Source organism: Convolutriloba macropyga, chromosome 3, assembly GCF_964194025.1.
Source record: "Convolutriloba macropyga chromosome 3, txConMacr16.3, whole genome shotgun sequence".
Taxonomy (NCBI): Eukaryota; Metazoa; Xenacoelomorpha; order Acoela; family Convolutidae; genus Convolutriloba; species Convolutriloba macropyga.
This window is the reverse complement of record NC_134470.1, coordinates 52,537,321-52,825,678: the sequence shown is the minus strand read 5'-3', so window position 1 is coordinate 52,825,678 and position 288,358 is coordinate 52,537,321. Positions and strand designations below refer to the sequence as shown.

At 36.1% G+C, this 288,358-nt stretch overlaps 5 protein-coding genes across 6 annotated transcripts; 3 read left to right on the top strand and 2 right to left on the bottom strand.

Annotated features, from left to right (window-relative positions):
- The first annotated feature begins 4,547 nt into the window (after window positions 1-4,547).
- LOC142336275 (uncharacterized) lies at window positions 4,548-41,370 on the top strand. The gene is made up of 7 exons (XM_075384971.1): window positions 4,548-4,793; window positions 4,981-5,577; window positions 5,731-5,886; window positions 11,609-11,929; window positions 12,267-12,528; window positions 26,181-26,407; window positions 40,364-41,370. Exons 1-7 carry the CDS (start codon window positions 4,584-4,586, stop codon window positions 40,946-40,948), a joined length of 2,358 nt encoding a protein of 785 aa, XP_075241086.1. The 5' UTR covers window positions 4,548-4,583; the 3' UTR covers window positions 40,949-41,370.
- Window positions 41,371-51,579: 10,209 nt separating this feature from the next.
- Window positions 51,580-191,682, top strand: LOC142336274 (splicing factor Cactin-like). Its single transcript, XM_075384970.1, has 12 exons — window positions 51,580-51,930; window positions 52,620-52,790; window positions 99,716-99,848; window positions 100,194-100,268; window positions 119,848-119,997; window positions 150,577-150,712; window positions 157,913-158,233; window positions 158,596-158,705; window positions 176,933-177,122; window positions 177,447-177,607; window positions 190,567-190,740; window positions 191,209-191,682. Exons 1-12 carry the CDS (start codon window positions 51,650-51,652, stop codon window positions 191,530-191,532), a joined length of 2,226 nt encoding a protein of 741 aa, XP_075241085.1. The 5' UTR covers window positions 51,580-51,649; the 3' UTR covers window positions 191,533-191,682.
- A 16,206-nt stretch (window positions 191,683-207,888) lies between these two features.
- On the top strand, window positions 207,889-245,829 carry LOC142337134 (chymotrypsin-1-like). The gene is made up of 7 exons (XM_075386233.1): window positions 207,889-207,907; window positions 211,155-211,367; window positions 216,049-216,139; window positions 216,226-216,290; window positions 228,194-228,337; window positions 231,520-231,612; window positions 245,537-245,829. The coding sequence occupies exons 2-7, from the start codon at window positions 211,283-211,285 to the stop codon at window positions 245,755-245,757; spliced, it is 699 nt and encodes a 232-aa protein (XP_075242348.1). The 5' UTR covers window positions 207,889-207,907; window positions 211,155-211,282; the 3' UTR covers window positions 245,758-245,829.
- A 14,180-nt stretch (window positions 245,830-260,009) lies between these two features.
- Window positions 260,010-267,591, bottom strand: LOC142337133 (uncharacterized). The gene is made up of 2 exons (XM_075386231.1): window positions 267,405-267,591; window positions 260,010-261,134 (listed from the first exon to the last, which is right to left on the bottom strand). The coding sequence occupies exon 2, from the start codon at window positions 261,123-261,125 to the stop codon at window positions 260,073-260,075; it is 1,053 nt and encodes a 350-aa protein (XP_075242346.1). The 5' UTR covers window positions 261,126-261,134; window positions 267,405-267,591; the 3' UTR covers window positions 260,010-260,072.
- Window positions 267,592-267,908: 317 nt separating this feature from the next.
- LOC142336271 (RNA-binding protein 15-like) lies at window positions 267,909-280,207 on the bottom strand. 2 transcript variants are annotated; one of them, XM_075384968.1, is made up of 3 exons: window positions 279,557-280,207; window positions 270,381-270,798; window positions 267,909-269,995 (listed from the first exon to the last, which is right to left on the bottom strand). In XM_075384968.1, exons 2-3 carry the CDS (start codon window positions 270,792-270,794, stop codon window positions 268,196-268,198), a joined length of 2,214 nt encoding a protein of 737 aa, XP_075241083.1. In that variant the 5' UTR covers window positions 270,795-270,798; window positions 279,557-280,207; the 3' UTR covers window positions 267,909-268,195. The 2 variants fall into 2 exon arrangements, with proteins under 2 accessions (XP_075241083.1, XP_075241082.1); XM_075384967.1 differs by having other exon boundaries at window positions 270,381-270,804; window positions 279,557-280,205.
- Between the last annotated feature and the right edge of the window lie 8,151 nt (window positions 280,208-288,358).

The window sequence follows — 288,358 nt, the reverse complement described above, 5'->3', positions numbered from 1 at the left end:
ATGGTAAATTTGGTGTTCAGAACAAGTTGCGAGGTTGTTATGCTTTTCTGTTTCTCATATAATCTGAACGCGGTGAAACTGAATGCGGTGAATCTGAACGCCGTGAAATATAGTAGAAAAAGTTTTTCAACTATTTTGTTGTTTAGATAGGCTGTGTTAGCGAGAAAGAAGGGTTTTCATAGTTTCTCGAATTGGGAAGTTTGTTTTTCTAAGGTTTCTCTCTGTTGTCTTTGTTGTTGTTGTTGTTGTTGTTGTTGTTGTTGGGATTTTACGAATGCTTGTCGAGGGGTCGTTCTGACCCTTGAGTCTTGGTTTTAGAGAATTGTCCGTAAATTTCGGCATAGGGGACAATCGCAACACAGTTGCCACGTGCAGATATTTTGAGTGTTGAAAGATTTATTAACAAACTTCCACATCGAATTTAGTATTCGGTTTTTCAGTCCTCGCTGTTTTATAAAATTTCTTTCATTGCCAAATCGGTTTGCTAGTCTGCATTTTTTGAAAACGAATTCTAATAGTGCTTTTTCGAGCCTTACTTTTCTGAGTGTGTATAATTCTGAGGATCTTCCTCGAACTTTGTTTATTTCAGTTATTTCAATATCGTCTGTTCCTTCTTGATTAAGCTTTGAGAGAGTGAGGAGATCGTTCACCTGCATGTACATTGGTAATGGCAAGATGTTCAAAAGCCTCAATTGATTCTCATAGGGCTCGTTTTGTCCTGTTATCGATCTAACTGCTTTCCGCAGGAGTTTTTCAAGATTGCCTAAATCAGATTTTGACGGCGTGGTACAGTTACTTCCGTATAACAAGACTGGCAGAACCAGCGATTTGTATAATCCCACTTTTATGAAGGGTTTTACGGCATAAGCGACATTCCTCCTTATCAAGTAAAGGACTCTGTTTGCTTTATTGAGTCTAGCATTTATATGAGCCCACCATGTCAGTTTCTCACTGACGTTTATACCAAGGTCTTTGAATGCTTGCAGAGAATTCAATTTTTGATATAAGAGTTCAAAATCCTTTTTGGGCTTTCTTATGTTTAGTATTGGACACTTGTCGACTGCAAGTTCCAATTTGTTTGTCGCTACCCAGTTTTGTACTGTATTTAAGTCCTCCTGGAATTCGGTGTCGCTGTATCCTATTGAGAGGATCTTCAGGTCATTGACAAACAGTTATAGATCGCCAAATTTTAGGACATCTTGGAGGTCGTTGATGAGTATACAGAACAGAATGGGTCCAAGAAGAGATCCTTTGTGATTTCAAGAATCCTGGAGCTTGTGTTACTAGCTCTTACGAATTGTCTTCTATTGTGAAGATAGTCAACCAAAATTTCGAGGAAGCATCCACCCACACCAATTGGACCTATTTTGATGAGTAATCCTTTATGAGGTACTTTGTCGAAAGCATTGGGAAGTCAGAGTAGAAGGAAACTATGTTGTCACTTGTCTTCTTGTCCATTGCCTTGTAAATCTTTTGCAGGAAGGAGAACATATTTGTAGTTACAGATCTACCTCGAACAAAGCCATGCTGATGCTTGCTCAGGTGTGTTTCAAAGTGTTCATATAGTGGCTCGTACATGCATTTTTCGAAAATTTTACTGTCGATATTCAGTAGAGAAACCGGACGATACTTCGAGACTAGCCTCCTACGTCCTTCTTATAGATAGGGGTGACTGATGCGAATTTCCATTGGTCGGGAATTTTTCTCAAGCGCTTTATGTTCTTAAAGACTAGGTATAGGACATCAGTCATTGGTTTTGCTATTTTTTGGTAGAAGATAGGGGGTACCCGTTAGGGCCTCTAGTCTTAGTGATGTCGAGCTCCTATTGTATTTGATTAATCTTTTGCTTTGATATACAGATGTTTGTTAAAGTTGGGTTCATAGAATTGATGTGTTCTATGCTAAAGCAGCGTTTGTGAGTGTAGACAGAATGAAAGAAGTCGTTAAGTAAGTTTACTTTGTCTTCAATGTTGGATGCTGACCTTCCACCATTGATTAGAACTTTTGGGAGGTTTGGTGACTTATTAAGTCCTTTGAGATGTTTGAAGATGACACTGGTGTCTCTGGTGATCATTACTTTCTCTTGATTATTACACCGATCTATTTCTGCGGCCTCTTTCACAACGTGTTGAAATTTCCTTACGATGTTTTTCCGATATGACGTTGGTTTGTTCGCTAAGAGTTTAGGCTGAGTGTTCAACTTTTTCATCAAATTGGACGTACTTGGTGTTATCCAAGGTGGTAGAGATTGCCTATGCCTGGTCTTTTTGGGAATCGTTGCTTGTGCTACCTTGTCGAAAAGGTTGTACTTCTCTTCGCACATGTTGTCTATGTTTGTGTAACACACTAGTTTGAAGTAAGCAATTTTGATCATTTCGCCTAATTCGAATTAATCAGCTCTTCCAAAACTTCGAAAAGTTCTCAAAGTTGGTTTCATTTCTGTATGAGGGCACTCAACTAGAAGACTGATTGCCTTCTCATCTGAGCAGTTAATTGTTTTTGTGAATCCTTCGTCAAGAGTGGATTGCATGTAACAATTTCGATAGAAGGCAACGTCCAGTATGTTGTTTTCGCGGGTCTTAAAACCAACACTTTGAAGAAAAGAGTTGTTTTCAAAGAGTTCTAGTTCTTCCTGTTCGTCAGTGTCCTCACTTGAGAAGATGTGCTAGTTTGTGTTGGGAAAGTTAAGATCTCCACAGATTATTGCTGTGCTGTTTTTGCTAGGGCTGACAGAAATTGACCTGAACATGAAGCTCTAACCAGTACTGAAATTCTGCAGGGGACAGGTCTGAGTGATACTCTGTGAGACAGTGCAGCGCCCATTTTATTATTTGAGTGCATGGGACAGTTTCTTTCGCTTTTTCCAGCAGAGTTGTGCTGAAACTCTTCCATAACTGTTTTGAAAAAAGACGAAAACACAGTAAAGTTTAACTGTTCTGTGAGTTGAGTTGAAGGTTTTTAAGCAAGTTGATAAAGGCTTCAACATTGTTGGTCCTATAACCGAAATGATTTGTAAAACCGTTTAAGGTTGTCTGATAAAAAAGTGGTTACTTGAATGCGCATGCAGCATGTCTTTTGCTTTTCCAGAAAAGGACTTTGGCTAATAAGTTGTTTTGCTTGTATCTGTGATTGCAGTGTGTTAAATCTTTTTAACGTAAAAAATTTGCATATCAGTTTCAGGTTGGGAGGCTACACAAATTACTCACAGAGAACTCTGCTAGGGAACAGACCCTGGATACAGACTCCAATTCTCACAAGGAAAAGTTCATTAAGGCTAGCGGTTACAACTGTTCAATTGATAGTTAACGGCATCTGAACGTACTTCTGCAATCAACAACCAGTGGTGGAAAATGATGGGAAAAGACTCAGTGGTTCACATTAATTGTACTGTTCTTGGAAACCCGGACGAGTACTACAGATTTGCGAATTCTGTACAAAAAAACCTCAATTTTGCCTTGAAAAAACAACGATCAAGGAAATTTGGATTTTCGTGATATCAACGTAAATTTGATCACAGATAAAAATTTTTACCTGTTATTTGTATCAAAATACAACGGACAAGTGAATAGTACTGAATTTTTGCAGCTGTGCACCGCTTCAACATAAAAAAACGTAATTCAAGGGACTGTTCACAAATGTCTTTACTCAACAACTAGTTGGCTGGCATTCGATCAGTCGCTTGGAGAGAAATACACATGCTGGGGCAAAAAGCGGGATCCTGATGAATGATATTCAAAAATAGTAAACCAGACTAAACCTCCCCACCCTGAAACCATCTTCCGATAAAAACCTGAAATGTCACTTGCTGTACGAAGTAAAATGTAATGCGTGCGGGTCCATCTATGTTGGGAAGACAAGCCGGAATGCTACCACTAGTATATCAGAACATCAAAAAAGGATTAACAGGTGGGTCAACACCTTGCTGAATGTTTTGGATCCACGAGTAGCATGGAATGGAAAATTTTGGATAGCTGTTGCACAGTAATAGAACGCATGACCATCGACGCTATATACGCCAGCAAGTTTTAGGCAGGGCTAAGCACTCGACAAATTTCGGGGGCGGTAAATTTCGCGACAAATTTCGTGGAGTGCCGTATCCAGAAGAACCAGTCGCATTTCTTTCAAGTTGTTGGTTTCAAATTACAATTTATGCAAGATGTCTAGTTTTTCAGCAACTAATTGCGGTAATTTTTTTTAATTCATATTGTCAAAGCGCTTTCAGAACCGTGCACAAAAGAACCGTGCGCAAGCATGGTTGAATCCTTATGATAGGTTCTTGTTTACTTATGCATTTACTAGGAGGAGGGGGGGGGGGTTAGTGGGCTAGTGGGAAGAGCCCAATACCGATATTGCTATGGCGAGACGGGGCTTTCATTAATTGGAGAGACAAAGAAGCCTACGGATCTTTTCCGTTTGTGCCCCCCCCCAGCTTAGTGGGCGCATTTTGTTTGCACCCCCAAACGCACGTGCCATATTTTTACATAATGATTTACCATGTAATGGCACATGCTCTGTAGCTGGGGGGGGCACAAACGGAAAAGATCCAATCCTTCTATACAGTTAATCTTTATTTAAGAGCAGAAATGACTACCTATGAAAGAACTGAAAACTTTGATGCTCTCTTGAGCTGTGGCATGACTGAGAACACCGCTGAAGCATTGGATCGATTCTTACAGGAAGGCTACATAGAAGAGTTGAGCTCAGATCTTATAGATAAATTTGCACTTATGAATGAGACGAGTGCAAGCCAGTGTCTTGATAAAATAAAGAAACTAAAGAAGAAAAATCTGCCGGTGAGTTTGAATTCTGCCTATATGTGTATAGTGATGTAAGAGTTTTATAAAATAGGTGTGTACAGTGATAGGTGTGTACAGAGTTTTACTTATGACCATAAGCGCCGTGGGGATTGAATATTGAATTGAGTTTGGTACTGTCAAACTCGAGATACTATGCTTAGCGCAAAATTTCACAAAATTTAAGGTATCCGAGGTGTCGCCAATCGTCGACCAGTTCATCAATGCAGAGAATGGTATCCTACAAGTAAATGAGGTATCCGCCGAACAAGAAAAAATGGAAACTGAACCTACAGGAACTGCCAACGGACCTGCGCCTGGAGCTACGGGTGGTAGCTCCAGCGCTAAACACAATGTAGACTTCGGAAAGTACGATCCCAAAAAGCAGGGACCCGACGAAGAGAAACTGAAGAAAATTTTGGATGACACCGGATACCCACATGAAGTCAAAGAGGGGATGAGAAGGTACGGTGGTCCGCCTCCTGGAATGTCCAAGGAACGGCCTGAACTGGGAACGGAGATTTTCATAAATAGAATTCCCAGGGACATTTTTGAAGACTCCTTAATTCCTTTGTTTGGTTCCATAGGAAAAATTTGGGAATTACGGGTCCTAACAACAGATCAGAATCAAAATAGAGGTCATGGATTTGTAACTTATTGCAACAAAGACGACGCCAAGAAAGCAGTAGAAGAATTTAATAGATACGAAGTTCGACCTGGATCCAAACTCAATGTGCAAATAGCCGTTCGTTTCAACAAACTTCATATGAAAAACATCCCAAAGGTATGTTAATACATTTCTGATGGCTGTCGTATTTTGCTGTTAATACTTTTCTGATGGCAAGTCGTAGCTTCGCGTTTGCGAACTTGTGTTGTTCTATTTGACTCTAAAATGGTATATCTATTTTTCCATTTATGTCAATTTTTATGTTTGTAGAGCAAAAGTCGAGAGGAGATGAAAGCAGATCTCTCAGCAGTCGTGGACGCACTTCTTGATGTGACTTTTGTTATGAACAGCAAAGAGTCAGTAACTAATAATGGTTATTGCTTCTTGGAATTCGATTCCTATTTCGAGGCTTCCAATGCCTTGAAGGTTAGTCCTACGATAAGTAGTATTTGTTAATGTTATAACTAATGGGGGACAGAAATGAGTTTTTTAAAAATCTAAATGCCCCTCTGTATTTTTCTTAACTTCAATATATGCTACATATTGTCCAAAGTGTCTCGCTCAAATAAGATTGTTGACAAATCAAATAGAAAAGAATAAAATTGTTCTGAATTGTTCGCACAAATATATTACTTTTTTGTTACGACTCAAAAATCGAAGAAAAAGAACACTATTGCTCAACCATGAGTTTAAAAGATATAAATTTCTTACTAGATCCTTGATATCTAAAATATAATCTAAGAAGTGATGGCAGTTTTTTAGTTCTGTAGTCAAAATGTTTTCGATTTGATTATTTTTCGAATTTGATGATTTTATCGTAACCAAGAAGCTTTTTAAAAACCGGACCATCCTGATTAAAATTTAAGAACTATGAGAGAAAGTTTTACCTAGAGTGTTTTGGTACTTTTTTAATACATTTTTTGTTTTGGAAAGCCGTTGGAAATGGGTTAAATTTTACAATACCCTTTCAAGTCTTTAAGTGTTTGCCTAATGACCTCGTCGATAATTAATAGTCTTTGTTGCTAAGTGAACCCTGTCTTTCACCCTTTCCGCTTAAATGTTTTCAAAATTTTTTGGGAGAGAAGATAATTCCGTATACTTTTGATAACCTACGTCTGTTTAACGTTAGTGATGCAACTCTTGTGACCCATATACCACAAAACGGCGTTTTACCACAACTTGGTTTGAGACTTCTGAGAAACTGTGTTTTTCGTCAATTCATAAATCTAGTTGTTGGCAACATATTATTTTCTAAAAAAAACCAGAAAAACATGCTTTTTGTTGTCTCCTTTTTGATTGTCAGTTTGTTTTGATAAATCTTTTGTTTATGTTACGTACACCGATGTCGTGATCTTCATCATTTTTGGTTTTAAAAGCTCCTAGATTTTACAGCAGTCGTCCGCAAACAAATTTTAGTCGGGTTTCGCCAAATCAGTTATGTAAATTTTAAACAATAACGTCAAATATTTGATCCTCATGGCGTACCTAGTTCTATAAGCGACAGTTTTTTTCTGGTGTGTTCTGCTTTCGATTAAACAGATATGAGTCTTAGATAATATTTATCCCCGAATGCCGTATCTGTAACATCTCCGAAATAAGATGCTGTTATTTAGAGCACGTAAATGCAATTAATGTTGTTGCTATTGTTGAGATTCAATCTTTTTTGCTTCTATGACTGTTTCAATGGCGTCTAACGTGTTTTATTCCGCGCTCAAAGCCAAATTGTGAATATGACAGAATTTGAAAATTGTGAATTATGGAAATTGTGAAAAATGGAAGCAACCAAATTGGCCCGAAATTCAATGAGTCATATTTTTGTGCAACTTGAAAGGTAGATTTTTTAATAGCCGCCGTCAGCCTCTCAACGGCTATATTTAGGCGCTCTCCTTGTTACAATTCAAACAATTTGAATTGTATTGGGGCGCTGTCTTTTTTAAAAGATCTGTTCACACATTTTCATGATTTTTGAAGTCAAATAGTAGTGATTTTGGTCACGCCGAAACAGGAAAAGGAGCGAATTTTCACGCTGGACTTCTGACTTATTTCACTGTTTCAACTGAATGGATTTTAAATTTTTTCATTTATTGAATTACGTAATGTAGTGAATACGGTCATTGTCAAAAGTGCAAAATCAGAAGAACGGGATAAATTGATGAAGCGCGGTCATTAGTCATTGTGCATTAGGTTATCAAAGTTCAATAAAGCGATTGCTATCGTGTTATTGTGCTTAGTGGGCGTTAGTATTGTGCTTAATAGCCTTCAGTTAAGAAGCTGAGTTTAGTGTATTTTTGGAATCTAACCGATTATGCAGAATTAACACACTAAATAAGAACACTTAGAAAATATCTGCCAATTTCTATCTCCTAATTTCTTTTTCTGTTTTTAACCCAATGTGTCTAGCGGGTCAACGGCGGCTATTTTCCGGCAGTTTGCTGGTTTTGTTTGATGTTTTGAAACATGCTGAGTACTTTTGAGTTTCTATGCAGCAGCTAAACATCAGTGAACGACTTTTTTTTTAGCTATCAAACACTCTTTTACTTTACTTTTACTTCAAGTTATAGCATGACTAGTATATCGAGAATAAATTTCACTTACCGGTTTCTCATTGAGCATAAAATTTCAGCATCAGATATGGTCTCTAAAACATACTTGTACTCTGATTCTATATCATGAATATACTGTTTACTCTGAATTATGAAATTATTTTTTACCAATATTTTAGGCGAACTCATTTTTTTTATTTTAGTGTCAGTTGCTACTTTTGCTACTTTTTAAGATACTTTTTTCATCTGCGTCTTTTATATGAAGATTTTTTTGTCACTATATTTTAACCTTTTCATTCATTCTTTTCTTTTTGTATTGCGTGTTTGGGATTTGATTTTCCAATGCTTCAATCAGTTTGGTGTAATATATTGAATGCGCTCTCAATTGGTAAGAGAGCTGAGCTTGTTCTGTTGACCTATAATTGATATCTGAGGTCGTTTAAGATTTTTGATTTGCTGGTTTTGCTTATGTTTGATTTTTTAATCGTTTTCTGGAATGCAATCCAGGGGAATAATTCACTCTTTTGTGTATTGATCTGTTTTTTTTGTGTTGGTTTTTTTGCTTTTTTTACTGAACGATGCATCAAGAAGCATTGCTTAACTACTTCGTTGGCGCATTATCAGTTAACATACTAAAGGAGTTTCATGCAGTTTTTTTTTAATATTTTGCTATTATTATCTATCGTTACTGAGAAGCACATGATGTTTGTTTCTGGAACCATGAACCACAAGGTTGTCGAGATGTTTCTCTATCAATGAGAACTTAGCATCATTAGTCCAATTTAGCTGCAGGAATATGCTGAAAAACCAAATAGTCTTTGCAAACTTTTGATGCCAAAAGTTTGAAAATTTCTCACGCTCTTTTGTCTTCGCATTGAAGTTTCAGGAACGCTTCATTGTTATCGTTTCATTGCTGGGACAGTCTGTTCTTCATTTTTGTCGTGTTTAAAATGATTTTTGTTCTGTTTTGTGTTTCTGTTTATTTCGTACGGGAGTTTACAGATAGATCAGGATGAACTTAGGTTCTCCGTCATAAACTCTCGTTCATCGATTAAAGATCAACGAGGCACTAATATTGAGAAACTTTCTAAAAAGTTTTAAAGAGAGAATGATATTCACTTTTTTTGAGCAGTTAAAATCGGACTTCAAGTTCCTACCTAACGCCTTGAGTTGTCCTCATACTATAAATTATATTGTCATATTATATTAAAAAGCAAGAAGATTGTTATTTGGTTGAGTTTGCCAATAAATTTATTTGTTAATTCTGTTCAATAGCTCTCAAAGTTTGTAGCAATTATATTAGTGCTGTTGGTCTTTTTTTGAGAAAACTTTATAAAATAAGCAGAGGATGTTAGTTTCTGGATGAACCATGAGGTTGTCGAGATATTTCTCTATCAATGAGAACTTAGCATCCTTATTGCAATTTAGCTGCAGGAATATGCTGAAAAACTAAATAGTTTTTAATAGCCGCACAGTGATAGCTGGGGCTATTATTGGCCTTCTCTTGTTTGTTTTTATTTCGTCGTCCCGATTTTTGTTAAGACCGTATGACGTCACAACCACTTAAAATACTCACGTGCACATTTTAAAATGCCGAATGTCTACAGTGCCAGAAGTGAAAATGCCAGAAGTCGCTACTTAGCCAGAAGTTGAATTACGTTGACTTTCGTCATTTTAAAACATGCGCGTTTCGTGTTTTAAGCATGGTTAAGTGACTCTGAAGAAGTCACTTCGAAATTCTGACTTAATATCTCGTTTTTTTGTTCATTCGCGTGATAAAATTTTTGGTCAAACTTGACTTACCTCACTCTCAAAAATGACTTCCTCACTTCGAAATTGACTTTTATTTACTTTAATTCAAAACGATAAGGTCAAATGGTTGTGTGTCATTCTAAATGAAGGTGTTTTGAGAGCAGCTAATAGAGGCAGCAATAACTTATACAGATTCTTAATCAAAATTTAACATCTCAGCCTTCAATGAAAAGACTAATTTTTTTGGTCTGTCTTGTTTTTTTTGAGACTGCAGGTCTACAAAGCTATTTTCTGGCAATCTGCCAGCTATGTTAGCTAACTTTTGATGCCAAAAATTTGAAAATTTCTCACGCTCTTTTCTTGTTTAATGCGTTTTTTTTGCTTGACCGATTTTTCGTCTGACCCATTTGACTTTTCGTCCTGAAAAACGGGATAAAACAGGTAGCGCGCAGCGGGCATTAAATGCTTTTAGATCCTAGCAGCTCACTAGTCTCCAAGTATGCATGTATGTGATTCACACAATCTGTTTTGGATACTTATGTTGTGAAGAGCGGTTCAGAGGTTGACACCCCCCCCCTCCGAGCAGCCCCCCCCCCCCTCCGAGCAGCCCCCCCCCCCTCCCCCCGCACATCAACCCCATCTCTCAACCCCCCCCCCCCCAAATCACCGCCCCTGCACATCGTTCAAGCCGTAAGGCCTCGTGCAGCCAAAAACCCTCGCACCGTTGCCCCCAATTCCAGCATGAGCACCCCCCCCCCGGTGGTGACACCAGTCCCCACCCCCTACACTTTGTTCAGGCCCTGAGAACCCGTGCAGCCAATGACCCCCTTCCACCGTTCTCCCCACCCCACTGTTGCCCCCCCTCCCACTGCTGCGCTCACCTTAAGTCCCTTCAATTAAGCTATTGCTAGCCTCACTAAACTGTGGTTAGCTACTAACCAGAGCCAACCGCTCGCCGGTCGTTTGAAAGCAATTCGCCCGACGTTAGTCGGTTATGTTTTTATTCATAAATATTAAATCGTTCCTACGCAGAACTGCTAACGTCATCGTTTGCTGATTTCTTACAGCATTGACTTTTTACAGCATTGACTTTCTAAAAATCCGCCATCTTGTTAAAATTGACAAATTCTGTTTTTTTCTCATCCGTTGTACAGCAATACGGAGACTGCACATTAGTATGTTGCGCTGATAATTCCGCCTTTGTTTGCTTTATTTTTGATCCTAGCGTGACACTATGAAAGGAGCTACTCCAAGACAAGCGTCATCAAGATAAATGCAGTTGTTTTTGATCCTGTTCTCTGTTTTTGAGGTTTTTTTCGTTTGTTTGCACACTGTCTGCAAAATAAATGATTTTGCATATTAAAATTGGCAGTTAGTACTCTTTACCTGAGTTTGGAATAATATGGCGCGATTTAATACTGTGCTCTCTTAGTTCCTGCCTAAGAAATCTGAGCAAAAGTTGGTGCTCTACGTTAAAATTTGTGCTATCATGAAAGGGTGCTTTACTATTATCAAAAGATCTTAGCGCGTATACCTTTCTTGTGCTCTCAATAATGAATTTTGCTTTGCCTTTTACATTTTTCTTCGTCATGTAATGTTTTTTTTTGCTTTCAAGAACTCCATGTTAATGCACTTACTCCAATGTCGAGTAACAAAGAAAAATCTATTTATGTAAATCGCAAAAGACAAAATTTCTCCCAAATTTGAATATTGTCCGTAAAGAAACAACGTTTTAGCCGAACATTTAATGTTTTTCTCAAGATCAACTGACTTCAGCATTTGCTCTTTTGTCTAGTAGTATCAATAGTTTGATAGTTCTTGAGTTCAACTTTTTTCTTTTTTATTTGTTTCAGAAATTGAGGGCCAGAAACCTTACAATAGGAGACTGGGAGGATCGCCCGATCGTAGATTGGGCAATTCCAACCGAGAACCCAGACGAGGAAGCAGTTAAAACAGCAAAGAGCGTCAGGATATTTCACGATGGGCCTAAGGAGGAGAGGGAAAAGCTAACTGAGGATGTCATCAAAGAGGCTTTTGGCAAGTTTGGAGATATTGAGAGGCAGAGTAAAGGCGGCATTGCTGTTATAATAGAGTTCAAGGAACACGACAGTGCAGTAAAAGCGGTAGAAGAAATGAACGACTCTGAGGTTGCTGGGTTGAAAGTTGCCGTCACAGTAAGTTCAGAAATTTACTTTCCACAAGTGATCACAATTTATAATAGGCAAACGTGAGAACAATTTATAATTTAAAAAAAACTTGGGGATACCACATTTCATATTAGTAGTGTTAATTACCTTTAAGTAATGAACGCTGAAATGAAAGCGCCCCGATATAACACGCAAATTTTTGTCAAGTGCTAAACAAGTTGTTAGAAAACGGGTGATATGATGCTGAAACAATAACGTCAGTCAGCGTAGAGAAAAGCTCAGAAGACCGTACGCTACGTTAGCGTCATTCTCACCCCCTCCCCTACCACTCAGATTCAATGTGATGATCAAAATTTTTTTGCAGCTAATCGTACCTCTAGCCGACTACGCAGCTAAGAAGAAAAAAGCTATGCAGAGAGGCGGGGGTGGTCGCAATATGAACAGAAACAGCGGACAACAGTTTAATAGACAAGGCATGGATGCCAGACAACTCATAGCGAGGAAGTCGAACATCGCGTCCCGAGTTGGTGGACCTCAGTCCAGATTGGGCGGTGGACAGGGACCTATGTCTAGAATTGGAGGTCCACCAATGGGTGCAGCTCCGAGATCATTGATGAAACCTACCGGTAACTCTCGTTTAAGTGCAGTTATACACGAGTAGATTTTATAAAATAGCAGCTTAATGAGAGCGATCGCAGCGTTTTTTTAATTATAAACCTCATAAAATCCCTTCCTAGCAGCATTTAATATAGCTGTAAGCTATTTTGCGGTGCTCTTGTTCAAAGGATTTGAATTGTATCGGGGCGCCGTCTTTTAACGACTCGAAGAGGAGAATTGGGGGAGCCTCTTTTTTTATCGATAATTTTTTTGGAGTGTATTTGAAACAGGAAATGAGGAACGTGAAAACAAAGGTGTTTAAGTCAAGCTGATGATCAAATTGAAAAGCAAGGAGAAATTAATGGTTTTCTGTTCATGTCAGTTTTTTTTAATTTTGAGCATTTTCACGGGGTAGTTTAACTCAAACTCCCCCAATTTCTGGTGAGTTGTTTTGACCGTTAGTACTCAATTATTTTTATTAAAGCTATTGATAAGTTATTAATAGCCGCGTCAGCAATTCCAGGCGGCTATTATTGCGCTCCTGATTATTTTAACTTCGTCTAACACATTTTCTTTCGTCTTACCCTGACTTCTTGGAATTGACTTTTTCAATGATTTCAGTGACTTCTACTGCTTTGCAGTCAGTTAAAATCTGTGTTCGTGACGTCATTTCTGCTTTTAGGTCAATTGCGTGACTTACCTCACTCAAAAAAATGACTTCTGAATTCACTTATGGAACTTTAAATTTTATGAGCATTTACCAGTAAGTGTGCATCACTAAGTAGTGCCAAACGTATATGCCATAATTCTTGAGTATTAGAGCCTTTATTTTTTGATTTCGACTTTGATGTTTTAAGAGCTCCATTAGGGCTTTTTACTTGTAGAGCAAATGTGTCTCATAAAAATGACAGTCCGAATCTACCACAAAAAGTCTAGTGGTCTAGTAAAAAGCTGGTGGTCGATCTGTCAATCTTTTTCTTTAGTTGTTTCAATTCATGGTAGGCCACAAGCGTCTATCGCGGCTATTTTCCGGCAGTCTGCCGGCTACGTAATTTGAACTTTCACTATTGTATGTGTTACATTTTGAAATTGTGGCGTTATGTGGCGTACGCTACGTGGCGTGATAGCCGAGAGGTAAGTTGTGTGATTCACACGACAATGGTTGAGAGTTCAATTCCCTGCCTCCGTGAAGCTGTCTGTGTGAGGATGAGCTCTTACTAATTCATAGCTTCAAGTTGACCATAGGCTGACCAATGTTGGCTGCAATGATGGTACCACGTAAAAGTTTCAGACGCGCAAAAAGTGGCCATGGTCACCAAAAAAGAGCATTGCTGCTCATAGAAGGAACAGTCTGAAATGTGGGAATAATACAAACAATGGCAGCTGAGTGCAGGCCGCTGTGGGCTAATGCTGTAGCGCTGCGATTACGCAGGAATGACAATTATTATTATAATTATTAATAGCCGCCCTCATCTTCTCAGCTGGTTATTATTGCGCTCCTAATTTTTTTTATTTCGTCGAACAAAAAAAGTTTCGCTTTACCTCATTTTGCCGCTTTTTCAACATTTTGCGTGAAATCTTTATGACTTCTCTAGGCCAGTTTCTCTTCTCTCATTCTGCTAAAAGTGATTTTGAACATAAGTTGCTCAGCACAGCAATTCAAAATGAACAGAGTCAGTATAAAAAATTGAAGTCAGAAATAGAAACGGGATAAACCCATAAAGCCCAATTTTAGATGCCCGCTATTTGAACGTCGTTCCTATAAGTATTAGTTACCATCTCTAATGCTTATTGGTATTAATAACAGCCCCTGTAGCCTCTCTCTAAGAAAAAGAACTATGTTCAACTATGTCATCAAAATAAATGTTTTTGTACAAAAAATTTTTTTTCAATATCTTCAGTTCTTTCAATCCAATCACGTTTATTGGAATCAATGGCCGCTATTTTCCCGCAATCTGACTGGTATGTTCATTAAATTGAAAGTAATTGCTGGTGAGGACACTGAGTAAAAGAGTTAATATGTTTTTCATGTAATTGTTGACAACTTTCCAATGTAAAGACGGCTGGTAGGGGTGCTTGACAACTTTATAGAATCGAGCGGATTTCGAAGTTCGTCTTTTAAGTGTTATTATTGCCGCGAAGCTGAGCCGAGCTATATTGCGGTGCTCTGCAAGTTTGGTGATATTGAGAGGCAGAGTAAAGGCGGCATTGATTCACACGACAATGGTTGAGAGTTCAATTCCCTGCCTCCGTGAAGCTGTGGGCTAATTCTGTAGCGCTGCGATTACGCAGGAAAGACAACTATTATTATAATTATTAATAGCCGCCCTCATCTTCTCAGCTGGTTATTATTGCGCTCCTAATTTTTATTATTTCGTCGAACAAAAAAAATGTTTTGCTTTACCTCATTTTGCCGCTTTTTCATCATTTTGCGTGAAATCTTTATGACTTCTCTAGGCCAGTTTCTCTTCTCTCATTCTGCGAAAAGTGATTTTGAACATAAGTTGCTCAGCACAGCAATTCAAAATGAACAGAGTCAGTATAAAAAATTGAAGTCAGAAATAGAAACGGGATAAACCCATAAAGCCCAATTTTAGATGCCCGCTATTTGAACGTCGTTCCTATAAGTATTAGTTACCATCTCTAATGCTTATTGGTATTAATAACAGCCCCTGTAGCCTCTCTCTAAGAAAAAGAACTATGTTCAACTATGTCATCAAAATAAATGTTTTTGTACAAAAATTTTTTTTTTCAATATGTTCAATTCTTTCAATCCAATCACGCTTATTGGAATCAATGGCCGCTATTTTCCCGCAATCTGACTGGTATGTTCATTAAATTGAAAGTAATTGCTGGTGAGGACACTGAGTAAAAGAGTTAATATATTTTTCATGTAATTGTTGACAACTTTCCAATGTAAAGACGGCTGGTAGGGGTGCTTGACAACTTTATAGAATCGAGCGGATTTCGAAGTTCGTCTTTTAAGTGTTATTATTGCCGCGAAGCTGAGCCGAGCTATATTGCGGTGCTCTTGGATTTTTTTGTTTCGTAGTCTGCCGCTCTTTTTCGGTTTACATTTCTTCACACAGCAATGCTGAAAAAAGTCAATTTTTCTGAATGACTTCATGCTCTCACTTACGGTGTTTGCGCGCGTCTCGTCATTTCTCATTCTTTATCTAGCAAAGGATTCAAGGTCATTTGCGTGATTAGATTTTGATCATACATGACTTACCTCACTCAATAAAATGACTTTTGCACTTTAAAACTTAAGTTTAATTTGAATTAGTATAAGGTCAAAGGAACTCATTTGTGCAGTATAGGTCCCTAGTAGAAGGCTTCTGCGGAATGAGTTTTAAACTGCTTTATTATAGCTGCGAAGCTGTAAGCTGAGCGTAGCTATATTGCGGTGCTCTGGGTTTTTTTTTTTGTTTCGTCGTCTTACGCTCTTTTTTCGTTTTACATTTGTTCACACAGCAAAGCTGAAAAAGTCAAATTTTCTGAATGACTTATTCCTCTCACTAACGGCATTTGCGCGCGTGACGTCATTTCTCACTCGCTTTAGCGAAAGTTTTTAGGTTTTTTGCGTGATTAGATTTTGATCATACGTGAATTACCTCACTCAATAAAATGACTTTTGCACTTTAAAACTTTAAGTTTAATTTGAATTTGTTTAAGGTCAAAGGAACTCATATGTGCACTAAGGTCCTAATAAGAGGCTTCTGTGGAATGAATTTTAACAAGCTTTATTAATTTATCGCTGAATGTTTTTTAGCCTAGTTTTTTAAGGGGCGTCGATTTTTCTTTTCAATTTAGATCTGTATCTGTTTCTATCTCTATTATATTCCACGCAGGTCTATTCTTTCGCAGCTATTCCGGCAATCTGCCGGCTATGTTTATTTTATCGCTAAATGTTTTTTTCCTGGCATTTTAAGCGGCGTCGATTTTTTTTCACTTTAGATTTGTATCTGTTTCTATCTCTTATATGGCAGGCAATTCTATTCGTTCGCAGCTATTCAGGCGATCTGCCGGCTATGTTAATCGAATTCTTGCAGTAGTATTCAGGATTTTTGCTTGATGGCTATACAATTTTTGTTCGGTCAATAGAGTTTTTGTCTAATATCCCATCCCCCAGAAAATTAACGTGTAGAAAATAATTCGCTAGCGGACAAATTTTTGTTCACGCCGGGCATTTTGTTCACATGGGCCACTTTCAGGTTCTCTTCGTTTTGTTTTCTCGAAGAAACTGTTGACCAGTGTGAACTAGAGTTTTGCTCCCATGATTTCTTTGCTTGTTGGTGTCATGTTGTGAGAAATCGAGAATCATTTGTGTACTGGAAAAGTCCGAAATAACCCCGGATGAGAACTTTTAGACAATACCTGTTTGAAATAAAGGAAGACTATAATCAAAAATTGAAAATAAGAAATTGATTATTGTCACTGTTAATTGATGCTTTTGTACTTCAGAGTTTTTGATGCTTTTGTACTGCAGTTTTAATGAACGTCTGATTATCTGCTCTCAAACGAAATTTGTATCATTTTTATTAGTCCTGTGGTCTTTTCGTTATGCATTTTTTGCTTAACCAATTTTTCTAGCGCTTTTGCATTATCGCTCTGAAGAATGAGATAAACAGGTAAAGCTCGAAAGGCTTAAGCCATGCTAGTCTCTACAACTCATGGAATCTGCTGATAGGACATAAAATCATAGAGTAAACGCGGTTTGACCTCATAATAGTTCGGACTTCACAAAATATTTTTTTCTACTTCTCTTTCAATCCCAATCGGGGTTATGGGAATCAATATGGGTTGTTTTTAAAAAGAATAAAGGTGATTAGTTTAAATGGGCTAGATTTTTAGGACTAAATTGAATAAATCATATAGTAAACGCGGTTTTGGCCGGCTGGGAGCCCCCATCTTCCCCCATCTGTTCTAGCCTCCCTCCGTCCACTACCCCTGTCAACCCGTACCCCCGGCCCCTTAAGACACCTTCAGCTACGCTCATACCCCCCACACCAACACCCTTAATTCTAGCCTCCCTCAGCCTCTTTACCGGTCGTTTATGAGCAGATTGCTCTATGTTATTTGGTCGTGTTTATGTTAATTATTAATTGCCCTCGAACGATGTTTGAAGCAATGTGTGTGTCTTTTTATCGACGCTTGTCTTATCGTTTTTGCCTTGGAAACACTCATTAAGTGGAAGCTTTTGCACCCATAGAAATCATCTAGGCTACAGCTCATACTTGAATTGAACTGACGTTCGAAAGCAATTTTTCCAACTTTAGTAGGTTAATGTTTATAAAATATCTGCTCCCACATTTTTAGATCTTCACTTTTCAATGAGATGTCAAATTCAACCGATTATTAGCCGCCATCATCTCAGCAGTCCCTATTTTTTACTTGATCTCATTTTCTTCGAATAAGAATTTATTTGCCCTTACGGTAAATCAGAGCTGGTTGAACATCTTGAATGAAATCTTTCTGACTTTTGTAGTCTAGTTTTGTCCTTCCTTCGTTCGCTTTTAAACTGCAGTTGGTCAGCAAAACAATCGAAAATGAACGGAGTCACAAAAACCAATATAAAGGATGGAAGTGGGATAAACCCATGAAATCCTATTATAGGCCCATAAGCGGGTGAATCTATAAAGTAGAGAATTAGTTAGCGAAGAGAAATTGTATTTACCATCTCTAGTACTAATTGATTTAGATACGAGCTCTCCTCCTCTCATTAGGAAACAGGATTATGTCTAACTATGGCATGACCTCATCATAGCTGGGACTTTAGAAAATTTTTTTTGTACAACCATTTCTTTCTACTCTTCTTTCGATCCCGAACGGGGTTATGGGATTGAATGTGGGCTGTTTTCTGTCAATCTGCCTGGTTTGCCGTGATTTCTCGTTGACAAGAACCACGATGGATTATAAAAGGAATTGAAAGTGATTAGTTTAAATGGGCTAGATTTTTAAGACTAAATTTAAGACTAAATTTTTAAGACTAAAACTAAAAAAAGTTCAGTAATCAGGCCTACTTTAATATTTAATTGCTCTCAAACGAAGTTTGTAGCTTGTATTTTAGTCCTGCTGGTCTTTTCTGCGATTTTTTGCTTGACCGATTTTTCGTCGGACCCAATTGGCCTTTGCTCCTCAAAAACGGGATAAACAGGTACCGCGCGGCGGGCAATAAGGTCTCTCAAAGCCTTATAGATCACTAGTCTCCAAGTATGCGATTCGGAGAAAATGTTTTGCAGACGTATACTCATGGTGCGAAGGGCGGTTCTTTCTTAGAGTTTGACCCCCTTACACCCCTCCAACCCCCCTCTTTTTTTTGAAAATCAAAATGATTGGCCGCGAGGACACTGAGTAAAAGAGATGCAAGAAATTGTTAATATATTTTTCATGTCATTGTTGAAAAGTCTTTCGAATGTAAAGACGACTGGTAGGGGTGCTTGACAACTTTATAGCATCGAGATGATTTTGAAGTTCCTCTTTTAAGTTTTATAATCGGATTTTTGTCTACGTGTTCACGGTTTTTGACTAATTGCTATAAAATTTTTGTTCGCCCAATAGTTTTGCCTGTTATCCCACCCTCAGGGAGTTTACTTGTAAAGAAAATCACTAGTGAACAATTTTTTGTTCATGCGGGCACTTTTGTCCACATGGGGCCACTTTCAGGTCGTCTGCATGTTGTCTTCTCGATGTAACTGTTTTCTGTTGACCAGTGTGAGCTAGAATTTTGCTCTCATGATTTATTTACTTGTTGATGTCGTGTTGTGAAAATCGAGAAAAATTTGTGCCGTTCGAAAGCAATTTTTCCAACTGTAGTACGTTGATGTTTTTGAAATATCTGCTCCCACATTTTTAGATCTTCACTTTTCAATGAGATGTCAAATTCAACCGATTATTAGCCGCCATCATCTCAGCAGTCCCTGTTTTTTACTTGATCTCATTTTCTTCGAATAAAAATTTATTTGCCCTTACGGTAAATCAGAGCTGGTTGAACATCTTGAATGAAATCTTTTTGACTTCTGTAGTCTGGTTTTCTCCTTCCTTCGTTCGCTTTTAAACAGCAGTTGGTCAGCAAAACAATCAAAAATAAACGGAGTTACAGAAACCAAAATAAAGGATGGAAGTGGGATAAACCCATGAAATCCTATTATAGGCCCATAAGCGGGTGAATCTATAAAGTAGAGAATTAGTTAGCGAAGAGAAATTCTATTTACCATCTCTAGTACTAGTTGGTTTAGATACAAGCTCTCCCCGCCTTATTAGGAAACAGGATTATGTCTAACTATGGCATGACCTAATCTTAGCTGGGACTTCAGAAAATTTTTTTGTACAACCATTTTTTTCTACTCTTCTAGAATTGAATGTGGGCTGTTTTTTGTCAATCTGCCTGTTATGCCGTGATTTCTCGTTGACAAGAACCACAACGGATTATAAAAGGAATTAAAAGTGATTAGTTTAAATGGGCTAGATTTTTAAGACTAAATTTAAGTGTCTCACTAAGAAAAGTTCAGTAATCAGGCCTAATTTAATATTTAATTGCTCTCAAACGAAGTTTGTAGCTTGTATATTAGTCCTGCTGGTCTTTTATGTGATTTTTTGCTTGGCGGATTTTTCGTCGGTCCCATTCGTCTTTTGGTCCCCAAAAACGGGATAAACAGGTACCGCGCGGCGGGCAATAAGGTCTCTGAAAGCCTTATAGATCACTAGTGTCCAAGTATGCGATTCGGAGAAAATGTTTTGGAGACGTATACTCATGGTGCGAAGGGCGGTTCTTTCTTAGAGTTTGACCCCCTTACACCCCTCCAACCCCCCTCTTACTTTTTGAAAATCAAAATGATTGGCCGCGAGGACACTGAGTAAAAGAGATGTAAGAAATTGTTAATATATTTTTCATGTCAATGTTGAAAAGTCTTTCGAATGTAAAGACGACTGGTAAGGGTGCTTGACAACTTTATAGCATCGAGATGATTTTGAAGTTCCTCTTTTAAGTTTTATAATTGGATTTTTGTCTACGTGTTCACGGTTTTTGACTAATTGCTATAAAATTTTTGTTCGCCCAATAGTTTTGCCTGTTATCCCACCCCCAGGGAGTTTACTTGAGTTTACTTGTAAAGAAATTCACTAGTGAACAATTTTTTGTTCACGCGGGCACTTTTGTTCACATGGGGCCACTTTCAGGTCGTCTTCATGTTGTTTTCTCGATGTAACTTTTCTGTTGACCAGTGTGAGCTAGAATTTTGCTCTCATGATTTATTTACTCGTTGATGTCGTGTTATAAAAATCGAAACATTTGTGTACTTGAGGAGTCCGAAATAGCCCCGGATGTGAACTTTTGGACACTGCTGGTTTCAAATAAAAGATTAGTATAATCAAAAATTGAAAATCTGAGTTTGATTTTTGTCATTTACTTGATGTTTTGTACTTCAAAAGCAGTTTAAATGAACATCTATTAGCTGTTCTCCAACTAAATTTGTATCATTTTTATTAGTCCTGTGATCTTTTCGTTATGCATTTTTTTTGCTTCACCAATTTGTCTGGCGTTTTTGCCTTTTCCTGAAAAATGGGATAAACAGGTAAAGCTCGAAAGGCATAAACCACGCTAGTCTCTACAACTCATGGAATCTGCTGTTAGGAGATAAAATCATGGAGTAAACGCGGTTTGACCTCATAATAGTTCGGACTTTACAAAATTTTTTTTCTACTTCTCTTTCAATCCCAATCGGGGTTATGGGAATCAATATGGGTTGTTTTTAAAAAGAATAAAGGTGATTAGTTTAAATGGGCTAGATTTTTAGGACTAAATTTAATAGTTTCAAAAACAAATGTCTCACAAAGAAAAGTTTAGTACTCAGGCCTAAACTACTGTTTAATTGCTCCCAAACGAAGTTTGTTTCATTTATATTAATCCCGTTGGTCTATTTTAATGCGATTTTTCACTTGACCGATTTTTCGTCTGACTTTTTGTCCTCAAAAACGGGATAAACAGGTAGCGCCCAACGTTCATTAATTTCTATTAGAGCCTTTCAGATCACTAGTCTCCATATATGCGATTCGCGGAAGCTGTTTTGGAGACGTATGCACATTGTGTCAAGGGCGATTCCTTCTTGACCCCCTTGCACGCCTCCAACCCCCCCCCCCTTCACTTCTCTTCCACATCAGCCCCCAATCCCCAGCCCTGCACATCGTTCTGGCCGTAAGGGCCCCGTGGCGCCAAAGGCCCACATCCCACCGTTGCCCCCCACCCCCACTGTTACACCCATCAGCCCCCAGTTCACCGCGGTGCTCACCTGATACCCCTTCAATTAAGCTAAAGCTAGCCTCACCATGGCTAGATACTGACGAAGGCAATCGCTCGCAGGTTGTTTGAGAGCAATTCGCCCGACGTTAGTCGGTTATGTTTAATTGTTTATAGCGGGAGAGAGAAAAGAGAAATCTAGAGCTGTATCAGAAGTGCCAAGTTGCACAAGTGCTTCCAGCCATTCACATATAACCAAAATTCAATTCGTGGACTCAATTCGGAAATCGTACTCAGAAATCAGAAGTCTAATTTTGTAAGGCTGCGGCCGTTACCACTACTTTGTCCATTTTGTTAAGAGCTGCAGTGTCATGATGATGTTGTATATGATTAATAGCCGCGTCATCCTATCAACGGCTGTAAGGCGCTCTCCTTTTAAATTAAATTTGAATTCTCTGAGTGCTTTTTTAAGAGCTGTTCACATATTTTCTAATTTTTGAAGTCAAACTGAAGTGGTGATTTTGGTCAAGCCGAAACAAAAAATGGAGCGAAGAACTGAGTGGTTTTGCGGCGTGAAAATTGATCGCTTTATTTTTATCGCTTTAAATCAAAAAGTGGTTATCGCTAACGGCTGTTTAAATTAAGCTTTGTCTTCCAATTTTGTGTCTGAGACTGTCTAAGTAACCATCTAACGCTAACTGGTAATGATACCAGCCCCTGTATCCCCTTGTTATGAAATGGGATTTTTTGTAACTACGGATTGGCATATAAATAGTTCGCACTTGAAACATATTTTTGCACACTCATTTTTTCTGTTCTTGCAATACCCATATGGGTTTTGAGGATCAATGGCGGCTGTTTTCTGGCAGTCTGCTCGTTATGTTTTGATTTGTCGTTGACAAGAACTACAGTGGATTAGTAAAAAATGGTGAGTAGTTTAAATGCGCTATTTTATTTGAAAATTAATTTAATAGTGATTCGTAGCCGCATTTTCTCGCTAGTTTTATCGTTTTTAATGTTTACTGTTTTTTATCGGATTTCGAAATGGTTTTTCTGAGTCCATTCTTAGACATTTCTAGGTCTACTTTTTTAGGCAACTGAATATTGTTTAATTTTCCGCCAGAATTTGTCCCGCTATGGTTTTAAAATTCATGGAATTACAATTGTATTGGGGCGCTGTCTTTTTTTAAGATTTCCATATTTTTTACCGTATTTTTAAGTGGCTTTCCCAATCTATTTAATGTCCATTCTATGTCTAATTTTTTTAGTCACTTAAAATTGTGTCAGGACTTGCTCTGGTATGTTTAATAGCCGCGAAGCGATAGCGGCTTTTATTGGGGATATTTGGTTTTTTTTTACAATTCAAAGAATTTGAATTGTTTTGGTGCGCTGTGTTTTAAGATGTTTTCACACATTTTTCAGTGACTTTGATCTTTCAAAGCGGGATAAACAGGTAAAGCGAAGCGTGCATTAAGTTTCATTAGAGGTCAAAGTGGGCTTTAGTAGTCGTTCAAGTGCTTAGATTTGTGTAGCTGCTGAGATGGCCTTAATTTAAGGTCATTTTTAGGATTTTTGGGCTGAAAATGGTGCAATTTTTCTGGTTGTCTTTTTTTGGTTTTTTTTATTTGTATTGGGTTAAAGTTTTTAACGTTTGCTGAAGGTCTTTTGCGAGACAAAATTACTTGTTATAACCATTTTATTAGCTATATTTTGGTACTACAAACACGCAAAGTGATACTAATTTTTAATTGCTCTTGAACGAAGTTCATAGCATTTATTGTAAACGTGCTGGTCTTTTTTTATAGCTGCGAAGCTGTATGCTGAGCGTAGCTATATTGCGGTGCTCTTTTTTTGTTTCGTCGTCTGACGCTCTTTTTTCGTTTTACATTTGTTCACACAGCAAAGCTGAAAAAGTCAAATTTTCTGAATGACTTCTTCCTCTCACTGACAGCATTTGCGCACGTGACGTCATTTCTCACTCGCTTTAGCAAAAAATTTTAGGTTATTTGCGTGAGTAGATTTTGATCATACGTGACTTACCTCACTCAATAAAATGACTTTTGCGCTTTAAAACTTAAGTTTAATTTGAATTTGTTTAAGGTCAAAGGAACTCATTTGTGCAGTAAAGGTCCCTAATACGAGGCTTCTGTGGAATGAATTTTAACAAGCTTTTTTAATTTATCGCTGAATGTTTTTTAGCCTAGTTTTTTGAGCGGCGTCAATTTTTTTTTCAATTTAGATCTGTTTCTATCTCTATATGGCACGCAGGTCTATTCTTTCGCAGCTATTCCGGCAATCTGCCGGTTATGTTATGCAATATTTTTACTTGACCATTTTGCGTTTTTCTTCTAGAACAATCTTTGACTTCTCATGTGAATTTTTCATATGGGTATGAAGAGGGAGGTCCGAATCCCGGTGAGGTGAAATGTTTGCTCAAATATTCTTTCGACATTAGTCGGTTCATTTTCGCATTTTTTTAAAAAAAAAAATGTCATTTTGCAAGCCTCAGGCCCCAGGAAATCTCCTTTAGGTTTGATAATAGGGCATTGCAGAGTTTTTGGTAATATTGGAATGGTTTTCAACATATTAATGTCTCGAATTTTAGCATTTTTTTGATAAGATCTAATTTTTATTCTAAAAAGTTATCCTAAAATTTTTGTCTATTTTTGATATTCGTCTATTCTCAAGTTTTAGCAACACTATTCTACGTTCTCATAATAAGTTTTTGGATGGTTGTTAGTGTCAATGGAGTTGTGTTTAACAATTTAACATTTCGAATTTTAGAAATTTTGTTATAAAATTTGCAATTTTTTATAAAATTTTATAAAATTTATCTTTTATTCAGTTTTTCTTGCCTTAGTAGCCTGGTAACCTCATCCAGGGTTTGACAGTATGCTGTTAAATAGTTGCTAGGGTCAGTCGAATGATTTTAACATTTTAATAGAACGAATTTGTATTTTTATGTAAATGTAAGAATTAACTAAAAATTATTGCCTATCGATCTTTGATACAATGAATTTTTTCAGGCTTGGAATTGGGATACTGGATATCCTCTACAGAGATAGAAATGTTTGTGAAGATTTTAATATTGCGATATCAGCAACATTTCCTTAAATTTGCGATTTTTTTCAGGACTTGCAGATATAAACCTGGACCGACATAGGTATATATAAAGGGATCAATTTTTGCCTTCGGGTTAAAAGCTTCAAGAGTTTTAGCAATGAGTATATTTTTTTAGTTTGTTTTAGTTTTTCAACTTGATTTTGTTTGTTTTGGCTGGCATTGTTCAATTGAGCTGGTGGTCAAGTAGAGTATTTCTTAGTTTTTCATTTATATCCTTGGATTGTATTTCAATACTTTTCCTGCTATGTTTTTTAAATTCGTCGTCTCCATCGATGATTCTTGCAACTTGACCTCTTGGAATTCACCTTTTGTCATTTTTACAGCTTTGCAGTTATAGTTTGTGTGCGTGACGTTATTTGTTCTGCTTTTAGGTCAATTGACTTACCTCATTAAATAATGACTTATGAACTCGCTTAATAAACTTCAAATTTTATGAGCATTTACCAGTAAGTGTGCATCACTAAGTAGTGCCAAACGTATATGCCCTAATTCTTGAGTATTAGAGCCTTCAATTTTTGATTTCGACTTTGATGTTTTAAGAGCTCCATTAGGGTTTTTCCTTGTAGAGCGTATGGGTCTCATAAAAATGACAGTCCGAATCTATCCAAAAAGTTTAGTGGTCTTTTAAATGACTGGTGGTCAATCTTTCTATCTTATTTCTCTAGTTGTTTCAATTCATAGAAGGCCAGAAGCGTGTATCGCGGCTATTTTCCGGCAATCTGCCGGCTATTTGTTTTTTTTACTTTGGCAAACATTTTTTTCCGCTTTATCTTAACTCACAGCTCGAGCAACGTTTTTCGTGAAATCGTTTGACTTCTCTAGGCTAGTTTCATTCTTCTCTCATTCTGATGAAAGTGCTTTCAACCAGCAGTTGCACAATAAAACGACCTGGAATAGGCAGAGTCAGAATCGAAAAACAAAATCGAAAATAGAAACAGGATAAACCCATAAAACGTCAATTTTAGATGGCCGCTACTTTAACTTTGTTCTTGTAAGTCTTCAAATTGAAATCAATTTAATTCGCACATTGAAAAGATTTTTTACAACAATCATCTTTTTCATTTTCTTTTCTTTCGACCCCAGTCGGGGTTTTGGGAATCAATAGCGGCTACTCTCCGGCAATCTGCCAAGTATGTCATATATTCTACAGAACATTTAGGAGCTATTCCGGCAATCTGCTGGCTTACCAACGTGTAGTAGCAATCAGTCTAACTGTAACAGGCATAATGCAGGGGATTTGTGTCTGAGTTTTTTTCCTGCTAACTAGAATTGATGTCATACATGAAGATAAGTTCTTCTTGGACTATATAATTGTATTCTTAGGCGATGTTCGTGCTCAATTGGGTAATAAGAGGAAAATGCCGCCTCCGCAAGATGTCCATATGCGCCCTGCTTCTCCCCCTCCCCAGCCCCTGATGCGTGGACCAGCGCGACGGGAGAGAGACGAAGGTGGGATGTATATGGCAGGCAGAAGTGCACCTGGTCCCAGCGAGGCTATGATGATGGAAGAGTTGATTATGCTGAGACGCAGAAATGAAGAGCTATCAAGGGTAATTTTCAATCTTATTATGCAAGTTCATTGAAGTTTGAAGCAATCATTGCAGTCGTGTATGGCTTTTTTTTTGTAAAGCTTTCTTACTGTTTTGTTCTGATATGCTCTTTCGCTACCTTGGGTGATTTGACTGTTTGGCAGAAATGGGATAAACTGGTAAGGTGCAAAGGCATTGTCTTTGTGCAGCTCTTTGAGCGTGGGTCGGCTTAAGTGTATGGTTAATCGAGCACGAAGCAGAACTTCATGGTGGAAAAGGGAAATATTGAATATTAATAGGTTTGGACGCCCTCGCTTTTCGCCCCCCACACACTTACAAAGTGCAGCTGGCCTACCTTAGCTCTAGGCTATCTACAAAAAGCCAATCCTTCACCTGTCGCTCGCGATCAACTCTTGCGACGGTAGTCGGTTGTTACTTCGATAGCCGAAGCTGATGTAACCGTTCTCCCGTTTTTTTTGGGCAAATTAAAGAGTCAAGTTTTTCCACTCCTTTGAACTCCTTACATTGCGAAAAGCACATTTGCTCGATTATATATAATCGGCAAATCGCTGTCTTATGCATGTATTTTACGAACATGCATTAAGATCAGGAAAGTAAGCGGGCGCGAAAAAGTGCGATACGCTCAAATTTTGGTATATAAGTTGGTAGTTTTCGCATTTTACAGTGTGCGAATGCTGACAAGTGTAATCGATTCTAATCCTTTGATCTCGTTGCCGACGCTAATCTAGTCCTTTGGTCCAACGAAATGCTTTTAGGCTTCCATTTGCATCTGTATCGACATTTCGTGATTCACCAAAAAGGTTTTCAACAAAGACATTGCAGCTATAAGTATTACTGACTGGTAGCGCTGGTAAGCGTTTACGGTCTATTTTTTAATTGCCCTCTAGCAAATGTTTTTCTAGATTATCTCTCGCTGGCTGGAATGAAATGACATTTCGCCAAAAGAATGGGATATGGTGGTAAAGCCTGGGGAATTTAATCTGTTGCTCTCTTAGAGCCTTTGAAGAATTTTAGTGTACAGTTAACCAGAAGAGCTGAGAAAGCACACTTTCCGAGTGTGAACGGCATCTTAAATTTTATTAGCTTTGGAAACGATTTGACTTTTCGACTGAGATTTTTGCTCTTAACTTCTTTAGTTTAGATTATCTAATTGCTGTCATTTCCAATTTTTTGTTGCGTACCTCATTGAACAATCGGCAGCTCAATGTTATCATGGAAGATTTTAAGTTTAGAATTTAGAAATTTTAAGTATAGTTTAAGAATTTAGAGGTGTTTTTACAGCTTTTAGTGACCGTGGTAGCATAATGACACCCGATGGAAATGTGACAGATAAAACGAACAGCACAATTATCAAAACTGCTACATCAGTGTGAACACATCAGTATCTATAATTTTTCTGGCATCTGTTAACTAATCTCTCCGCATAAACTTGGAATTGTAAGATTTTGAAGACTAAATTTAACAGTTTCAAAAACAAATGTTTCACTTAGAAGAATTCAGTACTCATGCCTAAACTACTGTTTAATTGCTCTCAAACGAAGTTTGTAGCCTTTCCATTAGTCCCGTTGGTCTATCTTAATGCGATTTTTTGCTTGACCGATTTTTGGTCTGACTTTTTGTCCTCAAAAACGGGGTAAACAGGTAGCGCCCAACGGGCTTTAAGTTCTCTTAGAGCCTTTGAATTCACTACTCTCCAAGTATGCGATTCAGAGAAACTGTTTTGGAGACGTGTGCTTATGGTGTGAAGAGGGGTTGTTCTTAAAAGTTGACCCCCCCCCCGCACACATCATCCCCCCTCACTTCACCCCCCTCCCCTGCACATCGCTCAGGCTGTAAGGGCCCAGTGCAGTCTGATCCCCGAAAGTTGCCACCCCCGCTGCGCTCACCTCACACCCCTTCAATTAAGCTAAAGCTAACCTCACTAAACCGTGGCTAACTACTGACGAAGCCAAGGCCTAGCGGTCGTTTCAGAGGAAATCGCCCAATGTTAGTTATGTTTTTACAGAGCTGTCCTGGACCCATCCAGTAATTTTTTTCTTAGATTTAACGAGGGAATCTCACCACCTCCAACTGTTAATTGAGAAAAATTCATCCGACCTCTGACGGTTGTGTTAAATTGCTCTCAAAGGAAGTATGTAGCAACTTTATTAGTCATATGTCTTTATGCGATTTTGCGCTTGATTGATGTTTTTCTGGACTTTTAACTTTTCGTCCTCAAAAATGGGATAAACAGGTAAATCCCGGAAGTCCTTAAGTCTGAAGACCTATCGTAGAGCTCTGCTACTCTTTAGGTGTAGATTTCATCAAAGCTGCTGCTGAGAAGACAAAATCAGTGTGAAGGCAGTTTTTGGCCGGTTTGGAGCCTTTCCTCTGCCCCACTATCCCTAGCTACCCATTTGTCCTCAAAGTAATAAAGAACTGCTTTAGTCATATGCGAATTGTTTAGTGTACCGGGCAGAGTTGAGACGAAGTGAAGCTGATATGAAACGAAGCCTGACACTTGTCAATGAGGCGTTAAAAGTGGATCTCCAAATCTTTTGACCACTTATGTAAATAAGCAAAACGGAGTGACTGCTGAAAATTTCTGCAAAAAATGAAACTCTAAAAGTTGTGAATGAAACTGCTTAGCTAACCTGATAATTTTTCATTGCAAGATGTTGAGCAAAATATTTAAAACCTATAAATGGTGGCAGAATCTCTCCTCTCCAGTTGTCGGAGGAGAACTTAAGTGTGAGCAGCATACAATCAATTAAAGAGCGAAAAGTCATATTCATATATGCAAAATTTTTTAAAGCAACATTTAAATAAAGCTTTGTTTTAAAAAGCAGATACAGGCTACTACACTTATGTGCCACCTTCATCTCAAGATTGCAATTGCTTTTCTCATATAGCACTTCAACATTTCAAAAAATTAAACTAACTGGAAAGTTTCCTTCCTGAAATGACTAGTCATCACGGAATTATACAGCAATTTCCTCTTGTATTTCTTCAGGACAAAGATCTTGGAAGCATGAGTGCTGTGAAAAGCTCAAGGCAGCGTCATTAGGGTGCCATTAGTGCCTGTGGGATCTTTTCCGTTTGTGCCCCCAGTACGTTATGCACCCCCACCCCCAGTTACAGAGCACGTGTCATTACATCGTAAGTCATTATACAAAAGTATGGAACGTTCGTCTGGGGGTGCAAATAATATACCCCCACTAAGCGCGGGGGGCACTATTGGAAAAGATCCGAACTATGTACTGTTTCGTTACAGTACTGATTCCTTTATATAGGTGGTCTAAATGCGATAAACAGGTAAATCCCCGGAGGACATTAAGTCACTGAGCAGTTCTTAGAGCGTGCAATTACTCTCGACCATAGTTGAGAAGTATTCGCGCGACAATAGTCGATTATGTTTTTCGAATAAGGTTTTACTAAGTTTTTTTGCCTCCAGTTGATAGCTGCTGTTTTTTCGGACTTTGAGTCCACGCGTTGTCATAAAATATAATTAATTGCTCTCAAACAAAGTTTGTAGCAATTATTAATAGCCGGCTATTATAGCGGCTATTATAGCGCTCCTATAATAGCGGCTATTATAGCGCTCCTATAATCATCTCAGCCGGCTATTATAGCGCTCCTATTTTTTTTACAATTCAAAGAATTTGAATTGTATTGGGGCGCTGTCTTTTTTTTAAGATCTGTTCACACATTTTCATGATTTTTGAAGTCAAATTGGAGTGGTGATTTTGGTCACGCCGAAACAGGAAATGGAGCGAAAAAGCAAGTGGTTTTGCGGCGTGAATTTTTTTCGATTTAATTTTGAACTAGAGTGAGAAAACGGTGTTTGAACAAAAATTCGGTTTCTCGGTAGTGGTTTTTTGTTCACATGCGGCAATTTCACTCTGATTTTTACTGTTTTTTCGATTTTTTGGATCGGATTTTATTCTAAATAGTTTTCCCAATCCATTCACAGCGCATTCTGGACCTAGTTTTTTGTTAGAATCAAAATAACATATCTCACTAGTGGTTTTTTGTTCTCCCTAGCAGCATTTTGACATTGATTTTCTATTTTTGTTTTTTTTCGTCTGATTTTTAAAAATGGTTTTCCCAATTCAGCCATTGTCCGTTCTAGGTCTAGTTGTTTGTTGAGTCAATGAAAATTCTTTGAATTGTACGTCAGGACTTGTCCTGCTATGTTTTTTACTTCGTCGAATAAAAAAATGTTTCGCTTTACCTCATTTTGCCGCTTTTTCAACATTTTGCGTGAAATCTTTGACTTCTCTAGGCTAGTTTCTCTCTTCTCTCATTCTGCTAAAAGTGATTTTCAACACCAATTGCTCAGCAAAGCTATTCAAAATGAACAGAGTCAGTATAAAAAATTGAAGTCAGAAGTAGAAACGGGATAAACCCATAAAGCCCAATTTTAGATGCCCGCTATTTGAACGTCGTTCCTATAAGTATTAGTTACCTCTCTCTAATGCTTATTGGTATTGATAGTAGCCCCTGCAGCCTCTCTCTAAGAAACAGAAGTATGTTCAACTACGAAATGTCATCAAAATCAAATCGGACTTAAAAAAATGTTTTTGTACAAAAAATCTTTTTTATTTTCAATATCTTCTATTCTTTCAATCCTAATCATGCCTATTGGAATCAACGGCGGCTATTTTCCGGCAATCTGCCCGGTATGTTATTAGTCCTGTCGGTTTTTTGTTATGCGATTGATTTGTTTGACCGTTTTTTAGTCTGACCCATTTGACCTTTCGTACTCAAACATAGGATGAACACATAGCGCCCAGTGGACACTAAGTGCTCTTAGAGCCTTTTTCAGCTCACTAGTCTCCATCTATTCACAAACTGTTTTTGAGTCTTATACTTTTGTTGTACAGGGAGGTTCTTAGAGGTTGACACCCCGTTCCACCTCCCCACAGCACAATCCCCCCCCCCCCCCACGCACACACACACACACACATACGTCCCCTCTCTCACTTCACCCCCCCATCCCCACCCCTGCACATCGTTCAGGCCGTAAGGCCCCGTGCAGCCAAAAACCCCCTCCCACCGTTGCTCCCAATCCCAGCATCAGCACCCCCGCTGCGCTCACAGCACGCCACTTGAATTAAGCTTAAGCTAGCCTCACTAAACCATGGCTACCTACTGACGAAGCCAACCGCTCGCCAGTCGTTTGAGAGCAATTCACCCGACGTTAGTCGGTTATATTTAGATTTTCCAGCTATGACCCTATATGTCTTCATTTTTGTTGCCTTATCACTTATTCTCATTGATAACAGTTCTCATTGGCTGCTAAGAGGGCTAAAATGAGTGTAATTGATGTTTTTGAGTTCACAGCTGTGGCTTTTTTTACAACTTGGACATTTTGTTTTCAAAAAATATTGGCGAGTTTTTTATTTTTGTTTTGTCACGTCTTCTCTTAGTTTTTATAGCGTGTTTAGGAAGCATAACAATGGAATCTTAGTGACGGTTTGGGCTAATAGCTGAAAGTTTCTATTCCTTTGACTTTTCTTTCCATAAAAAATTTGTACATTTTTGACATATGCATGTTATTGCTTTTGTTGTGGCTTTGTCGCTGAGCCTCAATAATAATAGGTCTCACCGGACTGCTGATGCAGCGTAAGTTCTTGGAATAATCATCTTCAATTTTAGCTCAGTTTGTTATAGACTGAGACACGATATGAAAGTGGTTTGTGATTTTTTGAATCTTGTCTTCTTGATGTTTTTCAGTTTATACCTAATGGAACCAATTAATGGTTTTTTTTTACTTCTAAAGTTGTATGGAATGTTTTATGTAAGGATTTGGATTTTTTGTTTCGTGATTAATTGCTCCTGAAAGAAGTTCATAGCAGTTCATAGCAACGAAGTTCAATTGTAAATGTGTGTGTCGTTTTTTATGCAAAATTTTAAAATTTTTGCTTGACCGTTTTGACTTTTCGAGTGACTTTTACGCCCCTGACTTTCTGCGTTTCGCTTGATCTAAAATTCTCTATCAATCACAATTTCAAGCCGCTGAACTCCATTGGTGGCAATTTAATACTAAAAGTCAAATGAAACTGGTGCCATTTTTCACCTTAAATCTTAATAGTGGAATATGTTAACCTCTGTGGTTATTTGAAGCCCATTATTGAACTTCTTAGTCCCATTTAGGCTCACCCTCCCCACCACGACTGAAGCAGGCTGCAATTGATTAGAGCTCCCACTAGTCGATTGAGAGCAATTCTTCCGACGTTTGGTCGGTTATGTTTTAACTGTTGCACCACTACTTTTCAAATATTGTCACCAAATTTTTTTTCAATGTTTTTAATAGCCGCCCTCATCTTCTCAGTCGGCTATTATAGCGCTTCTATTTTTTTTACAATTCAAAGAATTTGAATTGTATTGGAGCGCTGTCTTTTTTTAAGATCTGTTCACACATTTTCATGATTTTTGAAGTCAAAATGGAGTAGTGATTTTGGTCACGCCGAAACAGGAAATGGAGCGAAAAAGCGAGTGGTTTTGCGGCGTGAAATTTTTTGGTTCTAATTTTAAAGTAGAGTGAGAATACGTTGTTTGAACAAAAATTTGGTTTCTCGGTAGTGGATTTTTGTTCACATGCGGCAATTTCACTCTGATTTTTACTGTTTTTTCGATTTTTCGGACCTGATTTTTTCTAAATGGTTTTCACAATTCACTCATAGTCCATTCTAGGTCTAGTTTTTTGTTTATTCAATGAAAATTCTTTGAATTGTTTGTCAGGAGTTGTCCTGGTATGTTTTTTTACTTCGTCTAACAAAAAAAAATGTTTCGCATTACCTCATTTTGCCGCTTTTTCAACATTTTGCGTGAAATCTTTTTGACTTCTCTAGTATAGTTTCTCTCATTCCTGCTAGAAGTCATTTTGAACATCAGTTGCTCAGCAAAGCAATTCAAAATGAACAGAGTCAGTATAAAAAAATGAACTCAGAAATAGAAACGGGATAAACCCATAAAGCCCAATTTTAGATGCGCGCTATTTGAACGTCGTTCCTATAAGTCTTGTTACCATCTCTAATGCTTATTGGTATTGATAGTAGCCCCTGTAGCGTCTCTCTAAGAAACAGAAGTATGTTCAACTATGAAATGCCATCAAAATCAATCTGACTTAAAAATGTTTTTGTACAAAAATCATTTTTTTTCAATATCTTCTATTCTTTCAATGTCAATCATGCTTATTGGAATTAACGGGGGCTATTTTCCGGCAATCTGCCGGGTATGTTTGTTTTTGGCGATCTTGGTTTATGCAATATGAGCACGAGCAGTATCAATAATTATGTAATTTTTTGAAATATTGTCCTGCGGTTATTTAAAAGACTAGCTTTCAAAAACGTTTTTGTAAATTTGTTTTTAAATTGTTTTTGCGTATCTGGGGTCCTAGGCTTTGTTGACAGCCAGAGTTCGATATTGCTGGAAAAGGGCTGGTCTTTCGATATTGCTGGAAAAAGGCCGGTTAGTTCGTTGATGCAAGTGTTTATTTGAATGTAATTCAGGATTATTGGTGCTGTCGTTTTAAGATTTGATCATGCATTTTCTCGATGACTTTTCCTTCAAACGGGGTGAACAGTTGAAGCAGTGTGCCTTAAGTTTCTCAGTAGATGAATACTTACCTTATTTCACTACGCATGCTTTAATCTTTAATAGTATTTCAAGTGGTTCATCCTGAATTTGCTGGGAACGCTTGAATTCAAATTGAAAAAGGTTACTTTTAATGTTTTTGAGCCCAGAATGAAATAGTTTTTGTGAATGAAGCAAGTTTTTAGGGTTTTGTAAATTGGGTTGCTTTAAAGGTCCGTCATAGTTTAGATGCCTATATTGCTCCTCGAAATGTACTTTGTTGCTAATGTTTTTGGTGAATGTTTGTTGTTTACACCAGATTCGCAAATTTAGTTTTGAACGTTTTGTCGTTTTTAGTTGTTTAATAGCCGCCCTCATCTTCTCAGCCGGCTATTATAGCGCTCCTATTTTTTTACAATTCAAAGAATTTGAATTCTATTGGGGCGCTGTCTTTTGACGACTCGAAGAGGAGTATTGGAGAAGTCCTTTTTTTAAATCAATTTTATTGGAGTGATTTTTGAAGCGGGAAATGAAACGCGTGAAAAAATTTGGAGTGATTTTGGCGCTGAACAAAAGTGAAGAGCGGGGCGAAAAGAGAGTGGTTTTTGTTCATACCGCTGTTTTTGAGAGAGCGAGAAATTGATGTGTGAAAAAATTTTTTCTAAGCGAGCGAAATTTTTTTGTTCACGTGCGGCATTTTAAAGCAGTTTTTTTCATTTATTTTGGTTAAGAGGTTTGGCTATGATTTTGTTTTAATTTTAGGCTGGTTTCGGTAGTGGTTTGAAGGTTTCTGGAAAGTCATATGAATTTTATGAAAATTTGGAGGTTTTTAATTTTTTTTGCTGATTTTCGGGCTAATTTTTGCGTTTTTTTGAGGATTATTTTGTTTTACTGGCTCAAATGGGTTTTACTTGAGCAGTTTTATGATAACAATTGGTCACAGTTTTGTGGGTAAGAATCATTTTTTTGTTGAGAAAATGGCGAAAATTGGAACTTTTTTTCTTAATTTTTTGCAGTTTTTCGTTTTTTCTGTTTTTAGCTGAGTTTCTTTGCCTATTATGACTTGCCTAATGTTTTGCGAGCATCTGGATACCCTATTTGCTGTAGGGAGTTCTTCTTTTGATTTATATGTTTTTGAAGTTTTAAAAAATTTAGTAACTTTTTCCAGTTTTTCAGTGGAAGTTGTTTTCAAGAGCTATTTTCATAACTTTAGCCTAAAGTATTTTTTCAAAATTCACATAAGTGGTTTTTGTAAGTACTAGTTGTTTTGATGTAGTTATTTTGGCAGAGATAGTTTTTTCGGGATCTCAATTTATAACAAAATTTGATCAGATTTTTTATCATATTTTAACAGATTTGATTTTATTGTTTCTACTTTTTTGTTTCATGACTTTGTATCAAGATAATCATAAATTAGTTCAGGCACGTTTTGTTTGATGAGTAGTTGGATGGCGTTTAAATGGATTTTCACATCGACTCGTTTCCGGAATTCTTCCGGTTATGTTTTTTTTAAGATCTGTTCACACATTTTCATGATTTTTGAAGTCAAATTGGAGTAGTGATTTTGGTCACGCCGAAACAGGAAATGGAGCGAAAAATTGAGTGGTTTTGCGGCGTGAATTTTTTTCGCTCTAATTTTAAAGTAGAATGAGAAAATGGTGTTTGAACAAAAATTCGCTTTCTCGCTAGTGGTTTTTTGTTCACATGCGGCAATTTCACTTTGATTTTTACTGTTTTCGATTTTTTTGGATAGGTTTTTTCTAAATGGTTTTCCCAATCCATTAATAGCTTTTTCTAGGCCTAGTTTTTTGTGTGAACCAAATTTTCATTTCTCGCTAGTGGTGTTTTGTTCACATGCGGCATTTTGACACCGATTTTTTGTTTTTTTTTAATTTTTTTATCTGATTTTTTTAGAAATGGTTTTCCCAATTCACTTATAGTCCGCTATAAGTCGTTTATTGTTTAGTCAATGAAAATTTTTTGAATTGTACGTCAGGACTCGTCCTGCTATGTTTTTTTACTTCGTCGAACAAAAAATGTTTCGCTTTACCTCATTTTGCCGCTTTTTCAACATTTTGCGTGGAATCTTTTTGACTTCTCTAGGCTAGTTTCTCTCTTTTCTCATTCTGCTAAAAGTGATTTTGAACATCAGTTGCTCAGCAAAGCAATTCAAAATGAACAGAGTCAGTATAAAAAAAAATGAACTCAGAAATAGAAACGGGATAAACCCATAAAGCCCAATTTTAGATGCCCGCTATTTGAACGTCGTTCCTATAAGTATTAGTTACCTCTCTCTAATGCTTATTGGTATTGATAGTAGCCCCTGCAGCCTCTCTCTAAGAAACAGAAGTATGTTCAACTACGAAATGTCATCAAATCAAATCGGACTTAAAAAAATGTTTTTGTACAAAAATCTTTTTTTCCCAATCATGCCTATTGGAATCAACGGCGGCTATTTTCCGGCAATCTGCCGGGTATGTTTTCACTTTTAGAGGACATTGAATTATTTTGCCAGCTTGAAGAAAAGTTAATGAATGGCTTCTAGCAACAAACAAATGACTTTTAGGATTTTAACACTACAAATTTTACCAATTAAAAATTATTTTTTAAGTTTGATTTTTGTCATATTTTTGTAGTTTCCTCCGATACCAGCCAATGTTGCTTTCTTTGGCTTGAGTATGGGCTAAAAAATGTATTTCAGCAACAAAGAAAAGATTTTGAGGCTATTATCATAGAGAATTTTATTGACCGACAAATAGTTTTCGAATTTTTTCAAATTTTTAAGTAATTTTTTGTCCTTTTTAGGTGTTTGGATATTCAAGTTATTCAGTTGACAACATTCAATGTTTTAGGACAATAACACCAAGAAAATTTTAGATTTTATTAATAGCCGCCCTCATATTCTCGGCCGCCTATTATAGCACTCAGATTTTTTTACCATCCAAAGAATTTGGATTGTATTGTTGCTGTCTTTTTTGTAAGATGTTTTCACAAATGTGTTCATGACTTCGACCTTTCAAAACGGGATAAACAGACAAGGCCCAGCGGAGGACCAAAACTAGATTGATTTAGTAGTCCCTCAAGTGCGTGAAGTGGTGCAGCTGTTGGGAAGGCCTTAATTCAAGGTTAAAAAGTCGTTTTCAGTTGTTGAGCCGAATGGTGCAATTTTACTTTTTTTTGGTCATTTTTCGAGGTTTTTGCTTGAGTAGTCTTGGATTGACGTTTGTCAAAATTGATAAAGGTCTTTTCCAAGATTTATTACTTTTTATGACCAATTTATGGGCTATATATTTTGGTACTGCACACATAAACACGCAAAATTGTACTAATTTTTACAATTTGGCTTGAGAATTCTGTGCTGAGTTTTTGCAGCCTTTGGCCAGGGAATCTCCTTTAGGGTTTGATAACAGGTTACTGCATAGTCTCTGGTTGCAGTGGAATGGTTTTCAAGTTTTTAAAATCAAGAGTTCATATTTTCAGCCCTAGGGGCGAGGGAACCTCTAGTGATTAATAATAGGTTACTGCGTTGTTTATAGTGACAATGGAATGGTTTGCAACATTTTATTGTCAAGAATTTTAACAATTTCTTGATAAAATTTAAATTTTGGAAAATTACTTTCATTTTCCTAATTTGTCGGTTTTTATGGCCCAGTGAAGCTTTTTTTAAGGCTTGAAATTGGCTTACTAAATAGTTTCTGTAAATAACCAAACGGTTCTAAAGATATCACTATCGCAAATTTCTGCAGCATTTGCAATTGCTTTCAATTTTTTTAGAAAAAGATTTTGTCATTTGCTGAGTTTATCAATCTTTAAGGGACAATTTAACTTTTTAGAGGGACAAAATCGGGTTTTGAATAAATTCACATTGTAAAATTTAGAAACGTTCATTAAATTTTCAGTTTTAATATACCTCATATTTCTGAAGGTTTTCTTTCTTTAAAAGGCCGATAAAACCCTGTCATGACTTCCTCTTGGGTTAATAGGTATATTTATTTGATCAAATTTGGCCTTCAGTGTAAAAGTTAAAAATTTTTGGCAAGGTTTTTTTTTGTTTGGAAATTCTTAATTTCTAAACTTTTGAGTCTTTCTTTTTGGTTGTCGTAGTTCAATTGATTTACTGGTCAGATACAATTATTCTAATTTTCACATTCAATTCTTAGGATTGTTTTTCCGGACGTGTCCTGCTACATTTTTTGTACTTCGCCGAACAACAATTTGTTTCGCTTTACCTTTTTGACAACTTTTCAACATTTTGCCTGATATCATTTTGACTTCTCTAGACAAGTTTCATTCTTCGCTTATTCTCAAAGTGCTTTTAGATAGGAGTTGCTCTGCAAAGCAACCTAAAGTGAACAGAATTAGTATCGAAAAGTGAAATCGAAATGGAAACAGGATAAACACATGAAGCCCAATTTTAGATGACCACTACTTTTGTTCTTAGAAGTCTTAGTTAACATCTCTAATGCGTTTTGGCATTGATGCTAGCCTCTGCATTCTCGTTTAGAAACAGGAGTAGGTATAACAAAATCCAATCAATAGCTCGCATTTTAAAAGTATTTTTGTGCAACAGTTTTTGTGCAATCATCAATCATTGTTTTTCTGTTCCTTCAATCTCAATCGCTGTTATGGGAATCAATGGTGGCTATTGTCCGGCAATCTGTCGGTTATATTTGAAAGTTTTATGTTAAAGTTTCGTGAGTGTTTTTATTCGTCGCTTTTTCGACATTTGACTTGAAATCCGTTTGACTTCTCTAGGCTATTTCACGCTGCTCTCATTCTGCCGAAAGTGTTTTTACAGCAGTTGTCCAGTAGAGCCATCTAAAATGAACGGAAAACTAGATCAATAGAAACCGGATAAAGGCCAGCTGAAAATGCCCCGTCTGAATGTTTTCTAATTAGTCTTAGTTACTAGGTTTTATTAATAGCCGCCGTCAGCCTCTCAACGGCTATTAAGGCGCTTTATTTTTTGATGCGATTTACCTTTTTAATCATGTTTTTCGTTTTACATGTCACAATTTTCACGTTTGACTCGTGATTGACCTCACTCACTGTTTGAACTGAATGGATTTAAATTCTTTCACTCATTGATTTATTCAATATAGTGAATACGGTTAATGTCAAAAGAGCAATATCGAAATAAACGGAATAAAGCGCGGCCATCATGTCATAATACATTAGGTTATCAGCTAACTAACATATTAAGCTTAGTAGCGTTCAGTTTATAAGCTGAATTAAAGATAGTTTTAGAATCTAACTGAAGTTGTACAATGACTAAGAACAGGTGTTTTCCAAGTTTTTATTATCAAGAATTTTTCCTACTTCCTCCAGCCCTATGTGGCAGGGAAACTCCTCTAGGAATTATTAATAGGTTACTTCGTTGTTTTTAGTGATAATGGGATGGTTTGAAACATTTTAATATCAAGAATTTTAACAATTTTGTTGGTAAAATTTGCTTCACGTTTTTTGGAAAATTGCTTTCATTTTCCTAGTTTGTCGGTTTTTATGGGCCATTGAAGCTTTTTTGAGGCTTGGAATTGGGCTATTTAATAGTTTCTGGAAATAACCAAACCGTTCTAAAGATATCACTATCGCAAATTTCTGCAACATTTGCAATTGCTTTGAATTTTTTTAGAAAAAGATTTTGTCATTTGCTGAGTTTATCAATCTTTGACTGACAATTTAACTTTTTAGTGAGACAAAATATGGTTTTGAATAAATTCACATTGCAAAAGTTAGAAACGTTCAATAAATTTTCTTTTTAAATGTATTTCTTATATTTCTCAAGGTTTTCCTTAAATGGCCAATAAATTGTTGGAAAAGTACTTCATTTTTTCTAGTTTATCGATATTTATGGATAATTGGGTTACTGAATACTTTCTGGAAATAACGAAACGGTTCTGAAGATAAATGATTTTTCCTTTGTTTCCAGTGATTATTCGCTCGACCGATTTTTCGTCTGAATCATTTAATTGTTCGTACTTTTCGAACACCCCTAGTCCACCCTTCTCCAACAACTCTTTGAAGCAAATTATGACGAGGTAATGGTGTGACGAGTATGCTTTTTTGGGTGTGACCAACTGGAAAACAATGAAGTTGAACGCTTACAATAAATGCTTCTATAATGGTTACGTGACTCTGCTTGAAGTCACTGATAACTTGCGCTTATCGAGAACCGCGAAGCGGTTCGAGATTTCAAGTCAAAATTTTGAAGTGACTTTGCAGATTCACGTAACTACGCTTAAAACACAAAAATCAGCTTCTGGCGAAGTAGCAACTTCTGGCATTTTAACTTCTGGAGACTTTTAGCAGTGCACGTGAGGGTCTAATTCGTATGACTAAATATGACGAGGTATATTTACATATATTCTGTGTAAATAATTTCTGTGCTTATTTCAGTCTCTTACCATGGATGCTCCTCCTGCCAAACGAGCGTACGGAGGCTTCCAATCTACATACGGTTCCGCTTATGCGATGGCATCAGCCCGGGACTCGCTCGCGGATCCTCTTCCCAGCAGATCTATGTTGCGAGAATCACTCTTCAGAGAGCCAAAACAGGAGCCCGCATTCTACGATGATGATCCTTACAATTTGCCGTCGTTTTCGGGACGAAGTGCACCTCCGGCAATCCGTGAACGTCGGGAACTTCTGGTCGGAGCTTCTCAATCTTACGATAGAAGTCCGGGAGTTATAGAAAGAAAAGTGGTCGCACCGCCAAAGACAGCTAGAGCCGTAAGAGGAGGAGGAATGCTAAGTTCTCGAACCGGAAGTGCGTTCGGTATGCGAGAGGATTCCATGGAGGACATTCAGCGGCAATATGGTGGCGGAAGTGATTTGGGCGGATTTACTGGAGGGTTCACAGGTGGAAGATTGGGTGGCAGAGGAGGCCAACAAAGACGTGGCGGAATAACGCATGCTCAAATTCCACCTGCACGCGATCCTTACTCTCGCATGTCGGGTGGTGCTTCGTTCACTCGTTTCTAAAGAAAAAAACGTTTAAAAATTTGTTGTCACGCTTTTTATATCCTAGGAATTTCAGGCTCAGTAAAGAAAGTCTAAAAAAGATCGATCGTTGATGATGGTATTACATTTGTCTGCAAAATGTTTTTGATGTCTCTACTTATATTAATTGAAATTATGTTGTTGTTCCCCGGATTATATTGTAATCGTGTTATTTTCTTTAATTCAATCTTTCTGTGATATTTTTGAAGTCTTTGTGCAAAATAAATTATCAGAGCGATTAAGCTGTCTTTTAAATTGCGCTGAAACCCGAAAGATCATTTATTTAACAGTGTTAAACAAAATTGATTATGATGGCTGCTAGCTGTTTTGTATTTGTGATGACCACCTGAAATTGGAGTAAATTTTATTCCTCATTTCTTTTACGAATAAAGTTTGAGATTCTTTTGGTTTTCATGCCAAGTCGCTGCAATCGAGTTTATGCGCATCCTTTGGTTCTGAAATAAAATCGCGAAACTAATTGCTGAACTAAATTCCACTGTTACCAAAGGAAATGACATTATGGCATAATTTGATTATTTTAATTGATAGGCACGGGCAAGGGTGTCTGGTTTCAATAGTTTTCGGCAGGGTTCTCCAATGAGGTACTCAGATCAAATGTTTATTTGAGCTAAAAGCAGCGTTCACTTAATGAAATTGCTGCAATCGGGGCAGAATCATTAAGTCAGATGGAAAGTATCTCTCAAGGTTTTAATTAACACTAGTTGTTGTGCAACCTATGACGTATTTTTTTGTCAGAGCTCTCGTTAACATGTTTTCAGTCCCATTGAAATTTTTATGCAGTTTTTCGTGTGACCGCTTTTAATTGCTCTCAAATTAAATTTATTGGCAATTATATAAGTCCTGCTGGCACTTTTTAATACAAATTTTTATACTATCGACTTTTCGTCACTAAAAAATTGATAAACAGGTAAAGCCTGGAGGGCATTAAGTCGCTAAGCAGCTCTCTTAGAGCCATATTCGAGTAGTCATTCGATTCGCCAAAACTGTTGAGAAAAATTCATGGTGTGAAAGGCGGTTTTAAGAGTATGACCCCCCAGTCCACCTTCCTCCACCCCATTGCACTCATAACCCAGCACTCTCACCCCCACCCCCCCACCTGTCACTCCTCCTCAATTACGATGAATCTGGCCTCCCTAAGCCTGAGCTGGCTACTGACGACGCCAATCGCTCGCCAGCAATTGAGAGCAATTTGCCTAACGTTAGTGGGTTATGTTTTGTCGTGCCAACAAATTTTGGTTTTTCGACTTTGTTTTGAGAAACGGTTTAGACTCCTTTTTATGCCCTCGGTCAGTGAATATAGATCTCTTACGTTTAAACTATTGACTATGAAAGCTAATCCCTCGTCAGCGTTTGATATAGGTTGCGTTTAATTCTTCGTCATCTTTTTGTGGTGTTCAGCTTGAAGCTATTTATTTGATTTTATTCACACCAAGTTTTTTGAAGCTTTGTTTTTATGGTTTGGTTTTCGGAATAAGAAGGTATTTTTATTCCCTTTTGTATTGTTGTTGTTTCAAGTTTTGAATTTTTGCCGATATTGAACTCGGTAAAACCAAAATTAGTCAAAAAAGCAGTGCCTTGGTCCTGTTTTTCCGAATGTTTTGAAATGGGTAGGCTTATTGCTTATATGAATCATAAGAAGGTTGCTTTGAACCTAAATGTTCTTCGCTGTGTGTTTGATACTTTTAATGTTCAATTACTCTCAAACAATGTTTGTAGCAATTATGTTAGTCCTGCTGATAATGATCAGCAGGACTAACATAATTGCTGAACTTATTTGCGATTTGTGTACTACCGACTTTTCGTCTGATCGATTTTTTGTCTGATCATTGGCTTCTCTGATCAAGTTTCTCTTAGAGCCTTCTACTGTTCACCGAAAATAGAGTGGTTTGTTGATGTGAGGCAATTTGTCTTGTGTTTTTCTATCTGAATTTTCAATTGTTTTCCATATCTATTCCCAGTCACTTCTGGGTCTAGTTTTTTTGGTCAGTGCGAGAGAATTGTTGCGTTGTAACTCAGGACATATCCGGCTAAATTTTTGCAACAAAAAAATTGGATTGTATTGCTGCTCTGTCTTTTTTATAGCTGCGAAGCTGTAAGCTGAGCGGAGCTATATTGCGGTGCTCTTGGTTTTTTACAATGCAAAAAATTCGAATTGTATTGGGGCGCTGTCTTTTTACGACTCGAAGAGGAGTATTGGTTTTCTTAAGGTTTTTTGACGGAAGTACTATTCGTTCAGACGCTGTTTTGACCTGAAAGCGAAAGTGAGTAAAATTGCAGTGTAAACTAATTTTTTCTGAGCGAGAGAAGTTTTTTGATCAAGCGCTGCGTTTAGTGAATGACTTTTTGACTTTGAAAAGTAGTTTTTGACTGAATGGCACATATTGATAACCGTTTTTAGCCGTTTTTTCGTCTAAGTGGACCAGTTTTTTTGCTTGTAATTTGGTTTTTTTGTGGAAATGATTTTAAGTCGAGGCTATATTGAAATGTAAATCTCGGAAATTGAAACCACATTGTTTTGCAGAGCCTGAAAATGCGTTTCAAAATTGGCAAATATTTCTAGAATTTTAGTTAATTTCTGTCTGTTCTATTAATTTCTTCTTTTGTGATCTTTCAGCCGTCTTTTTTTGTCAAAAATCAGTTAATATGACAACTTCCCTTTGATTATTCATATACTCAACGCCGTTTTCTACCCCGATGTAATTTTGTTTTTTATAAAATTGTTTGCTAATCCGATTTTGGTAGTTTTTTTCCAAATGTTCTGTTTTTTCCTCTATTTTGGTTTTAGTTAATAGAAATGGTCTTTTTTGCAACATAAGAGACTTTAATTTCGTTTCAATGAAAATTCAATCATTTTATAGCGTTAACTTTTTGAATTTTTTTTTCATAAATGCAGTCTTAAAAATTGTTTGACCATGTTTTGCGAAATAATTCGATGTTTTTTATGTTTGAATTCTGCTTTTTATTTTTTTTGTTCCGTTCAGGAGGATCGATTCTTGTATCGGAAGACTAATTGTCTTTTCTATGTCTCGAATGCTGAACAATGAAATGTAATCGTTTTTCTTGATTTTTTTAATTTGATTTTTAACTTTCAAAAATCAAGAATGTATTTGTTACGTTGTTGCTTACATTGTGTCCATATTCACAAAGTTCTAGTTTGTATCATTCTGGCTTCGACCTGGGACCTACCTTTATATTGTTTTTTTTTGATTTTTTCAGTTGTTAAAAAATTGAATGATCTCAGCTTTATCTTATTTTTCGTCATTTTTTGGTTTGCAATTGATTTCATTTAACATAAGGCAGTATTGAGAGTTTGCTAGAAAGTCTTTTCCAAAATTTCCACTCATTACTATTAAGTATATTTTTCTTCCGGCCTTTGTATTGTTTTTAAATGATTTTTTGCCTTTGAATATTAGTCTTTTGATTGTCTTTTCTATGATTTTTTCAATTTTTGAATTACGAAATCATGTTGTCTACCATATATACAACAAATAAGAAGTTTCTGTTGCTTTTGTGTTAATTGCTGCGAGTAGAAATATAATTGCAGGAGTTTTCTGATTTTTAAATTTGAGCATTCTTTTTTGAAAAATTTAACTTAGTTTCTAAGTTTTTATTACTATCTGCCTTTTGCTTTGGCGATCTTTTTGAGATTAGAATCATGAATTATTTGAGCCCTGTCAATTGATAGCCCTGTCAGTTTTTGCAGCCTATGAATATTTTGACCGTCCTAATTATTTCGGACTTTTTAGACTTTGCCAAACGTTTTCGATATGAAATTCTGCTGCATTTTGTTTCTCTTGGTGACAGTGGTTTAAATTTCACCAATTTTTCGATCGGACCTGGGGAGGTAATGAGGTAATGGTTTAATAAAAAGGGTAATAGCTTCAGCTGCAATTACGGAGTTTAGAAGGTTTGACGCTTCGAGTCGTTTCCGGAATTCATCCGGCAGTGTTTTTTGTTTCGTCGTCTGACGCTCTTTTTTCGTTTTACATTTGTTCACACAGCAAAGCTGAAGTCAAATTTTCTGAATGACTTCTTCCTCTCACTGACGGCATTTGCGCGCATGACGTCATTTCTCACTCGCTTTAGCAAAAGTTTTTACGTTATTAGATTTTGCGTGATTAGATTTTGATCATACGTGACTTACCTCACTCAATAAAATGACTTTTGCACTTTAAAAATTAAGTTTAATTTGAATTAGGTTAAGGTCAAAGGAACTCATATGTGCAGTATAGGGCCCTAATAAAAGGCTTCTGCCAAATGATTTTTAACAAGCTTTATTATTTTATCGCTGAATGTTTTTTTCCGTAGCTTTTGGAGCCGAGTCCGTTTTTTTTCAATTTAGATCTGTATCTGTTTTTATCTCTTTTGTACGGCACGCAAGTGTATTCTTTCGCAGCTATTCCGGCAATCTGCTGGCTGTGTTTTCTGTAAGATGTGATTTTTAAAGAAGTTCAGCTTTCAATAATGGTATAAACAGGTAGAGCACTGGAGACATTGAGCTTAATTAGATGCAGTAAGCTGGCTTAATTAATAATTAATTGCCAAGTGTGCAGAAGTTACTGGGAAGGCCTTAAGTTGAGGTGGGATGCACTTATCGTGAAATGTTATTCATGTTTTCTCATTTTTTACAATTCAAAGAATTTGAATTGTATTGGGGCGCTGTCTTTTTTTTAAGATCTGTTCACACATTTTCATGTTTTTTGAAGTCAAATTGGAGTAGTGATTTTGGTCACGCCGAAACAGGAAATGGAGCGAAAAAGCGAGTGGTTTTGCGGCGTGAATTTTTTTCGCTCTAATTTTAAAGTAGAGTGAGAAAACGGTGTTCGAACAAAAATTCGGTTTCTCGGTAGTGGTTTTTTTGTTGACATGCGGCAACTTCGCTCTCATTTTTACTGTTTTTTCGATTTTTTGGATAAGATTTTTTTCTGAATGGTTTTCCCAATCCATTCACAGCTCATTCGAGGCCTAGTTCTTTGTTTGAATTAAATTTTTATTTCTCGCTAGTGGTTTTTTTGTTCACATGCGGAATTTTGACATTGATTTTCTGTTTTTTTTTTCTATTTTTTTATCTGATTTTTTTAAAATGGTTTTTCTCAATTCACTCATAGTCCATTCTAGGTCTAGTTTTTCTGTTTAGTCAATCAAAATTCTTTAAATTGTACCTCAGGACTTGTCCTGCTATGTTTTTTAATTGTTTAATCAACTGACTGTAATAGCTTTTCTTAGAGGTCTTGTGCAGGCAAAGTTTCATGTGCTTTTTTGAGGTTATTGTATCGGTATTGACCAAAGTGTTGGATAAATTTGTAAGAAGTTTTGCTATTATTTCGACGGTAAGCTTTTTGACATAAGGGGCAGCTGAAACTTTTCATATGCGGTGCGTAGGTTAATGGGCGAATTTTAACAGCAGAGTAAGGTTCAGGATTTTTTTTTGCAATTTTATAATTTTCGCTTATTTGAAAAAAATTCAAATAGTTTGTCCTCTTCGCTTACGTTTGTCTCTTTATGTGTCCAGTCATGATTTCTTCCTGCAGGTTTGTTTTGTTTTTGGCGATGTAAAATTAATTTTGAAGGCATATTTATCAAAAAAATTTAAACACTTAATTAGGTTTTTGAAGTGTTGTAATTTCCTTTTTTTAATTGAGTGGTCAATGAAATCTTTTAATCCTGCTTAAGAGTTTAGCCACTCAATTTTTTTTTACAGACTCTTGTACCAGAAACCTTTATCTAATATATAGTTTTTTTGGTAATTTGAAATTAGCGAAATTTTTTGACAGTTTTTGTTATCTCTGATCCCTCTCTCAGATTTCACCCACGGTTTTTAGGTGTGTTTTCTGTTCTCCATCTCCTGTGTTTTTCATAAGAAAAAACGTTTTTCAACACCAAAGCATCTAAAGTCAATTGCTATTTTTAAAAAAAATGCTTTGACTGCGTGGATCGTTATGTTCAGGTCTTTCGGTCAAGTCATGAATTTTTTCAAATTGTTCATTCGATTCTTTAGATTGCAATACAGGATTTGCCCTGCTATGTTTTTTAATTGTCATCTTCCTTGTTTTTTGTTACGGTCATTTTTATCAAAAGTCAAACAGCGGTTGTTTTCTCAAGAATTTATGAGTTAACGGCTGAGTTTGATTGCTTGACATCGTTTGGTATAGCATTTTCGCTGTACGTTTTTTTGGTTAATCGTGTGAAAGGTTTGTTGAGCATACCTGGCTTACCTCAATAAAATGGTGTCAGTAAAATTACCTTGAATTGTTGTTAAATCGAAACTAGAATGGCAAACTAAATTAATTCTTTGAGTTCATCCAAACTTTTTAAATCTGACAGAAATATGTTGCAACGGTTTCAGAAAGAGCAACCATTCTAGAACTCCTGATCGAAAGTTATCTTCAATAGCATCAAAGAAGAGCAAATTTTCAAACAGTGAAAGGTCAAGATCTCGTTCACGCAGTCGAAGTGCTGGTGATTGAAAGAGGGAACGAAGACACGAAGAGTCAAGTAAATGGCGTCACGTTATTTTGAAAAAATCTCCAAAGCAAAGTTTTAGTCTGTCAAAAAATAGCAGATCTGTGAGCGCTTCAAGATTAGTTGTGTTGTTCACCTGATTCATGAGGACTTTGGGAAAAGGAACTGAAGAAGTGCGTAGAAGTTTTGTTGATATCTATTTGCCTTGTGATTGCTATTTGTGGAAATGTTTTGACTGCTTGGCTCGTTACGATCAGTCGGTCTGCTGGTCAAGTCATGAGTTTTTCAAATTGTTTATTCGATTCTTTGGTTTGTGATACAAAATTTGTCCTGCTGTTTTTTTTAATTCATCGTCTTGTTTTTAATTACGGACATTTTTTCACGTTCATGAAAGTCAAGCAGCGACTGTTTTTCCAAGACTTTATCAATCAACGGCGGAGTTTGCTTGCATGACGTCGTTTGTTGCAGCATTTTGTCTGTATGGTTTTTTGGTTATTCGTGTGATAAATTTGTTGAGCATACATGTCTTACCTAAATAAAGCGACGTTATTGAAATGACCTTGAATTTTTATTGCATCCAAATTGAGATTGCGAACTAAATTAACTTCTTCAGAGTTCATCCAACCTTTTTAATTGCAACACTACATTGCTTGAGAGTCATAACGGTTTGAAATTTGATTTGAAAATAAGGGTTTTGAATAAATGCTTGCCTTTTGTCGTGGAGATTGTTTTTAGTTACGGACATTTTTCCACGTTCATGTACGTCAAGCAGCGACTGTTTTTCCAAGACTTTATCAATCAAGGGCTGAGTTTGCTTGCATGACGTCGTTTGTTACAGCATTTTGTCTATGGTTTTTTGGTTAATTGTGTGATAAATTTGTTGAGCGTACATGTGTTTCCTCAATAAAGCGAGGTTAATTAAATGTCCTTGAACTTTTATTACATCCAAGTTGAAATTGCAAACTAAATTAAATTCTTCAGAGTTCATCCAACCTTTTTAATTGCAACACTACATTGCTTGAGAGTCATAACGGTTTGAAATTTGATTTTAAAATTAGGGTTTTGAGTAAATGCTTTCCTTTGTTCGTAGTTAGTTTTTAAACTAGGAGTCTAAGCAGGCTATCGGTCTACTATGAGTACTTTCCGACACCATTCAGGGTATAGTTTGGCTGTCCGGAATTTAGCAGATTAATTTTTTGGTGTCGATTCAGGTGTTTGTTCTTAAAACATGCGGTCAAATTATCCTCGGTTTGTTTCGATTGCTATTTATATACTCGTCAGCAACTCCTATCTTTTTAATAGCTGCACAGCGATAGCTGGGGCTATTATTGGCCTTCTCTTGGTTTTTTACGACTCGAGGAGGAGTATTGGTTTTCTCTCGGTCTTTTTTTTTTACAGGAAGTAGATTTGTTCACGCGGCATTTTAACCTAAAAGCGAAAGTGAGAAAAGCTGTCTCGGTGAATAGATTTTCGTTAAGCGATAGAAGTTTTTAGATCATGCGCTGCGTTTAGTGAATGACTTTTTGACTTTGAAAAGTAGTTTTCGACTGAATGGCACATATAGATAACCGTTTTTAGCCGTTTTTTCGTCTAAGTGGCCATTTTTTTTGCTTTTAATTTGGTTTCTTGTAGAAATAAATTTTATTCGATACTATATTGAAGTGTCAACCTCGGAAATTGATGCCACAGTGTTTTGCAGAGCCTGAAAATGCGTTTCAAGTTGAAAATTGGCAAATATTTCTTGATTTTTTAATTAATTTCTGGCTTTTTTTAATATTATTTTCATTTTTGGATCTTTTAACCGTCTTTTTGTCAAAAATCAGTTAAAAATGGCAACTTCTATTTGAAAATTTATATACTCAACGCCTCTTTCTCCCTCGATGTAATTTTTTTTACAAAATTGTAAATATGCTAATCCGATTTTGGTAGTTTTTTTTCCGATTTTCGTCAGTTTTTTGTTTGTGTTTTGGTTGTAATTGCTAGAAATAGTCTTTTTTTTGCAACATGAGGGACTTTAATTTCGTTTCAATAAAACAGTTTCAATAATGTTTTTGAAAAACAGTTAAAACTCTTTCATAGATGCAGTCTTAAAAGTTTTTTTGAGCATTTTTTTGCAAAATGTTTCTGTTTCGTATTTATGAATTCTGCTTTTTCCTAATTTTTTGTTCTTTTCAGGAGGATAGATCTTTGTATCGGATGACTAGTTATCTTTTCTATGTCTTGAATGGTGAACAATGAAATGTATTCGTTTTTCTTAAATTTTTAAAATTGATTTTTAACTTTCAAAAATCAAGAATGTCTTTTTGTTACGGTGTTCCTTACATTGTGCCCATATTCTTGACTTTCCAGTTAGTATCATTAATAGCCGCCCAGCGATAGCTGGGGCTATTATTGGCCTTCCCTTGTTTTTTTTCGTTGTCATCATTTTTGTTACGACCATATGACGTCACAGCCACTTTTTGTTCATTCGTTCATGCAATTTCAGCTGAATTGCTTGTGTGACGTCATTTTTCGCTCTTTGTGGAGCGAGTTTTTTTGTTCATGCGCGTGATTAAATTTTTGGTCACACTTGACTTAACGCACTCTCAAAAATGACTTGCTCACTTTGAAATTGGCTTTTATTTACTTTAATTCAAAGAGATAAGGTCAAATGGGTGTGTGTGTCACTCTAAATGAAGGTTAATTGAGATCAGCTAATATAGGCAGCAATAATTTATACAGATTTTAAATCAAAATATAACAGATCAGTATTCAATGAAAAGACGAATTTCTTTGGTCTGTCTTTTTACTGTTTTTTTAGACTGCCGATCTACGAATCTATTGCGGCTATTTTCTGGCAATCTACCAGCCATGTTTCTAGTTTTGTCCTGGCACCTACTTTTTTTTCGATATATTGAGTTTTTCAGTTGTTAAAAATGAACGATTTCAGCTTTTTCTTAGATTTTGTCATTTCTTTGGTTTGCAATTGATTTGATTCAACATGAGGCCGTACTGAGAGTTTGATAGCAAGCCTTTTCCAAAATTTCCACTTATGACTATTTACTGCAACGTTTTTCCGGCCTTGGTATTAATTTAAACAAGGAACAAGTGTGTGTTATTTTTTGTCTTAATTGCAGTGATTAGAAGTGTAATTATAGGTGTTTTCTGATTCTTAAATTTGAGCTTCCTTTTTTGAAAAGATTTAACTTAGTTTCTAAGATTATTATCTGCCGTTTGCCTTCGCGATCTTTTTCAGATTAGAATCATGAATTATTTGAGGGCAATTGATACCCTTGTCAGCTTTTTCAGACTATCAGTTTTTTAACCACCTTAAATATTTCGAATTTTTTAACGTTACCAAACATTTTCAATATAAAATTTTGCTGCATTTTGTTTCTCTTGGTGACAGTGGTTCAAGTTGCACCAGTTTTTAGAGCAGACCATGAGAGATAGTGAGTTAATGTTTTAATACAAAATGTACTGGCTTCCGCTGAAGTTATGGTTTTGTTAGTGAAGTTTTGACGCTTCGAGTCGCTTCCGGAATTCTTCCGGCTATGTTTTTTATTTCGTCGTCATGATTTTTGTTACGACCATATGACGTCACAGCCACTTTTTGTTCATTCGTTCATGCAATTTCAACTGAATTGCATGTGTGACGTCATTTTTCGCTCTTTGTGGAGCGAGTTTTTTTGTTCATGCGCGTGATTAAATTTTTGGTCACACTTGACTTACCTCACTCTCAAAAATGACTTCTTCACTTTCAAATTGACTTTTATTTATTTTAATTCAAAGAGATAAGGTCAAATGGGTGTGTGTCACTCTAAATGAAGGTTATTTGAGATCAGCTAATAGAGGCAGAAATAACTTATGCAGATTTTAAATCAAAATATAACAGATCAGCCTTCAATGAAAAGACGAATTTTTTTGGTCTGTCTTTTTTACTGTTTTTTTAAGACTGCCGATCTGCGAATCTATTGCGGCTATTTTCTAGCAATCAGCCAGCTATGTTTGCACTTGTTCGAATGATTTACTTATAGTCTCAAAGATTAAATTTTATTGAACAGTCTTAGCACGAGCACTTAGCGTGGCTATTTTAACTGAAGAAAATAGTTTACATTTTGTGATTAGTTTTTTTTAAATAGGCCTTGTGCAAATTATAACCTAATAGTGTTTTTAGAAGAAGTATGTAGAGCATAAGAAAGTGAATACAATTGCATTGGAATGATGCGGGGTGAAGCTGACACAGAAAATTGCCATCACGGGTCCAGAAAGAGCAAACATTCTAGATCTCCTGATCGGAAGAAATCTTCAAAAGCATCAAAGAAGAGCAAATCTTCAAACAGTAAAAGGTCAAGATCTCGTTCACTTAGTCAAAATGCTGGCGTTTCAAAGAGGAAACGAAGACACGAAGAGTCAAGTAAAAGTCGTCACGTGAATGCGAAAAAGTCTCGAAAGCAAAGTATTAGTCAGTCAGAAAGTAGCAGGTCTCTGAGCGGTTCAAGGTTAGTTAGGTTTTTAACCTGATTCATTTGAGTTTTGGGGAAGGAACTGAAGGCTACGTAGAACTTTTGTTGATATCTGTATGCCTTGTGAACTGAGTCGTTAGAATAGATCTGATTTTTCGATTGTTCACGAGGTAATGCAGTTTTATTCCCTTTTGTCAACATGTATGACAACTTTGTCAACTACACTGTCCTGAAATAAGTTTTTAGTGGGTCTCAAGGTAGAATAGGTCTAAGAAATTGAAACGGCAAGTTTTTAAGAGTACGTTTTCTAGACTTTAATAAAAATTGCGCAATAAAATTTGTAAGTTTTAGATTTGCATATTTGAATTATTGTTATCTGGAATTTTTTACTAAACAGAGGATCCCTGCGTTCCTTCGGGTTTTTGTTTGTCTTTCAAACCAGCATCTTTTGATTCGAAGACAGCTCCAATCTTTGAATCGACAGCTTTTTGTAATTTTGCCCTGATCTTCGTCACTTCTTTCTTCGCTATCATTGTAACTTTTGTAGCACATGCCAAAATAAACCACTAGAATTTTGTATCTTAAATATGCACAAGATTTTGTTAACAGAAGTATTCCCCAGATTATTGCATTGGGTTTTTTAACGGACTGAATTAAATGTGGACGTTCATCCGAAAGTACTGCATAAATAATCTTAACACATAAATAGCTGAGACCTCTTTTAGATCTCGAAGTTTGAGTAGCAATGCCTCAACAGATAGCAATGGGAAGAGATCCAGTCTACCTTCGCCAATTAAGGCTGCATTGCAACAGAAGCAGAAAGACAGCAGTGTGAGGAAGCTGGAAAAGGAGAAAATGAAGTTGTACGAGACCCCAGAGGAAAAACGAGCGAGAAGGTAAGCTGAATTTATCTCGGTTTTCGTTACTTGAATACTTCGAGGTTTGTTTCCTGTTCAGATACCAAGAAGAGGCTCAGTATTGACAGATTGATTGTTCTCTGTCAGTTTATTTGAGTCAACTGAAATCGACATTAGCTAATCAACATTATTTACCCGTTCTCCTTTGGTTTTAAATTGTGAATTTTCAAGATTTGTAGCCTGAAAAAGTTTTGACGGGAGAACCTCTCTATCAAGGTTTTCTTGCAACGACTTTTTTGGGCTTTCGATGTTTTACAACTTGAGAGAATTTCAATTGTCATGTTCAGCTGCTTTCTTAAAGATCTCGTCCCACAGTCCGATAATTTTTTAATTAACTTCGAGTAGTGATTTTGATCACGTCAAAACAGGAATTTTTAAGCGGAGTGAAAACGCGACTTGTTTTCGTGAGTTATCAGTCTTTTGCGTCTGGCAATTGAGTTTCTGTTCAGTGAGTTTTCAAACTTCATCGGTTATTGCCACTGTTTTCCAAAAGCTATTCCTAAGCATTGCAAGGTCTAGTTTTGATTTTTGTCATCAAAGACTTTAATAATTATGCAATTTAGCTTCATGTATTATCCTTATTCTTTTTGGCCTTATTTCACACGTCTGAAGTTTCAAGTGTTTCAGTTTTCACTTATTTACATTTTGATACTTTATCCTTTTTGTCTTCATGCGGATACTTAGTGCACCACCGTTCAAGTGTTGACTGAATGCACCAAAGGCTAAATCAACGATTCTCATGGCAGTTGAAATCTTTCATGCTTATATTCTGGTTCTGCCCTTTTGAAAATTTTAAGTGTATGTTCATTGACTATTTCGAGTCACTTATGTTTCCCACGATTCGTTTGAAATTTTGTTTTGCAAGGCTCTGATTTTCTTTAATTTCTATACAATGAGTAAAGGAACTAACTGTTGATTTATATATTCCCATGGGTGCTGTACTCTACTGAGTTCATTCCATTGTGTCCATTCTGAAATATCGAAATTTTGTTCAATTCTTGTTTTAAATTAATAAGGCTTTTTTGAATAATGTATTCCTGTGACATTTTTATTAACATGTGATGACTAAATGCACCACCGGCTGAATTATGATTTCTCATGGCGTCTGAAAATGTTCTGTTTTGTTGCTTCCCTTTTAAACTGAATTTTCAATACTAGATTTTTTGGATTTCTTTTCAGTTCTAAGTTAGTTTTTGCGATGCTTTGATATTCCTTATATATGATGTGTTGAGTGAAGACTCCACCGACTGACTGAAGATTTTTCATGACGTCTGAATTCTCTCGTGTTTTCTCTGCTGCTGACCTTTTGAAAGTTGTTTTAGGTGTCTTTTCATAGACTGCTTCGAGTCATTAATGTTCACCAGGCTGTGTTTGAAGTTCAATTTTTTCACGGCCCTGATCGTCTATTGGGCAATCTTTTCTCATGGTTTCTATACTCTATCAAGTTTAGTCCGTTGTTTCATTCTGAAACTGTCGAAATTTTGTATACTATTTGTTTTGAATAACTAATGTTTCCCACGATTTGTTTGAAATTCAGTTTTTCAATTATCTGGTTTTCTTTAAATGATATAATATGACTAAAAGAAGCACCTGGTGAATAGTTTTTACTCATGGTTTCTGTACTCTATAAAACTCAGTCCGTTGCTCCTTGTTTGAAGTTATGGAAATTTTGTTCAATAGTTGTGTTAAATGACTGTTTGCAAGGTCATCTCGATTTTAATTTTCAATCCTTTGAGTTGTTCAATAAATTTGTGGTGACTAATTCCACCACCGACTGAGTCTAGGTTTTTCATGGATTATGTACACTCATGCTTATGCTGCTGCTGACCTTCTGAAAGTGTATGTTCTTAGACTTTTTTGTTCACAAATGTTTCCCATGAGTTGTTTGAAATTCAAGGCTCTGATCTTCTTTAAGTAATATTTAATGAATGAACCAGCAGTTAAGTTATTTCTCACGGCTTATGTTAATTAATTACATTAACTTCTGTCCGTTTTTTTCCGATCTGAAATTGCCGAATTTTGGTTTCAGTTACTGTTTGCAAAGTTTTCTGTTGATTTAGCGTTTCTTTGACGTTTTTCGTATTTGCCTCGCTCTGATATTTGTTATTTATCATGTGTCGACTGAAGGCAGGATTGACTGACTCAAATTCTCTCATGGCTTCTTAACCCTTTCATGTTTTTTCTGGTCCTGTCCTTTTGAGAATTATTGTCGTTAAGAGCCCCAAAGTGAAAGCGGCTTTTATTGGTGACATCGTGTTTTTTATTTAAATTCGTAGTCTCCGTCGATTATTCTTGCGACCATTGACTTTTTCAATTTCAGTGATTTCTACTGCTTTGTAGTTAAAATTTGTTGTGCTTGTAGGTCAATTGCGTGACTTAACCTCACTAAAAGATGACTTCTGAAATCAAATTTTATGAAGATTTTAAGATAAAGGTCAATAGTGTGCATCTTTGCTTCTTTGAACCGAATTTCAATTAGTGGATTTTATTGGATTATTTTCAAATTTTTGTTTGAATTTCATTTTTGCAATGCTTTGATATTCCTCATTTATGTTTTGACTGAAGACACCACTGATTTGCTCAGTATCTCACGGCGTCTGAACTGTTTTTTTTTCTGCTGTTGCGCTTCTCAAAATTGTTGTAAATTTATGTCAGTTCACTGTTTTGAGTCTTTATGGTTTCCCATGAATCGTTTGAATTTTAATTTTGCAAGGCTGATTTTTTAATTTTCTTTATAATGACTAAAAGAACCACCTCTTGATTTATATATTCGCATGGGTTTTTTCCAGATTGTTTTTGCAATGCTGTGATATTCCTTATTTATTCGTTGACTGCAGACACCACTGGTTAACTAAATAGCCCTGATGGCATCTGAACTCTTTTGTTTATTCTGGTGCTGACCTTTTGAAAATTGTTGTGCTTTTAGGTTAATTGCGTGACTTAACCTCACTAAATGACTTCTTAGATCACTTAATGAGCGTTAATTTTTATGAAAATTTACTAGTTAAACATGAATAATGTGCAGCCAAGTAGTGCCAAACATAAATGCCCTAAATCTTGAGTATAGAATCTTGAGTTTTGATTTAGAATATCAAATTTGAAAAAACTGTATTAGGACTTAATCCTTTTAGAGCTTTTGTGTATCATAAAAATGACGGTCCGAATCTAAGCTAAAAAGTCTAGTGGTCTATTATTTTCTTTAGTTGTATCAAATCAGTGGAAGGCCACAAGCGTCTATCGCGGCTATTTCACGGCAATCTATCGGCAGTTCAGTGTATGTTCATTGGTTGCTTTGTGTGATTCTTCACATGTCATGGCGTCTGAACTTGCGTTTTTCTTCTGCTGACCGTTTGAAATTTTTAAATTTAGGTCAATTTACTGTTTTGAGTCTTTAATGTTTTTTCACGATTTGTTTGAAATTCAGTTTTTCAGGGTTCCGATCTTGTTTAATTATTATGCCTTGACTAAGACATTCACCCGTAAAATTTTTCTCATGACTTCTGTGCTCTTTTGAATTCAGTTTGTCGCTCCCATAGCAAAATTATTGATATTTCGTTTATTTTTTTAATAGACTGATGTTAGCAATGGCTTTCGGAATATTGTTTTTCTTTTCTTCTGACGTTTTTTAAGAACATTTGATGACGAAATGCACCACCGGCTGACTTATGATTTCTCATGGCGTCTGAAAATGTTTTTTTTTCTGTTGCTTCTGAACTGAATTAGAAATAGTTGATTTTGGACTGTTTTTCCAGGTTGTCGTTTGAAGTTCGTTTTTGCAATGTTTTCATTTTCCTTATTTATGTGTTGAGTGAAGACACCTCCGTATGACTCAATATTTGCCATGGCGTCTGAATTTTTGTTTTTTCTTCTACTAACCTTTTGAAATGATTAAATTTATGTCAATTTATTGTTCTGAGTCTTTAATGCTTTCTCAGGATTTGTTTGAAGTTCAGTTTTTCAGGCTCCGATCTTGTTTAATTATTCTGCCTTGACTAAGACATTCACCCGTAAAATTTTTCTCATGACTTCTGTGCTCTTTTAAATTCAGTTTGTCGCTCCCATAGCAAAATTATTGATATTTCGTTTATTATTTATTTTCTGAAAGTGTATGTTCTTAGACTTTTTTCGTTCACAAATGTTTCCCATGAGTTGTTTGAAATTCAAGGCTCTGATCTTCTTTAAGTAATATTTAATGAATGAACCAGCAGTTAAGTTATTTCTCACGGCCTATGTTAATTAATTACATTAACTTCTGTCCGTTTTTTCCGATCTGAAATTGCCGAATTTTGGTTTCAGTTACTGTTTGCAAAGTTTTCTGTTTATTTAGCGTTTCTTTGACGTTTTTCGTTTTTGCCTCGCTTTGATATTTGTTATTTATCATGTGTCGACTGAAGGCAGGATTGACTGACTCAAATTCTCTCATGGCTTCTTAACCCTTTCATGTTTTTTCTGGTCCTGTCCTTTTGAGAATTATTGTCCCAAAGTGAAAGCGGCTTTTATTGGTGACATCGTGTTTTTTATTTAAATTCGTAGTCTCCGTCGATTATTCTTGCGACCATTGATTTTTTCAATTTCAGTGATTTCTACTGCTTTGTAGTTAAAATTTGTTGTGCTTGTAGGTCAATTGCGTGACTTAACCTCACTAAAAGATGACTTCTGAAATCAAATTTTATGAACATTTTAAGATAAAGGTCAATAGTGTGCATCTTTGCTTCTTTGAACTGAATTTGAATTAGTGGATTTTATTGGATTATTTTCAGATTTTTGTTTGAATTTCATTTTTGCAATGCTTTTATATTCCTCATTTATGTTTTGACTGAAGACACCACTGATTTGCTCAGTATCTCACGGCGTCTGAACTGTTTTATTTTCTGCTGATGCGCGTCTGAAAATTGTTGTAAATTTATGTCAGTTCACTGTTTTGAGTCTTTAATGTTTCCCATGATTCGTTTGAATTTTAATTTTGCAAGGCTGATTTTTTAAATTTCTTTATAATGACTAAAAGAACCACCTCTTGATTTATATATTCGCATGGGTTTTTTCCAGATTGTTTTTGCAATGCTGTGATATTCCTTATTTATGCGTTGACTGCAGACACCACTGGTTAACTAAATAGCTCTGATGGCATGGGAACTCTTTTGTGTTTATTCTGGTGCTGACCTTTTGAAAATTGTTGTGCTTTTAGGTTAATTGCGTGACTTAACCTCATTAAATGACTTCTTAGATCACTTAATCAGCGTTAATTTTTATGAAAATTTACTAGTTAAACATGAATAATGTGCAGCCAAGTAGTGCCAAACATATATGCCCTAAATCTTGAGTATAGAATCTTGAGTTTTGATTTAGAATATCAAATTTGAAAAAACTGTATTAGGACTTAATCCTTTTAGAGCTTTTGTGTATCATAAAAATGACGGTCCGAATCTAAGCTAAAAAGTCTAGTGGTCTATTATTTTCTTTAGTTGTATCAAATCAGTGGAAGGCCACAAGCGTCTATCGGGGCTATTTCACGGCAATCTATCGGCAGTTCAGTGTATGTTCATTGGTTGCTTTGTGTCATTCTTCACATGTCATGGCGTCTGAACTTGCGTTTTTCTTCTGCTGACCGTTTGAAATTTTTAAATTTAGGTCAATTTACTGTTTTGAGTCTTTAATGTTTTCTCACGATTTGTTTGAAATTCAGTTTTTCAGGGCTCCGATCTTGTTTAATTATTATGCCTTGACTAAGACATTCACCCGTAAAATTTTTCTCATGACTTCTGTGCTCTTTTAAATTCAGTTTGTCGCTCCCATAGCAAAATTATTGATATTTCGTTTATTTTTTTAATAGACTGATGTTAGCAATGGCTTTCGGAATATTGTTTTTCTTTTCCTCTGACGTTTTTTAAGAACATATGATGACTAAATGCACCACCGGCTGACTTATGATTTCTCATGGCGTCTGAAAATGTTTTTTTTCTGTTGCTTTTGAACTGAATTAGAAATAATTGATTTTGTTGGACTGTTTTTCCAGGTTGTCGTTTGAAGTTCAATTTTGCAATGTTTTCATTTTCCTTATTTATGTGTTGAGTGAAGACACCTCCGTTTGACTCAATATTTGCCATGGCGTCTGAATTTTTGTTTTTTCTTCTACTAACCTTTTGAAATTTTTAAATTTATGTCAATTTATTGTTTTGAGTCTTTAATGTTTTCTCACGATTTGTTTGAAATTCAGTTTTTCAGGCTCCGATCTTGTTTAATTATTCTGCCTTGACTAAGACATTCACCTGTAGAGTTGTTCTCATGACTTCTGTGCTCTTTTAAATTCAGTTTGTCGCTCCCATAGCAAAATTATTGATATTTCGTTTATTTTTTTAATAGACTGATGTTAGCAATGGCTTTCGGAATATTGTTTTTCTTTTCCTCTGACGTTTTTTAAGAACATATGATGATTAAATGCACCACCGGCTGACTTATGATTTCTCATGGCGTCTGAAAATGTTTTTTTTCTGTTGCTTTTGAACTGAATTAGAAATATTTGATTTTGTTGGACTGTTTTTCCAGGTTGTCGTTTGAAGTTCGTTTTTGCAATGTTTTCATTTTCCTTATTTATGTGTTGAGTGGAGACACCTCCGTTTGACTCAATATTTGCCATGGCGTCTGAATTTTTGTTTTTTCTACTAACCTTTTGAAATTTTTAAATTTATGTCAATTTATTGTTTTGAGTCTTTAATGTTTTCTCACGATTTGTTTGAAATTCAGTTTTTCAGGCTCCGATCTTGTTTAATTATTCTGCCTTGACTAAGACATTCACCTGTAGAGTTGTTCTCATGACTTGCGTGCTCTTTTAAAATCAGTTTGTCGCTCCCATAGCAAAATTGTTGATATTTTTTTGTATTTTTTGTTTTAATAGACTGATGTTTGCAATGGGTTTCGGAATATTGTTCCTCTGACATTTTTTAACAATATGTGATGACTAAATGCACCACCGGCTGAATTATGGTTTCTCATGGCGTCTGAAAATGTTGTTCTGTTGCTTCTTTTGAACTGAATTAGAAATAGTTGGTTTTGTTGGACTGTTTTTCCAGGTTTTCCTTTGAAGTTCGTTTTTGCAATGTTTTCATTTTCCTTATTTATGTGTTGAGTGAAGACACCTCCGTTTGACTCAATATTTGCCTTGGCGTCTGAATTTTTGTTTTTTCTTCTACTAACCTTTTGAAATTTTTAAATTTATGTCAATTTATTGTTTTGAGTCTTTAATATTTTCTCACGATTTGTTTGAAAATCAGTTTTTCAGGCTCCGATCTTGTTTAATTATTCTGCCTTGACTAACACATTCACCCGTAAAATTTTTCTCATTACATCTGAGCTCTTTTAAATTCAGTTTGTCGCTCCCATAGCAAAGTTATTGATATTTCGTTTATTTTTTTAATAGACTGATGTTAGCAATGGCTTTCGGAATATTGTTTTTCTTTTCTTCTGACGTTTTTTAAGAACATATGATGACTAAATGCACCACCGGCTGACTTATGATTTCTCATGGCGTCTGAAAATGTTTTTTTTTCTGTTGCTTTTGAACTGAATTAGAAATATTTGATTTTGTTGGACTGTTTTTCCAGGTTGTCGTTTGAAGTTCGTTTTTGCAATGTTTTCATTTTCCTTATTTATGTGTTGAGTGAAGACACCTCCGTTTGACTCAATATTTGCCATGGCGTCTGAATTTTTGTTTTTTCTTCTACTAACCTTTTGAAATTTTTAAATTTATGTCAATTTATTGTTTTGAGTCTTTAATGTTTTCTCACGATTTGTTTGAAATTCAGTTTTTCAGGCTCCGATCTTGTTTAATTATTCTGCCTTGACTAAGACATTCACCTGTAGAGTTGTTCTCATGACTTGCGTGCTCTTTTAAAATCAGTTTGTCGCTCCCATAGCAAAATTGTTGATATTTTTTTGTATTTTTTGTTTTAATAGACTGATGTTTGCAATGGGTTTCGGAATATTGTTCCTCTGACATTTTTTAACAATATGTGATGACTAAATGCACCACCGGCTGAATTATGGTTTCTCATGGCGTCTGAAAATGTTGTTCTGTTGCTTCTTTTGAACTGAATTAGAAATAGTTGGTTTTGTTGGACTGTTTTTCCAGGTTTTCGTTTGAAGTTCGTTTTTGCAATGTTTTCATTTTCCTTATTTATGTGTTGAGTGAAGACACCTCCGTTTGACTCAATATTTGCCTTGGCGTCTGAATTTTTGTTTTTTCTTCTACTAACCTTTTGAAATTTTTAAATTTATGTCAATTTATTGTTTTGAGTCTTTAATATTTTCTCACGATTTGTTTGAAAATCAGTTTTTTAGGCTCAGATCTTGTTTAATTATTTTGCCTTGACTAACACATTCACCCGTAAAATTTTTCTCATGACATCTGAGCTCTTTTAAATTCAGTTTGTCGCTCCCATAGCAAAGTTATTGATATTTCGTTTATTTTTTTAATAGACTGATGTTAGCAATGGCTTTCGGAATACTGTTTTTCTTTTCTTCTGACGTTTTTTAAGAACATATGATGACTAAATGCACCACCGGCTGACTTATGATTTCTCATGGCGTCTGAAAATGTTTTTTTCTGTTGCTTCTTTTGAACTGAATTAGAAATATTTGATTTTGTTGGACTATTTTTTCCAGGTTGATGTTTGAAGTTCGTTTTTCCACTGCTTTGATTTTCCCTATTTTTGTGTTGAGTGAGGACACCCCTGATTGAGTCAATATATGTCATGGCGTCTGAACTTCAGTTTTCTCTTCTGCTGACCTTTTGAAATTTTTAAATTGATCAATTTACTGTTTTGAGTCTTTAATGTTTTCTCACGATTTGTTTGAAATTCCGTTTTTGAGGGCTCCGATCTTGTTTAATTATTATGCCTCGACTAAGACATACATTCACCTGTAGAATTTTTCTCATGACTTCTGTGCTCTTTTAAATTATGTTTGCTGCTCCCATTGAAAAATTATTGATATTTTGTTTGTTTATTTTTTGATAAGACTGATGTTAGCAATGGGTTTCGGAATATTGTTTTTCTTTTCCTCTGACATTTTTTCAAGAATATGTGATGACTAAATGCACCACCGGCTGACTTATGATTTCTCATGGCTTCTGAAAATGTTTTTTTCTGTTGCTTCTTTTGAACTGAATTAGAAATAGTTGATTTTGTTGGACTATTTTTTCCAGGTTGATGTTTGAAGTTCGTTTTTCCAATGCTTTGATTTTCCCTATTTATGTGTTGATTGAAGACACCCCTGATTGAGTCAATATATGTCATGGCGTCTGAACTTCAGTTTTCTCTTCTGCTGACCTTTTGAAATTTTTAACTTTATCAATTTACTGTTTTGAGTCTTTAATGTTTTCTCACGATTTTCCGTTTTTGAGGGCTCTGATCTTGTTTAATTATTATGCCTTGACTAAGACATTCACCTGTAGAATTTTTCTCATGACTTCTGTGCTGTATTAAATTATGTTTGCTGCTCCCATTGAAAAATTATTGATATTTTGTTTGTTTATTTTTTGATAAGACTGATGTTAGCAATTGGTTTTGGAATATTGTTTTTCTTTTCCTCTGACATTTTTTCAAGAATATGTGATGACTAAATGCACCACTGGCTGACGTATGATTTCTCATGGCTTCTGAAAATGTTTTTTTCTGTTGCTTCTTTTGAACTGAATTAGAAATAGTTGATTTTGTTGGACTATTTTTTCCAGGTTGATGTTTGAAGTTCGTTTTTCCAATGCTTTGATTGTCCCTATTTTTGTGTTTAGTGAAGACACATCTGATTGAGTCAATATATGTCATGGTGTCTGAACTTTAGTTTTCTCTTCTGCTGACCTTTTGAAATTTTTAAATTTATCAATTTACTGTTTTGAGTCTTTAATGTTTTCTCACGATTTGTTTGAAATTCCGTTTTTGAGAGCTCTGATCTTGTTTAATTATTATGCCTTGACTAAGACATTCACCTGTAGAATTTTCCTCATGACTTCTGTGCTGTATTAAATTATGTTTGCTGCTCCCATTGAAAAATTATTGATATTTTGTTTGTTTATTTTTTGATAAGACTGATGTTAGCAATGGGTTTCGGAATATTGTTTTTCTTTTCCTCTGACATTTTTTCAAGAATATGTGATGACTAAATGCACCACCGGCTGACTTATGATTTCTCATGGCTTCTGAAAATGTTTTTTTCTGTTGCTTCTTTTGAACTGAATTAGAAATAGTTGATTTTGTTGGACTATTTTTTCCAGGTTGATGTTTGAAGTTCGTTTTTCCAATGCTCTGATTTTCCCTATTTTTGTGTTTAGTGAAGACACATCTGATTGAGTCAATATATGTCATGGCGTCTGAACTTCCGTTTTTCTTCTGCTGACCTTTGGAAATTTTTAAATTTATGTCAATTTACTGTTTTGAGTCTTTAATGTTTTCTCCCGATTTGTTTGAATTTCAGTTTTTCAGGACTCCGATCTTGTTTAATTATTATGCTTTGACTAAGACATTCACCAGTAGAATTTTTCATGACTTCTGTGCTCTTTTAAATTCAGTTTGTCGCTCACATAGCAAAATTATTGGTATTTAGTTCTTTTTTGTTTTAAGACTGATGTTAGCAATGAGTTTCGGAATATTGTGTTTCTTTTCCTCTGAAAATCTTTAAGAACATATGATGACTAAATGCACCACCGGCTGACTTATGATTTCTCATGGCGTCTGAAAATGTTTTTTTCTGTTGCTTCTTTTGAACTGAATTAGAAATAGTTGATTTTGTTGTACTATTTTTTCCAGGTTGATGTTTGAAGTTCGTTTTTCCAATGCTTTGATTTTCCCTATTTATGTGTTGATTGAAGACACCCTTGATTGAGTCAATATATGTCATGGCGTCTGAACTTCAGTTTTCTCTTCTGCTGACCTTTTGAAATTTTTAACTTTATCAATTTACTGTTTTGAGTCTTTAATGTTTTCTCACGATTTTCCGTTTTTGAGGGCTCTGATCTTGTTTAATTATTATGCCTTGACTAAGACATTCACCTGTAGAATTTTTCTCATGACTTCTGTGCTGTATTAAATTATGTTTGCTGCTCCCATTGAAAAATTATTGATATTTTGTTTGTTTATTTTTTGATAAGACTGATGTTAGCAATTGGTTTTGGAATATTGTTTTTCTTTTCCTCTGACATTTTTTCAAGAATATGTGATGACTAAATGCACCACTGGCTGACGTATGATTTCTCATGGCTTCTGAAAATGTTTTTTTCTGTTGCTTCTTTTGAACTGAATTAGAAATAGTTGATTTTGTTGGACTATTTTTTCCAGGTTGATGTTTGAAGTTCGTTTTTCCAATGCTTTGATTGTCCCTATTTTTGTGTTAAGTGAAGACACATCTGATTGAGTCAATATATGTCATGGTGTCTGAACTTTAGTTTTCTCTTCTGCTGACCTTTTGAAATTTTTAAATTTATCAATTTACTGTTTTGAGTCTTTAATGTTTTCTCACGATTTGTTTGAAATTCCGTTTTTGAGAGCTCTGATCTTGTTTAATTATTATGCCTTGACTAAGACATTCACCTGTAGAATTTTCCTCATGACTTCTGTGCTGTATTAAATTATGTTTGCTGCTCCCATTGAAAAATTATTGATATTTTGTTTGTTTATTTTTTGATAAGACTGATGTTAGCAATGGGTTTCGGAATATTGTTTTTCTTTTCCTCTGACATTTTTCAAGAATATGTGATGACTAAATGCACCACCGGCTGACTTATGATTTCTCATGGCTTCTGAAAATGTTTTTTTCTGTTGCTTCTTTTGAACTGAATTAGAAATAGTTGATTTTGTTGGACTATTTTTTCCAGGTTGATGTTTGAAGTTCGTTTTTCCAATGCTCTGATTTTCCCTATTTTTGTGTTTAGTGAAGACACATCTGATTGAGTCAATATATGTCATGGCGTCTGAACTTCCGTTTTTCTTCTGCTGACCTTTGGAAATTTTTAAATTTATGTCAATTTACTGTTTTGAGTCTTTAATGTTTTCTCACGATTTGTTTGAAATTCCGTTTTTGAGAGCTCTGATCTTGTTTAATTATTATGCCTTGACTAAGACATTCACCTGTAGAATTTTCCTCATGACTTCTGTGCTGTATTAAATTATGTTTGCTGCTCCCATTGAAAAATTATTGATATTTTGTTTGTTTATTTTTTGATAAGACTGATGTTAGCAATGGGTTTCGGAATATTGTTTTTCTTTTCCTCTGACATTTTTCAAGAATATGTGATGACTAAATGCACCACCGGCTGACTTATGATTTCTCATGGCTTCTGAAAATGTTTTTTTCTGTTGCTTCTTTTGAACTGAATTAGAAATAGTTGATTTTGTTGGACTATTTTTTCCAGGTTGATGTTTGAAGTTCGTTTTTCCAATGCTCTGATTTTCCCTATTTTTGTGTTTAGTGAAGACACATCTGATTGAGTCAATATATGTCATGGCGTCTGAACTTCCGTTTTTCTTCTGCTGACCTTTGGAAATTTTTAAATTTATGTCAATTTACTGTTTTGAGTCTTTAATGTTTTCTCCCGATTTGTTTGAATTTCAGTTTTTCAGGACTCCGATCTTGTTTAATTATTATGCTTTGACTAAGACATTCACCAGTAGAATTTTTCATGACTTCTGTGCTCTTTTAAATTCAGTTTGTCGCTCACATAGCAAAATTATTGGTATTTAGTTCTTTTTTGTTTTAAGACTGATGTTAGCAATGAGTTTCGGAATATTGTGTTTCTTTACCTCTGAAAATTTTTAAGAACATATGATGACTAAATGCACCACCGGCTGACTTATGATTTCTCATGGCGTCTGAAAATGTTTTTTTCTGTTGCTTCTTTTGAACTGAATTAGAAATAGTTGATTTTGTTGTACTATTTTTTCCAGGTTGATGTTTGAAGTTCGTTTTTCCAATGATTTGATTTTCCCTATTTATTTGTTTAGTGAAGACACCTCTGATTGATTCAATATATGTCATGGCGTCTGAACTTCAGTTTTCTCTTCTGCTGACCTTTTGAAATTTTTAAATTTATCAATTTACTGTTTTGAGTCTTTAATGTTTTCTCACGATTTGTTTGAAATTCCGTTTTTCAGGGCTCCGGTCTTGTTTAATTATTATGCCTTGACTAAGACATTCACCTCTAGATTTTTTCTCATGACTTTTGTGCTCTATTAAATTTGTTTTCCTGCTCCCATTGAAAAATTATTGATATTTTGTTTGTTTATTTTTTGATTTAAGACTGATGTTAGCAATGGGTTTCGGAATATTGTTTTTCTTTTCCTCTGACATTTTTTCAAGAATGTGATGACTAAATTCATCATGGGCTGACTAATGATTTCTCATGGCTTCTGAAAATGTTTTTTTTCTGTTGCTTCTTTTGAACTGAATTAGAAATATTTGATTTTGTTGGACTATTTTTTCCAGGTTGATGTTTGAAGTTCGTTTTTCCACTGCTTTGATTTTCCCTATTTTTGTGTTCAGTGAAGACACATCTGATTGAGTCAATATATATCACGGCGTCTGAACTTCCGTTTTTCTTCTGCTGACCTTTGGAAATTTTTAAATTTATGTCAATTTACTGTTTTGAGTCTTTAATGTTTTCTCCCGATTTGTTTGAAATTCAGTTTTTCAGGACTCCGATCTGGTTTAATTATTATGCCTTGACTAAGACATTCACCAGTAGAATTTTTCTCATGACTTCTGTGCTCTTTTAAATTCAGTTTGTCGGTCACATAGCAAAATTATTGGTATTTAGTTTTTTTTGTTTTAAGACTGATGTTAGCAATGAGTTTCGGAATATTGTTTTTCTTTTCCTCTGACGTTTTTTCAAGAATATGTGATGACTAAATGCACCACCGGCTGGCTTATGATTTCTCATGGCTTCTGAAAATGTTTTTTTTTCTGTTGCTTCTTTTGATCTGAATTAGAATTAGTTGATTTTGTTGGACTATTTTTTCCAGACTGATGTATGAAGTTCGTTTCTCCAATGCTTTGATTTTCCCTATTTATGCGTTGAGTGAAGACACCCCTGATTGAGTCAATATATGTCATGGCGTCTCAACTTCAGTTTTCTCTTCTGCTGACCTTTTGAAATTTTTAAATTTATCAATTTACTGTTTTGAGTCTTAAATGTTTTATCACGATTTGTTTGAAATTCCGTTTTTGAGGGCTCCGATCTTGTTTAATTATTATGCCTTGACTAAGATATTCACCTGTAGAATTTTTCTCATGACTTCTGTGCTCTAATAAATTATGTTTGCTGCTCCCATTAAAAAATTATTGATATTTAGTTTGTTTATTTTTTGATAAGACTGATGTTAGCAATGGGTTTCGGAATATTGTTTTTCTTTTCCTCTGACAATTTTTCAAGAATGTGATGACTAAATGCACCACCGGCTGACTTATGATTTCTCATGGCTTCTGAAAATGTTTTCAAATAGCCGCACAGCGATAGCTGGGGCTATTATTGGCCTTCTCTTGGTTTTTTTCATTTCGTCGTCATGATTTTTGTTACGACCATATGACGTAACAGCCACTTTTTGTTCATTCGTTCATGCAATTTCAACTGAATTGCTTGTGTGACGTCATTTTTCGCTCTTTGTGGAGCGAGTTTTTTTGTTCATGCGCGTGATTAAATTTTTGGTCACACTTGACTTAACGCACTCTCAAAAATGACTTGCTCACTTTGAAATTGGCTTTTATTTACTTTAATTCAAAGAGATAAGGTCAAATGGGTGTGTGTGTCACTCTAAATGAAGGTTAATTGAGATCAGCTAATATAGGCAGCAATAATTTATACAGATTTTAAATCAAAATATAACAGATCAGTATTCAATGAAAAGACGAATTTCTTTGGTCTGTCTTTTTACTGTTTTTTTAGACTGCCGATCTACGAATCTATTGCGGCTATTTTCTGGCAATCTGCCAGCTATGTTTTCTTTTGCTTCTTTTGAACTGAATTAGAAATAGTTGATTTTGTTGGACTATTTTTTCTAGGTTGATGTTTGAAGTTCGTTTTTCCAATGCTTTGATTTTCCCTATTGTGTTTAGTGAAAACACCTCTGATTGAGTCAATATATGTCATGGCGTCTGAACTTCCGTTTTTCTTCTGCTGACCTTTTGAAATTTTTAAATTTATGTCAATTTACTGTTTTGAGTCTTTAATGTTTTCTCCCGATTTGTTTGAAATTCAGTTTTTCAGGACTCCGATCTTGTTTAACTATTATGCCTTGACTAAGACATTCACCAGTAGAATTTTTCTCATGACTTCTGTGCTCTTTCAAATTCAGTTTGTCGCTCACATAGCAAAATTATTGGTGTTTTTTTTTTGTTTTAAGACTGATGTTATCAATGAGTTTCGGAATTTTGTTTTTCTTTTCCTGACATTTTTTCAAGAATACGTGATGTCTAAATGCACCACCGGCTGACTTATGATTTCTCATGGCTTCTGAAAATGTTTTTTTCTGTTGCTTCTTTTGAGCTGAATTAGAATTAGTTGATTTTGTGGGACTATTTTTTCCAGGTTGATGTATGAAGTTCGTTTTTCCAATGCTTTGATTTTCCCTTTTTATGTGTTGAGTGAAGACACCCCTGATTGAGTCAATATATGTCATGGCATCTGAACTTCAGTTTTCTCTTCTGCTGACCATTTGAAATTTTTAAACTTATCAATTTACTGTTTTGAGTCTTTAATGTTTTCTCACGATTTGTTTGAAATTCCGTTTGTGAGGGCTGCGATCTTGTTTATTTATTATGCCTTGACTAAGTCATTCACCTGTAGACTTTTTCTCATGACTTCTGTGCTCTATTAAATTATGTTTGCTGCTCCCATTGAAAAATTATTGATATTTTGTTTGTTTGTTTTTCGATTTAAGACTGATGTTAGCAATGTGTTTCGGAATATTGTTTTTCTTTTCCTCTGACATTTTTTCAAGAATATGTGGTGACTAAATGCACCACCGGCTGTCTTATGATTTCTCATGGCTTCTGAAAATGTTTTTTTTCTGTTGCTTCTTTTGAACTGAATTAGAAATAGTTGATTTTGTTGGACTATTTTTTCCAGGTTGATGTTTGAAGTTCGTTTTTCCAATGCTTTGATTTGCCCTATTTATGTGTTTAGTGAAGACGCCTCTGATTGAGTCAATATATGTCATGGCGTCTGAACTTCCGTTTTTCTTCTGCTGACCTTTTGAAATTTTTAAATTTAGGTCAATTTACTGTTTTGAGTCTTTAATGTTTTCTCCCGATTTGTTTGAAATTCAGTTTTTCAGGACTCCGATCTTGTTTAATTATGATGCCTTGACTAAGACATTCACCAGTAGAATTTTTCTCATGACTGCTGTGCTCTTTTAAATTCAGTTTGTCGCTCATATAGCAAAATTATTGGTATTTTATTTAGTTTTTTTTTTGTTTTAAGACTGATGTTAGCAATGAGTTTCGGAATATTGTTTTTCTTTTCCTCTGACATTTTCTAAGAACATATGATGACTGAGTGCACCACCGGCTGACTTATGATTTCTCATGGCGTCTGAAAATGGTTTTTTCTGTTGCTTCTTTTGAACTGAATTAGAAATATTTGATTTTGTTGGACTATTTTTTCCAGGTTGATGTTTGAAATTCGTTTTTCCAATGCATTGATTTTCCCTGTGTATGTGTTTAGTGAAGACAAATCTGATTGAGTCAATATATGTCATGGCGTCTGAACTTCAGTTTTCTCTTCTGCTGACCTTTTGAAATTTTTAAATTTATGTCAATTTACTGTTTTGAGTCTTTAATGTTTTCTCCCGATTTGTTTGAAATTCAGTTTTTCAGGACTCCGATCTTGTTTGATTATTATGCCTTGACTAAGAAATTCACCAGTAGAATTTTTCTCATGACTTCTGTGCTCTTTTAATTTCAGTTTGTCGCTCCCATAGCAAAATTATTGGTATTTAGTTTTTTTTTGTTTTAAGACTGATGTTAGCAATGAGTTTCGGAATATTGTGTTTCTTTTCCTCTGAAATTTTTTAAGAACATATAATGACTAAATGCACCACCGGCTGACTTATGATTTCTCATGGCGTCTGAAAATGTTTTTTTCTGTTGCTGCTTTTGAACTGAATTAGAAAGTTGATTTTGTTGTACTATTTTTTCCAGGTTGATGTTTGAATTTCGTTTTTCCAATGCATTGATTTTCCCTGTGTATGTGTTTAGTGAAGACAAATCTGATTGAGTCAATATATGTCATGGCGTCTGAACTTGCGTTTTTCTTCTGCTGACCTTTTGAAATTTTTAAATTTAGGTCAATTTACTGTTTTGAGTCTTTAATGTTTTCTCACGATTTGTTTGAAATTCCGTTTTGGAGGGCTCCGATCTTGTTTATTTATTATGCCTTGACTAAGACTTTCACCTGTAGATTTTTTTTCATGACTTCTGTGCTCTATTAAATTATGTTTGCTGCTCCCATTGAAAAATTTTTGATATTTCGTTTATTTTTTTAATAGACTGATGTTAGCAATGGCTTTCGGAATATTGTTTTTCTTTTCCTCTGACGTTTTTTAAGAACAAATGATGACTAAATGCACCACCGGCTGACTTATGATTTCTCATGGCGTCTGAAAATGTTTTTTTCTGTTGCTTCTTTTGAACTGAATTAGAAATAGTTGATTTTGTTGTACTATTTTTTCCAGGTTGATGTTTGAAATTCGTTTTTCCAATGCATTGATTTTCCCTATTTATGTGTTTAGTGAAGACACCTCTGGTTGAGTCAATATATGTCATGGCGTCTGAACTTGCGTTTTTCTTCTGCTGACCTTTTGAAATTTTTAAATTTAGGTCAATTTACTGTTTCGAGTCTTTAATGTTTTCTCACGATTTGTTTGAAATTCCGTTTTCGAGGGCTCCGATCTTGTTTATTTATTATGCCTTGACTAAGACTTTCACCTGTAGAATTTTTCTCATGACTTCTGTGCTCTATTAAATTATGTTTGCTGCTCCCATTGAAAAATTATTGATATTTTGTTTGTTTAATTTTTGATTTAAGACTGATGTTAGCAATGGGTTTCGGAATATTGTGTTTCTTTTCCTCTGAAATTTTTTAAGAACATATGATGGCTAAATGCACCACCGGCTGACTTATGATTTCTCATGGCGTCTGAAATTTTTTTTCTGTTGCTTCTTTTGAACTGAATTAGAAATAATTGATTTTGTTGGACTATTTTTTCCAGGTTGATGTTTGAAGTTCGTTTTTCAATGATTTGATTTTCCCTTTTTATGTGTTTAGTGAAGACACCTCTGATTGAGTCAATATATGTCATGGTGTCTGAACTTCCGTTTTTCTTCTGCTGACCTTTTGAAATTTTTAAATTTATGTCAATTTACTGTTTTGAGTCTTTAATGTTTTCTCCCGATTTGTTTGAAATTCAGTTTTTCAGGACTCCGATCTTGTTTGATTATTATGCCTTGACTAAGACATTCACCTGTAGAATTTTTCTCATGACTTCTGTGCTCTATTAAATTATGTTTGCTGCTCCCATTGAAAAATTATTGATATTTTGTTTGTTTAATTTTTGATTTAAGACTGATGTTAGCAATGGGTTTCGGAATATTGTTTTTCTTTTCCTCTGACATTTTTTAAAAAATATGTGATGACTAAATGCACCACCGGCTGACTTATGATTTCTCATGGCGTCTGAAATTTTTTTTCTGTTGCTTCTTTTGAACTGAATTAGAAATAATTGATTTTGTTGGACTATTTTTTCCAGGTTGATGTTTGAAGTTCGTTTTTCAATGATTTGATTTTCCCTTTTTATGTGTTTAGTGAAGACACCTCTGATTGAGTCAATATATGTCATGGTGTCTGAACTTCCGTTTTTCTTCTGCTGACCTTTTGAAATTTTTAAATTTATGTCAATTTACTGTTTTGAGTCTTTAATGTTTTCTCCCGATTTGTTTGAAATTCAGTTTTTCAGGACTCCGATCTTGTTTGATTATTATGCCTTGACTAAGACATTCACCTGTAGAATTTTTCTCATGACTTCTGTGCTCTATTAAATTATGTTTGCTGCTCCCATTGAAAAATTATTGATATTTTGTTTGTTTGGTTTTCGATTTAAGACTGATGTTAGCAATGGGTTTCGGAATTTTGTTTTTCTTTTCCTGACCTTTTTTAAGAGTACGTGATGACTAAATGCACCACCGGCTGACTTATGATTTGTCATGGCGTCTGAAAATGGTTTTTTCTGTTGCTTCTTTTGAACTGAATTAGAAATAGTTGATTTTGTTGGACTATTTTTTCCAGGTTGATGTTTGAAGTTCGTTTTTCCAATGCTTTGATTTTCCCTATTTTTGTGTTTAGTGAAGACACATCTGATTGAGTCAATATATGTCATGGCGTCTGAACTTTAGTTTTCTCTTCTGCTGACCTTTTGAAATTTTTAAATTTATCAATTTACTGTTTTGAGTCTTTAATGTTTTCTCACGATTTGTTTGAAATTCAGTTTTTCAGGACTCCGATCTTGTTCAATTATTATGCCTTGACTAAGAAATTCACCAGTAGATTTTTTCTCATGACTTCTGTGCTATTTTAAATTCAGTTTGTCGCTCCCATAGCAAAATTATTGGTATTTAGTTTTTTTTGTTTTAAGACTGATGTTAGCAATGAGTTTCGGAATATTATGTTTCTTTTCCTCTGAAATTTTTTAGGAACATATGATGACTAAATGCACCACGGGCTGACTTATGATTTCTCATGGCGTCTGAAAATGCTTTTTTCTGTTGCTTCTTTTGAACTGAATTAGAAATAGTTGATTTTGTTGGACTTTTTTTTTTCAGGTTGATGTTTGAAGTTCGTTTTTCCAATGCTTTGATTTTCCCTATTTTTGTGTTTAGTGAAGACACATCTGATTGAGTCAATATATGTCATGGCGTCTGAACTTTAGTTTTCTCTTCTGCTTACCTTTTGAAATTTTTAAATTTATCAATTTACTGTTCTGAGTCTTCAATGTTTTCTCACGATTTGTTTGAAATTCAGTTTTTCGGGACTCCGATCTTGTTCAATTATTATGCCTTGACTAAGAAATTCACCAGTAGATTTTTTCTCATGACTTCTGTGCTATTTTAAATTCAGTTTGTCGCTCCCATAGCAAAATTATTGGTATTTAGTTTTTTTTTGTTTTAAGACTGATGTTAGAAATGAGTTTCGGAATATTATGTTTCTTTTCCTCTGAAATTTTTTAGGAACATATGATGACTAAATGCACCACCGGCTGACTTATGATTTCTCATGGCGTCTGAAATTTTTTTTCTGTTGCTTCTTTTGAACTGAATTAGAAATAATTGATTTTGTTGGACTATTTTTTCCAGGTTGATGTTTGAAGTTCGTTTTTCAATGATTTGATTTTCCCTTTTTATGTGTTTAGTGAAGACACCTCTGATTGAGTCAATATATGTCATGGTGTCTGAACTTCCGTTTTTCTTCTGCTGACCTTTTGAAATTTTTAAATTTATGTCAATTTACTGTTTTGAGTCTTTAATGTTTTCTCCCGATTTGTTTGAAATTCAGTTTTTCAGGACTCCGATCTTGTTTGATTATTATGCCTTGACTAAGACATTCACCTGTAGAATTTTTCTCATGACTTCTGTGCTCTATTAAATTATGTTTGCTGCTCCCATTGAAAAATTATTGATATTTTGTTTGTTTAATTTTTGATTTAAGACTGATGTTAGCAATGGGTTTCGGAATATTGTTTTTCTTTTCCTCTGACATTTTTTAAAAAATATGTGATGACTAAATGCACCACCGGCTGACTTATGATTTCTCATGGCGTCTGAAATTTTTTTTCTGTTGCTTCTTTTGAACTGAATTAGAATTGATTTTGTTGGACTATTTTTTCCAGGTTGATGTTTGAAGTTCGTTTTTCAATGATTTGATTTTCCCTTTTTATGTGTTTAGTGAAGACACCTCTGATTGAGTCAATATATGTCATGGTGTCTGAACTTCCGTTTTTCTTCTGCTGACCTTTTGAAATTTTTAAATTTATGTCAATTTACTGTTTTGAGTCTTTAATGTTTTCTCCCGATTTGTTTGAAATTCAGTTTTTCAGGACTCCGATCTTGTTTGATTATTATGCCTTGACTAAGACATTCACCTGTAGAATTTTTCTCATGACTTCTGTGCTCTATTAAATTAGGTTTGCTGCTCCCATTGAAAAATTATTGATATTTTGTTTGTTTGGTTTTCGATTTAAGACTGATGTTAGCAATGGGTTTCGGAATTTTGTTTTTCTTTTCCTGACCTTTTTTAAGAGTACGTGATGACTAAATGCACCACCGGCTGACTTATGATTTGTCATGGCGTCTGAAAATGGTTTTTTCTGTTGCTTCTTTTGAACTGAATTAGAAATAGTTGATTTTGTTGGACTATTTTTTCCAGGTTGATGTTTGAAGTTCGTTTTTCCAATGCTTTGATTTTCCCTATTTTTGTGTTTAGTGAAGACACATCTGATTGAGTCAATATATGTCATGGCGTCTGAACTTTAGTTTTCTCTTCTGCTGACCTTTTTGAAATTTTTAAATTTATCAATTTACTGTTTTGAGTCTTTAATGTTTTCTCACGATTTGTTTGAAATTCAGTTTTTCAGGACTCCGATCTTGTTCAATTATTATGCCTTGACTAAGAAATTCGCCAGTAGATTTTTTCTCATGACTTCTGTGCTATTTTAAATTCAGTTTGTCGCTCCCATAGCAAAATTATTGGTATTTAGTTTTTTTTGTTTTAGGACTGATGTTAGCAATGAGTTTCGGAATATTATGTTTCTTTTCCTCTGAAATTTTTTAGGAACATATGATGACTAAATGCACCACCGGCTGACTTATGATTTCTCATGGCGTCTGAAAATGTTTTTTTCTGTTGCTTCTTTTGAACTGAATTAGAAATAGTTGATTTTGTTGGACTATTTTTTCCAGGTTGATGTTTGAAGTTCGTTTTTCCAATGCTTTGATTTTCCCTATTTTTGTGTTTAGTGAAGACACATCTGATTGAGTCAATATATGTCATGGCGTCTGAACTTCCGTTTTTCTTCTGCTGACCTTTTGAAATTTTTAAATTTAGGTCAATTTACTGTTTTGAGTCTTTAATGTTTTCTCACGATTTGTTTGAAATTCCGTTTTTGAGGGCTCCGATCTTGTTTATTTATTATGCCTTGACTAAGACTTTCACCTGTAGATTTTTTCTCATGACTTCTGTGCTCTATTAAATTATGTTTGCTGCTCCCATTGAAAAATTATTGATATTTTGTTAGTTTATTTTTCGATTTAATTTAAGACTGATGTTAGCAATGGGTTTCGGAATATTGTTTTTCTTTTCCTCTGACATTTTTCCAAGAATATGTGATGACTAAATGCACCACCGGCTGACTTATGATTTCTCATGGATTCTGAAAATGTTTTTTTCTGTTGCTTCTTTTGAACTGAATTAGAAATAGTTGATTTTTTTGGACTATTTTTTCCAGGTTGATGTTTGAAGTTCGTTTTTCCTATGCTTTGATTTTCCCTATTTTTGCGTTTAGTGAAGACACATCTGATTGAGTCAATATATGTCATGGCGTCTGAACTTCCGTTTTTCTTCTGCTGACCTTTGGAAATTTTTAAATTTATGTCAATTTACTGTTTTGAGTCTTTAATGTTTTCTCCCGATTTGTTTGAAATGCAGTTTTTCAGGACTCCGGTCTTGTCTAATTATTATTCCTTGACTAAGAAATTCACCAGTAGAATTTTTCTCATGACTTCTGTGCTCTTTTAAATTCAGTTTGTTGCTCCCATAGCAAAATTATTGGTATTTAGTTTATTTTTTGTTTTAAGACTGATGTTAGCAATGAGTTTCGGAATATTGTGTTTCTTTTCCTTTGACATTTTTTAAGAACATATGATGACTAAATGCACCACCGGCTGACTTATGAATTCTCATGGCGTCTGAAAATGATTTTTTCTGTTGCTTCTTTTGAACTGAATTAGAAATAGTTGATTTTGTTGGACTTTTTTTCCCAGGTTGATGTTTGAAGTTCGTTTTTCCAATGCTTTGATTTTCCCTATTTATGTGTTTAGTGAAGAGAACTCCGATTGAGTCAATATATGTCATGGCGTCTGAACATGCGTTTTTCTTCTGCTGACCTCTTGAAATTTTTAAATTTAGGTCAATATACTGTTTCGAGTCTTTAATGTTTTCTCACGATTTGTTTGAAATTCAGTTTTTCAGGGCTCCGATCTTGTTTAGTTATTATGCCTTGACTAAGACATTCACCTGTAGAATTTTTCTTATCACTCCTGTGCTCTACTAAATTATGTTTGCTGCTCCCATTGAAAAATTATTGATACTTTGTTTGTTTAATTTAAGGCTGATGTTAGCAATGGGTTTCGGAATATTGTTTTTCTTTTCCTGACATTTTTTTAAAAAAATATGTAATGACTAAATGCACCACCGGCTGACTTATGATTTCTCATGGCGTCTGAAAATTTTTTTTCTGTTGCTTTTGAGCTGAATTGGAAATAGTTGATTTTGTTGCACTATTTTTTCCAGGTTGATGTTTGAAGTTCGTTTTTCCAATGCTTTGATTTTTTCCTATTCATGTGTTTAGTGAAGACGCCTCTGATTGAGTCAATATATGTCATGGCGTCTTAACTTCCGTTTTTCTTCTGCTGACCTTTTAAAATTTTTAAATTTAGGTCAATTTACTGTTTTGAGTCTTTAATGTTTTCACCCGATTTGTTTGAAATTCAGTTTTTCAGGACTCCGATCTTGTTTAATTATTATGCCTTGACTAAGACATTCACCTGTAGAATTTTTCTCATGACTTTTGTGCTCTCTTAAATTATGTTTGCTGCTCCCATTGAAAAATTATTGATATTTTGTTTTTTTGTTTTTTGATTTAAGACTGATGTTAGCAATGGGTTTTGGAATATCGTGTTTCTTTTCCTCTGACATTTTTTAAGAACATATGATTACCAAATCACCACCGGCTGACTTATGATTTCTCATGGCGTCTGAAAGTGTTTTTTTCTGTTGCTTCTTTTGAACTGAATTAGAAATAGTTGATTTTGTTGGACTATTTTTTCCAGGTTGATGTTTGAAGTTCGTTTTTCCAATGCTTTGATTTTCCCTATTTATGTTTTTAGTAAAGACAACTCTGATTGAGTCAATATATGTCATGGTGTCTGAACTTCCGTTTTTCTTCTGCTGACCTTTTGAAATTTTTAAATTTATGTCAATTTACTGTTTTGAGTCTTTAATGTTTTCTCACGATTTGTTTAAAATTCAGTTTTTCAGGGCTCTGATCTTGTTTAATTATTATGCCTTGACTGAGACATTCAACTGTAGAATTTTTCTCATGACTTCTGTGCTCTATTAAATTATGTTTGCTGCTCCCATTGAAAAATTATTGATATTTTGTTTGTTTATTTTTTGATATAAGACTGATGTTAGCAATGGGTTTCGGAATATTGTTTTTCTTTTCCTCTGACATTTTTCAAGAATATGTGATGACTAAATGCACCACCGGCTGACTTATGATTTCTCATGGCTTCTGAAAATGTTTTTTTCTGTTGCTTCTTTTGAACTGAATTAGAAATAGTTGATTTTGTTGGACTATTTTTTCCAGGTTGATGTTTGAAGTTCGTTTTTCCAATGCTTTGATTTTCCCTATTTTTGTGTTTAGTGAAGACACATCTGATTGAGTCAATATATGTCATGGCGTCTGAACTTCCGTTTTTCTTCTGCTGACCTTTTGAAATTTTTAAATTTAGGTCAATTTACTGTTTTGAGTCTTCAATGTTTTCTCACGATTTGTTCGAAATTCAGTTTTTTAGGGCTCCGGTCTTGTTTAATTATTATGCCTTGACTAAGACATTCACCTCTAGAATTTTTCTTATCACTTCTGTGCTCTACTAAATTATGTTTGCTGCTCCCATTGAATAATTATTGATGTTTTGTTTGTTTATTTTTTGATTTAAGACTGATGTTAGCAATGGGTTTCGGAATATTGTTTTTCTTTTCCTCTGACATTTTTTGCAAGAATATGTGATGACTAAATGCACCACCGGCTGACTTATGGTTTCCCATGGCTTCTGAAAATGTTTTTTGTTGATTCTTTTGAACTGAATTAGAAATAGTTGATTTTGTTGGACTATTTTTTCCAGGTTGATGTTTGAAGTTCGTTTTTCCAATGCTTTGATTTTCCCTGTTTATGTGTTTAGTGAAGACAAATCTGATTGAGTCCATATATGTCATGGCGTCTGAACTTCCGTTTTTCTTCTGCTGACCTTTTGAAATTTTTAAATTTAGGTCAATTTACTGTTTTGAGTCTTTAATGTTTTCTCACGATATGTTTGAAATTCAGTTTTTCAGGGCTCCGGTCTTGTTTAATTATTATGCCTTGACTAAGACATTCACCTCTAGAATTTTTCTTATCACTTCTGTGCTCTACTAAATTATGTTTGCTGCTCCCATTGAATAATTATTGATGTTTTGTTTGTTTATTTTTTGATTTAAGACTGATGTTAGCAATGGGTTTCGGAATATTGTTTTTCTTTTCCTCTGACATTTTTTCAAGAATATGTGATGACTAAATGCACCACCGGCTGACTTATGGTTTCCCATGGCTTCTGAAAATGTTTTTTGTTGATTCTTTTGAACTGAATTAGAAATAGTTGATTTTGTTGGACTATTTTCTCCAGGTTGATGTTTGAAGTTCGTTTTTCCAATGCTTTGATTTTCCCTGTTTATGTGTTTAGTGAAGACAAATCTGATTGAGTCCATATATGTCATGGCGTCTGAACTTCCGTTTTTCTTCTGCTGACCTTTTGAAATTTTTAAATTTAGGTCAATTTACTGTTTTGAGTCTTTAATGTTTTCTCACGATATGTTTGAAATTCAGTTTTTCAGGGCTCCGGTCTTGTTTAATTATTATGCCTTGACTAAGACATTCACCTCTAGAATTTTTCTTATCACTTCTGTGCTCTACTAAATTATGTTTGCTGCTCCCATTGAATAATTTTTGATGTTTTGTTTGTTTATTTTTTGATTTAAGACTGATGTTAGCAATGGGTTTCGGAATATTGTTTTTCTTTTCCTCTGACATTTCAAAAAAATATGTGATGACTAAATGCACCACCGGCTGACTTATGATTTCTCATGGCGTCTGAAATTTTTTTTCTGTTGCTTCTTTTGAACTGAATTAGAAATAGTTGATTTTGTTGCACTGCTTTTCCAGGTTGATATTTGAAGTCCGTTTTTCCAATGCTTTGATTTTCCCTATTTATGTGTTTAGTGAAGACGCCTCTGATTGAGTCAATATATTTCATGGCGTCTGAACTTCCGTTTTTCTTCTGCTGACCTTTTGAAATTTTTAAATTTAGGTCAGTTTACTGTTTTGAGTCTTTAATGTTTTCGCACGATTTGTTGGAAATTCAGTTTTGAGGGCTCCCATCTTGTTTAATTATTATGCCTTGACTGAGACATTCACCTGTAGAATTTTTCTCTTGACTTCTGTGCTCTATTAAATTATGTTTGCTGCTCCTATTGAAAAATTATTGATATTTTGTTTGTTTATTTTTTATTTAAGTCTGATGTTAGCAATGGGTTGCGGAATATTGTTTTTCTTTTCCTCTGACATTTTTTCAAGAATATGTGATGACTAAATGCACCACCGGCTGACTTATGATTTCCCATGGCTTCTGAAAATGTTTTTGTTGCTTCTTTTGAACTGAATTAGAAATAGATGATCTTGTTGGACTACTTTTTTTCCAGGTTGATGTTTGAAGTTCGTTTTTCCAATGCTTTGAATTTCCCTGTTTATGTGTTTAGTGAAGACAAATCTGATTGAGTCCATATATGTCATGGCGTCTGAACTTCCGTTTTTCTTCTGCTGACCTTTTGAAATTTTTAAATTTAGGTCAATTTACTGTTTTGAGTCTTTAATGTTTTCTCACCGTATGTTTGAAATTCAGTTTTTCAGGGCTCCGGTCTTGTTTAATTATGATGCCTTGACTAAGACATTCACCTCTAGAATTTTTCTTATCACTTCTGTGCTCTACTAAATTATGTTTGCTGCTCCCATTGAATAATTATTGATATTTTGTTTGTTTATTTTTTGATTTAAGACTGATGTTAGCAATGGGTTTCGGAATATTGTTTTTCTTTTCCTCTGACATTTCTCAAAAAATATGTGATGACTAAATGCACCACCGGCTGACTTATGATTTCTCATGGCGTCTGAAAATTTTTTTCTGTTGCTTCTTTTGAACTGAATTAGAAATAGTTGATTTTGTTGCACTATTTTTTCCATGTTGATATTTGAAGTCCGTTTTTCCAATGCTTTGATTTTCCCTATTTATGTGTTTAGTGAAGACGCCTCTGATTGAGTCAATATATGTCATGGCGTCTGAACTTCCGTTTTTCTTCTGCTGACCTTTTGAAACTTTTAAATTTAGGTCAATTTACTGTTTTGTGTCTTTAATGTTTTCTCACGATATGTTTGAAATTCAGTTTTTCAGGGCTCCGGTCTTGTTTAATTATTATGCCTTGACTAAGACATTCACCTCTAGAATTTTTCTTATCACTTCTGTGCTCTACTAAATTATGTTTGCTGCTCCCATTGAATAATTATTGATATTTTGTTTATTTTTTGATTTAAGACTGATGTTAGCAATGGGTTTCGGAATATTGTTTTTCTTTTCCTCTGACATTTCTTACAAAATATGTGATGACTAAATGCACCACCGGCTGACTTATGATTTCTCATGGCGTCTGAAATTTTTTTTCTGTTGCTTCTTTTGAACTGAATTAGAAATAGTTGATTTTGTTGCACTATTTTTTCCAGGTTGATATTTGAAGTCCGTTTTTCCAATGCTTTGATTTTCCCTATTTATGTGTTTAGTGGAGACGCCTCTGATTGAGTCCATATATGTCATGGCGTCTGAACTTCCGTTTTTCTTCTGCTGACCTTTTGAAATTTTTAAATTTAGGTCAATTTACTGTTTTGAGTCTTTAATGTTTTCTCACGATATGTTTGAAATTCAGTTTTTCAGGGCTCCGGTCTTGTTTAATTATTATGCCTTGACTAAGACATTCACCTCTAGAATTTTTCTTATCACTTCTGTGCTCTACTAAATTATGTTTGCTGCTCCCATTGAATAATTATTGATATTTTGTTTGTTTATTTTTTGATTTAAGACTGATGTTAGCAATGGGTTTCGGAATATTGCTTTTCTTTTCCTCTGACATTTCTTACAAAATATGTGATGACTAAATGCACCATCGGCTGACTTATGATTTCTCATGGCGTCTGAAATTTTTTTTCTGTTGCTTCTTTTGAACTGAATTAGAAATAGTTGATTTTGTTGCACTATTTTTTCCAGGTTGATATTTGAAGTCCGTTTTTCCAATGCTTTGATTTTCCCCATTTATGTGTTTAGTGAAGACGCCTCTGATTGAGTCAATATATGTCATGGCGTCTGAACTTCCGCTTTTCTTCTGCTGACCTTTTGAAATTTTTAAATTTAGGTCAATTTACTGTTTTGAGTCTTTAATGTTTTCTCACGATATGTTTGAAATTCAGTTTTTCAGGGCTCCGGTCTTGTTTAATTATTATGCCTTGACTAAGACATTCACCTCTAGAATTTTTCTTATCACTTCTGTGCTCTACTAAATTATGTTTGCTGCTCCCATTGAATAATTTTTGATGTTTTGTTTGTTTATTTTTTGATTTAAGACTGATGTTAGCAATGGGTTTCGGAATATTGTTTTTCTTTTCCTCTGAAATTGCTTACAAAATATGTGATGACTAAATGCACCACCGGCTGACTTATGATTTCTCATGGCGTCTGAAATTTTTTTTCTGTTGCTTCTTTTGAACTGAATTAGAAATAGTTGATTTTGTTGCACTATTTTTTCCAGGTTGATATTTGAAGTCCGTTTTTCCAATGCTTTGATTTTCCCCATTTATGTGTTTAGTGAAGACGCCTCTGATTGAGTCAATATATGTCATGGCGTCTGAACTTCCGCTTTTCTTCTGCTGACCTTTTGAAATTTTTAAATTTAGGTCAATTTACTGTTTTGAGTCTTTAATGTTTTCTCACCATATGTTTGAAATTCAGTTTTTCAGGGCTCCGGTCTTGTTTAATTATGATGCCTTGACTAAGACATTCACCTCTAGAATTTTTCTTATCACTTCTGTGCTCTACTAAATTATGTTTGCTGCTCCCATTGAATAATTATTGATATTTTGTTTGTTTATTTTTTTGATTTAAGACTGATGTTAGCAATGGGTTTCGGAATATTGTTTTTCTTTTCCTCTGACATTTCTTAAAAAATATGTGATGACTAAATGCACCACCGGCTGACTTATGATTTCTCATGGCGTCTGAATTTTTTTTTCTGTTGCTTCTTTTGAACTGAGTTAGAAATAGTTGATTTTGTTGCACTATTTTTTCCATGTTGATATTTGAAGTCCGTTTTTCCAATGCTTTGATTTTCCCTATTTATGTGTTTAGTGAAGACGCCTCTGATTGAGTCAATATATGTCATGGCGTCTGAACTTCCGCTTTTCTTCTGCTGACCTTTTGAAATTTTTAAATTTAGGTCATTTTACTGTTTTGAGGCTTTAATGTTTTCGCACGATTTGTTGGAAATTCAGTTTTTGAGGGCTCCGATCTTGTTTAATTATTATGCCTTGACTGAGACATTCACCTGTAGAATTTTTCTCATGACTTCTGTGCTCTATTAAATTATGCTTGCTGCTCCTATTGAAAAATTATTGATATTTTGTTTGTTTATTTTTTATTTAAGTCTGATGTTAGCAATGGGTTGCGGAATATTGTTTTTCTTTTCCTCTGACATTTTTTCAAGAATATGTGATGACTAAATGCACCACCGGCTGACTTATGATTTCCCATGGCTTCTGAAAATGTTTTTTGTTGCTTCTTTTGAACTGAATTAGAAATAGATGATCTTGTTGGACTACTTTTTTCCAGGTTGATGTTTGAAGTTCGTTTTTCCAATGCTTTGAATTTCCCTGTTTATGTGTTTACTGAAGACAAATCTGATTGAGTCCATATATGTCATGGCGTCTGAACTTCCGTTTTTCTTCTGCTGACCTTTTGAAATTTTTAAATTTAGGTCAATTTACTGTTTTGAGTCTTTAATGTTTTCTCACGATATGTTTGAAATTCAGTTTTTGAGGGCTCCGATCTTGTTTAATTATTATGCCTTGACTAAGACATTCACCTGTAGAATTTTTCTTATCACTTCTGTGCTCTACTAAATTATGTTTGCTGCTCCCATTGAAAAATTATTGATATTTTGTTTGTTTAATTTTTGATTTAAGACTGATGTTAGCAATGGGTTTCGGAATATTGTTTTTCTTTTCCTCTGACATTTTTTTTAAAAATATGTGATGACTAAATGCACCACCGGCTGACTTATGATTTCTCATGGCGTCTGAAATTTTTTTTCTGTTGCTTCTTTTGAAGTGAATTAGAAATAGTTGATTTTGTTGCACTATTTTTTCCAGGTTGATATTTGAAGTCCGTTTTTCCAATGCTTTGATTTTCCCTATTTATGTGTTTAGTGAAGACGCCTCTGATTGAGTCAATATATGTCATGGCGTCTGAACGTCCGTTTTTCTTCTGCTGACCTTTTGAAATTTTTAAATTTAGGTCAATTTACTGTTTTGAGTCTTTAATGTTTTCGCACGATTTGTTGGAATTTCAGTTTTTCAGGGCTCCGATCTTGTTTAATTATTAGCCTTGACTGAGACATTCACCTGTAGTATTTTTCTCATGACTTCTGTGCTCTATTTAATTATGTTTGCTGCTCCTATTGAAAAATTATTGATATTTTGTTTTTTTTATTTTTTTATTTAAGTCTGATGTTAGCAATGGGTTGCGGAATATTGTTTTTTTTTCCTCTGACTTTTTTCAAGAATATTTGATGACTAAATGCACCACCGGCTGACTTATGATTTCCCATGGCTTCTGAAATTTTTTTTCTGTTGCTTCTTTTGAAGTGAATTAGAAATAGTTGATTTTGTTGCACTATTTTTTCCAGGTTGATATTTGAAGTCCGTTTTTCCAATGCTTTGAATTTCCCTGTTTATGTGTTTACTGAAGACAAATCTGATTGAGTCCATATATGTCATGGCGTCTGAACTTCCGTTTTTCTTCTGCTGACCTTTTGAAATTTTTAAATTTAGGTCAATTTACTGTTTTGAGTCTTTAATGTTTTCTCACGATATGTTTGAAATTCAGTTTTTCAGGGCTCCGATCTTGTTTAATTATTATGCCTTGACTAAGACATTCACCTGTAGAATTTTTCTTATCACTTCTGTGCTCTACTAAATTATGTTTGCTGCTCCCATTGAAAAATTATTGATATTTTGTTTGTTTAATTTTTGATTTAAGACTGATGTTAGCAATGGGTTTCGGAATATTGTTTTTCTTTTCCTCTGACATTTTTTTAAAAAATATGTGATGACTAAATGCACCACCGGCTGACTTATGATTTCTCATGGCGTCTGAAATTTTTTTTCTGTTGCTTCTTTTGAAGTGAATTAGAAATAGTTGATTTTGTTGCACTGCTTTTCCAGGTTGATATTTGAAGTCCGTTTTTCCAATGCTTTGATTTTCCCTATTTATGTGTTTAGTGAAGACGCCTCTGATTGAGTCAATATATGTCATGGCGTCTGAACGTCCGTTTTTCTTCTGCTGACCTTTTGAAATTTTTAAATTTAGGTCAATTTACTGTTTTGAGTCTTTAATGTTTTCGCACGATTTGTTGGAATTTCAGTTTTTCAGGGCTCCGATCTTGTTTAATTATTAGCCTTGACTGAGACATTCACCTGTAGTATTTTTCTCATGACTTCTGTGCTCTATTTAATTATGTTTGCTGCTCCTATTGAAAAATTATTGATATTTTGTTTTTTTTATTTTTTTATTTAAGTCTGATGTTAGCAATGGGTTGCGGAATATTGTTTTTTTTCCTGACTTTTTTTCAAGAATATGTGATGACTAAATGCACCACCGGCTGACTTATGATTTCCCATGGCTTCTGAAAATGTTTTTTGTTGCTTCTTTTGAACTCAATTAGAAATAGTTGATTTTGTTGGACTATTTTTTCCAGGTTGATGTTTGAAGTTCGTTTTTCCAATGCTTTGATTTTCCCTGTTTATGTGTTTAGTGAAGACAAATCTGATTGAGTCCATATATGTCATGGCATCTGAACTTCCGTTTTTCTTCTGCTGACCTTTTGAAATTTTTAAATTTAGGTCAGTTTACTGTTTTGAGTCTTCTCAAAACTGTTTACTGTTTTCTCACGATATGTTTGAAATTCAGTTTTTCAGGGCTCCGATCTTGTTTAATTATTATGCCTTGACTAAGACATTCACCTGTAGAATTTTTTTTATCACTTCTGTGCTCTACTAAATTATGTTTGCTGCTCCCATTGAAAAATTATTGATATTTTGTTTGTTTAATTTTTGATTTAAGACTGATGTTAGCAATGGGTTTCGGAATATAATTTTTTTTCTTTTCCTCTGACATTTTTTCAAGAATATGTGATGACTAAATGCACCACCGGCTGACTTATGATTTCTCATGGCTTCTGAAAATGTTTTTTGTTGCTTCTTTTGAACTCAATTAGAAATAGTTGATTTTGTTGGACTATTTTTTTCAGGTTGATGTTTGAAGTTCGTTTTTCCAATGCTTTGATTTTCCCTGTTTATGTGTTTAGTGAAGACAAATCTGATTGAGTCCATATATGTCATGGCATCTGAACTTCCGTTTTTCTTCTGCTGACCTTTTGAAATTTTTAAATTTAGGTCAGTTTACTGTTTTGAGTCTTCTCAAAACTGTTTACTGTTTTCTCACGATATGTTTGAAATTCAGTTTTTCAGGGCTCCGATCTTGTTTAATTATTATGCCTTGACTAAGACATTCACCTGTAGAATTTTTTTTATCACTTCTGTGCTCTACTAAATTATCTTTGCTGCTCCCATTGAAAAATTATTGATATTTTGTTTGTTTAATTTTTGATTTAAGACTGATGTTAGCAATGGGTTTCGGAATATAGTTTTTCTTTTCCTCTGACATTTTTTCAAGAATATGTGATGACTAAATGCACCACCGGATGACTTATGATTTCTCATGGCTTCTGAAAATGTTTTTTGTTGCTTCTTTTCAACTGAATTAGAAATAGTTGATTTTGTTGGACTATTTTTTTCCAGGTTGATGTTTGAAGTTCGTTTTTCCAATGCTTTGATTTTCCCTATTTATGTGTTTAGTGAAGACAAATCTGATTGAGTCAATATATGTCATGGCGTCTGAACTTCCGTTTTTCTTCTGCTGACCTTTGAAATTTTTAAATTTATGTCAATTTACTATTTTGAGTCTTTAATGTTTTCTCACGATTTGTTTGAAATTCAGTTTTTCAGGGCTCTGATCCTGTTTAATTATTATGCCTTGACTAAGACATTCACCTGTAGAATTTTTTTCATGACTTCTGTGCTCTATTGAATTATGTTTGCTGCTCCCATTTAAAAATTATTGATATTTTTGTTTATTTTTTTGATTTAAGACTGATGTTAGCAATGGGTTTCGGAATATTGTTTTTTTCTGACATTTTTTTTAAAGAATATGTGATGACTAAATGCACCACAGGCTGAGTTATGATTTCTCATGGCTTCTGAAAATGTTTTTTTTCTGTTGCTTCTTTTGAACTGAATAAGAAATAGTTGATTTTGTTGGACTATCTTTTCCAGGTTGATGTTTGAAGTTCGTTTTTCCAATGCTTTGATTTTCCCTATTTATGTGTTTAATGAAGACACCTCTGATTGAGTCAATATATCTCATGGTGTCTGAACTTCCGTTTTTCTTCTGACCTTTTAAAATTTTTAAATTTATGTCAATTTACTGTTTTGAGTCTTTAATGTTTTTTCACGATGTTTGAAATTCAGTTCTTCAGGGCTCCGATGTTGTTTAATTATTATGCCTTGACTAAGACATTCACTGTAGAATTTTTCTCATGACTTCTGTGCTCTATTGAATTATGTTTGCTGCTCCCATTGAAAAATTATTGATATTTTGTTTGTTTATTTTTTGATTCAAGACTGATGTTAGCAATGGGTTTCGGAATATTGTTTTTCTTTTCCTCTGACATTTTTTTAAGAGTAAGTGATGACTAAATGCACCACCGGCTGACATATGATTTCTCATGGCATCTGAAAATTTTTTTTTTCTGTTGCTTCTTTTGAACTGAATTAGAAATAGTTGATTTTGTTGGACTATTTTTTCCAGGTTGATGTTTGAAGTTCGTTTTTCCAATGCTTTGATTTTCCCTATTTATGTGTTTAGTGAAGACACCTCTGATTGAGTCAATATATGTCATGGCGTCTGAACTTCCGTTTTTCTTCTGACCTTTTGAAATTTTTAAATTTATGTCAATTTATTGTTTTGAGTCTTTAATGTTTTCTCACGATTTGTTTGAAATTCAGTTTTTCAGGGCTCCGATCTTGTTTAATTATTATGCCCTGACTAAGACATTCACCTGTAGAATTTTTCTCATGACTTCTGTGCTCTACTAAATTATGTTTGCTGCTCCCATTGAAAAATTATTGATATTTTGTTTGTTTATTTTTCGATTTAAGACTGATGTTAGCAATGGGTTTCGGAATATTGTTTCTTTTCCTGACATTTTTTTAGAATATGTGATGACTAAATGCACCTCCGGCTGACTTATGGTTTCTCATGGCGTTTGAAAATCTTTTTTTCTGTTGCTTCTTTTGAACTGAATTAGAAATAGTTGGTTTTGTTGAACTATTTCTTTCCAGGTTGATGTTTGAAGTTCGTTTCTCCAATGCTTTGATTTTAACTATTTATGTGTTTAGTGAAGACACCTCTGATTGAGTCAATATATGTCATGGCGTCTGAACTCCCGTTTTTCTTCTGCTGACCTTTTGAAATTTTTAAATTTATGTCAATTTACTGTTTTGAGTCTTTAATTTTTTTTCACGATTTGTTTGAAATTCAGTTTTTCAGGGCTCCGATCTTGTTTAATTATTTTGCCCTGACTAAGACATTCGCCTGTAGAATTTTTCTCATGACTTCTGTGTTCTATTAAATTATGTTTGCTGCTCCCATTGAAAAATTATTGATATTTTGTTTGTTTAATTTTTGATTTAAGACTGATGTTAGCAATGGGTTTCGGAATATTGTTTTTCTTCTCCTCTGACATTTTTTAAGAGTAAGTGATGACTAAATGCACCACGGGCTGACTTATGATTTGTCATGGCGTCTGATAATGTTTTTTTTCCTGTTGCTTCTTTAGAACTGAATAAGAAATAGTTGATTTTGTTGGACTATTTTTTCCAGGTTGACGTTTGAAGTTCGTTTTTCCAATGCTTTGATTTTCCCTATTTATGTGTTTAGTGAAGACACCTCTGATTGAGTCAATATGTCATGGCGTCCGAACTTCCGTATTTCTTCTGACCTTTTCAAATTTTTAAATTTATGTCAATTTACTGTTTTGAGTCTTCAATGTTTTCTCACGATTTGTTTGAAATTCAGTTTTTCAGGGCTCCGATCTTGTTTAATTATCATGCCTTGACTAAGACATTCTTCTGTAAAATTTTTCTCACCACTTCCATGATCTACTAAATTATGTTTGCTGCTCCCATTGAAAAATTATTTATATTTTGTTTGTTTAATTTTTGATTTAAGACTGATGTTAGCAATGGGTTTCAGAATATTGTTTTTCTTTTCCTGACATTTTTTAAGGATATGTCACGACTAAATGCACCACCGGCTGACTTATGATTTCTCATGGCGTCTGAGAATGTTTTTTTTCTGTTGCTTCTTTTGAACTGAATTAGAAATAATTGATTTTGTTGTACTATTTTTTCCAGGTTGATGTTTGAAGTTCGTTTCTCCAATGCTTTGATTTTCCTTATTTATGTGTTTAGTGAAGACACCTCTGATTGACTCAATAAATGCCATAGCGTCTGAACTTCCGTTTTTCTTCTGCTGACCTTTTGAAATTTTTAAATTTATGTCAATTTACTGTTTTGAGTCTTTAATGTTTTCTCACGATTTGTTTGAAAGTCAGTTTTTCAGGGCTCCGATCTTGTTTAATTATTATGCCTTGACTAAGACATTCACCTGTAGAATTTTTCTCATGACTTCTGTGCTCTATTAAATTATGTTTGCTGCTCCCATTGAAAAGTTATTGATATTTTGTTGTTTATTTTTTGATGTAAGACTGATGTTAGCAATGGGTTTCGGAATATTGTTTTTCTTTTCCTCTGACATTTTTTTAAGAGTACGTGATGACTAAATGCACCACCGGCTGACTTATGATTTCTCATGGCGTCTGAAAATTTTTTTTTTTCTGTTGCTTCTTTTGAACTGAATTAGAAATAGTTGATTTTGTTGGACTATTTTTTCCAGGTTGATGTTTGAAGTTCGTTTTTCCAATGCTTTGATTTTCCCTATTTATGTGTTTAGTGAAGACACCTCTGGTTGAGTCAATATATGTCATGGCGTCTGAACTTCCGTTTTTCTTCTGCTGACCTTTTGAAATTTTTAAATTTAGGTCAATTTACTGTTTTGAGTCTTTAATGTTTTCTCACGATTTGTTTGAAATTCAGTTTTTCAGGGCTCCGATCTTGTTTAATTATTATGCCTTGACTAAGACATTCACCTGTAAAATTTTTCTCACCACTTCTATGATCTACTAAATTATGTTTGCTGCTCCCATTGAAAAATTATTTATATTTTGTTTGTTTAATTTTTGATTTAAGACTGATGTTAGCAATGGGTTTCAGAATATTGTTTTTCTTTTCCTGACATTTTTTAAGAATATGTCACGACTAAATGCACCACCGGCTGACTTATGATTTCTCATGGCGTCTGAGAATGTTTTTTTTCTGTTGCTTCTTTTGAACTGAATTAGAAATAATTGATTTTGTTGTACTATTTTTTCCAGGTTGATGTTTGAAGTTCGTTTCTCCAATGCTCTGATTTTCCCTATTTATGTGTTTAGTGAAGACACCTTTGATTGACTTAATAAATGCCATAGCGTCTGAACTTCCGTTTTTCTTCTGCTGACCTTTTGAAATTTTTAAATTTATGTCAATTTACTGTTTTGAGTCTTTAATAATTTCTCACGATTTGTTTGAAAGTCAGTTTTTCAGGGCTCCGATCTTGTTTAATTATTATGCCTTGACTAAGACATTCACCTGTAGTATTTTTCTCATGACTTCTGTGCTCTAATAAATTATGTTTGCTGCTCCCATTGAAAAATTATTGATATTTTGTTGTTTATTTTTTGATGTAAGACTGATGTTAGCAATGGGTTTCGGAATATTGTTTTTCTTTTCCTCTGACATTTTTTAAGAGTACGTGATGACTAAATGCACCACCGGCTGACTTATGATTTGTCATGGCGTCTGAAAATGTTTTTTTTTCTGTTGCTTCTTTTGAACTGAATAAGAAATAGTTGATTTTGTTGGACTATTTTTTCCTGGTTGATGTTTGAAGTTCATTTTTCCAATGCTTTGATTTTCCCTATTTATGTGTTTAGTGCAGACACCTCTGATTGAGTCAATATGTCATGGCGTCCGAACTTCCGTTTTTCTTCTGACCTTTTGAAATTTTTAAATTTATGTCAATTTACTGTTTTGAGTCTTTAATGTTTTCTCAGGATTTGTTTGAAATTCAGTTTTTCAGGGCCCCGATCTTGTTTAATTATTATGCCTTGACTAAGACGTTCACCTGTAAAATTTTTCTCACCACTTCTGTGCTCTACTAAATTATGTTTGCTGCTCCCATTGAAAAATTTTTGATATTTTGTTTGTTTAATTTTTGACTTAAGACTTATTTGAGCAATGGGTTTCAGAATATTGTTTTTCTTTTCCTGACATTTTTTAAGAATATGTGACGACTAAATGCACCACCGGCTGACTTATGATTTCTCATGGCGTCTGAAAATGTTTTTTTTTCTGTTGCTTCTTTTGAACTGAATTAGAAATAGTTGATTTTGTTGGACTCTTTTTTCCAGGTTGATGTTTGAAGTTCGTTTCTCTAATGCTTTGATTTTCCCTATTTATGTGTTTAGTGAAGACACCTCTGATTGAGTCAATATATGTCATGGCGTCTGAACTTCCGTTTTTCTTCTGACCTTTTGAAAATTTTAAATTTATGTCTTTTTACTGTTTTGAGTCTTTAATGTTTTCTCACGATTTGTTTGAAATTCAGTTTGTCAGGGCTCCGATCTTGTTTAATTATTATGCCCTGACTAAGACATTCACCTGTGAATTTTTCTCATGACTTCTGTGCTCTATTAATTTATGTTTGCTGCTCCCATTGAAAAATTATTGATATTTTGTTGTTTATTTTTTGATTTAAGACTGATGTTAGCAATTGGTTTTGGAATATTGTTTTTCTTTTCCTGACATTTTTTAAGAGTACGTGATGACTAAATGCACCACCGGCTGACTTATGATTTGTCATGGCGTCTGAAAAAGTTTTTTTCTGTATCTTCTTTTGAACTGAATAAGAAATAGTTGATTTTGTTGGACTATTTTTTCCAGGTTGATTTTTGAAGTTCGTTTTTCCAATGCTTTGATTTTCCCTATTTATGTGTTTAGTGAAGAAACCTCTGATTGAGTCAATATGTTATGGCGTCCGAACTTCCGTTTTTCTTCTGACCTTTTGAAATTTATAAATTTATGTCAATTTACTTTTTTGAGTCTTTAATGTTTTCTCACGATTTGTTTGAAATTCAGTTTTTCAGGGCTCCGATCTTGTTTAATTATTATGCCTTGACTAAGACAATCACCTGTAAAATTTTTCTCAACACTTCTGTGCTCTACTAAATTATGTTTGCTGCTCCCGTTGAAAAATTATTGATATTTTGTTTGTTTAATTTTTGATTTAAGACTGATGTTAGCAATGGGTTTCAGAATATTGTTTTTCTTCTCCTGACATTTTTTAAGAATATGTGACGACTAAATGCACCACCGGCTGACTTATGATTTCTCATGGCGTCTGAAAATGTTTTTTTTCTGTTGCTTCTTTTGAACTGAATTAGAAATAGTTGATTTTGTTGGACTCTTTTTTCCAGGTTGATGTTTGAAGTTCGTTTCTCTAATGCTTTGATTTTCCCTATTTATGTGTTTAGTGAAGACACCTCTGATTGAGTCAATATATGTCATGGCGTCTGAACTTCCGTTTTTCTTCTGACCTTTTGAAAATTTTAAATTTATGTCTTTTTCTTGTTTTGAGTCTTTAATGTTTTCTCACGATTTGTTTGAAATCCAGTTTTTCAGGGCTCCGATCTTGTTTAATTATTATGCCCTGACTAAGACATTCACCTGTGAATTTTTCTCATGACTTCTGTGCTCTATTAATTTATGTTTGCTGCTCCCATTGAAAAATTATTGATATTTTGTTGTTTATTTTTTGATTTAAGACTGATGTTAGCAATTGGTTTCGGAATATTGTTTTTCTTTTCCTGACATTTTTTAAGAGTACGTGATGACTAAATGCACCACCGGCTGACTTATGATTTGTTATGGCGTCTGAAAAAGTTTTTTTCTGTATCTTCTTTTGAACTGAATAAGAAATAGTTGATTTTGTTGGACTATTTTTTCCAGGTTGATTTTTGAAGTTCGTTTTTCCAATGCTTTGATTTTCCCTATTTATGTGTTTAGTGAAGACACCTCTGATTGAGTCAATATGTTATGGCGTCCGAACTTCCGTTTTTCTTCTGACCTTTTGAAATTTATAAATTTATGTCAATTTACTGTTTTGAGTCTTTAATGTTTTCTCACGATTTCTTTGAAATTCAGTTTTTCAGGGCTCCGATCTTGTTTAATTATTATGCCTTGACTAAGACAATCACCTGTAAATTTTTTCTCAACACTTCTGTGCTCTACTAAATTATGTTTGCTGCTCCCATTGAAAAATTATTGATATTTTGTTTGTTTAATTTTTGATTTAAGACTGATGTTAGCAATGGGTTTCAGAATATTGTTTTTCTTTTCCTGACATTTTTTAAGAATATGTGACGACTAAATGCACCACCGGCTGACTTATGATTTCTCATGGCGCCTGATAATGTTTTTTTCTGTTGCTTCTTTTGAACTGAATTAGAAATAGTTGATTTTGTTGGACTATTTTTTCCAGGTTGATGTTTGAAGTTCGTTTTTCCAATTCTTTGATTTACCCTATTTATGTGTTGAGTGAAGACACCTCCGATTGACTCAATAAATGCCATGGCGTCTGAAGTTTTGTTTTGTCTTCTACTAACTTTTCGAAATTTTTAAGGTCAGTCCATTGTTTTATTCTGAATATATCTAAATTTTATTTGTTACTTGTTTTGAATCACTAATGTTTCCCGCGTTTTGTTTCAAATTCAGTTTTTCAAGGCTCTGATTTTGTTTAACGAATTTATCATTAAAAAATAACCACCTGTTGGAGAATATTTTTGAATGGCGTTTTTACACTATTGTGATAAGTCCATTTCTTCTTCATTCTGAAATTATCGTCGCTCTGGATTTTGAATTGGCAATACTTTGACTCTTTTTAGAAATATGTTATGACTAAAAGCACCTACAGCCGATTGATTAATTTCATGGCTCCTGAAGATGTGTTGTTCTGTTGTTTCGGTTCTTTTGCTTCTCTTTTTAGCTGAATGTTGTTAATGAGTTGATGTATTGGACAGTTTGCAGATTCTCCTTTGAAGTTCGTTTGTCCGATGATTGATGTTCCTTATTTATCATAGACTAAATCAACTTGTATCATGATGTCTGAGATGTTTTTTGTTTATTCTGCTGCTGCCCTTTTGAAACTTGTTCTAATCGTATGATCATTGACTGTTTTTGGGTCCCGAAACTTTCCCACGAATTGTTTGAAATTCAGTTTTGCAAAGCTCTGATTTTTTTAAAATTCATATATAGTGACTAAAAAACCACATGCTGGAAATTGTTTTCTTTTGGCTTCTGTACTGTATCAAGTTCAGTCCGTTGTTTCATTCTCTAATTGTCGAAATTTCCTTTAATACTTGTTTTGAGTCACTAATGTTTCCCACGATTTTTTTCAAATTCAGTTTTTCAAGGCTCTGATTTTGTTTAACGAATATATCATTAAAAAAGAGCCACCTAATGGAGAATATTTTTGTATGGCGTTTTTACACTACTGAGTTCAGTCCATTTTCATTCTGAAATTATTTAAATTTTGATTAATACTTGTGTATAGTGACTGGTAGCAAAGTCGCTCTGGATTTTGATTTGGCAATACTTTTTAAAATCTTGTTATGACTGAAACACCTACGACCGATTGATTAATTTCATAGCTTGTGAAGATGTGTTGTTCTGTTGCTTCTGTTCTTGTGCTTCTCTTTTGAACTGAATTTTGTTAAAGAGTTGATGTGTTGGACTGTTTCCAGATTCTCATTTGAAATTCGCTTATCCGATGCTTGATATTCCTTATTTATCAAAGACTTAATCAAATTGTATCATGATGCCTGAGATGTTTTTTGTTTATTCTGCTGCTGTCCTTTTGAAACTTGTTCTAATCGTATGATTGACTGTTTTTGGGTCCCTAAACTTTCCCACGATTTGTTTGAAATGCAGTTTTGCAAAGCTCTGATTTTTTTAAATTCATATATAATGACTAAAAAAACCACATGCTGGAAATTGTTTTCTTATGGCTTCGTACTCTATCAAGTTCAGTCCGTTGTTTCATCACTATTTGTCGAAATTTCCTTTAATACTTGTTTTGAGTCACTAATGTTTCCCACCATTTTTTTTTCAAATTCAGTTTTTCAAGCTACTGATGTTTTTTTTACAAATTTCTTATTATTAAAAGAACCACCTATTGGACAATCTTTTTGAATGATGTTTTGACTTTATTGACTTCAGTAAATTTTTTCATTCTGAAATTATCGACATTTTGATCAATACTTGTGTATAGTGACTGTTAGCAAAGTCGCTCTGGATTTTGAATTGGCAATACTTTGACTCTCTTTAGAATCTTGTTATGACTAAAAGCACCTACAGCCGGTTGATTAATTTCATAGCTTGTGAAGATGTGTTGTTCTGTTGCTTCTGTTCTTGTGCTTCTCTTTTTAACTGAATGTTGTTAAAGAGTTGATGTGTTAGAATGTTTCCATGTTCTCATTTGAAGTTGGTTTATCCGATGATTGATATTCTTTGTTTATCAAAGACTAAATCAAATTGTATCATGGTGTCTGAAATGTTTCTTGTTTCTTCTGCTGCTGCCTTTTGAAACTTTTTCTAAGCATATGATCATTGACTGTTTTTGAGTCCCTAAAGTTTCCCACGATTTGTTTGGAATTCAGTTTTGCAAAGCTCTGATTTTTTTTAAATTAATATCTAATGACTAAAAAAACCACCTGCTGGACAATGTTTTCTTATTGCTTCTGTACTCTATCAAGTCCCATCTGTTGTTTCATTCTGAAATTATCGAACTTTTGATCAATACTTGTGTATATTGACTGTTAGCAAAGTCGCTCTTTGTTTTGAATTGGCAATACTTTGACTCTTTTTAGAAATATGTTATGACTAAAAGCACCTACAGCCGATTGATTAATTTCATGGCTCGTGAAGATGTGTTGTTCTGTTGTTTCGGTTCTTTCGCTTCTATTTTTAACTGACTGTTGTTAAAGAGTTGATGTGTTGGACTGTTTCCAGATTCTCCTTTGAAGTTCTTTGGTACGATGATTGATGTTCCTTATTTATCATAGACTAAATCAACTTGTATCATGATGTGTGAGATGTTTTTTGTTTATTTAGCTGCTGCCCTTTTGAAAATTCTTCTAATCGTATGATCATTGACTGTTTTTGAGTCCCTAAACTTTCCCGCGATTTATTTGAAGTTCAGTTTTGCAAAGCTCTGATTTTTTTAAATTCATATATAATGACTAAAAAAACCACATGCTGGAAATTGTTTTCTTATGGCTTCTGTACTCTATCAAGTTCAGTCCGTTGTTTCATCACTATTTGTCGAAATTTCCTTTAATACTTGTTTTGAGTCACTAATGTTTCCCACCATTTTTTTTTCAAATTCAGTTTTTCAAGCTACTGATGTTCTTTTACAAATTTATTATTACTAAAAGACCCACCTATTGGACAGTCTTTTTGAATGATGTATTTACTTCATTGACTTCAGTACATTTTTTTCATTCTGAAATTATCGACATTTTGATCAATACTTCTGCATAGTGACTGTTAGCAAAGTCGATCTGGATTTTGATTTGGCAATACTTTGACTCCTTTTAGAAACATGTTATGACTAAAAGAACCTGCGGCCGATTAGTTAATTTGATGGCTCGTGAAGATGTGTTGTTCTGTTGCTTCTGTTCTTGTGCTTCTCTTTTTAACTGAATGTTGTTAAATGATGTGTTGGAATGTTTCCATGTTCTCATTTAAAGTTGGTTTATCCGATGACTGATATTCCTTTTTTATCAAAGACTAAATCAAATTGTACCATGGTGTCTGAAATGTTTCTTGTTTATTTTGCTGCTGCCCTTTTGAAACTTGTTCTAAGCATATGATCATTGACTGTTTTTGAGTCCCTAAAGTTTCCCACGATTTGTTTGGAATTCAGTTTTGCAAAGCTCTGATATTTCAAATTAATATCTAATGACTAAAAAAACCACCTGCTGGACAATGTTTTCTTATTGCTTCTGTACTCTATCAAGTCCCATCTGTTGTTTCATTCTGAATTTGTCAAAATTTCGTTTAATACGAAATTTGTGTCACTAATGTTTCCCACAATTTATTTCAAATTCAGTTTTTCAAGACTCTGATGTTCTTTAACAAATTTGTAATTACTAAAAGAACCACCTATTGGACAATCTTTTTGAATGGTGTATTTACTTTATTGACTTCAGTCCATTTTTTCATTCTGAAATTATCGCAATTTTGGTCAATACTTGTGTATAGTGACTGTTAGCAAAGTCGCTCTGGAATTTGATTTGGCAATACTTTGACTCTTTTTAGACTCTTGTTATGACTAAAAGCACCTGCGGCCGATTGATTAATTTCATGGCTTGTGAAGATGTGTTGTTCTGTTGCTTCTGTTCTTGTGCTTCTCTTTTGAACTGAATGTTGTTAAAGAGTTGATGTGTTGGACTGTTTCCAGATTCTCATTTGAAATTTGTTTATCCAATGCCTGATATTCCTTATTTATCAAAGACTAAATCAAATTGTATAATCGTGTCTGAAATGTTTTTTGTTTTTTCTGCTGCTGTCCTTTTGAAACGTGTTCTAAATATATGATAATTGACTGCTTTTGAGTCCCTAAGGTGTCACACGATTTGTTTGAATTTCAGTTCCGCAAGGCTCTGATTTATATATATATATATATATATATATATATATATATATAAAGAGAGAGAGAGAGAGAGAGAGAGAGAGAGAGACTAAAAGAACCTCATGTTGGACAATGGTTTCTCGTGGCTTCTGTAGTCTATCAGGTTCAGTCTGTTGTTTCATTTTGAAATTGTCGAAGTTTTGTTTAATGCTTGTTTTGAGTCACTAATGTTTCCCACGATTTATTTAAAATTCAGTTTTTCAAGGCTCTGATGTTGTTTAACGAATTTATAACTTTAAGAAAGCACCTATTGGAGAATCTTTTTAAATGGCGTATTTACACTATTGAGTTCGGTCCATTTTTTCATTCTGAAGTCCTCGGAATTTTGATCAGTACTTGTTTATAGTGACTGTTAGCAAAATCGCTCTGGATTTTGATTTGGCAATACTTTGACTCTTTTTAGAATCTTGTTATGACTAAACGCACCTTCGGCCGATTAGTTAATTTCGTGGCTTGTGAAGATGTGTTGTTCTGTTGCTTCTGTTCCTGTGCTTTCCTTTTGAACTGAATTTTGTTAGAGTTGATGTGTTGGAATGTTTCCATGTTCTCATTTAAAGTCGGTTTATCCGATGACTGATATTCCTTTTTTATCAAAGACTAAATTAAGTTGTACCATGGTGTCTGAAATGTTTCTTGTTTATTTACATTATTGAGTTCGGTTCATTTTTTTCATTCTGAAATTATCGGAATTTTGATCAATACTTGTTTTGTGTGACTAATGTTCGCAAAGTTTTCTTGATGTTGGTTGTATTCTTTTGAGATTTTTGGAAACTTGTCATGACTAAATGCACCAGCGGCTGATTAAGTGTTTTCATGGCTTGTGAAGATGTGTTGTACTGTTGCTTCTGTTCTTGTGCTTCCCTTTTGAACTTAATGTTGTTGATGTGTTGGGCTGTTTCCAGATTCTCATTTAAAGTTTGTCTATCCGAATTCTTTCTCTTGGCTTTTGTTCTCTATCAAGTCCACTCTGTTGTTTCATTCTGAAATTATCAAAGTTTTGTTTAATACTTCTTTTGAGTCACTAATGCCTCCCACGATTTGTTTGAAATTCAGTTTTTCAAGGCTCTGAATTTCTTTAACTGATATATAATTACTAAAAGAACCACAATCCCTTTGCATGGTTTATGTACTCTATTGGGTTCAGTTCGTTTTTTTTCATTCTGAAAGTATCGAAATTTCGTTTAAAAATTGTGTGTAGAAACTTTTAGCAAACTTTTTCTGGATTTTGATTTGGCATTACTTTGACTTTTTTTAATAAACATGTGATGACTAAATGCAGCACCGGCAGATTATGATTTCTCATGGCGTCTGAAGATTTTATATTCAGTTGCTTCCCTTTTGAACTGAATTTTGTTAAATGGTTAATTGTTCAACTATTTTTGATTTGTTGTTTCGTTTCTAAGATGCTTTGATATTCCTTATTTGTGCGTTGACTCAATTCACAAATAACTGACTCAAGATTTCTGAAGGCCTCTGAACTCTCTAATGCTTAATTTGTTGCTGCCCTAGTGAAAGTTGTTAATTTAAGTTCACTGACTGTTTTGAGTCACTTATGTTTTCCACGATTTGCTTGAAATTCAGTTATTCAAGGCTTGAGTTTCCATAATCAATATCTTAAAGAAGCATTTGCTGCTTTTTTCTCTTGGCTTCTGTACTGTATTAAGTTCACTGCCACTGCGTTGTTCAGTTCTGAAGTTATCGAAATTTTGTTCAATACTTGTTTTGAGTGACTAATGTTTGCAATGTTTTCTTGATATTGGTTTTGTATTCCTTTGACATTTTTTACAAACATGCGATGAGTTAATGCACCACCGGCTGATTTTTGATTTCTCATGGCGTCTGAAGATTTTCTGTCCTGTTGCATCCCATTTGAGCTGAATTTTGAATAGTTGATTTGTTGGAACGTTTTTTCAGATTGTTGTTTGAAGTTTGTTTTTGGCTAAATTGTACCGAAAAACAAAAACTTTACCGTGGTCAAGCTTTTCAATTTCCCCTTTGGGATTTATCTATTTTGAATGACTCCATCAGCCAAAAGTTTTGTTTCTTGTTACGCTTTTCGCGCGTTGGAATGTTTTTGAAAGCAAAAAATTTTGCTGACTTCTCTAGGCTAGTTTTCTCTTCCTGTTCAATTCGGATGAAATGAAATCAGAAACGGGATAAACGCGTTGTTATGGTCTTTTGGTCTTTTGCTGCTGGTAGATGTTTCGTATCCTCTATGGTGAAGCAGGCTTAAGCTTGACTACGTTTTCAAATCAAAAGTGCTGCAAATTTGTGGTATTATTACTCGAAAAGGAATTTTGTCAATTTTTCATTCACAATTGAGGGCAGGGAATCCATTGCGGTTTTTTCCGACAGTCTGACTTTGTTGTATATGTTGTTATATTGTTTATATATTGTTAGCTGTCAGTTTTGTGTTAATTTTGACTCTGTGATTATTTCAGATTGCAGAAGAAGCAGCAGAAAGAGCTGAAACGGAGGCAGAAGCTCGGCTGGGACGAGGAACAAATTGGGTATACAGCAGTGGACAACCCCTTCGGAGATCCAAACCTCCTTTCTTCTTTTGTATGGAAAAAGGTGGGACTATTATAGAACGCACCTCTTCCCGCAAGTTTTCATAATCACTTGGGAATCCGCAAAAACAGTGTGCGAGATTTTATCATCACTGTGACTCAATGCTGGCGTCGCAAAGCGTAATTCAGATGGACAGAATTTCGTTTATGCCCAAATATTTTAATTAAGTTCTTGCAAGCTTTATAGAAAACAAGAAAGCAATACCTACTCAAAACGATATCCAAGATCCGCACACTGATGCAACCTAATAGTTAAGGTAGTCTTAAATTATCTGTCTACGAATTTTTGAAAATCAGCAGAATGCTTCTGGAAGTTGCGTTTTATACGTTTTGCTTTATTTTGCTTTAGAAAGAGGAACAAGAAGCTAGCGCAGGCAGCAGACCATCGCGAGGGAGGAAAGAAACGTCGCCAATCAATACGGTGGTAAGTAACACTTGACTGGTAAGATACAAATAACGCACTTTGATTTAATTCTTGAATTTGTTTAATTCAAAAATATGGCACTGATTGAACGCTCGAAACGATTAAAGCTATTAAATACTCTGACGACTAAATATAGATGCAGATGTCTGATGACGACACCAGTTTCTAACACCGTCTCAGTTTCCGAAATCCCGGTTATTAATTGCTCTCGAACGAAGTTTGAAGAAATTATTGTAAACGTATATGCCTTTTTATGACCCGAAGAGGATTTATGGGATCTATTTTTATAACGCCTCGAAGAGAAGTATTGGTGGTGCTTATTTTTTTGATCGGCAATTTTGTTGGAGTATATTTTTAATAGCGGCCTCAGCTTCTCAGCCGGCTATTATAGCGCTCCTATTTTTTTTTACAATTCGAAGAATTTGAATTGTATTGGGGCGCTGTCTTTTTTACGACTCGAAGAGGAGTATTGGTTTTTAATAGCCGCGAAGCGATAGCGGCTATTATTGGGGACATCGTGGTTTTTTTACAATTCAAAGAATTTGAATTGTATTGGGGCGCTGTCTTTTTTTTAAGATCTGTTCACACATTTTCATGATTTTTGAAGTCAAATTGGAGTAGTGATTTTGGTCACGCCGAAACAGGAAATGGAGCGAAAAAGCGAGTGGTTTTGCGGCGTGAATTTTTTTGGCTCTAATTTTAAAGTAGAGTGAGAAAACGGAGTTTGAACAGAAATCGGTTTCTCGGTAGTGGTTTTTCGTTCACATGCGGCGATTTCACTCTTATTTTTACTGTTTTTTTTATTTTTTGGATCGGATGTTTCTTTAAATGGTTTTTCCAATCCATTCACAGCTCATTCTAGGCCTAGTTTGTTGTTTGAATCAAATTTCTCGCTATTGAATTATTTCTCGCTAGTGGTTTTTTTTTGTTCACATGCGGCATTTTGACGTTGATTTTCTGTTTTTTTTCTTTTTCGATCTGATTTTTTATAAAGGGTTTTCTCAATTCACTCATAGTCCGTTCTAGGTCTAGTTTTTCTGTTTAGTCAATGACAATTCTTTGAATTGTACGTCAGGACTTGTCCTGCTATGTTTTTATTAATTCGTCGTCTCCATCGATGATTCTTACAACCTGACTTCCTGGAATTGACTTCAGTGACTTGTATAGCTTTACAGTTAAAATCTGTATGTGTGACGTCATTTCTGCTTTTAGGTCATTTGCGTGACCGACCTCACTCACAAAAATGACTTCTGAACTCGCTTATGGAATTTTAATTTTTATGAACATTTTAGTTAAAGATCAAACGTTTTCATCTAAAAAGTGACAAACTTATATGCGCTTGTTCTTGAGTATTAGTCTTGAGTTTTTGCTTTCGAATATCAATTTTGAAAAAGCTCTATTAGCGCTTTTTCCCTATAAACCGTATGTGTCAAAAAAATTGACAGTCCGAATCTAAACCAAAAAGTGTAGTGGTCTATAAAAGGACTGGTGGTCGATCTGTCTATCTTATTTCTTTAGTTGTTTCAATTCATGGAATGCCACAAGCGTCTATCGCGGCTATTTTCCTGCAAGCTGCCGGCTATGTTCTTAAGGTTTTTTTTACCGGAAGTACTATTTGTTCAGACGGCGTTTTGATCTAAAAGCGAAAGAGTAAAATTGCCGTGCGAACTAATTTCTTCTGAGCTAGAGAAGTTTTGTGATCATGCGCTTCGATCAGTCAATGACTTTTTGACTTTGAAAAATGTTTTTGAGAGAATTGTGCAAATAGATAACCCTTTTTGACACCCCCCCCACCCACCCACTTCAGTCACACCCACATAATGCTAGATTCCTTAAGCCACAGCTGGCTACTACCAAAGAGAGCCAACCGCCTGTCGTTTGAGAGCATTTCGCCCGACGTTTGGCTTGTTATGTTTCTTGATCAAGTCTTAATTACCAGCTATTCTTTAGTTAGTGTTGCTATAAAATGACAATTGCTATAGCTAAACATGGCCTTTTTCACTAAAATAAATTCTACAAAATTCTTTTTTCCAGTTTTTTACAATTTTTCTGGTCATATTTCTCTGCCAAGTATCGGATGTGTGACTGATCTATGAGAAGTGTGGATTTATAGCCGGAGTAAACCTCTCAAACGGCTTTTTATTAGGCGCTCTCCTTTTAATTCGCTTTTCGTTTTGATTACGTTCGTTTTACATAAATCACAATTTTCATGTTTGAATTCTGACTAATTAATACAACATAATTAATACTTTGTTTTTCCTCACAAAAATCATTTACGTCATTTTCTTCCGTTCAATCCCAATCGCGTGTAGGGAAACTACAGGCAGCTGTTTTCCAGCAATTCGTCTGGTTTGTTTTCTGGTTTACTGAACAGAAATTGAGTATATTAGAAATTCTGTATTCGAAAATTGTTTTTGAACTCGTGAAAATTTGCCACGAATTTGTTGTTTTATTTTTGTTCAATAACCGCCGTCAGCCTTACGGATATTATTTAGGCGCTCTCCTTTTTTCAAATTCGCTTTACCTTTTGACCACGTTTTTCGTTTAACATAAGTCACAATTTTCACGTTTGACTTCTGACTAACCTCGCTCACTGTATCAACTAAAAGGATTCTAAATTATTTTACGCATTGAATTACGCAATGTAGTGATTACGGTCAATGTCAAAAGAGCAAAATTAAAAGAAACGAGATAAACCTATAAATCCCGGTCACTAAGAGATAGTGCATTAGTTTATTAATAGCTGCGCTCATCTTCTCAGTTGGCTATTATAGCGCTCCTTTTTTTTTACTCCGTCGAACTTTTTTTTGTTTTAGCCATTTTGCCGCTTTTTCGACATTTTGCGTGAAATCTGTTTGACTTCTCTAGGCTAGTTTCACTCTTCTGTCATTCTGCTCAAAGTCCTTTTAATTAGCAGCTGCTCAGCAAAGCAATTCAAAATGAAGAGAGTCAGTTTCAAAAAATCAAAGTCAGAAATAGAAACGGTATAAATCCATAAAGACTATTTTAGATGTCCTGTACTTGAACTTTGTTCTCATAAGTTTTAGTTACTATCCATAGTGACTATTGGTATTGATGCTAGACCCTGTAGCCTCTCACTGAGAGACAGGAGTATTTTCAATTACGAAATGACGTCAAAATAAATCGCAGTTAAAAATGTTTGTTTAAAAATCAATTTGTTCAATTTTTCTTTCCTTTCAATCCCAATAGAGTCATGGGAATCAACGGCGGCTATTTTCCGGCAATCTGCCGGGTATGTTTAATTGCTCTTGAACGAAGTTCGTACCAATTATTGTAAACGTGTGTCTTTTTATGCAAGTTTTTCGCTGGACAATTTTGCGCTTTTCTTCTAGAACATTCTTTGACTTCCCATGTGACTTTGTCACGCTTTTGTTCTTCATTTTTGAGTGACCTGCATTCATCTCACTCCGAAGTAAAGCTTGTTGCTAATAAAAAGTCGGTTGTAGCATAGTAACCTTGAGTGATTTATGGCGCAGTGGATAGTGCGTGTGGTTGTGGATCGGGAGGTCAATGGCTCGAATCCCGGCAGGGGAAATTATTTTTGCACCCATAAAGAACACTTGAGCTAGACTACAGCGCCTGAATTAAATTGCCCCGCCTCTCTTTCAGGAGCAATTCTTCCGACATTTGTCGGTTTATAATCGAAGTTAATTAGAGCGATTGCTGGCTGCTTTTGGTATTAAGCTTTATACCCTTCAGTTTAGAAGCTGTAGTAAGTATAGGTTTATAATCTAGCTGAAACTGTACGCTGAATTAGAACGATTTTTGAATCTTAGGAAAATTTTCTCCTTTCTTTTCTGTTGCAATCCCGGTGTGCGTATATTTTCCGGCAATCTGCCGGCTATGTTTCGAATTCTTTGCTGATTAGTTATTGGGAAGTTGCATTATAGCTTTTTGTAGAGAATTTTTCTGAGAATATTTTTCCTGCTGTCCTTCGTTACCTTTCTCTGAATCATTTTTCTTAGGTTACCTGTCAATTGGTATCATATTGTTGCAAGCTAACCGTATTACAAGGTCTTTTACCAAGACCTATTTTTGGGAGAAGTATCTTTGGTAAAATTTACCAGATGCTCTATCAGTTGTAGTCTGTTATTTTTCTCATGTTTTTCCTGTTTTTGTTTCGAATGTTTAGTATAATTATATAAGCGGTTCAGTAGGTCGGTTGGGATGGTCAATTTTCTACTTCGAGTCGTTCCCGAAATTCTTCTGGCTATGGCTTTGAGTGTTTTGGTCAATCTGCTAAAGAAAAGTCAAGGGAGAAAGACAGAGTTTTAATGCAGTGTTCTATGAAAGCGCAAGGAAAATAAGCGTGAAAAACATTTCCGATAAGCGAGAAATGTTTTTGATCACGTGCCGTTTCTTCAACGCGGTTTTTTTAGTTTTAACTCTTTAACCTTTTCGGCCAAAGGTATTGTCTCAATTAGTTTGGCTAGTACTAGTATGTCTGCCAGCTTTTTTCACCGTATAATGTAAATATGAGACTTTGAGATGTTATTTGAGCTGTTTCTGCCGTTTTTCATTGTTGAACGCTTTTTAGCTCTTTTCTCATTCTTCAGTTTTTTTGTAGCCATTGGGTTGTTCATTTGTTTGAGAGCTGTTTGACAAGAGCAGTTTGAATCCTTTCACGATAGCAGTTTGAAACGTAAATTCGTTGATAACTGATTTCAGACGTCAGTGGGCAGGTAATGATTTTTTACTTTTATGCTATCTGTTATCACATTTTTAGTGAATTTTTGAGAATTGACCGTATTTGTTGAATTTTTAATGTCTGTCAATTAGAATCTGTTTTAGTAAGTCTGGTCCGCTTTAGAAGGAGGCAATTAGTAGTTAATGATTTCAGTTCATTGTTATCGGTTTTTATGAATTTGGCTATAATTCCAATTTTGACTGTAGTTATTGTTCGTTTTGATATCTTAATGCTTAAGCCAAATAAGAAAATTTCTCAATGGCCTTCTCATGAAGCAATAGTGATTTCATCTGTGTTTCAATTATATATTAGTTGTATATAAGACTTTGACTCGGTTAGTGGTTTTTTGCTGCCTTATTCTTCTGATGTCCTTTTGCTTAAAATCTTCGCCTTTCTAGGAAATGATTCTATTTGGTTTTTCGATGTATTTTAAAAGCCTTTCATCGCTTATACTGATTCAATACCATATTAGTATTTTTGTTGTTCCCTTTTCGTTGTTTTTTTTGTGTTGACACTTGTGAATGACTTATGTTGGGAGGGGGAGCTCCCTCAGAACGACTAGGTTTTTGTACTATTAAAATAAGATCAAAATTGATTTTTTCTGCTTTTTTTGTTGCAATGAAAAGGGTTTCAAAGATATCGGCTACTTCCGTCAGTTTTTGAGATGACTGTTGTCGGTTTTTTGCAGGCTTTTCTTTCCAAAGTAGACCAAAAGTGTCCTTGCCATCGCCGGTTCACTTGCAGGTTTGCAACGAAAGAATAATACAGATGAAGTGCGACGTTTTGAATCAACCATCCAGCTGAATAAATTGAAAGTTGAGAATAAATTTAAAGTAACGGTAATTGAATCATATGGTTGAAAATTAATCTGGTGGTTCGTGAAAACTAGCCCCCTAATTTAATAAACGTAATAACCAACCGAAGTAATCGTAGGTGGCAAATGGGAGCAAGAGGTCTTTGAGACAAACCTGTGCAGATTAATATCAGTAATAGGTTAAGACGGGCTGTTGATCAGGAGTGTCAAATGCATTTCCAAGAATCAACCGAAAAGTTGAGCGTTGGCAAATAAAGTAATCGAAGAGTCTTCGGGTTCGAGATTTAGTCGGGAAATAACTTCTCCTTCAGCCTCGGGGGTGAAGTCCTCAAGGATACAAACTAAATCATCGACCTTCAGATTACTTGAACTTGTTCGATTTAGAACAAATTTGTTGGCCTGGCAGATGTTTTCGCAAAAATTCATTGACGGAAGGTTACCTATAAGAAATTGGTTGTGCTTAAGAGGTACGGGATCATTTACATCGCTTGGAACGTTTGAGCGGTCGAATTCATTCTTGCTGCTATCTCACGCGTAACTGCACATAAAATATCATCAGTATACGTTAATGATCGGATGACCTTATAGCGAGACAGTTTAAATATCTGCACTAATCGCTCCCAAATTGCTCAGAAATATGAAGCCGCTGGAGGGTTAAACTTCCATACAAATTAATAAGCTGCAATTTTCCCGCAAACGATTTTGACGTTTTGAAGTCGGCAATGCTAGACTGGAGTGTTGTTGGGACCAACAAACTATTTGCTGCAGTCTGAGATAAAATTGATGGGTTTCGTCTCCGACTGACAAAACGTCTGATGCAGTTGATTGCGGAGTCGGTGATAAGGTTCTTCGAAACCGCGATGGACCGCTGTGACAACTAGATAGGTAAATTGTTTTGCATAACGACTAGAAAGCTTGACATTATTATTAACAGGAAATGGTCCTCTGAAATCAAGTCCAGCTGTTGCGAAGACAAATTGATTGTTTTCGGGCAAGATTTCCTGAGATAAATCTGCGTTTTGAGGAATGCTAATGTCTTGGATCTTTGAGTGACATAGAAGGCAGTGTCCAAAATTCTGCTTCACTACAACTCAACAACGAAATATCCCATAAGAGTCCATTAGATTGTTCCGATTTTGCTCGGGACCACAGTGATAGTTAAGTTTGTGTTTGCTATATTAAAAACCTGGTGGCAACGTTATCGCCATTAAGTATCGGCGGATAGTGGGAAGTCGCCTGGAAGCTTTCTTTTGACAAACGGGCTCGCGCGCTTAGTTGATTGTTTTTGTCTACGAACTGTGATGGTGATTTTAATCTGGTAGAGGTGGAAATATGACCTTTATTCGAAGCGATGAATTCTGCTTTGAATTGTTTTTTGTTGTTGAATGACATGCAGATAAGATTTTGTATAATGACCTAATTGGATTTCTTTAATGCGCTTCCTACACTCATCGGCAAAAAGAAACAAAAGGCGATTACTCGTAAAACTGTGTTCCAAATGCTAAATCTCTTCAAATCGACAAGTTTCTGGTACAGGTACCGAAGGGAAATTAGTATCTTCACATACTGAGATTGAAGAATTTGATGCATAGGTCAATCTGTTTTTTGTTTATTCGAGAACGACGGTCCCGAAATCCATCGAGACTCCAATGTCATTTGGTCAACACTATAACCCAGTTTCGTCATACAGGTTTTTTGCCATGCGGTTAGCATTAAAAGTTGGTGTCACGTTTCATGTTTTGGCAACCAATAAAGAGCACACCAAATTATGCTTGCGCCGATTTCTATACATATCCTTTCCCTCATTAAGAAATTGCCTAGGTTGATGTCATACACAAGTACATGCAACTCCCCATTGCGAAAGTACACAGCTATCCCTATTACGAATCTAACGGCAATTAACTGAGATCCGAATAATTAATTCTGATGTAACAGACAGCTGAAGGAACAAGTTCTGAGGACCCTGTAAAGGTATGAAGTTGAGTTAACCTTAGCGATTTGTTCAGAACGTACTTTCTGGGGATTTGTAGATCCATGAAGTTTAGGATTTCTTCCCCTAAACTGACAAGATCTGGAAATTTTTGAACCAAAATTGGCTTTATCCTTTTTCGTCACTCGTTTCAAGCAGCCTGTTAAACTTCTCGCTTTCGAATACTAAGGTGAGCAATAAAACCAAATGGATCAAATAAGGACCTTTTAAGTCTCAGTAGCTTCTTTTGAATTATGTGCTCATTTAATTTGACTTTTCGGAACATCTTAGTTTCGGTAATTGGGTTCCATGGTAAACCAAGTATCTTTTGATTGTGATGCTGAGGTTTTAATGGGTCCATTCGTTTGGCAGATTCTACTCTTTCAAGAAACTCAGAACTGTTGAACTTTAACTTTTGTTTGCTAACATTGACTTGAACTTTAACATGACTTGAACTTTAACATGACCTGAACTTCAACATGACCTGAACTTTAACATGACTTGAACTTTAACTTTTGTTTTCTAACATTGACTTCTGTGTTAGAACGTTACTTCTGTTGGCTAACATTGGATTTTAACGTTAGCTTAGTTGTCTATACATAGTTTTTAGTCGGTGAAGTTCAAGATCGACATTTTGAGAAGTTTTGTTCCCATAACAGTCCCTCCTGCCTATCCAGATTACTACAAACATTATACCTATCTACCTTCCCCCACCCACCTACCTACCACCCGCCTTATACATATCCCCTTATTAGCTACCCCCACATTTTGTCGATCCCCCCACACACACACCTACCTACGCCCCCCCCCCCCGACATACCCACCTTATAACCAACTTTTCCCCTTCACCTACCAACCCCCTGAGACCCACCACCAACTCACACCCTTAATTTGAAAATTGCGTCTGATTTTTGTTCAAAAGAATTCAGTTGTCTTGGGATTTTGTGTTATTTCTTTCGCTTTGCTTTTTCCGTTTTAGGCAAATAGAACAATGGCTTTTTCTTTGATTTGCCTTGATTTAGGAATTATATTGCACGACTCTTCGGGTCGTTTCCGTTATCCTACTGGCAGTGGTTTTTAGCTTAAGCTAGTTTGTTCATGACGCGTTCTTTTGACTTGTTTTAGAACGTTGGCTTCTGTTTTCGAACAATGGACTTAACAGTAGCTTAGTTACTAATATATAGTGATTAGTTATTGCTGGTAATATTCAATGTCGAAAGGTCATTTGGAGTAGTTTTTTACCCATAGCAGTGGTTTTCGTCCCTATCCCAGTTACATAGCCCGCCACCTACCTACTCAGCGCTCGCAACCCACCTTCCCCCCACTTTGCAACCTCCCTCCTCCCCCACCTATCTGCCTTCCCCCAAACTTCCTGCCGCTATCGCCGCCCCCACCTACCTACCACCTCGCCCCCGCCTACCTACCCCCTCGCCCCCACTTACCTATCCCCTTGTTCATACCTACTCCCCTCCGTTTTAAATAGTTTTTCGTTTTCGGATATGTTTGTACTGGTTATAGCTTGTGCTGGTTATATTCTACCAGCTAGGTTGTTTAGGAAGTCTGTTCATTACTTGAACTTTGATCCTGCTCTTTTCGAACGTTGACTTCTGTTTTCGATTGGTGACTTTCGTTCGAACATTGATCTTTGGCAGTAGCTTAATCTCTAGTGTAAAGTAATTGTCAACTGCTTGTAAATTTCAAGGCCAAAAGGTTACTCCGAAATATTTGTTTCACATATCACCCTAATAGTCCCTCCTCCCTATTTAAACTACACACACTCGCCCCGCCTATCTACCCCCCCCCCCCCCAACTACTCGTCCTCCCCACCCGGACGCACACGCACGGCCCCTCAATTCCATACCCCAAAATAGTTCCCCGCATTTATAAACTTACCTTTACCCGCAATTACTTACCCAAAAAACCAGCATACCACCATGCAACCACCAAATGGATCAAATAAGGACCTTTTAAGTCTCAATAGCTTCTTTTGAGTTATGTCCTCATTTAATTTGACTTTTCGGAACAGCTTAGTTTCGGTTGTTGGGTTCCATGGTAAGCCTAGTATCTTTTGATTGTGAGGCTGAGGTTTTAATGGGTCCAATCTTTTGGCAGGTTCTACTGTTTCAAGAAACTCAGACTGTTGAACTTTAACTTTTGTCTTCTAACTTTGACTGGAACTTTAACATGACTTGAACTTTAACATGACTTGAACTTTAACATAACTTGAACTTTAACATGACTTGAACTTTAACTTATGTTTTCTAACATTGCCTTCTGTTTTAGAACGTTACTTCTGCTGGCTAACATTGGACTTTAACGTTAGCTTAGTTATTTATACATAGTTTTCAGTCGGTGAAGTTCAAGATCGACATTTTGAGAAGTTTTGTTCCCATAACAGTCCCTCCTGCCTATCCAGATTACTACAAACATTATACCTATCTACCTTCCCCCAAACACCTACCTACCACCCGCCTTATACATATCCCCTTATTAGCTACCCCCACATTCTGTCGATCCCCCCACACACACCTACCTACGCCCCCCCCCCCGACATACCCACCTTATAACCAACTTTTCCCCTTCACCTACCAACCCCCTGAGCACCACCACCAACTCACACCCTTAATTTGAAAATTGCGTCTGATTTTTGTTCAAAAGAATTTAGTGGTCTTGGGCACTTGTGTTATTTCTTTCGCTTTGCTATTTCCGTTTTAGGCAAATAGAACAATGGCTTTTTCTTTGATTTGCCTTGATTTAGGGATTATATTTCACGACTCTTCGAGTCGTTTCAGTTATCCTACTGGCAATGGTTTTTAGCTTAAGCTCGTTTGTTCATGACGCGTTATTTTGACTTGTTTTAGAACGTTGGCTTCTGTTTTCGAACAATGGACTTAACAGTAGCTTAGTTACTATATATATAGTGATTAGTTACTGCTGGTAATGTTCAATGCCGAGAGGTCATTTTGAGAAGTTTTCTACCCATAGCAGTCGGTTTGTCCCTATCCCAGTTAAATAGCCCGCCACCTACCTACTCAGCGCCCACAACCCACCTGCCCCCACCCTGCAACCCCCCTCCTTCCGCACCTTTCTACCTTCCCCCAAACTTCCTGCAGCTATCGCCGCCCCCACCTACCTACCACCTCGCCCCCACCTACCTACCCCCTCGCCCCCACTTACCTATCCCCTTGTTCATACCTACTCCCCTCCGTTTTAAATAGTTTTTCGTTTTCAAATATGTTTTTTGGTTATAGCTTGTGCTGGTTATATTCTACCAGCTAGGTTGTTTAGGAAGTCTGTTCATTACTTGATCTTTGACTTTGCTCTTTTCGAACCTTGAATTCTGTTTTCGATCGTTGACTTCCGTTCGAACATTGATCTTTTGCAGTAGCTTAATCTCTAGTGTATAGTAATTACACCTATCGACACCCCCCCCCCACCTATCGACACCCCCCACCTACCTACTCACGCTCTCCAACCGGACGCACACCTACGGGCCCTCGATTTCATACCCCAAAATAGTTCCCCGCATTTAAAAACTTACCTTTACCCGGAATTACTTACCGAAAAATCCAGCATACCACCATGCAACCACCAAATGGATCAAATAAGGACCTTTTAAGTCTCAGTAGCTTCTTTTGAGTTATGTCCTCATTTAATTTGACTTTTCGGAACAGCTTAGTTTCGGTTGTTGGGTTCCATGGTAAGCCTAGTATCTTTTGATTGTGAGGATGAGGTTTTAATGGGTCCATTCTTTTGGCAGGTTCTACTGTTTCAAGAAACTCAGACTGTTGAACTTTAACTTTTGTCTTCTAACTTTGACTGGAACTTTAACATGACTTGAACTTTAACATGACTTGAACTTTAACTTAACTTGAACTTTAACATGACTTGAACTTTTACTTTTGTTTTCTAACATTGCCTTCTGTTTTAGAACGTTGCTTCTGCTGGCTAATATTGGACTTTAACGTTAGCTTAGTTATTTATACATAGTTTTTAGTCGGTGAAGTTCAAGATCGACATTTTGAGAAGTTTCGTTCCCATAACAGTCCCTCCTGCCTATCCAGATTACTACAAACATTATACCTATCTACCTTCCCCCACACACCTACCTACCACCCGCCTTATACATATCTCCTTACTAGCTACCCCCACATTCTGTCGATCACCCCACACACACACCTACCTACGCCCCCCCCCCCCGACATACCCACATTATAACCAACTTTTCCCTTTCACCTACCAACCCCCTGAGCACCACCACCAACTCACATTCTTAATTTGAAAATTGCGTCTGATTTTTGTTCAAAAGAATTTAGTTGTCTTGGGCACTTGTGTTATTTCTTTCGCTTTGCTATTTCCGTTTTAGGCAAATAGAACAATGGCTTTTTCTTTGATTTACCTTGATTTAGGGATTATTTTGCACGACTCTTCGAGTCGTTTCCGTTATCCTACTGGCAATGGTTTTTAGCTTAAGCTAGTTTTTTCATGACGCGTTATTTTGATTTGTTTTAGAACGTTGGCTTCTGTTTTCGAACAATGGACTTAACAGTAGCTCAGTTACTAATATATATTGATTAGTTACTGCTGGTAATGTTCAATGCCGGAAGGTCATTTTGAGAAGTTTTCTACCCATAGCAGTCGTTTTCGTCCCTATCCCAGTTACATAGCCCGCCACCTACCTACTCAGCGCCCACAACCCACCTGCCCCCACCCTGCAACCCCCCCCTCCTTCCGCACCTATCTACCTTCCCCCAAACTTCCTGCAGCTATCGCCGCCCCCACCTACCTACCACCTCGCCCCCGCCTACCTACCCCCTCGCCCCCACTTAGCTATCCCCTTGTTCATACCTACTCCCTTCCGTTTTAAATAGTTTTTCGTTTTCAGATATGATTATTGGTTATAGCTTGTGCTGGTTATATTCTACCAGCTAGGTTGTTTAGGAAGTCTGTTCATTACTTGAACTTTGACTTTGCTCTTTTCGAACCTTGAATTCTGTTTTCGATCGTTGACTTCCGTTCGAACGTTGATCTTTTGCAGTAGCTTAATCTCTAGTGTATAGTAATTGTCAACCGCTTGTAAAATTCAAGGCCAAAAGGTTACTCCGAAATATTTGTTTCACATCACCCTAATAGTCCCTCCTACCTATTTAAACTACACACACTCGCCCCACCTATCGACCCCCCTCCCCCCCCCCCCCCGCCGCACCTACCTACTCCCCCTCCCCACCCGGACGCACACCTACGGGCCCTCGATTTCATACCCCAAAATAGTTCCCCGCATTTAAAAACTTACCTTTACCCGGAATTACTTACCGAAAAATCCAGCATACCACCATGCAACCACCAAATGGATCAAATAAGGACCTTTTAAGTCTCAGTAGCTTCTTTTGAGTTATGTCCTCATTTAATTTGACTTTTCGGAACAGCTTAGTTTCGGTTGTTGGGTTCCATGGTAAGCCTAGTATCTTTTGATTGTGAGGATGAGGTTTTAATGGGTCCATTCTTTTGGCAGGTTCTACTGTTTCAAGAAACTCAGACTGTTGAACTTTAACTTTTGTCTTCTAACTTTGACTGGAACTTTAACATGACTTGAACTTTAACATGACTTGAACTTTAACATAACTTGAATTTTAACATGACTTGAACTTTAACTTCTGTTTTGTAACATTGACTTCTGTTTTAGAACGTTACTTCTGCTGGCTAACATTGGACTTTAACGTTAGCTTAGTTATTTATACATAGATTTTAGTCGGTGAAATTCAAGATCGACATTTTGAGAAGTTTTGTTCCCATAACAGTCCCTCCTGCCTATCCAGATTACTACAAACATTATACCTATCTACCTTCCCCCACCCACCTACCTACCACCCGCCTTATACATATTCCCTTATTGGCTATCCCACATTCTGTCGATCCCCCCGCACATACACCTACCTACGCCCCCCCCCGACATACCCATCTTATAACCAACTTTTCCCCTTCACCTACCAACCGCCTGAGCACCACCACCAATTCACACCCTTAATTTGAAAATTGCGTCTGATTTTTGGTCAAAAGAATTTAGTTGTCTTGGGCACTTATGTTATTTCTTTCGCTTTGCTATTTCCGTTTTAGGCAGATAGAACACCGGATTTTTCTTTGATTTGCCTTGATTTAGGGATTATATTGCACGACTCTTCGGGTCGTTTCCGTTATCCTACTGGCAGTGGTTTTTAGCTTAAGCTATTTTGTTCATGACGCGTTATTTTGATTTGTTTTAGAACGTTGGCTTCTGTTTTCGAACAATGGACTTAACAGTAGCTTAGTTACTAATATATAGTGATTAGTTACTGCTGGTATTGTTCAATGCCCGAAGGTCATTTTGAGAAGTTTTCTATCCATAGCAGTCGTTTTCGTCCTTATCCCAGTTACATAGCCCGCCACCTACCTACTCAGCGCCCACGACCCACCTGCCCCCACCCAGCAATCCCCCTCCTCACCTACCTTCACCCAAACTTCTTGCCGCTATCGCCGCCCCCTCCTACCTACCACCTTGCCCCCACCTACCTACCCCCTCGCCCCCACTTACCTATCCCCTTGTTCATACCTACTCCCCTCCGTTTTAAATAGTTTTTTGTTTTCGGATATGTTTGTACTGGTTATAGCTTGTGCTGGTTATATTCTACCAGCTAGGTTGTTTAGGAAGTCTGTTCATTACTTGAACTTTGACCCTGCTCTTTTCGAACATTGACTTCTGTTTTCGATGGTTGACTTTCGTTCGAACATTGATCTTTGGCAGTAGCTTAATCTCTAGTGTAAAGTAATTGTCAACTGCTTGTAAAATTCAAGGCCAAAAGGTTACTCCGAAATATTTGTTTCACATATCACCCTAATAGTCCCTCCTCCCTATTTAAACTACACACACTCGCCCCACCTATCTACCCCCCCCCCTAACTACTCTTCCTCCCCACCCGGACGCACACGCACGGCCCCTCAATTCCATACCCCAAAATAGTTCCCCGCATTTATAAACTTACCTTTACCCGCAATTACTTACCCAAAAAACCAGCATACCACCATGCAACCACCAAATGGATCAAATAAGGACCTTTTAAGTCTCTATAGCTTCTTTTGAGTTATGTTGTCATTTAATTTGACTTTTCGGAACAGCTTAGTTTCGGTTGTTGGGTTCCATGGTAAACCAAGTGTCTTTTGTGAGGCTGAGGTTTTAATGGGTCTTTTCTTTCGGCAGGTTCTACTGTTTCAAGAAACTCAGAACTGTTGAACTTTAACTTTTGTTTTATAACTTTGACTGGAACTTTAACATGACTTGAACTTTGACATGACTTGAACTTTAACTTTTGTTTTCTAACATTGACTTCTGTTTTAGAACGTTAATTCTGTTGGCTAACATTGGACTTTAATGGTAGCTTAGTTATTTATACATAGTTTTTAGTCGGTAAAGTTCAAGATCGACATTTTTAGAATTTTTGTTCCCATAACAGTCCCTCCTGCCTATCGAGATTACTACAAACATTATACCTATCTACCTTCCCCCACCCACCTACCTACCACCCGCCTTATACATATCCCCTTATTAGCTACCCCCACATTTTGCCGATCCTCCCACACACTTACCTACCTACGCCCCCCCCGACATACCCACCTTATAACCAACTTTTCCCCTTCACCTACCAACTCCCTGATCACCACCAACAACTCACACCCTTAATTTGAAGATTGCGTCTGATTTTTGTTCAAAAACATTTAGTTGTCTTGGGCACTTGTGTTATTTCTTTCGCTTTGCTATTTCCGTTTTAGGCAGATAGAACACCGGCTTTTTCTTTGATTTGCCTTGATTTAGGGATTATTTTGCACGACTCTTCGGGTCGTTTCCGTTATCCTACTGGCAGTGGTTTTTAGCTTAAGCTAGTTTGTTCATGACGCGTTATTTTGACTTGTTTTAGAACGTTGGCTTCTGTTTTCGAACAATGGACTTAACAGGAGCTTAGTTACTAATATATAGTGATTAGTTACTGCTGGTAATGTTCAATGCAGAAAGGTCTTTTTGAGAAATTTTCTACCCATAGCAGTCGTTTTCGTCCTTATCCCAGTTACATAGCCCGCCACCTACCTACTCAGCGCCCACAACCCACCTGCCCCCACCCTGCAACCTCCCTCCTCCCCCACCTATCTACCTTCCCCCAAACTTCCTGCCGCTATCGCCGCCCCCAACTACCTACCGCCTCGCCCCCGCCTACCTACCCCCTCGCCCCCGTTTACCTATCCCCTTGTTCATACCTACTCCACTCCGTTTTAAGTAGTTTTTCGTTTTCGGATATGTTTGTACTGGTTATGGCGTGTGCTGGTTATATTCTACCAGCTAGGTTGTTTAGGAAGTCTGTTCATTACTTGAACTTTGACCCTGCTCTTTTCGAACATTGACTTCTGTTTTCGATCGGTGACTTTCGTTCGAACATTGATCTTTGGCAGTAGCTTAATCTCTAGTGTAAAGTAATTGTCAACTGCTTGTAAAATTCAAGGCCAAAAGGTTACTCTGAAATATTTGTTTCACATATCACCCTAATAGTCCCTCCTCCCTATTTAAACTACACACACTCGCCCCACCTATCTACCCCCCCCCTACCTACTCCTCCTCCCCACCCGGACCGGACGCACACGCACGGCCCCTCAATTCCATACCCCAAAATAGTTCCCCGCATTTATAAACTTACCTTTACCCGCAAATACTTACCCAAAAAACCAGCATACCACCATGCAACCACCAAATGGATCAAATAAGGACCTTTTAAGTCTCAATAGCTTCTTTTGAGTTATGTTGTCATTTAATTTGACTTTTCGGAACAGCTTAGTTTCAGTTGTTGGGTTCCATGGTAAACCAAGTGTCTTTTGATTGTGAGGCTGAGGTTTTAATGGGTCTTTTCTTTTGGCAGGTTCTACTGTTTCAAGAAACTCAGAACTGTTGAACTTTAACTTTTGTTTTCTAACTTTGACTGGAACTTTAACATTACTTGAACTTTAACATGACTTGAACTTTGACATGACTTGAACTTTAACTTTTGTTTTCTAACATTGACTTCTGTTTTAGAACGTTAATTCTGTTGGCTAACATTGGACTTTAATGGTAGCTTAGTTATTTATACATAGTTTTTAGTCGGTAAAGTTCAAGATCGACATTTTGAGAATTTTTGTTCCCATAACAGTCTCTTCTGCCTATCGAGATTACTACAAACATTATACCTATCTACCCTCCCCCACCAACCTACCTACCACCCGCCTTATACATATCCCCTTATTAGCTACCCCCACATTCTGCCGATCCCCCCACACACACACCTACCTACGCCCCCCCCCCCGACATACCCACCTTATAACCAACTTTTCCCCTTCACCTACCAACTCCCTGATCACCACCAACAACTCACACCCTTAATTTGAAGATTGCGTCTGATTTTTGTTCAAAAGAATTTAGTTGTCTTGGGCACTTGTGTTATTTCTTTCGCTTTGCCATTTCCGTTTTAGGCAGATAGAACACCGGCTTATTCTTTGATTTGCCTTGATTTAGGGATTATTTTGCACGACTCTTCGGGTCGTTTCCGTTATCCTACTGGCAGTGGTTTTCAGCTTAAGCTAGTTTGTTCATGACGCGTTTTTTTTACTTGTTTTAGAACGTTGGCTTCTGTTTTCGAACAATGGACTTAACAGTAGCTTAGTTACTAATATATAGTGATTAGTTCCTGCTGGTAATGTTCAATGCCGAAAGGTCTTTTTGAGAAGTTTTCTACCCATAGCAGTCGTTTTCGTCCTTATCCCAGTTACATAGCGCGCCACCTACCTACTCAGCGCCCACAACCCACCTGCCCCCACCCTGCAACCTCCCTCCTCCCCCACCTATCTACCTTCCCCCAAACTTCCTGCCGCTATCGCCGCCCCCACCTACCTACCGCCTCGCCCCCGCCTACCTACCCCCTCGCCCCCACTTACCTATCCCATTGTTCATACCTACTCCCCTCCGTTTTAAATAGTTTTTCGTTTTCGGATATGTTTGTACTGGTTATAGCTTGTGCTGGTTATATTCTACCAGCTAGGTTGTTTAGGAAGTCTGTTCATTACTTGAACTTTGACCCTGCTCTTTTCGAACATTGACTTCTGTTTTCGATCGGTGACTTTCGTTTGAACATTGTTCTTTGGCAGTAGCTTAATCTCTAGTGTAAAGTAATTGTCAACTGCTTGTAAAATTCAAGGCCAAAAGGTTACTCCGAAATATTTGTTTCACATATCACCCTAATAGTCCCTCCTCCCTATTTAAACTACACACACTCGCCCCACCTATCTACCCCCCCCCCCCCCCTACCTACTCCTCCTCCCCACCCGGACCGGACGCACACGCACGGGCCCTCAATTCCATACCCCAAAATAGTTCCCCGCATTTAAAAACTTACCTTTACCCGCAATTACTTACCCAAAAAACCAGCATACCACCATGCGACCACCAAGAGCCCCCTTTAAACCCCCGCCCTAACGCTCATACCCACGTTCCTAAACTAAAAGATGTGTATGCATTTTTAAAAGACTTCTAAATTTTAATATTGCATTAAATTTTTTCGGATATTTCTGATATAGTTAATGTTAGTTTAGGGTTTATATTAAAAGAATCTTTGTGTCATTTAGATATTGTAGCAGCTGATTTTTAATTGCTTTAGAACGAAGTTTGAAGCAAGTATTGTAAACGTGTATTTCTTTATGTAGCATTTTCCCTTAACCGTTTTTGTGCTTTTCTGGGATGTTCTTCGCTTTCAAGTGCCTTTTTCACGCTTGGCTTCTTAAGAATGAAGAAGTCAAGCGTTTTTTGTTTGTTTGCTCCCATTGTCCCATTAAAGTTTGTTGCTACAATAAAAACGATCGTGAGCGATGGAAAATCAGACGTTATAGCTGACGTCCTGTAGGTCACGGGTTCGAAGCCCTGTCGAGTCGTGATTGCACCCAAGAAATTCTAAGCTACACGCCCTCTTTAATTGAATTGCGCCCCGCCTTTCGTTAGAGAGTAATTCATTGAGCACACGGTGTTGGTCTGTTAATGTTTAGGTGAAGCAAGTTTATTCATTACTTGAATTTTGACATCTGTTTTCGAACATAGCATTGACTTCTGTTTTACAACGTTGGAATTTGTCTGCGAACTTCGGAGTTCACTACCTTAGTTCTTGATTAATGGTAATTAAGAACTGCTGGTAGTCAAGTTTTCTTCCCATAAAATTACCTCCCCATACAAACTACTGACAATCCCGCACCGATCCCACCACTCCCACCTATCATCCCCCCCCCCCAAAAAAAAACCAAATCTAGTCAACGCGTCGCCGCCACCTACCCCTCCTAAAAATATCTGAAATGTGGAAAACAATTTACAGCTTCTAGGGTTTTTAGGCAATTAACTTTGTAATCAGTTTTATTTCAGAATTAGTTAATGTTAGCTTCGCGTATTCTGTTGGTTAATTTTTTATGCGTTTTGCGTACTACCAACTTTTTGTCCGATCGTTTTTTTTCGTCTAATTATTTGACTTTTCTTCCTCTAAAAAGGGGCAGGTATAGTCCGAAGGGCATTCAGTTCTCTCAGAGTCTTACCGCTCAATAGTCTCTAGGTATGTGATTTACCGAAACTGTTTAGTAGACATAAATTCATGGTGTGTGTGAAAGGCGGTTCTTAGTGTTTGAGAGCTACGCCCCCCCCCCCCCCCCGCTCTACCCCTCCACTAATTTTACCCAAAACCCCGCCTGCTTCCTCTCCCCTTATGCGCACCCCCACCTCGTATGCACCCACTTTTTTACTCCGTTTGCGTCTCCCTAAGTTTTAACTCTCCTCCCTAAACTACAGCTAGCTGCTGACGAAGCCAACCGCTCGCCAGTCGTTGGAGAGCAATTTGCACGACGTTAATCGGTCTTCAGGAGTACTACGGAGGAATATTCATTGATAAAATTAATTAGTGGATGAAAAGCAAACAGTGATGTAACGCTTGTAAATGAAAGTTCTATTAATTTAGATAATAGTCCCTAGAAAATATTGCGTAGATGCTTAAGATAACAGTTTGTTTAGGAAGAGCTAGAGAAGGTGAAGAAACGTCGATTGGAGCGTGAGAAGGAGAAACAGGAGAGACAGGATTCGATCGTGGCAGAGCAGAGGGGCAGAGAGAGGGAATACTTTGCACAGTGGGAAAGCCAGGAGGACTCCTTCCACCTCAATCAAGTATGGCTGACGGCAATTAATTTTAATTGCCCTCAAACGAAGTTTGAAGCAATTATTGTAAACGTGTCTTTTTTGAGAGAAATTTTGCTTGAACATTTTTGCGCTTTTGATCTACAACATTTTTTGACTTTTTCAATTGACTATTTCCCGTTTCTCTTCTTCATTTCAATTACTCTCACTAACTGGTAAGTAGTGTTGGTAGCCGAGAAATGAGATTTTCGGACGAGGACTCCGGAGGGCGCGGGTTCCAGTCTCATTCTGGTTAGATGATTTTTGGATCCATAAACTTTATATAGGCTACAGCCCTTGAATTAAATTGCCCGCATGTCGTTCGAGATCAATTTGTCCGATGTTAGTCTGTTTGTTTGTTTTGACTATTGGGGTCTTTCCCATTGTGGTATGTTTAACATGATAGGGGAGGGGGCTATATGTCATATGACCACTAAGCTTGGGGGTGGGCTATAATGGGAAAGACCCGGTTATTGCTGCCTTTAGTTCAAATTTCTAACTGCTATTGGCTCTTCTAAATGCAGATTGCTTCTTCTAATTTAGAGCTCAGCCAAGTTGCACATCAATTTGATGATCATAAATGTGGCTAAGAATGTCAATCTATGAAATTAAATACATTCAAAGTAGTCGTTCAAACAGCCTCAATACTCTGATGGAGTTTGTTAACAACATTGTCTGAAAAGAATAGAGTCAGTGTTTTATGAGCAACTTTGCCATCTTTTTTAATCTGTAGACATTGCAATTCATACATGTTCGCATAATAGCTATTATAAATATGTAAAATTAACAATTGCAGATGGTTATTACAGCTGGAAGCTGGGCGTAGCTATACTGCGGGGTTCCTGGTTTTTATGACTTGAAGAGGAGTATTGGGTTTCTTGAATTTTCTTGTTTTGAGGAGGAGTTTTGAGGAGGAGTATTGAAGAAGTGTCTTTTGTTTAATCAATTTTATTGGAGTGATCTTCGAAGCAGGAAATGAAGGGTGTAAAATTCTGAAGTGGTTTTAGTGTTGAAAACGATTGGAGAGTGCAGGGAAAAGTTATTTTTGTGCTCATGCGGCTGTTTTCGAGAGAGCGAGAAATTGGGGTGCGAAAAAAATTTTTGTAAGCGAGTAAATCATTTTCACGTGATGCTTTTCCAAGCATTTTTTTTGGTTTGATTATTAATGGCTGCCGTCAATCTCTCAACGGCTATTATTTAGGTGCTCTCATTTTTTACACTTCAAAGAATTTGAATTGTATTGGGGCGCTGTCTTTTTTTACGACTCGAAGAGGAGTATTGGTGGAGCGTCTTTTGTGTTCGGTAATTTTGTTGGAGTGTATTCGAAACAGGAAGTGAAATGCGTGAAAGCAAAGTATTTACGTCAACTTGCTGACGATCTGAGAGAAGAGAGAGTGGTTTTTGTTGTGTCGATTATTTGAGAGCGAGAGAAATAGGTGTGAAAAAGTTTTCACTGAGCGAGCGGAAATTTTTGTTCACCTGCGGCCTTTTGAAAGAAGTTTTACAGTTTTAAACCCCTTTTTCTCAGTCAATGGTGTTTCGCTCAATTATCTAAACTGGTAATAGAGCGTTTGGAATCTTTCTTAAACATCTGAAGCGGTTTTCACTCTTTTTGTGGCAATTTTTAGCTCTAACATTTTGCCTTGTTTTATGCTTTTTCTGCATTTTTCAGTTTTAAATAAAATGTGGGGTGTTTTGTGATTAAAATCAGTTATTCTAAGGCTTTTGGTTGTCTATCGGTTTGATTAATTTTATTTTTGAGTTGTTTTTGTTAAAGAAAATCGAATAAATTTGATCATATTTTGCCAGTTTTTGTCCGTTTTTAATTGCTCTCAAACGAAGTTTGTAGCAATTATATTAGTCCTGTTGGTCTTTTTTTTATGCGATTTTTCGCTTGACCGATTTTTTGTCTGACGCTTTTGACTTTTCGTCCTCAAAAACGGGATAAACAGGTAGCGCCCAGCGAGCATTAAGTGCTCTTAGAGCCTTTCAGCTCTGTTTCAGCTCAAACTGTTTTGGAGACTTATACTTGTACTTATGGTGTGAAGGGTGGTTCTGAGAGGTTGAGAAACCCCCCCCCCCCCGTTGACCCCCATCCCCACCGCGCTGTTGCCCCCCCCCCCCCAACCCAGTGTTGCCGCCATCAGCCCCCAGTGCACCCCCCCCCCCCCCCCCCCGTGGCTAGCTACTGACGAAGCCAACCGCTCGCCGGTCGTTTGAGAGCAATTCGCCCGACGTTAGTCGGTTATGTTTCATGATTTTGTGCTCATTTCTTTTCTTCCAATTTCATGGTTCTGCTGTCGTTTGTCTTGATCAATTTTTATTTAAAAGGCATGTCTAGGTTTTGTTACACTTGAAAGCTAGACAGGGCTTTTTTCACTGAAATAAGTTATACAATTTTCTAATTTTTTCAAGTTCTTGTTGCCTTTTCAACTTCGTTTTTTTAATACTTTTCTGCAACGTATTGGTCGGATGACTGATCCAGCTGGCAATTTCTCCAAATATGGTTTGGGGTTTGCATTTTACCGTTTTAGATAGGCTTGTTCGAATTTTTAAAGCGAATACTGTTTTTTCATTTTTCATTTCCTTTGCCATCAATTCTCCCTTTGCTCGGTTTTTTATGGGCGATGTTAGATTGTCTTTCAGTTGGTATGTTGTTGCGAAATATCTGTATTACCAAGTCTTACTTTTGTGCTTTTGGAGTCGACACATTTTGTAATTTTTATCAGATGGTTTTTGTTTTTGTGATTTTATTTTCATGTAAGGTTTCCTGGTACTGTTTCGAAATATTTAGTGTCCTCAAGTAGGAGGTGCTTCTGGTCAATGAGGATTGTCAGTTTTCTAATCCGAGTCGTTTCCGGAATTCTTCCGGCTATGTTTTAAGATCTGTTCACACATTTTTATGAATTTTGAAATCAAATTGGGGTGATGATTTTGGTCACGCCGAAACAGGAAGTGAAGCGAAAAAGCCAGTGGTTTTGCGGCGTGAAATCTTTTCTTTCTAATTTTTTGCTTCTTTTTTGATTAGTAATTTTGTTCCCGTGTATTTGCAACAAGAGTGGTTTAATGTTGAACACAATTGAAGAGTACAGCAAAAAGTGTGGTTTTTGGTGCTTGCCTCCTTGTTAGGCTTGTCAATTTTCTTGGTCATTATTCTGAATTTTTAAAATTAATTTAGGAAGTTTTCCAGACATTTTGCGGTTTTTTACCCTGTTTTAGCAATTCGTTGTCCATTTTTCTTTCATTGAATTCATTGGGGTTTGAATAGTTGTTTGGGGCTAAATACTTAATTAATTTTTTGTGAGTGTTTAATCTTTCTAAGAATTATTTGGTTTTGTTTTGTTATTACGACTCCAAGATGTTTATTTTGTGGTGCATCGTTGTTTGATCGTATTTTTGTTTTAGTGTAATTGAAACAGGAAGTGAAATCCGTGAAATTAAATTGTTTCCATCAGATTGCTGAAGAACTGAGATGAGCAGACAGAAAGAGTGGTTTTCTGTTTTTTGCTTTTTTGGAGAAAGCAAGAAGAGTAGGTGTAAAAAATTGCTTAGCGTGTGAAATTTTCGATTTTGTCCGGCTTTTTCAGAGCGGCTTTTTTTATTTTACTGCGGCTTTTTTAGTCTACAATCTAATATTTTTCGGTAAAATGCCATTTCACAATTATCTAAACCAATCAGAATGCGCTTGTAGGCATTTTTGACTATCTTTTCTGGCAGTTTTGGCTCTCTCTATTTGGTGGATTTTAATTTTGAGGTGTTTTCGTTAAAGGACATAGCGGTAAGTTAAAGCAATTTTTTCACGATATTTTTGTTTTTCTATTTCCTCTGATTTTTGCAGTTGTTTTTTTCATTCTTAGTTGAGATCGATTCTTTAAATAAGTCTACTCTGAAGTGACACTTGAGAGCTAGACAAGGCATTTTTCACAGGGCTTAAATTATACAAATTTCTAATTTTCAGATTGTTCTTCGCATTTTTGTTTTTTTTTAATATTTCCCTACTCTAACTATTTGTGGTTGGTGACTGATCTAGCACATTTAAATTGAATGTTTTCCAAATTGCGGCTGGGGAGGTGCGTTTACTTGAGAATTTTACTGAGAATATTTTTGGTGTTTTCCTCTGTTACCCCTACCCCTTACTTGTTTTTTTCGTCGATTTTTTAAAATTGTTTTGTTTTGCAATTGTGTTCCTATAAGATTATGAATGAAGAGCTGAGAGTTTTGCTGTAATTGCTGCTGATAATTTTTGGTTGACGTCTATTTTTGCCAATCTTTTTGGAGCTAGGTTTTTGTTCTCAAAGATTTTTTTGCTTCCGAATTTTATTGTTTCCTTTGTCTATAATAAAAATTTTCAATAGTTTGGATTCATTTTATCTATGATATATCCAACAAGTGATGTAAATCTTATTTTTGCTTGAGTTGCTAAACAAACAAACATTGGCGCTAAAACAAAATTTGCAGATTTTTTGTCCTCTTTTTAGGTTATTAAAGTGATCTGGTTTCTAAGAACAGCTGCCTATGCTTTTACCATTTGTATTTTGGAAAGCAGAGCTAATTACAGAATTTTATCATTTTCAGACAATCTCTTAACTGTTTAGACTGGATATCAATCGATCAGTATTTATTCATAAAAAAATTTCCCATTTCTTAACGGTGCCAGATATGTTTTTAATATTTAGTTTGGGATATCAAGATTTCTGTGTTTTCAAGATTTTTGTGGATCAAGATTTTAGTGAAAATTGTGTCTTAACTTTTAAATCTTTGTGGCTCTTTTGTATGGTTTCTGAATGATTTCGCAATCGTTTTAGTTTTTGTTTTAGCTTGTTTCCATGATGTAAATGCTCAAATCTTGCACGCTATGACAGGTGTAGATTTCTTTTTTTTTATTAAATCTGTTGATGTAAAGAATGAATACTTTAAGACAAAATATAAAGATAATTGTTTCGGCTGCAATTGCGGTTGTATTTATGAATTTCATAACGATTTGAGTCGCTTGAAATTCTGGCTATATTTTTTAGTTTCGTCGTCTGACGCTCTTTTTCTTTTTACTTTTGTTCACACATCAAAGCTGGAAAAGTCAATTTTTAATCACTTTTTCCCTTTCACCATCAGCTTTTGCGCCCATGACGTCATTTTTCACTCTATCTAGCACAATTTCTTGGGTCACTTGCATGAATAGCTTTTAATTATACTTGACTTCCTTAACCTCACGAAAATGACTTTTGCGCTTAAATTTAATTTGAATGAGTTTCAGGTCAAAGAAAATGATATGCGCAATTAAGGTCGAATTAATAGGTTTCTGCGGAATGAATTTGAACAAGCTTGATTAATTTATCGTTAAAAATTTTTTTCACAAATTTTAAAGCGGGGTCGATAACTTTTTCGGCTCATTTTTCTTTATCTGTTTCTATTTGTATTCTATGGCCCGCAAGTCATTTCGCAGCCATTCTGATAATCTGCCGGCTATGGTTTTCAATCAGGTGAAAGGAAAGTTTTCAGATTGTGAACTGAGACAACCTGTGAAGTTTCCGTCCATTGGGAATCATAAGTATAGCATGGGAGTGAGAACTGTTTCCTTTTCCCCCCGAGAACGAAGTTTGTTTTTAATAGCTGAAGCTGTAAGCTGAGCGTAGCTATATCGCGGTGCTCTTGGTTTTTTTTTGTTTCGTCGTCTGACGCTCTTTTTTCGTTTTACATTTGTTCACACAGCAAAGCTTAAAAAGTAAAATTTTCTGAATGACTTCTTCCTCTCACTAACGGGATTTGCGCGCGTGGCGTCATTTATCACTCGCTTTAGCGAAAGTTTTTAGGTTATTTGCGTGATTAGATTTTGATCATACGTGACTTACTTCACTCATTAAAATGACTTTTGCACTTTAAAACTTAAGTTGAATTTGAATTTGTTTAAGGTCAAAGGAACTCATATGTGCATTGAAGGTCCCTAATAAGAGGCTGCTGTGGAATGAACAAGCTTTATTACTTTATCGCTGAAGTTTTTAGCCTAGTTTTTTTGAGCGCGTCGATTTTTTTTCAATTTAGATCTGTATCTGTTTCTATCTCTATTAAATGGCACGCAGGTCTATTCTTTTGCAGCTATTCCGGCAAGCTGCCGGCTATGTTCTTTACTATGTATGACGATGCTGAATTTTGATTGGTTGAAAAAGACTTCTGTAAATTTATACAGCACGCTTTTTTTATCTTGAAATTCAGACAGACAATTCTGCTCAGTACAGTTCAGTTAATTACGAAAATACTTGAATAAAAACTTGTAGCAGAAAAAGAGCGTTTTCACCGAACCCGCGCTCCGAATAACACTTAGCAAAAACTTCCAATTAAAAGCCTTTATTAGAAAGGATATTGCAACGATAACTCTGTCTTCATACAATATAGTGCTTGGCACTAGCACCTACATAGCCGCCTCTAAAAAGATAGAAAAGGAACAAGCAAACTAAGAAGGGAGTTATCATATGGCGACAGAGATGTTGAACGCTTACTTCTGTTGAAAAGAAAGAAAAATTTGCAACTCATAGAATTAGCCATTAACGGAAAAACTTACAATCTTCGAATCATTAGAAAAACAAACACTGGAATTAGCCTTTATTTTATCGCACAAGAAAACAATCAAACCGATATCAAACGGATCCGTATTACAAAAAACTCAGAACTTTGCAATTTCTTTCAAAATTATCGAATTCGAGAAATTAACCAAACCACAGGCACAAACCAACTTTACCCATTCAAAATTGTTTGAGCATCAACCTTTTTGTTTTGCTAGCAAAGAGAAAATACAACGCACACCACAACAATACTTCTATGACACTGTTGGAAGGCTGTCACCCTAGAAACCCGTTCGTCTTCTTCAACAACAAAACAATCGACAGAAAAGTAAATCAAAAACCTGCAGCGAAGAACAAAAAAGACCAATCAAATGACCTAAACTGCAAACTCTGTGAGACAGCTAAATTGGAGAAGCGCACAAATTGCTCGTTCCACAAAAACACTTCAACAACGAGCTGATTAAAAGAGAATGGCAGATCCAGGTCCGCCTCACGTACATCTGAAAAGATTCTCAAGAGTACCAAACGAAAACTGGCCTGAATTTGAAGGACTACTGAGAGCAAGCATTGCCGTATCTAGAATTCCTGAAGCGAATCACCAAGGTGCACGATATCTTCACCTACACTTAGCCGGTAATGCACTCAACTATTACCTCCGACTCGCCGAAAATACAAGAAACGACCTAGACGATTCGCTTGAACAACTACGCGACCGATATGCAGGAGCAGACCAAAGAAGAAACTTTGAGCTCGATCTGCAATCGAGAAAGTTTGATCCAGTTTTGAAAGAACAAACAGATGACTTCCTCACAGATCTGCAACGCCTCGCCAACCTCGCAATTGTGGAGCTCACAAAGAGTGTACTGACGAAAGAACAAGACGAATAAGAGAACAATTCATTCAAGGCATGCCCTTCAAGTACAAGAAAGTGTTGCTGAAAGAGATTGATAACATCACTGTAAACGAACTATGCGCCATCATCAAACGACGAGTCAGAATTGATCAGATAAACACCGAACCACAATACACCACGGCATTCAATACACTAAATGCATCAGGAAACCCTGCAGTGGCCGAAGCCATAAAAAGTATAATGGTGGCAAGAATAGCATCAATGCAAGTAGCACAGCCACCGCATCAGCGCGTGGAGTGTACTCAGTACCCTAGCTACAGAAGATGAAATAACTACAGAGGCTACAACTACAACAGACAAACATATCAGTATAATGGAAACTAAAATGGCCGAGGATACAGTAACAACTACAACAGCAGAGGACGTAACCGTGGAAGTTTTCAGAGAGGTCGATGAAATTATTCCCCTACACAAATGAGAACATTTTGCAGAACATGTGCTAGCAATGAGCACACTGCCCGAGATTGTCCAGAACGTCAACCAGCATACCGCGATGGAAATATGCCATTCAATCAGCAATCAAAAAACTAAATAACCTGCATGTTTTTCTTTAACATATACCAGATAGCATGACAAACTATAGCGAAAATGTATTTATAATACCTCTGCAGTTCGAAACATTAATAATAAAAGCAGTAGCAGACACTGGAGCATTCAGCAGCGCCATGTCAAAGAAACATTTTGATAAAATAAGCAGAAACCTCTACCAAAAACCAGAAAAAACATCCTCCTGAAATAAACGTTTCTACAGCTTTCCTACATCAGTCACCCATTTTTTTTACAGTCCAACTGACACTCAAAATTGGCCACTTACAATTTGAAGAACAGTTCATGGTGTTTGAAACACTCTCCGCTATCCTTCTTGGCTTTCCCTTCTTTGACAAAAATGAGATCATTATTGATGCCCACAACAGACTACTCCAAACATCAGAATTTACTTTTCAGCTAAATCTAATGCACATAAAAGGCAACAAACAAAAACGTCCCAACAGCCAAAAAAATCATGCTCAAAACAAAACAACCTATACGCTCTCACCTGGGGAACAAAATTCCCTGGAACTAATCCCATCGAAGGAATCTGATGCACAAGAACAAATTGGACTCGTAGCGCCTACTGTCAATTTTGAAAACTGGGCCTTAGTCTAACAAGCACGCTTGACAAACTACAAAAAACCAAACTGCCACCCTACTTGCAATCAAAATAACAGAAGTTCCACTTCACATTAGACGAAATTCTCCAGTAGCAACATTCGAAATTATCACACCAGAGAAAGCGCGCTACCTGATACCACTTGAAAAATCTATAGAGAACAGCAAAAGGCGAAATAAATCATATAGCAATAAAACAGAAAAACGGATTCTGGTTTCCGACCCCAGAAACCAATCCCGACACATCCAAGATGAGTGCAATTGAAAAACGAATATATGACGAACTTGTTAAATTTAAAAATCTTGAAGCAATTCAACCACTCTCGAAAAACGAAGACAGAAAAACTTTTCTAAACGCATTCGAATGGAGCGACAGCGTACTCTCTGACAAAGATAAAGAAAGAACAAAACAGCTCCTAGTAGAATTCAATGATATATTCACAAGGCGCCGCCTTGACATTGGCTATACTCACAAATTCTCAGTCAAATCGACAACAGACACAAACAGACCTGTATACTCACAAACTCAAAGAATCTCAATCCATCTCAAAGACGATTTGCTTGTTGAACTAGCCCTTCTCCAGTAGTACGGAGTCATAAGAACGCTCCCATTCAGCCGCTATTCATCTTCAATATTTGCTAAACGGAAGCCAAACGGGAAGCTCAGAATATTAGTAGATCTCAGAAAAATAAACCATCTCATTAGAAACGACTTCAACAATAACAACTTCCCGATAGCTACACTAGCGGACGCGGGCACGCACTTAGCCGGCATGAAACTGTTCTGCAAAATGGATGGCAGCCATGGCTACTTCTCTGTACCAATGGCAGATAAACAATCAGTACAGTTACTGGCCTTCAACTTCGCATCGAGAACATACGCTTTTCAAAGACTGGCCCAAGGACTAAGCAGAAGCGTCAGCGCCTTTAGCTCTTTCATGCGTCAAAACCTGGACCCCGTGATAACAGCGGATAAATGCTTTCATTATGTCGACATGGGCATTGGAGCACATGACACAAACGATATGTTGGAAAAACTTCGAGCAGTCTTTACATGCATCCGAGAATCAGGAATGAAGCTCGCAACAGACAAATGCGCATTTGGACTCAGAGAAATACAATTCCTTGGTAATACGATAACCTCTGAGGGTCTCACACCAAGTACACAGAAGATTACAAATTTTCTGAAAACATTCAGAATGCCGCGAAACCCAAAACAAGTCAAACGAATGATCGGTTTTTTCAATTTTACAAAGCCTTCATCCCTGAACTTGCTGAAAAACGTTAACCGTTCTATCGTCTACTAAAGAAAGACACCAATTTCGTGACAGAAGAAGAACACCAAGTTATGCTGGAAAAGCTAACAAATTATCTAAGAACAGCCTGTGACCTCTCACTCAGATTACCCAAAGTTGACTAGCAATATGTGTGACACAACAAATTAAGATAATCAGGAACTGGAAGTTTATGCACCCGTCAGTTTGGATCTAGAATTTTCCACCCAAACCAACTCAAACTTTCGATATATGCGAAAGAATTCCTCGGAGTTCCTTTTGCCCTAGACACCTTTGCAAATATTATATGGGGATTTTAAAAACCATTGCTCATTTTGACAGACAACAGATCAGTAACTAGGTTCTTTCAAACAAAAATCATACCGCCAACCCATGATCAGAATGCTCTCGATCATGTACTCACCTTCGACACCATACTGGGACACATACCCGGAGAAGCCAATTTAGCAGCGGATTATCTGTCGAGAATACACATAAACCCGAAAGAGAAGCTCGAGCTACGCATCAACTCACGCGTACCGATGCACGAAATCGAAATCAACACAGCAGCAGATACACCTGACAATTCAATCAGTTATCTGAGCAGCTCAGAAGATGACGATACCCCAAAAATTATGAAAACATACTTACTTGAGAGTAAACAAACCAGCGGAGAAGATCCTACGAATGTTCGAGCTGACGTTCAACTGTCAATTCTTGCACCTGCAACCTAACAAATAAATGCCATGTATGAACAAAACCCATTGGATGAACTCATCACTCATGGGCACGGACCTTTAGACCTGCGTGCCGAACAACAAGACAAAGATATCAAACGGGTACTGCTCTGGTTTGAGAGAGGTTCACCGACTACAGGACAATATCTATCCAGTGACCTAAAAAAGTATTCTCAAGCAGTTCCCAAGACTATCGATAACAGAAGGCGTCCTTCATCGGAAGTTCTATAACCACACTGGAAAGCAATTTATTAAGCAAAATTGTGTCCCGCTGCACTTACAGAATTCATAACTCTACAGAATTCATAACAGTGTTTGGAGTGTGCACAAAGGAGTCTCTCTGACAATTGCAGATTTCAGAAAACGATTTTACTTCCCGAACTTCACTGAACGCCTAACAGAATGTATCAGAAACTGCCTCACATGCTTGCAAACAAAACCAGCACCAACATCTGCATTGAAACCTCCATTACGACCACTTTCGTCTCTGCAAAACTTCCCAGCAGACCTCTTACTAATAGATCTGGTGGGAAAGATGCACCCTTCTCCCTACACGTACATTCTCTCAGGTATTGACGTCTTCTCGAAGTACTTTTTCGCCACACCTCTGATGAAAGGCGACGCAGACATCGTAGCACGAGCCCTTGTGTCAATTTTTTTGAGACACTCATACATTCGCTCAAGCATCATATGTGACCTTGGAACTGCGTTTACATCCGAACTAGTGAGTGAACTAGCAAACCTTTTGGAGGTGGAGCTCAAACATTGCACAATGAAATATGCGCAAACCATTGGCTTACTTGAAAGAAACCACGCACCGCTCAAACAAATCTTGAGAATCAACGAAAACCAAACCTCGTCGGACTGGCATAGATACGTTGACATTGCAGTATTCATACACAACACAACATTTGCACCAGCTCTTGGTTGCACGCCATCTGACGTCTTTCACGACAGAACACCGATAAACCCTTTGGACCTCAGATTTCAAAACACAAAATTATGGGAGTCTCACCCAAAATACGACTGCATTAAAGAGCTACAAGATGAAACTACGGAGCTTTTCTCCAGCGTAAAAGACAACCTTATCTCGCCTTATCTGAAATATAAAAAGTACTATGACAGCAAAGCAAACGCGACACCAATAAAAGCCAAATCATACTGCCTGATCCTTGACCCAAAAAGCACAACACAAGTAGCAGTGATGAATAAACAGCAAAGCAGGTGGATACCATTATACAGAGTAGAAAAAGTGCTCACGAATGCAAACTACCTTGTACGCAAAACCAACACAAATTACACCCAATGTATCCATTGATTGAGACTTCGGCCTATGATACCACAATATCGAGTAGAAGACCTCGAACATATAGACCCCGGAAACTTTGAAGCAGATCCCACCATACCAGAAGAAGAGAGAGAACCACAGCTGTTCGACAACCAAGTCAGACACCATATTAACGAAGACAACTTGCAGCTACCCATAACAACACCAGATGTCCAGTCAGTTTCTCTAACTCAAACATCCAAACAGCTAATTTTTCTTCTGAAGACCCGCCAATACAATTTCATGATATGACACTTGAACCGACGTTTGACCAAGATGCATTCTTCGTGGAAGGCTCAGTTCCAAGCACAAGCACGCAAGAAACACCAGAATCAATTGATACAGGAGACTACGTCTTCTCAAACAACTCAAACTTCTTACCGATCGGCCCTTTATACGTTTCGAATCAATATACTGAATGCCTTGACGCCTCTCATGAATCAACTATTACCAATATCACTAGTTCCAAGGGAGCAGTTGCATGAAATTCTTACGATTGTTCATTTGCAACAAAATGGACAACAGGATCGATTATCTCTAGCCGTACCAATCCAAGAGATTCTCTCGTACTATGAAACGAAATTAGTCACACAAGTCGAAGCAATTGACGCATGTCTTATACTTACACTCGCAATCCCAATGGCTTCAAAAAGTACAGTTATGAACTTATTGCATGCACTTCCGATCCCAATTCCGGACGGGGAAACGGGTAAAGCTTTAGTTTGGCGACTTGAAGCCAAATACATGGCCGTCTCAGACGACGAATAAGAACTAGCGTTTATCGATGAAGACGAGCTCGCAAACTGTATCGGATCCCAAAAATACGCAATATGCACCAAAGCCATTCCTACAGAACAGACTTATCAGTCCTGTATGGCTACTTTACTTTACGATGACGAGCTACTTGCATTGCAACGCTGTCAACTGGACGTAGTAGAATTGCCGTTGACTTAAAAAGCACGCAATCTCGGTTTCTGTCTTTGGTTGATAACATTGTCCAAAGATGATTACACACTCATCGAAAGCGCTGGTAATGGCAGCAATCCATTGGCAAGAATTGAGCATCATGGGTGCAGAGTGTGTATCATCACACTGGGATGTGGAAAACAGCTTAGAGGACCAAATGTTCATCTTCGCTCAGACCTCACTGCTTGTGACACAGTACCGGTAATACGGTTAGATTTTCAATTACCAGATCCAATAAGAACTCTTCAAACTACTGCCCCCATTAGATGAACTACCAAACTTCTCATCAAGATCTGAGGCACAAATTCAAATTCTTCAGCAAATTCAACCAGAATTTAAACAAATGGAAACACGACGAACAAACAGCAAATCAATAGAACAAATGGCCGAACCAATTTTAGAAAGAATAAGAGCATTTAAGCCCGAACTCGAACACCGATTCGAACAGTACATACCATGGAAAATGTTACTTCTTTTCGGATTTTTATCCTTCTTGATTAGCGTACTACTACATCTAACTTATTTGCATCTCTTACACAAATGGGCAAAACTTCACCGACGTTTCCTTTTCCGAATAACACACGAAGGACGACGAATAAAAACAGTTCGAAAACCAAAACGAAGAAAACATAAATAAACCTCGCACTCCTTAAACATTCCTAAGAGACTACATCAGGAGACTGAAACGTAATGAAGAACCACCTAATCATTTCAGCAAGCCTGCCGCACCGAGTCAGCCCATCTATACACATATACCGGAACACCCACCGATATCCCATTACGGAGCGTATCCTCTCAGAACAATCAGTACAGGAAACGTTAAAAAAAACCTGACCGGGACTAGAACCCTAAACTTCAGTATGAGATTGCAGCACGCTACCAACTGCGCTAAGTGGGATGGCTGCGTGGTCCGTAAAAACACCTAACATATAAAAAAAGGAAAAAGTTAATTTTTTTACCCTTCCCCTTTTCTCTACCCCCTTACCCTAGCTTACCCTTACAGCCTTTTGACCTTTCCCAGATTTTTTCCAGATTATGGAAGCACCTGGAACTCGCCGGGATTCGGACCCGGAACCCCAGCTCAACGGCCAGAGATACTAACCACTGAACTAAGTCACTTGTTAAAAATTATCAATTACATTCACTTCTACTCTTCCGCAAATTAGAAATTTTGTGTTAGCAGTGAGCAAGGAAAACAAAACTTGATAAAAAATTTTTTTAAAAATTAATTAACATTTCTAATCGCCCTAAATAAACCAGCGAGACCTATCCTCCCTCTGGAAAGTACCCACCATTATATTTGCGAAAAATTTATTCACAATTTTGATATTACCCGAGTATCAAACCGAAATTTTCATCACTTGGAATTATTCTTTTAAAAATCAAAGAAAAATTACAAAGCAATTCCCCTTAAACCTCCATTGTTAAAGGCGGGGATTTGCTCCCTACCTTTTTATCCAGCGAATAATTGATTTTTAAAAAGAATTTATACTCACGCATTAAACAACGGAGTAATAAGATGCAATTCCCAAAAGAAACTTACCAATCATCTGTCAGAGCGAGAAAAAGAAGGAAATCCATTAACCCAGAAGGCAAACTGTCCATCAATCACAATGACAGCCTATAGTGAAACACTAATCAACCCAACCAGGGACAATTCCCCACAATACCAATTATTCAAAATGTCAAATTTCCCCCACTTCCCTGCAACACTCTCAATCATTCAAACTACTTTCCACCTGCTTATTACCAGCAACTCTCTTCATTGCTAACTGTTCATTCTTTCAATTTACTACAATCTCTTCGCGGATAGAAACTTGGAAATTATTTCAAACCACTTAAACAGTTTTCCTACAATAAATTTTTTCCCTTTTGCATTATTTCAAACATTTTATAATGAATCCAGTATATCACTTCAGAATAAAAGTTCAGCCGCGCATTAATACTACATTCAACGGCCAGCTAGCTTTTGTTATTGAATACAGCCTTGCCTTTTTTACAGATCGTGAAGCAATAATTAGTATTAACATGCAACAGGACAATATTGTCAACAATATTTATTCAATTTCGTTTATCCCCCTTACAGTGAATGAGACATCAGCCGTATGGCAAACAATTCTACAATGCATACAATCGGGAAATAATTATATTAATGTCAATTTCTATCTTAACTCAGAAGGAGAACCATTTGCAGTAGAACCATCGCAACCAACCGTTTCTGAAAGTCCCGAAAGCCCTGACCCTACATCAGACCACAATTCAGCTGAATTAAATTATATTCCAATTTCTCCATCACCCATTCCATTCTCAGATGACTCCATGTAAATTTTCTCAAATAATTGCATTTATGTTCCATTAAAAATTTTATCTATTGTCATCCACCAACCCTAACTTTCACCACAATTGACCAATCAGAAGACACCATTCCTTACATCTCTCCAATTCCAACCCAATTTCAATTTTATGCTTACTCTCTCACTGATTTCGATATCACACTTGCAGTTTTTTGTGAATACTTCATATTCCCCTGCAATACCTTATGCTTCTGGATTATTTTCCTGGATAATAATGAAGACAAAAAAATCACTCTGGAACCAGATCCAAAAATTAATTAACATTTCTAATCGCCCTAAATAAACCAGCGAGACCTATCCTCCCTCTGGAAAGTACCCACCATTATATTTGCGAAAAATTTATTCACAATTTTGATATTACCCGAGTATCAAACCGAAATTTTCATCACTTGGAATTATTCTTTTAAAAATCAAAGAAAAATTACAAAGCAATTCCCCTTAAACCTCCATTGTTAAAGGCGGGGATTTGCTCCCTACCTTTTTATCCAGCGAATAATTGATTTTTAAAAAGAATTTATACTCACGCATTAAACAACGGAGTAATAAGATGCAATTCCCAAAAGAAACTTACCAATCATCTGTCAGAGTGAGAAAAAGAAGGAAATCCATTAACCCAGAAGGCAAACTGTCCATCAATCACAATGACAGCCTATAATGAAACACTAATCAACCCAACCAGGGACAATTCCCCACAATACCAATTATTCAAAATGTCAAATTTCCCCCACTTCCCTGCAACACTCTCAATCATTCAAACTACTTTCCACCTGCTTATTACCAGCAACTCTCTTCATTGCTAACTGTTCATTCTTTCAATTTACTACAATCTCTTCGCGGATAGAAACTTGGAAATTATTTCAAACCACTTAAACAGTTTTCCTACAATAAATTTTTTCCCTTTTGCATTATTTCAAACATTTTATAATGAATCCAGTATATCACTTCAGAATAAAAGTTCAGCCGCGCATTAATACTACATTCAACGGCCAGCTAGCTTTTGTTATTGAATACAGCCTTGCCTTTTTTACAGATCGTGAAGCAATAATTAGTATTAACATGCAACAGGACAATATTGTCAACAATATTTATTCAATTTCGTTTATCCCCCTTACAGTGAATGAGACATCAGCCGTATGGCAAACAATTCTACAATGCATACAATCGGGAAATAATTATATTAATGTCAATTTCTATCTTAACTCAGAAGGAGAACCATTTGCAGTAGAACCATCGCAACCAACCGTTTCTGAAAGTCCCGAAAGCCCTGACCCTACATCAGACCACAATTCAGCTGAATTAAATTATATTCCAATTTCTCCATCACCCATTCCATTCTCAGATGACTCCATGTAAATTTTCTCAAATAATTGCATTTATGTTCCATTAAAAATTTTATCTATTGTCATCCACCAACCCTAACTTTCACCACAATTGACCAATCAGAAGACACCATTCCTTACATCTCTCCAATTCCAACCCAATTTCAATTTTATGCTTACTCTCTCACTGATTTCGATATCACACTTGCAGTTTTTTGTGAATACTTCATATTCCCCTGCAATACCTTATGCTTCTGGATTATTTTCCTGGATAATAATGAAGACAAAAAAATCACTCTGGAACCAGATCCAAATTTTCTTACCTTTTTGAATTTCTTACAAAGCATCAAAGAAGAGTTCTTAGAAGGCGAATTTGACCTGTAATTTTTTTTGAAACCCTAATTACTTATTCTTTCCCTGATACTTGCAAATCCTAAAACCTAGCACCTCACCAATTTTAATTTTCTTCAAAAATCATGACTACAAGCATTTGGGACCAAATCCGGAATTACGTCGGCGCAGAAGACATTGCTCCAAGACTACACACCAACCAGAACATCAACGTTTGCGTGAAAGTCGGAATCTAATACAGGGAATGTTCTTTCAATGAATATGTAATATTACAAAATGCAACCATCGTGATCTGGGCGCACTCACATACAGACCTCACGAAAAAATATTTTTTTTACACAACCTGGGAATTTTACACCTACGTCTACCACTTCATTACTTCATCCCAAGGTACCCAACTAAGCCACCAATACTGGGATTTTATTCAAATGGACAACGACGACCCCATAGATTTTGACCCTGCTGGCATTCGTGTATTCACTTAGATTTGCATACATTTTTATCCGAAATATTTTTTTTTCTTATTTTAGCATTTGACTCATGAGTTGCAATTATTTTGATGTAATACTCATTTTATAACAACGCAAATTTTTCAGCGTAAAGCCTCCTCTTCTTACTTTTAATTTCTTACCAATTTAATTTTTTTATTTCTGACCCAAAAAAAATTATCCTTTAGTCATAACTCGTGAGCACAATGAGCAAGCACCCCTAACATAGCAAACTTTTATTAACCAAACTATTTCCAACCATTAGCAACAAAATTTAACGTCCCAACCTTTTATCACTTCGAAGGGCACGCGTTTGAAAGTCAAAATATGAATTGCTTACACTACATACAATTCTGCAAAATAACTGCCCAAAAACTCACGAAACATCAATTTTTTTCTAGAACAAAACCAAACTAACACAGACAGGACCCTTACCGATTGCTCAGTATCAACAAAAAACAGTCCTTTCAACATAGGTTGAAAGGGCACGGAGTCGAAACATTAAAATCTCTAAAAAAAGTGAAAACAAGAAAAACCTGGCAGTATAGTTCCAACCCTACAAAATAATCAATAAACAAAAGTTGAACAACTCACTTATTCCATTGAAAGATCCTTTGGAGGAAGAAACGAATACACAATATTCTCGTTGTCATTCGACTGCGTTTTCGTTTACCGTTTCCCACCCCATTTTTTTCGATTAACTCAGTTGTTATTTGTTTTTAAATTTATACCACTATTAGAGAAACTCTGCACATTCTTAGTCACATCACTAGCACCACCAGTTGATACTTCTCTTTCTATCGCCCAGTCTATCACTGCCTTTTTATTTTTATTTGATTTTACAATTCTTTTCACCACCCCTTTACGCACACCATCAGCAAACGATCCCAAAGTCCGATCGACAACAACTTGATTCGATTGATTACGTGCCTTCCAGCCAGTCACTAACGACAAAGCTCTTGTAAGAGTTAAAATAGCATGCGCACACAACGAAGGCTGGCACAGCTTATTATCTTTCGTCGGAATGAAAAACCAAACATCGTTTCTCCAAACCACTTGCAGAAGGACCCCTCTTAATTAAATCCATAAAATATTGCGGAGTACCCATAACATTATTAAAATCCCTTGATGTCTGATAACTTCAACAAATCAGAAACAATTTTTCCCCACACGGCGTTTTCGAAACACTATCATTCCCCCCAATTTCAACATGTGCCGCCGTCCACCACTCATTCCATCGTACTATTGCATCTCTCCTTACAACAGTAAAACCATCAGGCGAAACACCACTCATCAAACCATCCACACAAAACGTCCAACCTATTGAATTACACAAACCAGCATACGACCCAACTTCTTGATACAACCTGCTATCACCATTCTCTAACTTTAATTTACTAACATAATTATAAACATCGCCCTGATCTTTACAGCCCCTGAACCCTTCTACTAAACTTTCTTGTAATCCCACAATTTCTTTATTTTTTATTGCTACAAATTCTTTATTATTTATTGCTAATGGTACCTTTGGCCAACCATTCTCTCCAACCAGTCTCCCTTTACCTTCTATAGTTAATTTATTCTTTAAGGAGTTCAACTTATTAATACCCCGCCCATCAACTGTCTCCACTTCTTTCCATCCGAGACTTATTAATTTTTTCCGATCGTAGTACTGATGTTTGAACTCGTTTATTTCGATTAGCAATTCTTGTCTGCCTCGTGTCGTTCTGAACACGATAATTCTGCTTAAAATCACAAAAAAACATTAATGCTAGCCTGTCAAATCCTAAATTGTTATAAGTAATTAACGAAACCTTTAGTGTCCATACTTTGATAAAATAGAATATCCCGTCTTTTCGTTATTGCGATTAATCGTTTTTGCAAAGCTTCGATAAAATATACAACAGTCGATGAATAACGCCGCTATTAAAGTTTGACCTCTCCGCAGTAAACGTATTCTGAATAACTTTATCAATAGAGCAATCAATCACACTGTTCTCATTTTACTTTCCTCCAACACTTCCATTAGTGACTGTCAGTTACTTCCATGCCGAGGGAATTACTTCCGAAAACTCCATTAGTGACTGTCATTTACTGCCATGCCGAGGGAATTACTTCACTACTTTAATTTACTCCCCTCACACCGAGGAGCAAATGAAGCTGTCACACTTGAGAGATCACTACTACATTAATCTAGGAAAAATGCAAATGAACCCAAAAGAGGAAACAGTCAACTACATCTAATAACTCGCATAAATCTCTGTTGATCCACATCAGTGAAAGTCACAAAACGCACTTCCCAACAAACTCAATTTAAAATTCAGTCATGCCTGTTCTATACGCCGCAGATCCCCCTCTTCGGTTTAATTTAAAAAACACAATGGCACTGTTAACAAAAATTGTGGCATCGGAAAACCCAATCTATTCCAGCTACTTCATCGTTGAGTACATCTGGCCATGGCAACTGCACAACCTGGACTTAATTACAGGGCGCGTGTTCGTCCTCAAGAGGAGTGAGGATGGACGAAATCTTCAAGAAGTATGCAGGGGACGAGCAGGCGCCTTCAGGATGAACCTGACAAGAGAAAGGAATCAATTTATCTAATTATTTTTCGCTTCACGAATCTATTTTTCTACATCCTTTATTCTTCTACTGCATGCGTACTATGCCTGCCATGACCAACACGAACAACATTGCAGAACTTGGAAAGAATCGAGGACACAAATCTTCAATCCCACCATCACCAACTGGACAAATATGACTCCGATATGGCACGAAACTCACATCCACTTGGCCAACGCGGAATGTAGTATTCTTTTCACAACATACAGCAGTCGCGTTCCCGAGCTCGATTTCTTCGCATACATCAGCTGAGAAAACAAGAGGCCAAATAAGAGCAAACAGAAAGTAAACTTTCAGCATTTTCATCTTGAATACTTAATAAAAACTTAGAACAAACCACTATTGATGTTGCTTTCCATTTATGTTTAATTAGCCCAGTAAATCCCTTGCCTTTGGCAACAACACTAATCAAGACCCAATTGGCACAGCACACTAGGCAACCCTGTTTGTAATCATAAGATTAAAGGTTCGAAACCCATCGCCTCCGCTTTTTCTAAAGAGCCGTTATATGACGATGCTGAATTTTGATTGGTTGAAAAAGACTTTTGTAAGTTTATACAGCACCTATTCAGACAGACGATTCTGCTCAGTACAGTTCAGTTGCTTTCGAAAATACTTGAATAAAAACTTGTAGCAGAAAAAGAGTGTTTTCACCGAACCCGCGCTCCGAATAACACTTAGCAAAAACTTGCAATTAAAAGCCTTTATTAGAAAGTATATTGCAACGATAACTCTGTCTTGATACAATATAGCACTTGGCACTAGCACCTACATAGCCTTCACTAAAAAGATAGAAAAGGAACAAGCAAACTAAGAAGAGATTTATCATACTATGTGTGCACAAAGTGATGATTAATAGCCGCGAATCGACAGCTGCTATTATTGGGGACATCGTGGTTGTTTACAATTCAAAGAGTTTGAATTGCACTGGGGACCTGTCTTTAAGATCTGTTTACACATTTTCATGATTTTTGAAGACAAATTGGAATAGTGATTTTGGTCATGCCAAGTCAGGAAGTGGAGCTAAAAAGCGCGTGGTTTTGCGGCGTGAAATTTTATGAATTTTATGAATATTTAATTTTATGAATTTTAAAGTAGAGTGCAAAACGGTGTTTGAACAAAAAAATCGCTTTCTCGCCAGTGGTTTTGTGTTCACATGCGGCGTTTTGACATTGATTTTACGGATTTTTTGGATCTGATTTTTTCTAAATGGTTTTCCTAATCCAATCATTGCCTATTTTCGGTCTAGATTTTTATAGTCAATGAAAATTTTTCGAATTGTATTTTAGGACTTGTCGCCCTTTGTTTTTTTGTTTTTTTAGGGGAAGTAGTTTTGTTCTCGGGGCATTTTGACCAAAAAGCGAAAGTGAGAAAAGCTGCCAAACAGATTTCTTCTGGGCTATTAGAGTCTTAAGTTTTTGATTTCGAAATTATTTTTGAAAAAACGCCGTTAGGGCTGTTTCCTTATAGAGTGTATGTGTCTCATAAAAATGACAGTCCGAACCTAACCAAAAAGACTAAAGGTTTATAAAACGACTGGTGGTCAATGTCTCTATCTTATTTCTTTACTTGTTTCAATTCATGGAAGGCCGAATGCGTCTATCGCTGCTATTTTCCGGCAATCATCCGGCTTTGTGTTGCGGCTGATATTAGTTCGTAAGTTCGTTCTGAAAACAGTTCGGAGAGTGGTTAATTGCTCTCAAGTGAAGTTTGTAGCAATTATATTAGTCCTGTCGGTATTGTTCGATTTTTCGTCTGACCCATTTGACTTCGCGTCCTCAAAAACGGGATAAACAAGTAGCGCCCAGCGGCCATTATGTGCTCTGAAGGCCTTTCAATTGTTTTGGAGACTCTGAAATATGGTATTAAGGGCGGTTCTTTTAAGATTGAAGACCCCTCCACTGTTAAATACTACCCGCCCCCATCAGCCGCCGGTCTTTCAAGGTTTTAACGTCACGAATTTTAGCTTATTTCTTACAAAATTTGCAATTTTTCTTTTTTTATTTTTGTAGTAATTATTCGGGTTTTCTAGAGCCTCAGAGGTAACAAAAACCTCCGTTAGTGTTTGGCAGTAAGCCACTGGAAGAACAAGTTTTTGTTGACCATTGATTAATTTTCCACTTTTTATCACAATTTTTAGCAATTGCTTTTATGAAACTTGCAAGATTTTTGAAATTTGACATTTTTAGTTGCCATGGAATCAAGAGCTACGGAGGCTCCTCTAGGGTTTGATAATATATTATTGCGTTGTTATTAGATGTAATGAAATGTTTTTCAAGGTTTTAATATCACGATTTTAAGCAATTTTTTTAAAATATTTTCAATTTTCTGTTTTTCTTTTAAGCTTATTGAATTTTTTCCGGCACCAGGGGCCCTGGGACCTCCAAATTTTGATAATAAGCTGCCTCATAGTTTCTAGAGTTAATGGAATGGTGATCAATATTTATATGACTCCATTTTTAGTAGTTTTTGTATAAAAATTATTTTTTTTCAAATTTTCGGAAAATTATTTTCATGTTCCAAGAGTTTATGGATGTTTTTGAGCCACTAATACTATTTCAGGCTTGAAACATGGATTTTGGATATCCGCTTGAGACAATGAAATGGTTTTGAAGAATTAATGTCCTAAATTTTTGCACGCTTTTAAAATTTGTAATTGATTTCAAAATCTTTTAAATATTTTGTCTTTTTCGAGTTAAACGACCATTACTAGCCAACGAAACTTTTTATTTCTTGCAGATGGGTTACTTGACAGAACTTCAGAGACAAAAAATGGTTTTAATTTTTTTACTGCAAAATCTGGAAACATTTCTTTTAAATTTTGCCTTTCAGTTTTTCTGATTTGTTTGCTAACAAGTCTAGAAAACTAGAAGTTGCACTAGAGTCGAATCCCACTAGAGTCGAATCCCACTAGAGTCGAATCCCACTAGAGTCGAATCCCAACTAGAGTCGAATCCCATCATGAAAAATTTTCTACCTCTCTTTTCTCTCTTTGTCGGTTAGGTTTTTCTTTATTTTTCTCTTTTACGTTTTATCCGTCTCCCTCACTCCATCTCTCTCTCTCTCTCTCTCTCTCTCTCTCTCTCTTTGTTGACGCCGCACTTCAGCTGCTGTTATTTGGCGTTATATCATCATCTATTATCCTCATTAACAATAAGTTATAGTAGAAATGTTTTATTATAGATGACTTAACAAGTACTTTTTAAGAAATCATTGTTAATTGCTCTCAAAAGGGTTTTTTAGCAGTTATATTAATCCTGTTTGTCTCCTTTATGCAAAGTTCGCTTGACCGATTTTTCTTCCTACCCATTTGAATTTTCGTCCTCAGAAACGGTCTAAATAGGTAGCGCCCAATGGATATTAAGTTCTCTTAGAGCCTTTCAGCCCACTAGTCTCCAAGTATGCAATTCACAGAAACTGTACTGGAGACTTATACTTATGGTGTGAAGGGCAGTTCTTAAAAATTGATTCCACCGCCCCCACATCAGTCCCCAACTATCCACTTTTGGACCCCCGCTGCGCTCATCTTATGCTTCTTGAATTAAACTAAAGCTAGCCTTACTAAACCATTTTGCCTTTCAGTTTTTTCTTCATGATGTATTTGCTAACAAGGCTAGAAAACTAGAAGTTGCAGAGTCGAATCCCATGGAGAATTATGGAAAATTTTCTAGCTCTCTTTCTCTCTGTGTCTGTTAGTTTTTCTCTCCTTCTTTGTTCACTTTTTATCCCTCTCCCTCACTCTATCTCTCTCTTTTTCTCTTTTTTTTTGTTGACGCTGCACTTTAGCTGCTGTTATGTGGCGTAATATCATCTATTGTCCTCATTAACAATGAGTTATAGTAGAAATGTTTTTATTATAGATGACTTAACAAGCACGTTTTAGGAGATCATTGTTAATGGGTCTCAAAAGCAGTTTTTAACAAATATTTTTTTCCTATTTGTCTCTTTTATGCAATTTTCGCTTGACGGATTTTTCTTCCTACCCATTTGATTTTTCGTCTTCAAAAACGGGATAAACATGTAGCGCCCAACGGGCAGTAAGTTCTCTTAGAGCCTTTCAGCTCACTAGTCTCCAAGTATGCTATTCACAGAAACTGTTTTGGAGACTTATACTTATGGTGTGACGGGCGGTTCTGAGAAATTGATTCCACTGCGCCCATATCAGTCCCAACCAATCCATTTTTGGACCCCCGCTACGCTCATCTTACGCCCTTTCAATTCAGCTAAAGCTAGCCTCACTAAATCATATTGCCTGTCAGTTTTTAATATTATCAATTTGCTAACAAGGCCAGAAAACTAGAAGTTGCAGAGTCGAATCCCATCATGGAAAATTTTCTAGCTCTTTCTCTGTGTCGGTTAGTTTTTCTTTCCTTCTTTTTCTTGTTCACGTTTTATCCGTGTCCCTCACTCTATCTCTCTCTCTCTCTCTCTCTCTCTCTCTCTTTGTCTCTTTTTTTGTTGACGCCGCACTTCAGCTGCTGTTATGTGGCGTAATATCATCTATTATCTTCATTAACAATGAGTTATAGTAGAAATGTTTTTTATTATAGATGACTTAACAAACACGTTTTACGAAATCATTTTTAATTGCTCTCAAAAGTAGTTTTTAGCAATTATATTAATCCTGTTTGTCTCCTTTATGCAAAGTTCGCTTGACCGATTTTTCTTCCTACTCATTTGAATTTTCGTCCTCAGAAACGGTCTAAATAGGTAGCGCCCAATGGATATTAAGTTCTCTTAGAGCCTTTCAGCCCACTAGTCCCCAAGTATGCAATTCACAGAAACTGTACTGGAGACTTATACTTATCGTGTGAACGGTGGTTCTTAGAAATGATTCCACCGCCCCCACATCAGTTCCCAACAATCCACTTTTGGACCCCCGCTGCGCTCACCTTACGCCCCTTCAATTAAGCTAAAGATAGCCTCACTAAACCATTTTGCCTTTCAGTTTTTTCTATATGATTTATTTGCTAACAAGGCTAGAAAACTAGAAGTTGCAGAGTCGAATCTCATGGAAAATTTTCTGGCTCTTTCTCTCTGTGTCGGTTAGTTTCTTTCCTTCTTTTTCTTGTTCACGTTTTATCCATCTCCCTCACTCTATCTCTCTTTTTCTCTTTTTTGTTGACGCCGCACTTCAGCTGCTGTTATGTGGCGTAATATCCTCTATTGTCCTCATTCACAATGAGTTATAGTAGAAATGTTTTTATTATAGATGACTTAACTAGCACGTTTTAGGAAATTATTGTTAATTGGTCTCAAAAGCAGTTTTTAGCAAATATTTTATTCCTATTTGTCTCTTTTATGCAATTTTCGCTTGACGGATTTTTCTTCCTACCCATTTGACTTTTCGGCTTCAAAAACGGGATAAACAGGTAGCGCCCGACGGGCAGTAAGTTCTCTTAGAGGCTTTCAGCTCACTAGTCTCCAAGTATGCTATTCACAGAGACTGTTTTGGAGACTTATACTTATGGTGTGAAGGGCGGTTCTTAGAAATTGATTCCACCGCCCCCTTATCAGTCCCCACCAATCCACTTTTGAACCCACGCTGCGCTCATCTTACGTCCCTTCAATTAAGCTAAAGCTAGCCTCACTAAACCGTGGCTAGCTGCTGACGAAGCCAACCGCTCGCCGGTCGTTTGAGAGCAATTCGCCCGACCTAAGTCGGTTATGTTATCTAATTTCTCTTTAGTGATAATTATTATGTTACAGGCCAAGTTGAGGAGTACGATCCGGATACAGGACGGGAGGGCCAAGGCAATCGATCTGTTAGCCAAGTACATCTCAACTGAAGTTAAGATCTGTTCACACATTTTCATGATTTTTGAAGACAAATTGGAATAGTGATTTTGGTCATGCCAAGTCAGGAAGTGGAGCTAAAAAGCGCGTGGTTTTGCGGCGTGAAATTTTATGAATTTTATGAATATTTAATTTTATGAATTTTAAAGTAGAGTGCAAAACGGTGTTTGAACAAAAAAATCGCTTTCTCGCCAGTGGTTTTGTGTTCACATGCGGCGTTTTGACATTGATTTTACGGATTTTTTGGATCTGATTTTTTCTAAATGGTTTTCCTAATCCAATCATTGCCTATTTTCGGTCTAGATTTTTATAGTCAATGAAAATTTTTCGAATTGTATTTTAGGACTTGTCGCCCTTTGTTTTTTTTGTTTTTTTAGGGGAAGTAGTTTTGTTCTCGGGGCATTTTGACCAAAAAGCGAAAGTGAGAAAAGCTGCCAAACAGATTTCTTCTGGGCTATTAGAGTCTTTTAAGTTTTTGATTTCTAATATTATTTTTGAAAAACGCCGTTAGGGCTGTTTCCTTATAGAGTGTATGTGTCTCATAAAAATGACAGTCCGAATCTAACCAAAAAGACTAAAGGTTTATAAAATGACTGGTGGTCAATGTCTCTATCTTATTTCTTTACTTGTTTCAATTCATGGAAGGCCGAATGCGTCTATCGCTGCTATTTTCCGGCAATCATCCGGCTTTGTGTTGCGGCTGATATTAGTTCGTAAGTTCGTTCTGAAAACAGTTGGGAGAGTGGTTAATTGCTCTCAAGTGAAGTTTGTAGCAATTATATTAGTCCTGTCGGTATTGTTCGATTTTTCGTCTGACCCATTTGACTTCGCGTCCTCAAAAACGGGATAAACAAGTAGCGCCCAGCGGCCATTATGTGCTCTGAAGGCCTTTCAATTGTTTTGGAGACTCTGAAATATTGTATTAAGGGCGGTTCTTTTAAGATTGAAGACCCCTCCACTGTTAAATACTACCCGCCCCCATCAGCCGCCGGTCTTTCAAGGTTTTAACGTCACGAATTTTAGCTTATTTACAAAATTTGCAATTTTTCTTTTTTTATTTTTTTTTAGTAATTATTCGGGTTTTCTGGAGCCTCAGAGATAACAAAAACCTCCGTTAGTGTTTGGCAGTAAGCCACTGGAAGAACAAGTTTTTGTTGACCATTGATTAATTTTCCACTTTTTATCACAATTTTTAGCAATTGCTTTTATGAAACTTGCAAGTTTTTTGAAATTTGACATTCTTAGTTGCCATGGAATCAAGAGCTACGGAGGCTCCTCTAGGGTTTGATAATATATTATTGCGTTGTTATTAGATGTAATGAAATGTTTTTCAAGGTTTTAATATCACGATTTTAAGCATTTTTTTAAAAATATTTTCAATTTTCTGTTTTTCTTTTAAGCTTATTGATTTTTTTCCGGCACCAGGGGCCCTGGGACCTCCAAATTTTGATAATAAGCTGCCTCATAGTTTCTAGAGTTAATTGAATGGTGATCAATATTTATATGACTCCATTTTCAGTAGTTTTTGGATAAAAATTATTTTTTTTCAAATTTTCGGAAAATTATTTTCATGTTCCAAGAGTTTATGGATGTTTTTGAGCCACTAATACTATTTCAGGCTTGAAACATGGATTTTGGATATCCGCTTGAGACAATGAAATGGTTTTGAAGAATTAATGTCCTAAATTTTAGCACGCTTTTAAAATTTGTAATTGATTTCAAAATCTTTTAAATATTTTGTCTTTTTCGAGTTTAACGACCATTACTTGCCAACGAAACTTTTTATGTCTTGCAGATGGGTTACTTGACAGAACTTCAGAGACAAAAAATGGTTTTAATTTTTTTACTGCAAAATGTGGAAACATTTCTTTTAAATTTTGCCTTTCAGTTTTTCTATGATTTGTTTGCTAACAAGTCTAGAAAACTAGAATTTGCACTAGAGTCGAATCCCACTAGAGTCGAATCCCAACTAGAGTCGAATCCCATCATGGAAAATTTTCTACCTCTCTTTTCTCTCTTTGTCGGTTAGGTTTTTCTTTATTTTTCTATTTTACGTTTTATCCGTCTCCCTCACTCCATCTCTCTCTCTCTCTCTCTCTCTCTCTCTCTCTCTCTCTTTGTTGACGCCGCACTTCAGCTGCTGTTATGTGGCGTTATATCATCATCTATTATCCTCATTAACAATAAGTTATAGTAGAAATGTTTTATTATAGATGACTTAACAAGTACTTTTTAAGAAATCATTGTTAATTGCTCTCAAAAGGGTTTTTTAGCAATTATATTAATCCTGTTTGTCTCCTTTATGCAAAGTTCGCTTGACCGATTTTTCTTCCTACCCATTTGAATTTTCGTCCTCAGAAACGGTCTAAATAGGTAGCGCCCAATGGATATTAAGTTCTCTTAGAGCCTTTCAGCCCACTAGTCTCCAAGTATGCAATTCACAGAAACTGTACTGGAGACTTATACTTATGGTGTGAAGGGCAGTTCTTAAAAATTGATTCCACCGCCCCCACATCAGTCCCCAACTATCCACTTTTGGACCCCCGCTGCGCTCATCTTATGCTTCTTGAATTAAACTAAAGCTAGCCTTACTAAACCATTTTGCCTTTCAGTTTTTTCTTCATGATGTATTTGCTAACAAGGCTAGAAAACTAGAAGTTGCAGAGTCGAATCCCATGGAGAATTATGGAAAATTTTCTAGCTCTCTTTCTCTCTGTGTCGGTTAGTTTTTCTCTCCTTCTTTGTTCACTTTTTATCCCTCTCCCTCACTCTATCTCTCTCTTTTTCTCTTTTTTTTTGTTGACGCTGCACTTCAGCTGCTGTTATGTGGCGTAATATCATCTATTGTCCTCATTAACAATGAGTTATAGTAGAAATGTTTTTATTATAGATGACTTAACAAGCACGTTTTAGGAGATCATTGTTAATGGGTCTCATAAGCAGTTTTTAGCAAATATTTTATTCCTATTGGTCTCTTTTATGCAATTTTCGCTTGACGGATTTTTCTTCCTACCCATTTGACTTTTCGTCTTCAAAAACGGGATAAACATGTAGCGCCTAACGGGCAGTAAGTTCTCTTAGAGCCTTTCAGCTCACTAGTCTCCAAGTATGCTATTCACAGAAACTGTTTTGGAGACTTATACTTATGGTTCTGAGAAATTGATTCCACTGCGCCCATATCAGTCCCAACCAATCCATTTTTGGACCCCCGCTACGCTCATCTTACGCCCTTTCAATTCAGCTAAAGCTAGCCTCACTAAATCATATTACCTGTCAGTTTTTAATATTATTAATTTGCTAACAAGGCCAGAAAACTAGAAGTTGCAGAGTCGAATCCCATCATGGAAAATTTTCTAGCCCTTTCTCTGTGTCGGTTAGTTTTTCTTTCCTTCTTTTTCTTGTTCACGTTTTATCCGTGTCCCTCACTCTATCTCTCTCTCTCTCTCTCTTTGTCTCTTTTTTTGTTGACGCCGCACTTCAGCTGCTGTTATGTGGCGTAATATCAGCTATTATGTTCATTAACAATGAGTTATAGTAGAAATGTTTTTTATTATAGATGACTTAACAAACACGTTTTACGAAATCATTTTTAATTGCTCTCAAAAGTAGTTTTTAGCAATTATATTAATCCTGTTTGTCTCCTTTATGCAAAGTTCGCTTGACCGATTTTTCTTCCTACCCATTTGAATTTTCGTCCTCAGAAACGGTCTAAATAGGTAGTGCCCAATGGATATTAAGTTCTCTTAGAGCCTTTCAGCCCACTAGTCTCCAAGTATGCAATTCACAGAAACTATGCTGGAGACTTATACTTATCGTGTGAACGGTGGTTCTTAGAAATGATTCCACCGCCCCCACATCAGTTCCCAACAATCCACTTTTGGACCCCCGCTGCGCTCACCTTACGCCCCTTCAATTAAGCTAAAGATAGCCTCACTAAACCATTTTGCCTTTCAGTTTTTTCTATATGATTTATTTGCTAACAAGGCTAGAAAACTAGAAGTTGCAGAGTCGAATCTCATGGAAAATTTTCTGGCTCTTTCTCTCTGTGTCGGTTAGTTTTTCTTTCCTTCTTTTTCTTGTTCACGTTTTATCCCGCTCCCTCACTCTATCTCTCTCTTTTTCTCTTTTTTGTTGACGCCGCACTTCAGCTGCTGTTATGTGGCGTAATATCGTCTATTGTCCTCATTCACAATGAGTTATAGTAGAAATGTTTTTATTATAGATGACTTAACTAGCACGTTTTAGGAAATTATTGTTAATTGGTCTCAAAAGCAGTTTTTAGCAAATATTTTATTCCTATTTGTCTCTTTTATGCAATTTTCGCTTGACGGATTTTTCTTCCTACCCATTTGACTTTTCGGCTTCAAAAACGGGATAAACAGGTAGCGCCCGACGGGCAGTAAGTTCTCTTAGAGGCTTTCAGCTCACTAGTCTCCAAGTATGCTATTCACAGAGACTGTTTTGGAGACTTATACTTATGGTGTGAAGGGCGGTTCTTAGAAATTGATTCCACCGCCCCCTTATCAGTCCCCACCAATCCACTTTTGAACCCACGCTGCGCTCATCTTACGTCCCTTCAATTAAGCTAAAGCTAGCCTCACTAAACCGTGGCTAGCTGCTGACGAAGCCAACCGCTCGCCGGTCGTTTGAGAGCAATTCGCCCGACCTAAGTCGGTTATGTTATCTAATTTCTCTTTAGTGATAATTATTATGTTACAGGCCAAGTTGAGGAGTACGATCCGGATACAGGACGGGAGGGCCAAGGCAATCGATCTGTTAGCCAAGTACATCTCAACTGAAGAAGTTGATCAACAGCTCGCTGTCGAAATGCACGACCCACAGAAGTTCATCGAAGGTAAGATTAATATAACGTACATTGTTAGATTAATATAACGTACACGTTAGATGAGTGCTGTAGGATTAAACTATGTACTGGTAGCTAAGGTACAAGTGGCTTCGGTCAATTTATCATTTGCTTGGTCTCTAAGACGAATATCAGAGTGATTGATGTTGGGGCTAGCCCGGGCGTCTGAATGCTCTGATTCTACTTTAGCTTACGGCAGATTAATATAGTCATTCTGGAGCCTGACAATTGTACAGCTTTTAGATAACACGGATTCAAATTGCCTTGTGAACTGTTTTTTGCTGAGCAGAAGTGTTTTTGCCGTCTTTTCTGCATAGTATAGTATAATAGCAACAAAACGGTATATTAGGTTTTCCAAGTTCATTAGAGCGATTGCTGACTGGCATTACTATTAAGCCCAATAGCCTTCAGTCTATGGCAGCTATCAGGGCGCAGTTTGGTGCGGCGTCAGGAATGTCAAATTCGAGTTATTGCTGCCACAACTATCTTTGCGATAAATGTTGTTTCAATGAATTTTTCAATGAAAAAACTTCAATGTTTTTAAACTTTGATATTGTTTTATGCTATAAATTTTGACTTAGAGATGGCCCTCTTCTCTTGGTGATCTGCCTTGGCCAAATCAAGGAATTTAATTTGTTTATCTCTATTTGTTTTAAGATGCAACTTGTTTTTTTTTAATTACGAAGTTTACTTTCTATTATTCTTTTTACATTGTAACCGTAGCCTCGGCCTTCTAATTTTTCTGAGCGTTTTGTTCCTCGTTAACATCTGCGATAATAGGCGGGCATATTTCAGCGTTTCTGCTCTGCTTTAATGAATTCCTAGAATTTCGAGGGTTCTGTCTTTTTTAAGATCTTCTATATTTTATTTTGTTTGTTGTTATTATTGTTCAGTAGAGTCTAGCAATGTTACTACCGAAGGATTGATATTCGGTTTTTGTTTTGTTTTGTTTTAGTTAGGGAATTATTTTCTTTTGATTTTCAATATCTATATCTTCCCCTGCTATTTTTGATTTTTGGAAGAGGTTGAATTTACTGAATAGAATTTGCCCGACCTGTAAGTAAATTTTTAAAGATGTGATACCAAAGCAAATTTTTCCCTTATTACATTCTTTGGAAGTTTTGCAATTTGGCAGCCAATATATTGTTTTTTTTTAGTTAAGATTAACTTCTTAGATTTTTAAGCCCTGAGCCATCTAATAAAGTGTTTGCATTGAAGTGTGGGTTGTGGCGATTAGATTTTGAAATCACTTTCATTGAACAATTATTAGTGTGGTTTGATTTTTTGAGGTCAGTTTTCGTCGATAATGATACGGGCTCTTTTCTGCGTTACAAACAACTATTTCCAATAAAAAAGTGTTTCCAATAACACAAGTTGGGCGGTTTCACTCTGACTGTCCCTGTTGATTGATGGAGATATTTTTTTCAAGTAGTTTAATTCTTGTCGTTTTTACCTGGTCTCTCAAGAACTATGCGTCTGTTTTTTACCTGCTTCAATAGTGATTCATGAACTGTATCAGCTAATTATTCAATTTGTATTTGGGGTCTGTTTTTGTAAGATCTATTCACACATTTTTGTGTAGTCAAGTTTGAGAAATGATTTTATTCACGCAGAAACAGGAAGTGGAGCGAAAACGCCAGTGGTTTTGCGGGGTGAAGTTTTTTCACTCTAAGTTTAAGCAGGTGAGAAAACGGAGTATGAACAAAAGTTTGCTTTTTGAATACTTGTTTTTTTGTTCACATGCGGCAATTTTACTTTGATGTTTACTGTTTTTAATAGACGCCCTCATCTTCTCAGCCGGCTATTATAGCGCTTCTATTTGTTTTATAATTTAAAGAATTTGAATTGTATTGGGGCGCTGTCTTTTTTTTAAAGATGTGTTCACACATTTTCATGATTTTTGAAGTTAAATTGGAGTAGTGATTTTGGTCACGCCGAAACAGGAAGTGGGGCGAAAAAGCGAGTGATTTTGCGGAATGAATTTTTTTTGCTCTAGTTTTAAAGTAGAGTGAGAAAACGGTGTTTGAACAAAAATTCACTTTCTCGCTAGTGCGTTTTTGTTCTCATGCGGTAATTTCACTTTGGTTTTTACTGTTTTTTCGATTTTTTGGATCGGATTTTTTTCTAAATGGTTTTCCCAATCCATTTATAGTTCGCTCGAGGTCTAGTTTTTTGTTTAGTCAAAATAAAATTTGAATTGTACGTCAGGACTTGTCCTGCTATGTTTTTTTACTTCGTCTAACAAAAAAAAAATGTTTCGCATTACCTCATTTTGCCGCTTTTTCAACATTTTGCGTGAAATCTTTTTGACTTCTCTAGACTAGTCTTCTCATTCTGCTAAAAGTGATTTTGAACATCAGTTGCTCAGCAAAGCAATTCAAAATGAACAGGGTCATTATAAAAAATTGAAGTCAGAAATAGAAACTGGCTAAACCCATAAAGCCCAATTTTAGATGCCCGCTATTTGAACGTCGTTCCTATAAGTCTTAATTACCATCACTAATGCTTATTGGTATTGATTGTAGCCCCTGTAGCCTCTCTCTAAGAAACAGAAGTATGTTCAACTACGAAATGCCATCAAAATAAATTGGAGTTAAAAAAATGTTTTTGTACAAAAATCTTTTTTTTCAATATCTTCTATTCTTTCAATCCCAATCATGCTTATTGGAATCAACGGCGGCTATTTTCCGGCAATCTGTCGGGTATGTTTGATGTTTTTGATCGGGTTTTAAAAAAATGTTTTGCCCAATCCATTCAAAGACCATTCTAGGTCTACTTCCCTGTTTATTCAATGAAAAATTATTTAATCGTACTTATTTAATCGTATTATATTAGTCCTGTGGTTTTTCATGCAATTTTTTGCTTGAGTGGTTATTCGTCTGACCTATTTTAATCCGTGCTCAGAAACGGGATAAACAGGTAACGCACGGAGGTCATTAGGTTGCCGAGGAGCTCTCTTAGAGCCTTGAAAAGTCTGAAACTCTTCTGAAACTCTTCTGAGGAGACAGTTTCAGGGTGTAAGGGGGCGGTTCTTAGTCTTAAAAGTTTGACCATCAATCACCCCCAGCCCCCCGCGCCCAACACCTCCGTCCACCCTGCTCCAATCTGAAAATTTGGACCCCCTTGCCGTCGAGCTATCCCACATCGCTTAACCCCCCTCCCACGCATAATCTCCCAGTCCGCTCACAACCCCTAATTCCAGCATCCCTAATCCGCAGCTGGCTACTACCGAAGCCAACTGGTCGTTAGAGAGGAATTCGCCCGACGTTCGTCGGTTATCTTTTTTCACTTTACCTGCCTTTCTTGTTACCTAAGTCACCACTTTCACGTTTGATGTCGGGCTTACCCACTCTGTTTCAGCTGAATGGAATCTAGAATTATTCCGATGTTTATACGCCAATACGTTAAGATGAAAAAGCGAAATCAATAAGAACAGGAAAAAGCTCGGGCATTAAGACTTAATGTTTGAAAACTGAATTTCCAAATTAAAGGCGGAATTCAGCATTTTTATCGAATCTAATGAAACTTCTGACCAAAGACGACTCGTCAAGTTTTTCCTTTATTTGGTTGTTACTTTAATCCCAACTTTGGGGAGATGGGTTAATGAATGATATTTTCAGGCAATTTGCCGGCTATGTTTTGTCGTCCCACGTTTCGTCGCGATAAAATTTTGGATCTTAAATTGTTTACTCTCTAAATGAATTTGAACTCAAGTTTTAACGTAACGTAAGATTAATCTAATGATCCCTACTACAGTATAGTAATCACGGTTTTTCAAGAAAATAACTCATTTTTGGGTTGCTATCAGATCACGGTGGCGATTCTTTCGACTCGGTTCTGTAGCTTTTTAATTGCTCTCAAACGAAGTTTGTAGCAATTATATTAGTCCTGTCGGTCTTTTTTTATGCGATTTTTCGCTTGACCGATTTTTTGTTTGACGCTTTTGACTTTTCGCCCTCAAAAACGGGATAAACAGGTAGCGCCCAGCGGGCATTAAATGCTCTTAGAGCATTTCAGCTCTGTTTCAGCTCAAACTGTTTTGGAGACCTATAATTATGGTGTGAAGAGCGGTTCTTAGAGGTTGAAGACCCCCCCCCAACTGTTGACCCCCCCCCCACTATTGCCCCCAGCCCCCACCGCGCTGTTGCCCCCCTCCCGACTGTTGCCACCCCCATCAGCACCCCCCCCCCCCCATAGCTAGTCACTGACGAACAACCGGTCGCTAAAAACATGCAAATTTATACAAATTTTCACAATTTTTTTCAAGCTTTTTGAAAATTTTTTTGTCATTTTTGTAAAACTTTTGTCAAATATTTGAGTTATATCAACCCCAGATGTCAAAGAGCCCACTCTACGGATTGATAATAGGTTAGTGCACAGTTTCTAGTGGTTACTGCACAGTCAATAGGTTACTGCACAGTCACACTCTCAGACAAACGCTGTTAAAGCTCAAACATGGGGTAAATAAGAGATATATACTCATTTTCAAATTTAAGTGGACAAGAAAAAACGAGGTCTTCAAGTTTTTTGTGAACCAAAGGTGTGCTCTGGTTTCTTAATGGTAACCTGTTGTTTTCGTCTAATGGTTCAGCTAGTTTCCTTGTGATGGTATACTAATTTATTGAAAAAAAAATCAAACCCTGTCATTTTGATGTCTAGTTTTTTTAGTTTCTACAAAGAAGATTCCTTGACTTCAGTACCTGTCCTGCTGTTTTTGTTTTATAGCCGTCGTCAGCCTATCAACGGGTATTATCTAGGTGCCCTCTTTTTTTTTAGAGATTTTGAATTTCATTTGTATTGGGTCTTTTTTCTCTTTACATTTTCGTGACTTTTGAAGTTTAAATTGGAGAAGTGATTTTTTTACGACGAAACAGGAAGCCCGGCGAAAAGAACTAGTGGTTTCTGGCGTGAAGTTTTTTTCACTCCATTTTTTATAGTAGGTGAGAAATTGGTATATGAACAAAAATTTGCTTTCTTCGTGGTTTTTGTTCGCATGCGTAAATTTCATTTTGATTTTTACCGTTTTTTCGATTTTGTTTATCGGATTTTCTAAGTGTTTATCTCAATTCATTCATTTCCCGTTTTATATCTAGTTCTTTGTTTAGTCGATTAAAATTCTTTTAATTGTGGCTCAGTATTTGCCCTGTTATGTTTATTTATTAATAGCCGCCGTCAGCCTCTCGAACGGCTATTATATAGGCGTTCTTTTTTTTTTAAATCGCCTTACCTTTTGATCACGTTTTTCGTTTTACGATTTTTGTCACGATTTTTGATGCGGCATTTTTGATTGTCTGTTTTTTATTTGCTTGATCTGATTTTTTTAGAAAGTGTTTTTTCCAATTCACTCATAGTCCGTTGTAGGTCAAGTTTTTTGTTTAGTCAATGAAAATTCTCTGAATTGTACATCAGGACTTGTCCTGCTATGTTTTTTTTAATTAGCTTAACCTTTTGATCACGTTTTTTGTTTTTTCACGATTTTCACCTTTGACTTCTTACTTACCTCACTCACTGTTTCAACTGAATGGATTCTAAATTCTTTCACGTACTGAATTACGCAATGTGAATACGGTCAATGTCAAAAGAGCAAAATCAAAAGAAACGGGATAAACAGATAAAGCCCGTTCATCAAGTCATTGGGAACTAGGTTATCAAAGTTCATTAGAGTGTTTGCTAGCTGATATTGGTGTTAAGTTTATAAGCTTTCAGTTTAGAAGCTGAATTAAGTTTAGTTTTAGAATCTAACTGAAACTGCACGCCAATTTAGAACACTTTTTGACACTGAAAAAAAAACAGAAAAAAACTTAGTCAAGTTGTCTTTTTTTAATAGCCGCCCTCATCTTCTCGGCCGGCTATTATTGCGCTCGTATTTTTTTTTTACTTCGTCAAACTTTTTTTCGCTTTACCATTTTGCCGCTTTTTCGACATTTTGCGTGAAATCTTTTTGACTTCTCTAGGCTAGTTTCTCTCTTCTCTCATTCTGCTAAAAGTGAATTTGAACATCAGTTGCTAAGCAAAGCAATTCAAAATGAACAGAGTCGGTATAAAAAATTGAAGTCAGAAATAGAAACGGGATAAACCCATAAAGCCCAATTTTAGATGCCCGCTATTTGAACGTCGTTCCTATAAGTCTTAGTTACCACCTCTAATGCTTATTGGTGTTGATAATAGCCCCTGTAGCCTCTCTAAGAAACAGAAGTATGTTCAACTACGAAATGCCATCAAAATAAATCGGACTTAAAAAATATTTTTGTACAAAAATATTTTTTTTCAATATATTCTATTCGTTCAATCCCAATCATGCTTGTTGGAATCAACGGCGGCTATTTTCCGGCAATCTGCCGGGTATGTTTTCTGTTTCAATCCCGATGTGCATCAAGCGCGTCAACGGCGGCTATTTTCTGGCAATCTGCCGGCTATGTTTTATTTTTTTTGTGTACATCAGTCACCTTCTACACGTTTGACCTCTTACTTTTGCACTCTCTTCCTTCTGACTTACGTTTGTATGAAAACTATGCTTACGTCTGACCTCTTACGTACTTATGTATGAAAACTATGCATTAAGTTATCAAAGTTCCCTAGAGTTTTCTATTAATCTAGTTCTAGTATAACGGTTACAGTCCTCCAATTTAGAGGCTGAATTCACCATTTGTATCTAATGAAACTGATGACCAAAGTAGATTCGTCAAATTTTACTTTTGTTTATAATTTTTTAATCCAACGTTGGGCAGTTGGGTTAATCGCGGCTATTTTCCGGCAATTTGTCTTCTATGTTTCGTCGTCTCACGTGTCGCCGTGATAGAGTTTTCGATCATAAATGGCGCACTCACTGAATGAATTCGAACTCCAATTTTAAGGTAACGTAAGATTACTCTAAGTTTTTTCAAGTTAAATTGATGATTCCTATACAATAAAAGCTGTTAAAGCATCTGGGCTAAAGTATAGTATAATAAGCACTTCGTTTTTGGATTGGTTTTAGAAATCACGTCGACGACTCCATCGACTCAGTTCTATAGTTGCTTCTATATTCGTTGGCCTGCAATTGTGATTCTTTGCTAATTCGGCAATCTGCCGGCTATCTTGATCAATTTTTTTCCATTCAAATTAATTGTTGTTTAGGTCTTGTTCCCCCAAATCTTGATGCGTAGCTCTGCTCAATTGATGTTTTAGATTTGATCTAAAACCCCGTTCTAGGTTTGAAAATCAACGATCTTGAAGATTTGTTGGAAGACATCAAGGTTTATATGGAATTGGAACAGGGAAAAAATGCGGAATATTGGCGAGACATCACGATTGTTGTGCACGATGAAATTGCTAGGGTTAACGCGTCGTCTTCTGAGACTAATCAGAATGCAAACGATGACGAAGTACAAATGGCAGAGAGACGTGAGAGCATGAGCCGAAGCGTGTCGAATGAGGTTAATAAGATATTTGCGGGCAAATCAGAACTTGAGTTGAAGAAACTGAAGACGAGTGTGGAGAATAAACTAAAAACGCAGACCAATATCGATACTGGTAAGTAATGCGTAACTAATTTTTCCCTCTCAACGAATCTTAATTTTATTGCAATCTTTTTTTCACCAACAAGCACTTTGTATAATCAGATAACCAAAATTCTCTCCTTTGGCCCTTGCGATATTGTGTAATATAGGAACAAATGATGTGTAACAGTGATATCGCTTTTGCAGTAAGTAGAAAATTTGCTATTACTTTATTAGGAAACAGTTTGATTTTTTTCTAGTAGGTTAATCTGAAGAGCCAATCATCAATTGGTCGACCAAATGAATGTTGAAATCGATGTTAATTGCTTTTTTTTGAATCTGCCTGTAAATGAGTTTGCTACTCGAAAATTATAAACTGACATTATGATGTTTCAGTATATTGGGAGTCGCTGTTGAAGAAGCTGATTGCACAGATCTCACGTGTAAGGTTGACAGAGAGACATAAAGAAACACTAAGACAGAAGCTGTTCAAACTGAAACATGAGGTAAATAAAAGATATATAATCCCTTTCAAATAAGCGGACAAAAAGGAAATTGTAGACGTCCATTTTTAATGAACCAAAGGTTTGCCCTGGCTTCTTAGTGGGAAACTGTTGTTTCCGGCTAATGCGTTAGCTAGTTTCCTTGTGATAGTAGGCTATTTATCGAAGACGTCAAGCGAATCATGATCAGACTTTTTCCGTGAGGGCTCAAGTGTAATGTATTTCGAACTAATATCACTAGATCATAGAAGCAGCAGGAACAGTTAGTTTAAGATCATGCTTGCGCAATGAACAGTAGTAGAAATTATCGGCAGACTAGACTCCTGTTTATTCCAAAAACAGTTGCACCATAAATGGGTGGTAGTTCTAATGTTTTGCGAGGACTAATAATTTTTAATGATTAATAGCCCCCCCCCCCTCACCTACTCAGTAAGCTATTATTGCGCTCCTATTTCTCGAAGAGGAGTAATGGTGGTCTATTTTTTTAATCCGTGACTTCTATTTTTAGAGGATGTGAAAGTCAAATGCTGCACCTGAAAAGAAGCGTTTAAGTCGATCTGCTGAACAAAAGTCAAGCAGAGAAAATTTAGAGTGGGTTTTTGTTCAAGCATCATTCTGAGAGAGCGAGAACAGTAGGGGTGAAAAATTTATACGCTAAGCGATCAAAATTTTTTGATCCCATGCGGTTTTTTAGTTTTAGCTCTAACTTTCGCAGTCAAAGGCATTTGTCTCAATTATCTCAGCTAGAAAAAGTACGCTTGGGATCAGGTTTGAACGTTTGAAGTAAATATTAAACTTTCAGATTCGATCTTGAGCTATTTTTTTCAATTTTGCCCTGTTGGACGGTTTTAAATTTCTTTTTTCATGACATCCGTGGAGTTTTTAGTTGAACTAAGTTGTTTAATCGCTTTCAAATGAAGTTTGTAGCCATTATATTAGTCCTGTGGTCCTTTTGCATGCAATTTTTTTGCTTCATCGAGGAGTGTTCGTATGAACCATTTGATTTTTGTCCCCAGAAATGGGATAAACAAATAGCGCCCAGAGGGCATTAAGTACTCTTATTGAGACTTTTAGCTCACTAGTCTCCAAGTATGTGATTCGCAGAAACTGTTTGAGATGTAGCTCACCGTGTGAAGGGCGGTGAAGAGTTTGACCCCCCTCCAACCCCACGCCTCTCCACACACACACACACACACACACAAACACACAGTTTTGCATCCCCCCGCCCCAAGTTCTGTTTGTTGAAGGGTGAGTTCTGTCTCTTTGTCACTTTAATCAAGTTTTGGCCCCTTTACGTTTAATTTTCAAGTTTTATGCTCACTCTCTAAATAGAGGTCTTTTATAGGTTTTAAGTGTTTTGTATTGTTACTAAGAATCAGCAGTTCAAGGTTATACATGGTCATTTTTACTTATGTGAATAATTTATGTGAATATTATGTAAATCGTAAAATCCTAAATTTTATATAAATTTTTGTAAATAGGATTTTCTTGTTAACTTTTTAACTGTGGATTAGCGGTCTGTGGACCTGTGGTTTCCAAAAAACATCAAGAAACTTTGAAGTTTTATTAAAGTTTCAAAGAACGAAAGAAGAACTTACTGACGAACTTTGTTAATAAAGAATGGCCACAAAACTAAACTCAATTTTAATTCAGTCCTGGCGCTATCATATTAACGTATCAATCATATGTCAGAAGTAAATTTCCCACCCACAGAAACCTCATTCGAACATCCACCGACCTAAAACTAATGAACTCGATTGTACCTATGCCATATATGATTCTCATGAAAAGTTGATGAATATAGAAAATCACTTTCGGCATTCGAAGCTAATATCTATTCGCATGTCAATCAAGTAAAATATTTTTAAGCTAATCTAAATTTTTTCTGTCTATTTTCGCATATATAACCACTATAAATACGAGCTAAATTTTGTATATTTTCAGTTCAATTTTAATTTGATATTCAACTTATTCCATTCTTTGACCCGTGTAATCGACCACGACCATGGTGTCCAGACCACCTGCAGACAGATCAATTTTTGGATCTTCAGAATGCAGAAGCAGCTACGGCGTGGATTATGTCTTTTGTGGCCAAATGTCGCGCAGAGAGAGAGGACAAGATCTACACCGATGCCACTACACAGGACCTACAGGTAACCAATCTTTCTTAGTACGTGCGGGCAAGATGCAATCATTAAACTTAGGAGGCTAATGACTCCTAGGAATTTGATAGGCACTCCGTATAAGGACAACAGATAGGCGGTTCAAATTTATATTTCTCCTAAAGAGAGAGTAGTAATGGCAGAGAAGGCGAAATTTCTGTCCGTAATACAAGGTGTAGTGGAGTCAGACGACGATCTACTAGCACCTCTCAGAGAGGAAGCACGCTATTGTGACTTTGAAAAACTCAAAACAGTGGCCAACCCGGAAGAGGAGTTGGTAAAAATAAAGTTTATCTCAGATTTGAGGGAGCCTGAAGCAAAACCTAGACTAATAGACGGTATCAATGCAAAGCCAGCAATGTCGGTTACTGAAATGACCGAGAGCTTACAGTTTAGAAGTCAAGCAATGGCTTTTGCAAGTTCTTCATTAGGTAATAAGTCTTTTTCTGTGAAAGAAGAAGTTGAGTACAACTTCAGAAAGACCTTTCGAAAACCAAGCGAAAAATTTATGGCTAATAGAAGCAACAATGCGTGAACTAGGTCTTGAGGTAAGCCACATTCACGTAGGCCCTGTCCAGCGCTAAGTAAAAAATGCATCACTTGTGAAAAGTTTGAGGTGGGACACTTCTCAAAAATGTGTAGAAGCAAACCCCAACCAAGTTCAGGTAAGTTTAATAAGCAGAATAACTTTTGCGAAGAAATTGTTTCTTCAGAGTAAGCATCTACAGCGTCGGAGATGGGAATGTCTTATACTAAAGAACAAATCTTTAGCATGTCTGCGACATGGGAATATATCATTAAATAACTGCAAAAGTAAAAATGCAGGTAGACACAGGCGTGGATAGCTTAGTGACATCCAAAATATGGACTGAGCTTGGTAAACCTCAGTTGGATTTTAAGATAAGACTTCTCGAAGCGTATGATGGTCATCATTTAACGATTCTGAGATCACTCACTTATGACGTTGAATTGTGGAATTGAAGCAAGCACCCACAAAAACAACTAGCGGTTGTGCAATCTGATAAAGACTTTGGACTACTTGGTAGAGACCTTCTAACAAAGCACGGTTTGAAAAAGATCACAACCGAGCACCTACCTGCCGTGAAGGGTTACAAAGCTCATGTGAAGCTGATACCAGCATCACAGCCGATGTTCTGCAGAGCCAGAAAAATACCTCTACCTTTTCAAGACAAGGTCACCGAGAAGCTGGAACAGATAGTCAGACAAGGCATTCTTGAACCGCTACAGCCAGGAGTTACGAATGCATCTCCAGTGGTGCAGTGGTGTGGCAGAGAAAAAGAACTGAGACTTTTCGTGGCTTGTAAAGTGCATATCAATGGCAACGTCATGGATGAGGTCTACCCAATACCAGACATGGAGACGATCTTCCACAATCTACATGGGGCATCATACGTTGGCAAAATTGACCTCTCAGACGCCTACTATCACCTTGAACTTGACAAAGAGGCAAAAGATATATGCACAATACACACATCTCAGGAACTGTTCAAGATGTGCGGACTACCTCAGTGATTGAAACTTCTTCAATCCTCCAGAATTGCATCGAATCAACACTCAAAGGAATCAAAGGTGTTGTGATCTTTCAAGACGATGTGTTGGTCTATGAAACTACCCAGGAGCAGTTCGACAGGAGAAAGCTTGCAGTCAAAATTCGACTACGCGAGAAAATTTTTACTATTAATGAGAAAAAAATCAGTCGATAGCGTTAGTTTTTTTGGGATACTCCATTTCTTAGGAGTGAATAGCACCAGATCCCAAATATGTTGGAAAAATGGAAAATGGAAAAGCACCAACTAACAACAAACAACTGGAATCGTTTGTTGGGCTAGCATGTTTTTACGGAGAAATGGTTCCTGATTTTGCAGCAAAAATGCTACCCCTGTATAACATAGAAATGGCAATTTCCATGGCAAAATGCAATAAAAAGCCTTTGGAGACATGAAAATTTAATTATGTGCAAACCCCCGCGTACAGCCATTCAGTTTTCAAAAAGAAGCAAAAGTTACTACTGACGCTCTGAAAAAGCCATTGGCGGGGTTCTTTTGCAAGAACGGCATCCAGTTATAAATGTATCGAGACAGTTGACCCCAGCGGAGCAAAACTACTCGAACATTGACCGGGAAGCAATGGCAATTGTGTTTGTGTTCACAAGATTGAAGCAATTCCTTCTTGGAAGAAGATTTGTCCTACAGACGGACCACAAACTACTCAAATATCTCTTTGCACCAGACGAGGGGATCCCAAAAACAGCATCAATTAGAATTACAAGACGGACAATAGCTCTAATGGGTTTCGTCTTGAATTGAAGTACATACCAGCAGAGAAGATACCCCATGCAGATGCTTTGAGCAGAATGGATTTTGAAGAAGACGAATCCGGCAACGATCGAGTGTGCTTCGCAATCAATAACATCTACTTCATTCAGCGTGATTTGGTACTCAAGCAGAAATCAAAACTGAACTTTGAACAAACAGACTCTTCCAGGACATAATGAAACGAATCAAAAGCGGCAATTGGAAACAATATTCAGAAGTGAAAAAAGGATTCGAACAAGAAAAAGATGCACTGACTATACACAATGGAATCAGAGGTGTTGTTCCTTTCATTCCATCCAAACTACGACGCTTTGTTTTGGCCAAAGCGCTTGAGACACATCCAGGGAAGAATGCAACCGAGGCATCAGTCAGAATGATAGCTTGGTGGACTGGCTTTACCCAAGACGTTTAACATCTTTTTATTGAATGTAAGAATTGTCAAATGAACAGGCCTAGCCTGGGAAAAAAACAGTCTCTACGTGGCCAGAAGCCGATGTTTGGGAACGGCTCCAGATGGACTGTTGTTATATTCTGGCAATATCTTAGTAATTGTTGACGCGGGTTCTGGCTGGGTAGAAGCTTTCCCCGCGGGAAATAGAACATCAGAAACAGTTGAAGTATATCTTAGTCAAATCTTTACAAGATTCGGAATACCAAAAACTTAAGTATCTGATAGTGGTCCTGAATTTCTGTGGTGACCTTAAACAATGGTGTAAATCACTGGGAATTAAGAAAATGGAATCACCCGTCTATCATCCAAGAGCTAATAGACTAGCTGAAAGAGCAGTTCAGACAGTGAAGCGGGCATTTCAAGCGTGGAGTCCCAACCTTAATGTGTCATTTAGAGCATTCCTGCAAAGGGCACTGATGACACATCGCAACACTTAAAAGACAGGGGCAAGACTCCAGTTGAACTTCTATTGGGAAGCAGAGTGAGACTACAAGCAATAGCGGATTTAGACTTGTGCGAACCCATTCTATTCAAGGCCAATGAAAAGACGAAGACAGTCCCTGCTACCTTCATCATGAGGAAGGGCTTGAACACATCTTTCATACAGCCCGAAAACTCAACAAGGACTATCTTAGTGAGCGGCAACCAAATTGCGAGACTAGACGACGACAATGTGAAAACTGAACCACCAGTAGAGGAGACGACATCTCAATTAGAACCACAACTTCAGAACACAGATGTGGGACCTTCACATCAAGATGAAGCTTCTGCAGCGACATCAACTGCAGAGCTCCAACAACCCGAACCATCAGAGCTTTCACGAACATCAACAAGAAACAGAAAACAACCCGACAGATTTGGAGAACCTATACCCACAAACTTGCTTGAAAAGGAGTGAGGATGTGATTGTTTCAAAGAAACATCAAGAAACTTTGATTAAAGTTTCAAAGAACGAAAGAACTTCCCTGACGAACTTTGTTAATAAGTAATAAGTAATTGCCACAAAACGAAACTCAATTCTAATTCAGTCCTGGTGCTATCATTTTGACCTATCAATCATATGTCAGAAATAAATTCTCCCACCCACAGAAACCTGATTCAAACATCCACCGATCTCATGAACTAATGAAATCGATTGTACCTAGGCCATATATGATTCTAATGAAAAGTTGATCAAAATAGAAAATCACCTCCGGGATGCAGAACTAATATATATTCAGATGTCAATCAAGTAAAATTTTTTAGCTGATATAAATTTTCTCTGTATTTTTTCGCATAGATAAGTACTATAAATAAGAGCTAATTTTTCTATATTTTCAGTTCTAACTTAAATTTAAAATTGCACTTATTGAATTCTTTGACCCGTTTCATCGACCACGACAGGACAAGCTTTTGGTTGTTCATTTGTCGAGCAGCTGAATGGTTCAAAGATTCTCTTTTATAATTGTGGAAAGGTAGCTTCTGAAGTATAATTGTGGAAAGGTAGCAGTTTTGTAACCCTTTTCATTTTGCCTTTCCCTTTCCTCGTCTTGTGTTGTTACAGCCGTGTTTTTTAATCAGATTGTTTCATTTAAAAAATGATGGTTTTCTGTATTGCATGCACTGATGCCGATAGTTGTTTCGGTGTTGCAACTTGTGAGGAATTTTTATCAGGTTTTTCACATCAATCTTGACTTCGCTCATGTTTTTAATTTTTTCTCAGTTAATTCTACGAAATGATTATTGAATTACTTAATAGGCTGATGTCATTTAATGAGGGAATGGCTAGGTGCTTAGTGAATGTCTACTTCGGGTCTTGTTTGGTGTGCCGTTTTTTAAGATGTTTTCACTTTTTTCTGATGACTTAAGATCTCAAAACGGGATAAACAGGTAACGCTCGGCGGGTATAAAGTTGCTAATGAGACTTTCAAGTAGTTTTAGTTGTCCTTAAGGTGCCTAATGTACTGATGTTTCTGGGAACGTCTAAACTCAAGGTGAAAAGGTCACTTTTGAAGTTTTTGACCACAATTGTTTTTCTTTTCTTCTGCAGGACTTCTATTGACATTTGCTTAAGCTCCTCGTTGCTGTGTGCAAGCTGGAAATGCTCTTCATACTCTTTTTGTAGAGGTATGTTTTGGTAATGCGAACTTATTTATAAAAGTTATAGTAATTTTTGCTATTTTTTTCAAGTTTTTGAAAACTTTGTAGGTTTTTCAATTTTTTTTCAAAATTTATTTCTCATCTCTGTCAGCCCATCAATTCGGGCTGAAATTGGTTCATTTAATAGTGGCAATATATTTATTCTCAACGGGTTAATGTAATAAATTTTTTGCAATTTCTTGAGAAATTTTGCAGTTTTTTAAATTTTTTTGAAAATTTTCCTTTTTTCAAGTTTTTCCAGACAGTGACCCGGTATGGTCATCTAGTGTATAGTAATAGGTTACTTAATAGTTTCTAGTGGCAATTTCTTGGTTTTCAATCTTTTAATAAAAAGTTTTCTGCATAAATTTTCAATTTTTTTTAATTTATGGGCCAGTGAAAACTTTTTAGGTCTTGCAGATAGGTTACTAGACAGTTTCAACGGACGATATATGGTTTTGGTATAGTAATATCACAAATTTCAGAAACTAAGGAAAATTGTTGCAAAATTTATTAATAGCCGCGAAGCGATAGCGGCTATTATTTGGGACATCGTGGTTTTTTTTAAATTCGTCGTCTCCATCGATGATTCTTACGACGTCTTGGAACTGACTTTTTCAATGATTTCAGTGACTTCTACTGCTTTGCAGCTAAAACTTGTGTACGCGACGTCAGTTCTGCTTTTAGGTCAGTTGCGTGACTTACCTCGCTAAAAAATGACTTCTGAACTCACCTATGGAACTTTCAAATTTCATGAACGTTTACTAGTTAAAGATCAATAGTGTGCATCTAAATAGTGTCCAACTTATATACCCTAACTCTTGAGTATTAGTCTTGAGTTTTTGGTTTCGAATATCGATTTTGAGCTGTTTCAATTCATGGAAGGCCACAAGCGTCTATGGCGGCTATTTTCCGGCAATCTGCCGGCTATGTTTGAAATATTCTAAATTTCACAATTTTACTTTTTAAAAGAATGTCATATCTCGAATTTTTCTATCTCCAGTGGCCAATGAACCTATTTAAAGGCTTGTGGATGTTTCAATGTGTTTGTTTAAATGGATGACATTTGGCCTTTAGGGTAAATGGTTAAGAGTTTTAGCAAAGATTATATTTTTGTTTACTTTATTGGAGACTTTCTTGTTGGTTGGCTTTGTTAATTGATCTGCTGGTCAGGTTGAGTAGTTCTAACTTTTGCATTGAATTCTTTGGATTGCATTTCAGGACTTGTCCTGCTGTTTTTTTTACTCGATCGAAAAAATTGCTTCGCTATACCTCATTTTTACCGCTTTTTCAACAATTTGCGTGAAATCTTGAGTTCTCTATCTAAGTACTATAAATAAGAGCTAATTTTTCTATGTTTTCAGTTCCAACTTAAATTTAAAATTGCACTTATTGAATTCTTTGACCCGTTTTATCGACCACGACAGGACAAGCTTTTGGTTGTTCATCGGTCGAGCAGCTGAATGGTTCTAAGATTCCCCTTTATAATTGTGGAAAGGTAGCTTCTGAAGTATAATTGTGGAAAGGTAGCAGTTTTGTAACCTTTTTCATTTTGCCTTTCCCTTTCCACCTCTTGTGTTGTTACCGCCGTGTTTTTTAATCAGATGGTTTCATTTAATAAATGATGGTTTTCTGTATTGCATGCACTGATGCCGATAGTTGTTTCGGTGTTGCAACTTGTGAGGAATTTTTATCAGGTTTTTTTCCACATCAATTTTGACTTCGCTCATGTTTTCAGTTTTTTTCTCAGTTAATTCTACGAAATGGTTATTGAACTATTTAATAGGCTCATGTCATTAATGAGGGAATGGCTAGGTGCTTAGTGAATGTCTACTTCGAGTCTTGTTTGGTGTGCCGTTTTTTAAGATGTTTTCACGTTTTTTTGATTGACTTAAGATCTCAAAACGGGATAAACAGGTAACGCTCGGCTGGTATAAAGTTGCTAATGAGACCTTCAAGTGGTTTTAGTTGTCCTTAAGGAGCCTAATGTACTGATGTTTCTGGGAACGTCTAAACTCAAGGTGAAAAGGTCACTTTTGAAGTTTATGACCACAATTGTTTTTCTTTTCTTCTGCAGGACTTCTATTGACATTTGCTTAAGCTCCTCGTAGCTATGTGCAAGCTGGAAATGCTCTTCATAAGTGTTTTTAGAGGTATGTTTTGGTAATGCAAACTTAATTATAAAAGTTATAGTAATTTTTGCTATTTTTCAAGTTTTTGAAAATTTTGTAGGTTTTTCAATTTTCTTATCTCTGTCAGCCCATCAATTTTTTTTCGGGCTAAAATTGGGTCATTTAATAGTTTTTAGTGGCAACATATTTGTTCTCAACGGGTTAATGTAATAAATTTTTTGCAATTTCTTGAGAAATTTTGCAGTTTTTTAAATTTTTGGAAAGTTTTCCATTTTTCAAGTTTTTCCAGACACAGTGACCCGGTAGCGTCATCTAGTGTATAGTAATAGGTTACTGAATAGTTTCTAGTGGCAATTTCTTGGTTTTCAATCTTTTAATAAAAAATTTTCTGCATAAATTTTCAATTTTTTTTAATTTATGGGCCATTGAAAACTTTTTAGGTCTTGCAGATAGGTTACTAGACAGTTTCAACGGACGATATATGATTTTGGTATAGTAATATCACAAATTTCAGAAACTAAGGAAAATTGTTGCAAAATTTATTAATAGCCGCGAAGCGATAGCGGCTATTATTGGGGACATCGTGGTTTTTTTTAAATTCGTCGTCTCCATCGATGATTCTTACGACGTCTTGGAACTGACTTCTTCAATGATTTCAGTGACTTCTACTGCTTCGCAGCTAAAACTTGTGTACGCGGCGTCATTTCTGCTTTTAGGTCAGTTGCGTGACTTACCTCGCTAAAAAAATGACTTCTGAACTCACCTATGGAACTTTAAATTTCATGAACGTTTACTAGTTAAAGATCAATAGTGTGCATCTAAATAGTGTCCAACTTATATGCCCTAACTCTTGAGTGTTAGTCTTGAGTTTTTGGTTTCGAATATCGATTTTGAGCTGTTTCAATTCATGGAAGGCCACAGGCCTCTATGGCGGCTATTTTCCGGCAATCTGTCGGCTATGTTTGAAATATTCTAAATTTGGCAATTTTACTTTTTAAAAGAATGTCATTTCTCGAATTTTTCTATCTCCAGTGGCCAATGAACCTATTTAAAGGCTTGTGGATGTTTCAATGTGTTTGTTTAAATGGATGACATTTGGCCTTTAGGGTAAATGGTTAAGAGTTTTAGCAAAGATTATATTTTTGTTTACTTTATTGGAGACTTTCTTGTTGGTTGGCTTTGTTAATTGATCTGTTGGTCAGGTTGAGTAGTTCTAAATTTTGCATTCAATTCTTTGGATTGCATTTCAGGACTTGTCCTGCTGTTTTTTTACTCGATCGAAAAGTTTGTTTCGCTTTACCTCATTTTTACCGCTTTTTCAACAATTTGCGTGAAATCTTGAGTTCTCTATCTAAGTACTATAAATAAGAGCTAATTTTTCTATATTTTCAGTTCCAACTTAAATTTAAAATTGCACTTATTGAATTCTTTGACCCGTTTTATCGAACACGACAGGACAAGCTTTTGGTTGTTCGTCGGTCGAGCAGCTGAATGGTTCAAGGATTCCCCATTATAATTGTGGAAAGGTAGCTTCTGAAGTATAATTGTGGAAAGGTAGCAGTTTTGTAACCTTTTTCATTTTGCCTTTCCCTTTCCACCTCTTGTGTTGTTACCGCCGTGTTTTTTAATCAGATGGTTTCATTTAATAAATGATGGTTTTCTGTATTGCATGCACTGATGCCTATAGTTGTTTCGGTGTTGCAACTTGTGAGGAATTTTTATCAGGTTTTTTTCCACATCAATTTTGACTTCGCTCATGTTTTCAGTTTTTTTCTCAGTTAATTCTACGAAATGGTTATTGAACTATTTAATAGGCTCATGTCATTAATGAGGGAATGGCTAGGTGCTTAGTGAATGTCTACTTCGAGTCTTGTTTGGTGTGCCGTTTTTTAAGATGTTTTCACGTTTTTTTGATTGACTTAAGATCTCAAAACGGGATAAACAGGTAACGCTCGGCTGGTATAAAGTTGCTAATGAGACCTTCAAGTGGTTTTAGTTGTCCTTAAGGAGCCTAATGTACTGATGTTTCTGGGAACGTCTAAACTCAAGGTGAAAAGGTCACTTTTGAAGTTTATGACCACAATTGTTTTTCTTTTCTTCTGCAGGACTTCTATTGACATTTGCTTAAGCTCCTCGTAGCTATGTGCAAGCTGGAAATGCTCTTCATAAGTGTTTTTAGAGGTATGTTTTGGTAATGCAAACTTAATTATAAAAGTTATAGTAATTTTTGCTATTTTTCAAGTTTTTGAAAATTTTGTAGGTTTTTCAATTTTCTTATCTCTGTCAGCCCATCAATTTTTTTTCGGGCTAAAATTGGGTCATTTAATAGTTTTTAGTGGCAACATATTTGTTCTCAACGGGTTAATGTAATAAATTTTTTGCAATTTCTTGAGAAATTTTGCAGTTTTTTAAATTTTTGGAAAGTTTTCCATTTTTCAAGTTTTTCCAGACACAGTGACCCGGTAGCGTCATCTAGTGTATAGTAATAGGTTACTGAATAGTTTCTAGTGGCAATTTCTTGGTTTTCAATCTTTTAATAAAAAATTTTCTGCATAAATTTTCAATTTTTTTTAATTTATGGGCCATTGAAAACTTTTTAGGTCTTGCAGATAGGTTACTAGACAGTTTCAACGGACGATATATGATTTTGGTATAGTAATATCACAAATTTCAGAAACTAAGGAAAATTGTTGCAAAATTTATTAATAGCCGCGAAGCGATAGCGGCTATTATTGGGGACATCGTGGTTTTTTTTTAAATTCGTCGTCTCCATCGATGATTCTTACGACGTCTTGGAACTGACTTCTTCAATGATTTCAGTGACTTCTACTGCTTCGCAGCTAAAACTTGTGTACGCGACGTCATTTCTGCTTTTAGGTCAGTTGCGTGACTTACCTCGCTAAAAAAATGACTTCTGAACTCACCTATGGAACTTTAAATTTCATGAACGTTTACTAGTTAAAGATCAATAGTGTGCATCTAAATAGTGTCCAACTTATATGCCCTAACTCTTGAGTGTTAGTCTTGAGTTTTTGGTTTCGAATATCGATTTTGAGCTGTTTCAATTCATGGAAGGCCACAGGCCTCTATGGCGGCTATTTTCCGGCAATCTGTCGGCTATGTTTGAAATATTCTAAATTTGGCAATTTTACTTTTTAAAAGAATGTCATTTCTCGAATTTTTCTATCTCCAGTGGCCAATGAACCTATTTAAAGGCTTGTGGATGTTTCAATGTGTTTGTTTAAATGGATGACATTTGGCCTTTAGGGTAAATGGTTAAGAGTTTTAGCAAAGATTATATTTTTGTTTACTTTATTGGAGACTTTCTTGTTGGTTGGCTTTGTTAATTGATCTGTTGGTCAGGTTGAGTAGTTCTAAATTTTGCATTCAATTCTTTGGATTGCATTTCAGGACTTGTCCTGCTGTTTTTTTACTCGATCGAAAAGTTTGTTTCGCTTTACCTCATTTTTACCGCTTTTTCAACAATTTGCGTGAAATCTTGAGTTCTCTATCTAAGTACTATAAATAAGAGCTAATTTTTCTATATTTTCAGTTCCAACTTAAATTTAAAATTGCACTTATTGAATTCTTTGACCCGTTTTATCGAACACGACAGGACAAGCTTTTGGTTGTTCGTCGGTCGAGCAGCTGAATGGTTCAAGGATTCCCCATTATAATTGTGGAAAGGTAGCTTCTGAAGTATAATTGTGGAAAGGTAGCAGTTTTGTAACCTTTTTCATTTTGCCTTTCCCTTTCCACCTCTTGTGTTGTTACCGCCGTGTTTTTTAATCAGATGGTTTCATTTAATAAATGATGGTTTTCTGTATTGCATGCACTGATGCCTATAGTTGTTTCGGTGTTGCAACTTGTGAGGAATTTTTATCAGGTTTTTTCCACATCAATTATGACTTCGCTCATGTTTTCAGTTTTTTCTCAGTTAATTCTACGAAATGGTTATTGAACTATTTAATAGGCTCATGTCATTTAATGAGGGAATGGCTAGGTGCTTAGTGAATGTCTACTTCGAGTCTTGTTTGGTGTGCCGTTTTTTAAGATGTTTTCACGTTTTTTTTGATGACTTAAGATCTCAAAACGGGATAAACAGGTAACGCTCGGCTGGTATAAAGTTGCTAATGAGACCTTCAAGTGGTTTTAGTTGTCCTTAAGGAGCCTAATGTACTGATGTTTCTGGGAACGTCTAAACTCAAGGTGAAAAGGTCACTTTTGAAGTTTATGACCACAATTGTTTTTCTTTTCTTCTGCAGGACTTCTATTGACATTTGCTTAAGCTCCTCGTAGCTATGTGCAAGCTGGAAATGCTCTTCATAAGTGTTTTTAGAGGTATGTTTTGGTAATGCAAACTTAATTATAAAAGTTATAGTAATTTTTGCTATTTTTCAAGTTTTTGAAAATTTTGTAGGTTTTTCAATTTTCTTATCTCTGTCAGCCCATCAATTTTTTTTCGGGCTAAAATTGGGTCATTTAATAGTTTTTAGTGGCAACATATTTGTTCTCAACGGGTTAATGTAATAAGTTTTTTGCAATTTCTTGAGAAATTTTGCAGTTTTTTAAATTTTTGGAAAGTTTTCCATTTTTCAAGTTTTTCCAGACACAGTGACCCGGTAGCGTCATCTAGTGTATAGTAATAGGTTACTGAATAGTTTCTAGTGGCAATTTCTTGGTTTTCAATCTTTTAATAAAAAATTTTCTGCATAAATTTTCAATTTTTTTTAGTTTATGGGCCATTGAAAACTTTTTAGGTCTTGCAGATAGGTTACTAGACAGTTTCAACGGACGATATATGATTTTGGTATAGTAATATCACAAATTTCAGAAACTAAGGAAAATTGTTGCAAAATTTATTAATAGCCGCGAAGCGATAGCGGCTATTATTGGGGACATCGTGGTTTTTTTAAAATTCGTCGTCTCCATCGATGATTCTTACGACGTCTTGGAACTGACTTTTTCAATGATTTCAGTGACTTCTACTGCTTTGCAGCTAAAACTTGTGTACGCGACGTCATTTCTGCTTTTAGGTCAGTTGCGTGACTTACCTCGCTAAAAAAATGACTTCTGAACTCACCTATGGAACTTTAAATTTCATGAACGTTTACTAGTTAAAGATCAATAGTGTGCATCTAAATAGTGTCCAACTTATATGCCCTAACTCTTGAGTGTTAGTCTTGAGTTTTTGGTTTCGAATATCGATTTTGAGCTGTTTCAATTCATGGAAGGCCACAAGCCTCTATGGCGGCTATTTTCCGGCAATCTGTCGGCTATGTTTGAAATATTCTAAATTTGGCAATTTTACTTTTTAAAAGAATGTCATTTCTCGAATTTTTCTATCTCCAGTGGCCAATGAACCTATTTAAAGGCTTGTGGATGTTTCAATGTGTTTGTTTAAATGGATGACATTTGGCCTTTAGGGTAAATGGTTAAGAGTTTTAGCAAAGATTTTATTTTTGTTTACTTTATTGGAGACTTTCTTGTTGGTTGGCTTTGTTAATTGATCTGTTGGTCAGGTTGAGTAGTTCTAAATTTTGCATTCAATTCTTTGGATTGCATTTCAGGACTTGTCCTGCTGTTTTTTTACTCGATCGAAAAGTTTGTTTCGCTTTACCTCATTTTTACCGCTTTTTCAACAATTTGCGTGAAATCTTGAGTTCTCTATCTAAGTACTATAAATAAGAGCTAATTTTTCTATATTTTCAGTTCCAACTTAAATTTAAAATTGCACTTATTGAATTCTTTGACCCGTTTTATCGAACACGACAGGACAAGCTTTTGGTTGTTCATCGGTCGAGCAGCTGAATGGTTCAAGGATTCCCCTTTATAATTGTGGAAAGATAGCTTCTGAAGTATAATTGTGGAAAGGTAGCAGTTTTGTAACCTTTTTCATTTTGCCTTTCCCTTTCCACCTCTTGTGTTGTTACCGCCGTGTTTTTTAATCAGATGGTTTCATTTAATAAATGATGGTTTTCTGTATTGCATGCACTGATGCCGATAGTTGTTTCGGTGTTGCAACTTGTGAGGATTTTTTATCAGGTTTTTTCCACATCAATTATGACTTCGCTCATGTTTTCAGTTTTTTCTCAGTTAATTCTACGAAATGGTTATTGAACTATTTAATAGGCTCATGTCATTTAATGAGGGAATGGCTAGGTGCTAAGTGAATGTCTACTGCGAGTCTTGTTTGGTGTGCCGTTTTTAAAGATGTTTTCACGTTTTTCTGATGACTTAAGATCTCAAAACGGGATAAACAGGTAACGCTCGGCGGGTATAAAGTTGCTAATGAGACCTTCAAGTGGTTTTAGTTGTCCTTAAGGTCCCTAATGTACTGTTGTTTCTGGGAACGTCTAAAAGGTGAAAAGGTCGCTTTTGAAGTTTTTGACCACAATTGTTTTTCTTTTCTTCTGCAGGACTTCTAGTGACATTTTCTTAAGCTCCTCGTAGCTGTGTGCAAGCTGGAAATGCTCTTCATAACTGTTTTTAGAGGTATGTTTTGGTAATGCAAACTTAATTATAAAAGTTATAGTAATTTTTGCTATTTTTCAAGTTTTTGAAAATTTTGTAGGTTTTTCAATTTTCTTATATCTGTCAGCCCATCAATTTTTTTTCGGGCTGAAATTGGGTCATTTAATAGTTTTTGGTGGCAACATATTTGTTCTCAACGGGTTAATGTATTAAATTTTTTGCAATTTCTTGGGAAATTTTGCAGTTTAAATTTTTTGAAAATTTTCCATTTTTCAAGTTTTTCCAGACACAGTGACCCTGTAGCGTCATCTAGTGTATAGTAATAGGTTACTGAATAGTTTCTAGTGGCAATTTCTTGGTTTTCAATTTTTTATTGAAAAATTTTCTGCATAAATTTTCAATTTTTTTTTTAATTTATGGGCCATTGAAAACTTTTTAGGTCTTGCAGATAGGTTACTAGACAGTTTCAACGGACGATATATGGTTTTGCTATAGTAATTTCAAAAATTTCAGAAACTAAGGAAAATTGTTGCAAAATTTATTAATAGCCGTGAAGCGATGCCGGCTATTATTGGGGACATCGTGGTTTTTTTTAAATTCGTCGTCTCCATCGATGATTCTTACGACGTCTTGGAACTGACTTCTTCAATGATTTCAGTGACTTCTACTGCTTCGCAGCTAAAACTTGTGTACGCGACGTCATTTCTGCTTTTAGGTCAGTTGCGTGACTTACCTCGCTAAAAAAATGACTTCTGAACTCACCTATGGAACTTTTAAATTTCATGAACGTTTACTAGTTAAAGATCAATAGTGTGCATCTAAATAGTGTCCAACTTATATACCCTAACTCTTGAGTATTAGTCTTGAGTTTTTGGTTTCGAATATCGATTTTGAGCTGTTTCAATTCATGGAAGGCCACAAGCGTCTATGGCGGCTATTTTCCGGCAATCTGCCGGCTATGTTTGAAATATTCTAAATTTCACAATTTTACTTTTTAAAAGAATGTCATATCTCGAATTTTTCTATCTCCAGTGGCTAATGAACCTATTTAAAGGCTTGTGGATGTTTCAATGTGTTTGTTTAAATGGATGACATTTGGCCTTTAGGGTAAATGGTTAAGAGTTTTAGCAAAGATTATATTTTTGTTTACTTTATTGGAGACTTTCTTGTTGGTTGGCTTTGTTAATTGATCTGCTGGTCAGGTTGAGTAGTTCTTAATTTTGCATTGAATTCTTTGGATTGCATTTCAGGACTTGTCCTGCTGTTTTTTTTTACTCGATCGAAAAAATTGTTTCGATTTACCTCATTTTTACCGCTTTTTCAACAATTTGCGTGAAATCTTGTTCTCTAGGCTAGATTCACTTATAAGTCTTAGTTGCCATCTTAAATGCTTATTGGTATTGATACTAGTTCCTTTCATTAAATAACAGGAGTATGCTTAACAACAAAATGAAATCAAAATAGTTCACTTTAAAAAAATTTTTCTGAGATTTTCAATTTTTCTGTGGTTAATGGGAATCAATAGTGGCTATTTTTCGGTAGTCTGCCGGTTTTGTTTCTTTATAACTATGTTTCTGGTTGTTATTTTTTTGTTCAATTTTTCGTTTTACCTACTCTTCTTCTGGTAGTTTTGTCTGGCCATTTGACTTTATCGTCCTCGAATACGGGATAAACTGGTAAAAACCCAAGTGTTTTAATTCCATGAGCAGATCACGTAGTGCCTTACGAGTGTCTAAGTGTACAAATCACCGAAGTTGCTTAGAAGATACAAAATCTGCAGCTCTTGGCGTTTTAGGCCCCTTAACACCAGCCCCACCCTCTACTCCAGCACATACCCCGACCTCATGGCACCCCCCTAAAGCCCCCCCCCCCCCCCCCCCAGTTCAGTCCAAACCTTCCAGACGCCTATGCACGGCTTTTCTCCTTTCCACTCTTAGGTAAGCTTATGCTAGCTTCCCTAAGCCCCAGTTGTAGCCACTGACGAATCCGATCAATCGTCAGTCGTGGTAGAGCAATTAGTTCGACGTTAGCCGGCTGTTTGATTGCTCTCAAGCAAAGTTGGTTTCAATCATATTAGTACTGTAGTCTTTGCTATGAAATTTTTTGCTTAACCGATTTTTCGTCTGACCTTTTTAACTTTTCGTCCTCAAAAACGGGATACACGGGTTAAGCCCGAAGGGCTTTGAGTGGCTGAGCAGCTCTCTTAGAGCCTTACGCCTTTTTAGTCTCTAAGTATGCGATTCACCAAAACTTTTTTGAGTAGATAATTTCATGGTGTGAAGGGTGGTTCTTAGTGTTCAAAGCTTGACTCCTTAGTCACCCCAGAAATCGATAAAGTCTTCCAAATGATACCGCACATGTCTTCTTCGGTTGAATATTTTGGGTTGAGGGTAAACATTGTCAGAAAAATTCCCGGCTGCTATAACTTTCCGTCTCTCATTGCTGGAGGGCGAAAATGTTCGTCATTTTCCAATCTTTTCATATTTTTGGGCCTTGATTTTGTTGATCAAGGTGTCCGGAGTCATAGCTGTTTAACTGAGATGTACATTTGTTTTAGCAAGGTGTTGAGCATTCAAAGCCTCTTTTCCCTGTTGTAAGACCAAAAGAGAGAAAGAATGATAACCATAAAAGTGACAAGCCACAACAGGTGTCCTCAAAATCAGCACAATTTGAAGAGATGAAGGAGACTACTACTTGTGAAAGCAAAGAAGACAAACCGCAACTTACTGTCTTGACGGATGAGAATGGTAATCAGATTCATCACTCTAAAATGTCTGTAATGCAACCTAGGTTATCAGACTGTATTTCAGAACGACTGTGAATTAAGTTTTTAGATGGCGTTTTCACTGGATTTCTGTTATAGGTACTTGGGTTTAAAAGAAAGCCTGGGCACTCTGTTAGCATTCAATATTCTGTGGACTAGGTTCTGACCAAACGTATGGATTTTATGCATGCGATGAGAGTAAGGCGGAGCTTACGTTGCTGCCTACTAGCGGAGTGCGCGTGTTCAGATTATAAGTTGAACCAGTAGAACCAGAAGTTGAACCAGTTATCTTAAAATAATTGTTTAGAGACTGATTTGAGAGAGGAAGTGTATGAGAGTGGCAGGTACTCCCCGCGTCTCTTGGAACCAGGTGACCTCCCGGCTGGCACTGTGCTACTTGAACCAGAGGATGAACTGAACAAACTCAAATATGCACGACAGAAGTTCCTTGGAACCGGCAATGCGGATGTAAGTACACCTTTTTTAATTTCAAGCTCATTTAACAGTCGAGCAACTACCCCCCCCCCCCCCCCCCCCCCCACGCATGCACGCACACACGAGCGCTCACACAAAAACACACAGAAACCACACACACACACACCACGCACAACACACGAACACACACACACAAACACCATGCAAACACAAAGACGCACACACCACACACACGCACGTACAAGCACACACCAGGGACACAACTTGCGCACAGACACACACGAACGCACAAACCTCACAAACACACACACACCACGTACACACACAAACACGCACATGCACACACGCCCGCGCACCGCACACACCCAGACACACCACGCACACACACGCGCGCACAGACGCACACCACACGCACGCACCCCCCCCCCCCCCCCAACACACACACACACACACACGAGCGCGCACCCAAACACACGCACGTACAAGGACACACTTGGGCACAGACACCATGCACGCGCGCTCAAGCACACACCACGCGCTCAGACACACGCACGCACACACACACGCGCGCAAGCACACAGACACGCGCATACACACACCTACACACTCTAGCTGTGAACAATTTTGCACTTAGTGAGCGAAGTAATTGTGATTACGGGCAACTTCAAAGCAGTTTACAGGTATTACTCAAGTTTTTCATTCAGAGTAGTTTTTCGCGACTATAATAACCCACAATTGTTTCTTTGGAAGCACTTATGTCCATCGGAAGCAAATATTAGACTTTTAGATGCTATTTTGTACGTTTCGGTGTTTTAGATGTTTTTTTCTTAGCTTGTATATTTCTTAAATTTGCTTTTGTATGGAGTTTTGTTCTTTGGAGTCAGTTATGAATAGCCGCAAAGCGATAGCTATTATCAGCGTACTCTTTTTTTTCAATTCAAAGAATTTGAATTGTATTAGGGCGCTTTTTTCAAGAGGTGTTTACGCATTTCCATCAGTTTGGAAGTCAAATTTATGTTATCGAGTGATTTTGCGGCGTGAAATTTGTTCACTTTAACTTTGAAGCGCAGTGAGAAAACGATCAATTCGACTTGTACTTTTACTTTTTCGGTTTTTTTGATTGGATTGTTTTCTAAATGGTTTTTTCCAATCTATTCTGTGTCCAGTTTTTTTTTTGCTTGGTCAACTAAAATTCTCTGAATTGTATCAGGACTTGTAGTTGTCGTCAAAATTTTTGTTACAACCATGTGACGTCACAGTCACTTCAGAATTGCTTTTTGTCCATTCGTTCATGCAGTTTCAACGGAATTGCGTGCGTGACGTCTTTTTTAACTCTTAGTGGAGAGATTTGTTCATTCGCATAGTTAATTCTTTGGTCACGCCTCTCAAAAATGAGTTCCTCGTCTGAAATTGACTTTTACTTGCTCTCAACCGAAGTTTGTATCAATTATATTAGTCCCGTCGGTCTTTTTTTAATAGCCGCACAGCGATAGCTGGGGCTATTATTGGCCTTCTCTTGGTTCCTTTTTATTTCGTCGTCATGATTTTTGTTACGACCATATGACGTCACAGCCTTTTTTTGTTCATTCGTTCATGCAATTTCAACTGAATTGTACGTGTGACGTCATTTTTCGCTCTTAGTGGAGCGAGTTTTTTTGTTCATGCGCGTGATTAAATTTTTGGTAACACTTGACTTACCTCACTCTCAAAAATGACTTCCTCACTTTGAAATTGACTTTTATTTACCTTAATTCAAAGAGATAAGGTCAAATGGGTGTGTGTCACTCTAAATGAAGGTTATTTGAGATCAGCTAATAGAGGCAGCAATAACTTATACAGATTTTTATTCAAAATTTAACAGATCAGCCTTCAATGAAAAGACAAATTTGTTTGGTCTGTCTTTTTTTACTGTTTTTTTAGACTGCCGATCTCCGAATCTATTGCGGCTATTTTCTGGCAATCTGCCAGCTATGTTATGCGATTTTTCGTCTGACCCATTTGACTTTTCGTACTCAAAAACGAGATATCTTGGTAGCACCCAGCGGGCATTATGTTCTCTTTGAGCCTTTCAGCTCTGTTTCAGCTCAAACTTTTGGAGACTTATGCTTAGGGGTTGAAGATCCCTCCACTGTTGAATTCTTTTGCCCCCACCCCCCGTGCTGTTACACCCACACCTCACTGTTGCCCCTTGCCCTCTTCAGCCCACGGTGCACCCCCTCCCCCGTGTCTAGCTACTGACGAACAACTGCTCGCAAAAAACACGCAATTTTTTTTACTAATTTGCACAATTTTTTAATTAAGCTCTTTGAAAGTTTTTGATATTTTTTGAGTTTTGTCAACCCTAGGGATCAAGGAGCCTCCTCTAGTTTTTAATAATAGGTTACTGCATATTTTCTAGTGGTAATGGAAAGGTTTCAACTTTTTAACATTCACTTTTTAACACCGAATTTTTGCATTTTTTATTAGAAAACGTGCATTTTTTCTTTCAATTTTATTTACATTGGTCTTCATTCAAGTTTTCCAGAACCAGGGGCCAGAAAACTTCCTTAGAATTTTTTTGGCCATGGAATACTTTTCAACCCTTTAATATCCCAATTTTTCGATAAAACTTGCATTTTTTCCACGTTTTATTAAAAGTTTGTCGTTTTTTATGATTTTCATTCTCAAGAGCCAAGAAACCTCCGGTAGGGTTTGACAATAGGTTACTGTATAGTTTCTAGATGTAAGGGAATGTCTTTCAAGATATTAACATCACGAATTTTTGCATTTTCACAAAACGTGCTTTCTCAATTTTTTTGACATTTATAGATATCATTCCGGTTTTTCGAGCCTCAGGGGTCAGAAAACCTCCGTTAGGGTTTGATAATGAGTTACGGGAAAATTTTTGTTCGCCATGGGTTAATTATCAACTTAATATCAAAAATTTGAGCAAAGTTTTTTTGTTATTTCTGATGTTACTGCATAGTTTTAATAGATTTTCATATCGCAAATATATGCATTTTTTTCAAGTTTTTTGAATCTTTTTGATTTTTTCCGGTACCAGGGGCTCTGGGACCTCCTTCAAGGTTTGATAATAAGCCTCTGCATAGTTTCTGGATTTAAAGATTGGTAATCAATATTTGTATGGCTCCAGTTTTATTAAATTTTGAATAAAATATTTTTAATAATTTGATTAAAAATTTAATTTTTGGAATATGATGTTTAGGATCTTTATGAGCCAGTGGAACTATTTCAAGCTTAAAACAGGGATACTTGATAGTCTCTTGAGAAAATAAAATGGTTTTGAAGATATTAATATCTTGAATTTTAGCAAGGTTTTTAAAATTTGCTATTTTCTTCAACTTTTCGAATATTTTTCCACCGAAACTTTTTAGGTCCTGCAGATGTGTTACTCGACAGAACTCCAGAGACAAAAATGGTTTTGGAACTTTTTTACTTCGAAATCTAGAAACTTTACTTAAATTTTGCTTTCTCAGTTTTTTCTATATTTCTTATTTACTAACAAGGCTACAAAAATAGATGCGGAGTCGAGTCGCACCATAAAAAATATTCCTTGCTCTTTTCTCTCCCTCTCTGTGCTGTGAGTAAGGTTTTCTTTCTTCTTGCGCGTCCACGTTTTATCTCTATCTCTCTCTCACACTATCTCTCTCTCTCTCTCTCTCTCTCTCTCTGTTGACATCGCACTTCAGCTGCTGTTATGTGGTGTAATGTCATCATCTATTATCCTCATTAACCAGATTATTGTAGAAATGTTATCATAAATAACTTAACAAGCACTTTTTAGGTTTTTTCATTAACTGAGTTTCCGTAGAAATGTTTCAATTACTCTCAAAAGCAGTTTGTAGCAAATATATTAATCTTGTTTCTCTTTCATGCTATTTTTCGCTTCACCGATTTTTCGTCTGACCCATTTGACTTTTCGTCTTCAGAAACAGGATAAAGAGATAAGCCCAGTGGCATTAAGTTCTCTTAGAGCCTTTCAGCACACTAGTCTCCAAGTATGCGATTAACAGAATTTGTTTTAGAGACTTATACTTATGGTGTGAAGGACGTTTTTTAGAAATTGAGCCCACACCCCGAAACACCGCCCGCACATCGGTACCACCAATCCCCTTTTGCACCCCTAGTGCGCTCACCTTACGCCCCTTCAATTAAGCTAAAGCTAGCCTCACTTAACCGTGGCTAGCTACTGACGAAACCAACCGGTCGTTGACAGCAATTCGCCCGACTTTAATCGGTTATGTTTGAAATAGATAAGGTCAAGTGAGTGTGTCATTTTATTTGAAGGTTGTTTGAGAACAGCTCATAAAAGCAGCAATAGGTTCAAAAACAGATTCTTAAAGTATAACATCACAGCATTTAATAAAACGTTTCATTTTTTGGCCTGTTTCTTTTGCCATCTTTCTGAAAGCTATTGCGCTATTTTCTGGCTTTCTGCAAGCTATGTTTAGTTATTTTGGATACCTTTTCTTTTTTGGGAGAGCTTGTTTTTTTTTAATTTTTCAGCCTATTTCTTTTCTGATTTTCGAGGTTGCAAATTATTTGTTTCTTTATTTAGAACTATTTTAAGGGGTTGTGTTACAACAGGAGATCAATGTTTATAGTTCAATTTTTACTTTTTGACTTCTGGGTGTTTTTCGTCGTTTAATTGGCCGTATTGTAGTCACTGATCACTGATTAAGCAGAGAAGGTATTTATTTCAAGGTTTCCACAGAACAACGTTTGGGATCTTGCGCTAAGAAATATTTTTAACTGATTTTTAATCCACTTGTTCTTGGTTTCCATTCTGTTCCTACTTGTTTTACTTGGTATGTATGTATGTATGTATGGTTCCATCATTTTGTTTTTCCTCTCATGCATCACGTTATTGACTGAGCAGAACCTGCACTACAAGATCCGTTGAGAATAATTGATTTGCATTCGAAACCTGTGAAGAATTCTCAGGAATTTATGGGACTGCTTTTCTGTTCCTTTTTTTAATTGCTCTCAAACGAATTTTGTATTAAATATATTAGTCTTCTGGTCTTTTACGCGATATTTCACTTGACCACTTTTTCGTCTGAACCAGTTGACTTTTCGTCCCCAAAAACCGGATAAACAGGTAATACTTGGTGGGCATTTAGTTCTCTAAGAGCCTTACGCCTAACCAGTCTCTAAGAATGCGATTCTCCGAAACTGTACGACAATTTCATGGTGTGGAGGGTGGTTCTTAATCTTGAGAGTTTGACCCGCCACTCAATCACCCCGCACTCAGTCCACCTAGCGGTTTAGACCCACTTCTCTTCCAGCTCTTCCAACCCTACGAACGAAGTTTGTAACAATTATATTAGACCTGTGCTCTTTTTGACCTCAAAATGGGCCAACAGGTAAAGCCAGGAGCGAATTAAGTTCCTTAGCAGCTCCCTTAAATACTTAACGTTTTACTAGTCTATAAGTATGCAATTCACTGAAACTATTTTGAAGACAATGTAATCTAGTGAAGGGCGTTTATTTTTTTTACCCCCAGTGACGCAATCTAAAGTGAACAATACAAAATGGAAGTAAAAATGGGATATAGCCCTTTTTTCTGATGCCGTTTTTCAACTTAGTTTTAATCAGTCTGAGTTACCAGGTCTAATGTTTATTGTTATGGATTCCGATGCTGGTGCCCTCTCAATAAGAAAAGAGTGCATTAACCACAAATTATTCGTTTTTTAGAAGGTTTTTAAACTATAATTTTAATTCGGTTCCTTCAATTTCATTGGGAGCAATGGGGTTAAGTGGGGGCTGCTTTTTGGGCAAAGAGCAGAAGAGAGACTAAATTTCTGTTTTTTGGCATTGGGCGTTTCTTAGAAATTGATTCCACACCCCGAACCACCGCCTGCACATAGGTACCCCCACCTGACTTTTTAACTCCGCTGCGCTCACCTTACGCCCCTTCCATTAAGCTAAAGCTTAATTCAATAAAGCCCCACTAAAACGTGACTAGCTGCTGACAAAGCCAACCGCTCGCCAGTCGTTGAGAGCAATTCGCGCGACGTTAATCCGTTATGTTTAAAGTAGGTAAGGTCAAGTGATTGTGTCATTTTAATTGAATGTTTTTTTGAGAACAGCCCATAGAAGCAGCAATAAGTTCAAAAACAGATTCCTAATCAAAGTATAACATCTCAGCATTTGATAAAACGTTTCACTTTTTTGGTCTGTTTCTTTCACCATCTTTTTGAAAGCTATTGAGCTATTTTCTGGCAGTCTTCAAGCTATTTTTAGTTATTTTGATTGCCTTTTATTTTTTGGAAGAGCTTGTTTTTGAAGTTTTGATGCCATTACTGCTGTGATTTTCGAAGTTTTTTTGGTTTCCAATTTTTTTTTTGTTTTTTCATTAGAACTATTTTAAGGGTTGTGTTACAACAGGGGATCAATGTTTTTAGTTCAATTTTACTTTTTGACTTTTGGGTGTTTTTTGTGGTTTAGTTGGTCGTATTGCAGTCACTGTTCACTGAATAAACAGAGAAGGTATTTATTTCAAGGTTTCCGCTGAGCAAAGTTTGGGATCTTACAACTTGCGCAAAATTGCGCTCAGAATTTTTTTTTGACTTATTTTTAATCTACTTGTTCTTGGTTTCAATTCCGTTCCTACTTGTTTTTATTGGTATGAACGTATGTATGGTTCATTTTGTTTTTCCTCTTATGCATCACGTTTTTGACTGAGCAGAACCTGCATTACAGGATCCGTTGAGAATAAGTGATTTGCATTCGAAACCTGTGAAGAATTCTTAGGAAGTTATGGGACTGCTTTTCAGTTCCTTTTTTTAATTGCTCTCAAACGAATTTATTATTAATTATATTAGTCCTCTGGTCTTTTACGCGATTTTTCACTTGGCCACTTTTTCGTCTTAACCATTTGACTTTTTGTCCTCAAAAACGGGATAAACAGGTAATTCTTGTAGGGCTTTTAGTTTTTTAGAGCCTTTCGCCTAACCAGTTTCTAAGAATGCGATTCTCCGAAACTGTACGAAAATTTCATGGTGTGAAAGATGTTTCTTAATCGTGAGTTTGACCCCCCACTCAATCACTAAATTAATTATCAACTTTTTAATATTTTGCCTTCTGTTTTTTCTATTTTTCTTATTTACTAAGAAAGCTGCAAAAATAGAAGTTTCGGAGTCGAATCGCATCACGGAAAATATTTCTAGCTCTTTTCTCTCCCTCTCAGTGCTGTGGGTAAGGTTTTCTTTCCTCTTTCTCGTTCGCGTTTTATCTCTCTTTCTCACTATCTCTCTCTCTCTCTGTCTCTCTTTGTTGACACCGCACTTCAGCTGCTGTTATGTGGTGTATTGTCATCATCTATTCTCTTCATTGACAAGATTATAGTAGAAATGTTATCATGAATGACCTAGCAAGCACTTTTTAGGAAATCATTGTTGGGCATTAAGTTCTCTTAGAGCCTTTCAGCCCACTAGTCTCCAAGTATGCGATTAACAGAATTTGTTTTGGAGACTTATACTTATGGTGTCAAGGACGTTTCTTAGAAATTGAGCTGACACCTCGAAACACCACCCGCACATCGGTACCCGCAATCCACTTTTGCACCCCCGCTGAGCTCACCGTATGCCCCTTCATTTAAGCTAAAGCTAGCCTCACTAAACCGTGGCTAGCTACTGACGAAGCCAACTGGTCGTTGAGAGCAATTCACTTGACGTAAATCGGTTATGTTTAAAATAGGTAAGGTCAAGTAAGTGTGTGTCGTTTTAATTGAAGCTTATTTGAGAACAGCTCATAGCAGCAGCAATAAGTTCAAAAACAGATTCTTAATCAAAGTATAAGATCTCAGCATTTAATAAAACGTTTCATTTTTTTGTCTGTTTCTTTTTCCATCTTTTTGAAAGCTATTGCGCTGTTTTCTGGCAGTCTGCATGCTATGTTTGGTTACCTTTTCTGGGTGTTTTTTTTCGTTTAGTTGGTCGTATTGTAGTCACTTTTTACTGATTAAACAGAGATGGTATTTATTTCAAGATTTCCACAGAACAAAGTTTGGGATCCTACAACTTGCGCAAAATTGCGCTAAGAATTAATTTTAACTGATTTTTAATCTACTTGTTCTTGGTTTTCATTCCGTTCCTACCTGTTTTTTTTGGTATATATGTATGTATGGCTCTTTTTGTTTTTCTTCTTACCCATCACGTTGTTATTGACTGAGCAGAACCTGCATTAAAAGATTCGTTGAGAATAAGTGACCTGGATTCGAAACCTGTGAAGAATTCTCAGGAAGTTATGGGACTGCTTTTCTGTTTTTTTAATTGCTTTCAAACGAATTTTGTATTAATTATATTATTCCTCTGGTCTTTTACGCGATTTTTCGCTTGACCACTTTTTCGTCTTCACCTTTTTACTTTTTGTCCTCAAAAACGGGATAAACAGGTAATTCATGGAGGGCATTTAGTTCTCTAAGAGCCTTACGCCTAACCAGTCTCTAAGAATGCGATTCACCCAAAATTTTTTTGAGACGACAATTTCATGGTGTGAAGGCTGGTTCTTAATCTTGAAAGTTTGACCACCCACTCAATCACCCCGCGCTCAGTCCACGTAGAGGTTTAGACCCCTTCTCTTCCAGCTCTCCCAAGCTTATTAACGAGGTTTGTAGCAATTATATTAGTCCTGTGCGCTTTTTGTCCCCAAAATGGGCCAACAGTTAGCGCCCGGAGCGAATTAAGTGCCTTAGAAGCTCCCTTAAATACTTAACGTTTTACTAGTCTATAAGTACGCAATTCACTGAACTTATTTTGAAGACAATTTCATCGGGTGAAGGGCGGTTATTACCCCCAGTGACCCAATCTAAAGTGAACAAAAAAAATGGAAGTAGAAATGGGATAAAGCCCGGTTTCGGATGCCCGGTTTTTGAACTTAGGTTTAATCGTCTGATTTATCAGGTCTGATGTTTATTGGTATGGATTCCAATCCTTGTGTCCTCTCAATAAGAAAAGAGTGTGTTAACTAAAAATTTTCGCTCTTTTAAAAGGTTTTTATACTATAATTTTAATTCGGCGCCTTCAATTCCAATGGGAGTTGAGGGATTAAATGGGGCTATTTGTTGTGCAAAGAGCAGAACAGAGACTAAATTTCCGTTTTCTGGTGAAGGGCATTCCTTAGAAATTCATTCCACACCCTGAACTACCGCCCGCACATCGGTACCCCCAATCCACTTTTGCACTCCCGCTGCGCTTACCTTACGCCCCGTCAATTAAGCTAAGACTAGCCTCACTAAACGGTGGCTAGCTACTGACAAAGCCAACCGCTCGCCGGTCGTTGAGAGCAATTCGCCTGACGTTATTCGGTTATGTTTAAAATAGATAAAGTCAAGTCAGTGTATCTCTTTTTAATTGATGATTGTTTGAGAACAGCTAATAGAAGCAGCATAAGTTCAAAAACAGATTCTTAGTCACAATATAACATCTCAGCCTTTAATAAAACGTTTCATTTTTTGGTCTGTATCTTTTACCGTCTTTTTGAAAGCTATTGCGCTGTTTTTGGCAGTCTGCAGGCTATGTTTAGTTATTTTGGTTACCTTTTTGCTTTTCATTTTGATTTATTTTGCAAGAGCTTCTTTTTGAAGTTTTGATCCTATTTCTTTTGTGGTTTCAAAATATTTTTTGTTGGTTTCCAATTATTTGTTGTTTTGTTCATTTAGAACTATTTTAAGGGGTTGTGTTACAACAGGTGATCAATGTTTTTAGTTTAATTTTACTTTACTTTTGGGTGTTTTTTGTGGTTTAGTTGGTCGTATTGCAGTCACTGTTCACTGAATAAACAGAGAAGGTATTTATTTCAAGGTTTCCGCTGAGCAAAGTTTGGGATCTTACAACTTGCGCAAAATTGCGTTAAGAATTTTTTTAACTGATTTTTATTCTGCCTGTTCTTGGTTTCCATTACGTTTCTACTTGTTTTTATTGGTATATATGTATGTGTGGTTCTTGTTGTTTTTCTTCTTATGCATCACGTTATTGACTGAGCAGAACCTGCATTAAAAGATCCGTTGAGAATAAGTGACCTGGCTTCGAAACCTGTGAAGAATTCTCAGGAAGTTACTGCTTTTCCGTTTTTTTAATTGCTCTCAAACGAATTTTGTATTAATTATATTAGTCCTCTGGTCTTTTACGCGATTTTTCACTTGACCACTTTTTAGTCTTAACCATTTGACTTTTTGTCCTCAAAAACGGGATAAACAGGTAATTCTTGGAGGGCACTTAGTTCTCTAAGAGCCCTACGCCTAACCAGTCTCTAAGAATGCGATTCACCCAAGTTTTTGAGACGACAATTTCATAGCGTGAAGGCTGGTTCTTAATCTTGAGAGTTTGACTCACACTCAATCGCCCCGCCCTCAGTCCACCTAGTGTTTAGACCCCCTTCTCTTCCTGCTCTCCCAACCGTACGAACGAAGTTTGTAGCAATTATATTAGTCCTTTGCTCTTTTTGACCTCAAAATGGACCAACAGGTAGCGCCCGGAGCGAATTAAGTGGCTTAGCAGCTCCCTTAAAACCTAACGTTTTATCAACCTATAAGTATACAATTCAGTGAAACTATTTTGAAGACAATTTCATTGGGTGAAGGGCGGTTGTTACCCCCCAGTGATCCAATCTAAAATGAACAATAAAAATGGAAGTAGAAATGGGATAAAGCCCCGTTTCTGATGCCCCGTTTTTGAACTTCGTTTTAATCAGTCTGAGTTACCAGATCTAATGTTTATCGGTATGGACTCAAATCCCTGTGTCCTCTAAATAAGAAAAGAGTGTGTTAGCTAAAAATTGTTCGCTCTTTAAAAGGTTTTTTACTATTATTTTAATTCGGTTCCTTCAATTCCAATAGGAGTTAAGGGAATAAATGGGGGTTATCTTTTGCGCAAAGGGCCGAAGAGAGACTAAATTTCCGTTTTTTGGTGAAGGGCGTTTCTTAGCAATTGATTCCACACCCCGAACCACCGCCCGCACATCGTTACCCCCAATCCTCTTTTGCACCCCCCTGCGCTTACTTACTTCCCTTCAATTAAGCTAAAGCTAGCCTCACTAAACCGTGGGTAGCTACTGATAAAGCCAACTGCTCGCCGGTTGTTGAGAGCAATTCGCCCGACGTTAATCGGTTAGTTTAAAATAGATAAGGTCAAGTGAGTGTGTGTCATTTAAATTGAAGGTTATTTGAGAACAGCCAATAGAAGCAGCATAAGTTCAAAAACAGGTTCTTAATCACAATATAACTTATCAGCATTTAATGAAAACGTTTCTTTTTTTGGTCTGTTTCTTTTACCATCTTTTTGAAAGCTGTTGCGCTATTTTCTGGCAGTCTGCAAGCTATGTTTAGTGATTTTGTTTACCTTTTTATTGCTTTTCATTTTGATTTATTTTGGAAGAGCTTGTTTTTGAAGTTTTGTTCCTATTTCTTTTTTGTTTTGGAAATTTTTTTTGTTGGTTTCCAATTATTTGTTGTTTGTTCATTAAGAACTATTTTAAGGGGTTGTGTTACAACAGGGGATCAATGTTTTCAGTTTAATTGTACTTTTTGACTTCTGGGTGTTTTTTGTCGTTTAGTGGGTCGTATTGTAGTCACTGTTCACTGATTAAACAGAGAAGGTATTTATTTCCACAGAACAAAGTTTGCGATCTTACAACTTGCGCAAAATTGCGCTAAGAAATATTCTTATCTCATTTTGAATCTACTTGTTCTTTGTTTCTATTCCTTTCTTACTTATTTTTATTGGTATTTATGTTTGTATGGTTCATTTTGTTTTTCCTTTTATGCATCAAGTTATTGATTGAGCAGAACCTGCATTACAAGATCCGTTGAGAATAAGTGATTTGCTTTCGAAACCTGTGAAGAATTCTCAGGAAGTTATGGGACTGCTTTATTGTTCCTTTTTTTAATTGCTCTGAAACGAATTTTGTATTAGTCTCTTCTGGTCTTTTACGCGATTTTTCACTTGACCACTTTTTCGTCTTAAACATTTTACTTGTCGTTCTCAAAAGAGGGATAAACAGGTAATTCATGGAGGGCATTTAGTTCTCTAAGAGCCTTACGCCTAACCAGTCTCTTAGAATGCGATTCACCCAAACTTTTTTTGAGACAACAATTTCATGGTGTGAAGGCTGGTTCTTAATCTTGAGAGTTTGACCCCCACTCAATCACCCCGCCCTCAGTCCACCTAGCGGTTTAGACCCCCTTTTCGTCCAGTCCTCCCAAGTCTACGAACAAAGCTTGTAGCAATTATATTAGTCCTTTGCTCTCTTTGACCTCAAAATGGGCCAACAGAAGTAGCGCCCGGAGCGAATTAAGTGGCTTAGCAGCTCCCTTAAAGCCTTAACGTTTTACTAACCTATAAGTATACAATTCAGTGAAACTATTTTGAAGACAATTTCATCGGGTGAAGGGCGGTTGTTACCCGCAGTGACCCAATCTAAAATGAACAATAAAAAATGGAAGTAGAAATGGGATAAAGTCCGGTTTCTGATGCCCCGTTTTTGAACTTGGTTTTAATCAGTCTGAGTTACAGGTCTAATGTGTATTGGTATGGACTCCAATCCCTATGTCTTCTCAATAAGAAAGAAGAGTGTGTAAACTAATAATTTTTTGCTCTTAAAAGGTTTTTATACCATAATTTTTATTCTGTTCCTTCAATTCCAATGGGAGTTATGGGAATAAATGAGGCTATTTTTGGGCAAAGAGCAGAACAGAGACTAAATTTCGGTTTTTTGGTTTTGGAATATGGTTGGCGGAAATACTCAAGTTTTTCGGTTGTTTTCCTTTCATAACTTCAGATTTAGTGGCTGCAACTATTTCACCTCCAAGCGTAGGTGCCAAAGTGGTACAATGATTTTCTGTAAATTTTGTGACGGCGTGGGTGAGGTAAGGCGGGGATGGCAATTAACGAACTAGGGGGAAGTAAGGGGTGAAATTTCAGTTCCTATTTGTATGTGTTGTCAAAAATAATTTGATTGTCTTTGACTGAATTTCGTTTTTGCCATTACAGATTGACGCAGATCGGCAGCTGATGCAGAAAGTGAGAGATGTGGGTGGAATGTTGGATGACGAAGACGGAGTGAACAACCAGGCCTTCTCCACTGAACAGAATTTGAACCAAGAATACCTCTGGGCTGACAAGTACAGGCCGCGCAAACCCAGATACTTCAATAGAGTCCATACGGTGAGTTGGGACATGAAAACTTCAACTTTCTAACAAGCAGGACACTTGTAGCGTATCTAACGTTTTTGTCAAGTATGAAACGTCAACCTACCTATAAATAGGTTTGGGTAATCAGTAAAGGCTGTACTGCCTGAAGTATAATTCTATGATTATAAGTATAAAAGTAAAAAATTTTCCAGAGTATATTTCCTTAAGTATAATTTTTTAAATATCTTATATTCCAAAGTGTGAGATTTTCCAAAGCATGGTATTTTCAGCGTAGCACGGTGTCTGAAACTGTTCAAATTATACCGGCGCTGAAAAAAATATCGGTATAGAAATTTATCATTTGAAACTCTTCTATTCTAATCACATCAATATTGGAAATGTGAAAGCTAGAATCAGGATAAACAGTGCATCTACTGAAGTGAGCAGTAAATCATCGGCATATTGAGAAAGTTATCCTAATATTTTAAAGAGCTCTTTCAGGGTTATGAGTGGAACAAATACAATCAAACTCACTACGACCCCGAAAACCCGCCACCTAAAATAGTTCAAGGCTACAAGTTCAACATATTCTACCCAGACTTGATTGACAAGCGACAGACGCCCAGATACAGTCTCGAACCGATCCCCAACGAAAGTGACTTTGTGGTGTTAAGGTTCAGCTCGGGTCCACCATACGAGGACATTGCGTTCAAAATTGTGAATAGAGAGTGGGAATATGGACATAAACATGGATACAAATGTCAGTTCTCAAACGATATTTTTCAACTGTGGTTCAAATTCAAACTTTATAAGTACAGGCGATAAGCCAATAACGTTAATCATTCTAAGAGTGACTGAGCAAATAATATTGCTAAGTAAAAACTTTGTGTTGACACTCCTTGTTGTAATTGAATTTGTTGGATCATAAACTGATTTTCTATCTTTAAAGTAGAATTAAAATGCATTGTTGAAGAATTTTTAAAAGTAGTAGGGAATCTTATTTTAGCATGAATAAAGCAAGCCTGGCTAAATTTGTAACTTGAAAGTGGTTATTAATAGCCGCCTCAGCTTCTCAGGCGGCTATTATAGCGCTCCTAATTTTTTCTTTTACAATTCAAAGAATTTGAATTGTATTGGTGCGCTGTCTTTTTTTAAGGTCTCTTCACGCTGTTTTCGGCTTTTTCACGTCAGTGAGAAGTCAAATTAGAGTGGTGATTTGGGTCACACTAAAATGAAAAGGGAGCGAAAAATCGAGTAGGTTTGAGGCGTGACTTTTTTCAAAATGTCTTTAAAGTGAAATTAGAATCTGGTATTTGAACAATTTGGCGGTTTTTGAGATGGATTTTTTTTCAGGTGCGTCAATTTGACTTGTGTCAGGTTTCCTCTCCTTCAGTGCTTTTAAGACGGCACATACGTGTTCTAATTGTGCCTATTTGCCTTTGCTTGGATTCATTAAGGGGCATCTAAAACTTTTTAATAGCCGCACAGCGATAGCTGAGGCTATTATTGGCCTTCTCTTGGTTTTTACAATTCAAAGAATTTGAATTGTATTGGGGCGCTGTCTTTTTTTTTTTTAAGATCTGTTCACACATTTTCGTGATTTTTGAAGTCAAATTGGAGTAGTGATTTTGGTCACGCCGAAACAGGAAATGGAGCGAAAAAGCGAGTGGTTTTGCGGCGTGAATTTTTTTCGCTCTAATTTTAAAGTAGAGTGCGAAAATGGTGTTTGAACAAAAATTCGGTTTCTCGGTAGTGGTTTTTTGTTCACATGCGGCAATTTCACTCTGATTTTTACTGTTTTTTCGATTTTTTGGATCGGATTTTTTTCTAAATGGTTTTCCCAATCCATTCACTGCTCATTCTATGCCTAGTTTTTTGTTTGAATTAAATTTTCATTTCTCGCTAGTGGTTTTTTTGTTCACATGCGGCATTTTGACATTGATTTTTTGTTTTTTTTCTTATTTTTTTATCTGATTTTTTTAAAATGGTTTTCTCAATTCACTCATAGTCCATTCTCGGTCTAGTTTTTCTGTTTAGTCAATGAAAATTCTTTGAATTGTACGTCAGGACTTGCCCTGCTATGTTTTTTTATTTCGTCGTCATGATTTTTGTTACGACCATATGACGTCACAGCCATTTTTTGTTCATTCGTTCATGCAATTTCAAATGAATTGCATGTGTGACGTCATTTTTCGCTCTTAGTGGAGCGAGTTTTTTTGTTCATGCGCGTGATTAAATTTTTGGTCACACTTGACTTACCTCACTCTCAAAAATGACTTCCTCACTTTGAAATTGACTTTTATTTTTTTTAATTCAAAGAGATAAGGTCAAATGGGTGTGTATCACTCTAAAGGAAGGTTATTTGAGATCAGCTAATAGAGGCAGCAATAACTTATACAGATTTTTAATCAAAATATTACAGATCAGCCTTCAATGAAAAGACGAATTTTTTTGGTCTGTCTTTTTTAATGTTTTTTTTAGACTGCCGATCTACGAATCTATTGCGGCTATTTTCTGGCAATCTGCCAGCTATGTTTATAACTTTGCCACTATTTGTTGTCATAAATTGTTGATGAATTTTAGATTTTGCCCCCTTTTAAAATGATCTGTTGTCTTATCACTTAGTATCATCAATGGCAGATCTGATCGGTTGCAAATGACGCAAAAAAGAACCTAATTAATGGCTCGAGGTGATACCTAGGGGTTTTCATGAATTGACACTTTTCTCAAAATTTATTGAGTGAATTTTTGAGTTCTGCAAATATTTTTTGTTTTTTTGATGTCCTATCATTTAATATCATTGGGGATAGGTCTCTGGTGCTGCTAATACGGGCTAAGTTTATCGATTTAATTGTTTTTGTTCAAAGCTAGTGCTTTCTATGACTTGGTTTTTCTTTTCAACTTTGTCGTCTTAACGCTCAGTGTCATTATTGACATGTCTCATTGGTTGCTAAAATGCTTCAATTAAAGGAAGTCATTACAATTTATAGCTATTGCTTTTTGTGACTTTTGCGCTTGTTCGTTTTTAGAAATAATCTGAATTATTTTTGTTTTTGCTATTATTTGTTGTGCTTTTTGCTGTCTTATTACCTGATCTCATTGGTGACATTCTCAACGGTGGTCATTGAGGACTCAATTAATTGACTCAATTGTGTCTTTAAGTAGCTGTTGAGTTCTGTGACTTTTAAACTAAGTGTTTTGAAAAACTTTCGGCGAATTGTAATGCGATTTTCGGTTATTGTGTTATCATTTACTATTATTAGTCGACAGAGACTATCGACATTTAGAAAAAGATTGCTAATGATAAATAGAGGAATATAGTTTGGCAGTTTGAATTCATAGCAGTTGTTTTTTGATATTGATCCTGTCTTTTCAAAAAATATAAGTTGAAATTTTTGTCTTGCTTGTTTTTTGTTGTCATTGTGTTGTTTTTTTTGCTTACTCATTACTAACAGTTCTCATTTTTCTTTTAAAGCGGAGGAAATGGTTTTCAGGTCATAAATTAATACAATTCTTCGAATTGTATTTCAGGACTTGTCCTGCTATGTCTTTTTACTTCGTCGAATAAAAATTTTTCGCTTTGCCTCATTTTGTCGCCTTTTCGACATTTTGCGCGAAATCTTTTTGACTTCTCTAGACTAGCTTCACTCTTCTCTCATTCTATTAAAAGTGTTTTTAGACAGCAGTTGCTCAGCAAAGCAATTCAAAATGAACAGAGTCAATATCAAAAAAAAGAACAGAAATAGAAACGGGATAAACCCATAAAGCCGGATTTTAGATGCCCGTTACTCAAACTTTGTTCTTAGTGACCATCTCTAATGCTTATTTATATTGATAATAGCCCCTGTGTGTTCTCACTACGAAACAGGAGCACGTTCAGCATCAAAATGAAATCAAAATAGTTCGCACTTTAAAATTGTTTGTACAAAATTCATTTTTCCACTAGTTTTTTCTTTCAATACCAATCTTGGTTATGGGAAGCAACGGCGGCTATTTTCCGGCAATCTGCCGGGTATGTTTTTCTTCATTCAACGATTTTGACCTTTTGCCAAAAAGGGATCTTTGTTAAATCAAATGAAAATTTCGCATTACAGAATGATCATGCTTATAAAAATTTGGCTAGATTTAAGAAAGGTGTAACAGGTAAGCCGTAGGTGTATGGGTGGGTACTATTGAGCTTCAATGCAAGAAAATTTCTCGTAAAATAAATTTATCAGGATGAAAAAGCTTGTTGGCGCGAAATGCTCCATCAATTTTTCCGACGTTAGTCGGTATACGTTTTTGTGACCAAGAAAGTGTTTTGGCCATGCGCTGTGCTCGGTGAATGACTGTTCGACTTTGAAGTATTTTTAAGAGAATGGCGGGTATATATCACGGTTTATAGCTGTTCGCTCCATGTGGCCTAATTTTATTGCTTTATTATAGCGCTCTTATTTTTTACAATTCAAAGAATTTGAATTGTATTGGGGCGCTGTCTTTTTTTTGAATCTGTTCACACATTTTCATTATTTTTGATGTCAAATTGGAGTAGTGATTTTGGTCATGCCGAAACAGGAAGTGGAGCGAAAAAGCGAGGTTTTGCGGCGTGAAGTTTTTTCGCTCTAAATTTAAAGTAGAGTGAGAAAACGGTGTTTGAACAAAAATTCGCTTTCTCGATAGAGGTTTTTTGTTCACATGCGGCAATTTCACTTTGATTTTTTAATGTTTTTTCGATGTTTTGGATCGCATTTTTTTTTCTCAATGGTTTTTTCAATCCATCCATAGTCCGTTCTAGGTTTAATTTTCTGTGTAGTCAATGAAAATTGACTAAACAGAAAATCAGTGACTTGTCTTTGATCTTTCAGAAAATCAGTGACTTGACTTTGATCTTTCAGAACGGGACAAACAGGTAAAGCCCAGCGGGCATTAAGTTTCATTAGAGGCCCAAAGTGGACTTCAAATGCTTAGAGTGGTGCAGCTGCTGGGATGGCCTCCATTTAAGGTTAAAAGGTCATTTTTAGGTGTTTTTGGGCTCAAAGTGGTGCAATTTTTCATGTTTTTTGTGATTTTTTTTTATTTTTTTGTTTTATTAGTCTGAAGTTGAAGTTTTTAAAAGTTGACGAAGGTCTTTTGGGAGGGAAATTTACTTGTTATGAACATTATGAGCTATATGGTTTGGCACTAAAAACACAAACACTCAAAATGATACTAATTTTTGCAAGTTCTTTGACCAATTTTGGAGTTTTTCTAGCCACAGGGCCAGGGAATCTCCTCTAAGGTTTGGTGATAAGGCACTGCATAGTTTCATATATATTCTAGATGTAATGGAATGGTTTTCAAGGTTTTAATGTCTCGAATTTCGGCTTTTTTTTTGATAAAATCGGTAATTTTTTTAAGTTTTCCTAAAATTCTTGTGAATTTTTGATGTTTTTCCGTATCAAGTGCAAGAAAACCTATTCCACGGTCTGATAAAAAACTACTGCATCGTTTTTAGTGTCAATGGAATTGTTTTCAACTATTTAAAATTTCGAATTTTGGAATTTTTTTGATAAAATTTGCGATTTTTTTTTAAGTTTTACTAAAATTTTTGGCAATTTTTAATATTTGTCCATTCTTAAGTGACAGAAAACCTATTACACGGTCTGACAGGTCTGATAAAAAGTTGCTGTATGGTTTTTAGAGTCAATGCAATTGTTTTCAACAATTTAGCAATTCTAATTTTAGAAATTTTTTGATAAAATTTGCAATTTTCAATTTTTTGAACATTTGTCTTTTATTGAGTTTTTGCCTTAGTTGCCAGATAACCTCCTTCGGGGTTTGATAATATGTTATAACATTTTTGCTAGGCGGTAAGGGAATGGTTTTCAACATTTTAATAGAATGAATAGGAATTTTTTTTTTGAAATTTGAATTTTCTAAAAATTTTTGCTTATCGATCTTTGAGACAATGAATGTTTTAAGGCTTGGAATTGGGTTACTGGATAAGCTGTAGAGACATATAAATGATTGGGAAGATTTTATCATCACTATTTTCAGCAACATTTCCTTAACATTTTCAATTGAGCTTTTAAAATTTTTCTGTAATTTTCTGAGTTAATCGATCTTCAAGGGCCAGTGAGTTTTTTCAGGTCTTGCAGATATGATCCTGGACCGATTTTAAAATCCAAAAATGGTTTTGAACATATTTATGAAATAGGTATATTTAAAAGTATCAAATTTTGCCTTCGGGAAGCTTCAAGAGTTTTAGCAATGAGTATATTTTTGTTTAGTTTGTTTGATTGTTTTAACTTCTCAACTTTTTAAGAATTATGTTTGTGTTTGGCTGGCATTGTTCAATTGAACTGCTGCTCAGGTAGAGTACTTCTAAGTTTTGCATTCAATTCTTTGAATTGTATTTCAGGACTTGTCCTTCTATGTTTTTTTACTTCGTCGAACTTTTTTTCGCTGTACCCATTTTGCCGCTTTTAGGAAATTTTGCGTAAAAACTTTTCGACTGCTCTAGGCTAGTTTCACTCTTCTGTCATTCTGCTCAAAGTTCTTTTAAGTACAGCTACCCAGCAAAGTAATTCAAAATGAAGAGATTCAGAATAAAAAAAATCGAATCTTTTCCGTTTGTGCCCCCCAGTTACAGAGCACGTGCCATTACATAGTAAATCACTATGTAAAAATTTTGCACGTGCGTCTGGGGGGTGCAAATAATATGCGCCCACTAAGCTGGAGGGCACAAACGGAAAAGATCCAAAAAATCAAAGTCAGATATAGAAACGGGATAAACCCATAAAGCCCATTTTTAGACGCCCGGTACTTGAACTTTGTTTTCGTAAGTTTTAGTTACTCTCTATAATGCTTATTGGTATTGATACTAGACACTGTAGCCTCTCACTGAGAGACAGGAGTATGTTCAATTACAATATGTCATCAAAATAAATCGCACTTAAAAATGTTTTTGTACAAAAATCAATTTTTGAATTTTTCTCTTCTTTCAACCCCAGTAGAGTTATGGGAATCAACGGCGGCTATTTTCCGGCAATCTGCCAGGTATGTGTTTTTCAATGCCAGCGTCGGGCAGATAGTTTAATGGCGGCTATTTTCCGGCAATTGGCCTTCTCTGTATCGTCGTTTCACGTTTCGTCGTGATAAAATTTGGCTGGTAAATGGCACACTCACTGAGTGAATTTGAATTCCAATTTTAAGGTAACGTAAGATTATTACGTTTTTTTTCAAGTTAAATTGGTGATTCCTATACAAAAAATGCTGTTATTAATAAACCATCGGTGGGCTACAGTATTGTATGATAAGCACTATTTTTCAGCAAAAAATTGGAAATTTCGTTTTTGGATTGGTTTTAGAAATCACGTCGAGGACTTCTTCGACTCAGTTTTATAGTTGTTTTTATATTCTTTGGCCTGCAAATCTAGTTCGTTGCTAATTCGGCAATCTATCGGCTGTCAGAATTCAAACAATGTCGAATAACAAATGGCAGAGAGAAGTGAGAGCATGAGCCGAAGCGTGTCGAATGAGGTGAATAAGATATTTGCCGGGCATGTTTCATTTTTTTTTTGGTCAATGTTTGATTTTTTGTTTTTAATTTTGGATCTTTGAGAGGAGTTTTCCTGAAGCATCAGTGTAAATGGCAACGTCCCTCTGATTATTAATGCAATGATTACCTCTTGATGTCAGATATTTGTTTAATTGATCGCAAACAAAGTTTGTGGCAATTATATCAGCCCTGTGGTCTTCGTAAGCGATTTTTTGTTTAACCGAATTTTGGTCGGATGCATTTGACTTTTCGTGCTCGTGAACGTCTAGCGACCAAAGGGCATTAAGTTCTCTAGACATCTATTTCGGGTTAGTATCATGAGCTTTTCATGATCATTCAAAGTCCTTTTTTAAAAATTACTGAACGTTTAATAGTCAACATCAGCCTCTCAACTGCTATTATTTAGGCGCTTCATTTTTTAAAATTTGCTTTACCTTTTGATCACAGTTTTCTATTTACTTAAGTTACAATTTTCACCCTTGATTGTAATTTACCTCCCTCGCTTTTTCGATTGAATGGATTTTAATTTTGTTTCAGGCATTGAAATACGCAGGGTAGTGAATACAGTCAAAGTGAAAAGAGCAAAATCAAAAGAAGTTGCGCACCAAATTAGAACAAACTACACACCACCTGACACAACAAAACTTTTTCTCTTTTTTCTGTTTCAATTCCGCTCTGCATCAAGCTCACACCCCCCCCCCCCACACACATTCAACAACCCCACATACAACTACGCCCCCCCCACACACACACACATCAGTCTCCTCTTTTCACCACCTGCCAACCCCAACCTTAAATTTGGCTAGATTTAAGAAAGGCTAGATTTAATTTTTTTCAGGTATTGTAATACCCAATCAAAGGCATTGAAATACCCCCCCCCCCCCATCGTTGCCCACATCAGTCCCCCGATGCATACACTAACCCCACGCCCCTTCAATTAAGCTAAAGCTAGTCTCACTAAACCGTAGATAGCTACTGGTGAAGCCCGCTGGTCGTTTGAGACCAACTCGGCTGACGTTACTTGGTTATGTTAGATTTAACACAAACCGATTTTGGCGGTTTTTTTTCTTGTTTTTAGTTTTTGTACTTCGGGTTTAATTACTAGAAAAGGGTAAGGGTTTCTGTGCACCGTCAGGGACTTTGGTTTCGTATTAGTGATAATTCAATTGTTTGCTGGCGTTAACGCATTGAAAATCAGTGAAAATTTGTTTCATAATTGAATTTATAATATGGTTTTGATAATTTTTTAACATTTCCTAAATGTTTCTAAACTTTGAACTCTTTTTGAAATTTTCTATGTGGACAAGAAGAAGTCTGTAATGTTTTTCTATGTGACAACAAGTATGTAATGTTGCGGAAACTTGACCGCAAAACACTGAAAAGTCGTTATTTTTCTATTTCCATGTCAGCTTGATTTTTAACTTTCAAAATTTACGAAGTAGTCTTTTTGTTTTAATGTTTATTACTGTGTTTTTGTATGCTCCTGATTTTTGTCGTTTGTCATTCTAGCTTTCTTCAAACACCTTCATTTTTACTGGCTCTGCTTTCGTTAGTTGTTTTTAAAAATTTACTGATTTTACATGCTCTTAGATTTTTTGTTTTTTTGGATGACAATTGATTTCTTATAATATAATGTAGCACTGAGAAATCTGTGCAATTCATTTTACAATTTTTCACAAATTTTTCTGTGATTTTTTTTTGGGTCTAGGTTATCGAATCAAAATTTTCGCCTTTAGTAATGTTTTCTATAGCTTCTTCATGGTTAATTAATTTTTTGAATTCATTTTGTCTATGACATCTCCCAACAAGATAGATGTTTAATTTTTTCTCGTACCTGGCAGTGACGCAAAAGCTTAAAATTTAAGTGTTGTCAAGATTCCTACGTTTAGTTTCTTTTGAATAATTTGGCTATGCTTTTGAGGTTATTAGCTGCCTTAACTTTTGCAATGTCTTTGGTTTGCAGAGTTAATTGTGGAGATCAAAGTTTTAAAGACCATAGTCTGGAGTTATTTCGCGACAATCTTCGGTCCTGTTGTTTTCGAGCCTATCAATAATTTTCCAGCATACAATTTTGGCCCTTTTGATGTTAAGATATGTTTTTAATAAAACAAATTCTTGTGTTATCAAGCGTTCGCGTTAGCGTGCTTCAATGATCTCAATGATCAAACCTTTCTAGTTATGTCAGGGTATAATTTATTTTAAAATATTTTAATCAAAGCTCGTGAGGTAAAAAATATATAATGTTTTTGGACAAAAGAGTATGGTTTCTGCTGCAAATATGGTTTTGTGCTTCGACGCTTCGAGTTGCTAGCTGTAGTATTCGAGCTATATCTAATTATTGGCTGGCGCTCTTTTTTCGTTTTACTCTTTTCGCACAGCAAAGTTGAATTTTTGGAATGACATTCCCTCTCACTTAAGGTGTTTGCGCACGTCACATCATTTGTCACTCTCCCTAGCAAAAGTTTTTAGGTAGTTTTGCATGATTAGATTTTCGTGACTTCTTACCTCATTGACTTTTGCAATTTGAAACTTAGGTTAAACTGAACTAGTCTAAGGTCAAATGAACTCATATATTCAAGAATGGTCCCCAATAAAAATGTTTCTGCGTATTGAAATTTAAGAAGTCGTCATTTTATCCTTGAATGTTTTTTTTAGATAATTTTTGGAGCCGCGTCGATAACTTTTTCAAATGAGATCTATCGGTTTCTATTTGTTTTATACCGCACCCAATTCATTGTCACCGTTACTCTGGCAATCTGCAGTTTATGTTTTTGAAAAGGTGTTTTTTAAAAGAGAAACGGAAAAACTGCGACTTTTTAATCCTACAATGCTATACTAACTTATCTGGTCACTGCTTTAGTGTAGAAATAGGTCAGAGGTTTTAATTTCGAGATTTTAACCTAGAATCGTTTCGCCAGAAGAATTCTTTTGGTAAACTGTTTGCCAGTGATTTGTGAGTGAAGGGTAATTGAAGCTGCTCCAAAAAAACTGGCTCTCAGGCTTCCAAGTACTTCAGAGTTAAAAGATTACTAGAATGAATTCTAACCTAAGATTCGCTCTTGATCCTCGGAATAGCAGAACTCTAAAGGAGATGAAAGATTTGAGATTACTTCAATAAAGTAAGAAAAAATACGACGTATAATTTCAATCGTTTTGTGAAATTAATATTATTTCACTGACCCTCATAAGCAGTAGTGAAAAAGGTAAAAGTATCAATTAGTTGCTCTCTCGCTACTTTACTGCTCTTTTTTTGATTATTGCCGTCGTGCTCAAAGTTATTGACGCCTTGCTTTAGAAATTTAAGTGCCCGACATTTGCATCCATTTTAGGGAAGATGCTGTATTGTACAAAAAATCTCGCCTATAAGGCATTCAACATTGTAATTAAAGCACTCAAATCATGCGCTGTAACGAAAACATATTTATAGCATTGAAAATTCAAACTCCAAGATTTTTGTTTCCGTTTTGGCAACTATGCGCTAGCATCGTTGGAAATAACGTCAAGTTTTTGCGGCAAATCATATTTAAGTTCCTTATTTAGCTCTCTTGAGGTTGCATCGGAAACAAGCTCCACGGGGGCAAAAGCAACGAGAGGGTAAAATAGGAATAAATCCAACAAATAAATAATGTTTCCAATTCCAGGTAGAATCTATAAATCCAAACTAACTTGAATAGAAAAAAATATTCAACCTGCTCTGCCTGAACCGGAGCGCGAAGAAGTCTATGCAAAAGGTAGCTAATCAGCAAAAACACGAGTGATACCGGACACAGTGCGGACGAAGGTGCCGTAAGCCGTTCTCCATCTCTTCCAGAGGCCAAATACCACGTGGGATGAAGTTATTGGGAACGCATACCACATCATTGACCTTGAGTGAACTCCCGTTGCTTTCGGTCAATTTTGTTCTTTTCGTCAAGTCGATAGGTATTCCAGGACCAGTCTCCTCCAAATGTAGATGAGGAATTGTTGTACATTCTTAAAAGACTCCAGGCTGGCTGGCTTGGTTGACGGAAAGACACCGGGTGGAAGGGAGTTGGTTGGAGGGACGCTGGAGCAGAAAATGGTTTGGTGTCAACGGTTCGTCCTTTTCTAGATTTTGGTTTCCATGTTTTGGCAACTAAACGCTGGCAGCAGGGGACATAAAGTCAATGGTTTCATCTTTAACTTCTTATTTAGCTATCTTGAGGTTGAATTCGCAACAAGCGCTGCTTGAAGTTGATCAAAAACCTGAGAGAATAGTAAAGCCGGACAACATCAGAATAGTAAAAATGGGACAATATCAGGTGCTCTTTTTTTCCTGAGAGGTCTCGGTCGTATTGCAGTTTGCAGCTAGTGATGCTGTTCAAAGTGACTGTAACAGCAAAATTATTATTTCTCAAAATAATTTTTAGTAGAAAATTGGAACGGGCTGCATGAAAACAGAGCTGAGATAGTTTTTTTCTAGCTTTTTGACGGTAAAATGATGTATTCAAAGCAGAAATTCAAACGCTCAAAATTACTAAAAACTATTTCAAGTTTCATTAATTCTTCGAAACGCAAAGTCTTCCATGAAATGTGAGTTAGGGACAAAATACCAGCTTGACTCTCTCTGTCTAGCTAACTCTGATCATCAAACAGAGATGCAGTGGTAATATAATGAAGACAAAATCGTGTTGTTGAAGATACATTGAATTTTCATGTTTACGTCATCAACGGAATCAAATGTTGAGACAATTGGTTGCATGATTTCGGAGAATTCCACGAAATTGCAATCAAATTTATTGCAAAACAGGTACTGAAAACTAATTTTGAAAACTCAATGAAAAATACAATGAGCCAAACTGAACACTACGAGCCAAACAAAGCAAACAAACAAAATATATTTTTTTCGAAAATTTAAAGAAAAATGGCGAAATTAGCATTTAATATTTATCTTTTCCGGGTCACCGAACTCAACTCCTAGTTTTTGCTTAAAACTCAATAGAAACAAAAACCCAAAAAATCATCTGAAAAATAATTGCTCGAACTTTACGAGGCAAGAAGAGGCAGTCGAAACAACAAAGTTTATGAAAAAAATTTAAGTCTTAGTATGAATTTCTTGAAAACAATCACCGAAATAGTGAAACCTAAACATGAACGCATCAATGAGCACAAAAATATTTAATTTTATTTAGCTAGAAAAAAAGAAATTGTCAAATTTCAGAAAAAGAACTTGGGAGGCATTAGGAAAAACATTGTCAAATTTTCCAAATTTTTTTATTTTTTGCTTCAAAACCAATTCTCTCTTCCGGAACTCTACAGATCAACCAACTTTCCAGCTAGTGGAAATCTTGTTGGACATATGTGAGACAAACAGACGCGAATTCAAAAATGATTAATTTTTTCGGCTAAAATTGTACCAAATAACCCATAAGCTTTATTTGGTCTCTAATTCCCGTAAAAACCGATAAAAAACCAGAAAAAATACATTTCACTAGATTTTTTTGTGTTTAAGTTTGTAGTACCAATACAAGTAATTCAAAAAAAGAATTCCAAAAAAAATATCGTTGAAATTCACCCATGGTGAAGAAAACTGTAAGTCCCATTAAAATGAAAATCAAACAAAAAGGCATGCAAATTTTTAAAAAAAGAACAAGTTTCGGCGCGAAAATTTTTTTAAAAATAAGTTTTACGCCTAACAAAAGCCATCAGTGTAAATTCAGAACACTACGCACTTCTTTAGATGTAGAAGTTTAGCTAGAAATTCACATTTTTCCTAGTCTGATTAAAAAGAGCTAAATTAAAAAGTCTTTATTGGCAATCAGAAGAACTGAATAAATTGACAAATTAAAATCAGCAAATTCACAGAAAGGACATTTCAAAAGTAAATATACTGCCTTTTTTACATGAAAGTAAAATAAGGAATTCGAAAACTTCTTTTAAAATTGAAAGGTACGTATTTGACTACGCACTAGTTCTGTCCAAAATTTTCAAATTAAAAAGACTAAGGATGCTTATTAACAGAAATAAATAAAAAAAAAACGTTACAGCATGAAATAAATATAAAGTTACAAAAATGCAAATAAAAGAAATCTGGCAAAATCTGAAGTTTTAACAAGAACGTTAGACATTGACATCAAAATGATTTAAATAACATTCATATGTTTATTTATATTTGAATAAGTCAGCGAAAGTTGCGCACTGAGTTCTGTCAAAAAACAAAACAATTTTAGCAACAAAAACATAAAACCCAATAGTTATTAACTAAAACCATTAAATTCTTTCATTTCTAGCTCATTAGATGTCGATAGTTTATATCTGTAATGATACTAAGTGACCAGAAAAAGAACAACAGATACTATCAAAATTTATTTATTCGATAATTTTTTGTCACACTTTTTGTTACAATTGAAGTTATACTAAAAAATTGCTTAGCTTCTAATTTAAACCATTAATTCATTTTTTGTATATAGCACTATAAAGTTGCTGACATTTATCATTATTGACTCTAGTAACAGAACATCCGTAAGGAGAACAAAAAATTGCAAAACTCAAGTATTCAATTTGCGAAAACAAAAAAAAATAGAAAAATCAAATAAAATTGTAAAATAAAAACAACAGATACGGGCGAAACTCAAAATTTCGCTATTATTTGAAACCAAATAGTGCTGAAACCATAACGATTTTTGCTTGATGATAGAGGGTGCACACATTTTTATCTGTGCATTACCACGCCCCAAAACTACTCGATTAATTGTTCTGCTAACCACTTCATTTTAATTAAAATCACTACTCCAAACGTGATTTCACTTTTAAATCAAGAAGTAAAAAAAGGTGTAATCTGATTTTTAAAAATTTTACAAATATTAATTTGGCAAATCCTCAATAAAAAATTGAAAACACAAAGATTCTTACGACGTTAAGATGGAGCTTATATGAAAACGTCGTTGCTACTTAATAGAGGACGTATCAAAACAAACAGAAAAAAAGTTTTTGATAGTCATCAGAACATACACTAGAACATCAATGAAAGAAATTAATTAAAAAACTGTTCCCACTCTTCAAGAAACAAGTGTGATCAAAACCAATAGGATTAACTTAAGTTATCGTCTACGCCAAAAAATTACACTTAGACAGTAAACACAACTTTTCTAGAATAGATATGAGAGCGAAAACAGAAAAGACAATTAGCGAACATCGCATCTTCTAAATGTTTTTTTTTTGAGACAGATCCAACATAGTCCTATGTACTTTAGTAAAACTCAAAATTTCTCATAATAATTCTGGCATTTATCAGAAAGAATCAAAACTGAATTTTTTTTTAAAAAAAAAACAAAAGGATTGCGTAGCATAAACGAACCGGAACAGCAACAATCAAATATACGCGTATCTTTTATTCTCAACAAAATGGCCTCAAATGCAAAAAATAACAGCTACGATTTTTTCTCGGCAGAAAACCATTGAGACAAACTGAGTATCGAGAACAGTAAAAACAAAAAAAGCTGCAATTCATTGAAAGCAATTGTTCCAAAAAAGAACCATGTCTACAAACTAAAAACCATGAAAAGATCAGCCTTGCTTAATCTGACAGCCCATGACACTAAAAAGTACTAAGTGTAAGTATCAAGACCATCCAAAACAACAAGCAGGCAACTTATATAAATCTGATCAAACATCCAATTAAAAGTTTCATTAGAAACCTAAAATGAAAAGAGAGCAATATAACATTTGGTGGTTTTAATGTTTCCCAAAAATTTAGCTAACATTTGTAAACAATAAATACTATATATTTTGTCATCAGTGAGCCATTGAGGCTTGTCAAAAGTGATATTAGATAGTTGGGCAAAAAAAAGATCTGTCAAACTAGGTAGAATTGAAAAAAATTAGAGATAGTTTTAAAAATGAGAGTTGCCGAAAACGATAAAAACGTCAGTAGCAAATCAAACCGATCAAAAATCTTCATTTTTATCTATTAGATTGCGAGTGAGACTGTTTTTTGATAAAAATTAATCAAATAATAAACAAGACAACAAAAAACTAAAAAAAAACGATCAAACCCAAAAAATATTAGCTGGCTAATAATTTAGAAAAATATGGTGTCTGGGAAATAGATGCCGTTAGGTCTTGATTGAATTGAAAAACATTAGAACACTTTTTTTCTTTTAAAAACATGGGTTCTGCAAAATGAAGATCAGAAACCTGGTAACGCACGTAATAAAATTGTTAAAAAAACTGAAATCTTTTCTTGAACACTCTTTTTACTCCATTTTTCAGAAAAAAGTTCCTGACTTCAAATTCCTCCTTTTGCTTTTTTTTAATAATTCAAAGTGACTACAATTAAAACTCTATTTTGAATTCGCGTTGACAAAAAGTCACACCAAAGAATATGAACTGATTTCTAAAAGACACAGCGCCCCCATACTATGCAAATTTTTCGGATTGTAATAAAAGTTTCGCTGATGTTAAGTTTTCAGAAGATTTCTGAAGGCTTTCCCTTTTTTCATGAAACTGCAGGTTCTCATTTGACAAAAGGCTGAAGAAAAGTTCACGTAAAACAAAATTACCGAAACCTTTAACAGCTGATAAACTACATGATTTGTTCCACTACGATGAGTTGATGAATCTCTTTGACGTGGCTGAAACAATTTACATTAGCTAGCCTTGAACTGAACAGACTGAATTGAAAAATTATCAGCTTTGAAACGATACCATTAAATGTTTTTACTTAGGCTGAATTAGAATCCGATAACAGTTGCCATTAAATTTGAGTTTTGCCCGACGTCGTTGCTACCAACTGGAAGACGTACCAAAACAGACAGAAAAAGGAAAAATTCGTGAGAGTCAGCAGAATATACACTAAAGCACACACCAATGAAAAATCTAACTAAAAAAACTCTGTTCCCATTTTCAGGAAACAAGTGTGATCAAAAAGATATCAGCATATTAAAATACCAATTACGCTATGTGACATTACACTTAGACAGTAAACAGCACTGTTGTAGTTTAGATATGAGCATAAAAAGACAACAGAAAAGACATTTAGCGAACATCAACCTTCAAGAAGCTCTTTTTTGTGACAAATCCAACATAGTCCCATTTTCTTTAGTAGAATATCAGAATTTTCATCACAATTTTGACAGTTATCAGAAAGAATCAAAACTGCTTTTTAAAAAAGCAACGGATCGCGTAGCATAAACGAAACAAAGCAGCAACAATCAAATGTACGCGTAACTTTTGTGCACATCAAAATGACCTCAGAGGTAAAAATTAACAGCTACGGACTTGAAAAACTGAATATATCCAATTTAGCCTCGTCAGAAAGCCAATGAGACCAGTCAAAGTCAAAAACCAGACAGAGTATCAAAAACAGTCAAAGTTAATATTTATTGTGATTCATTGAAAGGAAGTGTTATCAAAAAAGAACCAATCGCCACAAACTGAAAACCTCTACCAACTGAATAAATCAGCCTTGTTTTGTCTGACAGCCTATGACTTTAAAAAGCACTATAACTAAGTATCAAGACAATCCAATCCAACAAGCAGGTAATTTATACAAATCTGAACAAACATCCAATTAGAAACTTCATTAGAAACGTGAAATGAAAGGATAACTGTATAACATTTGGTGATTTAACGTTGCTTAAAATGTTAGTTACAAAGTCAAAACAATAAATACATTATTCTTCGTCATCAGAGAGCCAATGACATCTGTCAGTAGTGATACTGGTTAGCAGGGCAACGAAATATCTATGCAAATAGATAGAGCTAAAAATCAGTGATAGCTTTAAAAAGAGATTTGCCAAAATCGATAAAAAAACAGTTATGAATTCAAACGGATAGAAAATTTTTTGGTAATTTGTTAGTTTGCGAGTGAGACAATAAAACTAAAAAAAAAACAGCCAAAACCAAAAAATGGCTAATAGTTTTGCAAAGACATGGTGTCTAAGACATAGATGCGGCTAGCTCTTGCATGAAATGAAAATCATTAGAACAAATGTTTTTTATTTTAAAAGCATGGGTGCTGAAAAATGAAGATCAGAAACCTGGTAACGCACGTAGGAAAATTGCTCAAAAAACTGAAAATTTTTCTCGAACACTCTTCTTTACTCCATTTTTCAGACAAAAATTCTTGCCTACAAATTACTCGTTTTTTGCCTTTTTTTAATAATCCAAAGTAAATATAATTAAAACTCTAATTTGAATTCGCGTTGACAAAAAGTCACACCAAAGAAAATGAACTGATTTCTAAAAGACACAGCGCCCCATACTATGCATATGTTTTGGATTGTAATAACAGTTTCGCTGATGTAAAGCTTCCAGAAGATTTCTGGAGGCTTTCCCTTTTTTCTTGAAACTGCAGGTTATCATTTGACAAAAATTTCGATGTACTTTTGTCAGCTGAAAACTTTGTCAGCTGAAATTTTTGTCAGCTGAAAAATTACATGATCTGTTCCATAAAGATTAGTAGTTTAAAAGTGGAAAATTGGTACTGTTTTGATTTGCTGCGGTTTTTGAGAGCGTTTTGAAAAACCGAGAACTCTAAAACGCATGAATGACCATTTTCAAACGCCAAAAAAGTTCGAAACTCAAAAATTCAGTTTTTGAAAACAAACAAAACTGAAAAACTATCATCTCTGAAACGATACCAAAAAATTTTTTACTTAGGCTTGATTAGAATCCGATAACTGTTGCTAGAAATTTTATGTTTTGCCCGTATAAAACAGATACGGGCAAAATTCAAAATTTCACTACTATTTGAAACCGAATAGTGTTAAAACCATAAAGATTTTTGCTGCTGATAGAGGGTTGCACACATTTTTATCTGTGCATTACTTTAGATCCCATGTACAAAATTTTATTAAAAATGGTGGGAAAAACCTTATTGTAATTGTATGTCAAATTGCCGCACGTGAAGAAGAAAACACGTTCTTAAATCCAAGATTTTGTTCAAACACGAATTTACCACTAAGGTTTTAAAAGTTTTTGAAAATATTCCACGCCCCTAAAATAATTGATTTCTTCTTTTGCTAACAGCTTCATTGTAAAAAAAATGAATATTCCTCGCATTTAAATCAAGAGATAAAAAAATGGTGTAAAGTTATTTTAAAAAACTGTACAAACATAAATTAGACAAATCCTCAATAAAAATGTGAAAATACAAAAATTCTTGCGACGTTAAGATGGATCTCATTTGAAAACGTCGATGCTACTTAATAGAGGGAGGACGTACCAAAACAAACAGAAAAAAAAGAAAAACCTTTGATAGTCACCAGAATATACACTAAAACAAACATCAAAGAAAAAATTTATTTAAAAAATTTTATTCCCAATTTTCAGAAAACCACTAGCAGCAAAATAAGTTATCGTTTACGCTAAGGGAATTACACTTAGACTGTAAACACCACTTTTGTGGAATAGATATGAGAGAGAAAAAAAAGGACAACAGAAAAGACAATTAGCGAACATCACATCTTCTAAAAGTTTTTCTGTGACAAATCCAACATAGTCCTATTTTCTTTAGTAGAACATCAAAATTGTGATCACAATTTTAGCAGTTATCAGAAAGAATAAAAACTTTTATTTTAAAAAAAAGGGATCGCGTAGCATAAACGAACCAAAGCAGCAATAATCAAATACACGCGTAACTTTTGTGCTCAACAGAGTGGCCTCAAAGGCAAAAAATAACAGCTACGATTGCTTCTCGGCAGAAAGCCATTGAGACATACAGAGTATCAAGAACAGTAAAAACAAAATATAGTTGCAATTCATTGAAAGCAATTGTTTAAAAAAAAACAACCGTGTCTACAAACTAAAACCATGAAACGATCAGCCTTGTTTAGTCTGACAGTCCATGACACTAAAAAGTACTAAGTGTAATTATCAAGACCATCCAATACAACAAGCAGGCAACTTATATAAATCTGATCAAACATCCAAATAGAAATTTCGTTAGAAACCTAAAATGAAACGATAACAATATAACTTTCGATGGTTTTAACGTTGCTCAAAAAGTTAGATACCATTTCAAAACAAAGAACACTTTAGTTTTTGTCACCAGAGAGCCAATGGGACTTGTCAATAATGATATTAGGCAGTAGTGCAAAAAAAATCTATGAAATCAGGTAGAGGTAAAAAATCAGTGATAGTTTTTAAAAACGAAAGTTGCCAAAGTCGATAAAAACGTCAGTTACGTATTCAAACTAATAAAATTTTTTTTGTATTTTTTTAGATTGCGAGTGAGACATTTTTGTTTTAAAAATAGAAGACAAGACTGAAGAAAAAACTGAAGAAGGCGGTCAAAACCAAAAAAAACGTGGTGTCTAAGACATAGATGCCGTTAGCTCTTGCATGAATTGAAAATCATTAATAGAAAAGATTTTTTTTCTTTTTAAAACATGGGTGCTGAAAAATGAAGATCAGAACCCAGGTAACGCGCGTAAGAAAATTGCTCAAAAAACTGAAAATTTTTCTCGAACACTCTTCTTTACTCCATTTTTCAGACAAAAATTCTTGCCTACAAGTGACTCGTTTTTTGCCTTTTTTTAATAATCCAAAGTAAATATAATTAAAACTCTAATTTGAATTCGCGTTGACAAAAAGTCACACCAAAGAAAATGAACTGATTTCTAAAAGACACGGCGCCCCCATACTATGCAAATTTTTCGGATTGTAATAAAGGTTTCGCTGATGTTAAGCTTCCAGAAGATTTCTGGAGGCTTTTCACCTTTTTCTTGAAACTGCAGATTCTCATTTGACAAAGGGCTGAGGGAAATTTCACATAAAACAAAATTACCGAAACCTTTAGCAGCTGATAAACTACCTGATTTGTTCCACTACGATGAGTTGTTGAATCTCTTTGACGTGGCTGAAACAATTTACATTAGCTAGCCTTGAACTGAACAGATACCATTATGCAAAATGCTATGCAATTTCAGTGGCTATCTTGTTTTACTTTCATTGCTTTGCTGTTCAGAGAACTATATCCACTGTAAGTCCTTAAATAGCCCAAATGAGATCCAAAATTGGACCTCAAAGTTGAAAAATCAAATTGTTAATGGATTCCCGACGTTCAATCGCCCATTTTATGCCAGAGTTCGCTTCATGCACAGTGATGTTTACTGTGGGGCAACAATTATTGATCGCAATTGGGTAATTACGGCAGCTCATTGCCTTGTATCATCTAGCCGTAAGTATTCCAAAGTGAAAGTGATCACATTAGGAGTTGTTTGACCCTAAGCGAATTTTGCTACCCTACGGGGGTCGCGGACAATGCCTACGAACTTGTGAAATCTACTAACTAGCTTTCGTTAGAATTCACGTGAAATCTACTAACCCTTTCAGCTGGACAATTAAAATCGTAGCTTAATAAAGTACTTTTAATAACTTTTAGTGTAATTAAATTCACAATGTAAGCGCACTTCAAGCCGATGAAAATAGAGACAGACGAGTAAAATGACTGCTGCCACTGAGGAATATTTCTGAAAAAAATCAAATAGATGCATTACGATTTTAAGTTCATGAAGCTCCTTAATTTGAAGTTTTATCTAGTCTATTGAGCTAATAATAGACTTCTTATTGCGAATAATGGAAACGATGTGACATCCAAAATGTTGTAATTGTGTGAACGTGCGAAATTTGATGACAGAACGTTTGAAATGTAATTACCTAAATTTTTAGAAATCTAGTTACATAGGAGCTGTAAACATCAGAGGCATGGGTCTTAAATACACTAAATGTGAATTTCAGTTCTTTTAAAGGTGTAATTACTTCTGTCTTCTTTAAGTTCTTGCGTTGAGAGCGCGAAATCTAATTACACGCTTCTATAACCAATTTTTAGTTTTTTTGTTGTGAACTCTGCTTACGTTTTCTCGCTTTTATGTTTCAAAAGCCAGTAAAGTTAATTGAAATTAGGGTAAGCATTGTTCACGAAGGATAATTAGCCATACATGTATTAAGATTGGTTTTGAGGTTCATTTACAAATGAACAGATATTTGCGCTAACAATTTTGAGTCAAATAACCCCTGATGCAATTTTTCTCCTTTTACTTGCATTGACGTAAATTGAACCGTCTCAGTTTTCATCTCAACGTAAGATTTGGAGCTGAGAATAATAATAATAATAATAAGTTGTTTCTGCGTAATCGCAGCGGAGCAGCATTAGGCTTTTAGTCTGCAGTGTATTAACAATAGCCTGTTCTCAGCTGTCCTTTTTCTATTATTCCCCACATCTCAGACTGTTCATTTTGTGAGCATGCATGCTCTTTTTGGTGACTATGGCCACTTTTTTTTGCGTCTGAGACTTTCACGTAGTACTATTATTGCAGCCAACATCGGTCAGTTTATGGTCAACCTGAATCTATGGTTAATTAAGAGCTCATCCTTGCATAGAAAGCTTCACAGGGGCAGGTGTTTACTGTATGCAATCTTTACTTATAATAATGATGGCTCGGAAAATTTTACTTATACTTATGATGGCTCGTGGAATTTTTAACCAAGTAATATTAATTTGATTAAACAAGTAAAAAAATGATTAAACACTCAAAATAAAAATAGTTTTATCAATTTACAATGGGAAAATCTCGTTGAAAGTAATTTTGTATTTTTTTCTAGAATTAGAAACAGTTTATAAAAGTGGAGTATTTTATGATTTTTGATGTTATCAAATTTGTAGAAGAATTTTTTTCCTTGAGGAGTTTTATTTTTCTTGCTAATCGAAGGTTGTGTACCAGTTTACTCAATTTTTGTCAAAATTGGTTGACAATTGAGTTCATTATCAATTATGCTTTTGTTTTGTTTGACTTTAAACTGTTTCATTCACGATTTTTTTGTTTCTCTAGGCCACAATTACTGCAATCTCTTAAGCAAAATTAAACAACTGACAAATAACAGAATGCTAAATGGAGCAGCAAAATATGCGTAAGGAAAGAACTTTTTTGTTGAAACATATATACACATTCTAACTTATGTTGTTATAATCTCTTAAAAAATTTTTAATAAAAATAGTCTGACCTCTCTCGAACCTGTTATGAAAACTTTTCTAGGTCACAAAATGTTGAATATATACGATAAATATTGGACTTTGGTTCCAAATTCACTGTTTTAAGATACTCTAAAACTAAAAAGTGTAAATGAAATGAAAAGTCGTGTGCTATCAAACAAAACAAGAAGAGATCAGATTACTTGATTAATCACTAGCCGTAGACAATTTTGGACGCGCGTAAGCTCATGGTGTTTTTTGTTCGATTCACACAAAAAAATTACACAATGTCTAACCAAATCTGGAAGTTTCTACAATTGTTTTTATTCCTCTATTCAATTTTTTTGGCTTTTTTATTGTATCTTTTGACTTGTTCTAACATCTTTAAGTTCGAATGCTGTCAATGGTCTCAAAACAGAATTTTTTTAATATATTTTCTTCCAAACCAAAGCCAAAGTTGTTGCATTAGATCTAAATTTTGAGATTTATAGTGCCGACGGTTGATGTATATTTTCTCATATCTGGAGCCTCAAAAATTTCTATGAAAGATGAATGAAGTTAAATGATGAATAATTTGTCTTTTGTTTTTCCCCGAAATTCCAAACTCCTCTTTTTTTCTGTTTGTTTAATCAAGATCTCTCCAATTGCTTAATTGTTTGAGTAGTTTACTTATTCTTATTTTCTATTTACTCATTACTAAACTTATTTAAAGACAAAGAGAATTCAAAGGTTTCCAGTTTTCCTGAACAATTTTTCATATCAAAAGTGCTATCAAAAAACATAGCCACCAGATTGCCGGAAAATAACCGCGATAGACGTTTGTGACCTACTATGAATTGAAAAAACTAAAGAAATAAGATTGACATATCGACCACCAGCTTTTTAATAGACCACTAGACTTTTTGGGTTAGATTCGCTGTCATTTTTATGAGACACATTTGCTCTACACGGAAAAAGCCCTAATGGAGCTTTTTCAAAATTAATGTTCAATATTAAAATTCAAGGCTCTGTTACTCAGCAATTAGGGTATATAGGTTTGGCACTACTTAGATGCACACTATTGACCTTTAATCAGTGAATGTTCATAAAATTTAAAGTTCCATAAGTGATTTCAGAAGTCATTTTTTGAGTGAGGTTGGTCACGCAATTGACCCAAAAGCAGAAATGACGTCACAAACACAAATTTCAACAACTGCAAAGCAGAAGAATTCACTGAAGTCATTGAAAAAGTCAATTCCAAGAAGTCAGGGTAAGACGAAACAAAAATCTGTTGGACGGTTAAAAAAAATAGGAGCGCAATAATAGCCTCCTGGAATTGCTGACGCGGCTATTAATAAGACGATTAACATTTTCAGGCAATTGCTTCTATTTCTACCTAATCGGAATTTCAGTCGGAATCTTCCCTGGAATTTTGTGAAGGGAGGAAGTTCTAACATGTTCCAAAAATTTGAGCAAACAGTCTCGGCGAAAAGTGGATTATTCTAAAAATAATGTTGATAGGTGTTTCGGTTTTTCATTTTATCGTCACAAGAGTTTGAATAGTTTATTTGTGAAAAGAGCATGAAATAATGGAGACGAACGACAGAAGTCAACAATAACTAATTAAAGACAAAATTAAATGTGATTGTTTGAGTAGTGTTATTCCATATATATATATGTATATCATTTTTGTACAATTTACTCAATTTTTATTTAACCTGGAATTTTCAAATATGTCATCAAACGCTCAGAGTTTCTTTATTGTTGAACCAAAAATAACTACGTTTTACAGTTTAATTTTATGTTTAATTTTATAGTTTTAAAAAGATAATTTTATAGTTAATCTAAATCTTTTTATCTTTCTTGTCTCCTTTTTTTGTTTTTTAATAATCAATTATATAAAATTATGGAGGTCAATTAAAAGCGAAAATCATCTCTCTCCTTTTTAAGGTCTCTAAAAGAAAACCGGCATAATTGTCCAGATGAAGCGTCTCTCGGTGTAAACGATTATTTGAACCGTTGCTTCTAAGAAGTAATTAACCTATGTGTTAAATTTTTCTCATCGCGAAAAATGTTTTGGCTGTTGAAATTTGTCAAATTTCGCGGAAAAGTTAGTTCAAGAAGTTAAGTTTCTTTTTTGACATCTGAGTTAATCATCTAGTTTATAAATTTTTGAACTTAATGCCTGCATTTCAATTCGATATTTTTTAAATATCATTGATCGAAATTTGGAAAATTTTTTGGAAGTGCTTCCTCTTTTTTTCTAATTTTGCCTTATTTTATCAATCGAAAAATTGGAAGTCTGAAAAAATTGTAATGTCTCGTTATATTATCCCGTCTACTATTTTTTAACACGATACTTGCATAACTTTTATGCCTTAATAATCTGAAAGCTGATTGAATTGTTGTAATTCTTTCTATCATGCTTATTTACGTATTTTTGATTTACAATTGAGAAGTCCTAAATTGTCAAATAATCTCTATATTTTTGTTTCACGGATTTTCCTCTTAAGGTCAAACTGCTTGCAAAGTATGTGGTTGATTGGGGGCATCAACGTAAAATTGCACTCTACCGAGGCATTTACCGAGTCAGTTTTGTTTTTGTTTTCATGATCTGAGGTTGGCTGCAGGTTTTTGTTTTGCAGTCTTGACGGGAACAGTACCTTTTCTTCCTAACAGCTCAAATTTGTTTTTTTTTGCGGTTATTGTGTCTCCTGCTTGCAACTTTAACAAATAAAATTTCTCATTAATTTATGCCCAACATGTTTTACTGCACACTACACAATTATCGTAAAAGCTCCGCCAAGTTTTAAAGTTTTGCACTCAAATTGTTCGCATCAACTCTTACAAAAAGTTCTATGTGAACTGTCTGATCTTTCAGCCTTTCAGCCTTATTTCAACCTTATTTCAGCTGGAAGAGCATTCGTTGAAGTGGGCGACTATGCCAGAACAATGGGAACAACTTACCTACACCGAGTACAAACTTGGTTTTTAGCCGAAGGGTAAGACTTGAACGGAATATCATGATCCGTTTAGTAGTTTTTATGCAACTTTTCCTTTTAATATATCAAAATATTATATGCTTTAGGTTTCAATTAACTAATCGGCCGATTAAAGATATTGGCCTGATAAAACTTCGTTCCAATATTTCAGGGATCATTTGACTTATCAACCATTTGACTTTCAAAACATTTTTTAAAATTAAATTTAAAAAATGCAATTTTATTCTGATATTACCAATGGGAAATGAATTCATTAGAATAAAGTCATTTTTATGCAAGGAAAACTTTTTACGCGACTGAAAAGCTCAGTTTGCGTCAACCAAAACATAAGAAAAACAATTAAATGATGAAAACTTTATTCTGTGTTATCCAACATGAAGGCAAACAAACTTAAAAAATTTGAAGATAGCATGAATCTATTAGCTGCTGTTTAAGAAAATCAGTTTGAAAACTGAAATTTCAATTGTCGAATGATGTTTGTCAGACAAAAAATTGTTTGCAAGGAGCGTATAACAAATATCCAAAACTAGCAGTGGTTTTTAATTTTCAAAGAATTGCCATCACTTTTTTAGTGTTAAATGGAACTGATGTTAGAAATATATTTTGTCTTGGAAAAACAGTTCAATTTGCCGTCATCATCACTTAACCTTCGGATGATTTGATTACGACAGGCGGTGGCGAATTGAGGAAAGTAACCCTGAGATTTTTGGAATTTTACACTCGTTATATTTTATTATATACAGCCAAAATTCACTTTTCAATGTATACTTATGACTTTGTGACTTGGCATGCTCTATAATCTTCATCCAATTAGTAGAGAAAAAAACTCAAACAAATTGAAAAAACTAACCCTAGCGTTTAGTATAACATCGAAAAGCAAAACAAGTATTTTGGGAAATTTTTTATCAATAAAAAAACTATCAGCGAAAACCAAAAAATGGAAATTTCTATCTGAAGTAAGTTAAAAAATATTACTTTAAATGAACAAACAACTTCGTTTCGGAATCATGCTTTTTTCGGAAAATTTGACTTCATCGACTTTTTATTTACGAGCTTTTTTGTATGAGCCTGATGATCCCAAAGAAAAATCTCGGCACTCAGAGGTACAAAAAATGGAGATGAAAAGCGTGCTGGGAAATCGAACCTTTTTACTAGTATCTTGTCAGCGTTTGGGGCCCCCACTTTAAACATAAGTATTCTAGTGTAAAAAAACCTACCAACTTTATATCGTGAACATCTATTAACGCTTAACTTTAGGGCGCTTCACGTGTAAATACTTTAGAGCTAACAAGGAGGCTCGGTAATGTGCGTTCGGTAATGTTCCGAACCCGCTCATCAGCATTTTGGCTTAATTGTCTACTGAATGAGTGTGGAATATGAAACTTTTAAAAATTCAAATATTTTTCGAACATAACTAGTGTATGGATCAAATGTGTATCAATCAAAAGTGCATCGAATTGCATCAAGCTCAAATCACTCAGTGGACTTTAAAAATGCCACTTTAGAAGGCCGACATTTGAAGACAATTTTTAAGGAATCCGTGATATGACGAACAACAAAATCAAATAACAAGAACAAACATTATTATCATCTAAAACTCGATGTCTATCTGTAGAAAAACTTAATGAAAAAGCCTAAATAGCGGTAGATAAAACCTAAACTTAACAAAATAACCTATTCATTAGTCTTCTTTAGAAAAGAATGGGAGCCAGTCCTTAATGAGACTCGGTAAAAAGTAAACAAAGAACAACAAAAACTGCTAACATAAATTTCACGCTCAAATTTTTTGAAAGCAATTGTTTCCAAAGTAATTAACACTTACATATGAACTGAGATCATTAAATACGTTTGTAATACGATCAGTTATAACTCCATGAAGTAAGACATTGGGACCTGTCATTATTAAACGTTTTTTATACGGCAACAACAAAAAACAAGTACAGAAAAAAACTCAAACCAATTGTGCGAGAACACGGGGTCGAAACCGCTAAGGAAACCATAATCTATTTCCATGAATAAGAAACGTTTGGTTGCTTATTTTTTGAACGCAAATTAAGTGATATGTGACCGTTCATTAAGGAGACTAGGTAACAGGCAGACAGGAAAAAAGCAAAGATTGAAACAACGTTTTGCTTTTTTTCGAAAAAGAATAATATAAAAGTCGTGAAAATGATTCAATATGCTTTAAGTGAAAAATTAGGTTTGTTTATTCCCCTAAACGAAACCGTGGACGCGGTTTTGATTCGAATATGTGCCACTTTTACAAAAAAACGTCAAATATAGTACAAAACAAAAATTCAAAATACTTTATTTGAGCAACGAGTTTCGAAGAAGCCGCTAAAACCATATATAATTCCCTTAAGTCATTAGATATGTAAAATTCTGCCTTTATTTAAATCCAGCAACTTGATATTTTACCTTTGAATACTGAGACTAAGTAACAATTAGACAAAAAAGAACGGATTCTTTTTTCAAAAACGATTATTTTAATATCACTAAAACAATCAGCCATCAATTAAACTGATTAAACATGCTCAATTATTTCTCCAAATGACGCCATTGAGACCTGTCGGTTATCAGGAACGTCGTACGTTAACAAAAATAACGTCAAATACACACGAAAAGAAGAGAAAAAAATAAGAAAAATTGTGTCAAACCCGTTATAACCATATCAATTCTATAAAAATTTTGATAAAATCAACTGTGCTTTTTCTGCGTGGACAGTATTGTGATTCTTGACTTTTAATCAACAAAATAGTTAGTTAACGTAAATAGACAAAAAAGAACAGAAGACGCAAAGTCAAGAAATATTTAATTTTTTGGAAAACATTAATTTTCCAACTCCTAAAAACCATCAGCTATCGAATCGAGTCATACCAAAAGTTCCTTCAATACCCCAACCAATGCCATTGAGATCTGTCATCAATCAGAGCATGTTAGAACTTCACAAAACAAACTCAAAACCAGACAAAAAATTTTAACAAATTTCTATTTTTGGCAAAAAAGACATCGAATAGATCAAAACCTTAAAATCAATTTAAAAACTAGATTAATTCAGACATGCTTTTTTTCAATGCGAGAAATGTGGTATCTAACTTGAATTCATTAAAACTCAAAAATAAACAAAAACAAAAGATTCAAGTTAAAAAACAAAACTTTTCTGGGAAACATTTTTTTTCAAATTCATGAAAATTTATCAGCTGCAAAATAAAATGTCTAAAGATGTTCCCAACGGACGCCACTTAGTCTTAATTCAAAGAAGGATTTGTCGAACATTCAAAAAAGTACTTCAAATACCGACAAAAGTTAAAAAAAAACTATTTAATGTTGGGAAAAACCGTTGTCGAAGCTGTTAAAACCATATTTGTTTCACTAAGAAAAAGATATCTCTAATTGCGTCTCCTTTCGACGCCAAATTTTAATATGTGACCTGTGATTTAGGCGACTTTGTAAAAAATAGGCAAAAGGAACAGAAGATGGAAAATTTCATAAAATATGTTACATTTCTTGAAAAAAGTACCTTTAAAGTCATGGAAACTTTCAAATAACAAATTAAATCAGTAAATAGGCTAATATGTTGCTTTGTTGCTTTCTAACAGAAAAATTTACCCTTGAGATCTCTTTTTTGCAGAAATTTCTATACCACTGCAGTAAAAGAGGCATTTAAAGACAAAATCAAAATAATTTCCATTCAATTCTTCTAGAATACGGTGTCCAAGCCGTTGAAACCGTAATCTAATCCTTAAAAAATTATGATTTTAATTTTTCCTATTTTTTGAACACCAAAAAAATGATGAGTGCCCCATGATAATGTGACAAAACCCCGAACCTGAAAAGTGTGCCAATGTCCAAAAATCAGTGTTTGTGTGAAACTAGTAGCTTTGGAAACATTTACTTAAAACGTAAAGCCACCATGGAGATTACGATTTATTTGAATTGGAAATTATTTCTGTCTCTGCTGAAATAAAGCTGCCAGTTGAACCAAGAATTTATGAAAATTACGGCTAAGCTCCATAATCCTTTGTTCAATTTGAAAACAAATGAGTTTAAGTCGAAACGACCAAAAATTTTCAACTAAAAGGATTAAAACAAATGTTCATGAAGGCAATTGTTCAAGAAGCCAATTGTTTCTCTGAATAGTGGGCCCTTATATGAACTCACCTGTTTTGTAATGAACATAACATAAAAATTTGATAAGAAAAAGAAAATTCGGGAAGACAGCCACTGATTGCAGTCCGGTTTGTTTTTGGTTTTTAGAATTCCACGATCAGAAAAAAGCCAGCCCTGCTATAATTATTCGCAAATTAGGACAATTCAATGGTTCTCAGTTTAATGGGTATTGATGATTTGGCAAAAATGATGCTGTTGGTATGATTATCAATATACATATTTGCTAAAAACCGGCCAAATCTCCAAACCACAAAACTTCCAAAGAGAGCGGAGAGGTAAATTAGCCCTCGTTTAAGTTGAAGCAAATTGTTTTAGCATTTTTCAGGCGCCCATTGTTGGCAAATTAAAGCAAAGTTTACTAATGAAGCTTATTTTTTGCAATTTTTGATGAAAAAAAGCTGATTTTTAAAAAAAGTAGCAAAAAATTCAGCAAAAATTAGATGAAAAATTTCATCGATACTCCTTAATTTTTCAAATAAAACAAACCAACAGGAGTCGTTACCCTTGAGACCTCTTGTTGCAGGAATTTTTATACCACTGCAAAAATAAAGGCATTTAAAGACAGAGTTGAAAAAGTTCCCTTCAATTTCTCTAGAATGCGGTGTCGAAGCCGTTAAAACCTTAATCTAATCCTTAAAAAATTATGATTTTAGTTTTGCCTATTTTTTGAACACCAATAAAGTGATAAGTGCCCTTTAAATATTTCGAAAATGTGTCAAAACTGGAAAAAAAGAACCTGCAAAGTGGGCAAATCTCCAAAAATCTTTAGTTTTTTGTGAAACTATTAGTTTTGGAGCCAGGAAAAGTTTACTTAAAGCGTAAAGCCAACATAGAGATTAAAATATAAATAAATTGAAGATACGTTCTGTCTCTGCAGAAATTAAAGCTGCAAATTCAGCCAAAAATATATGAAAATTAGTGGCAAAGCTCTCTAATCCTTTTTTCAATTTAAAAACAATTGAGTTTATTTCAAGACGACCAAAAATTTTTAACTAAAAGTTTAATAACAATTTTTTATGAAGGCAATTGTTCATGACACCAATTGGTCCTCTCAATAGTGGGCCTTGATATATATTGGCAAGTTTTGTATTGAACTTAAAAATTCGATAAGAAAAAGACAGCCACTGATTGCAGTCCAGATTATTTTTGGACTTTAGAATTCCACGATCAGAAAAAAACCAGCCCTGCTATAACTACTCGCACATATTAGGAACATGCAATGGTTCTCAGTTTAATGGATATTTATGATTTGGTGGAATGGATTCTCTTTGTATAATTATCAAGATATATATTAGCTACAAACCGGCAAAATCTCCAACCCATAAAACTTTCAAAGAGAGAGGAGAGGTAAATTAGCCCTCTTTTGAGTTGAAGCAAATTGTGGCAGAGTTTCAGGTGTTCAGTTTCTGCAAATTTAAGCATCTAAGCAAAGTTGACTAATGGAGCGTATTTCTTTCAGTTTTCGATAAAATAAGGCTGATTTTTTTTTAAACAAGTAGCAAAAATTTGAGCCACGAATTAGATGAAAAATTTCATCGAAACTCTTCTTTATTTTAATAATTTAAACCAACAACCTTTTTTAAAACATTTTAATACCTTATAGCAAAACTGACAGAAAAATCGGCAAAAATTCCGGAAAGTGTGGATAAGAACAACGGATATTGATATTTTATTCTCAAAATTTTAAACTTCGTTAACTCCCTGAAAAAAAAAGAAAATCAGAAAAAAATCCTCCAGCTCCATATTCTACACTGGGTGGGCTTTCTAATGATACCAGATATCACTCACAGCTCTCTACGACGAATATATCGATCGGCCAAAATTGACTGAATAAAAAAACTCTTTGTATTATATAGTTCCTCCCCCCACTAATGTGGGTCGAAAATATAAATGAAGTGATTTTTCAATTCGAAGAGAAGTGCTGACATACCTCATAGATTTTGTCAATGTTTTGTCACTTTATTCGATTATCTGAAGGAGGAGCCTTTGAGAGATTAAATGGTGTTGTTGGACCTTTCCCTGCTCCGATTCGGGAAAAGAAGTGGAGCATGGAAGGTGAGTGCCCAGGTTTAGGTGCGCGACCCTAGACCGCTCTGATCAGACCATTTTCCAGACTTTGACCTCTTATCAGATCATCGTGCGACCCAAAGCCCTCTGATCAGACCGTAGTGCGACTCAAGAAATTGTGCGACTATAGTGCGACCCAAAATTTTGTGCGACTTCAGTGCGACGAACGCTGCCTCTGATCAGACACTTTCTGAATACATGGGGAACACACTCTAGGGTCGCGCACCTAAACCTGGGTAGCTTGGTGGATCATTATTTTGTACCTAGTTTAATTAAAGGAGAACACAGTGTTCGGACAAGCGTTCGCTATACCTCATTACTAGGCAAATAGGTGTTATTAGCATACATACATACAGAAACACGCAAACTTTTATATATATATATATATATATATATATATATATATATATAGGCCTCATTTCTTGGCAAATAGGTGTTTTTTTAGCATACCTACATTATATATATATATATATATATATATATATATATATATATACCTCATTGCTTGGCAAATAGGTGTTATAAGCATACATACATACATACATGCAGGCACACACACAAACACGCACACACACAAAACACACACATATATATATATATATATATATATATATATATATATATATATATATATATAAAGACATTAATATATATAAACAGTCTTTCGAAGAGAAGTGAAAACTTTTTGGAAAAGATGCAGTGAAAAGATTCAATAAAAGTTACCTTTCAGAAAGGAAAATGTTTGAGAAAATTTAGTTATTGATACTTGATGCATACTTATATATATATATATATATATATATATATATATATATATACCATTTCGAGTTTTTTTTTATTATTGATAATTGATGTTTATATATATATATATATATATATATATATATATATACACCATTTCGAGTTTTTTTATTATTGATAATTGATGTTTATATATATATATATATATATATATATATATATATATATGTATTCGAATATTTCTGATGTCAGATATTTAGAGATTCGATTTATAAATTTTGGAAAGTGTATATCTTGATGATTTTAAATCGTCACCGGACCTCCTAAATCTATTTGTATTTTTTCATTGGGTTCGAAACTTTTTTCATGTGGAATCCTCTTTGATGCAGGATTAACAGGTTTAGGTTCTTACCTATATCAGTACAGGGTTTGCATTTGGCCGCATTACTTAGGATTTCGCGGCGCATATAGAGCCAGAAAGCGTATTGGTCTTCGGAAATCATCACTCAGGTTCCTGGATGGGTTAGCTGAAGTGATTTCAGAACTGCCTACTGTATTGAGTTTGGTATCGCTATTTTTCATCAGTCTATACGCACCGTGACCCTATATGAAGGTCGCGCCAGTACGAGTAGAAGTACGGAATGACATCTTTGCAACGCTGCTCGTCATTCTGCAAAAAGCATTCACGTACCTCCTTTAGAACAGCAACTTTTGTGGTCAACACCACAAGAAAGCCTTTTGCGAAGAGTTGAGTTAGGTTATTCCCAAACATTTCCTGTTTCGAGAGTTCCAGATTTGGGGTTCTCTTTCCTTCGTTTAAAGAGCGTGTTGTGTTTTTGTCAGAGTTGGGGGTTTGTAATGTAACCCGTCCAGGGTTTGTTGAGTTTTGGTGATGGAAAAGTGATGCTCAATAGTTGTTGAAATCTTGAGGTTGCATTTGTGCTGCCTTTGCAGAGAGAGAATTAAGCCACTGTTCAGTGCGACAATTTAAGGCAAAAATAAATTCAGATTTGTTTGTTTGCTGAATATTAGTGGCACAGTTGGAATTTGCCTTATTTAATGCTATAAATTGCTGATATTAACAGTTTGGTTGTGTGGAAATTATATAAATTGCTGCAAGAGCAAAACGAATGCGGCTAATTGTTGCAACCGCCAATTCCTCGTCTTATTTGGTTTTAATTTTTGTATTATGATTTGGTTGGCAAGAAATGTAATCTAACAGTCCCATTTTAGCAACCGGTAAGTGTTCAAAATTAGAAATAAAAGCTGGAGATTGGTCCACCCAACGTCTTAGACAACTATTAAATGATTTATTAGATCGTTTTCTTTTATGATAGATAATAATGCCCTATGATCAGTGATGACAGTAACTGACTTTCTAGAGATATATTGTTTGAAAAACTTTACAGACCAGAGTACCCCCAACACGTCTAATTCATTGACACTATATCTTTCCTCATGTGATGCGAATGGTATTGTGTGCCAGCTTGTTGGTGAACGTTGCTCTAATGCAGCACCTAAACCAGTGCGTGATGCGTCGCATTGGTTTTCCAATTTCGGATTATAATGCGTTTTGAGTTGTGTTTGCTATCTGATTTCTAATGTGTTGGAAGTGTGATTTTAATTCATCATTCCATTCAATTTTATGTTCATATTTAAAAGGGGCGTAACGAAGGCATAATTATGAGAAGTTGGGGATGAGTTTGCCTACAAAATGTACTGAGCCTAAGATTGAACGTAATTGTTTAAGATTTTTAGGTGCTGAAAAATTGATGATTGCTGATGTTTTTTATTCTAATGGAGAGATTCCTGACTGACTAAAATTAGAGCCAAGCCATTCGGTTTCTGTTTTGGCTTTCGCAAAGTGACATTTTGGTAATATAATTTGAAGGTTATCCTTTGAGTTTTTAGAATAAAAGGTTCAGTTTAATTGAGTTTTTAAGGCAATGATAGACTAACTTTAGATCTTCATACTTAGATCGTCTACTGACAATAATAATATCATCTAAGAGGCAATATGTGTTTTTTATTCCAATTGAAGTATAATCCATTGCTTCTTGAAATGCCGCCGGAATTTCAGTGAGCCCATAGAAACCGGTGATAAAACAATAGGTACCTGTACGTTTGACGCTTATTATATTAAAAGCGCAATGGCGGGACGTTTCCAGGTCTAAATTTAATAGATTGTAAGCGTATTTCAAATTCAGAGTAGTAAAAGTGCTGTTTCAATTGAGGCGTTTCGATTAATTTTTTTGTTGAATAGGGTTTTTTTTAAATTTTGAATGTTAGGCATTGGATAATTATTTTTATGATTAGATTTTTTGAATATTTTAAAATCCAAAGCACGTTTTACCGTTTTTTCTCGTTTAACAGTTATGACAATATAATTTTTTTATCGGAACAGCTATTAGGTTTTGTGACGTGTTTTTTGTCAACTAATTGTTTAAGTTTAATATTTACTAGCGGATCAAGTTTTATTGGTACTCGTCGACCATTCAGGTGAGCTGAGGTTAGGTTTTGGTGAGACGTTGATTTGCTATAGAGTGTTTGCGAAACTGGCCAATACGGGAGACGAAAGCTGGAAATTTGAGTGCCTTTTGTGATTTAATTAGGCATTGATTTTGATCAACAATTAAAAATAGTTTTGATTATCATTCAAAGATAGTCTTATTTGAGAGAAGAAGTCACGTCTAATTAGTGATCGATGTCTGTTTTCTAATACCGTGATTTTAACATCTTTGACCGTCCAGTCGCTGCATTTTGATGCAGTTATGATGGAACCAAATATCTTAATCATATCTTTTAAAAATAATTTCAAGCCGTGCATAACTGACGGCTTTGCCCAATAACTGTTTTTTGTCGTTCATAGCCACTACGTTTGCTAGGTTTTTATCAATAATTGTGCGTACACTACCGGAATCCGCTAATGCTTTTGTCTCAGTATTGCCAAAGTGTAACTGTACATTGACAGGTTCTACTTCTCAAAGATTGAAGTCGTCTGTGATTACTGCTGCGAAATTGTGTTTAAGTTCAACGTTATCAGAGTCATAGTTTGCATCATAGATATTGTGCTTTCTCAGCATATTATCTAATTGATTAAATTGTTCTTTTATTGCTGGTGATGTTCCTATTGTGGCAGTTTCGGATTGTACGTCTTTTACATTGCTGGTTCTGGGCTTTGGTTTTGTAGATTTTTTTTTAGTTTTCAACAAACATATGCGACTTGATTGTTTATACCACAATTTTTGCAAACTTCACCTCGTGCTGGAGAATTTTGTCAATGACGAGGGGACCACATTTTGCCAGAGTTAGGACAGATAGTTGGCTTGTAACTGCTTGGATGTGGACGTGGAGTGTTCCACGCCTTTCGAATGTTATTAACAGACGGGTTGGAGTTAGAACAGGTCATCGTGTAGGCAGAAATTCCGGAAATTTTAATTTGATTTTGAATACGCTTTTTTATTTTGATGACAAAATCTACCGCCCTCTTAGGATTTTGTATTTCATTTAACAGTTCTCGTTGAATATCTCCATCTTGCATTTTGGTGATGAAAACGTCTCGTTTTATCGATTCTTCATGACTACCGAGATCACAATTAAAGGAAAGTTCTCGCAAACACCAATAGAATGTTTCGACTGGCGTTGCTTTGAGTTGGTTCCTTGTTACAAAGGTATAGCGATCGAAAGCTATGTTTCTTTGTGTTGTGAGGAGATTGTCAAGAATATCCAACAATTTCTTTGTTGTTATCTGGTCAATTTTGACAGTTGGTTCTTGTGAACCAAAAATTCTACGGCTTTCTGCGCCCACACTAAGATAATGAAGAGAGACGGCTTTGTTGTCAACAAATCCAAGGTCTGTCGCCACAAAGTATTCCCGCAGCCTCAATCTTTTGACATTTGTTTAGTCATGTTCTTAACTTGTCGTTTCAACTTTTGCGATAGCGTTCGCTTTGGACCGGGTTATTGTCTACGTAATTCTCTCGGTTCTGGTGGTATGGTGACAATATCTGGAGGTTCCGCGCAAATTGGTTCTTTGAGGTTATTATATCTGGAGGTTCCGCGGTTACTATATTGGATTCCGCGCAAATTACTGTTAGGCTCAAAAGAAGTGCTAGAGAAGAACTGAACTGCGATAAGTTTGTGAAGAGGATGAATAGTTAAATAAAATGGGGGGCTTGAACCAATTTACATCCTTTCTAGACGGTTGCCAGATGGCATCAGGTGAACAATATACAAGTCACGGGAATATATCATACCTCAGTGAGTTGAGGTCAATTATTTGGTACACCATCTCCCATTGTACCACACAATCAATAATAAACGCTATGAAAATTTTCAAGCAACGATAAAGAAAAGTATGTCTATTTGAAGCGCATTTTTTGTTGACGTCCAGATGCTCTTTTAGGTAACTTTTTTACGGAAATAATACATATAATGTTTTGGATATGACAACTAGTAAACATTGTTAATACTAATAATTTGATTTGGCTACATAAATAAAATTTCGGGAAAGCTCTTTCACTCTCTGTTGAGGGAGAGATATGGTACGGAACAACCTTGTATTATCATAAATGCATTAGCGCCTCGTTATCATCCATATCAGGTCATATTGTATTAGATCTCTTTCTTTACCTAGTATTCTTTATTTTGTATTCATTAGAAGTCATTATTTTATTTATTCACACTTCTCTTTTCATAAAAAATGACTCCTTTATTTTTGCCTGCCTTTTAGTCGCGACCATTCGCCCAGTTTACTCGTGAATCTACCTTCTTGGATCTATAACTGAGACACACATTTCGCTAAGCAATTGTAGCTAAGCACAGTAGCTAAGCACCGCAAACACCGCATAATAACGCTAAATCATTATTCGCACCGCACATAAACAAGCTGAAATCGATAAAGATTCGGAATTGGTGGTATTCACTTTTTTTAGTTTTCTTCCACTCTCCTCAAATAGAGAGGGTGGGTGGTTATGCTCGTGACTTACTCGTTTTTTTTTCCACAACCAAAATTTCAAAATAAACTAAAAAAAAGAACAAATGATCCCAACTGTTTGGTGGAATTGAATTGAGTAGCTCATAGACGGCCATTGCCTCTCTGTGAAGAAATTGGAAGACAGGGAACAATGATTGGCATTTGTGGGATGGGAAGCACATCGACCAGATCATTATTAACCGGCTCGATATTCCCTGTTACGCTACTGGAAGCTTATTTCACAGGAATATTTCTTCTAAAATTTTGACTTTGACTGGAAAAAAGTCACTATTCAATTTTGGTTTTCAAATTACTGCCCATGACAAAATAAAATTGAACTAGGCATATTTTTATGTAAATGAGCTGAATTCAGAAACTGTAAAATCGTTTTAGCACCCTAGTGATGAGTGAACTTAAAACTTGCAAGAATCTTGCAAGCTAATTCAAAACTTGCAAGATTCTTGCAAAAATCTTACAAGATATCAATCAAGGCAAAAAAACAAATCAGGGTGCAAATGTTTTAGAAAACTTCTTTGAAGCAAATTATTGTTTATTGAACAAATTACAAAACCGAATTCAATGAAAAATGTTTCAGCCCGGATTCAAATTCTTGCAAAAATCTTGCAAGAATCTTGCAAGTTTTTGAATTCTGGAAAATTTATTTGTGTATTTTTGGTAGCTAAAACTAACAGAAAACCAAATGAAATGACTGATAACAGAATTTTTGATAAGCAGAACTGAGCATAATTGATTTCTTTCGTAAACGCCTTTTGAATGTGAAATCTTGCAAGAATATTGCAAGTTTTTTGAAAGATTTTGAATGCAAAAACAACTTTTTGACAAATAACTAGAGACATCTTGAGCCAACCAAATCCGACTTTTTTAAGATTAATTAACCTACTCTAAAAAACGGCGAAAACAAACACTTTCAATTTTTCTCTCATTTTTTAATTAATCAAATTATTTATAAAAAAACAACCATTTGGAATATTTTGTTTCTGATCCTATCGGTAATTGAGGATCTTTCTGTAGTCGTAAAGAATGTTGTCCTTGTAGTCCTTAATTTTCAGCTAGCCGTAATAACCAAATTAGGGCCAAACTTATGTACGTTCAGTTTTTCCTACTCATTTAGACACAATCGTAAATGCACTTTTATGCTTTTTAAATTTTTTATCAAACACGGAGGCTTGGTAATTTTTGTTTGCAGGCTGTTTTAACTCTTTTAAACTGCAAACATATAACAATTCTTCTCTAACTATCTTAAAATAACGCGATTTTCAAAAACGGTCAAAACGCAAATTTGTTGGGATTTTTAACACTGAAAACTGTGATGAATTATTTTTCATAGAGCACAACAATTCTAATAAATGCTTTTGGTTTGATTAAACGAGCAAGACAAAAGTGGCAATTTTTAGAAAGGAAAATGTTAATATAACCAATTTTACAACAGTGGCCATATAAAATCTGTCATCCATGTAGACACACCGGAAAACTTTTTTCTTTCATTTTCTCTTCAAACCTAATGGCACAAAATGACATTGTCCTTCCATTGTCGTCCTTCTGAAAAAATTAAAAAAAAACTTATAAACATTTTTCAGTAAAAATTTCCTTTTGCCAGCTATGATAGACTCGAGCTCCCCCGATTTGATTTAATAATCGGTTAAGCATTTCAGCAAAAATGACGCTAAATGAGCCCCAGTAATCAGCGTTTGTTTAGATACCAAGTTCCATCTAAATCTGGGGAGGGGATAGGTAGATGGCAGATGGGGAGTTTGTAGGTGGGAGTAGTTGTCCGTAGTCTGGATAGGGAGGCGAGACTGTTGTTGGGGGTAGTTTGTGGCAGGCGTAGGGGCCGGGAGTAGGTATCAGAGGTGGCAAGTGAGCGAGGGATTAAGTTGGTGGGGGATAAGTCGGATTGGGGAAGGAATTGGTCGGGAGAGGGATAGATGAGATATGCGGACGTGGTAGTAGATGTAAACGTTTTAAGTGAAAGGGCGGTGTTTGAAGGAAGTCGGAGCTGAAATCATGTAAAGATTTTCTACAGCTACAAAAAAACCTGTAGAATACCGAAACTTCTTTTTACCAAAAACCGTAAAAACTTTTACAATGCCAATACTCGAGTCTTTTGACGCAAATGTAGTATAATGTACTGTTGTGTTAAAAAACGAACAAAAATAAGAACAAATTGTGATTGTGTTTTCTATTTAGCTTTCAAACTGTAAAATGATCTGTCAAGCCAGAGTAACAAATTGAACAGCCGGATTTTTTTGTGCTAAACCTGTTACTTAGTTGCTGCCCTAACGGCAAGAAAACGAAACTGTTGCTATCTAAAAAATATGCCTAAAAATTTAGAAGCGCTATTAAGCTAATTCATAACTTGTTTTGTAGTCCACCGTGATTGTAATTCTTTTTACATTTTAGTGCAGAATTGAGCACAAAATTATCACAAAGATTTGAAACCAAACTTTTAGATAGCAATTGTTTGGAACATAGGACGTGGATCATTGACAATAATTTTTCATTTCATCGTCTTCCTTTATTTTGTGTATATCTTAAAAAATTTTCAACAAACAACAGTGGGTGGTTTGATTATTACAAAAAAATTATTTTTCAAGAAGCCAGCAAAACATGAGGTCTGGACAATTTTGATGCATTTTGTCATGCTGGTTCGTTTGGTTCTTTATTTGAAAAAGTACAGGGAAACAATTTTCAACTAAAAAACAAGATATTTCAAAAAATTTCTCCATTTTCTTGAAGAAAATGATGACGACAAATGATCTTTGTTTTGTCAAAAAAATTTATTAGAATGATTTGTGATTAAAATTTGAAGCTAAATTTGTACATCGTTTCATGTTTAATTGCTCTCAAACGAAGTTTGTAGCAATTATATTAGTCCTGTTGTTCTTTTTTATGCGATTTTTTGTTTGACCGATTTTTGTCTGACCCATGCGATTTTTTGGTCCTCAAAAACGGGAGAAACAGGTAGCGCCCAGCGGGCACCAAGTTCTCGTAGAGCCTTTCAGCTCACTTGTCTCCAAGTATGCGATTCACAGAAACTTTTTTGGAGACTTAAACGGTGCGAGGAGCATTTCTTAAAGGTTGACCCCCCCCCCCCACACACACACACACACACACATCAGCCCCCCATCCCCAGCTGCGTGAACTCAACTCCAAACAAAAATACTTAGAAATAATGGCAATTAAAACTCTGCCATAACTCTGAAAAGAAAGTCATATTTTTCTATTTTGAAACACATTTTTTTTGAAAATGAAAATGCTGTACTAATCAGGTTAGAAATTTGTTGACCATTAAGAGCAGCAGGAACAGAATAGATTCATTTTCTTCCCTTATTAGTCTTTACTCTTTTTTCTTTGCTAGTCCATTTTATTCATTAAATAGAAATATTCCTCTCCATTGTGGTGATAGAGACGTTCTTAGACGACGAGTACTTTGTTCCATTTGTGCATCAGCCGACATACTGCAGGGAAGACAACATATGCACAGATAGACTAACAACAGGTTCGTCGATTCATTCCAGACAACAATGTTTAAGTCAAGTCCAAAATTTTATGAAACACTTTTTTCGAAAATCCACCGCTTCGTTGCTGTTAGATAAGAGTTTTCGATAAGATTGACGATCAAAATAACCGTAATCATGAGAAACAAATTTACCCAGAAAAATGTTATTTATGATTTCCTTCCCCAAAAAATAAAAACGGCAGCGTTAACGTAAATCAATGAAATGTTAAAACAATATTAATTTTTAATCCAGAAACAAGCGAATGATCTTGGTTTTATTTATCATGTAGCGTTAAGTCAATTAAAAAATTAAGACAATTTTGAGTTAAGAAAGAATTAACTTTGAATAAAAACTATTTAAAAAAATAATTGCAGCAATTTGAAACAATAAACAGCCAAATTTACCAAACAGACGAAAAAAATGTATTGAAAAAAAAATGTACAGACAAAGAACAAAAACAACGATCCCAGTTGGACCAGTCAAACTGAAATCACACAAAATTGAATAATATTGTCTGAAATATGAAATAATTAGTCTCCATAGAGCAAAACAATAAAACAAAATAATCTGATTTAAGTCATAATTGATTAATGTGCGATGTGATCTCTTCTGGCAACAAATTCCCGCCATTCCCTTCAAAAAGAATAGAGTATAAATATAAAATATTCAGCGGTGCGGCCAAAATTAATTTATTAATTCTGTGGTGTTGCCCTAAAATTGAAAACGGCCATGCAATTGCCAATTGTTTCCATTCCTCTGGTCTGCACTCCTCAAAAGTTCAATCTAAGCTTGTGTTACGTAGTAAATGAAAGAATAATAACCAATCAGAATCGAGTATTTCTAAATAACAAATACGCATATAAATCGTCCCAAATAAGATTTAAATACGTTCTAATATGCGTAGAAAGTTCCGAAAAAGTTCATTTAACCTAATTTTAATAAATATAATCACTATATGTATCGATTAAGCTGGTTTTCGGCTTAATATTTTTAGGTTATCTAGACAATTGCCGATTGAATACGAACTGATTTTGACGTCAATGACATCAGACAAAAAACCAGTAAAAGAGCATCGAAAAAAACCTTGCCGTCTAAGTTCCACTGGTTACATTGATCGTACTAATGCTATGTACGTTGTTTACTTACGTTGCTTTCAGAACACGTTGCTTTATATATGAAAAAAGATATAATTGAAGCCTTATCGGTAGACTGTTTTGACCTATTTACAGCTACACTTTGGTACCGCGCCCAGTTACGAACACTTTTAGCCTAATTGTTGATGCTGCGGAGGGCGAGTATGCATATCAGTTCCAGTACAGGACATGTCCCTATGTCTACTTTGTGACCGAAAAGATTTCAGAAAGAAAATATCCAAATTTAAAGGAAATAGATGATGTGTTGGGTGGGAGTGCTGCGAGGGAGAATGTAAATGCGATTGATGAGCCATGTCCTAAGTGCAGACACGAGAGGGCATACTTCATGCAGATTCAGACCAGGTCGGCGGACGAGCCCATGACCACATTTCACAAGTGCTGCAACAACACGTGCAATTATCAGTGGAAGGAATAGAAAAACTGTTACGAAAACAAGAGGTTCGGATGACGAAAAAAGAAAGGCCCCATTACATCGTCATGCAAGTAGCGAAAAGGAACCGAAAACAAAGATGCCAGGAACTGCATGGCCACTTGTTTTTCGTCAAACAATCTTCCCCACATCATCACCAGAAAAAAGAAAAACTGTAAGACTCCTCCAATACATATTTCTGATGTCTTGAAATTATACTAATGAGAATTTAGACGGCAAAGTTACCCAATCCCTGGTCTTTTAATAATTCTTAAGGGGTAATAAAATTAAACTATTTCTTTAAAAATATCAGTAAAAAGTCGCCATTAACGCTGCACAAACAAAATTTTGAATCGCGAAAACATCGATTTTGAAAATTTTCGGTAGATTTACCAAAAATTCGAAAAAAATTGATACAGTCGGTTCGTATATAAAAAAAAAAATAACTTCTGATATAGAGGAAATTGATAGAAAATAATGCTAAATTGTTCAATTTTGAAAATTTTTGGTCAATTTTGAGGCAATTCTAAAAACTTTCGAAAATCAATACCGAATATTGATAAACCGTATTTTTGAGTTTAAAACCGTCCAGTTTACTGGATTACCGTTCCGTAAACAAGAATTTGCAAAAAATTGACCAAAAATAGAAAAAAATGGACAAAAGCATAAAGTTTTGACAAGGTTGTCAAAAATCAATTTCTCAAACAAGAAGCTCGTACTGAACGCCAAGTCAATATCAGTACTGTGCAAGTCAAATTCCAAGTCTAGATATTAGTACTGGTTCAGAGCTATGATCATAACACATCTAAGACTTGTCAGACTTGGCCAAGACCTGGTAAGTCTTAATACACGTGCGAAATTAAAGTTCAGTACGGGAGGTTCGTTAATTGAGTGAAACTCAATAAACACAAAAAGTTGTGAAAATTTTCACAACCTCCGGCCTACCAAAAAAAAATGATCGAATCACTATAATTTTGCCTCTTCGCTCGTTTTTGTAACGTTTAGTCCGCGTCCTTTTCGTCCCTTAACATTTCAATTCTCCGTGTTCCGTTTTTTTTCAATAACGTCGCTCTCCCAACACTCCGCTTTTCGTTTTCTTCCGCTTTTTTCCGGATTTCAATTTAGTATATCATATGTGATGAATTTTGTTGTTATTTTTGCTGTAGTATGTTGAGTATGCTAGTATGCTGGTTTGTTGTTTAGGTCTTATTGCTTTCTAGGGTGTGACTTAAGTTTATTCTCGAGTTACGGCTGGATTGTTCTTTGACTTTTTCAACTATACTAATTTACTAGCCCTCCTGTTGTAGTATATTGATTTTGCTGCTGTATGTTGGTGTGTACCTGTATGATTGCTAGTTGGTTTGGTCTTGTTACCTTCTAGGGTGTGACTTAAGTTTATTCTCGAGTTACGGCTGGATTGGTTCTTGACTTTTCCAACTGTCTTAGTCTACAAATACACTATCGTAGTTCATTCAATTTTGCTGTAGTTTGTTTAATACCGTTAGTATGCTGATTGTTTGTTTTGGTTTGGGTTTTGATAGGATGTGACTTAAGTTTATTCTGGAGTTACGGCTAGTAAATTTCTTGACCTTTGCATCCTTTTAGTGTACTACTGCATTGCCGTAAATTAGTTTGTCGTTAAATTTGTTGTTATAAACCCATTATGAACTATGTTAGATTGTCTTGCAGTAGTTTCTCTCCTTCTTCCTGGGGTGTGACTTAAGTTTGTTCTGGAGTTACGGCTAGGTTGTTTGCTTGAGTTTTTGCTGTGGTCTGCTAACATAGTTCTATCCAACCTCATTTCCCGCCCGTTCTCTCCCACCGTCCCGTTTCGTTGCGTAGCGCGTTTCCCACCCGCTTTCCCGCACGTCCCGTTTCTGTTCCTTCGCGCACTGCTCGCTCGACTTCTCGTCTGTCCCGTTTCCGTCGCGTCGCGCGTTGATCGCTCGACTTCCCGTCCGTAACGTCTCCGTTTCGTCGCGCGTTGCCTGCTCGACTTCCCGTGTGTCCTGTGCTTCCCTCCGCGTTGAGCGCATAGCGTTCAGCGCTCCACCTCTGTTTTGTCGGGCACAGTGTGCTCGACGACCTTCTTTGCTCTTTGGGCGGTTTGTTTTACAGACTGTCTACAGTGTGCTGTGTTTGGTGTCTTTTTCGTTGGGTTCGTTTTGCGTGGGTTCGATTTATTTGGAGTGTGCATATAATAATTAACCGTGTGCAAAGGTAGGTTTGCTGGTCTTTGGAAATAATAACATCGTGATGTCTAATAGTCTTGATCAAAAAGTCAAAAAGTTGTACGCTGCCAGGTCAAAGCGTGAGGCTGAATTGCATGCTATACATGAAAATATTCTTCATTGCATAACTAATCAAAGTAGGCGAGTGAAAGTTGAACGCCTAGTAACAAAGTGCAACGAAGCATTTATGACCGTTGTAGACAAAAATGAGGACCTGATTGCATTTGCTGGAAAAACGGAGGATCCAAGTGCACTTGTTCCTTCACTAGAGTCTTACTTAGAGGCAATGACAACCAAGAACGACAAGATCCTCACTTCAGCACGAAACTACATCAACTCTGCTGATGATAAAGTGAGTGAGTTTCAGGAACCGAGGGCCTCCATTCGTTCTAGACTTCCCTCAATTATGACCTCGTCAAAAACGTCTAGTCAGCGTAAACATGACTACGTAATTGCTAAAATGAAGCGCGAAGAGATTGAAAAACAGAATGAGGCAGCCATTCGTCTTGCTAAACAGAAAAAGCAAATAGAATTGGATGAACTGGAGGAAAACAACAGGAAACGGTTGGCAGAGGCAACTCTGCAAGAGTTTGAATTGCTGGACGCCGTTTCTAAAGGTAGCCAATCTGAAACAACTGCAAGTGCCAGGAGCTCAATGAGAAGTGAAAAGGCTGTCCAAGACTGGATCAACACCTCACTTGCTTTAAGTTTTCACAATGAGGAGAAAACTAGTGAACCACAGGTTATGATTGACCCTCCAGAATGTCCTAGCCACAACAACGGCAAAACAGTGGAAGATCAGAACACTGAAATTTCAAGGCATTCTATTCCAAAAAATTGTCGAGGCAATTACATTTTAAGCAATGAGACCTTGCAGCAACTCGACCCCTATTATACTCCATTTGAAAATTTTTTGGCTGCTGCTAACACACAGGCGTTGTACCAGGCGCACCTAAGGGCGCAAAGGAATCAAACAGGCCAGCAGGGCATGGCGCTTCCAAGCATAACTAATCAAGGAACCGCGGATAGTCAGCCGACTTCTCTACACGTCCCAGGGGCTTCTTCACCACCCATTCAACAGCCCATTCCACCACAGCCGTTCGCACCACAAGAAAATCAGAATATTGTAACCGAGTTTTTTCCCAACGCACAACTTCAAATTTCGCAATCCAGGGGACCTGAAACATCAAGTCTGCCCGAGAATAATTCGGCCCAGCGTATTTGCCCCCGACAACAAATTAATTTTGTCCCCCGAGCTCCAAACGCCACTCTTCCTCCTTTTCCGACAACAAATCATCCAGCCCCCGCAATAAACGTTCCCCTGCACCCAAGCGCCCCACCAAGTCCAAACATTCAACAGCATAACTCCGAACCCGCTCATCCTAACGTCCTTCCCATTCCGAACCCAGTCTTCGCACCTAACCTCACTGCTCCCATCCCACACGCCCCTTTAATTAACCAGCCTCTCGTCAACAACAATTTTCAGAACAGTAATAACCGAGTACACAAAGTTGTACGTTCTGTTGCTCCTCCTTTCCCAAATATGCCCAATATCCCTCTCGGCCAAAGTTTTGTGCCAAATACGAGTCATTGGCGTTTTCCGCAGCACAGACCGTCATTAGTCAACCAAGACATTACTACCGTAAATAATGTTGCTCCAAATGTACAGGCACACATTGCACCATCAGTTTCTAATTTTCCACAACATATATATTCGAAATCACCCCTTTTGATTGATATGCAATCACCATCCGGCACACATCAGGAAAACCCGATTGCAACTACAAGTAATATTGTACCTGGTCTGGCCAATCCAGTTTTTCAGCCAACATACCCTTATGTTGGGCCCACTCCGTTGAGTTGGAGTGGTCCGCAGGTGTCTGCACCTGCCCTTCCGATACCGGACAATGCGTCATTGATTAGGGAATTAGCTGATGCAATAACCAGCAAGAAAATTGACCCCTTGCCAGAATGGAAACTTGCTCAGTATAATGGCGATCCATTACAATGGCACGAGTGGTATGGTCAATTCAAAAGCGCAATTGACTCGCAATCGCTAACTGATGACGTTAAATTGACATACCTCAAAACCCTCGTCACCGGTAAAGCAAAGATTGCAATCGCCGAATTTGCTTACTGTGGTTTAATGTACAAGGATGCACTGAGGACTTTAGAACGTAAATTTGGCCAGCCACAGGCAGTCGTAAGTGCACACTTGGATAAACTAAGCAACTTTCCGCCTCTTAAAATGCACAATAGTGATAACATCATTAATTATTCTGCAGCCAAAACAGCCTCAAAAGTGTTTGCATCAAATTCGCAACAAAAGGAAACAAAGAAGCAAATGCCATCTGCTTCCACAAATACTTACTTTCGATGCATTGTATGCAAAGGTAACCACCGGCTATGGGAGTGTCGAGTTTTCAAGGAAAAGACTCCAACCCAGAGAGCTAAGTTGGTGGCGGATAACAAACTTTGCTTTTCGTGCTTACGGGACAAACATACATTCCGCCAGTGCCCTCAACCAAGAAAGTGCCGGGCAGAAGGGTGCAATAGTTCGCATAACACACTATTGCATGGAGCAGATAGGGTTTTTCCAACAAAACAGTCAATAAATTCCAATACCATTCAACCTTCTGGCAACACAGGTCAAAGTAAAGCAACTTCTAGTCAACTCCAGCCTAATAAGACCACAACAATGTCATCTGTTACTGATGTTAAGGGGCTCCTTCAGGTGACTGAATTGCAGTTGGTCAATTCGTCCGGTTTAGATACCAAGGCTTTAGTTTTGTGTGATACCGCCAGCAGTAACTCTTGGGTGGCCGGTAGTCTCGCAGATAGACTCGGTTTGCACGGTAAAGCACTAAAGCTAACTGTCAAGGGTATTAATACCGAAGAAGTAGTTGATACTAGGGTTGTTGAAGTTACTGTGAAACCAAGAGAACAACAAGATTTCGAACCATTCACCGTCAACCCTTTCGTTAAAGAGAGTCTGAACGTCGGCTCAGATATAATTAAAGTACAGGCCCTGCAAGAGACTTACCCACACTTAGCAGTCCTTGATCCTGTGACATATTCCTATAAAGACATTGAGATGATACTCGGACAAGATGTCTATCATGCAATCCGCCCGTTAGAATACTTCTCTGCCGATGAGAAGCGTTCACCCGTTGCCGTACGCTTGCCCATAGGTTGGGTCTTAAGCGGTCCGTTACCATCAAGTTCGTGTTTAACCTCAACGTGCTTTAAAGTGAATATCGAACAAGACAATGAGTTAGCAAGTCAAGTAAAGTCATGGTACGACATTGAATCATTCGGGGCAAACAAGCAGGTCGACTCAAGATCTGCAGCAGACGCAAGGGCTCACGAAATCCTTGAGAGTACCACCATACACAATGGCCTGAGATACGATGTCGGAATGCTGTGGGCAGCAGATAACACCAAGCTCCCAAATAATTACTTCTCATCCCTTGTGCAACTAAAATCTCTCGAAAAACGATTGGCTAAGGATGAAGACCTTAGAGAGAAGTATACTAGTACCATCAAGGAAGACCTAAACAAGGGGTATGTAATTGAGGTTCCGGACGCTCACAAGGTTGAGAATCGGTCCGATAAAGAGTGGTACCTACCCCACCATCCGGTTTTAAACCCGAACAAACCGGGTAAGGTGCGTAGGGTGCTCAATGGAGCAGCAAAATTTCATGGCGCCTCACTGAATAAATCTTTGCTCACTGGCCCTGATCTGCTCCAAAACCTTATTTACGTACTTCTTCGCTTCCGACAACATCCATATGCCGTCTCTGCCGACATCGAGGGAATGTTTCTACAGGTTGGTGCATTACCATCAGATCAACCATCACTTCGCTTTCTGTGGCGGGAGGACCCCACAACTAACGTTGTAGTGTATCAATATACGCGCCATATATTTGGGGCTAAAGATTCGCCCACATGCGCCAACTATGCATTACAACGCACTGCGAGAGACAATGCCAAGTTTTACCCCGAAGCTGCAAAAGCCGTCCTTGAAAACTTCTACATGGACGATTACCTTGACTCAGTGGAGTCTCCTGAGAAAGCCATCAATAGATCGAAGGAATTGGTACATCTTCTCCATCTCGGTGGGTTCAAGCTTACAAAGTTTGTAAGCAATGTGCAAAATCTGGCTGATCGAATTGATGGTTCGCCTCAATCTACTGAGCCCAAGGTTATTGTTTCATGTCAGGAGGATTCATCGCATGTGCTAGGGTTAAAGTGGGATCACACTAATGACACTTTAGTTGTGAGTAGGGGTACAAGCTGCGCTATCACCAAGTCCCTCACGCAACGCTTGGTCCTAAGTCTTGTCTCGAAAGTCTTTGACCCCATTGGTCTTGTCGCACCGTTTACCGTCGGTGCGCGATTGCTCTTAAAAGACATCTGGCGTGTCACAGGACAGCAATGGGATGACGAGCTCCCACAGGACATGGTTCAAAGATTTTTGGTCTGGAGTGCGGACTTACCAAAGCTTGAAAATATCAAAATTCCTCGAAGTTACTTTAGTGGACCCTTTGATAATACAGAGTTGCATATGTTCGGTGACAGTTCCCAGGATATTTTTAGTGCCGTCGCATTTCTTCGAGCCCGAGTAACAATCCCTACGGGCAAGATAAAAACAGAGCTTGCGTTTGTTTTGGGGAAAGCGCGCGTGGCCCCAATGAAAGTAATGACTGTCCCTAAACTGGAATTGCAAGCAGCTCTACTTGCCGCTCGGCTGAAGAACGAAATTATTCAAGCACTTACTGTAACTGTTAACCAAGTATTCATGTGGACAGACAGCACGACCGTTCTTCAGTGGATAAACTCTAATGAAAAGCAACCAATCTTTGTTGCAAACCGCGTTTGTGAAATTTTGGAGTATACCAGCGTTGACCAATGGAACCACGTCGCAACTAAGGATAATCCAGCTGACGCTGGCACGCGTGGAATGTCCGCTGAGGTTTTGCAACTAAGCAGTTGGGTCAATGGTCCACATTTCTTATCTAACTCAAGTTTCCCTTTCGTACCGAATAAAGACGTCATTAATAACATCAAACTTGGCGTCAACCAAGCAGTCATCATAGAAGACACTGTATCTTTGACTACATCTGTCAAAAAGTAGACAACTCCCGTTCCTTCATTGTTTCCGTTTGATAAGTTTAGTTCTTATCAAAAGTACTTGCGCATTGCCGCATACGTTCTCCGGCTTTTGCCGAAACATGCCGGCTACCGTAACCCCGATGGTAGCATTACTGACCCTACTGAGCTTGACGAAGCCGAGCGTCATCTACAGTACTTGGTGCAAGGAGAGTCTTTTGAAGCCGAAAGAAAAGATCTTCTTGACAATAAATCCGTTAAACGGAGTAGCCGAATTGCTCCACATTCACCGTTTATTAGTCCAAATGGGCTAATCCGTTCCTCGGGCCGCATCAAGCGGTTAGTTGAAGTTGGGTTTAACGTAAAATACCCAATCATCTTAGACGCACGTCATCCGTTTGTAAAACTGTTTCTTGAACACACGCACGTAAAGCATTTTCATCAAGGCGTTGAATACCTAAGATCAATTGTGCAGGAACAATATACAGTACTGAAACTAAGATCATCCTTGCGTTCCATCAAAGCACACTGCCTGAGATGCCGAGAATTCCAAGCTGTAACTATGCAACCAATCATGTCTGACTTACCTAAGGAGAGACTTGCTTACCAGTCTCCTCCCTTCGCGAACACTGGCGTTGACTACTTTGGGCCATTCTATGTTACTGTCCGCCGTACTACTGAGAAAAGGTGGGGCTTCCTCTTCACCTGTCTCACTACTCGCGCTGTCCATGTCGAGATAGTTACATCCATGGACACCAGTTCTTGTGTAATGGGAGTTGAGCGGTTTGTGTCACGTAGGGGTACACCTGCCATGATTTGGTCGGACAATGGCACTAACTTTATTGGAGCGGAGAAAGAACTCCGAGAAAGTATTGAAAAGTGGAACGTTGTCAACATTGCAGCTGTGCTCGCTCACAAAGGTATAAAGTGGAGGTTCAATCCACCCAGCGCACCACATCAAGGGGGTATCTGGGAGAGGCTGGTACGCAGCTTCAAACGCGTGTTGTATACTATTCTTGGCACGCGTCGCCTCACGGATGAGGTACTGCATACTACCTTTTGTCTCGTGGAGAATGCTCTCAATTCGCGTCCTTTAACACCCGTAAGCGCCGATCCGTGCGATTTGAACGCTTTAACGCCCAACCACTTTCTTTTAGGAGACTACTCTACTGTTATTCCGTCTGTTGTCGGCAATAATGAGCTTGACCATCGTAAATGTTACGCCCGTGCGCAGTCGTACGCGAATGCGATCTGGTCCCGTTGGATCAAAGAGTACGTACCGACGCTGAACCGACGCTCTAAGTGGCAGACGCCTGCCGAGCAACACCTTAAGAACGGTGACTTGGTTTGGATAGTTGAGGAAACCAACCCTAGGGGTTACTACCCAACCGCTCGGATTGTGGAACTCCGTTACGGCTCCGATAGCGTCGCGCGCTCCGCCGTTTTACGTACGTCGACCGGTTCACTCGTCCGCCCGCTTGTAAAACTTGTACCAGTTTTCCCAACATCTTCTTCCGGGCCGGAGGATGTTACGTAGTAAATGAAAGAATAATAACCAATCAGAATCGAGTATTTCTAAATAACAAATACGCATATAAATCGTCCCAAATAAGATTTAAATACGTTCTAATATGCGTAGAAAGTTCCGAAAAAGTTCATTTAACCTAATTTTAATAAATATAATCACTATATGTATCGATTAAGCTGGTTTTCGGCTTAATATTTTTAGGTTATCTAGACAATTGCCGATTGAATACGAACTGATTTTGACGTCAATGACATCAGACAAAAAACCAGTAAAAGAGCATCGAAAAAAACCTTGCCGTCTAAGTTCCACTGGTTACATTGATCGTACTAATGCTATGTACGTTGTTTACTTACGTTGCTTTCAGAACACGTTGCTTTATATATGAAAAAAGATATAATTGAAGCCTTATCGGTAGACTGTTTTGACCTATTTACAGCTACAGCTTGCGAGAGTTCATCAATTACGACGCGTGTTTCCGAAGTGTCATTGTAATTCATGAATTCCTTAGCTCACGCCATGTTTTTAATATTCAGAATGGGTTTTGTGTTCACTTGTGCGAACGATTTTTTTTACTCTTTAAGAACAAAACATCAGGGATAAAATTGTTGATGTACAGATCCCAGAAACTATCGTAAGTTCAATATTTTAGCTGGGTATTTTAAGTTCGTACTTGCTTCTATTTTCCATTGTAAAGGGAAGATTGCCGTTCGTCAAAAAAATCTTGTAGCAAAGCTTTGCGAGTTCTGTTTTGATCGAAATTACATTTATTTAATTTGATTTGAAGGTTATCAGTGTCCAATTTTCGCAGCGATGAATACGTAATTTTCATTCGTTCATCAATATTTCCGCGTCTTACTATTACAAAGTGGCCCAAAAAATGTTTTTAAATCCGATTACCATATTCACCCATTGCCTTTTGAAATTCTGCAGGCATATGTCTAAGTCCATGTTTCAACTCTTAAAAAGATAAAGTTACAATGGCGGTCTCCATTAACATGTAAAATCAACTGATTGTAAGCGAAATTTTTGACTTTCGAATTCTTCCAAACTTTGTTTTTTGAGTCTAGCAAAATGTCGATATTCGGCATCGGGTGTATTTTTTGAATAAGTATTTTTTATTTATAATTATGGTATCTAATGATTGTCTAAATGAATCACCCCACCCAATTTGAATGGTATTTGGTTTTCAGAGGTTTTTGACTCTTTTTTAGAAGCGATTAATAATTCGACCACTGTAGCATGGTTTACTTGGAGCTGAACCTGACTTCTGGTGTTCAACATGGTTTGTCAACAGGTACTGCTCAATTTGGATCGTCTTCTACTGTCAAAATTCATGTTGGCGTATTGTTGCTGACATTGTTTTAACCATGCTGTTGCGTTGTTGGGATAGGTTGAGTGGTTGTCAGGCATATTTGCTGTTTCATATACATCTCAGTTTTAATTACGAGTGCTAATTCCCTTTTTGGTTCAGTTCTTTTTTTCGGAAAGTCTTGCTGGATTGTTCTTTGGGCATTTTGGCGATGCCGACATCACGAATAATTGTGTCTTGTTTGCCTCCTATCTCGAAACTACCCGGGTTGACTTCACAATTGAAAAAGTTGTAAAATTACAACTTCCTATTATGTCGTCTATGAAAAGTTGCAATCCTAGAACTTTCATATAATTAAAGTTTTAAATTAACAAATTTTAAGAGAAATCATGAACACGGCTAAAACAAAGCAAAAATAATGTTTTTCAAAAAACTAGTCAGAAAAAAATTGGAAAAAATTACTTTTCAGTGATACCGTATTTATGGAAAAGTGGTACTCACAAAACTTCAAAAGCAAAAACAAACTTAAGTGCTTGTTAACAGCCAATTTTAACGTAATGCTTAACTTAATAACGTTTTTTCGGTGCCGATTAAACTAGTCACACGTGATCTATGCAATATGAAATTTAATAGTAAAAACCTTTTGGGTTTTTTTTTCTGAAAATTAGTGTTTTAAAAACGTTATCACCGGTAAAGTACGTATGAAACTTTCTTTTAGGCCCAGGAAAAAAGTGTTTTGTGTCAAAAAAATTGGACCCCAATTTCCTAATTTAAGCAGTCTGATGGCCTCAGTAGAAGTGCCGTTCTACTATAGAACGCTTCTTCAAAGGTTTATAAAGTTAATAAAATTATCCATTTACGAGTTTCGCCATGCATACCTGTAACCAACAAAAACGTTATTTTATCCTAACGCAAAACGTAATATCAACTATTCCCCTCCCTTAGGTGTATGGTCCAGCTGAACTTACTACCTTTGATGTTATTTGAACCCATGGCAATTGAACCCATGTTAGTTTCCATGGTATTTGAACCCTTTTCATAATTCAATATGACTGGATTCATTAAAAAGACCTATTTCTAGAGAGAAAAATTGCATAAAACATTGTAAACACCAACCTGGAAGTCTCTGAAGGCTATTTATCACACTTCTTGGTGCCCATTAGGCTAGTCACACTTGGTTCAAGCAAAATAAATTTAAAAATCAACTATTGAATGATTCTTTTGGAAACCGGTGTTTCAAATACGTCATCACCGGTAAAGTACATCAAATTTTCTGTTTAGGCCAGAGAAGAAAAATGATTTCAGGCAAAAAAGTTTTTGGCGCCAAATTTTGAGTTTTAGCTAGGTGATGCCCTCAGTACGAGTGCCGTTCTGCTATAAAACGGTTTTTAAAAGGATTGGAAGTATAACAAAAGTGGTCATTTACGAACTTCGCCAAGTACCTATTTAATCAACAAAAAACGTTATTTTATCCTTACGCAAAGCGTAATATCAACTTTTCTGCCTCCCTTAGGTGTATGGTAAAGCTGAACTTACTACTTTTGATTAGTTTCCATGATATTTGAACCTTTTTAAAAGACGAATATATTAACTATGGCAAGATTAGCTTTTTCGGCACCAAAAATTTCAATTAATATATGAAGTTAATTTGATATTGTAGAAAATTGCCAAGTATGTTGTTGTTGCTGTTGTTGTTGTCAAATAATGTTTTGTTTGTTCGTGTGATTTATTTATGTTGCTAAGTGTCACTCCAATTGCATATGAGTCTTTGCTTCTTCTTTCGGAATTTTTTGCATAGCTCTAACTTTTCATTTTTAATTGGAGCAATTTTCCGATGTAAATTTAAGTCTTTTAATTTGAGCAAAATAGGGGTGAAGCAGCAAGCAAATAGAGGCAATTAACAAATTAGGAAATTTAGAGTGGCTGTGTTAATCGATGAAATGATTAACTAACTAATCGATGTCAATTTTTTGGGGTTAAAGTAAGATGTGAAAAAATGGGACGTCGTTATTTTCCACTGCACTGATGAGTGGGGGATGGCTAAATAATAGTCCCCTCCTCGTATCAAAACGCCATGCTACATTGCTGGTTAGTTCGCATTGATTTATTCACACGCAGTTTTGAAAACATTTTTTTTTCACAGGAAAGGAAATCAGTTCCGCTTGTTTGATTAATTCTAGGCGCCAACTGCTGCGTGATGGATGATGGATCCCCTGCTTATCAAATGAGATGTGACTTTGAGGATGGAATTGAGATTCTGCGACCTTCGTGTCTGTACGGAGTGGTAAGCTACTACCCCTACAACAGATCCACGTTCCCAGCTATATGCAACAAAGGAACCTATCTGGCTAGTGTTCCACATGTGCTCAACTGGATCAGAACTACTATGGCCTTAAATTGATTAATTCAGATGTCATGAATGTATTAGTTTTATATTTTAAATTATTGAAAAAAATTGAACTTCTCTCATAAATTGTTTTCCATAGTCCTGCATATCCATTATGCAACAGTTTTGTGATCTGACAGAGAAGATATAACATTTAATCAGTAAGTCCATGACAACCGAAAGCCTAGTATGACCGAAATATTAAGAAGTACTATCAAGTACGATCTGTTCAAACAGCGTTTTGACCTGAAAGCGAGCTTGCTATCTCTTTCTCTACCACAATCAAGTGCCTGGTTATTCGCGCCCCCAGTTCTGGAACTAAAACTATCTCTGAATGAGTTCCGTATTGCTCTTAAAAATCAACTGGTTGTTAAACTGTACGAACACGAGAGAAATTGTTCATTCTGTAAGTCTGGGACCCTAAATTTAATGAGAGATCACGCCGTGTTATGCCATGGTCAAGGTGACATGATTGCACGTCAGGATCGTATACAAGACAGAATTCTATCAGCTTGCTCGAAAGCCCCTTTTGTCCCCATCTGTGTGCAGAATAGTTTACTAGCCGACAACAACTCGAGACCAGGCGACATATTCGTACCTGTGTGGAATGGGGGTCAGCCAGAAGCATTGAATGTTAAATAACTTCTTCCTTGCAAACAAGCTTTATTGCAAATGCGGCGGAGAACAGTGGTTTTGCACTGTCAGGTGCTGAGGACAGAAAGTTTTTTGATCATACACTGCGATCTGTGAATTACTTTAGGACTGTGAACATTGTTTTTGAGAGAATGGTGCATATACGTAACCCTTTCGACCAGTTTATAGTTCAATTGGTTGAATTTCTTTCAATGTAAATTAGTTTTTTTTGTATGAAAAGTTCTGACCAATGCTGCATTCATATGAGACACTCTAAAATTTATATCACAAAGTTCTTGAGAGAGTAATATCGCGTGTTAAGTGCAAATTAGGCATATATATCATTTTATATTTTTTTGAAATGTTTTCATTGATTACATTACTTTAAGATCATTGAACGGACAGTTTTTCTAAAAATTTATTATATATGACAACGTTAACAATGAATGCAATGAATGAACAATAAAGCACTTCTTCAACTTAGTAACTATTGTTTTATAGAATTGTACAAGTACTAATCCAATTTTTCAGATTCTGGTACAGTTTTTGAGTTCTTTGTTAATTTTTATTTGGTTTTAATTACTAGAAAAGATCTTTCTATGCACCGCCGAGGATTTTATTTTTTGTCGGGAAAATTTGACTGTTGTAGGGTTTTTTGAAATCCTTTGAAAAATTTGAAACGCAGCTTTAACCATATTCTGAGAAGTCTTTTAGCGTTTCAAATCTTTGATCTGTTTCAACTCTTTTTAATTATGGAGAATTTAAGCGAGTAATCTCCGCCATGAATGCTATTTAAAATTTTGTTTTTCTACATTTTCTTAGTCTTTCTTAACTTTCAAAATTTACAAAGTACTTTTTTTGACAATGAAAATCAGTAAGAATACCATGAATGCCAATTAAAATTTCGTTTTTCTACATTTTCAAGTTGTTTCTTAACTTTCAAAATTCACGAAGTAAATCTTTTTGATTGCTTGTTTTTTTTAGTTTCATTGTGGTTGCGTATCATCCATACTCTAGCATGTATGATTGTAGCAATATCCTCGGACCAATAATTTTTTTGTCACTTAGTTTTTTGTTGTTTTTTTCATCCTTTTTTGAGACTTTTCAGAATTTAATTGCAGAGCTCTTGGGTTCATCACTTTGTTTCGTGACTTTTTGCGCGGTCAGTTTTTTGAGCAAATGAATATTTTCCATCATAATAATTTTCCAAAGTTCAGCGTTAAAAGATATGTTTCTAGGAAAATGAAAGTTTATGGTACGAAAATATCACAGTGAGTGAGAGAAGTTATGGCTTTAAATTTCTGCGTCTTTTCTGATGATATCTAACTGTTTAAATGTTAACTAGTTTCGATGATGTCAAAGCTCAAATACTTTGCGTGGTGGTACAAATTTCTTTTAACGTTTTCATCAAATCTCGTGAGGTAAAGAATAAATGTTTTAAGACGAAAGATAATGGTTTCGGCTGTAGTTAGGGTTTTGCTATTTACGGTTCCAGGCGATTCCGCATTTTTTTCAGCTGTTTTTTGTTTTGTCTTCTGAGGCTCTTTTTAATTTCACTTTTGTTCTAAAATATTCCTTCTCTAGACGTTTTTACTCACTATATCACGCTTGATTTCTTGCTTTTTGCGTGAAAAAAAAATGCTGGCATTCAGAAATTCTCTGTGTTGCTAAAACAAATTCAGCTGTTATTTTACCTTTGGTAAAGGCCAAATAGCCGAGTAAATAATACTTCCGATTCTTACGCCTTCAACTGGGGTTCGAAACTTTCCGTGCTCAATACTTTTTCCACCCAAAAATATTGTCAATCTTACGCCCCCTTCAATTTAAAGATTTTAAGGTGACTGCGATAACTATTTTCCATCTCATTTCTTTATCTGTTTCTATCTGTATATTACGGCACTCAGGTCTATATCGCAACTCTGCCAGCTATGTTTAAACATTTCTATTCACTGTTTTTATCTCGATTGACATACTGTTGAAGCTTTATTTAAGCAAATAAAAAATATTGAAGCTCTCAAATGACTATAATTAAGTCCCAAAATATCAAGTAGCTTTCTAGCTCTAAAAAGCTTTCCTTTTGTACGCTATTCATTTTAGAATCGAGCAAAATCTGCGATTGATAGGGGTTAGAAGATTGCCAACTAACATTATCGAGCTTCCACGAGTTCCAATATTTGTTTCGTCAATTGGAAGAAAAGAGGAACGATGAAATTATCAGATGCGTCATTTATAGAAGAGTAGAAAACTTTCTGTCTGAATTGCAATTTCAATGCTTGAGTTAGGGTGCAAAAGTTAGCCTAACTGTCCATGATGATCAAACTGCTATTAATGCCACTTTCGCATCAGTAAGTACCTCAAAGTGATAGGAAAGCCAAAAGCAAGTACTCCACTTTGCGTAGGAACGTCCTTTGGGAGTGAGACTTTTAAAAGAGTGAGATTTTTCACTAAAAGTTGTTTAAGATTTAAAATCCTGATTTTTCAATTACCTTTTTCTCTTAACCTTACTCTTTAAAAGTTCTTTCAAGTCCACTTCTTCCTAAGCTTTAGCTTTTTAAGTAGCTCTTTTGAGTTGCTCTCTCCTTTCCTATAGAGCCCTGAGACTTCTTAACAAAGTTAACTACAAAATTTTATCAATATTGAAAAATTTTCCGGATCTAGTCTCTATAGAGAACATTTGAAAATTCAGAGCCTCATTGAGGCTGATTCTCAACATGAGCCAAATTGACAGACATTTATGTGAGGTCAGAATGACAGCACAGAAATCAACGCAAGATGAAAGCAATTTTACTGAAGTGCGGAACAAAAGAAAACGACACAGAAAACAAATGCCAACTCCAATCAATAATGTAAGACCCATGAGTGTTTCAATTGATCTAAGACCATCACAAAATTCAGTTTGCAAGAGCAATCAAGTCGAATTTTCCAGCCCACAAGATACAGCAAATAAGAAAACTGAAGAACATTTCCGAATTATTTATTCGACTAAAAAGACCTTGCTCCAAGAGAATGCTTAATGCTGCCACTAAACCAAAATCAGGCCTTTCCAAATGCCAAGGTGAATGCCAGAAACGCACATCCTAAGCCTAAAACTGAACCAAGTTTCGTCATTGTAAACGTTCGTCACAGCATTACAAAATAAGGTAAAAGAACTCCTCAATAACAACGCAATGAATATCACAAAAGTTTTGCAATCAACAAGTCGGGGAACTGGTCAACAAACAAAAATAATACGAGTGATTACGGAATAAAACAATCAAGTCAACGCAGCTCAAAAACATGGCGCCAAATTAGGTTGGCAACTATATCGATGTGAAGCAAGACGAAAACCACCACCTTTAAGGCAATGTTTCAAGTGTCAAAACGACCAAACAGCAAGGGTATGCAGTAATGCAATTTGATGTCTTCGCTGCTCGCAAGATCATAGTGTTAAAGAATGCACTGTTGCAAAAGAAGGAGCCAAAAGTTTAAACTGTGATGGTTCTCATGTGACAGTTTATCGAGGCTGTCCAGCATATTGGCACAAGTTAGCAGAGGCCTCAAAAAAGATAAATGAGAATAAATTCTCAGCCGTAGCCAACAAATTCAGACATGAAGCAAACACCGAGCTGCCGCCATCAAGTGAAAAAACTGCTCTTTTAGTAGCTGAAGTATTAAGCAAAATACGAACAGTTCTTAACACTATGTCTTACAGTGACCTAGTAAACATTGTCTCTAACACCGCCTCACGCATTTTCAACGAAAAAAATGATGGCCAAAAAATATATGACAGCATCAAAAACGCAAATACAGCTCCTGTTATTTCAAAACAGACTAACAACCTAGAACCAGCCGAAACTTTTTGCAAAATGGATAAGCGCAAAATTTTTCAATGGAACTGTCGCGGACTAAACAACAAAAAAAGCCATCTGATTTTATTTTCAGTAGAAGACATAGATGTAATTTGCTTGAATGAAGTTAAGAACTGGAAGAAATCAACTCCTCTCAACAACTGCGTCCTGCGACCACGGTCATCATGGCTCTGTAATTTTGAGTGGAGAACAGCATTGTTATGAAGCAGACAGAACCATTAGAAAAACTAACAGCAATAGGCGAAAACTAGAAATACTAAAATTTTGCCTTAAGTTGCCCTTTTTTGATGATTTTTGGTTAATAACCGCTTACAATTCCCCTGAAAAGCCGCTGTCGACAGAGATAAATCTTCTAGGAAAGCTGAAAAAAGTCTGTATGTAGCCCCTTCAAGGGTCCCCACCAAGAACTAAACTGCTCCTATGATTCTGAAAATGGAGAAAAGCACCCAAATAATATTGACAAAGGCACAGTTAAATTGCTTAACAACGGTTATCACACCATGTTAGATCTGCAGTTTTGCAATAATTCACTTTTTACGCATTTTAATAATTTTCAAGTATCATATGATCTGGACAGCAATCACAAAAGTACAATTACCTCAATGAATCTCAGAAAAAGCAAATTTTATTAAAATCTAAAATCAAAATTCAACAAAAAGAAGTTTAGAGAAAACGCAAGAAAATTATACAGATAATCAAACCTCTGGCCTGCAAAGAATCCAAAAAAAGATGAATTAAATCAGTTCAGCAGCATTTTAGCTGAATTGATACACAAATCTTTGGAAGACTCCTGCGTCAACAAGAAAGAGGTCCCCTACAGTGTTGAGACACAAAAACTGATAAAATTGAGAAGACAAAGAGAGCACAAAATTGCAGTTGGCGATCAGTATGCTTCTTTAAGAATGCAGAAAATTTACCTATAGAAAGAAATTAAACGATCAATGCTGCAGTCAGAAGACAGAAAAAAAGCAAAGGTCTTGGAAACTGCCTGTGGAAAGGGTAGAAAGGTTTCGGGAAAGCAAAAAAGAAACAAAAAACAGCAGAATGTCCGAAAGTATTCTACAAAAATTGTGCGGCGGTCACAGACAAGCCGAAAGGCAAAATGCTCAAACAGTGAAATGCTTCTGAACTCTGCGACAACATTGAAAATGAAACCAAGGCAAAAAACAATACAACTGAGATATAGAATAGCTTGGCATTGTGGTTACAACAATGGAATTTAATGATATCTTGAAAGAGTCGAGAAAAACATGCCCTGAGCCGGACAAAAATTTGATACAAACTCCTTAATCAACTATCTAGTATTTTTAAAGCTCTTGCTTTTCTCCTCATATCTAGCTCCATTAACAACTCGTACGTTCCAGTTAATTGGGAAGAATCGCTGAACAAAATGATACCAAAACAAAAAAAAAGATTGATCGAAGGCCGAAAATTACAGAACCATTAGTCATACCATTTGCAGAGCCAAAATTTGTGAAACTGTTGTGAAAAACATCGTTAAGGAACATTGTGAGAGGCAAAACATATTCGGCGAGACTCAGAGTGCTTACAGGAAACAACGCTGCACCACATACAATCTCCTTAAACTCACTCAGCACGTTAGTGAAGCCTTCCAACGGTCCGAAATGGTTGGTTTTGTACGCTTGAATGTCGGAAAGCGTTCGATGCTGTATGACTCCTAGGACTCGTTCATAAATTAAACTCAATTGGCCTAAATATTACAGTAATAAGGTGGATAAATTCTTTTTTTTATCGCAAACGAACGCTATTGTGAAGATAAAATCCCGTGTCAGTGATAGCTTCAGCCCTACAACAGGAATACTTCATGAGAGCGTAATTGCTCCTATTCTTCTTCTCATATACGGCAATCGTTTCTCTCAAATAAAAGCACAAAACTCACAGTTCACAGACGTCTTTGTCCTCTATTATAGGTCGCGGTCCCCCAAATTAAATCAAAAATATCTCCAATCATCACTAAACAGTCGAAATGATTTGCGTGACTCACTGAAAATCAAAATCAACCCAAATAAAACTCATTACCTGATCTTTAGAAACACCTCAAAGAAAGAATCCTTTAGAACTCAACGTAAAAGGAGTATCTATCAAGAAGACACCATCGATAAATTTCTTAGGTATCACTTTTACTCGACACCTCAAATCGAATCAGCATTGCAAAGACTTAAAATGAAGAGCAAAAAGCAGGCTATTTCAACTCTGGAAGCTTAGTAATTTAAACTTTAACGAAGAAAGTACCCTATTTTGTACTCAAATTCTTGCTGGCTGGATCTTTCACAAGCCCTTGTCAATAAAACAAAAATTGTGCAAAACCGAGCTCAACGAATTTGCCTTCGAAAACCAAGATGATACCAGTTCAAAAACTCCAAAAAGAGGCAATTATGAAATCAGTCAGGGAATTGCAGACAGAATTGGCCAACGGGTTTATTCAAAGGGCAATAAAACAAAACATACTGTCTATAACAGAGCTGATATATAAGAAACGACAGTGCCCTCTCTCAACTTTTGCAAACGCAGTCTTGAACTTCTCCATTACTAAAGTGGCTAATATGACTGCTTAAAATAGTGATAAATCCAAAGTCAATCCCGGAAATTCAATATCAAAGATCAAAGTCTCTCAAAAAACACAAATGGGCTCAACGACAGAAGAAAAACCAGAACAGAGCACAAAGGTCAAAATTAAGGAAACAGGGAAAGAACCAAGTACAGCAACAAACTGAAAAACAGTGTGACAGACAGTGCAAATGATGCACTGGCAATCGGATAAACACAAGTCGTTTTCGAATGGCACAGATTCGAAGAGCACGAAAATGGTTGAATAAAGTACACACAACTACGGTTCAAGTTCAACTCCAGCAACTTTAAATTTATTTCATTGAAGCGTTTCATCCATCCAAGAAATTGCAGCAAGATTCTAACGTCTTGAAGAGGAGGAAAGTGGCGCAGTGATCAACAAAGCGTGGGAGAATTAAAAGAACTAAATTTTTGCTCCGACTGCGGTTCGAGTCCAGCTCAGTTTTCTGCAGCTTTCCTGATTATTTTTTTCTGTTATACTACAACAAATATAATATGAAAAGCAACAGAACAATCAGACATGAGAATTCGGCCAGCCGCTCGCCTAGTCAATTCGGGGCCAAATACAACGCAGTCTTTGTCATTCTCTGACAATCTCATTCCATTGTGTTTATCTGTTCAGGCAGCCGCTCGCATTGTAAATTCCGGGCCGAACAGATTACAGCTGTCATTATGCAAATTATGACCAACAGTTTCGCCTTCCGTTGATGTCATTCATTTCTACTTTATTTATGATTATACTATCTTTTTCACCACTCCACTGATTTGAAAAGAAAACGTCTGTCAGATTGAAAACAGACAAAAACAATAACTATTGTGCTGTGCGTGGTTTGGTTTTAGTTGTTTTATGGTCTAGGTTAGCGTAGCATTTTTATTTAACAATCTCTTAACTTTGTCACTTCTATTTTATTGCTTTTTCAAGTCAGAAACAAAGCTTTTCTTTATTATTTTTCTTGCTCTCTATCAGAGCTTTATCTTAAGCATTCATTTTATCTCAATCTGATTTCAACATCGAAGCAGGGCAAGCGATCTGTATTTGAAAACAGGGCAAGCGATTTAAGTCCCTGCTATAATTGCACCCAAAGGAAAGTTTTTATATTTGAATGAAAAGCTGAATTTTGGTAGCATCGTTCATGGCACTTAGCGCAGTCTGATAATTCAAATAATCAGAACTGGGCGCTTCGGTTGGAAAGCGTTCAAATCAGTTTCTCGATCTCCATTTTAAGTTCGCAACGACTTGAACAATGAACGAACGAAGCTGTGAAACGGAAAACTTGCAGCTACTTAAGTCAACTTAGTGCAGTGAACTACCACCAAGAAGAACCAGAACATCAACACGAGTTGTTTCGAACCTCATTTTTTAATATTTTCCCAATTTATTTTTTTTAATTTTATTATTCATACTTACCTGAAGAAATTGTTTCACGCCTTTCAGTCTTACCAGGAACGTCTCAAACTCAATTTTATAAACTCAAATTCTTCTTACTGTGTATATAACTTCTTTCACCTCTGGTTGTACATAAATTGTATATGTGTGGCTTGAGTTAGGGTGCAAAAGTTGAATTTGCCTCAGAATTATGATCCACTAAGATTGTAAGGATTACGGAAGATGACCTTCTACTTTTTTAACACGTTTGTGAAGTGTTTTGATAGTGTCAGCGCTTGCAAACTGCGAAGAGACGAGCAGTGACAGAGCCCAGCTTCAGTGTTTTCGAAACATAGACAAAATTGTTCCTCTGAGCTATTTTGAGTAAAAAAAGTCGAACAAGAAAGGAGCGTCGGACGGTTGAGCAAAATAAACTTCACAAGCCTCCAAAACTGAACCGACTCGTCATTATTTCTGGTCTGGCCTATAACACAATCAACTGTTAAAATATTCGCAAAAGAACTTGTAATTCCTTTTTTGGTGGCTCTCTCTTAGTAAACAAGGACAGAATAATGAAAATCTAGGCATACATGGAAAACAGAACAGAAAGGGAAGAAGCGAACAAGAAAAAAATCAAGACATAATAACATTTCCCGAAAATTGTCCACAATTTGATGCCTCAAAGATACTATTCTCAAGCTCTCTAGAGGCTTTGAGACACTGAAAGATTACTCGACGTTCAAAAAATACTAGTTCTTAAAAGTCAATCCTCAATGGAGTCCTTTCACTGACACTCGACATTTTAAAATAAAAAACGAAGCGGGAAAACTCCTCAAAACTATTAGAAAGAAAACTTTACCAGAAAGAAACGATAAAAAAGAAACTATATTTGATTTTTTGTTGGAAGAACATCCAAGATCTGAACTCTAATAACAACAGATCGTCTGATACAGAGACAATTTAAGGCTTTTCAAAAATCATAAAACAATGATATAGCCGACAAAATGCCGGACAAAAGCCGCCATTGACGCACATCGGGATCGGAACCAGAAAAAAAGAACAGATTGAAATTGACAGAACTTTTTGAAAAAGTCAATAGATTCTAATTTGGTGTGCAGTTTGTTATATTCTAAAACAATACCTAATTTAGCTTTTATACTGAAAGCTATTAGGCTTTGTCACGCCCCTATTTCGTGCCTCATAGCTACGTGATGATTTTCCTTAAAATATCCATATATAGTGCTGTAATTCAGTTCATATTCAGAATTTCAAGGCCATATCTAGCCCGTATTTCCATCTCAGCCTGTGACCTTTAATATTTTTTATGTTTATTAAAGACAACTGCAGGTTGAGAGATTACTGATAAACATTACGTACCCAAGAGCCTCAATATTTACCTTTTAAGTTCCGTGAAGATGAATTAATATAATTGGTAAATAAAGTCATGAGAAATTATTTAGTTGGTGAAGTATTTATGCTGATAAAGAAGGTGCTAATATGGAAAATGTATATTTACTTAACAAACATCAAGAGACGTACAAACGCCGGAAATTGCCCAGCTTGAAGACCAGTAAAAATTTGCCGAGGACAAATACAACTAGAGGTACAACTCTGCGGAACCCACGCTGACCGGATCACCGGAGAACCAGCCTAATAATCAGTCGATAGTCGAACTTGATAATACTCTTGCAAATTCTTATTCTTTTTTTTGAAATTTTCTATTTAATTTTGGATAAAATAATTAAAGACTGAACGGGAAAAACTGGTCCAAATTCTAAGTTATATCAGACACTGACAGAACTCTAATGCAGCAGTAAAAGGCTATTAAAATACATGGCAACTAGTAGAACGCATCTGAACCAATAAAATGCTATTACTAGCTAACTGAACTCAAATTATATCCACTAAAATCGCACTATGAAACAACCAAAACAAAACCCTGTAAAATGGCAATATTTCTTCTAATTTGACCTTAGACAGACTATAAACAAAAAAAAACATCGAGATAATAACTCTAAAAGTCAGCGCGTAACAGGCTTGATACTAAAGTCGGCTAGCAATTACCCTAATGTACTTTGATTACCTAAATGATAACCAAAATTGAAACCTTGACTTAATGATCGGACTTTATTCTATTCTTTTCATTTTGCTCTTTTGAATCTGACCTATTCAACTATATTGCGTAATTCAAAGATATGAACAATTTGAAATCTTTTCGGTTGAAACAGTGACTGAGATAAATCATGAGTCAGAAGTGAAAATTATGACCTGAAAATCGAGGATCATTGAACAATTAAACTAACCTAGAGATGTCAAAAATTTCAAGCAAAATGTCGAAAAAGCTGCAAAATGAGGCGAAGATAAACAAATTTTTGTTCGATGAAGAAAACAACTTAGCATGACAAGTTCTGATCTACAATTCCAACTGAGCAATTTGAAGGCATCACTATCAGGCTCTTTGAGAAAACAGCCAGTTTAATAAACAAATCAGAAACTACGACGTCCACGAAAGTAAAGGGAACAATACAAAAATCGGCAACAAAAACTTTTAGAAAGAAGGTTATGGACGCTAGTATCTCCGACAACGTCAACTTCGAAAGCCTTTTACACAAGTGAAATTTACACGGCAAACGCCAACTTTATAGAAAACCACTTTACAGAGACAAAGTAGGATAAAAATCTTTGATAAAAACCTTTTCTTACGATTTCAATGAAAACATGCGTCATCCAAGTCATTAGGACACCCAAGTAACCTATATTGAACTACCGATGGATAAAAAGCGGATATCAACTTGAAGTAAAATCTTTCGGTGACCAGAAACAAGCAGCACTAAATGCAGGAAACTATCAAAAGTTCAAAAATTGTCGGAAAACTTATTGTTAACGTCAATTAAAAATATTAGTACTATATTTAAACACTTAAGTGGAGTCAATTATGCCTATTTAGAGAGAAGAAGAGACATATCAACAAACACAAAGGGACAGAACATTAAAAAAAACGATTACAAAAATGGGATAAATCAAAAAATCATAATTTTTTAAAATCAAGTGCCAAAGTCGTGAAAACGGATCAACATCAAAAAACTTTTAGATTGACCAAAATTTGACTGAAAAGAGAGCCTCTTAGAGTTCTCCGTAATAAGACTAAGTGATAGAACAATACGAATGGTAGATGGAAAAATTACAAAAAACAGTTTTTATTTTCATTGAAAACAAGCATTATCAATTTCGTTATTTTTCACAAACCAGGAATAATCTAGAGAGCCATTCGAACCTATCATTGATGAAAACAGACGTCAAACAAAAACTGCAAAAGAAATAGGATTGAAAAATTTCGATTAATTTATGAAATTAAATAGCAACTTATGAAAAAAAACGTTAGTTGCCTTTTGAGGGCCTTCACTTCAGCAGTTTGAAATTAACGACCTGAAACTAATTGCTTTTTGCACCTCTACATCGAAATCTCTAAATTGAAATCACTCACAATGATTTTTGAAAATCCTCTGGCCTGAAAAACCATAAAAAACTCAAAGAAACGCTGAAAATCAGTAACGTTGCGTCACCCAAAAGTTTTGTTCAATCACTCACATCTTCAAATAGAGTAAAAAAAAATCAACGCAAAATCACTTGCTTTGTCGCTCCACCCTTGCTTTGGTGTGATTAAAACCACTTCCCTTTTTTGACTTGAAAACATAAACCGATAAATGTCGGAAGAATTGCTCTTGAACGACAGGCGAGGCAATTTAATTCAGGGGCTGGAGCCAAGATTAATTTTTCTTTATGGGTGCAAAACCTTTCCCCCGCTGGGATTCCAACCACTGACCGCCCGATCCTCACCCACCCTCACCATCCACTGCGCTACGAATCATTTACCTCTGCTCTGCTGCAGCCGATTTTATATTAGCAACAAGCTTTACTTCGGAGCAATAGATCACTCAAAAATGAAGAGCGAAAGCGTGAAAAAGTCACTTGAGAAGTCAAAGAATGTTCTAGAAGAAAAGCGCAAAATTGTCCAGCAAAAAAATTGCATACAAAAAGACACACACGTTTACAATAATTGCTATGCACATCGTTCAAGAGCAATTAAAAAATTATCAAAAAATATGAACACATCCCAAAAGACAACGCCTTGACAATATATGCACATAAATTAAACAATACAATTCAAACTCTGTGGAGTGTTAAAATTTCGCTACGGTCAGCATCAGCTTTGCAGCAATAGTAGCCCTAATATTATGAGAACAGACTCTAAGAGTCAACATAAGATGGCAAGTGTCAAAATAATCTGACGCAAAAAATCTGACAAACCACTAATCTGACGACAAAATAAAAACCACAGAGCCGCCCCGAAGACACCGAAAGCAACTCGAAGTACCGTTATTTCCCTCACAATAACCAAAGCAAAAAATCTGTGGTAGAAGAGCACCCTTATGAAGCAACAATTTCATTATTCATAAATGGATAATAACTATTTGTTTTACCTAGTGCTGTAAAAACGGGTTCATTTAACATTCGGCTTTCTAAAACAATTACAAATACCACGAAAATTGCTCTAGATAGGAAAATTTTAAATGCAATTAAAAATAGGACAATTCATTTAAAAAACAGGAAAATTCGTTTGAAAAACACGAAAAAATGCAACAGGCAAAATCAAAACTAGATTAAACCCGACTAAAACAGGTTGATAATATATATGTGGCAGAAATGTCGCGATGAATTGTGATAACTGTTACACAAAAATCACTAATAAGCGTCGAAAAATCAATGTACCAAAGTAAATTATCAGATAAAGATCTAAAAGTGCTTCAAATAGTCTTTAATGCGTTTAATTACACAACTACTTGTTAACCTATTGGAAGAAGAAGCACCTTGACGGAAAATATACTCCAAAATTGCCAAAATTCACTCGCTGAGAAAATTTTTGTTTGTTCCTAATATATCACTCTCTACTAGTTTGTTTTCACTGCCTTTCTTGACCGTCACACGCTACCTCGCCAGCTTTTAACTGATTTAGAGAAACTTGAGATCCTAAACAATCTTCTTTGAGTCTCGAACAAATTCATATCTCAGTAGTAAATATGAAAAAATTGCAATCTGGTTACGCTCAGTTTACATATTGCACTTGAGTCTTACATCAATGAACAAAACCGACTACCGTGGGAAGAATTGATCGCGAATGAGTTGCGAGGGTCGTGGGGATCCAAATCTACCTAATTAAAATTTCACCTCAGAGCATGATGTTCTGCTTCATCAGTAGCTTCAATGAATCATACACTTCGAGCCTACTACAGCATAACGAGATCTGCTGGGTACTTAATACCCGCAGTCCTTTCCAGTTTATCCCGCTTCTGAAGACCAAAAATCAAATCACTCAAGCCACAGAAAGAACATTCTAGAAAAAAAAACACAAAAACCGTTGAACAGCCAAGCAAATATTTTGAATAAAAAGACGACTACTATAATTGCGTTAAGCTTTATTCGAGAGCAATTAATAATTACTGATCTAGAATTGTGTGTTTTTCAGGAGTCTCAATCCATTATTTTTAAGATTGTTTAAGATTGTGTGTACTTCTGTGGCCTCTTTTCATTATTGTGACTATTTTTTTTTCGTCTTAACTCTATATTCAGGTCCTGCCTTCTTCACTTTTTGGGGATAAGCGTCATTTTTCTCTCCATAATATTGATACCACCTTTTTGTCAATGAGGATGCTGGAAATTCGTGCCTATGCACAGAATCACGCCAGCCCTCTAAATCTCGTTTATCTTGTAAAATCAAATCTTCTGCACAGAATTTCAGCACAGAAAAAAAGCTTCCATCAGTAAATAGAAAATAGCAATACTCAATATTTGAACTCTACTGGTATCATAAATAGATTAAAGATATTAAAAACGGCTCAGAGATAATGAAATACAGGATTTAAAATACTCTCACAATTTTTCTTCAAAGTTCTTTTGTCAACGTGGAAGTTCAAAAATGAGTTACTACATTCCTTGAGCTTCTGCTTTGAATTTTCGGTTGTTTCTTCTAGAAGTTTCTGACGCTTCGCGTACTGCTCTTCAAACTCAATTTCGAAAACATCTTTAACATCTATAACTTCAACTGCGCGTTTCGACCTTCCATGCTGTTGAGAATTTTTGCATTTGTTCAATGACTTTCTGAAGGACCTCAAATTCAAACTAGACATCATTTCGTTGTGATATATGGGGAAAATCGTGCATCGACTTTCTTTTAGCTGCAATAGAGTTCTGCATGGCAATATTTGTCTTAAAAAACCAGTTACACCTAGCTCGAAACGTTCGTCTTTCAAAAGCTTTGGCATAACTCGAGCAAGTACACGGTGGTCAATAAAATGTTGAAAAAGTGGGCCTTTTATCAAATCAAAGAGGTCAACTAAATTGTTGGGATGGTCTAAACTACTCAGATGACTTTGCAAACTATTTGCAATTACCGCAACGCTCCACCAATTATTATTATTTTCTTTAAGACACAGTCGTTCAGTCATTTTCCAGTCGAACTTTTCACGCGGAGAAGACACTAGTAACTCCAGACTAGAGTCATTTGCACTTCTCTGTTTGAAATCCCGTGGAATTACAATATCAGAAACAGTTCCATTTTCAAGTTTCAATTCCTTGGGATCAGATTGGTCATTTAGATCTTCACTTTTAAAAATTTTCCCAATTTTCTGAATTGAAGTAGTTGCAGAAAAGACGTAACTTTTATCACTTTCTTCACGTTGAACAGGTATATGACTACTTCGCAACGTGTAATGTTCAACTTTCAGCATCTTTGAATTTTCGTGATAACATCGATCCAATGCTTCGAAAGTAAGCTCTTTTAGGTAGTATTTCAGCTGCACATCAAGAAATTTTTTCACAGCGACTGAAATATTACCATTTTCAACTTCAGCATTGAGCAACTGCAATTCGAAGGGTGCTTCATTTGCCATATAGAGCCACTAAAACAAACCGCACAAGGAAAAAAACATACCATCTTGTATCTCAACTGAATGATTTCGATCAAAAAGTGCCATCTGCAATTAAATTTTTTAATAAAAGAATGAAGAATGCACTAATTTTAATGGCATGGCTAGTACTGCATTTTACAGTATACACGACTATTAATAGTGACCAAAATTTACCAAGTTACCAAACAGGCCAAGCAAATATCATACCAAACAAATGAAAAAATGAAAATTAGCAAAGCGAACACGAGGCAATTCTAACGGTATCAATAGTACAACAGTTCAGAAATTTAAACCTTAAAACTTCAAGACATTGTAAATTGCAGAGAAATTACGATTTAGAAAACTGGAAATTAAATAATTCCCCTAACTCTTGAGTGTAGTACGATATAGTTGAAAATCAGAACCTTATTTCGTTATTATATCCGTTGTTATCTCTTAAAAAAATTAACCATGCAAAATCCTCATCTCTCAACATTCTGAAAACAAACAGACATTGTCAGAAACAATGAGACAAATCAGTTTTCTAAAAATCAAGCAATTTGAATACAAATCCATTTGCAACAAACAAAAAATTTCGAACAAAATAGTTTTCGACTATTGGAAGTTGAACAAGGATGCTCACTAATTTGGGTTGCCACATAATATCCAGCCCCACTTAACCACAACCTTGGCTCAATTCTCCGCCAAGTGAAGCAGAACTACCTTTAAAAAGTGGTTAATAGTGGTCAAGTTTCACTGGAACTAGATCAAATGAAAAGACAGACATCGAAGCAACTAATGCAACTTTGTCAATTAGAACAAAATTTAAATTTAATTAGCAACAAGGCGAATCGGTTATGTGCGATCGCACATAAGGTTCCGACCCCGCTCATCCACAATTTTGGCATGATTGTCTACCAAATGAGGAACATAGAAAAACTCAGAAATTCAAGTACGTTTAAAAAAATTGGTGTATGAAAGAAAACATAGCCTCGAAAGCAATTAACTCAGTGGTGGAGTAAAAATGGTACATTAGATTGATAGTATGTGCAAAAATTAAGAAAGCGAGTCAAGACGAACAGCAAAATCAAACAACAACAGCAAAAATTCATTACATCAAAAACTTCATATCCGGTTTAAAAAACAAAATTTTATAACAAAGTCAAAATAGCGTAAGATAAAACTGATATTAATCAAAATAACTTGTAATTCACCAGAAAAGATATGGGAGAAGTCAATTAATAGGCTTGGTAACAATTAGACAATAAACAACAAAAACAGTAAAGTTGAAAAATTCGCTTAATTTTTTTTAAATCAATCAACTTCAAAGTAATGAAAACCATTAGAAATCAATGAAAATATCCCATAGGTGAACAATTACCAATGCTTCTATAGAAGGGATTAAGAATTGTTGATATTCAACTTTTTATGCGGTTACAAAAAGAACAACAAATAGACAACGAACAAAAAATCAATTAAAACTTGGCAGAAAAAGCTTTCGAAACCGTAAAGCCATTCCATCAAAATATGTTCCATTACACTTTTTGCGAGCACCGATACTGTATTATGTGACCTCTCATAAATGATGCTAAATAGCAAGTAGAAAAAAATGAAAAAAATGCGAAATTAAGTAACACTTTAATTTTTTTTTCGAAAAAAAAAAATTCTAAGACATGAACGCCATTTATTGCAGAACGAAATAAAAAAAGTTTTTGTCTATTCTTCCAAAGGAAGCCCTTGAGAATTGCAATTATCCAGAATATGTCTTACGTCTGCAAAAAGAACGTCAAACATGACAAAAATCAAAAATTAGTTTACTTTATTTTCCGTGTCGAAGCCAGTTAAGTCAATGAATTCTTACAAAATATTAGGTTGTGTGACACCAATCTCTTCTGAAACCACTTCTTCCTTTGCAACAAATTTGACACATTTAGCGTGTAATTAACGAGACTAGATAACAAACAGACAATAAAAGGAACAGAATTGCGAAGTTTAAAAGTGTTTTTTTTTTAAGATTGGAAAACAATTGTTTTCAGAGTCATGAAAGTCATCAGCTATCTACCAATATCAGAATATTGGCTAATCAATTCTTCTATTAAATACCAATGAAACCAGCTCAATGAACCGGAAATTTCATACGACTAAAAAGGCAAAGTAAAACCGACAGTTAACGAAAAAATAAGTTCTTCGAGAAAGTAGTGTCGAAGAATTTAAAATCATAATCTATATCTTAAAGGTTTTTAAGATTATCAATTTTGTCTTATTTCGAAAGTCAATAATTTTACATGTGAACTGTTAATAACGTGATAATGTGACAATACTAGAAAACGTGAAATGGGCAAAAACATTTAAGTTAAAAAAGAATGTGAATTCTAGTAGTATCAAAGCCAGAAAACCATAACTTAAGGCGTAAAACCGCAATAGACATTGAATTTGATTTCAATAGAAAGAAAAAGCATTCTCTCATTGCAGGCAATAAGCTACAAGTTGACCAAATTAAGAGAAAAATGGAGCTAAATTTCAATAAGTCATTATTTACTTAAAAAATAAAATACTTTTAAAAGTATTTTAAAAAGACCATAAAAGGACCAGAAGCTTTCAAGTAATGAACTATATGCAAAAATGTGGAGCTAATTTTGAAGCCAATTGGATCTATCAATAGTGAGCTTTAGTTTGAAATGTTCTGTTATTTAATGAATGTAGAAAAGATCAAATTTTTTTAATAAAAAAGATCGACAGTTTACAATCCGAAATATTTTTGGATTATTCCATTTCAAGATTCGTCCAAACTAGCCCTGCTAATGCTATTTGGTCGTAAGGAACACTTAATTATTCGAATGTTATAGATATTGATATTTTGTTAGTTAAAAAATCAAAAATAAATGCTGCGTTTTTGATAATCAACGAATAAATTTAGCAAAAAACGGCAAAGTTTTTATTACAGAGCATTTTCAGCAGAAATTGAAGGAAAAAGCCCCTTTTTGAGTCTATAAAGATTGTGTTAGTGGTGTTTGGGTCTGTAATTCCTGTAATATTAATCAAACTGGACTAAAAAAACTTATTTCGTGCTGTTTTTGATGAAAAAGTTAATTTTGAAATATTTAGCCAGCTTTTTTCGACAAAAAAATTAATAAAAGTAACTTAATGTTTTTTTCTCTTTACAAATAAAGATCAACAACTTTTTTTTTTAAAAAAAATAACAAATTTAAGCAAAATTGGCGAAGTTTTATTCAAAAATTCCGGCAAATGTGAATAAAATCTCACCGGAATTCACTCTATTTTCTCAAAATTCAAACCTCGATAACTTCCTGTAAAAACCGAAAATTAAAAAAATCTTTTTAATTCCATATTCTACGCTGGACAAGCTTTCTGGTGATACCAGTCTCAACTCTCTACGACGAATATATCGATCGGCCAAAATTCACGGAACAAAAAAAAAAAACCCATTTGAGTATATAGTTACTTCCCCCTCAAGAGGGGTCGGAACAAAAAACATACAGAAATCAACTTATGTCAAAAATCAACGGAAATCTTAAACAGTGATGCCCTTGTCTTTTAAGTAACAACTTCACTACTAACAAGCATGTATTGCCTCAATTTAATTTCAATTACATTTCTCAATTTCGATTTATATGAGTGCAAAAGTCAACAAAATGACCTCTGCGCTCACTTATAAAATTTAATTAAGAAAGCAAAATCAGTATTTCGTTGCAAAAAATTTTAACACAAACAACTTTCTTATTAATTCAAAATACTTTATTTTGGTAAACAGGACAAAACGAGATTTTTACATTTAAACAGAGATCAAACTAAAAAACATTGAAAAATTAAAAGCACGTTTTTCAGTAGGAAGAAGCTATTTTCTTATTATCAACACTTATTTGGACAAAAATTAACCCGACAACAAATTGTCTAGGAAAATGAGATTATCTCGACAACAATATTGAGAGGCCCAATTTTTCAAAATGCTTAACGTTTTTCAAACAAATTTTCAAAACCATTAGCTGTGAAACGGACACAGTCAAAAAATTTCTTATCATCCTAAGACAGAAGCAGTCTAATTATAGCAGACAGAGCAATTATAGTCAAAAATAAAAAAAAAACACTCATTTTTTCTTACTAAAACGAATAGTTTCCAAATAATCAATACAATAAAACACACAGTATAAAAATCAATAGTTGCCCACAGACCAATTCAAACAACAGCATCTATACACCATTAAAGCATAAGCATCGTCTTTAGTATATCTGGCCAAAAAGTAACGAAAAAGCGAAAACAGAAGTCAAATTACCGCATGTGAAAAATTGCTCAAAAACGTAGAAAATCTATATTCACATCCAAATCTGTTAATTTCTTAAAAACTACGACAATACCAATAGCCAGGTTATCTCCTCACGGCTACCAGAACACGAAACTATTTTAAAAAAGTAACAAATCCGAGCGAAATTTATGCAAAAACGGCCAAAATATTAACAAAACTGTTATTTCAAATGTTCACAAAACTTCAAACCTCGATAACTCCATAAGACAAATTTTTTTCGGAAAACAAACGCTTTAATTTATACTCTCCGCTTGACCAGCTACCTAATGATACCAGTCAACTCGCTATGAGTAATTCAACAGCCAAATAATTATTAAAAAAGAAAGCTCACAATTAATTTTGCAAAAGCATCGTTGGTGCCAAAACATTAATTTTTCTAAGTCAATTAAATCTTCAATGTTTTCTCAATGAACGAAGCAAGCATTCAATTTGTTGCGTGAATGCCATGAAATCTCCGAGGATATATTGTAGCAAAATGGTGGATAAATAGGACAATTATTTTGTTTACAAAAACCTTTTTTTTTTTCAATTTTTTCCAGATCATTTTGCAATGAAAATAAGGTATATTCTCATTGCGAAAATTATTATTGATAGATCACTAAAATTCATCGATAAAAATGGCACAAGAGCTCTGAAACAATATGGTCTTGATCATGCTGCGAGAAAATGGACGCTATAGCAATCACTGTTTAGTTTAATATAACTCTGCCACCAGCTTCAGGAAAATGTGCGGCAGGTGAAATTGAACCTTAAATGAATGTCAATTTATATAAAAATTAATTTACCGAAAAAAGACTATTTCAAACCCACTATATTTTACCTGCGATATCTGTCGACCAGCCACAGTTCACTGAACAGTAACACCCCTGCGTATACTGATCCTTCCCTTTCAGAAGCGTCGGAAAAAATACTCATTTTGTGGTAAAAATACCCCAATCCCAATCAAGGGGCGCAAACTTTTCTGTTTCCATGTAGCTTCTCAGAATTATACCTATTCAAGGAAAAATTAAGATAAAAATAGTAAGCTCTTCCCCCATAAACACAATATATAATTTTGAGCGGACGTCCCACATAATTCGAACTTTTCACCGTTTGTGAAAAGAACGACGAAGTTTTCCTATTTTTTAAAACAAAACGTAATGAATTGCTTTTGGATGAAAAACTAAAAAAATACATTAGACGAAAAGTTTTGAATTAAGGACTTTGAAACAGTTCCATTTTAAAAATTAAATTGTTTTCTAGAAATGCAACAGAATTTACTTCTCTAAACGCAACGAACTGGGAGAACTTGCTTATTAATTTAAAAATCGATTTTTACTGGTTTGCGATATGGTAACTCTCTCTTGATCAATGTGTAACTTTCACCGCAAACTTTGAAGTGTTAGTTATTGATAACTCACTTTTTCGGCTTATTGCTTGTGGAGACTTAAGTTTGTGTGAAACTTGAGATGAATTCTTTTTTTTGAACTTTTTTCTTTTTCAACTTCTCTAGCAATTATTGAGCAATGCCCTAATAGCACTCTAACGGGTTCCCTTTGACTTATCATTTCGGGACTTATTGTAGAGGTGAATCTCGCAAGTAAACCAAGCGACAGACCACTAATAGGACCACAATTTGATTATGTCAACATTTAGATCACGTCTACAGGCTTGCTGCACGCAAAAATTGAAATTTACATTTTAATGAGCACTTTCAAAACATTTTATTATTTTACACCTGTTTTTACGTGAATTAATCTCTGGCGAGTTTCAATATCATTATTTCTTAGTGTTACAAATATCCCCCGTCTGATTAGAACATTTCACTTCCCATTTGACTTTTTTAAAACAAGAACGGGGGTCATTTCAAATTGGGTCAAAAATGGGTTTGTCGATTAAGCATTAAGTTCAAACATACGCATGCGACAGGCCGCCTTCGCATTAATCATTTCTTAAGGTCATTTTATTTTTTTTAGCTCACCTGGATGCAAAATCGATCAACAAATCGGTATGAGACGGCTTTTGAGATGAATAATTTGAGTGAATAAACGACCTTGTGGTTTCCAGACAGAGTGCTAAAAGATAGCGGTTAAAATAAATCGGTTCGCTACTTTCGTATGACTCGAGCGAGCTCTTAATTGGCCAATGTTGTGTAATCATGAAACCTGAAAACTTTGACGTAACTGAGTCATAATGCTGAGTTCTCCGTTTAAATTAAGGTTCCAAAGTGTATTGAGCTGTATTGACCCTCCTTTTTGTTCCAGAAACTTTTTTAGAAAACTATTTCAGTTATTCGAGTTTCGCGCTTTATCGAAATCTCCCCTTATGGACAAAAATCAGCTAAATAGTTTTATGCAAAATTTATTTAAAACTCACAAACGAAGTAACAAGGCGAACTTGATTTTAAGACTTGTGTCCCGAAGCACGATTCATTCCAGTTCCAATAATACGACTAGAATTGTCACCCGAAATTCATTGGAGAAAAAAGGGAGACAAAATTTGAATTATGTTAAAAAGATTCAATCAAATATAACAAAGTGTGAACGTCAACAATTTTAAACTTAAACGTGAAGACAATGTATAATTTTGCATAGAAAGGTGGAAACTCCAACTTCGGAGATCCAAGTTAACATCTCATTTAACCTTTGATGGGGTGTACATAAGCCGGTGTTTTCACCAGTCAATGCAAATATAGAGATATATATGACACCAATATCTGTACAGAATTTTTGGCTATCAAGAATCAGAAAGTAGAGTTCGATTTCCCAGTGCTCAAGCACTTCCGCTAAGAATTACGATCAGCAAATGATCCTCCAAACCTTCTGGTTCTATAATCTTAGGTGCAATTTTCTTCAGATCTTCAGCAAAGAATTCGCACGGCGGGAAGGCGTGCAAAACACCAAAATTTTCTGCCGCACCAATAGGTAACCCAATAACTCCAGCTGATTGCTTTGACTTCAGGTATGTGACGAGATTTTTAAATGTGCGCGATGAAGTTTGCTCAGGCAACGGCTTCGAGGGAGAGGGTTCGTTGTGCGTCGCGAGGAGCAAACAAAATCCATCTTTGGTTGCGGTTTGCATTCGTCTTCGAACTTCTTCTAATTTTCCAGTTTCACAGCGCAGCCTCTGGGTGATTTTTAAAGCGTTGGCGGTTTCGCCCGTGGAAGATTCGGTCAGGAGTTTTCGGCAAACATCGCGGCTGCCATCAAGTAGTGTCATATGTGTGCTAAAAGAACTGTTCTTCAAGATCAGATATCCTCGCCAGCAACTATCAAGAATTTTTGCCAGGCTTGTTACGTCCAGACATTCCTTAGCCTTGGACATTGGACTGGGCGTTCGACGTCGCTTCTGCCTTGGCTCATCAGGAGAATCACGACGTTGGTAATTTGCGCGTTTATCAAAGCTACCAACGCGGGGACGTTTGTCAACTCGGGGTTCTGGTGATCCACTGTCCTCGCTTTGCCGACTGTTTCGCTCATGCGAGTTTCGTGCTTTATCAAAATCTCCTTTCTCATTTCCAGCGCCGTTATAACGCCGATCGTCTTTATCGTATCGACCACGTGAGCTTTCGTTACCATATCCACTACTATTGTCGTCATGACGAGCACTTTCTCGATACCCATCACGTCGGGGTTCCTGCTGAGGACCTCGATTGCCTTCATGCCCTCGGTTCACTCTTCTGTAATCCGAATCATAATGCGATGCTGGACCTCTGCTAAAATCACTCCGAGGCCTGTTATCTGGACTTCGGCTATCTCTCCTCATATTGCGGCCAGTATTTGAATTGGAGCTACGCGGAGGCGGAGGCGGGGATGGACTCCGTCGCGCAGCAGGCGAATTTCTAACCGGATTCGGTTTAGGCGATCCCGCCTTCTGAGTAATCTTCAAATGATAATTCATTGCGGACACTTGATCATATTCCACGTAATCAAACCTCGCAGGCGAAGAACTCCCACATATACATCGCCCAGTAAGAGTTTTAATCGCTGTTTTCGCACCTTCTGAGGAACTGTAAACTATATATGCGAATGTTTCACCTTTTGAGTAATCAATTTTCTTGATATCGCCAAATCGATCGAACTCGTTTTCGAGAGATCCCAGGCTGGTCTGCTTCCCCAATCCTCCAACCCAAATGCAGGCTGTTTCTGGCGACGTTCCGTAAACTATCTTTACTTTATTTTCACCAATTCGCTTTCCTTGCATACCCTGCATGCCCTTTTCAGCTTCGTCAGGGTTCAAAAACGCGACACACGCAAACGCCGGACCTTCTCTGGGCACTTTGATATCTATGGTCATTACACTCGCATATCGCTGAAACTCGGCGTATAGATCTTGCTCCGTGATCGAATTGTCAAGTCCACTAACTAACAACATGCGAGACGGCGGATCATCCTGGTCGTATTTATTCGAGGTGTTTCGCGGTTGATAGAACACTTCGCGTTCACTTCCAGCTCCTCCTCCGCCACCGCCACCTCCCCTCTGGTACGATTCCTGATATTCGTTCTTAGGACGAGGCGGAGACCTGCTTCTCTGCTTGGAGATGACTGCTGATTTGGGCCCATCTCTGTATCGCTGAAAAACCCATTTTAATTCGAATTTCAGCACTGAAGTAGCCCAAAAACTTGCTTTTTAAATTCAGATGCCAAGATTTTTTAAATGAATGAGTTATTTTATTTCCCTTGGTCAAGATAGCATTCATCTCAAAGCAGCTGCAGCCCGTTACACTTGAATATTATTGTGAACTATTTTTCTTAGAAACATTTTTTCCGCAAATTATTCGAAACTGCCCCCTCCACTCAGATATTGACAAATTAACAGTTTATTGATCATTTTATCCGCTACTATCTTCCCTTGCATTAATTCGAAACAAGCACCTACCACATTCGTAATAGCACTTATCCACCACGATGGGGGCAGTTTAAACTTACAAGCTCCAAATTATTCAAACTAAACTAACATTCTGAGGCGAATTTGACCGGGTTCTCTTCCGTTCCCTATCTCTCCTATTGATCGGCATCACACCCTTGATCACAGGTTCCAAGGGTAAAACTCTGTCAAACGCTCGCACTTTATCCATCCTTTCCAGCGCATCACGCGCGTCTTCCTCAGTCGTGAAGTTGATATAGCATATTTTCTCCCCGGCTACCATCGCCGTGCGCACATTAAAGTCGCGAAACTTGCGAAATGCGTACTCGACGGTGTCTTTTATGTCTCGGTCCATAATGCCCCTGGGCCATCCACCCTTGATGCAGAGGGAACGGAAGATAGGCTCTCCGCCAAAGTTTTTATTGAAGTATCGGTCTCTGGTGGATGGCGGATTTCTGTCTTCGTCCACTGAGCGCCTTCGCTCGTTTCTCTGGTTGTATGGCATCGTTCTAAAACTACACACACAAATGAAAGACTTATATAATATCTTAAGGTCCACTTAATGAAATTGAGTGAGCCCACAGAATAAAATGTATTTGTTTGAAAAATACTAAATGCTTATCGATTCTCCGAAAACACGTAAAATATCTGAGTCATTCCTTGCTGATAAAAAACCGATAAAACTTAACGTTTGTTCGGCATTCAGAAAAGCAAATCATGTTCTTCAATTTGTATTTGAAATCAAACAAATTTTTTAATCAGTGTGCTGAAGATACCGATAACTATCAATTCGAAGCTGTTTTTGATACAAAAAAAATAGTTTTGAATTGAAAAAAGGTCGGTCCTCGGTGTCTTGCAAAAGGATTGGAACATCAAGAGAAAAAAAACACAAGCAAACAATGAATACAAACAGAACATAATTGCTTTTCTTTTCAAAAGTAACAAATTTAGGCGTAAATTTAAACGCAGAACAATTAACAGCGGCAGAACACCTCATATATTTGGGATCAGAAAAGATTCCAAGTCAAGTTTGCAACTTGAATCACTAACAATGATGACTGCGAGTTTGACAGCAAAAGTACATTAGAAATGCAGCTCTTTCGGACAATAATGTTGCTGCTGTCAGGAAAACCACAATCAATTGGTTGTCTATAAGAATTAATTAAAAAAACAGCAGAATGAATCAGAAATGTTCTTATTATCTGAAAATTGTCGATAACAAACTAAATCTTAACTGAAGAGCGGTACCCTATGCGATGCTAAGGATTTACATCTGTGACTTGTCAGAAATAACGGATCAATCCTCTTGGCCTACTTACGAAGACAGAACATATAAATGTTGAAAATTGATTTAAATTGACCAAAATTCAATAAACATAACCGACTAACGTCGGGCGAATTGCTCTCAAACGACCGTCGAGCGGTTGGCTTGGTCAGTAGCTAGCCACGGGGGGGGGGGGTGCACCGGGGCTGATGGGGGCAGCACTGGGTGGGGGGGGGGGGGGTGGGGGCAAAAGCGCGGTGGGGGGTGGGGGTGGAGCCAATAGTGGGGGTGGGGGGGTGTCGATCTCTAAGAACCGCCCTTCACACCATAAGTACAAGCATAAGTCTCCAAAACAGTTTGAGCTGAAACAGAGCTGAAAGGCTCTAAGAGCACATAATGCCCGCTGGGCGCTACCTGTTTATCCCGTTTTTGAGGACGAAAAGTCAAAAGCGTCAGACGAAAAATTGGTCAAGCGAAAAATCGCATAAAAAAAAAGACCGACAGGACTAATATAATTGCTACAAACTTCGTTTGAGAGCAATTAAAAATTGTATCCCCCAGAGGAAACAACCAGACATGAGAAAAAAGGCAATTTTTGGAAGTATGCTTGATCTTTGTGATGCCGGCTTTTTCCAAGGTTATCAACTAATTCCTAAACATTATATATTAATAGCCGCCAAGCGATAGCGGCTATTATTGGGGACATCGTGGTTTTTACAATTCAAAGAATTTGAATTGTATTGGGGCGCTTAAGATCTGTTCACACATTTTCGTAATTTTGTTAACCGAGGTGCATGGGTTCGAGCCTGCGTTGGTGCGAAACAGAGAACGTAACTTCTTTTCAAACTTCTATTCGTGTTAATTATTTTCTTTCAATGTTTTTGTGGGCCTCTTAGTATATTACTGAATCTGGATTAATAAGCAAACTATATCAATTTCAAATAGTGTTTTATCAGTAAAATTATAGAAAACCAATTGTTCGGTATTGCTGCTATAATTCAAATATTTGTAAGTGAACTTGTTGACATCGATCCATATATTTCTGGATGTGTTAGATCAACTTTACGATACAAGGGAATTAAAGCTTTTAAAGGTTTTATGAATTTTTTCCTTCTACAATTGGTTTTGGAGGAAACAAAGAGAGAGAGAGAGAGAGAGAGAGAGAGAAACGGAAAGAATCAAGAGAGGGGGAGAGAGAAATGGAAAGTGAAGGAAAAAGAAACAGATAGAGGAAGAGAAACAAAGAAAAAGAAAGACAGAAAAAAAGTGAAAAGCGAGAAAAAGACAGAAAAGAAAAAGAAAAGAGGCGAGAAAGGGAGATAAGGAAAGAAAAACTAGAGAAAAAGATAGAAGGAGAGAGAGAGAGAGAGAAAAGAAAGGCGAAAGAAAGTAAAAAAACGAATGCTCAAAAATTGGTACCATTGGTTTTCACGGAAAACAACCGATCACTGGAAAGCTTTTCTAAAAAGAGAAGAATTGTCATTTTTGATCCCCCCAACCACACACAGAAACATAGACCGACTAACGTCAACTAACGTCACAGGAATTGCTCTCGAACGCCTGGCCACATGGTGTCGATCAGGAAATATCATGGCTTCAAAAAGAAAGGTACAGGACACGGGATCGAACACCTGACCCTCGGATTAGAAGTCCTCCATCTTACCAACTGCGCTATAACCGCTACAAAACAGTTTCTCACAATCGATATTATATCAATGAACATATTTCAGATTGAGAGCGTTTGAAATCACGTAAAAACCAAAAAGTAAAGCGCGAAAAACGTAGCTTCAAGCGAAGATTGTTCAAGAAAAGCGCAGAACCTGTAAAGCTAAAATTTGCAAAAAACACATTTAAAATAAATGGTTCAAACATCGTTCGAGAGCGATTAAAAAACACGTAGTACCCGGGAAAGTAAATCCTCCCTCTTGACGAGCATAGTTTCAAACCCTAATAGCCTGACCTCTCTCGATATGTTTGCTTAACCATGCTGCTCAATGCCGCTCTTAATCATGCGCTTCAAGAGGCCCCTTAAACATTCAAAAATTTTATCCCATTTTAGAGCTCATGCGTTTAAAATATAGGATTTGATTTGAACACTTCTTTACGTATATCTAACTTATTTATAGCAACAAAAAAATTAAATTTCATATGGAGCAAAAAGGTTCTACCACACGATTGCTATTGGATCTCAATCTTTTGACTATATTACACCCAACACTACAAGATAGAAGCTCGAAAGACTAGCTTCATGCTTTAATATAGGTCTTTGACGATCTATCAAATCATCCACAAAAATAAAAAAATAAAGACACAGTTCCTCGTTGATTTCAATTTTAAAATATGTGCCTAGTTTTTTTTCGTGGTGAAAACATAGGTGAAAAATTTTGTTAACAACCTCGCGTGTGCAATACAAAACCTCCAAAAAATAACATGAGAAACTGCAGAAGTATTATCATAAATCCATCAGTTATGGGTCACAAAATTCCTCTACTATGATCTTTTGAGTGATAAAGAGTAATAAAAAACCTAAATAATTAAATATAAAAAAACTCATCTGGGCTGTGAAAGCTTTTTTTCTCGCTGCCCAGCATTTGAAACTTCTCAAGTCAAGTTTGAAAGAACGTCTTAGATCAAGAAAAAATGCAAAATTTGCTCCAGTATAAATATTTCTATGCTTAAAGTTTTCAGAACTAAATTTATTGTCGAAACTGATCTCTTTAATGACGAAGAAAAAGAATTAAGTCGCTAGTACACAAAATCTAACCAAAGTATAACAACTAAGTGTATCCGCTACTAATGATTACTTATCCGTGAACGCAATGTAAGCCGGCATAAAAGCAAGTCAAAGTTATGTATTAGTTTTGTAATCTATCAGAAACAATACATTATTAACCGTTACAATCAAGACTGCGCATAGTCTTTGCAATATACAATGTATTTAAGTCGTGTGCGTGCCCCACGGACCGCTGTCTATCACCATGCCTCTCATCCACTGTGGGATCTAATCCGGAAACCACGAGCCGGTTATCGCGACGAAGCCGCGGCGCGCGCACTCCGGCCCGCTAGCGAAAATTTATAATACAACTATCTTTAAAATTTTCGTTTTACGTGACCCACTTTTCAACTTTCGGTTTGCTTAACCGCCGCCTTACTTATCAGGCGGTGGTCAAACCAGCAGATAGGCAAGCAAGCCAAATTTTGAGATGTCAAGTAAGCCGTATTCTAAATTGAGATAGCGTATTCTAATTTTTGAGATAGCGTATTCTAATTTCGCCGCTGACGGGCCGGTTCACTAGATCTCTTAAAGATGACCTTCTTGTGGTTTGTCTGGTGCACTTGTAACTGTTAAATTATTATTTCTGTAAATTATTTCTGAAAGATTACATAACTATTAGAATATTCGGCTTGCTTTTAGGTGGGCTGACTTCGCTACTTCGGCTCACTTTGCGTTCACCTACTTACCAAGTGATGTTTCTATTGTCAGTCAAGGTGAGACTTCTACATAAGCTATAAAATTAAGTCGACCATCTACTAAGGCCTACCGCTTCTTTATGCATCGCAGCAGAAACGACAGTACTAATAGTACAAAGTTGAAAAAATATACGAAGTCAAAGAAAAGAGCTTGTTAGTAATGTCGCGATTCGAGGAAACAGAACTAGCGAGTCAATTATGAGGAGTTGAAAGGCCGTTAACAGGAAGACGGAGACATTATTTTGTTAGCCAAATTGAAAAATCAGTTACGAGTGGAAAATAACTAATGAGTTTTTAAGCAGTCAATTGATTGACCCGATCGTTCGTGCTATTTAAAGATATAGTCAAAAAATGAGGTAGCTATGACGTGGTCGAAATCTTTAAAAATCGACATATGATTTACGAGTCTAAATTAGTCAACAGAGCGCCATCAGAAATGCACGATCACTCAGATACATCAAAAATTAGCCAATTTTTTGTGGCTGTCAAGCGAGCCGATAGACATGGAATTCACTTAGAGTTGTCAGTGTGAAATAAACCTAGAAAACTTTGTCAGCTAAAGCTTTTGCCATATGTACTCTTTGAGGACTGAGCCACATTCCAGAGACCGCCAAATTGAGAGGTCATAAGTTAGTAAAAAAATTGGTGAACGTAAGCCGAAGTACAAGTCAGCCGACATAAAATCAAGGCGAAAGTTTTGTAAAAGTTACGTAACCTATCAGAAATAATACATTGTTAACCATTACAATCAAGACTGCGCATAGTATTTTAATTTATAATGTATTCCAGTGTACCAAAGAAACGAAGATACCTTGTTTCTTTAGACATCTAAAGATTGCTGGCCTCAGCGGACCGCTGTCCATCGCCATGACTCTCAGAGTGGGCCGGATATCGTGATGAAGCGCGCCCGCCAGGGACAATTTATAATACAACTAACTTAAAAATTGCATTTTGCATGACCCATTCTTTAAAATTCGGTTTCCATAGATCCAATTTTTCAAAAAAATTTTACAAGTTATTGTGCCCCATGAGTCCAAAACTTCAATTTTCGAAAAAACTGTTTCCGACAACTTTTTCCACTTAAAAAATATGCTTCACAACATTTCACATTGATTAATCTGTCCTACAAAAACCTGCCCAATTGGTTCAATAATAAACTTAAAAATTTAAGGACGAAAAGGAATAATGCACATGCACACTGGATGAAAGATAAGTCGAGTTTTACAGCTAAAGAAAAGTTCAAAGACGCGAGATTGCGATTTGAGAAAAAATTTAGAATAACAAAAGCCATGTTCTACAGGAATAAGTTCACGTCTTTTAAAAGGGATAAACGACAAATATACAATATGCTAAATGAGTTCACTGGTAAAAAAAATGAAAGCAAAAAAACCAATACTCGAGTCATGCAGGAATAACATTGAAAATCCTTGCGGGATAATGCTGCGCTCTTTAATAAATTCTTTGCAAATATTGGCTCTGAGATAAGTAAACATCTGAATGGAGAATCTGTAGGTCTGGTCCCCAAAGTACAACAATCTATGTTCCTCTTTCAAGCAAAAGAGCGTGAAGTTGCTGAAATAATCAATAATCTGGAAAATAAATTCTCAAGCGGTGATGACGATATAAGTAATGTACTAGTCAAAATCTCGTCACCTAAGACAGTTAGGTATCTGACATTTCTAATTAATTTGTTTATGAACAAAGGTGAGTTTCCGAAAATACTCAAAAATGGAAAAGTTATACCGATGCACAAAAAAATGGGTCTAAACTTGACGAAAATAACTACCGACCAATATCCTTACTAAATGTGCGGAGCAAAATATATGAAAAAGTTGTTAACACGCGCGTTTATTCCAACCTAGAAAAAGTTTCGTTACTATACTGTAAGTAATTCGGATTTCGCACTAAACACAGCACAGTTGATGCTTTAGTTGAGGTCACTGAGAAGGTATGATTCAACAGGAGCACAAACAGAGTAAGATCTTTTTTCTTGATCGTAGTAGGGCTTTTGACACTATTGATCATAACCTACTAATCCGGAAATTGGATAACTATGGAATAAGAGGTGCTATACTGTTTATTATATATGTAAACAACATGCCTCTAGTTTGCAGACATTTAGAAGCTATAATTTTTGCAGATGATACAAACCTTTCTGCAATTGGAATACAGTGCGCTGATATCAAGGAAGATACAAAAAAAATAACGACTGGCTGAATTCCAATAAATTAGTAGTGAATGTATCAAAAACAGTTAAAATGAATATACGAAAAATAATAAGACAAGCAATTCGGCGCAAAGATTCTCTCTTAACTCTGATTTCATTGAAAATAAACCGGTACGTAAATATCTAGGTGTTACCATTGACTCGAAATTATCCTTCCTTAGTGATATACAATCCGTAAGAGAAAAATAAAGCAAACAGTCCGGTCTTGTGTCGAAACTGAGACATTTTGTTCCTAGGGCTCAATTAATTGATTACTACAAAACTTGCATCAATCCCATTATTCAATACGGTGTCCTTGTATATGCATGTTGCAGTTATACATCACTGCTATCTATCTTCACTTTGCAAAAAAAAGATCGTGAAGTTCATTTACTTCAGAAGGAAAAGCGATACATGTGAAGATATTTTCCTCAATCACTCAATTCTTTCAGCTTACGAATTGCACCTCTATGAAGCTTTGAATGGACTCCACGGTGAATCTTTTTGTAATAACATCTTTTCCTCTAATTATTCAAAAGTCAACGAGATTGCCAAAATCAAATCTAATAGCTCAACCAAAATGTAAAAAAAACTTGAGCGTTTTTCAATAACATTAAGGGCCTGTAAATTGTACAATAAGTTAAAAACAATCGTCATAATTCCACCTGATATTGATCTAAACACAGAGCAAAACGTCACACAGACTTCTGTCACCTCAACAATTTGTACCTCGTCTGTAACAATGAACTATCTAAATTCGCATTTAGTTTGTAGCGTGACTTAACAGGAGCTCTTCTCAGAGATCAACAGGAATCGCACCAGTTGATTACTAAAGTATTGATCGCTTTGTATTTGGACACGAAGTAGTTGGTCACTGCCTGGGGCTCAAAGCAGCTCATAGAGATGTCTTCCCGGCACAGTGGTTCTTACTTCTGGTCCCAATTTCACCTGAAGCGCCAAATTTCTTGTTTTTATTGGCGCGAAAGACCAGTTCCCCTACTGTAACGTGATTCCAAGAGCTTTTATCTGGGTGTTCTGCTGCCCGTTTTAAATTTTGATTCAGGTTTTTTTATATAAAATAGATTAATTAAGGTAAATCACATCACCAATCTTTGTTTTTATTCTCATTTAACTTTTGGATACTAAGCATATAATTGTTTTAAGAACGCTGACGATGCATTTGCTGGGCGTTTTAGGAATGCTGTTGTTGTTGTTATGCTGGGTGTCATGTTGCGCATTTTAATTTATGACTCAAGTGGTTTTCAAACAGATTAAGGAAGGCAATTTACTCCAGTCATTAAGTTTACCCTTTCCTCATTTACCATTTTGATACTAAGAATGTAAAGGTGTTAAAAATGCTGCTGAGCTTGATTCGATTATTCTAGCATTATACCAGGTTGCTGCTAAGTTAGTAATAACTGTTGCTGTTAATTAATAATTTTCCGTCTGTACTATATACGCTGTGTAAAATTTGCTTCATGAATTCTTGATCTATCACCTGGGCAAACTGAAAAGAAGTTCACAGTGACTCGTTGTTTTTCCCTTCCATCTGTAAATATTGTTGATTTTGCCAGTGTATTGTTAATATGTATGAGATGGATAAATAAATCTTCTTCTATTAAAGCCAAAAAATCCACAAAAAATTTTTTACCCCACTTTTCAAAACTTTTTACAAGTGTTTGTCCTCCCTCATTTGAGGGACATTTTTTTCAAAAATTGCAATTTGGCGAAAAAAATAGGGGGGACATTTTACTAAATTTAGAAAAATCAAATTGTCCCACCCCGTTGTTGATGGTCACGCCGCAAAAATTTCAAATTGTTCCACCCCGTTGTAGATGGCAACGCTGCAGAAATTGCCCCCCCCCGTTGAGGTTCTAGTCACTTTTTTACACTACTCAGGTTTCTAATTATACCACTCACAACTCTACTATGATTATATGGATCGGCCAAAAATGATTTAACAAAAAACCCCATTTGAGTATATGGTTCCTCCCACCACTAAAGTGGGTCGGAACAAAAAATTCTCTCGTTTTCAGGCATCTGCATGCGAATTCATAGGGCTCGATATCAGCCTATATTGCTTTCAAAAAAATTGGTCCCGATAAACAACATCGATGAAATCATTGTATGAGTTTCGCATCAATTTATCTACTGCACGAAAGGTTCAAAATTTAAGTCATCGCAGTAACAGATCGAAATGTGGTTCAACTTTAGTTAAACTTATAGCACAGAAAAAGCAACGAGAAACAGGTAAATCTGGCCAAGAACTCAAATATTTATTTTAGAGACAAAAAATAAAATAAGTAAGATTTGACAGACTACTTACCGATCTAACTTTCTTTTGCGGCCTCAGTGAATGGTTTGAGACAAGTCAGAATGCAAAACCCTGAAAATATGAAGAGATCGAGTTTGTGCTGAATATGCGGTTCAGCGGATACAAAAAGATAATATCTCTTGATCCGGATATAGAGAGCTTCAAATGAAGGCAACCATAAATTTCATATCCACTTTAGTTGTCAACCAAATGATTTTTCGAACATGAATACTCCATATTACGGATGTGATGATAATAGGCAAAATAGATAGGACGGTGTCGATGCCGCTTTAGGGTTAATATCTTTGAATACCGATACCATTCAGAATACGGATTCTCTTCAGTAATCTGCATTCGATGACGAAGATAACTCCACGCTGCTACCGAAATCAAAACAAATACATGGATATGATATGATATATTGGATCTAAATTGCATATCGACTGAATAGGATACTTTCTGACGAAGAGGATAAGCAGAAAAACAATTTGATCCGGACTGGAATACTTAATAGCCGAAGAACATCAAATTGCAGTTGTTTCAATGAAACCCCTAAAAAGTTACAATGATTCTTTGTACCACTTTGTTGAAAAAGACACGGTTTCACTTAACTCAAGTAAACTTAGCGGAGACTATATCTATGTAAGGTTCAACTTCTATGCAAGGTTCGAAGAATTAATACCTTAGCAGATAAAAAGGGGCATAAACAGCCAATTCATAGAAATAGTCGGAGAACAACGCTACTCGACTTCGGACAGAAATTAGGTAAAAAGGTACTGTCATATTTTTGAAATGAAGACTAGTTTTTAATTACATTTTGCGAGCTTTCGGTTACTCAAAATCAGCTTCAAAGATTCAACAGATTAACTCCGCATTTACCATAGTAACAGTCGACAGTTCAGAAATAAATTAATCTGATTATGTACTTGTTTTTTCTTCCAATTTCACCAGTACCTTTTAGGTTCCAAACTACTATTTTGGTGTCTGGTCTGCATAAATCATTTACACTTATTGTATATCTAGCGTTAGCTATCCTTCTACAATTAAATAGTGTTCTCTCTCTCTCTCACTTATGATGAGAGAAAGTACGTCAATCTTGACAACTATTCAAAACCGGAACAATTCCAAGCACAGTACGCTCAACAGAACCTGACAATCACAAGTCTCATGAATAATAAAGTCACTCCCGACAGCACCTACACGTGAACTCAGAAGCGCATGCTATGATCCTCAACTCGATGAAGCAAAGGGGCTCTGTTGATCATCGCATCTATATTATTATATCGATTTATACGCGGTTGCAGTTAGGCTGGTCAGGGCTTTGGAAAAATTAATTGGAATTGCAATAACTGACTAGAACAACAAATTTAATTTCCAAATAAATTTTTATTTTCTTTAAAAAACAACAAAATTAAGAAATGCCCCTCACCAACACTGGGTGAATATTAGCTGATCCGTGGCCATTACAGCATTTCGTATTGTTCGAATTTATCAATAAAATGAAGATAACAAATAGCTTCGGGCGAATTTCTCTCAAACGACCGGCTGGCTTCGTTAGTGTTAGTAGCTAACCACGGTTTAGCTAGCAGAATTGTTGTGATAAACTTATTAAATAGTTTCATATATTTGTATGGCTAATCTTCCACGATCTACCCGCTTGAATTCCAAGTCCTCTGTCAAATGTGGAGCCTGCACAAAGCTAGTCAAGGATGCTGACCAATCTGGGATAGGGTGTTCTTCATGTGACAAATGGTTTCATGGCGACTGTGTCTCGCTGTCCCTTGAAGAAGTTCGCTGGCTGGGATGTAAACCAAACATTCAATGGATTTGCGATGTCTGTCTGGCTGGTCTGTCTGGCTGATAACAACACCTGCGTGAATGCCCCAACTGATGCTAAGTTAAATTCTTTATTTGTTGAATTCCAATCTAAGTTGTCCTCTTCTATCTCTGAGTTGGTACCTCAACTCATTAAAGATTCAATTCTTACTATGCACGATAATGTCAAAGAAGCAGTCACCAGCGCGCTTCCCTCTTACAGCGATATTGATACTGGAAACAAGAAGACCGCGCATTCAACTGCACTTCAGTTTGTGATAACACGTTTAATTGAAACTGAATCAACATACTTCAAACAAGTAGAGAAAGACTCGACGGATGTTTGTGAATTAGTTCAACATATATGCCTCCAAGCTGGTGGAAATATCTTGAGTATCCGGCGACTTGGCAAGATTTCGAAATAACAAAACGATAATATTTCTTCTAGTCAAAGACGGTGTCGTCCTATTCTTGTTACAACATCAAATTCTTATTTTATGGAAAACTGTTTTGCCCCCAGTCATTATTTACAGAACAATAAACATCCGGTATACATCAAAAAGTTCTTATCTTCTGCAGATTGTCAATTGATAAAAGCTGTTTTGGCAAAGCGTTACCATATGGTCACAGTTGAGGGAAAGGATAGACAAGACTTTCAGATAAAGAACTTAAAATTGTACTACAAAAATACGCTTGTTGATATACCAACCAAATGACTACATTCTTATAAATGTGCTCTCATAAACTGTCAATCAATATGCTCTCTAGATAAACGCTACGAACTATGCGCGGAGAACTCCATCTCCTTAATGTTTCTCACTGAAACTTGGTTACATACGGACATCGTTAACTGTGAAGTATTTTTGGATTCTTCCTTCAATGTTATTGCCAGATTAGATCAAGATCGTCGCCAGCATGGTGGACCGCTGATTGCACAATCCTCTAACTCAGCCGTCAAAGTTTTTGATATTACAATTTCTGACTTCGATTTTGCTATTTCTTGCGCTGTCTTATGTAAGAAACTCTCCTTCATTGTGCTTATATACAACCCGCCAAAATCATTAAAGTACTCAGTAGACATCTCTAACTTATTGGCTTGTATTCAGTCCTACCATACTAAATTTGACCTGATACTGGTTCAATTTGGTTAGGGTTGCGATTATGATGTTTATATTATAGGGGATTTCAATTTCCCTGGTATTGATTGGACAAACTACTGATCATCCTCATATCATGAATGTCGGTTCCTTGAAATGGTCATTGAAAGAGATCTGACTCAATTCGTCGCTGGACGTTCATATAAATGTAACAGCATCCTTGAACTTGTTTTATCTAACGTTGCTAATCTATCAGTTACGGTAGCTAAGCAACCTTTCTCAGACCATTTTCCCGTTTATTTCTACCTTAACTCCCCGGAAGCGCCATTATCTTTTCGGAACGTTTATTCGAAGTCTTCCTTAAATGCTCTTTTATTCAATTGTAATCTACAACCTCTTTTTACGGTCATGTCGCATGATAATTCTAATAATTCTAGCTTTCCTGATGCTTGGTACAGCCTAATTTCTGACGCTTTCACTAGTGCAATTAAACTGAAACGCGCTGTCCGTCTTAAATCTCCATTGTTTTATTCATCACATACTATTCATCTCATTAATCAGAGAGAAACCACTTTTAAGCAATTAGGACGTAACCCTTCTTTTTTACTCGCCTTAAAACTGAGAGAACTCAACTTATCGATTTCAAATTCTATAGAATTAGATAAAGAATTATTCATCAATCAGTTTGATCTCTCTTCAACACGACAATGTTACAAGCTGCTAAGAAATTTTGGTTTCAACTCGTCATTTCCTCTTCTTATGTTTCATGGAAATGAATCCTTTTTCACCGATTTAGAGAAAGCCTTGGGATTCAACAAATTCTTTGCTTCGGTTTTTCAAGACAAGAGTTCCCATACTGTTCCTGATCAATTGAAAGAACCTTGCATCAGAATGATGAAATTTGATTTCTCTCTATCTGATGTTCTCCTCCTCTTGGAGTCGTGTGATGATTCTAGAGCCGCTGGTGCCGATGAGTTACCCTCATTCCTCCTTCACCAATGTGCAAAGATTCTGTGTGCGCCAGTCTTCGAGCTTTTCTTCTGGATTGTCAACACCCAATATTGGCCTGATCTTTGGAAAATAGCACACGTTACTCCCTTGCATAAATCTGGTCCTCATAATGATAGTTCTAACTACCGTCCCATTAGCATCCTCCCTAAACTTTCCTTGTTACTTGAAAGATTATTGTTCAATTTTTTCTACAGGAAGATAAAGCATCAAATCAAACGTTAACAACATGGATTTATGAAGTCACGTAGTACAATACGTCAGATGATAATGTATCTTGATTCTGTTTATTCAGCTCGTGATAACAATTCTCTTCTCATTTCTATCTATTTCAACGTAAGAAGAGTTTTTGACTCTGTGTCCCATCAAACACTTTTGTCTAAGCTTGTGAACTTTGGTTTCGACTCAGCTTTTCTCAAACTTTTTAACGCTTATCTAACGAACAGTTTTCAGTGTGTAAAAATTAACTAAAGACTTTCTTCTCGTTTACCGGTTACTTCAGGAGTTCCTCAGTGCAGTGTGCTTGGTCCTTTGTTATTCATTGTTTTCGTTAATGACATTGCTGATGATGTGGCAAACAGTTGTTTTTATCTTTTTGCTGATGACCTGAAAATTTTCAGCACCTCATCGTTCTCCCTTGTGCAGGAGGACATCAATTCCTTATTTATTTGGTGTAATTTTAATGGTCTTCATTTCCAATCATCAAAATGTAGAGCTGTTAATTTTGGTGGGCTTGATTCTGCTAAATTTTTTTCTAGGGTCGGACTACTTACATTTCAATAACCAAATTGAAGATTTGGGTTTCATTGTGTCTTGTACGCTATCCTGGAAAGCTCACCTAGATTCAAAGCTTCTAAAATGCAACAGAATTTTTAAACTCCTGAAGCGTAATATCCCTTTTTCAGTGTCGAGTCACAAGAAACTTTTGCTTTATAGATCCCTTATTCTGTCTATTTTATTATACGGTGCTCCTGTTTGGTCTCCGTCCTTAACTATGCTACACCAACTTGAACGTTTCCAGTATAAAGTCCTTCGTTGGACAATACGCTGCTCATCATATGTTTCAGGCTTAGAATCCCTTCAGTTATTTCCTGTGTGTTACAGCTTAATCAGAGATGACATTGTATTCCTTTGGAAGCTTTACAACGGGGCCGTTGACGTACAATGTAACTTTCAATTTACATCTTTGCCAACACGATCTTCTTCGAATGGACTGTTTCGCGTCCCTACAGCACGCAAGGTCTCTTCAAAAGACACTTTTTCATCCGAGCAACTAGAGCTGCAAACGAGCCCATCCGGCTAAAAATCATTTCATTCGAAATGCCATTAAAAACTCTGAAAAGTTCCCTCATCAATTACCTGAAATCCAGAACATCAAATTACTATGATATGAACTGTTCGTGTTCACATTTTGTCAAGTGTTATTGTACATTTTGTCGTGCATAAGTCATACATATGTGTTTTCTTAAACCTTATCTTAAAAGGAATTAAGTCTTTTACTACTACTACTACTACTACTACCACTAGCGACAATGGGAGGGGGGTTGGATGAGCCCCTTACAGCCTGATTGATGTGCAGGGGTAGGGGAGGGGAGGGGGGGGGGGTGACGTGAGAATGGATGCTGAAATGGGGGAGGGGGTGTTGTGCTCGTGTATATGTATGTGTGTGTGTGGGGGGGGGGAGGAGTGGGGTCACACTCTTAAGAACCACCCTTAACATTATAAGTATAAGTCTCCAAAACAGTTTCTGTGAATCGCATATTTGGTGAGAGTGAGAATCGCATATCGTCGACATCTGAAAGTAGTAGTACAGGCTTCAGGGATTATTTCTCAAAGTATTTCCAGTACAAAAAAGTGATGTCTTCTTGCATATTTCATGCATATCTGACTGGCAGAACACAAAGCGTAAATGTTGACGGCTACCAATCTGAGAAACGTCTGGTCTCTTGCGGAGTTCGTCAAGGCTCTGTACTGGGACCTATCCTTTTTCTGATCTACATTAAACACCTGTCAAATGTAGTCTTTTCGTCTCTGGCACTCTTGTTTGCAGATTATTTAAAACTAATCCATTGTTCCAAAAATGACAGTCTAGACAAGCTGCAAGTTGATCTAAACAATATGCACAACTGGAGTGTCCAAAACTGCCTTCTTTTCAATTACCAAAAGTGCTCTTTTACACAATTTGGTTTCGGGAATCGTGCCGAGGAGGTTGTACTTTCTCTAGAAAATAATTTGATCCAATTGAAGAGTTCCGTTAAAGATCTTGGGCTAACTATAGTCGACACCCTAAATTGGATAGAAAGTGTGCGAAATCGAATAGCCAAAGCAATGAAGGCGTTTTATCTCATTCGAAGGAACACCAGCTGCAGAATTCAAATGAAAACTAAGGTTCACTTATATAGAGCTATTATAAGCCCGACATTAATGTTTGCATCTGAATGCTGGGAGCTAAAACGAAACGAGTATCAAATTTTAGAGCGGTTTAATAAAAAGTTCATGAAATGGATGCCAAACAGAAATTGTTACAAAGAAGCTATTGTTCAAAGCAATATACTGCCACCACTCTACTTTAAAGTTCTAAACGATCTTCTACTTTTTAGCAGCATAGCGTCAGGAAAGTACGATGTTGACTTGCGCAACTATTAGGTTATTCAATGGGCCGGAAGAAGATCTAGGGTTATACTGCCACAGATTTGATACGAAGCGCAGAGACTCAATTTTTGGTATAGAACTGGATTTCGGGTGAATATCATCCAAAGGAAAATTAACTTCTTCGACAGCAATAATTTGAAAGGAAGAATTCTAGAATTAATGTGGAAATTTTTCAATGAAAACTGGGCTGAGAAAATTTTCTGTACTTGAATCTTTTGTGCCTGTGCCAGAACTGTCGTGCAAATTCTATGTTATAAATCCGGGACTTATACTCCCCGTGAAATTGTCACAAAGCTATAATAATAACAATAATAATAACAATATTAATAATAATAATAATAATAATAATAATAATAATAATAATAATAATAATAATAAAAATAATAATAATAATAGTAATAATAATAATAATAATAATAAAAATAATAATAATAATAATAATAATAATAATAATAATAATAATAATAATAATAATAATAATAATAATAATAATAAGAATTTGTTTTCCAACTGCCCTGGTTTCAATTTTAAGAAGGAACGCTGTTCCTTTCAGGAAAGAGCTCTATATTTGGCTGCACGAACACCTTACAGACATAAACATGTGCACGGGTGGCGGATGGGGGGTGACGTGAGAGCGGGTGCTGATGTGGGTGAGGGGGTGTTGTTTGTGTGTGTTTGTGGGGGGGGGGGGGCAACCTCTTAAGAACCGCTCTTAACACCATAAGTATAAGTCTACAAAACAGTTTTTGTAATCGCATATTTGGCGACTATATATTTTTAAGCAGTGGTACAGGATTCAAGGAATTTTTATCAAAGTATTTTCAGCAGAAAAAGTGATGCCTTTCTTGCACATTTCATTCACTTGTTTTCCAACTGCCCTTGTTATTATTTTAAAAAGGAGCATTTTTCTGATAGAGTAGTCTGAATTTGTCTGCTTAAGGCGGGTCTTTGCGACATCCAACTCACTTCGGTCACCTTGTCACGTGTTGATTGCAGTTGATTGAAAGAAATAGCTGATATTGATATTAGAGTTGCCTCTAGAAAATGATATGAGCCATAGAATGTCGTACCATTCATTATATAGAGACTGTGGCAAGAATCCTATTTTTTGAGTTGTTCTTTGCAGCTGAAAATTGCATTTAGTATCCACTTCGTAGCATTTCCCCGAATTTTTTCAATTTTTCGTAATTTCGTCTAGCTATAGGGAGACAAGAGAAATCGTAAACATTTATTGGAACCAAGTAGCCGTTATAGGCATTTATTTGTGTCGTGACTGACAGAATCTCAATAAACTACATCTGATTGAGAAGAATGAGCCAATAATTTTCTTGAATTTTTTGTCTATGATTGTGTTCCAAGAGAGAGGAGCGTTTATTAATAACTTCAGGTCATTTTTATAAACTTCTGGTGTTACTGGATTACCGTTCAATTCCGCCTTTTATGGTTCCTTGAAGTTTACTAGTGAGCTTTTTCCTTCGTTTAGTCTCATGCAGCTTCCATTGCACCAATATGCAATATTTGAACACGTGTTGCTCATTAAAGTCTGATCTGTACAAGAGGCAACTCTAATATCAATATCGGAGGTTGCGTTCAACCAACTGCGACAGATACGTGACGAATTGACCGAGAAGAGATGGTTGTCCTGAAGAACCACATTGAGAAAAAAACTCAGATTTTATCAAATCAGATGTTTTCAGCTTTATAGTTGTCCATATAGCCGTAGTAGAGTTGTTCATTTACAGCTTTAGGGAGATCGCAAGTAAATGATGAAACGAATAAAATTTCATTTGTTTATTAAGTGTTTTAAAGGCACTTAATGCACGCTGGGCACCACATGTCTATCCGGTTTTGAGGACAAAAAGTCAAATTGGTCAGGCAAAGAATCGGTCGAGCAAAAAAATTGCATAAAAAGGTTACTGTAAAAGGCAAAAAACATTGATGTTCTTTGAAAATGTAACTATGAGAATACAATGACATTTTTGGCAGGCAGTTTGTTCTTTCACGATTTTAAACATAAGCGACATTTGCGACCCCAAACTATGTTGATACCAGGATTAAATTTAAGCCCATACGTGTACAATCAGCTAAAAAATTGAGACAATTTAAATTAAGCATCTCATAAAACAGAAGAAGAGATATGGTACTCCGGCAATATGCAATTAACAAAACTGTAACAAAACATAGATTGGATGCACAACCCAGGAGCACCAACAATCGTATTGCTAAGGATGAGAGAGAAGAG

Excerpts from the sequence above, each read along its gene's own strand:
- LOC142337134 (XM_075386233.1), top strand. The coding sequence starts at position 211,283 with ATGCACAGTGATGTTTACTGTGGGGCAACAATTATTGATCGCAATTGG. Across the intron at positions 211,368-216,048 it reads TTGCCTTGTATCATCTAGCC|CTGGAAGAGCATTCGTTGAA; the intron begins GTAAGTATTCCA and ends ACCTTATTTCAG. Across the intron at positions 216,140-216,225 it reads ACTTGGTTTTTAGCCGAAGG|GTTTCAATTAACTAATCGGC; the intron begins GTAAGACTTGAA and ends TATATGCTTTAG.
- LOC142336275 (XM_075384971.1), top strand. The coding sequence starts at position 4,584 with ATGACTACCTATGAAAGAACTGAAAACTTTGATGCTCTCTTGAGCTGT. Across the intron at positions 11,930-12,266 it reads GGTTGAAAGTTGCCGTCACA|CTAATCGTACCTCTAGCCGA; the intron begins GTAAGTTCAGAA and ends ATTTTTTTGCAG. Across the intron at positions 12,529-26,180 it reads ATCATTGATGAAACCTACCG|GCGATGTTCGTGCTCAATTG; the intron begins GTAACTCTCGTT and ends TTGTATTCTTAG.
- LOC142336271 (XM_075384968.1), bottom strand. The coding sequence starts at position 270,794 with ATGCCATACAACCAGAGAAACGAGCGAAGGCGCTCAGTGGACGAAGAC. Across the intron at positions 269,996-270,380 it reads GGTCAAATTCGCCTCAGAAT|CGATACAGAGATGGGCCCAA; the intron begins GTTAGTTTAGTT and ends TGGGTTTTTCAG.
- LOC142336274 (XM_075384970.1), top strand. The coding sequence starts at position 51,650 with ATGATGCGGGGTGAAGCTGACACAGAAAATTGCCATCACGGGTCCAGA. Across the intron at positions 158,234-158,595 it reads GCAGACCAATATCGATACTG|TATATTGGGAGTCGCTGTTG; the intron begins GTAAGTAATGCG and ends ATGATGTTTCAG. Across the intron at positions 177,608-190,566 it reads TTGGAACCGGCAATGCGGAT|ATTGACGCAGATCGGCAGCT; the intron begins GTAAGTACACCT and ends TTGCCATTACAG.
- LOC142337133 (XM_075386231.1), bottom strand. The coding sequence starts at position 261,125 with ATGGCAAATGAAGCACCCTTCGAATTGCAGTTGCTCAATGCTGAAGTT.